The sequence below is a fragment of the Sus scrofa genome, chromosome X (genome assembly GCF_054392235.1).
Source record: "Sus scrofa isolate SSC_HxYL_T2T_F1_AM1 chromosome X, Sscrofa_HxYL_maternal_Yorkshire_Landrace_v2.0, whole genome shotgun sequence".
Taxonomy (NCBI): domain Eukaryota; kingdom Metazoa; phylum Chordata; class Mammalia; order Artiodactyla; family Suidae; genus Sus; species Sus scrofa.
Genome location: NC_139401.1, coordinates 13,296,285 through 13,584,642, shown reverse-complemented (window position 1 = coordinate 13,584,642; position 288,358 = coordinate 13,296,285). Strand labels below are relative to the sequence as shown.

At 43.6% G+C, this 288,358-nt stretch overlaps 1 protein-coding gene and 3 long non-coding RNA genes across 7 annotated transcripts; 1 reads left to right on the top strand and 3 right to left on the bottom strand.

Annotated features, from left to right (window-relative positions):
- Positions 1–53,864: 53,864 nt before the first annotated feature.
- On the bottom strand, positions 53,865–166,282 carry LOC110257721 (uncharacterized). 2 transcript variants are annotated; one of them, XR_014835696.1, is made up of 3 exons: positions 165,988–166,276; positions 152,412–152,495; positions 53,865–53,988 (listed from the first exon to the last, which is right to left on the bottom strand). It is a non-coding gene; the product is annotated as an uncharacterized LOC110257721 (long non-coding RNA). The 2 variants fall into 2 exon arrangements; XR_014835697.1 differs by lacking the exon at positions 53,865–53,988 and adding an exon at positions 132,166–133,766 and having other exon boundaries at positions 165,988–166,282.
- Positions 166,283–207,079: 40,797 nt separating this feature from the next.
- On the bottom strand, positions 207,080–269,571 carry LOC106506896 (uncharacterized). 2 transcript variants are annotated; one of them, XR_001302544.3, is made up of 3 exons: positions 269,239–269,571; positions 263,013–263,087; positions 207,080–208,395 (listed from the first exon to the last, which is right to left on the bottom strand). It is a non-coding gene; the product is annotated as an uncharacterized LOC106506896 (long non-coding RNA). The 2 variants fall into 2 exon arrangements; XR_014835695.1 differs by lacking the exon at positions 207,080–208,395 and adding an exon at positions 236,649–237,309.
- Positions 269,572–277,142: 7,571 nt separating this feature from the next.
- Positions 277,143–279,262, bottom strand: TMSB4X (thymosin beta 4 X-linked). Its single transcript, NM_001141991.2, has 3 exons — positions 279,192–279,262; positions 277,980–278,093; positions 277,143–277,572 (listed from the first exon to the last, which is right to left on the bottom strand). Exons 2-3 carry the CDS (start codon positions 278,077–278,079, stop codon positions 277,538–277,540), a joined length of 135 nt encoding a protein of 44 aa, NP_001135463.2. The 5' UTR covers positions 278,080–278,093; positions 279,192–279,262; the 3' UTR covers positions 277,143–277,537.
- Positions 279,263–279,521: 259 nt separating this feature from the next.
- On the top strand, positions 279,522–286,611 carry LOC100511794 (uncharacterized). Of its 2 annotated transcripts, XR_014835693.1 has the most exons (4): positions 279,522–279,582; positions 279,878–283,145; positions 284,819–284,934; positions 286,323–286,611. It is a non-coding gene; the product is annotated as an uncharacterized LOC100511794 (long non-coding RNA). The 2 variants fall into 2 exon arrangements; XR_014835694.1 differs by lacking the exon at positions 279,522–279,582 and having other exon boundaries at positions 279,908–283,145; positions 284,681–284,934.
- Positions 286,612–288,358: the final 1,747 nt, after the last annotated feature.

The window sequence follows — 288,358 nt, the reverse complement described above, 5'->3', positions numbered from 1 at the left end:
CCAACTAGGAACCATGAGGTTGCGGGTTCAATCCCTGGCCTCACTCAGTGGGTTAAGGATCCGGCATTGCCATGAGCTGTGGTGTAGGTTGCAGACGTGGCTTGGATCCTGTGTTGCTGTGGCTCTGGCGTAGGCCGGTGGCTACAGCTCTGATTCGACCCCTAGCCTGGGAACCTCCATATACTGTGGGTGTGGCCCTAGAAAAGGCAAAAAAAAAAACCACAAAAAACAAACAAACAAAAAAACTAAAAAACAAAACCAAAAAAAACCTTACAAATAAATCTCACCAAGGAGAGATTTATATGCTGAGAACTACACAATGTTAATAAAGGAAAATGAAGAAGATTCAAAGAAATTTAAAGGTATCCTATGCTCTTGGGTTGGAAGAACTAAAACAGTTAAAATGGTCATACCACCCAGAGCAATCTACAAATTTAATTCAATCCCTATCAATTACCCATGACGTTTTTCACAGAACTAGAACAAATAATCCTAAAATCTATATGGAACCATAAAAGACCCAGAATTGCCAAAGCAATCCTGAGGAAAAAGAACAAAGCAGGCAGAACAACCCTCCCAGACTTCAGACAATACTATGAAGCTACAGTAATCAAAAGAGCATGGTACTGGCACAAAAACAGACATATGGATCAACGGAACAGAGTAGAGAGCCCAGAAATAAATCCACACACCTACAGAGAATTAATCTTACAAAGGAGGTAAGATTATACAATAGGAAAAAGACAGTCTCTTCAGCAAGTGGTGCTGGGAAAAGTGGACACCTGCATGTAAATCAATGAAGTTAGAATATACCCTCACATCATACACAAAAATAAAACTCAAAATGGCTTAAAGACATGACACTATAAAATTCCTAAAAGAGAATATAGGCAAAACAAGTCTCCAACATACATCAAACCAATGTTTTCTTAGGTCAGTTTCCCAAGGCAAGAGAAATAAAAACAAACATAAACAAATGGGATCTAATCACACTTACAAGCTTTTGCACAGCAAAGGAAACCATGAATAAAATGGAGTGACAACCTACAGACTGGGAGAAAATATTTGTAAAAAATGTGATGAACAAGGACTTAATTCAAAAATATACAGACAGGAGTTCCTGTCGTGGCGCCGTGGTTAACGAATCCGACTAGGAACCATGAGGTTGCGGGTTCGGTCCCTGCCCTTGCTCAGTGGGTTAACGATCCAGCGTTGCCATGAGCTGTGGTGTGGGTTGGAGATGTGGCTCGGATCCCGTGTTGCTGTGGCTTTGGCATAGGCTGGTGGCTACAGCTCCGATTTGACCCCTAGCCTGGGAACCTCCATATGCCGAGGGAGCAGCCCAAGAAATAGCAAAAAAAGACACACACACAAAAAAACCAAAAAACAAAAAACAAAACACAGACAGCTCACACAATCAATAAAAAGAAAACAAAACAACCCAGTTGAAAAATGGGCAGACAACCGAAACAGACATTTCTCCAAAGGAAACAAACAGATGGCCAAGAGATACACGAAAAGATGCCCATCATTGCTAATTATTAGAAAAATGAAAATCAAAATTACAATGAAGTACCACCTCACACAGTCCAGAATGGCCATCATTTAAAACTCTATAGGAGTTCCCATTGTGGCTCAGAGGGTTAAGAACCTGACACAGTCTCTGCGAGGATGGGCATTTGATCCCTGGCTTTGCTCAGTGGGTTAAGAATCTGGTATTGCTGCAAGCTTTGATGTATGTAGGTCACAGATACAGCACAGATCTGGGGTTGCCATGGCTGTGGCAGAGGCCTGCAGCTGCAGCTCGCATGTGACCCCCTAGCCAGGGAACATCCATGTGTTGCAGGTGCAGCCATAAAAAGAAAAAAAAAGCCTATGAATAATAAATGCTGAAGAGGGTGTGGAGAAAAAGGAACCCTCTTAGACTGTTGGTGGGAATGTAAATTGATGCAGCCACTACGGAAAACAGCATGGAGCTTCCTCGAAAAACTAAAAATAGTGCTTCCACATGATCTAGCAATCACACTCCTAGGCATATACGCAGACAAAACTCTAATTTGAAAAGATATATGTGCCCCTATATTCATAGCAGCACTATTTACAATAGCCAAGATGTGGAAACAACCTAAATGTCCACCTACAGATGAATGAATAAAGAAAATGTGGCATATATACATATATAAATATATATATATAAAATAGAATACTACTCAGCCATTAAAAAGAATGAAATAATGCCAATTGCAGCAACATGGTTGGACCTAGAGATTATTATACTAAGAGAAATGAGAAAGAAAAAGACAAATATCTTGCTATCACTTATATGTGTAGACTTATATGTCTAAAATACGACACAAATGAACGTATCTATGAAACAAAAACAGACCCAAAAATAGAGAGAATAGACTTGTGGTTGCCAAAGGCGTGCTGGGGTTGGGGGAGGGTTTGGAGGAGGAAAAGACTGGGAGTTTGAGATTAGCAGAGGCAAACTATTATATATAGGATAAACAACAAAGTCCTACTTATAGCACTATGGAACTGTGTTTAATGTCCTGTGATAAACCATAATGGAAAAATAATATATATGTGTGTGTATGTGTGCGTGTACGTGTGTGTGTATAAAACTGAGTCGCTGTGCTGTTCAGCAGAAATCAACAGAACATTGGAAATCAACAGAACATTGGAAATCAAGAGAACTCTGTAAAAATGTTTTTTAAAAAATTGGCACTGCTTTTAGGCAATATTTACAATAATTATACAGACTTCTTAACTTAATTGACTTATACACTCACCATCAGGAGTTCTATCATGAACTTCTACTTTGGAAGTCTTCACTTGGATCAATCTTTCAGTCACTGATAGTACATAAAGGAGTGACTTTTTTCAGAGAGGGTGAATTCTTCAGAGCCCATATAGAAATAAGAATTATTTATGTAGCTTTCAACTCATGACTTGATATATTATTATTGAGTCACACACAACCTCCTCCTTCAAAATATTATATATGCTGTCTGTATATCCTGTTCCTGTGACACTCAGGAGAAGCTCGATTTCATGTTTTGTGGATCATTTTTTTCTTTTCCTGAAAATCTATGACACTCTTCTTCTTTAAAATTTAAAACATTAGCTCTTCACATCTAGGTATTGAACAACTTCTGTCAGTTTTGTGTTGACTGTGGTAGGGACCTCTTATCTGAAGATGAAACATGTTTCTTCTGCTCAAGAAAACGGTATTCTTTTCTCCAAATATTACTTCCCTTCCATTTGTACTGGAATTTTCTTTTAGACATTGGATCTCTAGTCTTTTTCTTATCCGTTTTCCTTAGGCTGCTACCACATTAGTCTTAAGATAAATGTGTTTATATTTTGAATTTGAATATTCCAAACACAGTTCCACTCCTGGTCAAAGTTGGAGCATCCCATCAACAACTAACAATGAGAACAGTGGCCATCTTTCCCTCCCAATACATGAGTCAAATAAAACGTGCGCAAGCCACAGACAGAAATTTTTAAGGCTCTTTCTTTTGTAAAACTGGGTGGCAGGTGGGGAGTGCCAACCAAATGTCTCTGGAAGTGTAACATTCAGTTGCTTACGACAGACATGACTACCTGCAGTTCCGGCGCACAGATGTGATCACGCAGGCGCACAAGAAGAAGGCTGTGTTGAGCATGCGTAGGAGCCGCGAACTCCAGTTGCACAATGCCCGGATGTCTCGCGTGTAGTTGAGGCACGTGCGGACACAGGAGATGCCATGAGGAAGTGACCCATAAGGCCTGTAGTCTCCGAAGCCCATGGGGTACTACCCAGGTGTAGAAGCCTGTAGAAGCCAAACTTTGATGATGTTTGTTTGTTGGTATGTATGTATGTATGTGTTTATTTATTTATTTTGTCTTTTTGCCTTTTCTTCAGCTGCTCCCACACAGCATATGGCCGTTCCCAGGCTAGGGGTCGAATCGGAGCTGTAGCCACTGGCTTACACCACAGCCACAGCAATGCGGGATCCCAGCCGTGTCTGCCACCTACACCACAGCTCACTGGCAATGCCAGATCCTTAACCCACTGAGCAAGGGCAGGGACCGAACCCGCAACCTCATAGTTCCTAGTCGGATTCCTTAACCACTGCGTGCCACTACCGGAACTCCCCCGATGATGTTTTTAAATAGCAGTTCCCCTCCCCCCAAATCTAAGGCCCTATCCAGGATCACCCATTGCATTTTATTGTCCTTTCTCTTCTATCACCTTTAATCTGGAAGAGTTCCCTTTCTTGGTCTTTTATGGCACTGGCATGGCTAAAGAATACAGAGCAGTTGTTTGTAACATAGTGAGGGTTATCTGATGTTTTTGCATAGTCAGGATCGGGTTATAAATTTCTACACAGAAGAGTTTCATAAGTCATGCAGCATCTTTCTCAGTGTATTCTAAGGGGAGACATTTTGGTGTTGACTCATCACTTGGTTAAGGTGGTGACTTCCAGGTTTCTTCAGTGTAAAGATATATTTTTCTCATTTGCAATTAATACGAACTATTAACAAGGGCGCATTTTGAGACTCTAAACTACAATGTATTGGAGTTCCCATCATGGCACAGTGGTTAACAAATCCGACTAGGAACCATGAGGTTGCGGGTTCGATCCCTGGCCTTGCTCAGTGGGTTGATGATCCAGCATTGCCATGAGCTGTGGTGTGGGTTGGAGACGTGGCTCGGATCCCACATTGCTGTGGCTGTGGCTCTGGCGTAGGCCGGTGGCTACAGCTTCGATTCGACCCCTAGCCTGGGAACCTCCATATGCCGCGGGAAGTGGCTCTAGAAAAGGCAAAAAAAAAAAAAAAAAAAAAAAAGACAAATAAAAATAAACTACAGTGTAGTTTTAGTTGCTGTGCTATGTTGATACTCCACAGGCACTTTTATCACAACGTGGTGAGAACCAACCTCTTTTGCTTCACCTCTGCTTTGCCCTTCTTTCTAAATTTCCTATCTTAGCTTATGGTATCATCATCCACCCAGATTCCCCAGCTAGAAATCTCAGGCATCTTATACTTCTCCCTTACATCCAAACAGCTAACATGTCCTACTGATTTTGTCATAGAAATATTTCTCTCCAATCAGGTGCTTTTTCTACTTTTTTTTTTTTTTTTTTTTTTTGCTTTCTAGGGCTGCACCCGCATATAGAGGTTCCCAGTTCCCAGGCTAGGGGTTGAGACAGAGCTACAGCTGTCAGTCTGCACCACAGCCACAGCAACGCAGGATCTGAGCCAAGTCTGTGACCTACACCACAGCTCACAGCAATGCTGGATCCTTAAGCCACTGAGCAAGGCCACGGATTGAACCCACAACTTCATGGTTCCTAGTCGGATTCATTTCTGCTACACCACGACAGGAACGCGTCTCTTCTGCTTCAATATTTCAACAGCCTCCTAGGTGGCCTGCTTCTAGGGTTATTATCTGTGTTCTAGGCCATCCTCCTTGCTATGCCTAGAATTATTTCCCCTAAACCTAACACGAGCAGGTCACTCACACTTTGCTTAAAACGTATTATCTATGATAATTTGTTGGCCTCCCTTTTTGTACAAAAAATAAATGTTAGAGATCTATAGAGTATCATCCTAGACCCTCTAACTTCACCCCGATATGCCTCTTCAGCCACCTATTCTAGTAATTCCCAGGATCCCCTTAAATTCTAGCCCAGATGAACTTTTTTTTTTTTTTTTTTTTTGGTCTTTTCAGGGCCACACCCGCAGCATATGGAGGTTCCCAGGCTAGGGGTCAAACTGGAGCTGTAGCTGTTGGCCTACACCACAGCCACAGCAATGAGGGATCCGAGGCACATCTGTGACCTACACCACAGCTCACGGCAACCCCAGATCCTCATCCCACTGAGTAAGGCCAGGGATCAAACCTGCGTCCTCATGGATGCTAGTCAGATTTGTTTCCGTTGAGCCAAGATGGGAACTCCCAGATAAACTTGTTATTCCCCAAGTATTTCAAGTTTATTCAGAATCTTATGCCTTGGTCCACGTTGTTCTCTCAACTTGAGTTTCCCTTCCTTGGTTCATTCCTATTACACCCTCATTCCTCTTTTGTAAGCCTCCATTAGATACAATTTTGTATTTGAAGATTTTCTCGTTTCCTTCCTCACAGGAATTAATCTCCTTCTGCCCAGACCTATAAGCTCCACAGTTATCAAGACTGTTTCAGGTGTCTCTATCATGGCTCAGTGGTAACGAACCCAACTAGTACCCACGAGGACATGGGTTTGATCCCTGGTCCTGCTCAGTGGGTTGAGGATCTGGCATTGCTGTGAGCTGTGGTGTAGGTCACAGATGCAGCTCTGATCCTGTGTTGCTGTGGCGATGGTGTAGGCCAGCAGCTGTAGCTCTGATTGGACCCCTAGCCTGGGAACTTCCATATGCCACAGGTGAGCCCTAAAAAGACACACACACAAAAAAAAAAAGACTTGCACATTTGCTGTGTGCCCCAAGCACCTGGACTATTTCATAATCAGTATTTAATAAATGTCTGAATAAACAAAGAATAGTGCAGCTGACAGTAAGCCTCAATAGCTGTCTGAAGGAATATGGCACTGAATATAAAGCTTTGCATTTAACTTGTGAAAGTTAGATATATTTGTGTCCCAGGAACAATAACTTACTATATCTAGCCTCAACTTTATGACAGTTTCCATTTCCACATGTACTGATGTGTGTTGAGAAATTTGCAGGCAGAGCCCATGTTGTATCCCAATTGTAAAACAGAAGTACTGTCACTGAATTTGACTGTATTGTGTCTTGGGGGGGGGGGTCTGAGAAAATGACAATGTCCAAAACTGCTTAATACTCTCGAGTTGATTTAGTTATTAGAATAATCTCTGTCATTCCTAAAACATTAATTAGAATAATGCATCTCAGTTGAGGAGACCTTTTTTTTTTTTTTTTAATTTTCCATGTTCAAGAAAAAGAAAGGATGTTGGGATTAACAAAGTTCCTAGAAATTTATTCCTATAAGCATTTTTCAGGTGACATTAACATGCCAGTGTGGGAGTATTTTCCAAATGGTAAACAATGAAAATGTATTGCTGTGATAACGGGGAAAACATCACTTTAGTTTTAAAAGTTCAGTGTAAATCTTTACTAAAGTAAAACTATGCTATAACATATAAACCCCAAACCTCAGTGACTTCAAAAAAATAGAAATTTCTTTCTTTTTTATGTAAGCTCCAAACAAGGTATTCCTGATAGGTAGCTGACATTCCTCCAAGTTTGAAATCTGGTACCCAAGTTTCTTCCATCGTGTGACTCTGCCATTTTCAACATATGGCCTCCAAGGTCATGAGATAATGGCAAGGAATATGGTGGATGGGGCTTGGAGAGTTTCAATAGGCCAGGCCTGGAAGTCACCCACTTTACTTTCGGTCTGCATTTCATTGGCCAGGATGCAGTCCAGTGGCCACACCTAACTGTAAGGGCAGCTGAGGAATGTGGATGGATGCTCAAGAGGAAGGAGGGAGGGGTTTTATTCAATAGCAAGGTTCTCTTATGCCAAGAAGCTTTGGTCTTGTGTGTGTCCTTTCTCAATTCCTGAAGGCCTAATTCGTGAAAAATTATGGTTATAACTATGAACCCGTGCTACAAGACTTAACTGTCAAAGCAAAAACCCTACTGAATTAATGCATGATGCTTACTAATGCATGAAACCAAGGAATGAAAACAGAATGCTTTTTAACGTTCATCCTGAATTAGATAAAAATTAAATGAAAGAACAACACACTGGTGTATTGAGACTTGTAGCTAACTCCATCGTTGCTGTCATTGTAACGTGTAGCTGTCACTTTAACTCATGCCTGAAAAGTCTGAAGGGTTGATTTGTACCTTGGATACTAAGAAATGCCATGGCATAAATAAGCGTTGCCACCTAATGCTTGACAAAAGCAGCCTACCCAAAGGAAGTCACTCAGGTGGAAGCAAAAAAGTAATTGGGACTGAATGACTCAGCTGAGAGTGGGGGCGGGGGAATCATACCCAAGGAAAGAAAGGCTTGTGTAGGAGTGGAGTTGTGTGATTAAATCTCAGAAGTGGCTGGCTAGCCCTGGAAGAGTCAATCTGAAGGCTGGGGCCGGTGGGGTGGGGGGAAGAATGTAAAAAAAAAGAAGGGTCTAGAAAAGCAGACCTTACTTATATAGCAGTGGCCAGATGGCGTGAGAACAGCTGGAATAGAACTGGAACAGAACAGTTGGATCAGAGTCCTTTGTGCCTGTGTCATGAGGAGCATAGCCATTGAATTTCTAAAGCTGCAGCCACCTCTCTGTGATGAATGGGGTCAGGAAATCTCATGGGCTGTACATTAATGAAAGGAAGCATTTGGGAAGTCATTTTATTTCCTTTTATAGTGTCATCTCCAGATGTCTTTGTGTGAGGTGGGTTAATAAGGCAGCCTTTCCGGGAAAAGGAAACCATAATGATAATAGCCGCCATCACTGAGCAGACAGCATGGACCAGAGACTCTATTAGGTAATACCCGCTTTCTCCACTGCAGATTATGCTTGTTTTTGAAGGGAACTTGCTAATTTTCTTTCTTTCTTTTTCTTTTTTAGGGTCACACCCATGGCATACGCCAGTTCCCAGGCTAGGGGTCAAATTGGAGCTGTAGCTGCCAGCCTAGACCACAGCCACAGCAATGTGGAATCTGAGCTGCATCTGCAACCTACATCACAGCCCATGGCAACACTAGATCCCCCAACCCCACTGAGTGAGGCCAGGGATCAAACCTGTATCCTCATGGATACTAGTTGGATTCGTTTCTGCTGCACCGCAGCAGGAACTCCCTATTTTTATTTCTTATCATATTTGTTCTGATTGTGCTAAACGAATAAGATATGTCAAACCACATTAAAAAAAATAGCAACTTTGGAAGGATAGTCCCCTTCCTTCTCTGGGAGTGACGGGAGGTGGTTTGGAAAAGGTGGATTTATTCAGAAATATACAAATTAAATTTGCTGGTAAAATATTAAAGTAGGTTGATTTGAATTAAGCAATTTTTGCTATTTCCTGGAGTTATTTTCTAAAGAATTCATGAGTGATTAAAAACATTTTGAAGAAAAGCTACTGCCCAGGCTATATATATTTCTTAATTTTGGACTAGGCACTAAGTTTATAAGGATAACAGCAGGGTCACTGCCTGTCTGGAATGTTCAGTTTGGGGAGGAAAAAAACAGCGGTCCTCAAACACTGGAATCACTTGGGGAGTCTTTAAAAAGCGCTGATGCCTGAGTCTCATCTCTAGAGATTCTGATGTAATGAACCCAGGATGTGCAGCCCAGCCGAAGTTGAGGTCCCTTGCAGATGGACTCCTTGCTTCTAAATTGGAGCACAGGGTGGGGGTGGGGCGAGGGGGAGTGATAGGCCGGAAAGGTTTTGAGCTAAGATTTGAAGGATGAATGGAGTTTCTCAGGCACACAAATCAGGGAAGTCATCTTGAGAAATGTGTGAAGGTCTAAAGAGAAGAGAGAACATGGAGTTCTGAGGATGTTGCTCTTAATGAATATTGTTGGTGTGTAAGGTATGATGGGCGAGGGTGAGGGGGGATGAGTCAGAAGCCCAATCACAGATGCTGTTGAGTCCAGGCTGATAAGGTTAAGCTGTACTTCACAGGCAGGGGAGAGCATTTCTTCAGAAGCACTTGAGCAGCAGCTTTTGAGCAAGATGAGATCCGAGAAAATGGAGAGACCATTTGTCAAAAGAATCAAATCTCCTGCATGCTTTTATACCATGCTTCACTCTCAAATGAAGACGAGAAAGCCCTTTCAAAAAACTATGCCTTGTACAGAAATGAAGGACAGGAGAAGGAGCTTATTTCTGTATTAAGTTCTTTTGATTTCAAATGTGCCAATTACCTGGGCGCAAGTCTCATGAGATCCCAGAGATTTGTATAATATATGGAATATAGGGTTAAATCGAACAGGAGGAGGAAGTGGTAGAAAAATTCTCATCTGTTCTTTGATCGAATTGTTAAAATGCCTACCGTGGAGTCATGAACTTCTCAAGGGAACTCTAACAGCTATTTCAATCCTTGGCCCCAGGGTGTGGGTGTATGGTGGGAGGGGGTGCATTTTAAAGGTTTTGAAGGTCATCCTGTACCCTTGCTGAGTGGCTAGGGTGGATGTTTGGATCCAAAAGTTTTAAGGACCTGACTTTGATGATTACCTCTCCCTCAAAGCCACTACAAATGATCTATGCAGTGTCTGCTTCAGACGGAGAGGCAGAAGAATGGAGGGAACAATTAAGTACGGTTGTGCCTCTAAGGAAGAGTCACTTACTGTCACTGTCATTTTCATGGAGGCAGAAGAATGGAGAACACATTTAAGGATGGCCTTGCCTCTGAAGTGGAGTCATCCATTGTCACGGTCACTCTCAATTTGAACTGTGAAGAAAATCACACCCATGGCATTTTGCTAAATAAGCGCAAAGAAAATTATCATGCAGTTCATCTGTCTTCTTTCTTGGTTGCTATGTGAGGCCCCTTTCCAATCTAGCAAAGAGATTTGTTATATATCATGCAGCACTATGATGAATTGAATCAGAATAAGACTTTTCCTGTCACTCTAACATCTTTAAAAATAATGAATATATTATTCTTCTAATAGTTTTAAAATTGAAATCAATACAAGAAAAAAAAATCTCACTGAAATGGAAGTGGTAGTGTGAGAAGATAAGAAAATGAGAGGAAATTTGCTGTTGCCTAGAGATGAGCAGTGATTGACACTCCCACGTGTCCTTCAGTGACAGCACATGGGTGTGGCTTATTCCAGCACACCAAAGGTTATTCTTCATTGACTGTTTTTTCAAGGTGATACATGTCTGCTTGGAGACCAGTCTCTCCCGCATAACTGTAAATCCCTAATTACAGTACAAGCTAGTTCTAGATCTTATGCTTGTTATTTGCCAGAGTTTTCCAACATGTGGACATACGACAAAGAGCTTAACAAAGAGCTCATCCTGGTTTTCTTTTCTTCCTCCAACCTCAAGGTAAACTCTTAATCTTGAACACAAATTTCTTTCAAAATGTTCAGATCCTGGAATAATCCAATTTGTGGTGTGCGTTTGTGTGTGTATTTGAAGGAGGTTGAGTTGGTGGAGGAAAATGAACTGTGAGTGGTATAGCTTATCTTTCCCAAGCTAGCTGACTTTCTCATATGTCAGAATTTTAACTTTAATGTAACTTTAAAGTAGACATTTCTATCAGTAGAAATCAGATATGTTGTTATCATGACACAGTTGTTACAGCTATCTCAAAATTTCATTCTCCTTGCTACTTTGAAGTTACAGTTGCATTAGACCTTAGGAAGCTCTTGTTTGTACTGCTTTAGTTAAGAAGCATGTATGTTGCTAGAGTGAAGTCTTTGATAAATGAATTTTAGTATAAGTGGTTTTCTTTAAGCCCCATGCATTTTCTTTATACATTTAAATATTATTCTGAGCAGGGTCCTGTGGGCTTCATCAGACCACTAGTATTCTCTGAAGAACAGTAAAATATCAGACTCCTGCTTCAAGGAGGTAAGAGACCAACCTCACATGGTCCAGAACTTTCTGATGATCTAACTTGATACAAGTATAGGCTTAGGAAACCTAAAAGGGAGACAAGATAGCATGTTCCTTAAATTCCACACCTCTTTTTGCTCAAAAATCCCATGATTCTGAATACTGCTAAAATTATGAAGACAAGTAATCAGTGAGTAGAATTCAGGGGGCCATATGCCATGCTTTTTAAATTGTATCCTATTTGTCGAGCGACTAAAAATTGAACATTGTACTTTGCCTGTATGAGCATGGCCTTTGCCTAGAACCGTTTCCTTCTGAATGAAGACCACCAAGGTCAAGTATCAGCTTAATTATGGGAAAATGGCCCCACAAGTGGACCAGATCCTGGCATTATCTATTGTATTGTAATAGTACAGATCATCTGCCATCTTGGGCCGCCTACTGGACCTAATCTTCCTTGGGAGGGCTAGAGGGCCCAGAGCTCCTCTTTATATGGCCTTCTTCCCACCCCACCTCCTAGGACAGCTCCGCCCCAACATCTGCTCAGCCAGACTCCTTATGCTTCACTCTCTTATCATCCAGCATTTTTCTTGCATCAAATAGTCTTTGTGGTTCTACCTCTATCCTGTTTAAGGATCCAAGAAATATTTAAATACTTAAAAAAAAAATCAAAGTATGACATACATAAGGAAAAATATACAAGTTTTAGATGTGGAAGCTCAATGAGTTTTAATAGAATGAATATACCTGGGTAAATAGCACCCAGATGGAGAAACGGAACATCATTACACCCTAGAGTATCTCCGGCAACCCCTTCCTGTCCCCATGCCTCCCAATGTACCAAGGATCACCACCAAGCTGACTTCTAATAGCACAGTTAGTTTTGCCTGGTTTTTCCAACTTTATAGACACAAAATCCTAAGTATTGCATTTGTGTCTGGCTTCTTTCACTCAAAGCTATGTTTGTGAAATTCAGGTTCCTGGAAAATTTTAAACTCAAAAATTCAGCTCTTGTTTATCCCCCCTCAGGATTAGTGTATGGTACAGGGAAAAGAACAAAAATATTTCTTTTAGAAAAGCTGGCTTTCAGGGGACCTAAGAATTCAGCCCTCATAGTTTAGATAGCACTATTTTTTTTTTTTTCAACTTGTTCTGTGTTTTCTTTTTCTTAGAAATCGAGCCTGGTTATAATTCTGTTTCCTGTCAAGAGTTGGGGTTGAATGCAACAAAGCTGTGGCCGCCTTGTAGGGAACTCGTATCTGAACTCTTGAAAGCAATTATACTTAGAAGTTAGGCTTTACCATCATTCAAAGCCACCAGAACATCGTATCTGCACATTTAAAGTAAATCAAGACGTGTTGAATATGTTACTTATATGAAAGTCTTTTTCGTTGCTATTTATTTATTTATTTATTTATTTATTTTTGGTGTCACTTGCTTTACAAAGCAGACCAGCCAAGTCAACAGGGTACAGTGGAGAAAGTGGTGAACAAGGGTTCAAAGACAAATGTTGTGTTCCAAACACAGGCCTATGCGGCGGCCTCGCCCCCATTCTTGGGCAACTCCATTGCCCAGTCTGTCCGACTTGAAGATCAGAATGAGATGATGTCTAAGAAAGACTTTGCAAATGGCACTGCCCAACACCTGCTAGCTGTCTCCACAGCACCACACACTTTCCTTCCATACTTTGCAGATTCACAGGAGATTTTTTTCCTCTAAGTGCTTCCTGCTTCTCCATGACCTTCTCTCTGCTCAACCAGCCATCTTCCTTTTCTACAAGTTCTTCATAGCCCAGCTCAGAATCCAACATTTTCATGATGTTTCTGCACTACATGTGCCCAGTCCTTTCTCTCTCTTTGGAGTCCTCTTGTCCTCATGGTTCATGTTATACTCTTTTGCTTGATGTTCCCTTTTTGGCTCCATGGGAACCATGGAAAGAAAGTGTCTTTTGTGGAGGGGAGGGGGTGGTACACCATCTTAAAAAGGACATGGTAGGCATTTCATGCATATTGTTGATTAGCTTGACAGTTTGTTTTTAAAAGAAAAGATAAAATCAATGGTATGCTGGTAAAAGTCCTGCTTTATAGATTTGCTGATTCCCATGGTGTAAATACCTCCATCATGGCCAATTCCAAGCTACCAACATGATGTCAGTTAACTCACAACATTTCAAAGTTTTAAACATTCAGTTTTTATGGGCCAGTGTAAGCTGGCTCCAGTAACCTACTAGGCAAAATACTCTAAATAAGAAGTCTCCTTTAAAGAAAGAAAGTGTATTTTATCCTTTGACCCATCTGTCCCCAGAAACCAATACAATGCTAGAAAATAACAAATACTGAATAAATGTTTGTTAGCTGAAAGAAAAAAGACTCTTTAAAATAAACGTTATAACCTTCCTGATTCAGAAGAAAATCCGGTATTTGTTTGTGTAAATGTCATTGTGTTATTCCCCAATATCCCAAAAGAAGGTTGGATATGAACATTTTTCAAGAAATAGATTTACATGGACAGATGCTCAAAGCCAGTGCCTAATTTTTCTGAACATCTTGCTCTGTCTGTCAAATATAGCAAACGCCATAAAGTGATTCATCTGTATCATGTATGACTTGATGTTGTGTTAGTTAAAAATGTTACTCTTCTACCCAGAGCTGTGTTCCAATTTTAATTTTAAAGATGAAAAATGTTCCTACATTGGCAACTTTATTTCCAACGAGGAGAAGCTTTGGGTAGAAGGCTTCCAATCAGTAAGGTGCATGAGAATGGTCTTCAAGCTGGAGGAATTAGTCAGAGCTCCAGGCTGGTGTGGGAGAGAGGTCAGTGCACCAGGGAAACTTCCTAAAGAGAAAGGTACCATGAAGTGCCAAAGAGCCTATATGTTTGTCAATGTTTTGAGAGATTATGTCCTAAAGTCTCAACAATATGCTAAAACTCTGACACTAATCATCTGGCTGGCAGAAAAACACATTCTCTTAAATAACCATATGAAGTTCATTTTAAAATAATCCATGTCTTTGCAGAGGAAGCAAGCTGGATGAGTGAGGTCAGAAGAGTCTCAAAAGCCTCAAATAAGATTCTTCTAAGACATAATAAATTGGGATTTTTTTTCTCTAGGTCACAGGGAAAGAGCGCAGTTGAAATGTACACGAGTATCTGTACAAAGGCCATTTTAAGAAATAATTGAACTATGCAAGTTCTAGCTGAGCCTTGATCCTTTGTTTTCTAACCAAGGCAGAACTAGGAACTGACCTACATACCAATCATTTATTTTCTTTATTTTCTTGAATTAAAAATGAACTCACTGTACAAATGCGGCAGGTTTCCACAGAAGAGAAATAGCAAAAGAATGATACAAATGGTTTGCTTTCAAAGGACCTCTGAAACCAGTGAAAAGCAATTCTCTGGGACTGAAGAACTCAAAATAAATAAAGTATGTGGACACTTTTGGTGGAAATATCTGGGGTTTTAAATGTTGAAGTCTTAACACACAGTACTTCAGAATGTGACCTTATTTAGAAATAGGATCACTGAAGAAGTAATTAGCTAAGATGAGGTCATACTAAAAAAAAAAACCTTCAATAAAATACCAGCAAACCCAATTCAACAGCACATTAAAAAGATTATATACCATGACTAAGTGGGATTGATTCCTGGAATGTAAGAGTGGTTCAACATATGAAAATTAATCAGCATGAGTATAACACATTAACAGAAGGAAGGACCAAAAAAAACAAAACAAAACAAAACAAAAAAAACCCCAAAACCCCCATATGAGCATTTCAAATGATGCAGAAAAAGCATTTGTCAAGATCTAATACCCTTTCATGGTAAAAACAACATACTAGGAATAGAAGGAAACTACCTCTACATAATAAAATCCATATCTGAAAACCCCACTGCTAACATCATACTCACTGGTGAAAGATTGAAAGCATTTCCTCCAAGATCATGAACAAGATAAGAATACTTGCTCTCACCACTTTTATTCGAAATACTATTGGAAGTCTCAGCCAGAGCAATTAGGTAAGAAAAAGAAATGCAAGTATTCCAAATTGGAAGGGAAGAAGTAAAATTATGTTTGTTTGCAGATGACATGATCTTACATGAAAAACTCTAAAGATTCCACCCCAAAAAACAATAGGACTAATAATGATTTAGCAAAGTTGCAGAATACAAAATCAACATACCCAAGTGTTTCTATACACTGATGATGAACAGTCTGAACAGGAAATTAAGGAAAAAAATCCAAAACAATTTTGAAAAAGAAGAGTAAAGTTTGGAAGTCTCACACTTTCTGATTTCAAAATGTATTTTAAAGCCATGGTAATCCAAACAGCGTGGTACTACCATAATGACCAGTGTAAAGACCAATGGAACGGGCTAGAGAGTCCAGAAATAAATGTACATATATATTCTCAAATGACCTTTGACATGAGTGCCAAAATGAACTGATGGAGGAAGGACAGTCTCTTTAACTAATGGTGTTGGGAAAACTGGATATCCATGTGCAATAGAATGAAGATGAACCATTATTTTATACCATATACAAGAGTTAACTCAAAATAGATTAAAGACCTAAACTTAAGACTCAAAACTATGAAATTCCCAGAAGAAAACAGAAGGCAGAGCGTCATGACTTTGGATTTGACAATGATTTCTTGGACATAATACTAAAAGTACAGCAAACAAAAGTAATAATAGACAAATGGAACTATATCCAACTGAAAAACTTCTGTACATTAAAGGACACAATCAACAGAGTGAAAAGGCAATGTATGGAGTGAAAAAATATTTGCAAATCACATATCTGATAAGGAAAAAATATCTAAAATACATAAAGAATTCCTACAACTCAACAGCAACAACAACAAACCCAAATAACATGATTTAAAAATGGCCAAAGGACTTGAATAGATATTTCTCCAAAGAACACATATAAATGGCCAACAGGCATATGAAAAGAGCCTCAACATCACTCACCATTAGAGAAATGCGGATCAAAAGCACAATGAGACACTACCTCATGCCCATTATGATGGCAAATATAAACGAACAAACCAGAAAATAGCAAGTACTGGTGAGGATGTAGAACAATTAGGACCCTTGTGCACTGTTGATGGGATTGTAAAATGGTGCCATCAATCACTGTGGAAAAGAATACGACAATTCCTCAAAAAATTCAATATAGAACTACCATATGATCCAATAACCCTACTTCTGGGTATATATCCAAGAGTTGAAAGCTTGCTTGTTCTGAGGGAAGCAAACCGCTCTATCTTGAGTAGGCTATGGGGACCTGAAGGCTCTGGCCAGCAGCCCACTAGGAACCAAGGCATGCCAATAACTACATGGGTGAGCCTGTAAACCGATCTGTCAGCCCCAGTCAAATCTTCAGATGATGGTAGCCCTGGTCAATAGCTTGATTGCAACCCCCTCAAAGTCTGTGAGCCACCACCCAGCTAAGATGCTTTTGAATCCCCAATCCACAGAAATGCTGAAATAATAAATGTTCGCTGGTTTAAACTAAGACTGTTGGTAGTTGGTCTTGTAGCAATAGAAAACGAGCAGATAATCAAAGCACTCACTTTCTGAACGGATTGAGGACCTTCAAGCAGAATGAGAGAACCACCCCTGCCTTTCAACTCTGGCTGCTGTGTGACATTTAAAGGGAAAAGAAAGAGTTCATTGTTTAAAGTGCTTTTTAAAGTTGGTTTTTAAGCATGGTTGTTTTTATACTGGTGAGAATGACAGCCATATATCAAAGCTAGAACACAGAGAGGGTTAAATGGGCACACATTAGAATGTGATCACTGATACACGAGGGATCAAAATATTGTAAAGTATTCTGAACAACTAGAAAATGTTGGCTTCCTATGCCCTAGCAGTATGTTCGTTTTATATTCGAGATATTCAGATTATATGCTGCATCCCCCACTGGCATTTCGTGCTTCTTCTCAGGGAACATTGCCTCCCTTGATCATGATTTAGGAACGTTCTATTTCACTGCAATGACAATTTTCAGGAATGACAGGTACTGAATAATTATGGGAAAATTGCTTTCGTGCTTTTCCATAAAAGCATTTTGTACATGCTGCCAAAGCTGGCACTGGTTGAGACTGTAACCTCATGCTTGAAGATGTGTAGACCCACGTTAAAGATCAAAATAAAATCTAAATGCATTTTATAATATCTCCTTTGAATACTCTGGCTATTTCACAACATCAGGCAGAGGGAAATTAGTAGTCTATGAATTCTCTATTCCATCAACTTTTTTTTTTCATTTTAAAAAACACAGAGGATACAGATCCTCCCTAAAAAGAAAGGTTAGACTAGATGATAGGTCATTTTTAAGTTCCATTTTACTTTTAAGAATGTAAGTATATCTAGGAAGTGACTCATGGGGGGCTAAAATGAGGAATCTGAGGGTTTGTTTAGAAGCTCTCTGATCAGCTAATATGGTGCCCTCTGCAGAGGGGCCAACTCTCTCCTAAGAGTCAGAATGGAAAGCAGACCGACCCTGAAGAAGACACAGATTATCCTCATGAGGATGGAATCAGTGGTAGGAACGTCCTGCTCTTTGTTGGAGTTTTACAGCAGGGGGGTTGCTTTTTCTAAGCAGAGATCAAAGGGAAGCCTTGGGCAGACCCCTTGGTATAGGGCCTGTGAACGGGAGCTTGGCACTTGCCATCTGCCTCTACACCACTCCTAGGCCTATGGGAACAAATGGAATAAATTGGCGTGATCAGAACCTAAACCCTATGTGCAATGGCTTACAGAGGAGGGACCCAGCCCTCTGGGGTAGCAGCTACCAGTTGGCTGGAGCCAATAATTTGAAAGAGATGAAGAATAACACTGGAAATTGGAACCAGTTGTTACTAGAAGCAACTGCGGTCAGGGCACGGAAGCAGGGCTGGGATGACATGGACAGGACAGCAAGCAAAGGGGAAGAAGTCCTGTCCTACCCTCTATGCTTCCACCTCCTTCTAGTACCCCCCTTCTCCGCAGAGCCAAACAGGGAGGCAGAGGGCAAGGGGGCGATGACATAGGCAGAGTTCCAGCCCCAGCATCAGAGAGCAGAGTAGAGAAGGGAGGGCTTGAGCTGAGAGACTGTGGTTTGAGAACTAATCTAACAAGACAGTACAAAAAAGAGGGAGCTGAGGCCTTGGGTGAATGTAGGAGCAGACAGCAGCAGGATAGACACCGTTAACAGAGAGTAGTAAAAAGCCATGGAATAGACCCTCATGTGAAAAACATTTCGCCACAGGTGGGACCCATGGGGGCAGCAGAAGGCTCAGAGGGCCCAGGAGAGTAGGCCCTCAGGCCTCAAGGTTGGTTTTGGAGGGGGCTCGATTTCAGCCATTGTTCAATGGAAAACTCTGTAAGGGAGCAGGGTAAGTCCTCATCTATCTACATAGGCCATTAGGACAAAGAAGTTCCTGCCTTTAGGTGCAACTCAGAAAATAACTTAGAAAAAATTTAACCTGCATACATCCAGTGGAATTGCAGTCGAGACATTAAAATGCTATGAAAGATGACCAAGAGCTTCCTAACTTGTCGCTAAGTGACATAGGACGGTTGAGGTCCATTTGTAATCTGGATTTGAGGGAATGAGGACAGGTGAGTAGGAAATAAGAGATACAAATAATACATGTGTATTTGTGTTACTACATATTTACACACATGGAGAGTTGCTGAAGCAGTTCTGTAATACTTCCTTAAAATTCCACTTTGTGAACCACCCATGGCCATGCTCAGGGCAGCCCTGGTCCTTTTCTCCTTATCTTTTTTTTTTTTTTTTTTTTTTTGTCTTTTTGCCATTTCTTGGGCCGCTCTCTCAGCATATGGAGGTTCCCAGGCTAGGGGTCCAATCGGAGCTGTAGCCACTGGCCTACACCACCGCCACAGCAACTCGGGATCTGAGCCGCATCTGCAACCTACACCACACTCACAGCAACGCTGGATCCTTAACCCGCTGAGCAAGGCCAGGGATCGAACTCGAACCCTCACGGTTCCTAGTCGGAATCATTAACCACTGAGCCACGACGGAACCTCCCCCCTTTTCTCCTTGTCTATCATCACCTGAACCACTCTGAACTTTCCTAGTTGGAGGTCATAGTGCCTCACCCCTCTCTCCTTCCAGCAAAGGCAAGTTTGTTTCCGCTGAGGGAAAGACACTCATCATTGGGTTTCTTGTAGCAAGACATCAAGCCACTCCCTAAAAGGGTCTTCCCTCCTCCCTTGATTTTATACCATGGAAGGAGAAGGACTATCAGTTAGAGACATGGGTGGTTATTTTCCAGCTTCACTGGTCCTGCTGAAGTAGATTCTAAACAGAACTACCCACAGCCACAGGTTCAGAGGAAGCAGGAGCTTTTGATGCCCAGCTGACTTAAAGCTCAGATTTTAAAGAGATGCCTTTATGACCCAAAGAGGACACGTCATAAAGACACAACCATAGTTTCAAACACAGGCTTATAAGTGGAATCAATTGGTAACAATGAAAGAATACTGCAAGAAGTCCTAAATAATGTCTTCCATTTGGATTTATTCAATGGCCCCCTCTTTCCAGCCATCATAGCTGCTTTTTAATATTTATGTTTTGACAAGGGTTCCTGTTTTTATAAAGCACAACTGGAAAAGATGTGGTCATAGCAAAGCCTCCCTGCTGGTGGTGTACCTCATTTCAACAGATGTTCCGAAGAGAAAATAGCCTTTTGAGCTTGCAGTCTCCAAGATTCAAATGATGGATAATAAAGGAAATAGCAAAAGCATGTTGAGAAAATTGTTCCCTCTTTTATTTCTGGCCCTTTCCAAAGCAGTCCCTAGTAGTAACCTTTCTATTCATAGATAAGCTCACAGCGAGTTTCATGCCACGTCTCGTCTTCAGACAAGCCCAGGAAGTAATTCTAAACTCTGTCACTTTTGAGTAATAAGGTTGGGTTGTGTTTCATCATAAAGTCAAGCACTGATCACATCCAGAGGATGTATAAACTTGTACTACAAAACAACACACACACCCGGGAAAGAGCGGTTCCCCCATCTTTGGCCTGTTGGATTGGGGCTGTCCATGGAAAGGTGGATTTCGGCACTGGTGAGCTCAGTCCAAAAGAAAAAAAAAAGGACAAAATATTCTCTCATAAGTTTCCCTTTCAAGTTTTCCAGCTAGGGTCTTTGCCTATTGTTCACATGTTAAAGCTCCTGAAAGCATTTCCATTTCAAGCTTTCTACCTTTCTGTTTGATCTTAGATTGCCCTGGAAAGAAACCTAGCCCCGACTTCCATATGCACAGCAACCAACGGACCTGCAGTGCTAAAACCAGGCAAATGCCAGACAGGAGCAGGGCAAACCAGGACAAGCTGGTCACCCTGCAGAAGGATGGCTGTCCCCAGTAGGACATGACTGAAAACACCTTCGTTAGGCTCCTTGGTTGCCCAGGTTCAATCTCTCCATCTAACAGCATGAGACAATGGCTTCCAGCAGATTTGGGGGGCTGTCATTGTTATGTAAAAGCAAGCCATTTTTTTTTATGTAAATAGACACTTTGTTTAAAGCAGGGTCAGCATATACCACCCTTCACCTATTTTTCGTATTTTATTTATTTTATTATTTTTTTGTCTTTTGTCTTTTTAGGGCCGCACCTGCAGCACATGGAGGTTCCCAGGCTAGGGGTCAAATCAGAGCTGTAGCCACCGGCGTACACCAGAGCCACAGCAACGTGGGATCCGAGCCATGTCTGTAATCTACATCACGGCTCATGGCAACATCGGATCCTTAACCCACTGAGCGAGGCCAGGGATCGAACCCGCAACCTCATGATTCCTAGCTGGATTCGTTTCCACTGTGCCATGACGGGAACTCCTATTTCTCACATTTTAAAATGATTTTTAAAAGATGATACACCAGAGATTTTCTGTAGCCTGTTCCTCAAAGCCTAAAATATTTACTATCTGCTCCTTTACAGAAAAATGTGCTGATCTTCGGCTTAAGATGTATTTAGTTATAGAACTATTTTACAGCCAAAATGCTAGGGTCATTTTGGGGGATATGAAGAAATCTATGTCTTAATTACGAACTGCCAAAAATTCCTTTATAAATTTTATTGTCTCGATTATTTTGCCAGAGGGGGCTTTATAAATGTATGGAAAATATCAAATGTTAAATTTTTCACTTTCTTTCTAAATTCATAATTATCATTCCTGATTTTTGGTTTTTTCTTCCTCTAAATTGAATGCAACACAAGAAATCACCGGAGCCTCCTCGTTGTGTAGGTGAGTAAACCAAGACTGGAGAGAATCATGGGGCTTTTCCTAGGGCTCACTCACTTCTGGTTGGGGAAAGAGCCAGAACTGAGCCCAACCCCTGGGCTCCAGCATTCCTTGCAGTAGACTACATATACTGCTGTTCTCAGTTCTCAAGAGAGAGACTGCGCTCATCCCTCAGAAAGGCCATTTAAAAATGAATCATTCCTGGAGTTCCCGTTGTGGCTCAGCAGTAATGAATGTATCCGTGAGAATGCGGGTTCAATCCCTGGCCTTGCTCAGTGTGTTATGGATCCAGTGTTGCTCTGGCTGTGGCACAGGCCAGAAACTGCAGCTCTGATTGGACCTCTAGCCTGGGAACCTCCCTATGCCACAGGTGAGACCCTAAAAAAAAGACCAAAAGAAAAAAAAAAGAGAGAGAGAATCATTGCTAAGTCATTACATACCAGTACCCTCTCCTGGACAATTCCTCCTCCCCATGCCCTAGACTAAGACAGAGAACTGTCCCTGCTATCTCTTTGGGACAGTATTTTCCCAGTTGACCTTCCAATTCACTTGCTTTAGAGGGTCTATGCTTCAGACTGGATTTCTAGCCGACTTCCTGCCATTGGCCGCGTGGTAGAATCGCCTGATGTGTGTGCGTGTTTGTGTGCCTGTGTGTGCTGTTTTCTTTCAATGCCATCTTCAGATACTCTGTTCCAGTCTGAGCGGAGCCTAAGGAAGGCGTATGCTTTCAAGGCTCAAGTGGTTCTAATATGAACCACCGCGTTAGAAGACATGACACTATGTTTTACAGAAAGTAAAGCTATTTTCACAAATGGGGAAATATCTTCACCAGACAGCATAACTCTGATTCTGTAATAGAGTAATTTGAATTAAGAACTTTTAGAGAAAAAATTCCCTATTTTGTAGAGTGGAAGAGAAGAGAAGATGGACCAAGGCAATTCAATTTGGTCTCCATTTTATGTTTCTCTTTCTAAAGTCCATTGTACTCATCTGCGATTGTTTTCCTACATGTAAAATCCACTTTACTCTGTGAAGACGGTGGTCACCTAAATTGTGGACCAATCCACAACCAGCGATCAACACTAATCTTGAGAGTTTGGGATCTGGAGTGGTTTGTTCAACGTGCAGCTAGAGAACAATGCCATCTAAGGAAAGCAGTGCATGTTTTTCTTTACATCTATCTCCATTATATATGCAAATGGACATGTATGTATAGGATTACAAATATTCTAAATGTAAATATGGAGCTGAAAACATCGTGAGCCAGGAACACGTGGTAATTCAATAACACAAACCTACTACAACATGTGATTTTAAATGCAAATTTGATTGTACATATATGTGTGTTTGAACAATGTATATTACACCCTAGTGTGTCGTTTTCTAAGAGGTTATAAATCTCTCCAAGTGAGGAGGACGAATTCTTCACATTTTATGCCACTTGGAGTATGTTTAAGATTCAGCTGAGCATGAAGTAAAAGACAGGTGGTTGTCTGTAAGAAAGTCAAATTACTGTGTGCAGGAAAATTTTTACCGCTCTGTGCTCAATATACAATTTTCTAAAACTTCACACCCACTGCTTAGATCACATCTTTCAGTGATGCATCCAAAGATGAGAAATTATAAATTGGGGCTCTGCTTCTTTGTCAAAAACTGTTCAATATTCTCAATTAATAGATCAAGCATGGGGATATTTCTTTCTCTAGGTGCCCATTTATCAGCAGCAATTTATCTTGATAAGAATTTGGAAATCATTTTCACAGAGGTTATAGAGCAGAGTTTCTTAGCCTCGGCATGAATAACTTATTTTTTGTTGGTTTTTTTGGGGGGTTTTTTGGGGTTTTTTTTTTTTGGTCTTTTTAGGGCTGCACTTGCAGCACATGGAAGTTCCCAGGCTAGGGGTCAAATTGGAGTTGCAACTGCCGGCCTCCACCACAGCCACAGCCACAGCCACAGCCACAGCCACAGCCATGCCGGATCCAAGCTGGGTCTGTGACCTACCCTGCAGTTCATGGCAATAACGGATCCTTAACCCACCGTGCGAGGCCAAGGATCAAACCCGAGTCCTCATGGATGCCAGTCAGGTTCTTAATCCACCGAGCCACAACGGGAACTCCGGGAATGACATTTTGAGCCAAATAGCTCTTTGTTGTCGGGAGGCTGCAGGATGAGTGGCAGCCTCCCTGGCCTCTACCCACGAGATGCCAGCAGCACACACACCCCTTACCTGGGACAGCCAAAGATGTCTCCGGATGCTGCCCAGTGTCCAGTGGGCACTGGAGCCCTGGTTGAGAGGCACTGCCATAGAGCCCAGAACACCAGCCTCACACTTCAGAGAAGGGAGAGCACTCAGGACAATGAGAACGTGAAGTTCCTTTCACTCTGAACGCCTTTTCTCCCTTTCAGTATAAAACACAAAGAAGGCTGCTTCCTGAGGCGAGGCCTTGGGATGATATTAGGAAGCGCCCGCCGACCCCTCCTGTTTATTATCCAATTATGTTTCCAATTAGGTTTTCAAGTCGGAAAAAAATGGCAAATCCCTTCCAGTTCTGACTGAGGTCAAAGATTCTTCACCTTTTTTTTTTTTCCTTTTTAGGGCCCCATCCTCGGCATATGGAAGTTCCCAGGCTAGGGGGCGAATCGGAGCCACAGCTGCCAGCCTACACCACAGCCACCAGATCCGAGCTGCACTGGTGACCTACACTACAGCTCACGGCAATGCCAGATCCTTAACCCACTGAGCGAGGCCAGGAATGGAACTCACATCCTCATAGGTACTAGTCAGGTTCACAACCCACTGAGCCACAATGGGAACTTCCTTCTTCGTTTTCAATTGAACTTCATTTAAAATTCAAGTTCATTGTGAAGTTAAAGCTATCTCCATTTTAGCCAGAGAGAGGTTCTAACTGGGACGAGCCTCTTCCTTGTATCCTGGTCTAAGACTTGTGCCTTTGGAGAGGGTTGGGCAGGCTTGGTTCCAGATCAAGTTCAGGAGGTGGGGGCAGATAGACCTTGGTCACTCAAGAAAATAGGGCAACATCTGTCTGTCACTGCAGGCCTGGCCTGCTTATCATTTTTTCTGCTTTTGTAAGCACCAATGAGGTAATGTCCCTGAACTGTGTCCTTTGTCGCCTGCAGCGTTTCCCACCACTGCACCACCTCTGATATGCTAATGGAGAAGCCAGGGGTTTTGTGTGTCTGAAAAGGCTTTCAGGCCCAGTCACCAAGCCCACCGAGTGTCCAGCAGCTCAGCCTGCGCTGGGGGAGGCTCTCTTTCCAGGGTCCTTTCCTCTCACCCTTTCTGGGAGGGTGCATGCGCTTAAGAAAGGCAATTAACCATCCGGCACTAGAAAAACAGACAGATCATAAAACAGAACGATCCTGCCCCCTGCAAAGTGCCAAGTGGCACACGATCGTCCAGTCCACTCTGCGAAGAGGCCATAAACCAATGGCTTCAATCTCAAAACGACCCAGTGGGGCACTGGTTTGTATGGAAACTTGGACGAAAGAACGCCATGCACATTCTCACTCCACAGTGCCTGGTTTTTCAGGGAAATCTATCCAGCCTGACTGCCAAGGTTTAAAAATACCTTATGTAGGTGTTCAGAATCATCAGGTCATAGAATTAGGAAACGTTAACTGGCAGAAGTGTTTTTTCTTTTCTCTCTTGGCATGCTTATTTGCTTCTACTAAGTCCTCAGTATTTCTTCATTGCATCAAAATCAACAGGTTTAAAAGCAATCTTGCAAGGATTCTTTTTCTAGAATTGTCTCTACTTTCTAGAATTGTTTAATGATTGCTATGTCTTCATTCAGGTCATGTAACACCAAAGTTTTTTTTTTTGCTTGTTTGTTTTTTTTTAAATCTCGATAAATTTATCCTTAAAACATTTCCCCACTTTGCATTCCAAATTCTCCAAGTTCCCACTGATACTGTTTACTAACGCAAAGACAGATGGTTGTTCTCCATTAAATCCTGGACAGCCTGCTGCCCAAGATGTATTTATTTATCAAAGACTTATTTGTGGTGCCAGATGCTCTAATGGGCCATGAGGACGCAAAGAAGACATAGTTTCTGACCTCAGGAGAAAACACAGTCACATCCAGGAGCCGGTATATAATACAACGCGGTAAGTGCATGATGAAATGGTGTGCCTGGTGCTGTGGGATCATAATGGAGGGATCAAACCAGTCCCAGGGGAGTCAAGGAAGGCTTCCCGGAGGAAGTGGTTGAGCTGAGCACCATTTCTGTGCTGCGCACTGCGTTAGGCACCGAGGGAAAGAGGAAGGGAGAGTAAGATGCAATCCTGGGTTTGGTACCCAGACAAACTAGAAAAGGCAAAAAGACAAAAAAAAGAATCAAAATTTCAAAACACAGTGTTCTTTCTCTCCTTGATTCTTACCAAAATTATGTTTTCTTCTTCACTTAAGTGTTGTTTCTCTTGGAATTCCTGTCGTGGCTCAGCAGTAACAAACCCAACTAGTATCCATGAGGCTGCAGGTTCCATCCCTGGCCCCGCTCAGTGCGTTAAGGATCCGGTGTTGCCATGAGCTGTGCTGTAGGTCGCAGACGTGGCTCAGATCTGGCGCTGCTGTGGCCGTGGTGTAGGTCGGCAGCTGTAGCCCCAATTCGACCCCTAGGCTGGGAACTTTCATAGGCTGCGGGTGTGGCTCTAAAAAAAAAAAAAAAAAAAAGTTCTTTCTCTTGAGATAGTTTTCTTTAACTGACCTAAGAGATGAAATCCACATAAGAGAACAATAAATTTCCTCTTTATTTTTTCTTATTCTTTGTGACGATCAACCCATCAGATGTAACTCATTTTATTTATTTATTGCTTTTTAGAGCCGCACCCATGACAGATATAACCTTTAAGTGAATTTATCTTCGATCCCAGTAATGATCTAGCCCCCAGATATGCTCATTCTGCTCAGTAAATAAAAGGCCGATGATGTTATTTCCCCCAAGAGATGCCAGTGATTTCATGGAGGTGTGGGGTGCTGGAATTCTGCGGCGGCGTGAAGTGTGTCTGGTCATGGCATTCCATTCATCAGCTAGTTGATGAATTGTTCCCCTTGAAATGTGAGTGTCCTCGTCGTGCTAGCCTCTGGTGACACAAAGAGGAATAAAGCCACTCCTTGACCTTGATGAGCTCTGCATTTGGCAGAGGAAACAACCACTTAGGAGAAAAGGTGACAAGTATGTGACAGAAAGGTAGTCACTGCTGTGGGCCAACAAGGATTGGTTGGAATCCAGAGGCCTGCGGTGGGTGGGTGGGTGGGGGGTTGGAGGGACATTTGAACTGAACCTGAAGATGACTTGTGAGTTTTCCAAGGGAAGAACTAAGACAAAGGGGTTTCATGGCAAAGAAAACATGAGCAAAGGCTTGGAGGTAGAGACGTGAGGTGGTCTCTCCTCCGAAGTGATGAGCTATACAAAGGAGGCGGAGGGGTCTGGAAGAGACAGCTGGGGATGGACAGCGAAGAACTTCCAGCTAACGGAGTGGTGTGCACAATTTCAAGAAACGGCCTCAAAAGAATGGAACGAACACTATTGCTTGCAATAATCTCTATCTTCGTGGGCATCAAAATAAGTGTAGCTCGGCAGCCCATCTGTGTAAGCAGGTAACCAAAACGGTCAGCAAAGAGATGCTACAGACCCATGTCGACACCTACCAGTCTGAGCACATGGTGCCCTGTGTCAGCATGGAGAAGTCACAGAAGACAGACCTTCACCCCTAACCGCATAGAAACAGAATGATGTTTAGCAGGGGGAACTGAAAGCAGCTCTTTTCCCCCTTTTCTCTTTGTCCACTTCTGTCCCCCTCTAGCCTTAAAAGAACCTAAATATAGGAATGCGATTTCACTGAACTCCCGACTTAGGCTCTCCTGAATGCACGCCACGCCTTGCCTATCCCGTTGGTCCTTTCCCTAGATTAAAAGAAGTTAAGAATGAAGAGGGAATGAGAAGCTTTCTAGCCCCGGCACCTCCCTTAGCAATCCTGCAAGCAGCTGATGTGGGCAAGACAACATCTGAACAGAGAGTCAGCCGGTGTGCACACAATGGTGACTGATGCAGAATCCGACTTCCTGCCTGGATGATTCCCTGAGATGGTTCCCTCTCATTTTTCCTTCTAGAAACGGTCATGGCTGAACAGAAGCTCTGGAGTTGGTCTCTGGACAGGAGGCCAACAACTCCCAAGACCGCCAGCTTTCCTCTCTACTGACACTTGGCTCTCAAAGTACTGGCTAATGAGCGGCAAGTGGCCAAACTTGGGTTCAGTTACAGCAGGGAACTACATTCTGCATGCAGTGCCTTTGACAGTGATTCTCCAAGGTGGTGGCTGAAATCAGCGCTTGTCACCACTAGGGTGGGGAGGGCTAATGGCATCTAGTGGGTATGGCCCGGGGACACAGCTAAACTTCCTACAACACACAGGAAAGCCCCCACAGCAAAGAGTGACTCCACCTGCAACATCGCCAGCGCTGAGGTGGAGAAATCCTACTCTCGGGCAGTGGTTCTCAACCCTCCCTGTCCAGGGGAGTCATTGGGAAATTTTCAAAAAGTCTCATTGCCCGTGGCCTTCCCCAGGCATCAGGGCTTTTTAAATGTTCTCCGGGTGATTGTGAAGGGCAGTGGGGCGTGACTAGCACAGACACTATCGTTTTCAACATTCCACCCCCCCTCCAAGAGCTCATGTGGGCAAGATACCATCTGCAGAGAGGGTCAGCCGGTGTGCACACACTGGAGAACGGTGCATAATCCAGCCTCCTGCCTCGATGACTCACCGAGATTCTTCCCCCTCATTTTTCCCTTTAAAAACTGTCATGGCTGAGCAGTTGGCCTCCAGACACGAGCCCAACAACTCCTGAGATCGCCAGCTTTCTGATGAAAGCATCTTTCCTTTCTACTGACACGTGGCCTCTCGATGTATTGGCTAATGAGCGGCGAGCGGCCAAACTTGGGTTCGGTTACAGCAGTGAACTGTGTGCTGCACGCAGTGGCCTTGACAGTGGCCAGACAAGCATTCACTTTGTGGCTCCCATGCAGTCTTCTGCCCAATCTGTGCCCCCATCTTCGCCCTGTGCCCCGGCTTTTGGCTTTGTCTATTTCCCACTGTGGGGCTCCTAAAACCTGGCGGATAAAGATAGGTTTGGGCTTTGCCTATCAAGTGACAGGGCATTGGGGGCCCCTCTGGTCAGCCAGTGTTTCCTACCCACCCGAGGGGAAACCCGAGTTAAAAATGGTTAAATGGAGAGCTAGGTGAGGGAGATAATTAGCAACTATTAGTTCTTGGGCAGCTGCATTCCTATTACAAGGGATTACTCAGTAGCAGGAAAGGCCAGCCTTCTATCAAGTCTGTTTAGCCTAATGAAGCAAAAAGAACAACAGTTGTTTTTGCATTTTAGGTGGGAACACACACACACACATATTCAACCAGAGCCCTTGTTAATTTGTTGAAATGTCCCTGGCAAAGACGTCTGAACAGAAAAAAAAACATTTCATAGTTTTTGTGAGAGATCAAAACACGTGGCCTACATCATCCTTTAATTCTCAAGAGACACCCAAGGGAACTTTCTTACCTTGGTTTCACTTCAAGCTACCAACTTGGGGGAATAAATCAGAGGCCTTTGTTGCCTGCAAACTCTGGGGCAGCCATGTGCAGCCTGATGGTGCAAGGCTTTCCTCTGCCATCCCCTGGGACCTTCGGGACGACAACCCCCCAGCGCACACGGCTCTGGTTTTTAGTTGTTTTATTCCTTGCTCGGGGTCGAACCTGCTGGAGGTGATGTAAACTCGAAGAACCCAGGCTTCCTTGGGAGCAGCGCGCAGGCTCCCAGCCGAGCTGCTCTGTGCTGTGTCTCTCCGTCCAGATGCGGGCAGCAGCTGGCAGCTGAATGAAGGCGTTCACTAATGTGGAGGGGCGGCTGTCGGCTCCAGAACTTTCCAGTTGAGCTGGAGGCAGCGTCCCTTGCGCTTTCCTCTTAAACGCTAGGATCCTTCCGGCCGGGGTTTCTCATCCTTCTCGTGATTGACATTCAGGACTGGACTTTGTTTGCCGTTGGTGGGTGCTCTCCTGTACATTGCGGGGTGTCAAGCCGCATCCCAGGTCTCTACACATTAGATGCCAGTAGCGCCCCTAGTGGTGACAACCAAGAAGGTCTCCAAACACTGCCAATTTCCAGGGGGTGAGGGCGGGCAAAATCGCCCCAGTTCAGAGCCTTTGTTGCTGAACTCCCAGCTTCCAGCCAATAATTCCAGCAGGGAACTACTGCAAGGCTTTGAGAGCGTGAACCAAGGAGGGAGGCGGTCGGTGATTCGATCTGGCTGCTGCCGGGAGGAGGTCCCCAGCTGCAGTGTGGAGAGTGGGGAGCACGGAAACAAGAAAAGATTTGACAGGAGCCAAGTCCACGGCACTGGTCCAGCCAAGAGCAAATGATGGCCTCAAAGGGAATGTTGGCAATGGAAATGGACCCGGTGAAGGACCGGAAAGGGGCTGTGTGGCAAAGATCAGCCCTGCAAATGGCTCTTGGGCTGCGGCCCTCAGTGCCACATCCCGAGATGGAGGACTTTGGAGGAGAAACTGGTGGAACAGAGGGAGAGACAGGGCACAGGGTGGATCAGGCCAGAATCCTGTTTTGAGCATGCGAGGTTTGAGGTCCAGCCCGAGATAGTCCAGCCAAGGCACCGGGGTCTCAGAGTCTCAGAACTCGGGGGAGACGAGTGGGGCTTGCTCAGAGTAGAGACAGGAGCAGAAGCTATGGGGAGGCAAGTCCAGGTAGAAAAGACTAGAGGGGAGACCCCACTGTGGCACAGTGGGTGAGGACCTGGCTTGTTTCTGTAGAGGCACTGGTTCTGTCCCCAGCCTGGTGCAGTGCGTTAAGAATCCGGCATTGTTGCAGCTGTGGCGTAGGTCACAGATGCACCTGGGATTCTGTCGCTGGCCCAGGAACTTCCATATACCATGGGTGTAGCCATTAGGAAAAAAATACAAGAACGAGGATTTTTTATTCTTCACAGCTCTGTAATTTCAAGCTCTTTCCTTTCTCTTTCTTTCTTTCTTTCTTTCTTTCCTTCCTTCCTTCCTTCCTTCTTTCTTTCTTTCTCTTTCTTTCTTTCTTTCCAGAGCCATGTCCACGCATATGTAAGTCTTCAATTGGAGCTGCAGCTGCCAGCCACAGCCACGCCAGATCCTTAACCCACTGAGCGAGGCCAAGGATCAAACCCGAGTCTTCATGGATGCTAGTCGGGTTCCTTACCACTGAGTCACAACAGGCACTCCCTCGAGTGGTTTTCAACCCCCCCCCCACAAGAGATGGGTGGAGGCAAATGAGAAGTGGGAAGAGGCCTCACAGTGGCCCGATTCAGCCAGAAGCCCAGTTACATTTGTTTTTCAAATAAACAAGGAGTCACTTCAAGCTCCGTATGTTTGAGAGACACGTATTTCAGCTGGCAGCCCGAATCAGAGGGCAGCGCCCCAGGGAAAGATGGCCATGCTTGATGGCTCTGATGTGTGCCCAGAGACGGAGCAAAAATGCTGGAGACCTTCTTAACAGAGGATGCTTCACAATCACCTGGGATGCTGACAAAGCAGAAATGCAGAATCTCAGGCCCCACTCAGACCTACTGAGTCAGAATTTGCAGGGGTAACTGGCATGCTCATTGGAGTCTGAGAAGTCAGGTACTATATGAGATAGGAAAGGGCCCCAGAAAATCCCACCATGGAGCCACATTAACGATGCAGAAGAATATGGCAGGTGGGAAAACACAGGATCGTTATCATAGTGACTTTTTTTTTTTTTCCCAGGGGGGTGGCGAGATTTGCTGGTTGGCTACACTTTTTTTTTTTTTTTCATAGTGACATCTTCCTTTGTAAACTGCTTTAGTAATTGAAGCGTTTTCACATATACCAGCTTCACTGTAACCAGGAAGGTTGTGCTCTGTCATATGACAATTATATCAGAACCCTTCATACCTGCAGGGGTCTGGGCTTCTTTACGAGGGTGTGGGGCCCCCTTCAAGGTCTGACACAGTCATGTCAGAACACGACAGGCAACAGTGGTTCACGGCACACTTGCTACTGTCCCTCTACGTTTTCTCCACTGAATGCTGCTTTAGCCACGTCCCTGCAAATCCATCAGCTACCCCACCCCCAAGCCCCGCAGGACAGCCACAAAAATAGTAGCTAGTGGTCCCTGAACCACCGCCAAGGGAAACAGGGGCTATTATCTTTTCTGGGAGGATAAAACTGAGAGGAGAGTGGTGACATCATTAATTTTCCCTTCGAAGGCACACCGAGGAGGCAACACAGAGGGGGCAAGTCACAGAGAAAAAAAGTGCAGTTCCCTCCGTGCAGAGGGGGAAGTGAGGCCAGTGCTTGGGTGGCTTACGGGGAGAATGAACTGGGTTAATCTGGTCATTTGCTCAACCCAACCAGTAAGCGGCCAAAGTGGAAATCTACCCTAGCTATGGGCCCTGCTGGAAAGGTTCTGCTAACCTTCCAGGTCAGTGAGTCCCAGCCCAGGCTGCAGGATGCGATCCTGGGGAATTTTTTTTTTTTTTTTCTTTTCAGGGCTGCACCTGCAGCATATGGAAGTTCCCAGGGTAGGGAACCAATCAGAGCTGCAGTTGCAGGCCTATGCCACAGCCATGGCCACAGCGATGCCAGATCCAAGCTGTGTCTGTGACCTACACTGCAGCTGATGGCAACGCCGGATCCTTAACCCACTCAGCGAGACCAGGGATTGAACTCGCATCCTCATGGATACTGCTCAGGTTCTTAACCTGCTGAGCCACAACGGGAACTCCCTGGGGGAGTTTTTAATCCCAGTGCGGGGCCACATCCCACACCAATTCTCAGAGTCCCTGGAAGGTGCCTCTAGGATTGAGAGGCACTGCTTTATATCCTTCAGCCAGCCTGTCCCCCAGTCTGAAGCTACACAGACGCCTTTCTTCCTCAAATCTGCACTCAACACAAATTAACCAGCCAGGCTGGAGGATGGCGGCCCTATGACCCTTTCGAGTTTACATAATAATCTTGCAATTGTACACGAAACAAAAACACCAGTTCCCACACGCACACACACACAGCCAAATCCTACCCCCATCTCCACCCCCTTTTCAAGATGCAAGACAGAAGCTTGAGTTCCTCTTTCTAGAGGAACCTCTGACCAGCACTCACTGTTCCCAGGCAGCTTTCAAAATCCCACGTGTGCGCTTCTATTTCAAATGTGTCTGTCTACAAAAATGCTAGAGGGAACAGACAATCTGGTTTCGCCTTCACTTTTAGTGAGTTTGGGCTGGAAATAAACTTCCATGTTTTTGCTGTGACACGTGGAGGCAGAACTGAGGGGAAAGGAGGCCCCAGAGCAGACCAGCCATTAACAAAGTCCATACTCAGCTTGTGTGCACCAGGCGGGGTGGTCAAGCAGTGACGTGCAGACCTTCAGGGCCCGTCTGGGGGACCCAGCTCCAGGGTCGTTCTGTCACGATTGCTCTTACCTTGCGGTGCTTGGATGGTCAATCTTCTAAATATGAGCCCTGGGTGAAGTTCATGCTTAGGAGTCAAAGGACCTGGCTTTCATCTGGCTCCCCCATTTACACACCTTGTCATGAGGTCTTAGGCCCCTCACCTGCAAAACACGAAGTTTTTTATTTTTATTTTTATTTTTTGCCTTTTTAGGGCCGCACCCACGGCAGATGGAGGTTCCCAGGCTAGGGGTCGAATCGGAGCTGTAGCTGCCGGCCTACACCACAGCCACAGCAACGCGGGATCCAAGCCGCATCTGCGACCTACACCACAGCTCACAGCAATGCCGGATCCTTAACCCACTAAGCAAGGCCAGGGGTCAAACCCGCGTCCTTGTGGATGCTAGTCGGGTCTGTTAACCACTGAGCCATGATGGGAACTCCCCAAAAACAGGAAGTTTAAAGAAACTGTCGCGTGTTCTGTATCATGATCAATAAATGGTACTCTTGTTCTTCAGGGGGTTTTGGTCCAGTTAGGAATAATGATCAGCCACATTGTTTTCAGCATAATTCAGATTATGGTGCCAGATTCCCTCCCTTAAAGACCGAAATTCTCTAACATTTGCTGATCCAGTGGTTCTTTACAAAGGAAGTGTTGTGTGCATGTTGTCTTAAAAGGCTGATTTCCTTCCCCTTGATATTTTTCTACTAAAATAGGTCACTTAATGGCTCCTCCTGGGTCTGCCTTGGTTTATAGCAGTTGTCCTCAGTGGGGGTGATTTTGTCCCCAGGGGACATCGGGTAATATTTGGAGACATTTTTGATGGTCACACCTTGGCAGGGGAGTGCTACCGGCATCTAGTGGGTCAGGGCTCGAGATGCTACTGAATGTTCTACAATGTCACAGGATGGCCTCCCACACCAGAGGGCTCACCAACCCCCAGTCCCATGGGTACCGAGGTTAAGAAAGCCTGAGTGAGGGTTGATGAAGACTTCTTTTCCTATTCAGGTGAAATTTAACATTTCTTGTTCTGTAGGGAAGTTAATTCAACCTCAGGTTAATTAACTTTGAGTTCTAATCTTGTTCTTAATTCGAATGGCTAGAATGGTTCCTGTACTCAAGTCTCTACCTTGGTATCCCAGGTATCTTGCTCCAGGGTCTTTCCCATATGCCCAAACCTTGCCAGAGATACCAACTCAGAACCTAAGCTCTGAAATGTCAGACCAGTATCCTGCCTCTGATGCACAAGCAGTATGGGCTCAAGAAATGTCCTTCTTGCTCTTTCTAGGCCACCTCCTCATCACCCCCTGCTGGTTCCTAGCCCGAGAGACAGCACTGAGAGAAATGTATATAAGAAACTGGACTAAGTAACTGTTATCTTCCATTAGCTCTCCCCTATAAGTTTTACTTTCCCAATGCTTGTCACACCTAAAAGATGAAACCTCCTTTCTTTTGGTCTTGTCACTTCTCTAAAAATTTATTCTTCTTTGTTAGGATGCTATATAAGCCCCAAGTTCTAACCACCCCTTTGAGGTACCCATCACTGAGTTTCTCCCACGTTTATGCACTCTGCTTGTGTTAATCCTTTTTTTTTTTTTTTTTTTTTTTTTTTTTTTGGTTCTCTTGTTAATCTGTCTTTTATCAGTTTAACTGCCAGGGCCCCAATTGCAGAACCTAGGAGGGTAGACACAATTGAGACGTTGACTCCGGTGTGTTTAGGAAAAAGTGCTTAAGAGCCCATTTTGAAGTTCACGATCTCAATCAAAAAGAAGCGAGGAGGGTTATCAAAAGGCAAGAAGGAAGACTAAATGCAGGGTTCTGGATGAGATCCTGGAACAGATAAAGGACATTAGTGGAAACACTGGCAAAATCCAAATTAACTCGGGGCTCTGGTTAATTATAACACGCCAAAGTCCATGTCTTCATTTTGACAAACATGCCACAGTCATGAAGATGTTAACCACGGGGCAACTGGGTGAGGGATTAAAAAAATAAACATGAAGGGGAAATCTGGGGAATTGTCACACTGTGAGAAAACCTTTCCAAGAAGTGTCAAGACATCGTTCTTGTTCTGTTGTGTTTTGAAGAGGATGTGATTCCAAGACCACTTCTTTTTCTTCCTCTGTCCAGATGCCATCACTTAGATCAAGACTGGTGAGCCAAGCATTTTCTCAACGAACCACATGACTGGTCCCCACCTTCTTCCTAGCTCAGAGTGGTTTGAAACAGATGTTTCCAGGCAACCATTTGGGGACATTATCCGTTGCCATGCTGAAAAACTCACCCCACCCTCGTGTGTATTCATTTCTTCTAAAGAGATCACTTTCTAGTGTAGTAATCATGTTCCATCACAAACCCATGAAGTCCTGGGCTTCAGTCACCCACAGAAGTGCACGCTCTTATCAGAAAGAGTTGGCCAAACCCCTAGATGAAGGGAAGAGGGGAAGGTTGCTTCATGACATTTTCAGTGTGCGTGAATCCACGTAATCAAAAACCCCCACCTTCGAACAGGATTTTTCCATTTGTTCTGGATGGCTGCTGTTGGCACGTTTCCCCTTGTTGGGACAGGTACAGATGCATTTGGCGAGCTCATAATAAAGCAACTATACCAAGCCCCTCCCCTTGTGACTGCCAGCCTGTCAAACAATGGCTTCAACATGCTCTTTTCCCGCTGTGACATTCTCCTGCAGCTAGGGAGAACGCAAGCATGAATTTTCTCAGGGAGTAAATCTTCCAGCAAGTAAATAATTACTGACGGTTTTCCCCAAGGTATTTTCCAAGGTGATGTGAGCAAGGGTTAAGGCTGTTGTGAACATCTTGTCTCTCTGTAGGATCATAAGAATATTTAAGAATCCGCTGCTGTTTTACGTAGCATGTGTTCACTCTCTTCAGGAAAGGTTGTGACAAGATTTTTAAAATGGAGGATCTGATTTTCATTCAAGATTGTGCCTATTTTTGTTTGGGGATTTTTTTATTTATTTATTTATTTATTTTGATTTGTTTTTTTGGCTGCACCCACAGCAGGTGGAAGGTCCCAAGTCAGGGACTGAACCCATGCCACAGCAGTGACCGAAGCCACTGCAGTGACAACACCGGATCCTTAACCTACTGAGCCACAAAGATAATGCCAAGATCATGCCTGTTTTCAGGTGTGTTTGACCAATCTTAGAATATCATTAAAGAAAATGAAGCCCATCCATATAGCCAGTGTCTCTCTTGCAAGATAAAATGTTAAGATAAATGAATCCGTAAACCTTGGTTCAGAATGAAGTGATTGACAATACAATTGTTAGAATAATTTGAAATGGTAAAGCAAAATGTTAAGGATAATATGATTATTTCCTTCCTTTATAAATCCCATTATTCTCAGGCTGTGAAAAGCATTCTAATTCTTGACCTGCTTGTCTCTGCCAGGCAGACCAGCATGCATATGCCTCAGTCCTCGACATGGAAGGACTAGCTTCCATTTCATAGCTCCAGGGCCTTAAAGGATATATATAGTCTTTGTGGGATCCATAAGTTACTAGGCTGAGGTCCTTGATTTCCCTAGAGAGTCCCAGAATCCTTGCCTTGGGGCTGTTTCAGCATTTGGCATCACAAGCCACAGAGATCAAGAAAACAGCAGGAGTTCCCGTCGTGGCTCAGTGGGTTAAGAACTTGACATATTGTCTGTAAGGATGCGGGTTTGATCCCTGGCCTCACTCAGTGGGCTAAGGATCTGACATTGCTGCAAGCTACAATGTAGGTGGTAGATGCGGTTCGGATCTGGTGTTGCTGTGCCTGTGGTGTAGGCTGGCAGCTGCAGCTTGGCTCTGACTCCTGGCCCAAGAACTTCCATATGCTGCAGATGCAGCTGTCAAAAGAAAAAGAAAGAAAAAAAAGAAAGAAAGAAAGGAGGAACCATCTCCAGGAGAAGGCCCACAGTAAGTACTTATTGGCATTTTCAACCATATGATATCGATGATCCTATAACCCTGAGTCTCTCCGTCTCAGCGCTATTGACACGTGGGGTCGGGGAATTCTTGGCTGTGGGAGCCATCCCGGGCGCTGGAGGATGGTTAACTGCACCCCTGGTCTCCACTCACTAGATGCCAGGAACACGCCCCAAGTCATGACAACTAAACCGTCTCCAGATAATGCCATGTGTCTTCTGGGGAAGGGGGGCGGTCACAACCACCCATTCCCACCGCTTCTTTCCACTCCCCACCTTTGAGAACCTTGGCTGTCATCAGGCAGGCACAAAGATCTGACCCAGAGAGGCAGGGAATAGACGAAATAGAGAAAAGAGCAAAGAACGGTGCCTCAGGTTTCAAAGAGCAAAAAAGCCCATGGATTACTGCCTTGCGGAGGCGGGGGGGGGGGGGGGGTTGGGGGTACCTGCAGCATGCGGAAGTTCCTGGGCCAGAGATCGAACCTGCACTACAGCAGTGACCAGAGCCACAGCAGTGACAAGGCTGGATCTTTAATCCTCTAGGCCGCCAGGGAATTCCATTTACCATCATTTCAATGCCAGCAGGATGCTGCAAATGCAGGGTTCTAGGGCAAGAACAGGGGATCTCTGCATAGAGAGGGCCACACCGTTTGCCAGGCCCCTAGGTGGCAATGGGAACCCCAGAGAAGGCTGCCAGGATTCAGCCTACAGGTGCCAACTTGCCCCACAGGGAAGCTATGCCCCTCTAACCAGCCCAGCCCAGGCAGAAGAAGGTAGTAAGAGGGCAAAGCCTGGCAGCCACTGGTTTCTTGAGAGTCATCTTTTAAGAAAAAATTGCAGAGTTCCCATTGTGGCTCAGTGGGTTAAGGACCCAACTAGTATCCATGAGGATGTGGGTTCGATCTCTGGCCCCGTTCAGTGGATTAAGAATCCCACACTGCAGTAAGCTGTGCTGTAAGTCAAAGACACAGCTCAGATCCGGCATCGCTGTGGCTGTGGTATAGGCTGGCATCTGCAGCTCCGATTGGACCCCTAGCCTGGGAACTTCCATATGCTGCAGGAGCAGCCCTAAGAAGCAAAAGAAAAAAAGGAAAGAAAGAAAGAATTTGAAAATCAAGGTAAAATTCATCTAACATAAAGGTCACCGTATTAACCACTTTAAAATATATGATTCATGGCTATTGGTACGTTTACAATGTGTGCAGCTGTCACCTCTAATTCCAGAGCATTTTCTTCACCACCAAAGAAATCTATACCCACTAGGCAGCCACTGCCTTTCCCTCTTCCCAGCCCCAGCCAACCACTCGTCTGCTTTCTGCCTGCCTGTGGACTTAACGTAGTCTGGACATTTCCTGTAAACGCCATCACTTAATACACAGCCTTTTGTATCTAGCTTTTTCATGTGATATCATCTCTCTAAGGTTCATCCGTGCTGTAGCATGTATCAGCACCTCATTCCTTTTTATTGGCAAATAATATTCCATTGTGTGGATTTGCCACATTGTGTTTATCCAGTCATCAGTGAATGGACATGTGGGTGGCTTCCACCTTTTGCATCTTTGGAACAGGGCTGCTGTGAACGTGACTGGACACATCTTTGTTCGGACACTTGTTCTCAATGAATAGTAAGCAATTTTTAATGGGGAAATCTAAGGTGGTTCATTTTTTTCTTCTCTGATTATTAAAAAAATCCATTATGGACCAGACATTAAAAACAGTATCAGTGATAGCTTTCAAAAGGCCCTGGAATTTTTTTTTTTTTTTTTTTTTTTTTGGCTGTGGCCACAACATGTGGAAGTTCCTGGCCAGGGATCGAACTCATGCCACAGCAGTGACCCGAGCTGTTATTTGCAATGACAATGCAGGATCCTTAACTTGCTGTTCCACAAGAGACCACCCTGGAATAATCCTTCTTAATGCTGGTGTCCAAATGGTTTTGGGCATGATCTGGATGAGTTTTAAGAGAATTAAAAAACCTCTGAAAATAGGGTGTCCGTTCTCTGTGTGCAAATGTACACTTTGTTAGGGAAAAGGTTAGAAGTTTTGAAAGGGGTCCAGGACCCCGCCAAACCAGGTAATCCCTGCATTAGAAATATCACTCAGCTGCTTTGAGAAAAAAATAGTATTAAAAAAATAAGAAGGATTTCCTGTGTTGGTTCAGCGGTTAATGAACCCAACTAGTATCCAGGAGGATGCAGGTTTGATCCCTGGCCTCACTCAGTGGGTTAAGGATCCAGCATTGCCGTGAGCTGTGGTGTAGGTCACAGACAAAGCTCAGATTTAGTGTTGCTGTGACTGCGGTGTAGGCCGGCAGCTGCAGCTTGGATTCAACCCCTAGCCATGTGCCACAGGTGTGGCCCTAAAAGGACAAAATGTATAAGTAAATATAAAAATTAAAATAAGGAAAAATAAAAAAGAGTGTGGCTAAATACATCATGATGTTATTTCCCAGTTATACCTCCATAAAAAAAAAAAAGTCTAGACATCTTAATTTTGATGCTTGGGGGGTGATATGATCCTTGGCAAGTATCAGTATTTCTGATACTGATCCATCTGTAAAATGGAGGCAGTGTCAATACCTATCACGCTGAGTTGTCACAAACGTGAAGTGAGATGGTATCTGAGGGCATGGCTAAGAGAGCTTGGCACACAGTGGAGCTGGGAGGCGTGCAGACTGCCCTGGGGGGTCATCAGCACAAGTTCTGACTGTTGGAAAGTTCTCTCCTTGATTGAGGCTGTCTTGACGCCTTGTCTCCCGCAGGGAAGACCAAACACCACAGCAAACCCTTTGGCTGCTAAAAACAGATATTTAACAGGAAACTGAACTTACTGTTCTTAGGGATCTCTCAATGATCTCGGGAACTATTTTTTAGGAGAACACTGACACAATGAAAGGAATAAATCCAAATCCCTCTCCTAATAATTTGATTCTGTCTTCCACCTCTGGCCCCGGTGCTGATGGTTTTTTTTTTTTTTTTTTTTTTTCTTCCTTCTATTTTCTTTCTTTGAGTTTTCTCTAATTTTTGTTCCCAGACAGCCAGAGTTCAATAAGAAATGGCTCTCTCAGGGCACCACCACCCATTCAGCTGGGCAAACAGGCAACCGCGGCAGTATTTGTGAAGCTCCTTTTTCTCCGGGCTATGCTCACTCCTCATTGACTCCCTGTCACTTCCTTCCCATGGTCGTGCCCTAACACAATCCTTCCCCTGTCTTTTTCTCTCTCCTAAACTCCAAAAGCAGCCTTCTAAATGGTCCCTGCATTCATCTCCCTAACCCCCCAGCATCATCCACTGATTCTCAATACGGCCCAACCAAGGTGATCTTTTTATACTGACAACTTCATTAAGCGACCCTTCTAGAAAGGCTTCAATGGCGCCCCTTTGTTCTCCGCATAAAAGCCAAAATGTGAGCAGAGAATACTCTATATTCTGGTCTCTACTTTCCATTCTGGCATTATCTCGCATCATTCTCACTCCCTTGCAGAGTTACTTCCCATTTCTTGAGCACATCAAACTCCCTCCTGCCTCAGGATCTTTGCACATGCTGGTCCCTCTGCCTCGAACACTCCCCACCACTGCCTACTTCACTTGCTCACACCTATCAACCCTTGAGATTTTAAGGCAAACCTTCTATTCTCAGAAACACTGAATCTTAACCTTCTACTCACAGGTTAAGTGAACTTCTCTTATTATGATTCTCATGGCATTTATCACGGTTACACATTTACAGCTGTCTGATTACTGAATCGCAGGTTGTCTCACCCAGTAGAATAGCTATTACATGCAGGCAAGAACTTTGCTCTTGTTTACCATTGTACTGCCAGCATATCCTGTATATGCACAAGTAATTCCTGAAGAAAAGAATGCTAGATTCATGGCTAATGCTGAATGTGTAAAATTCTGACACTTAATTTGCTTAAAGGAGAAAAAAATATTATTGAGAGACCTATCAGTGGATCTCAAAGAGTGGTCCCCAGATACCTAGGAGCCTCCAACTCTTTCAATGTGTCTGTGAAGTCGAAACTATTCTCATAATTTTTTTTTTTTTTTTTTTTTTTTTTTTTTTTTTTTTTTTTTGGACCATGCCTGGGGCATGTGGAAGTTCCCGAGTTCCCAGACCAGGGACTGAACCCATGCCACAGGAGTGACAATGCCAGATCTTTTCACCACTAGGCCACCAGGGAACTCCCTAATAATATTTCAGAGATGGTACTTGGCTTTTTCACTGTGTCGCTATTTGCTAGTGTTATAGAGCGATGGGGAATTCAATTGCTGGCACCTAAACATGAATCGAGGCATCAGCACCAAACTGTAGTGGTGGTGATTGGGCTCTTCTCCTCTGCGCAGGTGCAGGAAAAATAAATGCAAGTAAAAATGATCGTTTTCACTACTTTTCAGCCCTGGAGCATACATCTTCAATTCCGTGTGACAAAATGAGAAGTACATCTAAAATATTTTTGCTGCATACCAATGTTCATATGTTATCTCAAGGAAACGCACTCAGTGACTGTTTGAGGTGCCAGGTAAACTAGCCACCGTTTTCCTGTGATACCATCTTAACCTGAAAGGGCAACAGACAACCAATGATTGCGCAGAGTGGGGAATAAAGCAGAGCTTTTCTCAAAAAGGAACAAAATGAGCCTGTCACTTTAAGGAAAACAATTAGTAGTATTTGTTGCCAGGATAAAATTTTTGAGTTTTCAAGTGACAGGTAAAATTTTACACATTTGTATCTGTGCCCCCCACCCCCCCCAACACACACGCCAGGGTTGACAGCTTCACAATACTTGTAGACTTTTCTGGTGAGATCAGTGGTACGATTTGGAATGGTTTTTGTTTTGTTTCGTTTTGTTAATATTGTATTAAGGAAGATCTGCCTAACTCAAGAAATCAGCTCCCCTAATGACCAACACAAGCTGTTACAAGATCATGCATGGTTAAACCATCCATTCAAAATGTAAGATAAGGGAGTTCCCACTGTGGCTCAGAGGTAATGAACCTGACTAGTATTCATGAGGACACAAGTTCAATCCCTGGCCTTACTCAGTGGGTTAAGGATCCAGCATTGCTGTGAGCTGTGATGTAGGTCACAGATGTGGTTCATATCTGGCAATGCTGTGGCTGTGGTGTAAGCCAGCAGCTGCAGCTCCGATTCGACCCCTAGCCTGGGAACCTCCATATGCTGCGGGTGAAGCCTTAAAAAGAGAGAGAGAAAAAAAAAAAAAAAAGATAAACCAATGAACTTTAATGGAACCAAGTATGAAAAGCTCATTATTATAGTTTCAAATTTCATAATGGATCCTTAAGAAATTACCACATTTCCAGTTTGGCATGATACCAAAGAAGAATATCCACAACTATCTGAAAAAGCTGTTAGTCTATTCCTCCCCTTTCCAACTATGTATATGTATAAAACTGGGTTTTCTCCATATTTTTCAACTAAAACAATGTTTCACAATGTATTGAATACAGAAGCAAATATGAAAATTCAGCTGCTTCGATTAAGGCAGACATTCAAGAGACTGCAATGATGTACGTCAATGCCATTCTTCTTAATACATTTTTTTCTATTTTAGCAACGTTATTTTTATAAAAGTGTGGGTTTATTATTGTCGCTTCTAATGACAATGACCATGTCCAAATACCTGTCTTCCAGTATGCACGACATAAAGATGAGGAAAAAGTTAAAGGGTAATGTTAATAGAAGGACAATTCTGATTTATTTGAACTATTAATTTAACTACTAATAATTTAATAATTTAACTACTAATCACAAATTAAAACACATTTTCAAGCTTGAAAAAAAGTCATCTGACAAGACTGGACTGTGGATTTTTGTTGCATTATCTTCTATATATATTCTATGCTTGAAATATTTCATGATAAAATAAAAGCAGCAAACCACGTTAGTAAACTGAGGAAATCGAGGGATATTCAAAGTGGAACCAAAAGGGTAAAGACTCCTCAACAATACAATTTTAGTCAAATGTCTCCTTTACCCTTGCGCTTTTTGTAATTTTTCCCAAACCCATCATGGAATAGATCTTGAAGCCGGCCCTTCCTTCCTCCCTGCCAGTTTGCGACCATGTCTACATTTCCTCAGGGGAGAACAGGAGAGACCCCAAGATGCCCAGTACCCACCCCATCCCCTGCACGGGGTCCTAGAGGGCATTCATGACAGAGCTGCCCCAAGCCTTCAGCTAGCCCACCCTCCACACACACACTCACAGCTCTAGTGGTTCTTTTTACACCAGGACTGAATGCTAAAGGAAGCCTGCTCAGCTGGGGGGCAAAGATCTGGCTTCCTGGCAGGGCTGACAGAAAGCCAACTGCCCCAGACGATACGCTCCCTACTTTAGCCATTTTAGCCACTTCTGAGAATTTCCACCTGCTCCCCGCTACATACGTGATCAAAGATGTTTGCATTTTGTGATGGGTGAAGATGACGGAGCTGATGAAAATGCAGCTCTAACACGTTTAGCTCTTAACCCTGTTACGGTCCCCAGTATTTTCTTTCAGGGAGTTTGTTCTATTACACACACAGGGTTTTAGTTTAGGTAAAATTAACATCTAATCAAACAATGCAGATCTTGAAGGTAGCGTTCCATGAGTCTCGACACACGCATACGGCACCACCGAACTCAAAGCCCTGTGAGATGCGTCATTACTTTCACTCCAGAAAGTTCCCCCTTGTTCCTTCCTTCCCAGACCCACATCACTACCCCCTGTCCGCCTTAGAGGCAGTCATTGTTTGAGTTTCCCATCTGGTTGAGTTTTGAAGTGTATCTGAGCAGTGGAGAGGGAAGAAGCACATTTCTGAGTTCTTATTCATGAGATGAGTTGAGTTGTGGATTTATCCACAGGGGCTCTGCCCAGTCCTGAACTGGGGGCCACAATCTCACAAGTGGGCTTTTGATTAAGCCCTAACCAAAATCCAATGGCCCCAAAGTTGCTTCTGTTTCCATGGACATCACCCTGGCACTATATCCAGATGTCAGTGCTTAAGGGCCAGGAAGGAAAATATATAGCTAAGTAAGAAAATCAAGACTCAAAGTTAAAAATCTAGCTCTTTCCTGAAACTCATCGTTTCGCATTATATGAAGAGACTGCACATGGGGGAATCTAAATTTTAAGCCTATCCCCAAGCTGGCCCGGCTAGGACCTTGGATAAAATGACCTCCCATTCCTCAACTTCTTGCAGCTATAAAGTGAATATCACTGTATTGATTTCCACTATAATGGGTGGCATAAATCTCACAGTCACAGAATTTAAGACAATGACTTGTTTATGTGCACAGTCCAGCCTTCTCCAGCTTCAGGGAAAGAAAAAGTGATCCTGGCCCATGATGTCTAATGCAATGAAAGCCAACCCTTACCTCGCAGCGCAAGAGGTACCAAACAGCACATTCAATGACAAAATTGCCCTTAAACTTAAGGGCAACTGCATGGGGGATGACACAGTTTCTAGAACTTTCTTCATCCTCAAATAAATCTGGTTATTTTGTATTTCCTGCCAGACTATGTCTCAGATGTCATTAGTCATGCATATGCAAAAAAGCAATGCTGCCTCCCAACTCTGAAGTCCCTTCTGTACTGTTTTGTTCATTAGAATGTTCTGGAAGGATTCATGTTCATTTGGTTCGCACCATAAAAAGGCTACAAATGGTGATGATTCCCCAAGAGTACTTTGTTCCCAGAGAATTGCATGAGAGAACACTGAGAGGGGTGACTTCTGGCTGGGGGGGGGTGGGGCGGGGAGTTCAGCTGGCCCATTTGTTCTAACAGAAACCAGTTCTGCCTGGGAGGGAGCCGTTCTCCTCTTCAGCTTGGAGAAAAGAGAACCTCCTTTCTCTCCCTGTCAGAATCTGGGTACCCTGCGTGGCCTTTGCTTCCATCCTTTCTCTTTCCTACTCCTTTCCAGCCCACAAGGATTCAATGTGGAAGAAAAAAAAAAAAAAAAAAAGCAATCTGAAAGTCAAATAAGCACAAGGTATAGAAATCCTTTCTTTCTGAGGTTGCATCTGTTTCCGGGCGAACTCCAGGCCAGAAAACAAGGTCACATAAACGCCTATTTTAGGCATTTGGTGCCTCCCGGTATTGTGCAAACCTGCAGGGGTTCCGGGCCTGTGTTCCAGCCTGAGATGGGGATTCAAACCTTGAGCGTGCAGCTGGAGCTGGAGAGTGGGAACACAGATTTAGAGGTTCAAGCTACCAGTGCCTGATCTGGGGCCCGTCGCCCCTTCCCCCGAGCTGCAGTGACCCTGCTGGAACTGGGAAACTGAGGACCCATATGCATACAGAACTCCTAGACTTTAACGCATGTGATTGTTACCTGAGGGTCTCATGGAAACGCGGGTTCTGATACACGGTCCCTGTGGTTTTTACAAGCTCGCTGGAGGTGCTGAGGCCGCTACTCTGCTGAGCACTTTCGGTGGCCAGGCGTGGGGGAGGTGCTTGGCTTTTAAAATCTCTTGAAATCCTAAGTCCAGGTGAAGTTGGTGTTACTTCACTTAGCAACATCAGAGGTTAGAGAGAGCTCAGAGAGGTCAGGAGAGCGCCCAGCATCAAGCAGCTGGTGAGTATCAGAGGTGAAAGTTGAGCTCAGGGGGATCTGATTCCCCAGTAAATGAGCTGCACGAAATAAAGCCTGTGCTTCCCAGAGCGTGTTTCCCAATCCAGCAGCAGAGGCATCACCTGGGAACCTGTCGGAACTGCAAATCCTTGGGTTCTAGCTCAGACCTACTCAATCTGAAACCCTGGAATCTGTAGTCAAACAGGTCACCCCCTCCCGCTTGGGCGATTCTGCTGCACTTTGAGAACCACTGAGTTAGATCACTGCTTCTCAGACTTTCCTGTGAACCTGAGTCCCTGAAGATCCTGTTAAAATGCAGTTTTTCTACATGGAACCATAAAAGACCCAGAATTGTCAAAGCAATCCTGAAGGGAAAAAAACAAAGCAAGAAGCATAATTCTCAGACTTCAGACAATACTACAAAGCTACAGTCATCAAAACAGCATGGTATTGGCACCAAAAAAGACATACAGATCAATGGACCAGAATAGAGAGTCCAGAAATAAACCCAGACACCTACGGTCAATTAATCTTTGACAAAGAAGGCAAGAATATAAAATGGGAAAAAGTCCTTTCAGCAGGTGGTGCTGGGAAAACTGGATAGCTGCTTGTAAACCCATGGAGTTAGAACAGAGCCTCACACCATGCACAAAAATAAACTCAAAATGCCTTAAAGACTTAAACATAAGACATGACACCATTGGAGTTCCCGTCATGGCACAGTGGTGAACGAATCTGACTAGGAACCATGAGGTTACAGGTTCAATCCCTGGCCTTACTCAGTGGGTTAAGGATCTGGCATTGCCGTGAGCTGTGGTATAGGTTGCAGACGAGGCTCGGATCCTGCATTGCTGTGGCTCTGGCATAGGCCGGTGACTATAGCTCCGATTCGACCCCTAGCCTGGCAACCTCCATGTGCCGCAGGAAGCAGCCCTCAAAAAGGCAAAAAGACAAAAAAAAAAAAAAAAAAAAAAAAGGACATGACACCATAAAACTCCTAAAAGAGAACATAGGCAAAACATTCTCTGATATAAATTTTAAAATGTTTTCTTAGGATAGTCTCCCAAGTCGATAGAAGTAAAAACAAAAATAAACAAATGGGACCGAATCAAACTTACAATCTTTTGCACAGCAAAGGAAACCATTAAAAAAAGAAAATGCAAAGACAACCTATAGAATGGGCAAAAATATCTGCAAATGATGCAACTGACAAGGGCTTCATCTCCAAAATATACAAACAACTCATACAACTCAACAACAAAAAAACAAACGACCCAATTGAAAAATGGACACAAGACCTAAGTAGACATTTCTACAAAGAAGACATATGAATGGCTAGTAGGCACATGAAAAGATGTTCAGCATCACTAATTATTAGAGAAACACAAAACAAAACTACAATGAGGAACCACTTCACACCAGTCAGAATGGCTATTATTAATAAGTCTACAAATAACAAATGCTAGAGACAGGATGGAGAAAAGAGAACCCTCCTATACAGTTGGTGGGAGTGTCAACTGGTACAACCACTGGAAAACCGCATGGAGGTTCCTTAGGATACTAAAAATAGAGTTGCCATATGATCTAACAGTCCCACTCCTGGGCATGTATACAGACAAAATTTGAATTCAAAAAGATATACCTGTATACTTGAGTCACTGTTCTGTACAGATGAAATTGACACAACATTGTAAGTCAACTATATTTTAATAAAAAGTGTTTGTAATGTTATTCAAAGAGCATGTTAAAAGATTTAATTTAAAAGACCTTTCTTTTCCCCAAGAAAGGTCTTTCTCCATCCCAGGGATGAGGTGCCTTGTCTTGTCTACTTCGGCTGAGGCTCTCATCCCTCCCCAGTCGACACTGGATTTTCCTTCTGATTTGACTCTAAACACCGTTTCCTTGGCAACCCCAAGCCCCAAAGTTTACAAAACCAAACACATCAAATAATGAAAACCTGCTTTTACTATGAAACCCCCCCCCGCCCCGGGACATCCATTACTTTCTACCTTCACTTTTCTCTTTGCTCTTGTGGCTGCCAGCTGGCTTGTGTCTCCTGATGATTCTGGGAGGACACAGGGAAGGGGAGAGATCCTTTTATATCTGGGTAGATTTTCTGTATAGAAACATGGCTAATCATGGTGTCAGCTGGGGGCAGTTAGTGGGCAACATTCCCAGCAGCTGGGCAGTGAGTGCCCCGTTTCTGAAGCAGGACCAGAGACACATGCTCTGTTGATGGTTCCTATCATCTGTTCTTCTTTGTTCCAACTTCGTTAGAACATACCACGAGGCTAGGAGGTACAGCTCTTTATTTCTGTATCTGTACTTAGCACAGTATCTGCTATAGGGAAGAGCCATACATTTTTTAAAAAAGTATAGTTGATGTACAGTGTTGTGCCTATTTCTGCTGTACCCAGTCATATATATATATATATATATATATATATATATATATATACATGCATTCTTTTTGTCATACTATCTTCCATCAAGGTCTATCCCAAGAGAGGGGATAGAGCTCCCTGTGCTGTATAGCAGGGCCTCCCTGCTCATCCATTCTCAGTGTAAGAGTTTGTATCTACCAACAGCAAACTCCCCATCCATCCCACTGCCCCCTCCTCCTCCTCTCCCTTGGCAACCACATGTCGGTTCTCCATGTCTGCAAGTCTGTTTCTGTTCTGTAGATAGGTTCATTTGTGTTATACTTTAGATTCCATGTAGAAGTGATATCCGATGGTCTTTGTCTTTCTGATTTACTTCACTTTGGATGAGAATCTCTAGTTGCATCCATGTGGCTGCAAATGGCATTCTTTCTTTCTTTCTTTGTGGCTGAGTGGTATTCCACTGTTGTATTGAATACATTTTTTGAAATGTGAAAAATATCCTGTAAATTCTTACTATTACTGGACACAGCCTTCATTTCCTAATTTTCCCTTAACCACTAGAACATGTTTATGTTTCATTTCTAAGAGGCTGTAAAACTGAAAGCATTCAAAGCTTGTGTGTTATTTCAAGAAATATTTCTAAAACCGTACCATTCATCTTGCTTAATTTTATTACTTGTTCTGCAACGAAAACATCCCAGTCTGGTGGACTTCGGGGCTGGGAGGCAGATGTTCTAATATGCACAGTGCAGCAGGATCTGGCATCATGGCTGGGTGCCCTGGTACCAAGACCCCAGGCTCTGGTTTAGTAGCCCGAGTGGGAATGCAGCACCTGTTTAATCCAGAGCTTGACTGACGTTGACTCCTCAGGAAGAAAGTCTGATGCTAGCTGTCTACACATAGGGCAATGTTCTCTGACCGTGCTGCAGATCCATCCCAGAAATTCACTACGTCGGCAGCGGCCTCCACAGTGGACCAATGGGGAATGGCCATGGTCAGGTTCAGCTCTCTATGGCCTCTGTTTGGCACATTTCCTCAACAAGGCCACTGAGTCGCTGGCGTTTGCTTATGTATGGTATTTGAAATGAAGCAAAATAAATCAGATGCCATCTGCTACTCCATCCTATTTTACTTTCTGGCTCAAGGACATTTCAATTCTTTTTTTTTTTTTTAATAGCTTTATTGAGTTAGCATTCATATCATACAATTTACTTTTTTTTTTTTGCCGCAACTGTGGCATGTAGAATTTCCTGGGCCAGGAATCAAACCCGTGCCTCACCAGTGACAACATCGGATCCTTAACCACTAGGACACATTTTAATTCATTTAAGTTTTATCTTAATGTCCAAAGTTCAGAAATTTGATCCTAGAACTGTTTAGCTATTAAAAGAAAAATCTTTCATTCCTCTCAGGCTGTATTTTATTTATTTACTTATTGAAGTACAGTTGATTTACAATGTTATGTTTGTTTCAAGTGTACAGCAAAGCGACTCAGTTTTATATGTGTGTGTGTGTATACATATATATCACATTTGTGTGTGTGTGTGTCTTTTTTAGGCCGCACCCACGGCATATGGAGGTTCCCAGGCTAGGGGTCGAATCAGAGCTGCAGCTGCCAGACTATGCCACAGCCACGTGTGCGACCTACACGACAGCTCACAGCAGCGCCAGATCCTTAACCCACTGAGCGAGGCCAGGGATCAAACCTGAGTCCTCGTGGAGGCTAGTCAGATTCGTTTCCGCTGAGCCATGACAGGAACTCCAGATTCTTCTCCATCACAAGTTATTATAAGAATGCATATGGTTCCCTGTGCTATACAGCAGCTCCTTGTGGTTTATTTTATGTAGAGTAGTGAGTATCTTTTAATCCCATACTACGAATTTATCCCTCTCCCTCTGTCAAGCTGTATTCTAACAGATTATGCAGTTGATTGGAACGGTCTCTCCATGAACAAAGAAGAATAATAAAGCAAGGAAGTTGCAACCAGAGAATTCTCTCCAACATTGTAAAACCAGATTTAACACTCCAAATCGCTGAGGTCTTTACAAAGTCTTAATAACGTATTCTAGTCTTGGCAAGAAATAGTATAAGAATATTAATAGTGAAAAAAACCTATTGGGTTTGCATCTAAGAAATGTTTACCAAAATTCACACCAGGTCGGCCATGTACTCAACAAGTGGGTGTTTCTGTCTCTTACTTCCATTTGTTATGATATTTCCAGTTATATAATCTTTCCCTAGAGAAAGAGGAGTAATGATGGGAATTAAACGTGTCAGGTAAATGGATGTGGGCCTTGATAGGAACACTTTAAGCAAAATTCTTTCCAGGAGGCAAGGGTGGGGGCGGGTTCCTGAATTAGGTTACTGAAAGTTTTATTTTAAATCAGTTTTGTTGCTGTGCATTTAGCTATAAGCTACAGCCTCTTGCTGGATCTGAACGCCAGCAATTCTGATCATGAGAAACGCGCTTTATCAAAGTGCAAAACCCCAGTAGCAGCTTGGAGAGGGGAGGGGCCACTGGTCTTCCATCAAGAAGCCCCTGACATTACCGTGTGAATTAAACAGAGAGCAGCCCGTGAATTTCAGCATTTACCTCTTCCCTGCGGAACAGGAGCAAAAATGTCACCCCTCATCTGGAGTCTCCCCACGGTCTCCTGGCGTTTGCAATTTATATCAGGGAGGGGGCAATGCAATGTGAATCAGAAGATACCAACTGCAATTGCTCTCCCTTCTCCTTGGAAAGGAAGTCTGATTGTTTGCCATGAATTAACTCGCTGTGATGGTGAATTGCGATTTTGCTCACAGAAGCTGGTTCTCAGTCTCCAAGTTGGGAGAATAAGTCTTTCTGATTTTTCTTTTCAGCTCAGATCAGTGTTTCATGTGGGACTGTTCCATGAAACCATGAAAAAAATGAACTTGGAAAAATATGAAAAATGTATGCTTCATGCCCCTAGTACATTTCACCGCCAGTGTAGTGTGAGATACAGTGATGGTTGTCATAACAACAGAGCCATACAGGAACCGTAATTATGCATGTAAAGAAACTGGCAGGAGAGCAGCTCTGGTCAGAAATAACTATCTTGTTCATAGTCATCTAGTTATTTCACCTTGTACATCCATTATCTAGATTCGGGCGTTTAAAATTGATGACCACCTACGTAAACTTTAGGTTCTGAGTTTTTCTCTTGATTATTCCTAGAATATTTAAGAAGATAAACGAAGTGGCTATATGCCAGGTCTCCTGGTCTCAAGGGCTTAAGAAATCAACATAATTGATGAGATGGAGTTGAAGCAAACCATGTAATTAAGGAAAGGAGGAACCTAGGTAACTTTGAATTAAATAATGTGATGACAGACAGTTATTTATTTAAATAAGAGGACTGCTTTGGAATAAAATATCGCACACATTGTCCAGAGTGAAAAATAGCACTCTTTCAACAAAATGGCTGATGGCATTTAGGATGCTGGCACATCGGTGTGGGAACTTAGCTTATTTATTATTCTAAAGGATTAGCAATAAAAATGCATGCTCACCACCAGCTTAAAATAGGCACTGAGTCAAATCTAAACCATGGCACTGTCATTTCCCTAAGAGGTTTTCAAACCAACAGGTTTTTTTAAAAAAAATTTTTTTTAAGTGAAATATAGTTGATTTACAATGAGGTATTAGTTTGCAGAGTGCAGCAAAGTGATTCAGGTATCTGTCTATATCTATCTATTCTTTCTCAGATTCTTTTCCATTCTAGCTTATTATAAGACATTGACGATAGTTCCCTGTGCTATACAGTAGGTCCTTGTTGGTTATCTATTTATATATAGTAGTATCTGTTAATCCCAAACGCCTAATTTATCCCTCCTTCCCCCTTTCACCTTCGGTAACCATAAATTTTTCTATCTGTGATACACGCATACAATGAAATATTACTCAGCCATAAAAAAGAATGATGTAATGCCACTTGCAGCAACATGGATAGACCTAGAGATTATACTAAGCGAAGTCAGGCAGAGAAAAACAAGTATCATATAATATCACTTGTATGCGGAATCCTTTTTTTTTTTTTTTTTTTTTTGGCTGTGCCTGCAGCATGTAGAAATTCCCAGGCCAGGGATCAAACCTGCACCCCAGCAGCAACTTGGGCCACTGCAGTGACAATGCTGGATACTTAACCCACTGTGCCACAAAGCAAGTCCTTATATGTGGAATCTGAAAAAAAAAATGATACAAATGATCTTGTTTGGAAAACAAAAATAGACTCAGATTGAAACCAACAGTTTTGAGAAAAACAGAAGAGTGCTTTTTCTGATAAATTTCTGACTTTTCAAACCTATTAGTAAAAATGCTGCTTTGCATACACAATGCAATGATTACACATTTTAGGTGTTATGCAGTGGCTCTAACTTGAAGACTGAAAAATAAAAAGCTGGTGATGGAAATGCGTCTCTCTAATAATAACAGCAAGCATTCACGAAGGACAACTCTGTGCCAGCTACTTTATTTGCTGTTATTTTTTCAACCTCATAACAACCTTTAAAGTAGATATTAACCCCCGTTTCATAAACCCAAGGTAATTGATAATCAGTACCTCCGTCAATGTCAAAAAAGGTCTGTCTCCTTTTCTGTCATTACGTTGATGGAATTTGACTGCAGGCTACCTGAAGGCACGCTCTGGGTTTGATTTCCTCACATTGTGTACCTACCATGTGGTTCAGACCTTTTCTTACGGTAGGCACCTCATGGTCAAGATATACAGGCTTCCAAGATAGTTTTCCAGCAATAGTTCTGTGATAAGCTGTGCTATGTATCTATTGCTCCATGACAAATTACTCCCAAAGTTGTTGGCTCAAAGCAGTAAACATTTATCCTCTCACAGTTCCGGTGAGGAATTTGAAAGCAGCTTGACTGGATGATTCTGTCTCAGGGTCTTTGGGGAAGTTGTAGTTAGGGCATCAGGAGGGCTGGAGTCATCTGAAGGCTGGACTGGGGCTGGTGGATCTGTTTCCAAGATGGCATGCTCACGGGACTCTTGGCAGGAGCCCTCTGTGCCTTGCTATGTGGGCCTCTCCATAGGGCTCCTTGAGTGTTCCCACAGCACGGCAGCCGGCTTCCCTGAGGACAAGTGTTCAAAGACAGGAGAGAGCAAGGAGGAGACCACAAAGCCTTTTTATGACCAAGGCTTGGAAGTCACACACCATCGCTTTAGTCCCATTCTATCTGTTCGAATCGAGTCACCAGCTACTGCCCACACTCATGGGAGAGGAGTTAGACTCCACCTTTTAAAGGAAGCAACACCAAAGTATTTGTGGACAAAATTTCAAGCCACCACAGAAGTACACTTTGGAGTTGAGAAAATGATGAAGCTCTGGAAATCCAAGAGGACAGGAAAACAGAATTCAATTTAATTTACCAAAAGGAGCTAAAAATATGCCCACATTCAATCTGCCTACACTAAATGTGATGAGTAATGTTACGAAAGTTTGCATTATTCAAAGACTTTAAGTCCTGGTAATATTACAATATGTCTGAATAATACTGAGATGCCTATTCAAATAATGTTATGTCTCTCAAATATAATTATAGAAGTATAGCATTTTTCTTGAAAAGGTCAGGCTCACGAGCAGTACCATTATTCATAGGGACTCAAGAAAAATACAAATACTTAAAACAGAAAAATAATGTCAAGATAATTGATTAATATCTATAAATATCTCTCTTGTACTTACCAGATCTTCAAATTGTGTTCTTTTGCTTATGGTTGTCATCATCTTACATCCTTAAGCTTGCAGCACCCTCGGCCCCTGCTGTGTATTTTGCCCATCAGGAAAAGCACCTCATTTAACCACTGAAATAATCCAAAACCAGGTGTGAAGAGGAAAGAAACGGGATATTGGAAACAATCAAGCTAACCATACTGTTCCCAAATGAGAAGAGGAAAAACAAGCCTAGAGGTTAAAAATGACCCCCAAACACATAAGGAACTAATGGTGGGATCAGCTACACATACTCTGGGCCCAAACCATAGATTTCTTTTAAAAAATTTGTGGTTCTGTTTTTTGTCTTTTTAGGGCCACACCATGGCACGTGGAAGTTCCCAGGCCAGGGGTCAAATCAGAGCTGTAGCCACCAGCCTAACGCCACAGCCACAGCAACGCCATATCCGAGCCACATCCACAGCCTACACTGTAGCTTACAGCAATGCCAGATCCTTAACACAGTGGGCAAGGCCAGGGATTGAACCCACATCCTCATGGATACTAGTTGGGCTCTTAACCCACTGAGCTACAGCAAGAACTCCTAACGATGTTTTTTAAGCTTAATGTTATTAGAGAAAAATACTTGTTATTATAGAAAACCAGGAAATATAGAGAGATGAAAACAATCACCCCTCAGAATCAGCTGCTTTAATAATCGGTATATTTCCTTTACGTCTTTGATTCATATAGATTTTTTTTTTACATCGTTGGGATCATAGCCACATATTTTTACATATGCTGCTTTTTTCCCACTTACTAGTAAAGCCAAAATGTTTCCCCAAATTATTACAACTCTTCATAGCTATTTTTGATGGCTGCATAATGCTCCAAGGTGCGGCTATTCATAAGGCTTAATCTCCCTCTTCTTGGATGATTGGGGTATAACAACAGCAGTAATAATAACAGCTGAATTTCTTTATTAAGCTTTTGTATGTGTGTGCCAGGCACTAAGTGCTTTAATCCTTAGAGCTCTAAAAGGTAGAATTTTAATATTTTTGATGTGTTTTATCTTGTTTTACAAATGGGGAAATCAAGTCACAGACAGATTAAAAGTGGTCAGTGAGGAAGACTGGATTATTGTTAATTGCCTCTCTCCCTCTGCACTGTGACCTATCGTTGCAATAATAGAAATGGAGTCTGCATCCCCACCCCTTGATTTTGAGCTTAGCTTATAGAAATATTGCAAACTTGACCAGAGCTTTAAAGCTTTTTTTTTCCCTTGTCTTTTTAAGGCTGCACCCACGGCATACGGAGGTTCCCAGGCTAGGGGTCGAATCGGAGCTATAGCTGCCAGCCTACCCCACAGCCACAGCAACGCTGGATCCGAGCCACATCTGCAAGCTACACCACAGTTCACGGCAACGCCAGATCCTTAACCCACGGAGCGAGGCCAGGGATCAAACCCCCATCCTCATGGATATTGGCGGGTTCGTTAACCACTGAGCCATGACGGGAACTCCAAGGGCACATCGGTGGTTGGGCTTGACCTCTTAGGCCCCTGTGATTCACCATGAGAAAAATGTGCCTTGAGTAGCTGCTGGTCCAAGGAGAGCGAAGAAACACATGGAGCAGACCTAACGCCAACCAGCCAAGCCCTCTGAACCCCAGGTGACTCCAAACAAGCCATGGTGGACCCATAGACCTGTGCATGAAAAAAACAGCTGTTTACTGCTGCAGGCTCCAGAGAATTGGGGGTTGTTATGCAGCAGTAACTAATTAACACCCTCAGTAACAACACAAGACCTTCATCTGGCCTCCGCAAACAGCTACAGTAAGCAGTGGATTTTTCTTTCCTTAGGTAGTCTTCTTGAATAGTAATGTTTACCCCCAAGCTCTTTGCAAGAAGTATGCAATCATTAGAATTCAGTCATTAGTCTTTATTGGGTGTTCATAGTCTTCACTGTGGATTTCTTTATGCATCAAATTGAAAAAGTTAATTTTGCATGGTTGAGGATGATGAGAAAGCAAATCACGCATGTCTTTTATCATATGTGTACAAGAGAGGACACTTTAATTCAGCTATACAAAAATTTAAAATCCAAAGCAGATGACATGGGAAGGACAGAAGGAAGCGACTTCCCTTCAGTGTACCTTTGCCTAGAGCCTACCTAGCTTCTTACTCCTAGATTTAGGATTTCTGCTGAAGACTTGTTGAGAAGGGGTTAATCATGGGGCTGGAGGCAGCCCTAGATGATGTTGAAATTGTGGCAAAGGGATGAGGAAGGAGAAAGGAAAGACTCTAAGATCAATCATTAACACTAGGATTTTATCCTTTGGCTGTAATAGAAGTTGATTTTAATCTTGTTTCGTTATCCTAATTTCCAAAGTGTTTTCTTCATGCTTCCATCATGTTCAGAGTTGTTTTTTTTTTTTTTTTTTCAATAGTACTTCCAAATGGATCTAATGTGGAAACCACTGTCCCCCCTCGCCCCCCACCGCCCCAACTGTTTGTGCGGCCGTAACTAAAAACACTCTGACTCCAAAGAATCGAAATTATTTTTAGAATGCTGAAAACTCCCCTGGTGCAAGAGATCACGATGATCATAATATTTTGAAAAGGATGTGTTTGGTTGGGTTATGCGTAAAAGAAAAGACACATACAGACACACAGACACACGAACACACACACACACAGGAGGGACCAGAAAGAATTCATCAAGAACCAAGGAGACACAAGTTTATTTTTCCCCTGTCCAAACCTACACAGAGTCATTTTCTTCTTACGAAGCATCAACTAAGTCAGTACAGGCTTTAATAAGATTTTGTGGGCCACAGATGAAAGATCCAGAAATGATTAATAAATTGAGATTCGTTTTATAAAGCTTCTAGATGAGATTTAAAAAGAAAAGCTAATCTTATTCAAACAGCCAAGCATTGTGATTCAGAAGAATAAGAGCTTTTCAAAAACAACTTTCTGGTGGCTTCTTTTACACTTTATATGAACTCTTGTTTTCATAACAAGCGGAAACTTTTATTACTGGGGTATTGTAGAAATAACTGAATTTCCTTTAGAGTCTCCTATATTCCTGGCAAAGTATTAGCTTTATGGAAGCCGTCAGATAAAAATTCTTTGTCAACTTAAAAAGTCAAACTCTTGCTTCATTTGAGAAAAGTAACTTGTGGTTAAAAAATAATTTCTGTTTATAATAGATAGTTTTACATCTGATTCTAGCATAGCTGTTTCAGCTAGAAATGTTGGGACAATGAGTGAAAGAGACATGGCCTGGATGAGTGTGGATTAAAAAATATTCATATGCAAAACCATAGGTGGATTCAGTCACACTGACTAAAGAAAGTGCTAGTAGAGGGCTCTGTCTGGGTACCTACTCCTGCCTCCTGAGGTGGGTTGATCAGGAAGCTTAGGAAGTTTAAGGGCCCCAAGCCATACGTGGCCCCTTCTAAGGCAATGTGTTCACATGGGTGCAAGTTTTTTAAAATGTTTTTCATTGTTAAATGTTTATCGAAGTACAGTTGATTTACAAAGTTGTGATAATTTCTGCTGTACAAAGTGATTCACCTAGACATGTAGACACATCCGTTCTCTCTCATGTTCTTTTCCCACATAGATGATCTCAGAATACTGGGCAGAGCCCCCTGTGCTCTACAGCAGGTCCCCGTTGGCCAATCATGCCATATACCTCAGCGTGCATCTGCCCATCCCCAACCCCCAGTTCATCCCTCCTTCCCCCACTGGTTCCCTTTGGTAACCAGAAGTTTGTGTGCCAAGTCTATGAGTCTGTTTCTGTTCTGTAAAGAAGTTCCTTTGTATCCTTTTTCTAGAGTCCACATACAAGCGATTTCATGTGATGTTTGTCTTTCGCTTTCTGGATGGTCATATGTTTTTATAAAATTTGCCAAGTTAATATACCTCCCCCACAACTAGTTAAGACTACCGTCTCTTTCCATTATGAGCTCCCTTTCTTATACTGGGAGGCACTGGAGATGGCTGTGGCATTTTTGAAATCAAAGGTGGCGTGGAATGAGGCAAAGTTTGGTTTCAGTGGGATACATCTGTATTTCAGATTCAAGTTAGTACTAGCCATCCTGAAGTAGGAATGGCTTGCAAGAATACGTCTACCATCTACTGGAATGATTCACTTGACAATCATGACCTTGAGGCCAGGGACAAAAATAGTGATGTATGCTATCCTACCTAGAAGTACCACAAGTATGGACTAGTGGAAGAGGAAGAAGACTTGAAATACGGAAAGCTAGAAGCTAGTCTGTGGACAACCCTCCTATCATGAGACAGGTAGAATTATAAGCAGATGATGTACCTCTCTGTAACCCTAAGTCAAAATGAAAGTTCTTTCCCATAAGGAATAAACTATGATAGCCCAATGTATAAAATTATAAACTCATTATAAAATGAAATTATTTATATATGAAATATATTTCATATGCTATATATTTCATTATAAACATATAGTTCTTATATATCATTTTGCTGTATAATTAAACATGTATAAGAAAAGTATGTGATATATATGAAGGCATAGAAATATATAGTATATATGACATATATCGGAAATAAATAGAAATTATACTGATAAGGAGAAATAAATTATAATTGAAAGATTCTTTTAGATCATAACAAAATCAACACATAAAGAGGAAGAAATAAATTCTGAATAGAAGTGATAAGCAGACTCTTGGATTGCTTGCTAATCCAGTAGGTGAAAAGAAAAGAATCACATAAGCACATCTGAAGGAAATTAAATTTCTCGCCAATTTGACAAATACTAATATTGACAATGACTAACACAAATCATAATATAGCAGTAAATAAGGACATCGGCGACAAATTGTTAAGTGAGTGATCAGTTCAGAGTATGTTTCAGAGTAGTCATTGTGTGAAGAAATTTGAAATACCCTGCAATCGGAGAGCTTATACATGAAAGGGAAACCGAATAGGTTTTCCAAACTGCAACAGATTCTAAAAATGTACATGATGGTTTTGGCAGTGAATGTCATTTTAACAGGAAAATGAATTAGGAAGCAGAAAATTAATTTCTAAAATATCAATAATTTTTTTAAAAAATGTAATCAATCATGCTAGATAGAGGAAAGACTTGCAGTTCCTGTTACGGAACACAATCACAAAATCAGTCATTAGAAGAGTTGATCAAAGAAACTACAGCTAAAATATGTAAGAAAAAATTATAGAGCTGTGCCAGGGAGTTAATTAAGGTATGTTATTTTTCTAGATTTTGTGACACTTTTGGTATTTGGTACCTTTTTAATGTTTACATTTTTTTTCTCATTCTAAATACATATTTGAATTTTTATACTTAATTTTTTGTCCTTTTTACAGCCACACCTGTGGCATACGGAAGTTCCCGGGCTAGGGGTCAAATCAGAGCTGCAGCTGAGGCCTGTACCACAGCCACAGCAACGCTAGATCTGAGCTGCCTCTGCAACCTATGCCACAGCTTGCGGCAACACTGGAGCCTTAACCCCCTGAGCAAGGCCAAGGATCGAACCCATATCCTCAAGGACATGACGTCGGGTCCTTAATCCTCTGCGTTACGACAGAACTCGTTTATACCTAATTCTACACGTGCAAAATTTTTTTCTTTTAAAAGACCCTGAAAATCATGTAAGCTTCAGGCCCACAAAATCTGGATCCAGTCCTGCCTGGCGAAAAGGCACGAGTAGGTACAAGTGTACACATGTGTGTGTGTGTGCATGAACACACACATGCACGCAAGTGCACTAACATCATCAGTGACATGCCCCCCCATTCTTCGTGACAGGTTTTGCTCCCCACTGCAGGCATGAGACCTCTGCAATATCATCGAACCCCAGGGGAGTCCTGGTTCCCTGAGCCCTCAAAGCAGGGCTGGAGAAACCCTCAGAGGCTATGGCCACTGGAGAGACCACTGTGAATAAAGTTGGATTTGGCCCAAAGGACCTCGAGGGAAGACTCCCTGTTTTCAATCAGGGGAGCATCAGGAGTTCTGAGCTCTTTCTGCGGCATCTGGGGGAGTTAAGTTTGCTCCGCTCTCAAGGGCACCCTGGGGGAGGTGGACTCCCCAGCGGACGCTCCAACAAACTCCCCCTGGGGCATCTTCTGGGCCTTGGAGAACAGCCCAAGTGCTACAACTCCTCCGCATGACTGCAGGTCCCCGGCTCTGAGGCCACCTCAAGCTGCTCTGTCCCTGGGGAAAGTCGATGGTGAGGAGCCTCCCACAGGGTCTCAGGGGGACCCGCTTAGTGGCTGCTTTGCAGCAGGCTGGCACAAATCCCAGATAACCCAAAGACTGGCTCCAGAGGTTGTCTTATACATGAAATGCAACTCAAGGGAGTCAAAGAGCTCTGCGAAGGCCATCGTGCCATTGACCGTGCAGTGCCTGAGGGCCAGGAGTTACCCGAGGAAGGACAGATGGCTGCCTCGCATGGGTGGCTGAGCCATACCATGGGTGACAACCACCCATGGATGTCCATACTGTGAAGGGACATGCCAGTCAGACCTCAGCGCTCTCTTCTCGTCTACACAGCCTGGCTCGGTTTCAACTCACCCTTGACACCCGTCTTGCCTCCCTTCTTTGTTTCCCCATGAAATCCAATCTACATGGCTAAGTAAGCTTTGCTGAAGACGGGGGCGGGGGGGGGGGGGACCAGGAGTCATCCCACCTACAACACCCTGAATTCTTTTTTTTTAGGGCCGCAGGTGCAGCACATGGAGGTTCCCAGGCTAGGGCTTGAATTGGAACTGCACCTGCCAGCCTACCCCACAGCCACAGCGACACCGAATCTGAGCCATATCTGCAACCCACACGACAGCTCACGGCAATGCCAGATCCTTAACCCACTGAGCAGGGCCAGGGACAGAAGCTGCATCCTCAAGGACACTAGCGAGGTTCATTTCTGCTGAGCTACAGTGGGAACTCCGCCCTGAATTCTTTGAAAACACACTGGAGGTACACGCATTCCTTCAAATGCCTTCTTCCAACCCTGCCTTTTCCTGACTCCAGCCCCAAGCAGCCTCGGTTGGTCGGTTGGTCGCCTTGCTCGTCTCTCTTCCTTCTCTAATATGAAATCTGATCCCGGTGTAAGAGTCAGGCCTGAGGACTGCCTTCTCTTCAGGGGATTTGACAAAGTCTTTTCAACTTCTCAATTAAGACAGGTCTCTCTCGACAAAGGAATTCTGGTCCTGGCTGCTAAAATGCTGTTTCTCCACATTGCCTTCGAGATCAAAGAGGAAAGAACACTGTTGCTTTACCAAACCTGTGATCACTGATGGTGTCCTGGCGGGGCGACAGACTGCAATTCTGTATTCCAATTTTGACTGTCAAGAAGCAGCTGAAAACCAAATAGTAATCTTTTCTCTATACAGGCCCACTAAAGGAAATTTGGAAAATGCATGCAAGTTGCAAGGAAAGAAAAAGGAATCAGAGAGTTCCTGTTGTGGCTCAGTGGGTTAAGGACCAGACATAGCCTCCATGAGGATGCGGGTTCGATCCCTGGCCTTGCTCAGTGGGTTAAGGATCTGGCGTTGCCGCAAGCTGTGCGTTAGGTCACAGATGCAGCTTAGATCCACTGTGGCTGTGGCTGCGGTGGAGCCTGGCAGCTGCAGCTCTGATGCAACCCCTAGCCTGGAAACTCCCGAATGCTCCAGGTATGGCCTTAAAAAAAAACAAAGAAAGTAAGAAAGAAAAATGAATCAGCATCATTCCACCACTCATATTATTCATCGTTCACACTGTTGTAATTCTTCTCCCAGATTTTATCACTACTGAGGTTATAAAACCACCGAGGTTTTAGTTTCTGTGTTTTTCAAACATAGTTTAAACCACACTGTGTGTATATGTCTACTTACGGCTGCACGAATGTAGATCCTAAATATTTTCCATGTTATCACACAGACCTCACACACATCATTTAAATGTTTGCCTGACAGACCCTCAAGGATCAAGTCCATGTTGACTGACCTTGCTGGTTCTCTAGAGCTGCTATAACAAATCATCTCAAACTGGGCAGCTTACAACCACACAGATTTATTACCTGACATTTCCAGAGGTCAGCTGTTCAGCCTGGGTCTCACTGGGCTGAAATCCAGACGCAGGCAGGGCTACACTCCCTCCTGGAGGGCCTAGTGGAGAGCATCTTCTTGCCTTTTCTAGTTTCTAGAGGCTTCCTGCATCCCTCAGCTTGTCACTCCTTCCTCCATTTTCCGAGTCAGCAAGAGCTCATCTTTCTGTGTGACTTTTTTCCTCTCGGCCTTTTAAGGACCCCTTGCGGTGACAGCGAGCCCACTCAACAATCTCCCAGATCAGCAATGTTCATTCCATCTGCAACCCTATCCTCCCGGTGCCAGGGGGGTGACCCAGTCGTGGGGTACAGAAATTAGACCTTTTGGGACGGTCATTATATTCCCCACCATATGTATCCACTTCTCATTATTGGACTTTCAGGTTGTTTCTCATGTTTCACAATGAAAAATACTATTGTAGGAGTTCCCATCGTGGCTCAGCGGAAATGAATCCAATTAGGAACCATGAGGTTGTGGGCTCGATCCCTGGCCTCCCTCCGTGGGTTAAGGATCTGGCGTTGCCGTGAGCTGTGGTGTAGGTCGCAGACACGGCTCAGATCCAGCGTTGCTGTGGCTCTGGTGTAGACTGGCGGCTACAGCTCCGATTCCACCCCTAGCCTGGGAACCTCCATATGCCATGGGAGCAGCCCTAGAAAAGGCTAAAAGACCAAAAAAAAAAAAAAAAAAAAAAAAACTATTGTAATAAACATCATCATTCGATCTACTGTTTCCTTCTTAGGTAAACCGATCTTTTCTAGCTCCAAAAGGGAGAAACTATAGGAATACAGATGCTCAGAGCAGGAATTAGGGATGCTGCTGGCACTGATTCAGCAAAAGTAATCCTAGGATTCTAGTTCATCATCCATTGGCGATTATTAGCTGAGCAATTTTAGGCAAGTCATACTGCATCTGAAAATGTCCTCATTTGCAAAATGGGCAAAATAACACCTCTCTGGGCATTAACCCCAAGGTCAAATGAGATGATGTAAACTGTGTTGACCATGACTGTGATGATAATCAATGTAATAACTAAAAGTAAATCTGGGAGTTCTTTTTTTTTTTTATTTTCCTTTTTATGGCTGCACCTGCGGTATATGGAAATTACCAGGCCAGGGATCAAATCAGAGCTGCAGCTGCCAGACTATCCCAACAGCCATAGCAACACCCGATCTGAGTTGCATCTGTGACCTATAGCAGGGCTTGCAGCACTGCCGGATCTTTAGCCCACTGAGTGAGGCCAGGGATCGAACCTGCGTCCTCATGGATACTAGTCAGATTTTTAACCTGCTGGCACAGCAGGTTAAAGATCTAGCGTTGCTACATCAGGTTAAGGATCCAGCGTTGCCACTGCAGCAGCTTTGGTCACTGCTGTGGCAAGGGTTTGATCCCTGGCCTGGGAACTTGAATGCCATGGGCGTGGCCAAAAAAAAGTAAATCTGGTAACATAGCCTAATTATTATTATTTTTTAACATTTCTAGTAATAAGACACCTGGCCCCTCGAATCATTTATCTTGTCAAGATGAAGAAGGAAAAATCAGAAACATAATTTTGGTAAGAATCAAGGAGAGAAAGAACACTGTGTTTTGAAATTTTGATTCTTTCTTTTTTTTTTTTTTTTTTTTTTTTTGTCTTTTTGCCTTTTCTAAGGCCGCTCCCACGGCATATGGAGCTTCCCAGGCTAGGGGTCCAATCGGAACTGCAGCCACCAGCCCACGCCAGAGCCACAGCAACGCGGGATCTAAGCCGCATCTGAGACCTACACCCCAGCTCACGGCAACGCCGGATCCTTAACCCACTGAGCAAGGCCAGGGATCGAACCCGCAACCTCATGGTTCCTAGTTGGATTCATTAATGACTGTGCCACAACGGGACCTCTTTGAAATTTTAATTCTTATTCCAAACTATGCTTCGCCACCCCCCACCCTCCCACTGACTCCCTGCAGTGGGCCTGGCATCCATGCAGCTCTGCCATCGTGCCAGGGCAGGCTTTCGCTCCATGGCCTTGGCACCTGCTACTTCACCTTCCAAGAATGCTCTCCCCCCAACATCTGCTGAGATCCCTTCCTCCACTCTTTGCTCAAACATCTCTGCAAACATCACCTCCATGGATTGACCTCAATAAAATTGCGTGATCATCAGGACCCCTGTCCTTCTCTACCCTTTTCCCGTCTTTCCTTTTTTTTCCTGCATCGCTACTAGAATGTAAGTTTCACGAGGGCGGGGTTTAGGTCTATTTCATTTCCTGACTTGTACACAGTGCCTAGAATGGTGTCTAGTGTATATATCATGGTCTCAATAATTTCGTTAAGTGACTTAAGTGATTTTAATGCAGACCAAGCATTTTACCCATTGGGTTGTGAAAAAGAATTTACCCAAGGACTCTTTAGTAGTAATTTTTCCCCATTAAGGCCTACTCTTCGCACTGCAATTTGGGCAACAACTGGCCCGGGGGTAGGGGGTGCGGGGGAGGGAGATCAAGCGAACCCACAAGGGCACACACACTTGTGAAGTCTACACTGAATAAACAAATGTCTCCGATGACTGTTTCTTTTACCCTGATTTTAAAAAGCGAAGTAAAAACAGAGAGCCGTGTTGTGTAGTTTATGCTGGTTGGGTTTGGAGCAAAAGCCAAGGACGAAGGCATAAAAGAACACTTTTGCATAAAGATTAGCCCAGGTGGGAGTGTCACTCAGGCATGAAAAGTTGTCCTGTGGCCTATGATTCGGAGCTGTTGTCATCAGGTTTCATTTTTTTGCTTTAATTTTTTTTTAATGATTTTTATTTTTTCCATTAGTTGGTTTACAGACTTGGTTTCACGTTGCAAAGCAGACATGAAAAGAAATGGTATTTGGTCCCTTAAGTTGAGGGGAAATCAACTGAGATGGAGGTGGGCCGAACCTCAGCAGGCTTTCCACACACCTGCAGCAGGAAGACTGTGTGAGAGATCACACCACGTTCCCTCTAGTCCTCTTTCTAAACTTTTTATTTATTTTTTGGCTGCGCCCATGGCACGTGGAAGTTTCTGGGCCAGGGATCAAACCCCATGCCACAGCAGTGACCAGAGCCACAGCACTGACAATGCTGGGTCCTTAACCTGCTGTGCCACCAGGGAACTCTGTCTTTATGAACTTTGCATGAACTAATGTCCATTGTCCTTTACCCACAAGCAAATGGACTGGCCACCACCCTGACCCGCTGAGACGTGCTATTACTTTAGACTTGTGTATTTGTAACTCTTGTCTAATTTTATTCCCCCTGCTCTGAAAAACAGAACAGCTGCTAGTTCCAGCTTCCTGGCTGTTCTCGCAGCCTCCCCTTCCTTCCTGTCCTTCTACCGCAGGCCTATGTCATTTCTCTTAAAGCAAGTTTTCAAAACATCAGGATAGATAAAGATCTGAGGACCATAATTTTTGTATACTTCTTAAGAACTTTTTTTTTTTTGGTCTTGGCTCCTGTATCCCTAACAATGAAACTGTGCCAAGAATTTATTTCGATAGGAAAGCCAAGACATGTCCCCGTGCAACTAAGAGCAGATAAACAGCTTTCAGTTTAATCCTAAGAAGAATGAGCAAATGGACAGCGATGTTTGGTTTAGTGTTTCACTAACGTAATCCCTTTCTCATGCAGGGATACTGTCCTGGGACTTATTTGTGTGTGAGTGTGACTGTGACTCTGTGTGTGTGTGTGTGTGTGTGTGTGTGTGTGTGTGTGTGTGTATTTATTCTCCTGGAACATGCGGCTTTTGGTTCTGGTGGTATTTAAGGTCTTTTAGAAAATCCACGTGAATGACCAAATTAAAGAAATCCCACCTCAGAGTTCCCGCCGTGGTGCAGGGGTTAATGAATCCAACTAGGAACCGTGAGGTTGCGGGTTCCATCCCTGGCCTCTCTCAGTGGGTTAAGGATCCGGCGTTGCTGTGGCTGTGGTGTAGGTCACAGATGTGGCTCGGATCCTGCTGTGGTGTTGGCCGGTGGCTACAGCTCTGATTGGACCCCTAGCCTGGCAACTTCCATATGCCACATGTCTTTGGTGCCAAAAGACCAAAAAAAAAAAAAAAAAAAGATTCTAGATGTGAGACTCCTTTAACTGATCCAAAGCAAACTGAAGCTGCCCTCGGGACAATTACGGTAGCTAATTCAGTTTCGGGATGGAATTAGACTGACAACTTCAGATAGCTGCAAGATGGGTCTGATCCCCCCTCTGAATGTTGAAATGAGCCTGAAGGGAGGATGAGTGAAAGTGAATGATTCAAAGAAATACCAAGAATTCACCAGCAAAACGGACTTTGGGAACCGAGAGCCATAAATTACTGATGAATTACTGGAAAGTCTAGAAAGTTTACGGTGACAACCAAGGAAATAACATTTCTTAACTCGGGGCATACATCTCTCCCCAGGATCCTGGTATGTGGCACAGCTCTGATGGCTGAAAGGGGGTGGTTTGGGCAGTAACAGATTCACAGGGAGGAGAAACTGTCCACACAAATTCTGAAAGGAAGAACTACACTGGGCCATCAGTAAAGGCCAGAGATAGACCCAGGAATCCTGAAAACTACGAAGAATAGGATACACTGAATAAGGACCATCAAGCAGATGAAGAAGTAGCCTTCTCAAGTTAGCCGAACTCCTGTTGGCCTCTCATTAAGAAACAGCAAATCTGTAAGGATAACCTGACCCCCTTGCTGTACAGTGGGAAAAAAAAAAAAAAAAAAAAGAAACAGCAAATCTTAGTTATTAGCTTTTTTCAGAAGATGAACATTTTTTCCCATTGAACTCTTTCATGTTATCCAAAAGTCCCCAGGAAAGAAAAATGATAGACATTCATGGGCTTCATATGAAAGATCTCAGAAAGTCCAGTAAACATATTTTCAACTCTCAGAGCTTCTGGTAAATTTCAGTTTTTATCTCAGACCTACAGGGCTATAACTTTTATGGAGAGTAAAAGTTACAGGAGTTGCCCAATAACTGGCAATTTTTAAGAGCCTTCATTGACTTGGTTTCTTTTATTACCAGGAAATTTAGTTTGAATTTCCTGGGAGGCTGCGCATAGGATGGTGTTCGAACAGAAACAGGGAATTCCCTGTTGTGGCACAGCGAAAAAGATTCTCACTAGGAACCATGAGGTTGCAGGTTCAATCCCTGGCCTCGCTCAGTGGGCTGAGGATCCGGCGTTGCCGTGAGCTGTGGTGTAGGTCACAGACATGGCTTGAATTTCGCACTGCTGTGGCCGTGGTGTAGACTGGCAGCTGTAGCTCCGTTTCAACCCCTAGCCTGGGAACCTCCATATGCTGCAGGTACAGCCCTAAAAAGACAAAAAAAAAAAAAAAAAAACCCAAACAGGAGAGAAAAGCTCTAGGGATGTCCCCAGATCTGCAAAGGGACAAGCCCACCAGTGGCAGAAATCATTAACAAAAAGAGTCCTTAATGGAGTTCCCTGGTGGCTCTGCAGGTTAAGGATCCGGCGTAGTCACTGCAGTGGCCCAGGTTGCTGCTGTGGGCATAGCCAAAAATAAAAAAGAAAGAAGAATCCCGTTGATCCATATGGCTGGCACAGTACAAGGCCTTCAGACACCTTCTCGGCACAGATACCTCTGCAGCAATTAGCATGAGTGCTGCTGACTGCGTTTCCTGCCCTTTTAGCCCCTAGATCAACAGCTTCCTCCAACAGTTCAGACTCCCTTCAGTTTCATCGCTGGCTTGAGGGCCCCCTGATACAATGGAAGGTTTGGGTTCTTTCTTTTTATCATTTTTTCCTTTTACAGCCACGCCTGCAGCATATGGAAGTTCCAGGCCAGGGGTGGAATCAGAGCTGCAGCGGAGGCCTATGCCATAACCACAGCCAAAGCAACACCAGATCTGAGCCGCATCTGTGACCTACACCACAGTTCATGGCAACACCGGATCCTTAACCCACTGAGGGAGGTCAGGGATTGAACTCGCATCCTCATGGACACTATCTCCGGTTGTTAACCCAGTGAGCCACAGTGGGAACTCCTGTTTGGATTCTTTCATGTCCCCCTCCTCATTCCTATACTCTGGCTGGGCTGTCATCTGGGGAAGCTGCAAGTGGCAGAGTTGGGGTCCTGGTCTCAAAATGGTCAAACTGTGGCCCCAAAGCCACATGGGCCCTCAATAAAAATCATTTTAAAAACAAGGAGTTCCCTGGCGGCCTAGTGGCTAATGATCTGGCATTGCCACTACTGTGGCTCAGGTCACTGCTGTGGCATGGGTTTGATCCCTGGCCCAGGAACTTTCATGTGCCTTGGGGCAGCCAAAAAAAAAAAGGAAGAAAGAAAGAAAGAAAGAAAAAAACAAAACACCTAAAAAAAATCCTAGAAAATTCTTACTCATGTCCTGCAGCATCTGCCCCTCGTAAGCAAGAGCGTGTCTCCTCTGCTCCCACAGCTATCTGTCAGTCCTTCCATTTGGGATGAGGTCTTTGCCCTGTGACCTCACTGTCTTACGGATTCAAGGGAAGTTTGAAGTTGCATTTTGTGTGGCTTCTTGATATGGTGAGGGTGGGAGCCATGTTCTCTCTGAACCTGTGCATCTCCAAGAAGCATCTGGAGGTCCCTTCCAAGGAACCTAACAAAGTATCACTGTCCACAGGTGCTCTGTCTCCGGACTGCCAGGTTATGGCAGGTGCCGGAGGATCCCCAGGTCTGGCTTGGGGCCAGGCACAAAGAAGACATTTGGTGAAAATGCCTGCTACTTTCTGCTGCATTTTCTTTGTAAATCACCCTCTTTTCGTGGCCTTCAGGGATCAGCAGCTTCAGCACCACGTGGGAGCTTGTTAGATATGCAAATTTTCTGGCCCTACCCCATCTACTGAACCTGACCTTCTGGGCATGGGATCTAGCAATCTGTCTTAACAGAACCTTTCCCCAGAAAAGAAAATCATGGACTTGGAGAATAGACTGGTGGTTGCCAAGGGGGAGAGGGAGGGAGTGGGATGAATGGGGAGAAAAAAGAATGTATACATGTATGTGTCACTGGGTCACCATGCCGTACAGTAGAAAAAAAAATTGTATTGGGGAAATGACACTAAAAAAAAATTAAAACAAAAACAAGCCCTCCAGGTGATCTGCGAGAGAACCACAGCCTTGGAGAAATGGGAGTTCTGCAACTGTGCCTTTCTGCCTTTCAGCACAATTGCTCCAGCTCTTGCTGAGCAACAAAGGAACTGAGTAAGCAAAGAGCCTGCCCCAAGGGAGGTTTCTGGCGTGGCCCTGATTTCTCACTCGGGGACACACCGCAGACAATTAGTCCTCGGCTACTCTGTATTTGCCCAGTGGGTTTCCCAAATCTTGAGTCAATGACCCCCACTTTCCCTCCTCCTATTTTTAAGCAAAAAAATAAGTGCCAAGTCAACTGCCCCCCCCCCAAAATGGATGGACGGTTCAGACCTAACCCAGCAGTTTTCAACGTTGGCTGCAGATTGGAATCACCTAGAGAGCACTCAAAAAAAAATTCAGACCAATTAAATCAGAATCTCCAGGGGCTCGGCTCGCTGTTGTTGTTTTTTAAACTCCCCTGTGTAATCCCATGAGCTGAAAATCTAGTAGAGAATCGATGCTGTGGCCCTGGCTGAAGTTTTCTTTGTAAAAGAAATTTAACCCCAATGTTGATTTCTTTGGGCTGCACCCCCAGCACATGGATGTTCCCGGGCCAGGGATCGATCCCAGGCCACAGCCAGGGACATGGCCGGATCCTTAACCTGCTGCATCACAAGGAAACTCCCCCATGTTGATTTTTTTTGGAGTAAGACATTTCTCCTCTCTGAGCAGTCTACTCCAAACCACACATGCCCACCCCACATGTGACAATGAGGCCAGCCAGAAGGGGAGTGTTAGCTCTGGGCGTGCAGAAGGGGAGATGCCTGCTGTTTGGGGTCCAGTCCTGGCTGCACCAGGCAACACCCCACCCCTTAGCAGAGAGGACCCTCTAACGTTTTGTCTCTGGGTTTCAAGAGCAAAGAAAATACACGTGCTCCGGAGCTGCTCGTTACCCTGGAGTTGGTGTCTTGGAGAAGCGGAGTAAAGGTTTTGACAGGTAAGGCGTTTAACTGGAAAATGTGTTTTCACTTTGAATAAATGTCCAGCGTTTTGCTTTGGCAGGCCAGCCAGCCTTGAGGCAAGTGAACTAGGTCACTGTTTCTGCTAAACCTTTCAGTGCAAAAGCAGCTTGCCCATCAAAGAGCAGGCTTGCAAACCCCTGCAGAAGCTGTGACTCATTAGCAAGCCCCACCTCCCAACAATTCTCCGCCCCTTCCCCCCTGCCTCCCCTGGCAGTGCCCAGTGAGTGTGCAAAAAGACACCTGTGACCAGGATCAGAACAGAGGCAGCGTGGGGGCAGAGATCCTAAGCATGCCACCCCCTTTATTTTTTTTTTTTTATTTTGGCTACACCCTCAACATATGGAAGTTCCCAGGCCAGGGATCGAACCTGTGCCGTAGCAGTGACCAGAGCCACAGCCATGACAATGCCAGATCCTTAACCTGCTGAGTCACCAGGGAACTCCACTGGCAATTTCTTTCTTACTCTTAAACATATATAGACCCAGAGCTTCAAAATTCCTGACAAGCGTAGGTGGCTAATGCTTGCAAAGAATAAGTGCCTAATGCTTAGAAGTTCACAGTCACAGCAACGCCAGATCCAAGCCATGTCTGCAGTCTGCACCACAGCTCACCGATCCTTAACCCTCTGAGCGAGGAGTAAGTGCCCAATGAATACTTATTGGCTTCATTTAGATCCTTGTTAAAATTGTCTTGGCTGAAGAGTTCCCAATATGGCACAGTGGGGTAACAATCTGGCGTGTCTCTGTGGAGGCACGAGTTCGATCCCCAGCCCAGTGCAATGGGTTAAGGATCCAGCGTTGCTGCAGCTGTGGCGTAAGGCACACCGGTGGCTCAGATTCCATTCCTGGGGTCAGGAACGTCCATCTGCCATGGGTGCGGCTGGAAAAAAAAATTGTCTTGGTTGAGAGTTTGCAGTTGGATGGAGAAAAGCAGCCATCTCAACCCAGAAGACCACAAAGGAGTGTCGGGGAGCCACTCCAGGTGGAAAGAGGCCATCAAAGTCAGTGGTGTGGCTATAAGGGTGGCAGGATACTGAGTAAAGGTGGCAGGCCACCTGTGAAGTTGGAAATATCTAGTGGCCACAATTTTTTTTTTGTCTTTTGTCTTTTTAGGGCGGCACCCAGAGAATATGGAGGTTTCCAGGCTAGGGGTCAATCGGAGCTATAGACGCCGGCCTACACCACAGCCACAGCAACGCTGGATCCCAAATGCGTCTGCATCGTACACCACAGCTCACAGCAACACCAGATTTTTAACCTGCTTAGCAAGGCCAGGGATTGAACCCGCATCCGCATGGATCCTAGTTGGGGTCATTAACTGCTGAGCCACAAAGGGAACTCCCCGCATTTTTTTTTTTTTTTAAGTAAAAAGAAACTGGTGAAGTTAATGTTAATAATACATCTTATATAAACCAGTATATGAAAATACTGTCATTTCAACGTTGAATCAATGTAAAAAGTATTGAGGTAGTTGGTGTTCTTTTGTTTACGTGACGTCTTTGAAATTTGGGGTGGATTTTACACTCGGTACACACCTCATCTGGACTTGCTGCATTTCAAATGCTAAGTGGCCACCGTGTGGCCTGTGGCTGCCACAGTGGACAATGTAGTATCTCAAGCAGTGCACCGGAAGCTGCAGGTCAACAACAACAACAACAACCAAGTGAACAGGGAATTCCCATTGTGGCGCAGCAGAAACGAATCTGACTAGGAACCATGAGGTTGCAGGTTCGATCCCTGGCCTCGCTCCGTGGGTTAAGGATCTGGCGTTGCCGTGACTGTGGCATAGGCCGGCAGCTACAGCTCCGATTGGTCCCCTAGCCTGGGAACCTCCATGTGCCGTGGGTGCGACCCTAAAAAGACAAGAGGAACAAAAAAAAAAAAAAAAAAGGAGGTTGCAGGTCAGTCTTTCTTCCAGGCCTTGGGCAGAGTCTCCCCTGCAAGGCACAGAGGCCCATGAAAAGGAAGGATGAGCCAGAGGAAAAGGCGGCCACCAACCAAGAAGCTTGGTGACCCCCAGGGTGTAGCAGCCTGCCCTGGGGGAGGGGATGGGGGGTGGGGGGACAGGGCAGGGGGGGCCTCAGAACCGGAAGCAGCAGAGCATCAACTCCACAGGTTCAAGGCAAAAGAACAAAGCCAGCTCTTGTAGGGAACGCAGCTACTTGACGCTGCTCTTCTCCCCCTCACTTTCACTACCTGTGTGATGCGCTTGGCACTGACAGGTACGGCAGATAAAAGAACAGAGCAGCCAGTTAGGAGGGGCCATTAACCTTCGCCTCATGCTAGGGCTGAAGGAGAAGGCAGACAAGTTCCTCCTTGTCGACACATCCACCACTGACAGATCCAACTAGAAGCCACAAGTGCAGCTCTTCCCACGAGAGAACAAGTAATTTTGAGTGTCAGAAGCAGCACAAAACCCAGAGGAAGTAAGCCCGACCCTGAAGCTTCTGGGCCGAGCCGCAGTGTTCAGCTCTTTGAAGATGGAACTTTCTGGAAAATGCAAGGGGAAGGCCTGAGCGAATACCTCCAACAGGGAGCAGCAATCTTTCAGGGAGGTTTTTCTCAACCTATTGCGAAATAACCAGCATTAAAGCCATTTAAGAAAAACACTGTGCATTCGGTTCCTTTCTATTTCTCTCTGGCTTTCCTTCCTGACAAAGAGCACTGCTATGTGGGAGGCGGAGGGAGCCAGAGAAAGCCGGGGGCGAGCCGACAGTTTTCCAGCCTTTCACTGGCTCAGAAAGCAGTGAAGGTCTGGCAGCCACATCTCTGACCTGGTCAGGACACCTTCTTCAGCTGAAAGAGGGAAGGAGGTACTGTGGGCCCAGCAGAGCTGAAACAGGAAAACCCTGCCCGGCTTGATTCCTCAGCTCGGCTCCCTCCACTGATTTTGAGACCGAGAAATGCTGAGACAAAGGTAAAACAAAGTATGTACAGATTGACCACCGAGGTCGTGTCTCATTTTTTTTTAGAAAATTCATCCAGCGATGACAACGGCACTGTCCTAGGCCCTGGATTCATCCTTTTGCGTTTCTGCGAATAACTGCAAAACAGCTTTGCGAGTTATCAAAATATGGAATGACTCTAGGTATTTCTGGCCAAGGAGCCTTTAGAAATAAGATTTTCACTTCATGGACATTTTCCCTCAGTCACCATAATGTTTCGAGCCAAATAAGAGGAAAAAAATCCTCCATAAGCTTTGAGATCTTAATAAGTTAGATCAACACGGTCAGTCTACACCTCCTCCTCCAGCTTTTTTTTTTTTTTTTTTTTTTGATAGGTTCAACCCTTCAAGCTGGTTCAATATGAAATAGCACATAAAAGAGTGGACTACAGTGGAAATAGTAGCCTGAATGCTAGTACTACATCGAAGAGACAAACATGCCTTATAACAGCGTCAAAAAATGAAATGGCGTTTAAATTAGAAAAAGCCACTTAGGAGTTCCCGTCGTGGCACAGTGGTTAACGAATCCGACTAGGAACCATGAGGTTGCGGGTTCGGTCCCTGCCCTTGCTCAGTGGGTTAAGGATCTGGCGTTGCCGTGGCTCTGGCGTAGGCCGGGGGCTACAGCTCCAATTCGACCCCCAGCCTGGGAACCCCCATATGCCACGGGAGCGGCCCAAAGAAATAGCAAAAAGCCAAAAAAAAAAAAAAAAAAAAGCCACTTAAATCCATGCTAGGTGATAGAAAAACACATAGTTACTGACAAGGAATGTTGTTGAATATGAAGCCAGAAAACAAGCCAACCGATGGACCTAGAAGGATCAATGACTACATTTTAGAGAAAAAAAAACATGACAATATCTTTCCCCTTTTCTTCTGAGTGGGGAAGCCAGAGACTCCTTTGTATAAATATTTCACCAGCCAAGGATGCTCCACTTTGTGGAGGCGAAGGTTTCTCCTGGGTTTGAGAGGAGAACTTGCCGGGTATCTAGACTTTTCCAGAGTGTTAGGAAATAACTACGATTCCAACACCTGTCTTTGAGGCCGACACTGAGACTAGAGTTGGTCGGCTTCGTTACTCCCTTAGCAGTTTGGAAAAGCCAGTTGCCTGTTCTACTTGGCACTCTGGGAAATGGTGAGCCGCTCCCACAGACACCCCTGTACCATGAGGCTGCTTTCTTTGTAAGCAAGTGACTGCTGTATAGTCCCCAGGCCTTCCACCAGGGCTGTGGGTGGAGGCCACAAACGCTGTTTAAATTTTAAGATTCCTCTTTTTTTTCAAATTATTTTTTCTTTTTGTAGCCAGACGTGCAGCGTACGGAAGTTCCCAGGCTAGACAGACTCAACCCTTGAATGGAATCAGAGGGTTGAAGCCAAGGCCTACACCACAGCCACAGCAACACCGGATCCAAGCTGCATCTGCAACCTATGCCACAGCTTGTGGCAACACCGGATCCTCAACCCACTGAGCGAGGCCAGGGATCGAACCTGCATCCTCGTGGATACTAGTCGGGTCGGTCAACCACTGAGCCAGGAAGGTGACTCCAGACTCTTTTTTTAATGAACAGTGTGGAAAAGCTTTTCCAGGGATATGGTTCCTGGAGGGAAGTTAAGAGCATAAGCTGACAAACAAAATACAAAAACAGAGCCAAAAAACTCTGCAAGGGGGAATCTATGAAAGGACTAGAAGAGCTGTGCTAACCTGACGAACCTAGATTCTCTGTCGCCACATCTGTCACGACTGGCCCTTGATGCTGACTTTTCTGAACTCTTTTCTGAGTGTTAAGTTCCCACACAGTTAAAAACATGGCTCATAGGAGTTCCTGTTGTGGCGCAGCGGAAATAAATCGAATTAGTATCCATGAGGATGTAGGTTCGATCCCTGGCCTTGCTCAGTGGGTTAGGGATCTAGCGTTGCCGTGAGCCGTGGTGTCGGTCGCAGACACGGCTCGGATCCCGCGTTGCTGTGGCTGTGGCATAGGCCGGTGGCTACAGCTCCGATTAGACCCCAAGCTTGAGAACCTCCATATGCCACGGGTATGGCCCTAAAAAGAAAAGAGGAAAAAAAAAAAAAAAAAGGCTCATGTGAAAGATTTTAGCCCATTCATGAAGGACAGAATCAATGAGACAATAAAGGTATTTCAAGGAGAATTGAAGGAACTATGTCTTTATAAGAAGAAGTATTTATACATATAAATACATATACAGAGTATTTACAAGTATGTATCTATTAAAGGAGAAGACGGTTCGAATGAGATTCGCAAGGTTGGACAGGAAACTGCTCAGTGTCCTACAGGCCAACGGAACTCTAATCTTGGGGTTTTCATTTCCACCCATCAGGAATGGGTAGCATCTCAACCAGACACATATGCTGACACGTAACTTCACACAGTCTGAGATCTTGCGTATTTATTTGTGTGTGTGTGTATGTGTGTTTGTATCATATGAAGTTCGGGGGTTGAATCAGAGCTGCAGCTTCCAACTTACAGCACAGCCACGGCCACACTGTACCCGAGTCATGTCTGCGACCTGTGCTCCAGCTTATGGTCAACACTGGATCCCTAACCCACTGAGCGAGGCCAGGGATCGAACCCACATCCTCACAGAGACTAGGTCGGGTTCTTAACCTGATGAACCACAAAGGGGAACTCAGTGTTTTGTGTTTTTAAAACTCTTTTTTGTTACTATTTTTCATTGAAGCATAGTAATTTACCACATTGGGTTAGTTTCTGGTGTACAGCAAAGTGTTTCAGGTACACACACACACATTCTTTTTCAGATTCTTTTCCCATGTAGGTTATTATACGGAACTGAGATTTCCCTGTGCCATACAGTAGGTCCTTGTTTATCTATTTTATTTATAGGAGTGTGTATCAGTTAATTCCCAACACCAAATTCATCCCTTCCCCCACCCCCAACTTCCCTCTTCGGTAACTGGGATCTAATTTATTAAAGAGTAAACAGCAAGGCAAACAAAGGTAATTTCCCAAAGCCCTGCAGGACACCCTAGCCAGGAAGAGACTCGAGGCTAGAACAGTACTCATCTGGGTTGTGAGGATGCACAAACTGAGCTGAGATGTTCCTGGCAGGACCCTGGTCTCTTGCACTCGTGGTTTATGACTTCCAGGAATTCTCAAACTTGTCTGCACATGACTATCACAATCACAATCCATCAAATCAGAATCTTTGAGCATGGGCCCCAGGTATTGGGAATTTTTTTTTTTTTTTTTTTTTTTTGCCACACCCCATCATGTGGAAGTTCCTGGCTCGGGGATCAAACCTGCACCATAGTTGTGCCGCAGTGGTGGCAATGCCAGATTTTTAACCCGCTGCACCACAGGGGAACTTGGGGTATCCGGAATTTTTTGTAGAACTTCCCAGGTGATTTCAATGTGCAGAAAGTTTGAGAATGAGTACCCTCAGCCTTGCTACTCAAAATATGGTCTCCCAACCATGGGAACATATTAGAATTGCATATTCCTAGGCCACACCCTCCATCAACTGAGTCAGAATCTGCATTGTAACTAAGCTCCAGGTAATTAGGGTGCACAGGAAAGTTCTGGAAACACTACTATACTGTCGGCCCAGTGCGGCCTCTCTGAGATAAGAGACAGTAGGATGCTCTCTCCCTTCCCCGGTCTCTTCATCTGACTGTAAGCACTGCTAGAGGTGGAGACACAGGCCTTATTTTGGAAAAACTGAGAAATCTGTCACTAGCACCAGAGTTTTTGACATTAAAATGCATAGTGTGCTAGTGGACAGTGCAACTGCTTATCAAAATTCCCAGAAACATAAGGGGGAAAAAGGACGAAAAGCAGAAGCCTCCAAAAAACTAATTTTGTCTTTTCCCAGGAAACTCTTTTAGGTTAAAGAGTCAAAGGATAGGCTATTAGATTGCCCAAACCCTTGAAGTTTTTCAAAATAAACCAGTGTCCGCAAAAAGACCTCTGATATTTTTATGTTTTAAAAGCATGCTTATGGGAGCAAGGATGTAGAGTGAGATTAAGTAATAATGATGAAAGGTTTGTGTGTGTCTTTCTGTGTGTGGAAGGGCTAACCTCCAAATATTTTTAATTTGGATGTAAAGATGTGAGGTTAAGATTTACTGGTAAAGATCTTAAACTGAATCAGGGAAGGCGTGGTTATTTCTCTAGAAATTTACAAAAAGAAAACAGAGGCTAAGACTAGAAATTCTACTTTTAATAAAGAAGTTGAATTGTGAGGGTATGGAGTAAGGAAATAACACCAAATGCGAACTCAAATCCACAGGAAGAAAGGGAGAGACCCAAAACCGGTAAATAAGAAGGTTAATACAACAAAGTAGAAATATATTTCTGTTTTTCTTTTTTCTTTCATCTTCTGTAAAAGACGTAAGATTATATAAAGCAATAATGATCATTCCTTGTTTGGTTTCTAACATAAACATGTATAGCCAAACAACTATATGGAGCTATGTTGGAATAAAGTTTTCATATCTTACTGCAATTAAGTTAGTATATCTGATGTATTTTGTAAGCCCTGGAGCCATTAATGGCTTAATGTGAGCCACTAAGGAAAGAAAGCTAAAATAAAAATGGAAAACATAGTGAAATGAAGAGAACACATTAGAAAATAACCACATCCTACAATAAAATGCAGTCACCAAGGAACAGAAAGTACCTGAGCCATACAGAAAACAAACAAAACAAAATGGCAGGTGTAAATCTAACCATATCAATAATAACTGAAAATGTAAATGGATGCGACAATAAAATTCAAAGGCAGTGATTGTCAGACAGCGAAAGAACACAAGATCTAAGTGTATATGCTCCACAGGAGACCCATTTTAGATTCAAAATGTGAAGGTATGCTAATGTTGAAGGATCGGAGTGGGTGTTGGGGGCGTGAGTACATTTAATCTGCCCTGTGTTAGGCGTTGAAGTACAATGATTTTTTGTCTTAACTATAGCTTTTTTGTTACGAAGGACCCCAGCTCTCTAATACCAGGACAACTTCAGCTCTTCCAGTGAGCACCCCGGAAGATTCAAATACCCTCCTCTCCTAAATCAATTCAGAGGAGAGAGAAAAATGAGATGAGACACTAGCAAATTCTAATTTTCAAAAAGGTGAAACGTAGCTAACATCCCTACGGGGAATGAGCATGTTTGAAATATTTATTTAACTCACGAATGAGGGAGCCAGCAGGATGGTATAGCTACTCCCAAGAAGAATACTGCAACATGAGTATTTAGAGTCTTTGAAATAAGATCTCCAAGTTAGAGACAAAATGATTAATATCTGATGGGGCAGTAAAATCATATTTTGTACTAGACAGAAATTATTTCTGTCTCTACCTGACAAAAATCTTTTTTCAGATGATCAGTTTTCTGTCAGTTATTCAATTTTGTAAAGTGCTGCGTCTAATCAAGTAAATAATAAGTCAAGCAAAGCTGCCTGCATTGGCATCCCTATAGGTGGGCTTGTAGATACTGTTCTAGAATGGCATTGAAAGGGCACACCGTAACCTTTCTGTGTTCCACGTTTTGGAAATTTTTTACCAAAAGTAGATTCAATTGTGAAATCCTTTTTAATATAATGACAACACAAGGGAGAGGGGTGGGGGTGGGCTGGATTGGGAGTTTGGGGTTAGCAGATGAAAACTAGTATATATTGGATGGATAAACAACAAGGTCCTACTTTATAGCACAGGGAAGTATATTCAATATCTTGAGATAAACCAAAAGAAAAGAACACACAAAAAATGTGTGCGTGTGTGTGTGTATATATATATCTGAATTACTTTGCTGTAGAGAATTTAACACAACATTGTAAATCAACTATGCTTCAATTTAAAAACTAAGACAAATTTCAAAAAATTTTAAAAGTTGGAGTTCCCATCATGGCTCAGTGGTTAACGAACCCAACTAGCATCCATGAGGATGCAGGTTCAATCCCTGGTCATGCTCAGTGGGTTAAGGATCCGGGCGTTGCCCTGAGCTGTGGTGTAGGTCGAAGACATAGCTCAGATCTGGCATTGCTGTGGCTATCGTGTAGGCCAGCAGCTGCAGCTCCAACTGGACCCCTAGCCTGGGAACCTCCATGTGCCGTGGGTGTGGCCCTAAAAACAAAAGACAAAAAAAATTAAGTAAAAAAAATAAAGTGATCATAAAAGCTAAGACAACACCATCACAACAATCACATGGCTAATATTTACTTCTGGCTCCTTTCCAGGTACTCTATTGAGCACATTGCATCTTTATGTCTTTTCCTCCTCACTGCAACACTAAAGGATGGGTGGATAATGATTATTTCCATTTGGGGATGAGAAAATTAAGGCTCAGATAAAGTAAGTAGGTTTCCCCAAGGTCATGTATCCAGTGAAAAGTGTAGGCAGAATTTGAGCGGTGGCTTCCTACTCCAAAAACCTTTGCATCACATAAAGAGGGTTTCTAAACTGTCTTTGTCTGCACAGCAGTGCTTTGAATATTCTGTATGTTCAAGATGTGTTTCTGGTCAATGACTTGAAAATTCAACTGATACAAGCAAAAAAAAGGGAATAACTACTTTTGGAAGGTCCTTCCCTTTGTGCTTCTGCACAATTTCTCCCTCCCTGAAGAAGACTCTTATCTTTACTCAGACTCTTCCTCCCACAGTTCAAGGTACATAAAGTCACACAATGACTGCCTCACTCCAAGCTACTGTGCAAATTAGGACCAAGTATGGATATAAATCTTTATTCTTTATCACAAAGTACTGGAGGTGGAAATGTACTAGCCTATATCAGGGCTTAGTTTTAAAATTCCATCATCTATTTGGACAAGACCTGTAAAAGTACTTCACAGACAGCAAATCATTCCTTAGATCAACTGAGGAAGTGAATAAGCATGACCTCAACAGTTTATGTTTTACAGATGGAAGTCCAGATAGGCTATGCAAACCCAAGGTCACAGAGCAAATCCTGGGAAGAATGCAGAAAAGAGAGCCAACTTTTTCTTCCTTTTTTTTTTTTTCTTTTTCGGCCATACTCACAGCAGATGGAAGTTCCTGGGCCAGGGATTAAATCCTAGCCATTGCTACAATCTATACCGCAGCTTCAGGACACCATATTCTTAACTCGCTGTGCACAGCTGGAACTCCAAGACACCTTTTTTGGTCAAATCTTCAAGTTTTAACTACTGGACCATCCCTCTCAAAGTTGTTTTCTTGGTGTCTCCTTTCTTAAGAAAAAAAGGTTGCCAAAAAGACAGCTGATATGTTTTTGTTTTTATGGCTGAACCTGCAGCATATGGAACTTCCCAGGCCAGGGACTGAATTTGAGCTCCAGCTGTAACCTAAGCCACAGCTGTGGCAATGCTGGATCCTTAACCCACTGTGCTGGACCAGGGATCAAACCTGCACAGCCAGAGAGGCAACGCCAGATCCTTAACCCACCACACCACAGTGGGAACTCCAAAACCGCTGATTATTAACGGAGGAGAGAAAATACTGCAGAAAAAAAACAACGATCTCAGACACGTCTGGCAGTGACAACTTTCTGAAACTGAAGAATTTTTGTATTGCCCAATCAGTGACTCCATTCGGTAAGACGTAATTGCCAAACACCCTTGGCTAAAAACCACACTGAAGGAATCTAGAGCCCATCGATGACCAGGTGCTAGAGATTTGGAGTTAGTAATCAAAATGATTCGGTCTAGATGTCATTTTCCAAAAATTATTCACTTAGCGATCTCTTTCTGTTGCAGCCACTTGAGTGTATTGCAAGTGTTCTGGGAGACCTGGAGAGCCAGTGGTGTCAAGTTCAATCTTATCTTCAGTGGTACCTTTGTAATTAGCCAAACGAGCAATCTGGTCATTCCATTTCACGGAACACATCACTAGCACACCTGGATTATGCTCCAGCGGACAACGTGGACCAAGACAGAGGCAAGGCAATGGCGAGTGTGTGCTCGCGCCACTTGTCCTTTATCTAGAGAATCGGAGCTTGTCTACATTTGGAAAGAGCCTTTATACACAGGCATGAGCAAGAGGAAGGGAGGATAAAGGATGAAGAGGATAAAGAGGTGAGAGATGCAACAGGATCAGAAGCTTCTCCCTAAGTCAGAGCAGGGAGTTCCTGGGTGGTCAGGACTTGGTGCTTTCACCACTATGGCCTGGGTTCAATCCTTGGTCTGAAAACTGAAACCCCACATCTAGCCCTGCACCCAATAGACAAAAAAAAAAAAAAAAATTAGAGCAGATGGCTTTGTGGACCAGAAGACCTGTCACAGAACCCAGCTCTACTGGTACCTGGTAAAAGCAGCCAGAGGTAGTACACAGGTAAATGGGTATGGCCACGCCCTGATAAAACTGTATTTACAAAAGGAGGTGCCTGGCCTGACTGTGCCTACAGGCTATAATGAGCCCACCCATGAACTAGAGAACAGGTGCCCCCACCACATGACTTTACCCTAAACTGGGCCTTCAGAACCACCAAGGTGATGGTCTGAACTGGGAACACCTTACCTCCTCGGCACGTCACGGAAAAGGGACGCCCTCGAGATCTTTTTTTTCACAATCTGAACCCATCCGTGGAATCATGCCAAGATAACAAAATAAAAAAAAGACATCTCTAGCCACCCCCAAGAAGCTCAGCATTATGACTGTGAGGCACAGCCCTGTTGCTATGAGGAGCTGCAGCCCATGTCGTCTCGCTGCCAATGTCACCTGCAGCTCCAGCCAGATGGCCTGGGCCCCGGAGCTCTCCCGGATTAGGGTCCTGAGCCCACAGCTCTGCTGAGCATCCTTCAAAATCTAGGTGGGATCAGCCATGCCCCCTAAGGTCACGCACTTTGTGTGCTGGTGGAAACTGCCCTGAGATGCCACCAAAGTTTGCTGCCTTCACCCTCCATTGGTGGCTGGGGGGCAGAGGGAGGCCTGGCCCAGGGCAGCCAAGGAACTTGGTGCCAGAGTATGGGGAGCGAGCCTGAGGTGTGAGGCAGGGCCAGGCAGCCAGTGCCGAGGTTCTGTGAGTACTGGTAGCCCCTCTTTCAAACTGCTCTGCTCCCCCAGCCCCTGCACTCAAGTCCCTTATGGGAGCAGCAGGCCCTGGAGTCTGTGCATTGCCTCTGGCGTCTTCGTATGTTGTCTTGGAGCACAGCTCCCAGCACCTGCTGACATGATGGCACACAATGACCTCCTTATCTAGGTCACCGAGCCACACTCTTAGCGTTCTCACTCTTGGCAAGAAGGATACACTGACAAATTTCCGAATCTTTAAGTTCTGCTTCCTTTTCGCTTAACCATTCTGCCGTTCAGTCGTTTCTCTCTCCTTGTGTTTTACTACAGTCAGGAAAAGCCAGCCTGCACCTTTAGCACTTTGCTTAGAAAGCAATTCAGCTAAATATCCAGTTTCGGCCTCTGCAAGGTCTACCTTCCACAAAACACCAGAATGCGAGCCCATCAGCCAAGTTCTTGACCCTTCTGTAATGGGATCATCATTCCTCCAGATTTCAATAAGAGGATTTCCATCTCATACCTCTTCAGAATGGCCTCTGCCATCATCTTTCTCCCAGCATTTGCTTGAGGATTACTTGGGTGGCCTCTAAGAAGACTGGGACTTTGTCTAGAGCTCTTCTCTTTTCTTTCTGAGCTCTCATTGCCCTAAACAGTTGAGCCGCGGCAAGGTAGGGTTTTCTAGCACACACCTCAAAACGTCCAGCCCCTATCCACTGCCCACTCCCAAAGCTGCTTTCACATTGGTTACTATTTATTATAGCAGCACCCCCACTCCTTGGTACCCATTTCTGTCTTAGTTCAGACTGCTATAACAGAGTACCATAGACTGGGTGCCTGATGAACAACAGAAACTTTTCACAGTCCTACAGGCTGCAAAGTTCAGGATCAAGGCACAAGCAAATTTGGTGTCTGATGAGGAGAACCAGCTTCCTGGTTCTCACAGGGCTGAAAGGGTGAGGGAGCTCCCTAGGGCTTCTTTTATAAGGGTGCTAATCCCATTCATGAGGGCTCCACCTTCATGACCTAATTAACTTCCAAAGGTTCTTCCTCCAAATACTATAATGTTGGTGATGAGGTTTCAATGTGGGAATTTTGGTGTGTGGCGGGGAGAGAAACGAATAGTCTATACCACTATGATTTGGGGCCACTTTGAAATTCCTTTTTTGTGAAATGTCTCTTCAAGACTTTTGCCCGTCGTTCTGTTGTGTGGTGTGTCCTCTTCTTACTGATTTAAGGGTTTTTTTTTTCCCCCTTGAATTCTTGTTGTATTGCTGTGTAATGTGTTACTTAAAACTTAATAGCTTAGCTTAACACGGTAAACATTGACTATCGCACATTTTCTGTGGGTCAGGAATTTGGGAACAGTTGACTGGGCTGGTTCTGATTCAAGATCTCTCAGGGGATTACAGTCTGGTGTCAGCTCGAGCTCCAGTCATCCAAAGTGTTGAATGGGGCTGGAGGATCCATTTCCAAGATGGTGCGCTCACATGGCTTCTAAGTTGGTCCTCGCTATTGGAAGGAGGTCTCAGTTCCTTTCCCACATGGTTCTCTTTACAGGGCTGCTTGAGCATCCTCATGACTAGGTGGCTGACTGCTTAGGAGTGAGCACTCTAAGAGAGCAAATTAGTAGGCACAATGCCCTTTATGCACGAGTCTGGAAGGTCACATTCCCTCACCTCTATCATTTCCATTGGTTACTCAAACCAGCCCTGATTCAATGTGGGGGAGGGGTGTTCACTACACATGAGCTTGAATACCAGGAGAGGAGAATTGTTGGGGGCCATCTTGGAAGATGGCTCCCATACAGGTCCTTTGTCAAATCAAGTCATTTTTGGAGAAGAAAAAAAAAATTGAAAGAGTGAGGAAGAAGTCCTTTGGAATGTACCTTCAGTCATACCAAAATGCTTTCCCTTCTCCTCTGACTACTTAGGCATCCTTCAAGTCGAAGTCCCCAGGGCATCAATCTCTCTGTGGCTACATGTTTATATGCTTAGACCTATAACTTATACGGTTTTTAGGATCCCCAGAGGTTGCTGGTCTATTCTACAGACTAAGTCATGTCTGAAATCCTGCCCTGGTACTTTTTTTCTCTAAGATTTTAGTCCTTTCTTGAAGCAAGCATCCTTGGGTGGGTGTAATGTTATGATCTGCCTTGAGTCATTTATCCCTTAGTTATCAAAGAGTCACCCAGGAGATGGTCTTCAGGTTAAGGAGAGGTACCAGGCCCCTGAGCTGATAAGGACATGAGGAATTTCTCAACCAGATAAGGGGATCCAGAGGCTCACTGAAAACTTAAGGAAGCACTTTCTCTCAGAGTTATGCTATTACAGGGTCTGCACTTAAGAATGAGTGCCTCCTTAAATTTTGCACCCTGGGTGCACCCTTCCTTGCCTTACCTTAGTCCTGGCCAAGGCTGGCAGCTCTGTAGGCACACAGGGCTGTGTCCATTTTACTTGCGCCTGGCCCATGTACACACAATAATGGTAACAATCCCAACCACAACAACTTCAGGTTATGTGACATGGTATTGCCATCTTTTTTTCAGTCATTTAATACAGTTCAACTTAATCTCATTTACCAATTTGCCAATTATCAGGCATTTTGCTCATAGAATTATTCATCCTTACAACAAGCTCTGCAAAATAGGCATCATCCTCTTTTTACAGCTTAAGAAAATGAGGCTCACCAAAGCCACACAGCTGACCCAAGTTCATACAACTGCTCAGAGGTAGGGCCAGAGTTCCAACGCAGGTTGACCCAAGTCACACACCTAAGCTGGCGATTTTTCTCACCACTTTGGATATTTCTATGGAAGATAGAAATTGACAGCTATGGGTGAGGCCATCTGAGCAGAGGTTTACTCTCTTAGGTTAGCGATGACCTGAAAGGACCCATGTTATGCAAACATATTAGTGGCATCTCTTAAGTGAAGCATAGACCTATGAGTGTTTGCAGAAGGCAGCATGGGAAGAGGGAGTTCAAAAAAACTCCTTGTGAATGACTACCTGCTCTTGAGATGGATCTTATAGGTAGGGCAGGCTAGGTCTACCCCTACAGAGAGCTACAAAATCTTCCAGTAGAAAATTCTGTTTTAGAAACAGACTCAAAGGTTTCAAAAGCAAACTTACGGTTACCAAAGGAGAAAGGTGGTGGGAGGGATAAATTAGGAAGTTGGGATTAACATAAACACACTACTATACATAAAATAGATAAGTAACAAGGACCTACTGTATAGCACAGGGATATCTATTCAGTACTTTGTAATAACCTATAAGGGAAAAGAATCTGAAAAAGGCTATATATATGTATGCATTTGTATAACTGAATCGCTATGCAGTATACCTGAAACACAATATTTTAAGTCAACTATACTCCAATAAAATTTTTTTTAAAAAGAAAGAAAATTCTGTTTTAAGGCCAAGTGAAGTAATCATTGTTCGTTTTCTGGGAAAAGGGTGATTTTTATTTATTATTTTGTAGATGAGAAAATGATTTTTATTGCTAAACATGGCCATGGTGAAATTCTGTTTCAAGCCCCAAGGGTTGCTACAAGTTTTAGCCTGCAAGGAAAAAAAAATCCCATGTTTTTCAGTGGAATCATTATCCTTTGTTTCTTGGAGTGAACCACATGAAAGTGGAGGTCAAAAATGTCAAATGTTGGCAATGTCACATGGTACAACCTATACATAATCGAGAGCAGGTCTGGTAAACTTTTCCCAAAGGGCTAGAATACCTTAGGCTCTGTTGCCATAAGTTCTCTGCCTCTGCCCATTATTCAACTCTGCCGGTGTAGCATGAAAGCGGCCAGAGAAAATATGTAAGTGAGGGCACGTAGCTGTATTCTAATATAATTTTCATTATAAAAACAAATGGCAGGCTGGATTTGACATGCAGGACCTGGTTTGCCAGCCCCTGACCTAGAGAAAGTATTCCAGTGTAATTTAGTATCTGTCTTTGCTCTTTAGTATTTTAAATTTTTTGTTTTGTGGTTTTGTTGATTGTTGCTTTTTTTTTTTTTTTTGGTTTTTTACAATGCTTTAAATGTTAAAATGATGAAGATTTTTTTTAAAAAAGATCCTAGATATGATACAAAATTTCTTTGAAGGGCAAAGTAATGGTTTGGCTATAGCACACACATTTGAAGAGGCCAGCTGTTTTCATTCTACATGGATAGTTAGAAGAACCATCCGGTCTCATAACAAGTTCCAAGCTTCAATTTGGTATTTCAGAAATAGAACTTGTTGCTGGAACATCTCTATCTTTAAGCATTTGGAGGGGATACTAAATCAGTATCATGGGCCAAATACGTCATATGTCCAATAATGCTATTAGGTAATACATGAGAACCTTTGATTTACATATCTAAATATTGAATCATGTGTGTGCAAATAAGAACAGAGTGAATGAATGATTAAAGAATAAGTAAATGATGAATAATACAGCTTTACCTGAATGCACTGAAATCCATGCCTATATAGTGATCACAAAGCCACTGGGAATCAATAGACTCAGGCAGGTTTGGATTTCGAGTCTGGTTTCCCTACTGAATCCCAGGCAAAATTGTTTGGCCCATCTCCTTGCTCCTACCTCATACCTTAAATCAAAACGGTGGATGGGGTCAGAGGGTTGCAAATTCAAATGCCTCCAAGGGGCCAGGCTGATAACATAAGGAGGTAAGCACAATGTACAACCACAGATGTTAAGTTGATGGTATGATAATCTGTTTTCTTTTGCAGGTTTTTTTTTAAATTAAGACTACATTTTTTTAGAGCAGTTTTAGGTTCACAGAAAAGTTAAGGGGAAGGTACAAATCCGTTATATTCCCTACCCCACACATGCATAGCCTCCCCCAATGTCAACATCCCCCACCATAAGGGTACATTTATTACAACTGGTGAAGCTACATTGATTGATGCATCATTATCACCTAAACTCCATGGTTTGTATTACAACATTCTGGTTCACTCTCGGTGTTGTCCATTCTAGGGTTTGGACAAATGTATAATGACATATCCATCATTATAGTATCTTTTTTTTTTTTCCCCCACTGTACAGCAAGGGGATCAAGTTATCCTTACATGTATACATTACAATTACATTTTTTTCCCCACCTTTTGTTCTGTTGCAACATGAGTATCTAGACAAAGTTCTCAATGCTATTCAGCAGGATCTCCTGGTAAATCTATTCTAGGTTGTGTCTGATAAGCCCAAGCTCCCGATCCCTCCCACTCCCTCCCCCTCCCATCAGGCAACCACAAGTCTCTTCTCCAAGTCCATGATTTTCTTTTCTGAGGAGATGTTCATTTGTGCTGGATATTAGATTCCAGTTATAAGTGATATCATATGGTATTTGCCTTTGTCTTTCTGGCTCATTTCACAATGGAATACTACTTAGCCATAAAAAAGAATGACATAATGCCATTTGCAGCAACATGGATGGAACTAGAGAACATCATTATAGTATCTTAAAGAGTAGTTTTACTGCCCTGAAAATTCTCTATGTTCCACTTTTCCATCCTTTCCTCCCCTAAACCCCTGGCAACCACTGATCTTTCCACTGTCTCCATAGTTTTGCCTTTTTTAGAATTTTGTTTGCTTGAAACCATATAGCATACAGCCTTTTCGGATTGGCTCTTTTACTTGGTAATATGCTTTTAAGGTTCTTTCATTTTTTTTTTTTCCATGGCTTGAGAACTTATTTCTTTTCATCTTTTTATTTATTTAAAAAAATTTTTTTTGGCCACATCCATGGCATATGGAAGTTCCTAGGCCAGGGATCAAATCTGAGCTGGGGCTGTTGCCAGATCCAGTGTAGGTCACAGCTGTGGCAACTCCAGATCTTTCATCCATTGCACCATGGTGGGAACTCCAAACTTATTTCTTTTTAGAGCTGAATAACATCCCTTCGTCTGAAGGCACTACACTTTGTTTATCCATTCACCTATTGAAGGACATCTTGGGTGAGTCCCAGTTTTGACAATTACAAATACAGCTGCAATAAACATTTGTGCGCGGGTTTTTGCGCAGACGTAAGTTTTCAACTCCTTTGGGTAAATTCCAAAGAATGGGATTGCTGCATTGTATGCTAAGAGTGTGGTTAGTTGTGTCAGAAACTGTCAAACTGTGTTTTCCAAAGTGGCGGTATCACTTTGCATTCTGACCAGCAATGAAGGAGAGTTCCTGTTGTTCCATGTCCTCATCAGCATATGGTGTTGCCAAGTGTTCCAGATGTTGGCCATTCTGATAGGTATGTAAAGGTCTCTCACTGTTTGAATTTGCATTTCCCTCATGATGACATAGAGCAGCTTTTCACTTATGCTGCCTTTTAGAAAAAACTGGAAGACAAACTAAAGTACTCACCAAGTTCATCTTTGGCCCATGGGTTGATCCCCTGGACTAAAGGACGGTTACGCCGCTTCAACACTATTGAAATTTTGTGCCAGGTAATTTTTGTTTGGAGGGTTGGCCTGTGTACCACAAGATGTTTAGTAGCCTGCCTGGCTTCTACACCCTAGATGCCAGTAGCGCCCACCTCCACTCACCAAGTGGTGGCAACCAAAAATGTCTTCGGATACCTACGAGTTCCCGGTGCCAGACATGGCCAATTGCCCCCTAGGGGGACAAAAGAGCCCCTGAGTGAAAGCCACTGGGACTTGTGAGGTTACTATGGAAACCTAGGTTTGAGGTGTGAACCATTTCAGTGCTATTGAGAGTGCCCCATGGACCCACAGCATCAGCGTTACTTGGTAGTGTTAGAAATGCAAGTTCCTCGGCCCACATCCATACTGATGGATGCAGACTCGGGGGGGGAATGGGGCCTGGGAATCAGCATTTTAGGAAGCCATCAGGGTGACTGAGGTTCACTGAAGTCTTAGCAGCACTGGAGTAGATTCTTGGGGGAGCATGTCAAGCTTCTGCCCTCCTGAAGGGAGGTGACGTCAAATGGGAGTGGATCAGGATTCCGACTGATGGGGTGGAGGGCAAAACGCTGGAGGAAGAGAAACACGAGTGTACTTTGTTTTCCATCAATGAGCAGGGGAAGAAGGGAAAGGAGGCCAAGCTTTGAAGGCATACGATGAATGGTCTTCAGGGATTTCAGTAACAGAGATTTCCTGAGATGAACTTGCTTGGCTGTCTATCTGTACAGCCATACTTCGTTTTATTGTGCTTTGTGGTACTACAGTTTGAAAATCGTGCATTTTTTCACAAATTGAACGAAGCTGAAGGGTCAGATGATAGTTTGTATTTTTGAGCAATAAAGTCTTTGTAAATTAAGATACGTACTTCTTTTTTTAGACCTAATGCCATTAGTACTTGACTGCAGTATAAACATAAATTTTATATGCACTGGGAAACCAAAAAAAAAAAAAATCATATAACTTGCTTTATTGTGATATTTGCTTTATCACAGTGGTCTGGATCCAAACCTGCAAAATCTCCGAAATCTGCCTATATATGGTGCACAGCCTCTCTTAATAGGTTTGGATCGTGTGTCTATAATGAATCGACACCAACCCCAGGGGCTGCCTGCTCCCAAATAATCACCCCCAGTGATTGTGACTCCTCTGTCTCCTCTGCCTCTGTCAATAGAAACTCACCTTCTCTTTACCCCCTACCCACTCTCTTCAGTGAATATACTTCCACCTCCTTTCCCCCAACCAGGAGTGAGCACATGACCCAAGCCAGGTTCCTCCCATGAACTTTCAAACAAGATCTACCAAGTTGGCCAGAGAGAATGACTCCCACAAATAGAGACAAGCAGACAGAAACAAGGAAAGCTGATGGTGTTGCAGCTGCTTCCAGCTACCCCTCCATGCTTCCTGTGGTTTGAGTACATGGGCTCATAAATGCCTCCACTTTTTGCCTTAGGTTATTCGACTCAACTTTCTGTCACTTGCAGCTACAAAGTCCTGACTAATACACAGCTCAGCAACTGTCATCTGACAAATAGGATTGCCTAGCACCTGCTAAGGATTGTGACCCGGATTCAGGATTGTACAATACATTGTAGAAGAGTCCTAAGCCACTCACTTCTCTTTTGATTGATGGACTCTCATGAAAGTTTATCATAGGGACAAAATGCTAAGAGATTTGGCATACTATTGTTTTAATTTAATCATGAAAAAAGGTTTTCTTTCTATTCCTGTCTCCACACTGACTTAGAAAAAAATAATTTCTATATTGTTTAGATCTTTTTTGTCTGAAGAACTAGACCTCACCAAACATCCTGGAGTGAGGGGTGCTGGGATGGATTGACTGTCTGTGTGTCTGATAAATGCTCATTGAAGAAAAGTTGAGAAATCCAGGAAGGAAGATGAAGAAAATTAAACTGATCCATAATCCCACTAATCAAAGATAAGCATGGGAGTTCCTGTTGTGGCTCAGGGGAAACAAATCCGACTAGCATCCATGAGGAGGCGGGTTCACTCCCTGGCCTTGCTAAGTGGGTTAAGGATCCGGCGTTGCCACGAGCTGTGGTGTAGGTCGCAGACACAGCTTGGATCCCACGTTGCTGTGGCTGTAGTGTAGGCCGGCAGCTGCAGCTCCGATTTGACCCCTAGCCTGGGAACTTGCATATGCTGCGGGTGTGGCCCTAAAAAGCAAAAAAAAAAAAAAAAAAAAAAGATTAGCATGATTCACATTTTTTGTTTCTTCAATTTCTTTTCCTCCACAGAGAAGTTTTAAAGTCCTATGCAATGCAGCTTCAGAAATCACTAAACTCACCCAGATGCCCCTATTAGGCATGTAGAGCTATGCTCAGTGCTTTACAAAATAAACCTACTATGCCTGTTCCACGCCCTCTAGCTGCTTACAGTTTATGATGGGGTCAGCAAACTTGTTTTGGTAAAAGGCCAGGTAGTAAATATTTTAGGCTTTTGAGAACCATACCATCTTGTTGCAACTACTCAACTCTGGCTGCTTCAGTGGGGAAGCAGCCGGGGGCAATGTGTCAATAAATGGGCGTGGCTGTGTCGCAATAAAACTTTATTTACAAAAAAAGGCGTGCAGGCCGAGTTGCCAGCCCCTAATTGAAACAAAACTAACTAGCAGTCAGCATTTTAATACCAAACAAAGAAGTCTCCTACATTAATCTACCATCCATTCACTTGGTAAAGCCTGAAGGGGACTATAGCATCGTCCTATGCAGACATCCTGACAGAGAGGAAAAGAGGAACGAGTCTTCCTGGGAATAAAGTTTATGGCCTCAAATGTTCTCACTTCCACAGGAACATATGTGCTAAGAAATGATTCCAGGAAAATAAGCCACGAAGGATTGTCTGAATGCTCAGATTCACGGTTGGAGCTAGAACTCAACTTAGACATCGGCTAGCAAAGCCAGTGGAAGCTGTGCTGGGACTCACCTATGATACAACGCCTCCCTTTACGAGCATGTATTTCTCTCTGTGAAGCTAAGAAAGTAGAATATCACCGGGGCCAACGCGGCTGACACTACCCACTGCCTGAAGCCCCCTTGACCACGCCCGCAGTCCTCTTTCCCCTGGCTCTAGGGCACTGAAGGTGACCGGGAGCTGCTCTGCTCTGGATCAGTTCTGGAACTCCCTGGATGTTGGAATTTTCCCCTAAATGGGTCAGGATTAGCATGAGTGCCGGGGCCACTTCTCTGCTCACTGCTGGCATCCCAGCTAGCACTGGGGCGGGACCAGATGTCGCTGTGCGTCTTTCAAAGGGGAGAGGAGATGATTGCCACACGACCTGACTTGTTGGTGAGTCTTCCTTTCCCCCGAGAGAGTGACTCATGGGATGTAGTGTAGCCAAGACATCCTAGAGCCAGCTCAGAAAGAGGCTGTGGTAATTACTCCCCAAGGCGCCAGACACTTCCCTGAGAATCTGGTCTGAGTTGCCGAAGGGACAGTCCAGGAGTGAGAACTGGAGGAAGGCTAAAGGCTGAGGCTTCTGGGAGGGACGCCCTGGGGAAGATCTAGAATGAGAGCCAGATATGGAGAAATGACAACAGAGCTTGGAACTTATAAGTGGGAGGTGGTGGGAAACCAAGCCAGGACTGGAGCTGACAAGATTGGCATTTGCGGCTTGAGAACAAGCAGGAAAATTCCCAGTTATCTGTGAGTTTGCCCCCAGAAGCCTAACCCGGCAGAGGCCAATCAGATACCCTGAAAGTGGAGGCAGAGGCTTGGTTCTCAAAACTTCAGTTCACATAAGAACCAGCTGAAGAGATCAAAGTGCGGATGACACTGCCTCCTTTACAGGAATTTAGACTCAGTCAAGGCGAAAGTGGGGCTTGGGGATTTACGGTTTAAAAAACATTCCAGGTGGATTAGCAGTAAGATCCTGCTGTGGAGCACTGGGAACTATGTCTAGTCACTTATGATGGAGCATGATACTGTGCAAAAATAGAGTATGTACATATATGTGTAACTGGGTCACCGTGCTGTACAGCAGAACAAAAATTCTATTGGGGAAATAGCTACTAAAAAATAATAATAACAAAAAATAAAATAAAATAAAAATTTGAAAAAAAAAATTCCCGGAGTTCCCATTGTGGCTCAGCAGGTTAAGAACTTGACATAGTGTCTGTGAGGATGCGGGTTCAATCCCTGGCCTCACTCAGTGGCTTAAGGATCTGTGGTTGTAGGTCTTAGCTATAGCTCTGACTTGACCCCTAGCCTAGGATCGTCCATATGCTGCCATATTAAAAATTAGTTAATTTTTAATATTAAAATAAAATAAAATGTAATATTGCTATGAACATAAAATAAAATTAAGGTTATTTTAATTAATTAAAAATAAAAATAAAATTTGTTTAAATTCCAGATGATTCTGAAGACTAGACATAAAAAGATAAAATTACATCTTCCTTGCTATCATACCTATAACTGTCACAGTGGTGGGTAGGCTGCCAACCTGAGCCTTTTCACAGATTAAGTTAGGATTTCTCGATTCTGTAAATTGTCTTTTTTTTTTTTTTTTTTTTGCACAAGCATCTGATGAAACAGCGCACTGACCCTGTGCCCAGAGAAGTGAGTTTGGAGTTTGGCCACTTACTATTATACAGGAGGTGCTGTGAGCCCCAGTGCATGTACGATTTAGTGTAATTTTCCTCAAAAAATATTCTGAGGTAGGAATTTTTTTTTTTTTTTTTTTTTGCCATTTCTTGGGCGGCTCCCGCAGCATATGGAGGTTCCCAGGCCAGGGGTCGAATCGGAGCTGCAGCCACCAGCCTACGCCAGAGCCACGGCAACACGGGATCCGAGCTGCGTCTGCAACCTACACTGCAGCTCACGGCAACACCGGATCCTAAACCCACTGAGCGAGGCCAGGGACCGAACCCACTACCTCATGGTTCCTAGTCGGATTCGTTAACCACTAAGCCATGACGGGAACTCCTCTGAGGTAGGAATTTTTATAATCATATGACAGGCAAAGAAAGAGAGGCTCGCAGCACTTCATGTATCGTAATAAGTGGCCAACTGCCCTGCTACCCTAATCTCCTATGTCTTTGGGGCCAGAATGACATGGAACCAGACCAGACTCTTCTCCATCTTCCGTACAGAACATATGCAATGTGAGGAGCCAGGAGCACAGCCCCGGGCAGAGATGAGATCCTTAAAGGGAGGCTCAGGAAGCAGAGGGTTAAAGGGCTAAGAAGGCGCCACTGAAAAGACCAGGGCTGGCACAGCTGCTGGGCCAGCTCGAAGAGTCAGAAAAACGAGGGTTGGCAAGATTTACACCAAGAGGGAAGATCCAGGAAGAACCTGTAGCCGGTCAAAGGGAGCCAGTGAGATGTGGTTTTCTTGCCACATTCCATCACCTGGGCCGAGATCCTCCATTTCCAAGTAGGAGGCTTTAGGGGCAGAAGAGGAAGCTGGAACCACATCTCCTGGGTAGACTTAAGGTAGAACCCACCATCTCCAATGAGCCTCTGGTCTGGACTCTGAATTAAGGAAGAGTCATGTCCGTCTTCTAAAAAGCCCCTCCCTTGTGGTCACCATCCAGGGACAGGACAGAGATCCTGGCAAATATGATTTCCATAGGGACGCATCTTAGAGACAGCTCACTCCGATGCCAACAGCACCAGCAGCACCAGGGAGCATGTTAGAGACACTCAGAGTCTCAGAGTGCCCACAGTGGCTCAGCGAGTTAAAAACCTGACTAGTATCCACGAGGATGCGGGTTTGATCCCCGGCCTCCCTCAGTGAGTTAAGGATCCAGTGTTGTTGAAAGCTGCAGCATAGGCTGCAGATGTGGCTCAGATGCTGTGGTTGTGGTGTAGGCCGGCAGCTACAGCTCCTATTCGATCCCTAGCCTGGGAACTTCCATATGCTATGGATGTGGCCCTTTAAAAAAAAAGAGAGAGGGAGAAATGCAGGGTCTTAGGCCCCACCCAGCCCAACTGGGTCAGAATCTGCATTTAACCAGACTCTCCCCTGCCCCAGATTATCTGTATGTACATTAAATTTGAGACTCTAAAGCAGACATTCTAGTCTCTCATTTGTATTCAAAATAATACACTTGAGTAGAACCTGTTAGGATTAGATCAGCCTCCAACAACAAGAGCAAGAGATTAAGTTCTATGATTTTATTTTTTTACTGTTTTTCTGGTTATCCTAGGCTACCTACTTTACCAGAAAGTAAAGATGTATAAGAGGCATAGTAAAAAAGGAAAAATAATAGCAACTAAAATCTATTTAATTCTAATCGATATTCTTTTCTTTTGGTTGTGATTGCAGCGTACAAAATTCCCCAGGCCAAGGAAGGAACCCACACCACAGCAGTGACAACACCAAGTCCTTAACCCCCAGGCCACCAGGGAACTCCTGATTCTAATCAATATACTTGATTAATTTATTGTTAATTTATACCCCACTCTCTCTTCCAAAGCAATTTAAAACAGCTTAAAAAACATGACTAGCTACAGCAGATTTTATTTTTCAAAATATAGCCACAGCAATATTTCTTATCCTGTCCAGTATTTTGCCATCCCACTATTAAAAGAAGGAATCAATATACACACTACTACACATAAAGCAGGTAAACAACAAGGACCTCTCGTACAGCACAGGGACTATACTCAATATCCTGTAGAAACCTCTAACAGAAAAGAATTTGAAAAAGAATATATTTATGTATATATCTGAATCACTTTGCTGTACCCTTGAAACTAACATAACACTGCAAATCAACTATACTTCAATAAAAAAAATTGTAATAACAAATAAAAGAAGGAATGAATTTGCTTTCCTTGGAAATGACTGTGAGACTACCCTCAGGAAGGAATGTGGCAGAAGTGACTTTCAAGGTTAGGCCATAAAGGGCAATATAGGAGGTCCCCTTTGTGGCGCAGTGGTTAATGAATCTAACTAGGAACCGTGAGGTTGCTGGTTTGGTCCCTGGCCTTGCTCAGTGGGTTGAGGATCCTGCGTTGCCATGAGGTATGGTGTAGGTCACAGACGCGGCTCGGATCCCGCGTTGCTGTGGCTCTGGCGTAGCCTGGAGACTACAGCTCCGATTAGACCCATAGCCTGGGAGCGAACCTCCATATGCCACGGGAGAGGCCCTAGAAAAGGGAAAAAGACAAAAAAGGGGGGGGCAGTATAGCCTTTGCCCAGCTCATCCTTATCTTGGGAGGCTCACCCCTGGCACTCAGCCATGGTGTTGGCCATACGGGGAGATAACATGGAGGTGTTCAATCCCGAGTCCCAGCTGTTTTTGACTTCTCATCTAAGAGCCAGCATTAACTCCCAGACATATGAGTGAGAAAACCTTTGGATGATTCCAACCCACAGCCTTTGAGTAGCCCCAGATAATGCCAAATGCAACAGGGACCAGCTATCCTGTCAAGCTGTACCCAAAGCACATATCTGTGAGCGAAATGAAGGAGGATGCTGTCTTTTTTTTTTTTTTTTTTTTTGTCTTTTTGTCTTTTTGTCTTTTCTTGGGCTGCTCCCGCAGCATATGGAGATGCCCAGGCTAGGGATCGAATCGGAGCTGTAGCCACCGGCCTGCGCCACAGCCACAGCAGTGCAGGATCCTAGCTGTGTCTGCAACCTACACCACAGCTCACGGCGATGCTGGATCCTCGACCCACTGAGCAAGGGCAGGGATCGAACCCGCAACCTCATGGTTCTTAGTCGGATTCCTTAACCACTGCGCCACGAGGGGAACTCCAAGAGGATGTTGTCTTAAAGGCACTAAGTTTGGGGATGGTTTGGTATACAGCACTAGACACCTGAAACACTACTATCAACTCATGCCATAGCTGTGAGAAGTACAGGGAAGGAAAATCAGATTAGACAAATAATAAGCTCAAGAACAAGAAGAGCGAGGAGGGAATCAAAAGCTTTATATGAGGGCTTTGTTGCTGCTGTTTTTGCCTAGGCGTTCTGGCAAAAATGAATACACTTTAAGGCAGCGCTTCTCAAACTTGAATGTGCTCACAAATCAGCTGTGTAACCAAGCAGGACCCTTCGAGCCCTTCCCAGAGTGGACCCCCCACCCCCACCCCTCTCGTGTCCTCCACCTGCCTTTTCATCTACAGGAAAACTTTTGTCAAAGAACCAACTGAATCAGAGAAGTGAAAAAAATACTGAGAAAAAAGAAAACAGTAATAATAATTCAACAAAGTCAAGGACCTTCAGTTTTTCAAAGACTAGAGGTAATGCTTTGAGCCGTGTTCTTGAAGCTGTTTTGCAGGTGCTGAAGCCCCCACGGAGGGTTGGAAGTCCACTGTGTGCTGCCCACAAGCATGGAAACCCCAGACAGTTGGAACCAGAAGGCTGATGACGCTGATTCCCAATGACCTCACCACCCACCAATCAGGAAAATGTCCAGGAGCTGACCACGCCCTGTTCCTCAAACCCTGTAAGACTCCTCACTACCCGCTCCAAGGGAGGGGCCCTAGCCTTTTGGGTTCCGCTCTTTGCCAGGCCATTAAAGCTACTTTTTCTGTTTCCTCCAACTCTCTCTCTGTGTTTCTATTTGGCATCAGTGTACCGAGGCAGCCGAGATTTTGGCAACACCTGGGAGTCTTGTTAAAATACCGATCCTATATGTTGCTGTATACCTGAAATTAACACAGTGTTATAGATCAACACCTTAATTTTAAAAAAAGGAAAAAAAAAAACATATTGTGATTCAACAGGTCTCAGGGTGGGGAGCCCAAGATTCTCTGTGTCTAACAAATGCCCAGGTGATACCAAAACTCCTGTTCCTGAGACCACACTTTGAAACGAAGTAGGTCAAGCATCTTTTACAACTTCCTTGCAAAAAAAAAAAAAAAAAAAAAAAAAAAGAGAGAGAGAGAGTTTCTTAAGCTGTTTCTTAGAAGGGTCTCATTGGAGAATTCTGCATAAGGCAGAAGGAAATTTACCAAGTGACCCATGCAGGGTCCAAGCAAGGAAGGTCAAGGACAGAGCTTGCTAGGCTTCGCTTGGTCCAAGGGTAGCTTTTCAACTATCTGAGGATAGACTTCATTTCTTTAAAAGAAGCAATCCTCCAACAATACTACCATTTGTTAATAATGTGCTTTTGAGAAGGTGTGCAGAGCAGATTGTTCAATCCGTGATATGAACACAGTGCCAGACAGTTTGTGTTGCCAAGTAAGGGATAATCCATATGTTTCAACTATCAAAAAAAAAAAAAGGTAGAGTTTAGGTCATCTTAGAAAATTTCAAATGTCAACTCAAGACAGATGATTTGTCTTCCGGGGGAAGACAAATCAAGAGCATAACTCTGGAAAAGATCACTATCCCCCTCAGCAAAATGTTCTGGATTCTTCTAACCTATAGATGAATGCATGGCCAAAACCTCAAATGTGGGCCACTCAGCCCTCAGAGGAACCCCACAAACTAAGTGTTATCTGCTCTGTTAGGGGAGTATTTTATACTGAGCCTGAGCTTCAAGGTTATAAAATCAGAAGCTTTGACTGACCAGCCAGCATAGCTTGGCCCCTCACCTATTTCCATGCAGAGCCAAAGTCCTGAAAAAGGACTGAAAGAAGCCACAAAGGACTGTTTTTCTTCACACACTGCACTCAAAGTGTTAGGGTTATAACAATTGTCGATTAAAGATGGAAATTCCTAAAGCCTGCCTGTTCCTCATGAAGAATATTGAACTGAGAAACCCAGGCTTCTACTTCCTATAAGTAGGAAACAGGCAAAGAATGAAAATGGATTATCTAATCCATGAGGTTGGATCCAAAAATTGGGGGGAAGGGAGAATTTGGGTTTCTAAAAACACAATGGACTTAGAGGTCCCACTGTGTCTCAGCAGGTTAAGAACCCGACTAGTATCCATGAAGATGTGGGTTCCATCCCTGGCCTTGCTCAGTGGGTTAAGGATCCAGCATGCGAGCTGCAGTGTGGGTGGCAGATACAGCTTGGATCCCACGTTGCTGCAGCTGTGGCATAGGCCAGCAGCTATAGCTCCGATTTGACCCCTAGCCTGGAAATTTCCATATGCTCCAGGTGCAGCCTTTTTTTTAAAAAAAAAAAAAAAAAAAGGCAAAACAAACAAAAAACATAATGGGCTATGGTTCTAGGCTCAACCAGATGACCAATACCTAGAATGTAGTCTGGATACAGCACCCCCGATGGAATTTATGTGAAAGTAGTTCTAAGCCCATGCCTAACCTGTAGATAATTCAAAAACAGCTAAGGGTGGGGAATTCAGTTGGAATAAAGCAGTTGAAGTGAGAGGAAACCAACAGAAGGAAGAAGGCCCTGGCCAACGTCTTTTGTACAAAATAGAATTCGTTTCTTAGTGTTCAAAAGATTTTTATCTGTCATTACGTTAAACTCAGTGCTTCAGAAAACCTTGCAAATTCTTTAGCATAATGAAATGGTTTTATAATCAAAATGAGAGGGTCCCTGTGTTTAGGCAATTAAAGAAAAATATAGGTTATAAGTTTAATTGAAGGATCAAAGCAATCTCTAAAGGAACAGGCAACTTCACCAAAGAACGAGATACCAATTCTTGAATAATTCAAGGCTGGGTGAAAATCTGTGGGAGAGGAGATTCTTGCATTGGGTGGGAAGAGGAGCTGCATGACACGCAAGGTACAGGGAAGGTTCAAGTTTCTAGGATTCTCTGGCATCTTCACTCTGCCATTTAGCATCTGTTTATACCCAGAGAGGACAATTTTTATACCGAAACACATACATGAGAGGGAGCTCTCCAGAGTTAAGAAGCTTTGAGCAGAAAAGCCCTCAAACGTCATATTTGTCCATTCTCCTCGTTTTGCACACAAGGAGGCCAGGCCCAGTTTTATTTGTGATGCCCCAGTGATATACTGTAATGGTGACAAAGCCGAAATTAAGAGCTTAAATTTCAGTATTTCCAGTCCACATGTGTGTGAGTGGTCTTAGACAACACAAATAACTAAGTAACATTAAATTTTCCCCATCGTAGTCACCCTTTGCAAATTTAAATTTATTGGTGAGTTTTTGTTACATGTGGTTATACTGAAACTCTTACCAAGAGACACTTTAATTGGGAAAAATTTCAAAGATACACAAACGTAGAAAGAATTAAACTTTCATGTTCCCTTCACCCAGTCAACAATTACCAAATTTTGCCACATTTGCTTTTTATGTCCCTCTTAATCTGTGCTGAAGTATTTTATTTTATTTATTTATTTATTTTTGTCTTTTTGCCATTTCTTGAGCCGCTCCCGCAGCATATGGAGGTTCCATAGGGGTATAATCGGAGCTGTAGCCGCCAGCCTACGCCAGAGCCACAGCAACACAGGATCCCAGCCGCGTCTGCAACCTACACCACAGCTCACGGCAACACCGGATCCTCAACCCACCAAGCAAGGGCAGGGATCGAACCCACAACCTCATGGTTCCTAGTCGGATTCGTTAACCACTGCGCCATGACGGGAACTCCTGAAGTATTTTAAATAAACCCTAAATACTGTGTCTTACCTCTAAATATTTCCATATTCATCTCTGAAGAATAGTCATTTTCTTATATATACTCAAGTCCTAGTCTACAATCAAATTTTCCCCAATTATCTTAGAAATCTCCTTCCCTCACCAAAAAAAAAATACTTAAATAAAACCCGAACCCAAGAAGGCAATTATTACCTCTAGAAATAACCATTACGTAAAGAAAGGAAATGCAATCATATCTATGAATATTTACACAGCCATAAAAACACAAATATTAAACATTGACAGCTTAAAAATTATCATATAATTACATTAGGGAGATGAGGGAGGAACAGAGAATTTCCTTGTCAGGAAATGAACAGATAATACCAAAAACTGAATAATGAAGAAAGAGCAAAATAATCATGGTTGTGCCTTGTTATTCTTCTTTTGTTTGTGGTGTGGAATTAAATACCAGAAGAAACAGGTGAGAGATTTGAAAATGACTGCCTCTGGGAAGACAGACTATGTAGGATGACTGAGGACAGAGGAGTGATGGTTTTTGCTTTTGTTTTTTGGGTTTTTTTGTCTTTTCTGCCATTTCTTGGGCCACTCCCACGGCATATGGAGGTTCCCAGGCTAGGAGTCTAATCGGAGCTGTAGCCACCGGCCTACACCAGAGCCACAGCAACGCGGGATCTGAGCCACATCTGTGACCTACATACACCACAGCTCACGGCAACGCCAGATCCTTAACCCACTGAGCGAGGCCAGGGATCGAACCCGCAACCTCATGGTTCCTAGTCAGATTTGTTAACCACTGAACCCCGACGGGAACTCCAAAAGAGTGATGATTTTTATGAAGTAGACGTGATGTACAATGTTGTGTTAGTTTCAAGTGTACAGTTGTAAAGTGATTCCATTTTATGTATATATTTTTTCATATTATTTTCTATATTAGGTTATCAGAGGATATTGAATACAGTTCCCTGTGCTATACAGTAGGTCCTTGTCAGTTATTTATTTTTTATGTGCTTTTCTTTTTTTTAATTACTCAGTGAATTTTATTACATTTACAGTTGTACAGGTCAGTTATTTTATATATAGTAGTATGCATATGTTAATCCCAAACTCCTAATTTATCCCCCCACCACATGTTCCCTTTGTTAATGGTAAGCTTGTTTTCTGTGTCTGTGAGTCTCTATTTGTTTTGTATATAGATTCAACTGTATTATTTTTTAGATTCCACATAGAAACGCTATCATATAATATTTTTCTCCGACTTACTTCACCTAGTATGATATTCTCTAGGTCCATCCATGCTGCTGCAAATGACTTTATTTCATTCTTTTTTATGGCTAAGCAGTATTCCATTGCATATATATATGCCACATCTTCTTTACCCATTCATCTGCCGATGGACATTTAGGATGCTTCCATGTCTTTGCTATTTTAAGCAGTGCTGTCATGAACACTGGGGTGCATGTATCTTTCTGAATTAGAATGTTCATCTTTTGTGGGTATATGCCCAGGAATGGGATTGCTGGATCATATAGTAGCTCTATTTTTAGTTTTCTAAGGAACTTCCTTACTGTTTTCCAGAATGGCTACACCAATTTACATTCCCAAGTTGGAGGGTTCCTTTTTCTCCACATCCTAGGACTGATTTTTTTTTTTTTTTCCTTTTTTCAGAGCCGAACCCAAGGGATAGAGTAGTTCACAGGCTGGGGGTCGAATCAGAGCTGTAGCTGCTGGCCTACACCACAGCTCGTGGCAATGCCAGATCTTTAACCCACTGAGCAAGGCCAGGGGTCAAACCCACATCCTCATGGATCCTAGTTACTGCCAAGCCACCACGGGAACTCCTAAGAGTAGTGTTTTTAATTAACTGTTCATGTGTAGTTTTTGTGCATACGTAGTTTTGATAAAACCAAAAAGTAAAATATCTTTATCTGCCACTGATTTGTACCCTGAGATCTCTGCTAGAAGGCAACTCTTCCCTCAATATATCCAAAAACAAAATATCAGCCATCATTCCGGACTGTACATACTGTGGTTCAGTGGCACGTTAGCTATCCTAGAATGAGCCTCTACCATCATCTTGCACCTTGGGGACCACCTTTGTATCCATTCTATGTAGCGTTAGTGGTGTCTAAACCCCGGAACTTCCTCTTTCTTGGTTTATTACATCATTTGGATGAAGCTCCTCCTCTAGGAGCTTTCAACGAAAAAAGAAGAGGTTAAATTTTCAAAAACTTTCAAGTCTAAAGAGATTTTTCTTGTCCTCACATGTGTTTGCCTGATGATAGGGTAGAACAGAACCACTGATTTCCATGCCGAAGCTTAAAGCTGTGTCTCTGCGTCGTTGAGGTTGCTCTTGAGAAGACTGATGCCTTGTTTATTCTCTGTTCTATTATATGATTTGTTTCATAACTTTGTCTTTGTGGAAATGATTAGAATCTTGTCTTTAATCCTAGTGTTTTAACATTTCCTAATGATACGCATTTGTTTGGGTTGATTTTCTTTCACTACGCTGCTCACTTAGGGGAGCCTTTTCAATCTAGAGGCCCACATTCTTCAGTTCTAGAAGTTTCGTAATATTTTCTTGAAGATTTTTTCCTTTACATTTTCTTTGTTCTTTGTTTCTGCCATTTAGATGCTGATTTCCTGGACCACTAGTCTGAGTTTTCTTATCTGTTCCCTCTTCCATTCCATCCCTTTATGCTTTTTGTTCTACTTCCCAAAAGACTTCGTCAATTTTATTTTCCAGAACTTCTACTATTTTTAATTTGTTTTTATGCTTCTTTTAACTTCTAAGAATTCAGCAAATGTTTTGGGTTTTTTTTTTTTTTAATTGTGGGATGTCCTCGCTTCATGGATGCAATATCTTCTGCCTTTGAGAATACTAATCGTAGCTTTGTTATTATTTTTATTTTCTGATTCCTGCACTCTGTTTCTCCCAAGTTCCTTATTTGTTTTAGTCTCTACCTTTTCTGTTGCTAGCTTCCCTCAAACACCTGATAATGACCTTTTATGGCCTGTTCATATAAATATGAATGAGACAGACTGGAAGATCCATAAGTAAGTTTTTTTGTTCTTGGCAGACTTGACTCTAGGATTTTTTTTTTTTTTTTAATGACGGTAGCATATGGAAGTTCCTGGGCCAGAATGGAATCCAAGTTGCAGCCACAACCTATGCCACAGCTGCAGCAATGCCAGATACTTTAATCCACTGTGCCAGGCCAGGGATTGAACTCATACCTCCACAGTGACCCAAGATGCTGCAGATTCTTAACCCATTGCACCATAGCAGGAACTTCTATAGGATGTTCTGTTTGAGCCATTCAATCATGGGATTCCCAGCTATCAGTTTCTTTAGGCATTTTTCTTGGGCTGATCAGTGATTCCTGAGAAGAAATCTTTGATTTCTTACCTGGGGTATATATGACTGTCCACAGAGCTTGGGATTCAAGTAGGGAAGGAACCTGTCATGTCACTGTTAAGTGTCCAAATGTTCGTTTAACCTCCTCCCCTTAAAAAAACAAAACAAAACAAAACAAAAAAACAGGAGTTCCCATCATGGTGGAGCAGAAATGAATCCCACCAGGAACCATAAGGTTCCAGGTTCAATCCCTGGCCCCGCTCAATGGGTTAAGGATCTTGCCATGAGCTGTGGTGTAGGTCACGGATGCTGCTTGGATCTGATGTTGCTGTGGCTGTGGCATAGGCCGGCAGCCGTAGCTCCAGATGAACTCCTAGCCTGGGAAACTCCATATGCCATGGGTGCGATCCTAAAAAATTGTGTGTGTATGTGCATACTCTCTCTCTCTCTCTCTCTCTCTCTCTATATATATATATATATAGAAACAAAACAAATATATATATATAGAGAGAGAGAATATATACATATATATAGAATATGTAGAGAATATATATGCATATATATAGAATATATAGGGAATATATACATATATATAGAATATATATAGAACAATATATATAGAATATATATACATATATATAGAGAATATATATAGAATATATATACATATATAGAGAGAATATATATATAGAATATACATATACACACATATAGAATACTTTTCTTAGCTCGATTTGAAATCTCAAGTTCAAACTGCCCCTGCTTCTTACCCACAATATTTTGCCACAGTTGGGGGGCGGAGGGGGGGGGGGCTGTGGAATTCTGGAGCCTAATTTCTTCCTTATGAGGCCTCCTCACTTAAGCCCCACCATATCTTCATCTGTGGACACAGCTGGAGCTCCAATTCTAGCCTGTCCAGGGGTTGCTTACAGCAATCATGTTCTTCAGTGGCTTCTACCACCACCAGCTTAGCTTTCTGCTTTCAGCTGTTGTAGGACAGTTTCTACTCATATAACCACTGTCCACCTTCTAAAAATGTAATTTTCTGCCACCTCTCATCCCATTCTCTTTCTTACATGTTTTTACCTTTAAAAGTCTTTTAATTGTCACTGGAGTAGGATTTTGTAAGGAGTAGCGATAAATATAAGCTTTCAATTTACTGTATTTAACCAGAAGGACAGCATGTCTATTAAGTTTTCATTTTAAGGGCTATTTCTTATTTCCTAATTTGTATTGTGTGGGGGGCATGGGGGTCAGAGGCGAGTGTGAAACTGATGATGGCTGTTGTCTCCGTATCTGTTACTAGTTTTTACCCTTTGTTATTCACATTCCATTTCAGACACTTTCTACAGTTTTGATATTTTGTTTTGTATTGTTCAATAAACAGGCATTCTTTTTACATTCTGAAAAGAAATTCTTTTTATTTTGAAATCAGTTCATCCACGACATTTATTCCCCGTGTCATTCAGCAAAACAAACAGAACAGAACAAAAGAATATAGGTAGAAGGAATAAAATGCAATCTTTAAAATGTCAGTATTGGAATTCAAAGTGTCATGAAACAAAAAGATAGCACTTGCTTTTGTTAGTATTTTATCCATTTTGCTCGACTAGATTCTCTATAGGAATTCATTAACGATTCATTAACATTTGTTTAAGTGCCAGGCACTAAGCTATGTCCTATCATTACAAAGCCATTAAAGAAACCCAGTCCAGTAGAGGAGAGAGGTGTATAGATCAATGGTTGCATTAGAGATTTATGACTGCCATAATACAGGCAGGAACAAAGCTTTGCTGACACAGAGACACAAAATATCAGTTCTTATGGAGCAGGAGTGGGTGGGGGATGGGTTAAAAAGTCTTCAGAAAATGACATTTAAAGTGAGTCTTTTTACCAAGTTCCCCTTGTCTTCTGGTTCTCCCTGCTAATGTGCTGAAAATAACCAAATCGGTTCATTTGTTTTCTGGGTTTCTTTTTTTCTTACATTTTTTCATTTACAAAGATGGAAATATATACATTTTTGAAAGCATACTTCCAAACAGAATAGTGAGAGTTAGTTTAGGCAAAGATTTACTTTCCACTCTGACTTGAAAAGCAATTATTTACCCACCAGGAATTCAAATTATATCAATAAGAAAGAGGAAGGACATTGGAGATTAAATAAAATACTTCCATTTTACATTTTGGGCAACTAGACACAGGCAGCAAACAGAAAGAAAGCATGTACAATGTTTATGGCTTTGGGAAGAAAGCCAATTTAATGTGCTAGTTTAGCCATAACGATACTGAAAATTTATGTTAATTCTTCTAAGATTTACCACTGCCAGAATGTAATGATAAATTCAGGTTCTGAGGGGGAAATACATTTGCACAAAAACAAGAATGCATGAGTGTTATGCAGCAGAAAGCTCCCCGGCTTCCTGCCTGCCATCCCAGTTCCTGCCACCCCCAGGTTAAATACTGTTCTTTCGTATGCATTTGTTTCAGAATTTCCACCAAACAAATAGGAATGTTGACCCTTCTTTCCCTGTTTTTAGAGAGTTCTTTCTGATAAACACTAAATTGTGGCCCAACAATGTTCATAGCATCTGAGTTTAAACTAACAGCAGCCTTTGAGTTAAACTTTAAAGAATGAACACCCACATTTATGGCTGATCCTCCCACAAACCCATTAAAATGATAACAAAAGATAAAAACACTAAAACTTCACACAGATACAGAGAACAGGAACAGTGAAATCAGACAGCATGAAATAGTATGATAGCTTTTATTATTTGTTCACAGTTATTTGTTCCCAGCCTGTACGTGCTCTGCTTTCCTATAGGTGGAAATGCGTCTCCACCCCGTGTACTCTGGACACAGCCATCTGACGTGCTGTGGCCAATGCACTGTGAGCAAATAATACAGAAGACATGTCTGGGCAGAGCTTTGGTTCACTTCAGCAGTTCAGTTCTCTTTGTGGTGCTTCTGTCCTTCACCAGGAGAACTAAACTCCCCAGAGGGTGTCTGCTCTTAAGTCTGAGTTCCAGATTTCAAAAACACGTGGAGCCAAGCCCTGCAGAGCCTACCAGAGACACAGGCTTCATGTAACTTAGACCAAAAAAAAATCAATCAATCAATAAAAACAAAACGCAAAAACATAAGCCAATGAAATTTGGGGGATGTCTGCGGCTATAGAACAGCTCACTAACGCAGATGCCAACATTTTTTGGAAGTTGGATACCAAACTGTTAAGTGGTGACAAGAGAAAGCAAATCTCCCAGAGGACTATAGATACTTATCTATAAATACTGAATATATTGATATCTAGAGATCCACCAATATTAATCTAACTCCACAGAAAATCACTCCACACCCCATAGTAAAAGTCAACTGTCATTGAGTCCCACCTCCGCTCACAAAGCTTCTAATTTTATTTTCCATGCTATAGCCTTAAATCTGAACATACAACCAGGGAAAGCCTGCAACACGAAAGATGGAAACCAAAACACACACAAATGAAGGCAACTGTAGGAGACAATGATAAATCAGGAAGAAGCAAAAGTTTAAAGAAACTAAAATCAATTTTCTCAGAACCATAAGGGACAGTAAATGTGAAATAATATTATACATGAAACAAGATTAAGATATGCTAAAAGAAACAGAAGAATGTTCCTATGGCCCAAATGAAAAAAAAAAAAAAAATGCAGTAAAAGTTTTAGACGATAAAATCAAGCTTATCTCCCAGCCACACTGCCCTATTGAACAACCTCAGGGAAAACTGCTGACATTATCCAGTGCTTCATAAAGTTATGTAACTCAGTGGCCCAAAGGAGAATAAAACACAAACAAATGGAAAATGTGAGAGAAAGGAAAAGAAAAATCTGTCTAGCGGGTCTATTATCTAATAAATAGAGGTTCCAGAAATAGAGAACAGGGAAAGCAGAGGAGGAAAATCATAAAAATAACATATGAATATATTTGAAAGCAGTAGGGTCTCCAGGTTAAAACTCGCTGACAACAAAATAAATAAATAAATCCAGTAAAAGTAAATAAGAAACATGAGTGACATCCTGGCACTGTGAGATTTCATACCACCAGGAGTTTTGTTTTTTTCTTTTTTAAATGAAAGCTTTCTGATGAGAGGGGTGGATGGGGCACATAACATACAAAGGATCAGGAGGTAGATGGACTTTGCTCTTCTTAATAGGGACAAAGGATGCTAGAAGTCAAAGGATCTATGTCTTAAAGAAAAATTCTATACCCAGCCAAAGTGTCAATCAAGTAAGTGGTTAAAATAACATTTTCAGACTGAAAAATACTAAAAAAAAAATTTCTTACCTTCTGTATATTCTTTCTCAGAAAAACACTGATGGATATGATCCTCCAAAATAAGAAAGGAAAAAAAAAAGCAAACAAAAATGATGCAAGAAGGAAGGAAGGGAAGAAGGAAGAAAAATGAGCTATGCTGGTTATATTTTGCTGTGCAATACTACCCAAAAAATTATTATGTGGTCAGGAATTCAAAAAAGACCCAGCAAGGATGGCTCTTTTCTCTTCCATGATATCTGAGGTCTTAGCTGGGATGACTCAGGCAATGGGGAGTAACCCTGATGGCCAGAGACTGAACTTGCACTTATCAAGTACTTGAGGCTCATTACCAACTCAGTCATATCTATATTATTTTGCAGCAAACAAATAAAAACAGGCCATGCTACCCAAACTAGACAGGAATTTATATAGGGTTAAAGGACAACTAACCCTTATATTGATAAACCATTGTATCATCAACAGGAAACACCTTAGTTATTCTTAATTCATTGTTCCTCATCTTGAATTACCTATTCTGGAAGAAGGGCCTCATTTTCTGATCCAAAGAAAGCCATAAGTATAGCTACATTTCTCATGGCCTCATCCCCAGAGATCCCTGCAGAGAGACATGAAGGAGCAGACAATGATAGCTATTAACTACAAGCTACATGGTAAGGAATTTTTAGAAACTCAAGATTTCTTACATCCATTCAAGACACAAGTGAACATATTTTGACCTTCTAATGGCCTTGCTATTATATCACAGAGTAGGCTGTGCCAAAAATATTTGCCAAAAGCTGACATTTGTTCTTCTCCCAAGGGTCACAGATCCAATCCAAGCTGCAACTGTGACCTACACCATAGCTGTGGCAATGCCAGACCCTTAATCCACTTCACCAGGCTGCAGATTGAACCCATGCTGCCGCAGAGACAATGCCAGAACCTTAACCCACTGCACTGCAGTGGGAGCTCACAATGGACTTTTTATTTATTTTATTTTATTTTGTCTTTTTGCCTTTTTCTGGGGCCACTCCCATGGCATATGGAGGTTCCCAGGCTAGGGGTCTAATCAGGGCTGTAGCTGCCTGCCTACACCAGAGCCACAGCAACACGGGATCCGAGCCACGTCTGCGACCTACAACACAGCTCACGGCAACGCCGGATCCTTAACCCACTGAGCGAGGCCAGGGATCAAACCTGCAACATCATGGTTCCTAGTCGGATTCGTTAACCACTGAGCCACGATGGGAACTCCACAAATGGATTTTTTAAGTACCAGTGTTTACTCCCACCCCCATCTCATTCTACATAGCTGAGAGAATGGGATAGTTGCACAATGAAGGGAAACACTGGAAAGTCTCCAAGATCAATGGAAAGGCTGGGTAAAGAGAAGCAGGGAGTTCCCGTCGTGACTCTGGTTAATGTACCTGCCTAGCATCCATGAGGATGCAGGTTCAATCCCTGACTTCGCTCAGTGGGTGAAGGATCCGGCATTGCCATGAGCTGTGGTGTAGGTTGCAGATATGGCTCGGATCCTGTGTTGCTGTTGCTCTGGCGTAGGCTGGCAGCTACAGCTTCAATTTGACCCCTAGCCTCAGAACCTCCATATGCCTCGGGTGTGGCCCTAAACACACACACACACACACAAAAAAAAAAAAAGAGAGAGAGAGGGAGAGAGGAGAAGCATCAGAGCATTTCCCAGAGCAGACTTCCTCACAGAGCAGGAAGTCAAAGGGGTCACCGTTCTGCTGCAGAGAAACATCTAGAACAGGTTTCACTGGAACAGGTTTCACTGGAAATATTACCACCTTCATCAGAGATTGATTCTTTCTAATGAGAATCAGCTGTCCTTGTTGGATTTGAGAAAAGTTTCTGCCCCAGTAGAAGCCAGAAAGTACTGAGGTACATAAATAGGGTCAAAAACTGCCTTTTGCCTTTATACCATTAGAAAGAAAGCTGTTCCTTCTGGAGAGTTCCTTTTGGGATGGATAAAGAAGTCTGCCCATCAGAGCCTGGTTGTTGATTTCTTGACATCGAGACTTCATTGTTGCCAGTGCCCGCTGTTCTAGTTTGTCATTGTCTTAAGTTAAATGAAGCTGACTGTAATTAGAAAGGCGGTGATGTCACCGAGAAGAGGGCCTGAGCCTCCGGCTTTGCACAAAGCCCCAGGCTGCAGCTGCACCCTACACTGTCATTTTCAATTTAAATCTAAATTACATGATACCATAATACAGCAACAAAGGGGATAGGGACACAGTAGCCAGCAGGCAAGCCTTTCCGATGTCAAACTCTACCTGCCTTCAGGAGAGATATTATATTTAAATCTGGGAGATGGGGATGTTCCTGAGAAGCAATTGCTTTAAGGATCCAGGCAAAATCCTGAATGGCTTTCATGAGCCTTTTCATGTGAGTTGGTGGAAAAGGAGCTCTTTGTTTCTGAACAAAAATTTAGAGAAGTGCACTGAATTCTAACCCAGAGTTACTGAAAGTAAAGAAAAACAAAAACAAAAACAAAAACCCTAGGATGGAATGGACATGCTTTTTTAGTCTTTATTTTCACTCTACAGGCAACATGGCCTTGACTCCCAGCCCTATATGCCACCTGCCCTCTGTGCATCCTACCTCTTCCTGGGAGTCACTCCCAAAGACACACCTCCAAATCAGGTTTCTTATCTGCCACCCTGTGCCCACCATCCCCCACTGCTCTCCTCCCCTCTTATTTCCAATCTTCTCCTGGAAATGACACCACCCCTACCCAGGGGTCCACCCTAAAAACCTTAAAGTGCTGTTAGATACTTTCCTCTTCCCCTTTTCAATGGATCAACCAAATCCTGCAAGAAGTATTGCTTGAACTAGCCCCTCTTTCTCCACGCTCTCCCTTCAGGGCCTTGTCCTCTGTCCCTTGTGCTCCTGTCACACTCATGGGCTGGTCAGCGAGCCCCCACGATCCTGGAACTCCAGTCCATTTTCCACATGACTGACAGAGATAGCTTCCTCTAACCAAATGTTGACTATACGATTTATTGTTTAAATCTTATATATGTGAAAAGTCTAAGCTAAGGCTAAAAAGCTGCCTTACAAATCAGGTTTCCTATTACTTTTTACAAGAAGCGCAAGAGAGGCAATGCAGCTTAGAAATCTGAAATCTGAATTTTAGTCTGGATTCCTACCGTCAACACCCTCCAATCTGGGTGCTGGCCAGTTACTTAAGGGATGTGTGCCACACCTTCTTCATCTATAACAACAATAACAACAAAAAGACCGACTGCAAAGATTCAAGGAGACGTAAAGGAAAACATCTAGAATTTCATTTTCCAAGAAGGAAGCATTTGAGAAATGCTAGATGATAATACTGTTAATATTTTATTATTATTATAGAATGATCTCTTATAGGCACTCATATTCATTAAACCAAAGCTGAGCAAAGCCTACAGTTAGAATACCTTCTACAAGAAATTATGTGGCTTGTCAGACCTCCAGAAACCTGATGTGTAAATCTCAAGCCCTACTCCTAATAGGGTTGGGTGATACTTTCAATCTTATGGGAATCATTTCAAATTTTTGTCATGTCTTAATTGAATCATTATTTATTGCCTCTCTATACTGTGCCAAATCTTATTCAATTTTTATTTCCTTGATAGAATAGCAAAGCTCCTAGAACCTATTAGAGATAAAAACCCATTTTTAAAATTAAAGTTTCTATTGCTTCAGTCTCTGAAACCAAATAATATGAAACACAAATGTCATAAATTCTACAGAAGTTAAAAAAAAAGTTTAAAAAAATTACATGTATCTGGAATCTAAAATACGGGACAAATGAACCTTTCCACAGAAAAGAAACTCATGGACTTGGAGAACAGACTTGTGCTTGACAAGGGGGAGGGGAGGGAGTGGGGTGGACTGGGAGTTTGGGGTTACTAGATGCAGACTATTGCCTTTGGAATGGGTAAGCAATGAGATCCTGCTGTATAGCACTGGGAACTATATCTAGTCACTTATGATGGAGCAGGATAATGCGAGAAAAAAGAATATATACATGTATGTGTGACGGGTCACCTTGCTGTACAGTAGAAAATTGACAGAACACTGTAAAACAGCTATAACGGAAAAAAATAAAAATCATTATTAAAAATAAAACAAATTAAAACATTACAGTTCATGATGAGTACAGTCTCAGATTCCTACAATTCCACGCAAAAGTTTCCAGAGCCCCGAAATGAATTTTCCAGTATATGCTGGATAACATGCATTTTTTTTCCTAGTATGAGTAGCCACCTTCGATCGATCTGAGTTGAAAAATGGTCCAAATGCCATTCAAACTTCCATGCTCCTGTTTTCATATTCTTTGGAGTCAAGGATTATTATTTCCTGATGCTTTGTAGTAGCGGGGATATATATTATACAGTTTAGCCTAAAGAGTACTGTAGACTTAAAAAAAAAGAATAATGCAGTACTGTAGAGGAATTTTGTCAAGCAGTGGGCAGATAAAAGATAAAACTGCAAATGGGGAGATCTTATTAGCTAAGTGATTAACATATCAAAACAGCTATTTTCTCAGGGCTAAGAGATAAGGTTTGGATGAGGGCCAGCAGCTCTTTATGATTCAAATTAGCTTTGTCAAGTGGTTTCAGAATCTTCAGTCAGGGCCCTAAGGTAACCTGGAGGCACTGAGCGCAGCTGGTCATTTCAAAGATGTTTTCACTTGGGTAAATTGAACCAGTATTGATGAAAATCAAGTGGCAGCAGCAGGCCTTGGATTCCTGTGGCTGAAGCTAAAGGCTAATGAGACAGTGGGTGGGTTGTCTGGTTGTCCCCAGCGAGTCAAAGTTGCCCAAAGGCTCAGAGAAAGGTTTTGATCCGGGGGGTCAATCTTAGATGTGGGCTGGACTTCAGTTGAGTGGGATTTTTTTCCAGAACTGAGAAAAAAGGGCTGAGAATGGGACAGAATTGCTGGGAAAGGGATTGGACGTATGCTGGGGTTTGTGTTTGTCATTGTCAATCAACCCTTTTCACAAATTGCATGTATTATTACATCGCTGCTCTTGTTTACTGATTATAAGAAAACACAGGAAATCGTAAAATACAGAGAAGTGAAATTTAGAAAATTAAAATTGCCTGCCATCCAGAGATCTACTCCAAAGAACATTTTAGCGTTTTCTTTCTTCCTTCCTCCCTCCCTTTTCTCCTTCCTTCCTTCTCATCAATCTATCCATCCATCCTTCCTTCCTTCCATCCACCATGTACAGAGCTCTTCTTATCCAGCTATTTATCTATCCCTTTATGGTTATCTCTCTGTAGTTCATTATATAAAGTTTGCATTGTCACTGATTTTCGATATTTTGACTCTTATCCTCTAATCTGCAACCTTTCATTTTGGGGATCCCCTGGCTTTGCTAGGCAGGGTGGCCCATGGGAATTTAAGACTGTTTAGTCTCTGTTGAAAAATTCCAGGCAATCCAGAATTTGGTGTTTTTCTTAGTTCCACTAAAACAAAAACAGAAGATCACCCAAAACTAGAGGCGTTTGCACAAAGATTTTTTTTTTAAAATACTTCTGCCTGCAGAATTATGTTCTGCAGCCTTGCCTTTGCTCACTCTCTTATATGCCTCCAGGGGCCCCTTCCTTGGTCTCGAGAGATGGTTTCTTATGGCAGGATAGGAAATGTCTCTGCCAAGACCCCTGTGAAAGCTTCTTGGTTGGAGGAAAAATAGTTTATAATTAGTAACAATAAATACTCATGGTTAACATCTTGGTAGGTGTTACCATTTTTTTCTTTCTTTCTTTTTTTTTTTTTTTTTTTACAAAGTTTTTTACATTTGTGACCTTAGCAGGGCGAACGATGATTTGCCTTGTGTGTCAAGGTGCTCTAGTCAATATTTGTTTTGGTTTTTTTTTTTTGCTTTTTAGGGCCACACTCTCGACATATGGAGGTTCCCAGGCCAGGGGTCGAATCGAAGCTGCAGGTGCCAGCCTATGCCACAGCCACAGCAACGCCAGACCCGAGCCACATCTGCAACCTACACCACAGCTCACGGCAACGCCAGATCCTTAACCCACTGAGCGAGGGCCAGGGATCGAACCTGCAACTTCATGGTTCCTATTTGAATTTGCTTCTGCTGTGTCACGACAGGAACTCAACAGTTTTGTCTCAACTATGACCTTTTACTAGCACTTCAATTCTCTGGGCCTCTGCTTCCCTGTGTATGGAAGGGAAGGGGAGAAGGCCGTGCTTAGAAGACCAGATATTTGCTGAGGTCATTACCCAGTCAGCCATGACACTGTACTACGAAGATTTTGGTTTTTCTTTTTTGGCTACCCTGGGGCATATGAAGTTCGCAGGCCCAAGGATCAGATTCAAGCCGCAGTTGCGACGTACGCCACACTTGTGGCAACGTGGGATCCTTTAACCCACTGTGCCTGGCTGGGGATCGAACCTGCCTCCTGGAGCCACGGACACACTGCCCATCCCATTGCACCACAGCAGGACCTCCGCTATGAGGATCCTGATGGCCCCATATTCGATGGACACCGAGACATTATTTTCATCGACTATCAGTCAACAGTGAATTTGCCACGTGCATGCACGCAGAAGGAACCTGAATAGGAGTTCCCAATGCAGCGCAGCAGAAATGAATCCAACTAGGAACCATGAGGTTGCGGGTTCGATCCCTGGCCTCGCTCTGTGGGTTGAGGATCCGGTGTTGCCGTGAGCTGTGGGGTAGGTCACAGAAACAGCTTGGATCTGGTGCTGCTGTGGCTGTGGTGTAGGCCGGCACCTGTAGGTCTGATTCAACCCCTCGCCTGGGAACCTCCATATGCCGTGGGTACGGCCCCTAAAAAGCAAAAAAAAGAAGAAGAAGGAACCCGAATATATACTAGTCTGGGGGTGAACGAGGGAGACGCTGCGGTCTGATTTCCGCAAGTAAAGTTGTGAAGTCTGCTAATGTGGGTCCCCTCTGCCTCTCCCCGTTCCTCGGCTGAGACCGGCTAAGGGAGTGGTGGGGTGTGTGCAGACAGATACGAGGATGACGTATCACATGCAGACCTCAGGGGCATTGGCACCTGTCACTACTTCCTGAAGAGCCCCGGAAACAAACAGAACATGGAGCAATGGTTGGAGAGAGCAGACACTTGACTGAACAGGCCCTCCAGGGCCTCCTACAAGAGCCGTGCTGTTTGCTCCTGAAGGGCAGAGGCCACAGAGACAAGGTGTTGCCTGCTTTCAAGGGCACAGGTTAGTCCCCGTGGGCCTGGGCCTAGGCAGTCACCCACAGCTGTCACCCTGCCACGTACTCAGGGCTAAGAGGGGACGGCAGCTCCTGAGGACGGCTTCCTGTTCCCCACAAAACAATTTCGCCTGCAGCCCTTATGGTGATGGGCTCCTCCAAATGCCCTTGTTATTGATACAGGCAGCCTGTCGTGATTAATTAAGCACAAGTGGACCCTCGATGGCCTTGGGGTCCCTCGTTTACCAATGACTTAGAATGTATTGCCTGCTTCCAGGGCTGTTATCAAAACAGAATGTGGAAAGGACTTATCCAAGGTCACTTGGCAAGCTGGTGGGGTCACCACCTGCCTGCTTTAGCATGCACCCTGGCCAGGCTGGAGGATTCCCGCCCTCACCCCCATGCCCTAATTCTTATACAACTCCCTGTCTGCCCCTTTGCAAGGACCTGAAATCTCCAGAGTTGAGAGTCATTCCTTGGGGGTGGCCCCCAATGAAGATTCAAATCTTCGGGCAGGAATAGCACTTTGGACTCTTATCAGACATTTACCTTCGTGGAATAGTCTTCCTCATACCCATCCCTGAGAGAATGAGCGAGAAGCCAGGTCCTCCCGGAAGGAGACCCAGGAAGGAAGATTGCTTTGGTCCTGCTTTCAGCCATCTAGCTACCCACTCCATCCCATCCCACCCACCCCCGGTTGCAACTGAATTTCTTCATCTTCCTTTTGGGCGTGTGAAATACCAAGCAATTAAGGGGTTGGGAGTGGACACGTTTAATTAAACTGAGGCTTCCTCAAACTCATTTACCTGCTCCCTTCACTGATTCTTCCTCCTCCCTCTGTTTCCTAAACAGAAGCAGCCCCAGGCACTCACCGGCTCCCTTTTTCCTCTGCCCCTGGGGGTCACTCCCACTGTGTCAGCTCTAAGCATCTCCCGAAAGGAGGCTGCCCCTCCCAATTTCCTCTCTAACCCAAGAGTCCACAAACATATTCTGTGAGGAGCCAGAGAGCACATATTTTGGGCTTTTCGGGGCATCCGTCTCTATAGAAACGCTGTCTTCACAGCATGAAAGCAGCCAGAGATGACCTGTCAGTGACTGGGGATGGCTGTGTTCCAGTAAAACTTTATTTATGAGTGCTCAATTTTGAATTTCATGTAATTTGCCCTGGCCACAAAATCATCTTCTTCTTTATATATATATTTTTTTTCCACCAACTATTTAAAAATGTAAAAACTCTTCACAGGCTTTACAGAAGCAGACTGTGATCCAGATTTGGCCCAAGGGTCAGAGGTTGTTCTCCTCCCTCCCAACTCCATTCCTTCCACTGTCAGAAACATCCTCAGCCTTGACATTTACCATATGAAAATCGCCCTGTCCTTTAGCCCCCCCACGAAATAAGGGCTCCTCCTAACTTCCTTATTTCTCTTAGGCTACCAGAACTTGCCCAGGGACCCAGGCTGGAACTGAGGGTCACCATGGTTCCCATTTGCCATCCCTTATGCAGAGCCAGCATCCCAAGCCAGCTGCTGACCCACTTCCAGTGCTTCCAGCATCTGTCCGTCTTCCCAGCACAAGACGTCCTGCATGTCCGAACTAATGCTTCTAGAGCAAGCCTGGCCTCACAGAACTCCGTCCCATGTCTCTACCATTTCCTGCACACGTCCAGCCAGCCCGTGCGACTCTCCCCATGTCTACATGCCAGTTCCCCTCTGGTGGAGTGTTCTAGTCTCCCTCCGTCACTGTTACCCTACACAGATCCTCTGTGCAACCCCAAAGGACAGACCTTCAACAGGGGACATCGACATGGCCAGGGAGGGGGATTCCTACCTCTCTGACTTTGACAGGTTCCCAGGAGGATGGAGACAGATCCCCCCTCCGTCACCCGCATGGGGCTGTTCACCTTGGCGACCTGCCATGGACACCCTCTCCCGGAATGTGGATGCTCAAGTTGGGCAGCAAGAAACGATGGCCTGAGGAAAACAACTGTCTGCATAGATTTAACCACCTTCAAGGATTAACTGCCTTCTGTCGTGGAACTCAACCCCTTACCCCTCCCTTGACCTTCCCCTCCTCTCTCTTCATTGTTCCTAACACTGGTTCCCACCAGGAATTCCAACCACGGATCCTTCACCAGCCTAGCACCACCTCACAGCCAAGGCTGGCGCCATCTTGAGTTCAACCCGCCCCCCTCTGATGCCTTAATAAATCCCTTTTGCTTTACCAACTTGGCCTTGCGTGTTCCTCCCTCAGCAAACCTAATAGCCTTCAATCCTGATCTCCCCCTCTCTCCCCTCACCCCTGAGGTCCTTTCCTTAAACCCATGGGCTAACAAAAGGCTCATGGCCAACCACAGTATGCTTCCCACACACTAGGTTGGCTAGCACAGAAAGGCGGCCATTAGCTAGTGTTGGTGAGACCATGTGGAGAAACTGGAATCCTCCTACGGTGCTGGTGGGAATGGAAGATGGTGCAGCCACTTTGGAAAACAATCAGGCAGTTCCTCAAAAGGTGAAACAGACAGTTACCATATGACGCAGCAATTCCACTCCTAGGTATATCCCCAAGAGAAATGAAAACATAACGGCACATGAAAACCTGCCCATGAATGTTCATGGTGGCATTGTTCATGGTAGCTAAAAAGTAAAAACAACCCGAATGCCCGCTAACTCATGAATGGATAAACACAAAAGGTCACAAATTGTATGATTCTATTCATATGAAAATCTCAGAACAGGCAAATCTGTAGAGTTAGAAAACAGATTAGTATTTACCTAGGATCGGAGTGGGATTGAAGGAATAGAGGAAACGTGGGGTGACTGCTAATGAGTATAAGGTTTCTTTTAGGACTGGTCAAAATGTTCTCAAAATGATTGCGGAGACTGTTGTACAACCCCATGAATACGCTAAAACCACTGAACTATACGCTTTTAAATGGATGAATTGTATGTTATGTGAATTGTATTTCAATAAAGCTCCTTTTTTTTTTTTTTTAACGCTCCTGGAGTTTCCACTGTGGCACGATGGGTTAAGAATCCAACTGCCACACCTCGGGTCACTGCAGAGGTGCGAGTTCAATCTCCAGCCCAGTGCAGTGGGTTAAAAGATCTCGCATTGCTGCAACTGCAGCATAAGTCACAGCTGTGGTTCACCTTCAGTCCCTGGCCTGGGAACTTCCCAATCAGCAGGTGCAGCCATAAAATTAAAAAGATAATACAAATTAAAAAAATTTTTTTAAATTCAAAAGGTGTCTGGCCAAATTAGATCACTGTAGTTTGATTGTTAAAGAAATAGATTATTTTGTCACTACATTTTCACCTGTTCCACTCACTTGATATTATATAATACCTTTGATTTTTTTTCTAGCTATTTAACTTCCTGATGGCATTTAAATTCTCATACGTTTGCATATAAATGCCTATGTTTGTCGATTTATTTCAGAAGACAATTCTGGGTAGTTAAAATAATATAAATCAAACCAGAGCTAGAGATGACAACTTATAGAGAATAAGTGTGTCAAACACAATTTACAAGCTACCATACTGATATGAAACGATGAAGTAGAGGGAAAAAACCATCTTTGGTTTCACCTGTAAATTGCTATGTCTTGCTTTTACTATTGAGCATCCCTTAGACAGTGATAAACTGGACACAGGCTCTAGTGCAGAGCGCTTGGAAATTAGGATATTTGGTTATGCTTATGTTGCCGTTTCCCCATTCATAAAGCCACAGTATGATGGAGCTACATATATAAAATGTTATTAATTCATGACTACCATGAACCTATGCTATGTATACTGTTAGATCCAAAGATTATGTAAGCAAATTCAATAAGTAATAAATGACCACTGCTAGTCTAGCTGTTAGCTTTCTATATACTAAGCCCACGATACTCCAAATTCTGTTTTCTAATGATTTGGGTTTTTTTCTAAAACTTTATATTTGGGACATGGTTTCTGGAAATATATCAATGAGTAAAACATTTAAGTGTGTATCAAAGGGCTACATTCAATATATATTGACTAGGTCAGCAAAAAATTAAGGATATGAAAAAAAGAGAATTCGTGCTGAGCATTCTCTGGAGAGTATTCATGATTCATTCTATAAATTATATCCAAGGAAATGCTCTCAACCCAAGAGTTAAGGTACCTTGGGAATTGCCATTGTGGTGCAGCAGAAACGAATCCGACTAGAAACCATGAGGTTGCGGGTTCGATCCCTGGCCTCCATCAGTGGGTTAAGGATCCGGCATTGCCGTAAGCTGTGGTGTAGGTCAGAGACGCAGCTTGGATCCTGCATTGCTGTGGCTGTGGTGTAGTTCAGCAGCTGCAGCTCCAATTTGACCCCTAGCCTGGAAACCTTCCATATGCTGAGGTTGCAGCCCTAAAAAGTAAAAGAAAAAAAAAAAAAAAAAAAAAGAGTTAAGGTAACTTAATAGTATCCTAAGATGCCAAAAGAACTTTCTACCCTAGAATACTACTGAGAGTAAAGATGCAGCAATCTAGTAAATTATTATATGATTTAATGTTAGGGAAGTATCTTTCAGGGAAGGTCAGAAATCATTTGCCTTTCAAGTACCTTAATTTAAATGGCCTCGTTCTCGGCAAGTGAAAATGCAAAGTCAAAGCTGTAGGCAGAGCAGAACCCTTGAAAGACCAACTTCCCACAAATAGTCTTCCAGCCTCATTTTCAAGATTCCTCAAATCCTTGAGGGCCACCCAGGGCCTCAGCAAGCTTGCCAAAGCTCAAGTTCCCATCCAGAACTTGGGGCCATGGCTGTAGAAAGAACAAAACTTCATCCACTGGTGTGGAATGGCCTCTCTGAGTATCTCCCCTGGGAATCCCTAACGGTGGTGACCAAGGATTCAGGAACTGGAATCCTAGCTAATCACGCTGGATTTACCTTAAAGACTACATGAGTTTCCTTTGGCTACTGGAACAAATTACCACAAACTGAGTGGCCTAAAATAGCACACATTTGTTATCTTACACTTCTGGAAGGCAAAAGTCTGAACTGGATTTCACAGGGCTAAAAATCAAGGTGTCAGTAAGGATGGTTCCTTCTGGAGGCTCTTAAGTGAGAATCCATCTCCTTGCCTTCTCTACTTTTTAGAGGCCACTGGCATTCCTTAGTTCATGGCCCCTTATTCTTTCGTCAAAGTGTCACATCTTCCAATCATTCTCAGCCTCCCTTGTATAAAAATCCATGTGATTACCCTGGACCCGTGAGGATAATCCAGAAAATCTCCCCAACTCAAGATCCTTAATTTAACCAATCTGAAAATGCCCTGATGTCATGTGAAATGACATAATCAAGGGTTTCAGGGGCAAAGACGTGGACATCTTTGGGGGCCATCATCCTAGCCCAGAAACACAGCAAAGAGGAGGCCTCCTTGAAATAACTGCAGCATCACCACCATGACTGCCTTAAAACACCTACCACAGATGGCTCATGGGCCATTAACTTACTCTACAGCCATCATTTCCTATTGCTCTTGATACCACGGAGTTGAGCGTTGGTACATCCATTTCACATGTGATAACAAAGAAGCTCTGGGAAGCTTCATGACTTGTCAGGAGTCCCATGGTCATGAGTACTGTCACCTCTTACTGCAAAGGTTGGGGTTTTAAACACTATCAGAGAATTCTGTTTGGTCACTCATGGTCACTACAACCATTTCCTTCCGGGGTTGTGAGACATCTTGTCCTCAGCATCCCACCTTCTGTCCAGCCTCGTGGCGAAAGCCCCCAGGTCTGATTACCAACCCATTGCCCACCAAAGACCTAGATGGGTAAGGGTGACTCAGCATCTAGCCCACCTGCCTGCCTCATGATGGAGTGGGGTCTGTCTTTGACATTGGTTTAGGGCCCACTGTGCATTAGGCCTGGTACCAGGCTCTGCCAGTTTACTTTTATCACAAGCATACCTCGTTTTACTGTACTTTGCACTTTTTTAAAATTGCTTTATCACACTTCATGGACACTGTATTTTTTTTTTTTTTTTTTTTTTTAAATAGAAGGTCTGGGGCAACCCTATACCGAGTTAAGTCTGTTGGCACCATTTTTCCAACAGCATGTGCTCACTCTGTATCTGTGTTACATTTGGGGAATTTTCACAATATTTGAAAGTTCTTCGATATGATTCTCTTTGTTACGGACATCTGTGGCCAGTAATCTTGGATGTTACTAACGCAAAAAGATTTCAACTCTCTGGAAGGTCAGATTGATGGTTAGCATTTTTTGAAAATATTTTTAAATGATTTACCTTTTTTAGGCAATGCTGTGGCAATGCTTATAGACTACGGTATAGTGTAAACATAATTTTCATATGGATGGGGAAACCAAAAACATTTCTGTGACTTGCTTTCTTGTGATGTTTGCTTTATTGCAGTAATCCGGAACCAAACCCACAATATCTGAGATGAATACCTACATGTAGCTGAAGGCCCACCTATGGCACTTAGAGTTTTAGTAGGACAATTTGTCCTGACTTTACGATTTAAAATAAGACTCCTTGACTCTAATTACCAGTGTATTTACAATGCATGAGAAAATAAGATATACTTTTAAGACTTAGTCACTGTCTTTCCCCTACCAAGCCAATATTCTTTGACTTGGACTTATCCATGTCTGCAGAGGCTGGCTTGTCCCAGGACTGTGACAGACCACTTGAATTTGCCTGCCTGTTTTATTTGGACTATGCCTAGAAGTCTTCAGAATGTCTCCAGAAAATTCCTGTTCTGAGACAGGGGATGTAAGTTTCCTGGGGCCAGAGAATGATCTCGACTTTGATATTTTAAATTAAAAACAAAATTTTTTTGGTCTTTTTAGGGCCACACCCACAGCATATGGAGGTTCCCAGGCTAGGGGTCCAACCAGAGCTGCAGCTACTGGCCTACACCACAGCCACAGCAGTGCCAGATCCAAGCCACATCTGTGACCGACACCACAACTCACAGCAATGCCAGATCACCAACCCACTGAGTCGGGCCAGGGCTCGTCCTCATAAATGCTAGTCGGGTTTGCTAACCTTTAAGCCACGACAGGAACTCCTTAAATTTAAAAAATTTTAAACGTTATTTACTTATTTTCTTTAGTTGGCCACACCCACAGCATGAGGAAGTTCACTGGCCAGTGATCCAACCCTCCAGGGATCGAACCTGTGCCACAGCAGCAACAATGCCAGATCCTTAACCACTAGGCCACCAGGGAACTCCCAGACAGTGTTTTTTAAAGATGGAAAAGATTTGAGCATATCTCTATGTTTAGGGGCTAGAGGCAGGAGAGAGGAAGTAATTAAAGATAGAAAAGAAACATCAGCTACAAAGGAGAAAGAACCCATCCGGGAAAATGGATAAACCAAAAGTGAGACATCCATACATCAAAATACAACTCAGTAATCAAAAGGTGGGACCAAATGCTAAACGCATAAATGTAGATGAATCTCTAAATCATCCTGAGTGAAAAAAAGCCAGACAACAAAGACTACATGCTGCCGGTCCCCATTTACATGAAATTCTAGGAAATGCAAACTAATTCAAACTGATAGAAAGTAGTAAGTGATTTGAAGCCGGGAAACAGGAACGAACAGCAGAGAGGCACAAGGGATATTCTGTATCTTGTTTGTAGCAGTGGTTTTATGGTGTCAAAACTCAGCAAATTGTACCCTTTAAAGGGATGTCATTTATTGTGTGTAACTTATACCTCAATACACCTGATTTACAAAGAAACCAAGGAGGCTCCTTGGGGTCCCACAGATTGGAAGAGTAAGGGAAAGAGGCCAAGGCAGAGATGGTTCCAGATCCAAATTATAGATGAGGGAAGAAGAGGATGCTTAGCCACCATTTATTTGTCTGAAAGCTTCTGCAAAAGTTCCCTGCATACTTATCTACCCCCCCCAAAAAAAACCCCATCTCCTTTGAATATGTGCATCCACGTCAATCACCATGAGGTCAATTCAAACCTAAAGAGGGTAATTCCTACTGTCACATCTTAACTCACCATGGGGGGGGCTATCCAGGTGGAATATTTGCAAGTCTAACCTTTTATATGCCTAGATTCAGCCCCCTCTAAGTTTGGTATTCCTATCACATGGAGCAGCCCCCAGCCCGCTCCGCAGCAGGAATCAGCTGATGTCTTCTGAGTGGGGTTTTCTTCGAGTTCTTCCTGAGAGGCTTTAATCACTGTCAGTTCCAGAAGCCATCGAAGGTGGGTGTAAAGGCTTAGTCAGAAAGCTTCGGGCTGGGAGGGCAGCCTGAAAGGCAGGCATCTGCAAGCGCCTCCCTGGTTCTCAACTCTTTCATTGAACCACTTAGCACAGTCTATCTGACAGCATTTTGCAATAATGAAGACAGAGCCATAGCAACCAGACTGCAAAGAGAGGCACCGGCATCTGGAAAAGAGCTCCACGTCTTTGAAGCGATATGAGCATTTCACAGCTTCCATTTCTTTGTGTGTGTGTTTCCCTCCCTTAGCTGCTACAGATAGACTGTGTTTTCTTTACACACTGCCAGACTCGGCAAATTTGTGGGGTTGTTTGGTTTTTTTTGTTTTTGTTTTTTTTTTTTTTGCTTTTTTGCTAGGGACTGCTTGTTTTTTTATTTTCATTTTTTTCCTTTTTAATTTTTTAATTTTAATTTTTTTATAATTCAACATAGGCAAATTTAGATTGACCCCAGCGGAGGGCAGGGGCCTCAGACTAGAATTCCTCAGTTAGTAGAAATATCCAATTGCAATTATTTTTTTCTCAGTCATTAAAAAATTATCATCCTCAGAATGTATTTTCTTAGTTCCTACCTAATGTCTGGTGCCTTTTAATAGTAACAGTAATTTTCTTACCCCTCCGAAAGAAAGAGGAAATTGTGATTAAGCCTAGAAACCCAAAAACCCTTCCCCTCGCTTGACGCTGCGCTAGTAACTGAAAGCCCCTCACAGGCGTTGAGTTTCCCACATGATCAGAAAGCCAGGCAGGGGCCTCACCTTTGGGTCACAGGAGATGAGCTGGTCATGGCAACTTCTCCATTGTAGCCATTTGGGTTTTTGCAAAAGAAAAATGAAGCGAGACACCCCCTCCCCTCCAAAAAAGAGGGGACCAAAAGATGTGACTGCCGGGGAGGGTGAGCATGGCATGAAGGTGCCATTTGGGGCTCACCCCTCTGAAGAAACGGAGTCTATAGTCACTTACCACCCACCAAGGCACATGCCTGCTTTATATGTAAAAGTGAACCGGCTCCCAGGCGAAGGGAAAAGAGATATTCAAAAAATGTGTGTACACGAATGTTCATAGACCCCTATTCATAAGAGCTAAAAGGTGGAAATAAGCTGAACGTCCATCACGGGATGAATGGCTACACAAAACGTGGTCTAGCCACGCAAGGGCAAGTTATTCGGCCATAATAGGGAATGAAGTCCTGAAACACACACGCTACGATATGCGTGACCCTCAAGACTTAAAGCTACATGAAAGAGGCCAGACACAAAAGGCCACATATTGTGTGATTCCCTTTCTATGAAAAGTCCAGAATAGTTAGATCCACAGAGACCGAAAGTAGACTGGTGGTTGCCAGAGGCTGGAAGTAAAGAGAAATTGGGGAAAGTGGGAATGCCTGCTTGATGGGTATACGGCTTTTTGGGGTTTTTTTTGGGGGGGGGGTGATAAAAAACTTCTGGAACTAGACAGAGGTGTGAGTTGCACAACATGGGGGATGTACGAAGTGGCCTGAATTGGGTACTTTGGAGTGGTTAGTTTTATGCTATGTGAATTTTACCCCAGATTAAAAATTTTTCAGGTCAGAATAGATTGTCATGATGGCACAAAAACCCTTTTTAATACAAATAACGCACTCAACAATAAAATGTGAAAGAAAAAGCTACTATTAAAAAAAAAAAAAAAAAAAAAAAAGGCTGACTGGCAGGCAGATATATTCTTTTTTATGGCCACAACCATGGCATGTGGAAGTTCCCAGGTCAGAGATCAAACCCATGCCTCAGCAGTGACAATGCTGGATCCTTAACCACTAGGCCACCAGGGAACTCCAATTCAATTTCTATTAAGTGAGCCTTCCATTTCTCAACTAGAAGAAAGACATGGGAATAAAGCACGTCATGCTGTGAGGAGGATGGGAAGGGAAGACAGAAGTAGGAGTAGTTGGGAAAGCTGCCTTGCCCCCAGGGTGCCAGCGTAGGGGGAGACAAAAGTTGACAGCATGCCTTGCACCATGGGGCCACACCCTGCCTCAGCTGGAATCTCATCATTAGTAAGGCAAAGCAGAACTGGGTTAGGTTCTTAAAGGAGTGATAAAGAGTAGGGTAAATGTTGGAGTTCCCATCGTGGCTCAGAGGAAAAGAATTGGACTAGTATCCATGAGGACACAGGTTCAATCCCTGGCTTCGCTCAGTGGGTTAAGGATCCAGTGTTGCCATGAGCTGTGGTGTAGTTGCAGGCGCAGCTCGGATCTGACGTGGCTGTGGCTGTGGCATAAGCCAGCAGCTGCAGCTCCAATTCAACCCCTAGCCTGGGAGCCTCCATATGCTGCGGGTATGGCCCTAAAAAGCAAAAAAAAAGAGAGAGTAGGGTAAATGTTTACAGAGTTTAGAGATGGAAACGCTCTCCTAGGCCAGACTTCTCACAGGCTGAATGAGGGTACAGAGGAAGCACGACTTCTAACTGGGAATCAGGAGTCAAGGCTTCCGGTCCCTGATTGGGTCACTGCATGATCATGAACTTGGTCAAGTCATCTCACTTTCTAGTGTCTTGGTTTTCTTCGTTAAGTGCTTCCCAGACGGAGCTGACATCACAGATGTCTGGGGAACACCTACAACAAAAACTCCCTTAGGGTTGGAGAAAGGGCCCCTTAGTGATCAACCAGTGGTTCTCAGACTTGAATCCCGTGGGGCTTGCTCATACTCAGATCGCTGGTGCCCATTGCCAAAGTTTCTGATCCAGCGGGTCTGGGGTGGAGCCTTGAAAATGGGCATCTCTAACAAGTTCCTGGTGAGGCTGATCCTCCACAATTTGGGGGCCACAGAGATAAACTAAACCAGTTGCTACCCACCCCAGCTGGTCATCAGAACCACCTGGAAAATATCTTAATACAAAAGCACCAGGGCCTCACTCCATACCGAGTGAGCCAGGGACCCTCTGGAGTCTAGACCCTTTGATCCAGCTTTAGATCATGTGATGTTTCTGAGAGGTGGGCCTAGGGCTGGGCTCTTATGGTGAGTGGGATTCAGAAGGTGCAAGGGATGGAGCCAGGGACCCGCCTGAGTCGGGAATCACGGAACCATGACTCAACTCACCTTAGATAAAATTTGCTGACCAATCACCGCATTGAGTTAGTACCTACGGAAGGGAGGGAGATACAATAGGAAAAGAAAAGTGGCTTTTGCCAGAGACACTTGGGAAAGGCCTGAGGAAAGCTCACAAAACGTTCCAGACACTGTCAGTGCTGGCCTGCCAATATTTATTCCTACATTCTTTTGAATTTTTCCCAGGACTGAGTCTAAATAATAATAACAGCTTTCAAATGAAAATACATTGTGGCATAATTTCTAAGGGATGAAATCCAATTGACTGACATCGGAACATAAAGTATGTCCTGAGATGCAGTTTCGTGGAGCGCGTCGTAGAATGTACATCGCATTTTCAGTTGGCATCGCACAGCGCAGATACTGACCTTTCTCAGAGCAGCTCCTGCCAACGATTCAGATATGTGACCTGGAGTTGCCTGGGCCACCTTAAATCATCTGCTAAAACAAAAACAGCAGGCACGAAGATCCTATCACTTCAGAATAAAACAGGATGTATTCACTGGTGGGCTCCAAGAACGTAGGTATCAAGTGGTAAGCCTCTACCATGTGTCATTTCAAAATTCTCCCCAGACTTAACTTGGACCAACTGACAAGCTCCCTTTGTTGCCCCCAACCTTGTGATTGGACTCAACCACCCCAATTGTCTTCTCCACAAATGTGAGTGTTGTGATCATGCAGTTAATGGCCTGGCTATTGGGGTGGGGGGGGGTGCAGTGTTCTCCGTGGTAACCACCATGTTTCATAAAAGTTCTTTTCAAGAAAAGGGTACATGCTTTGAGCTCATGCTGCTATGTACTTTAGCTCTTGCAGCGCTTAGCACAATGCTGAACACAGTGTGGTCACAATTTACTTTTCTTTTTCATTCGAAGGCGTACACACGGAACCAACTGGATGATCCAATTGGTTTACTCACTAATGAGAAAGTGCTGCCCTGAATACGCATCTTGAATGGTTCCCCAGCAACCACAGTCTAGATCAGCATGTCATTCCTGGATTTTTCTTGGGACTCTTTCTTCTTCTTCTTTTTTTTTTTTAAGTCAAAAAAGGAAACATCAAATTTAATTTAAAGAAAAACAACAACAACAGAAATTGTCTGAAAAAACAATGGAGCAAATCAACTCCTGAAAAGGAGTGCTGCATCTTGGTGATCCCATTAGTTGAAGAAAACAAACAAACAAACAAATGCCATTTAGCTTAAGACTTTCTGAGTTATTTGCAAATCGACGTATTTCAGGAGTGGAAGAATTCTTGGTGATTTCTTAATATCAAAATGTATGCAGATTTCTCTTTTGGGTATCTTCTACATTTAAGGAGGCAATCACATGCCATCTCCCGTTTCCACACAGGATAAATTCTTTGTTCCAGGCAACTCTCGAGGGCAGGGTAACTAGCACGACACTATCTCCCCAGACAGAGAGCAGTGGAATATTCCATTTTGTTGATTTATATTGTTCTTCATACATTTCTTCATCAATTTCCACAGCTGTCACAGTTTCTTCCACATCTCCCAATATTATATTTAAGTTCTGATCATAAGCATGTCACCTACCTCGAAGCTCTCTGTCGTTTCTCATTTTCACATAGATTTGCTCATCCAGGCTGAGCCTGATGAGATTCAGGGGCTCTTCTGCAATGTTGGGAGTTTGTTGCTGGTCCACGTCGTCTGCCGTGTTTCAAACCCTGCCTGACTCTCTCTTTTTTTTTCGGTCTTTTTGCCATTTCTTGGGCCACTCCCGTGGCAGATGGAGGTTCCCAGGCTAGGGGTCTAATCGGAGCTGTAGCCACCGGCCTATGCCAGAGCCACAGCAACACGGGATCCGAGCCATGTCTGCAACCTACACCACAGCTCACGGCAACACCAGATCCTTAACCCACTGAGCAAGGGCAGGGACCGAACCCGCCACCTCATGGTTCCTAGACAGATTCGTTAACCACTGCGCCACGACGGGAACTTCTCTTCTTAATCCATGTTATTCTGCAGCCATAGATTAGAGCCATTCTGTGCCTCATAAACGGAGGCAGCTGGGAGCAGGGGAAGGAGGGCTGAGCATGAAATCAGATCTGGGTTTGAGTCTTGACTAACTCTTGGGGTAGCTGGGTGACCCCAGATCTACCAGGTAAGCTCTCCCATTCTGTGTTGCTGTAGCTGAGAAATGTACCGAACAATATCCGACTCAGCCCTGTTTCCTCTCTCCAACTTGACCGTGAGCAACACAAAAGCAAAGACAGGGTTATCTGTCCCTTTGGTCTACTCCATGTGACCTGCCGATCATCCCCAACAAGCTAAGGAAATACTTGCACAACTGGGGTTGGGAGGAAGAAAGGGACAAAGCAAGTCATGACTCTAGGGCTCAGGAGAAATGGAAAACTCAGAATTCTTTCTTTGCCATTTTCTTCCAGTCTGTGTTTACTTGGCCTAAGGACAGAGGATTGCAGCAATGTTTTTGAGTGTCAGCAGGAGGGTGATGTTTGTGCAAGCCAGTGAAACTCAAAAGATGCTCAGAGAGTTTGGAAATCCATGTGCCTGACAACCAGGGAACGAGGCTGCTCCACCAGAGCCTGACACTGCCCATCTTGGAATGCACGAAGGAACACTCGCTGGTAAATGAGGTTTGCTAGGAATTAAACCCTCCGAAGAATGATGTGCTGTGCGAACATGTTGGATATGGATTGTTGTGGTTGTCCTAGGCCCCCAGGAGGGGATTATGGGAAGACTTCGGTTAAACGCCACAGACTAAACCATTTTTCTGCCTTCCCTTGTCAATAGGTCCCATGTGAAGGTTGCTATGGGAAATACTCTCTCCTGAGACAGGAGCCTGGAAGGTTCCAGCAGCAGTGCTATTATGCTCAGGGACAGGGTCCTCTGGGATTTCATCCAAGCTGCAGAAAAATCATCCAAGCTGTAGAAAGACAGCTTCGTGGGCGGGGAGCAGGAAGAGAGTATTTCATAAACAAAACTAACAGAATTGGGTGTTTATTCCCATAAAGTGGTAGGAAAAAAAAAACAAAAAAACAAAACTCAAGAAGGCTATGACTTTGAATCAGCACAACTAACTTTTAAGCTCGCATATGCTCAGGAATGCTTGTGTTTCATCTTGAGAGAGTTCATTTTCTTTTCTTTGTTTTTTGCAAGCAACCTCTATGTTATTACTTTTTATTTTTAAGTACAGAGATTTTTCATGATCATATTCTCACATCTCTCCTTTTTTCACTTTGGAGAGAGTTCATTTTCAAGTCATTTCTTGGGACCGCTAGGCATGAAAAGTAGGCTGCCAGCAGGAAGCCGGTACCATGAGAGGCACCAAGGTCTTTGGAGAGAGCACCATTTTGGGTCAAAATGAATGTTTAACCGGGAGACTGATGACATATGTACAGAAAACTCAGAGCACCCTGGTGAATGGAAGTTGCGACTAACTCTTGGGGCTGAGAAAGGGCTCTGGAACAAACCTACAGCAGTAAGTGGAAGAAAGATCAAGGAAATGCCTTCAGTGGATTTTCTAGAAGCAGAACTTGTGACCCAGGATTTAGATGCCTGGAGTGACTGAGGTAGTGCCCTCAGGAGAAAAGGAACAAGGGAGGCAAGGGAGAGCAAGGCAAGGGTTCCACCGCAGCTTAGCCTCTGTGTGGTCCAACGGGGACCTCTGGAACATGAAGAACACCACAGAGGTCCACCTGAGGCAAGAGGGTCCACCTTTGGGGTCCCCTGCTCTGGGCTGCTGGGAGACAGTGAGGTACATCACCTCCCGGATAAGGCAACTCCCTTTGGCCAGCAAGTATCTGGAGGAAGGGGCAGCTGAGAGCGTTCCGTGGCTGGGGGATGGGCCAGCCCAATAAAGGGGGTGTGAGTGAGGCACCACCAGAACTGACTCTAGTTGCTTATGCAAAGCCACATCTTGGGAAGTGACACGGTCAAGACCAAAACCCATCTCTCAGCCTTGCTGCTGGCTCATCAAGTCCACTTTTTATAATAGCACTACCTACCATTATGCCATCCTTTATAAAGCATTTTCAGAGCTATGCTCTATCTCATACCATGACACCATAATCCTGGGAGAAAGCCAAGAGCAGACATCTGTGTGCCCTTGGCATGGAGGCTTAAAAGAGTGATCTGACCCAAGCTCACATACCTGGAGGTAACACAGGTGAGACTAAACCTTGTTCCCCAGGGCGCCACCTCTCTCACAGGTCAGAAGATACGTGGAACAGTGACGCACCATTTAGCCCTCTATGTCTGTTGACCACAAGGTCACTGTCATCAATTTGATTCTGTCCCATGTCCCTCATATGAGGACCTCCATTTGAGCAGGGGCTCCCTCAAGGAATATTTAAGTTCCTTGTCATATATCGCCAGCCCTGGTGTGAGGTTTCTGGTTTCTATTTCTAACTTTTGATTACCAACTCTTAGTAATAAGAAAAAAATAGTCTATTTTTATAAAATGACTCAGATGTCTCTGGAAGCATTTACAATGCCTGGAATGTTTTAATAATTTCCTGATCTGTATGCAGGAAGGCATTTTAATGTAATAGCTAATATAAAATTCCTCCTCATTGTGGAGTTTAAATTGTGCTTTCTACTCTCTTTGCATTTCAATTTAATCACAGTCGATCCTCTCATGAGCTGAATTTGTGATAACTTCCTCCACCATTTGCGTATTTATGGGGAGCTCTTTCTGCTTATCTTCCTCCTCTATCCCCTTAAGTCGCAGAACCTTTCTCATGATCTAACATCAGGATATCCAGAGTTGGTTCCAAATTCCCCCATGGAATGTTCTCATCTTTTTTTTTTTTTTTTTTTTTTTTTTGGCCACACCCATAGCATGTGGAAGTTCCCAGGCCAGGGATCGAATCTGCGTCACAGCAGTGACCTGAGTTGCAGCAGTCGCAATGACAGACCCTTAACCCACTGAGCCACAAGGGAACTCCTTTTTTTTTTTTTTTTTTTTTTTGCTTTTTAAGGCCACAGATACGACATGTAGAAGTTCCCAGGCTAGGGGTTGCATCTAGAGCTGCAGCTACCAGCCTACACCACAGCCACAGCAACATCAGATCCGAGCCGTGTCTGTGACCTACACCACAGCTCATGTCAGGGTCAGATCCTTAACACACTGAGCAAGGCCAGGGATCAAACCTGTGTCCTCATGGATACTAGCTGGGTTCATTTCCACTAAGCCACAGTGGGAACTCCCAGTTTCTATTTCTGATGAGGTCACCTGCAAAGGAGGCTGTGGAGTTGTGGAGACGGAAGACACTGGTTCTAGACCATGGTCCACCTTGCACTGACCTTGCGATCTTGGAGCAAAGAAGAGCATGGGTGCCTACAATTTTGCAAATCCTTTGACCTAGCAATTATACTTCTTACAGCTATTCTTGGGAAATATTTCAAGATATGCCCAAAGGTTTGGTTATCAGCATGTTTACCACTGCAATTTTTACAAGAAAGAAAAAATTGCTCAGGGACTCCTCAGCCTCCAATAAAAGAGGAATGGTAATATAAAATATATTATATCCAGATAATAAAATAAGCCTCATCTCAAACTTGAATGTCTATCAGAATCTCCCAGAAGTCTTGTTAAACAAAACACAAATTGCTGTGCATCACCCCTGGAGTGTCTGAATATATAAATCTAGGATGGGGTCTGGAATCTTCCATTTCTAGTAAGTTCTAAAGTGATGCTGACTGCTGGTCCAGAGGCTACGTTTTGGGAACCCCTACTATACAAGAACATATCATGGTACAGTCTCTCTCTCTTAGTCTGGAAAGGCAACTTAGGTGACAAAAAGTACTTTAAACCTATCTTTATAAATCAGTGCCAATATTTTAAAAGTTGAATGGTGTTTAAATCTGATTTATATTTTGTAGTATGGTTTGGGGGTAGGGGGACAGTAATTCCCTGCCTCCCTCATTTTTTGCATTGAGTCTGAACTCATAGACCTGGGTTAAAACTCCTCTCAGGCTGACATCTGCTGTGTACGATATTGAGCAAATTAGCTAACCCACAACAGCCACAACTTCCTTGACTAGAAACAGATAATGACACTTTGGGAAATATCTGGATTATTAAGAGAAATAATACAGCACTCATGTATACCTTCATTTAACAAATATCTTCAGAATTCTTACAGTGCTCCGGACACTGCACTGGGGAAAGAAGGTAAAATGATGATGAAGCCTCAAGGTCTTGAGTTCATGCAAGTTCAAGTTTATCAAAGGAAACGGACATTCAACTAGCCCCCCTCATTTTTTCCCCTGTGCAGATATACTTCAATGAAAGCACATCTTAAAATAATCCCAATTTTTCACATCCCTGAAGCAAGTCAAGCCCCCGCTGCAGCATGGCACATCTTGGACCTGTAGACGTGGCCCTGTCTCAACCTGGATGAAGGTTTCTTGCTGCTTGATAGAAGGCATGGGAAAACTAAAATGTCCAAAGCCCCGTGGCAAAGGGAGTCTGGATCCTTATAGAAATCTCCAGGCACAGCCCAAGGAGAGAGAAAAGTACCACCCACCCACCCCCCAGAAACGTGCTCAAGAACCTGGAAGTAAATGCTCCTTGTTCCATCAATGAAGGCACAGGAGGCAAACTTCCTGCTGTGACCCAACGCAAACAAGGTATTGAGATCCTGGGGCCACATTGTCTAAAACCCACAGCCTTCCAGGGTCAGGCTTTACCCCAGGGGTATTCTGCTCGTACAGAGCCTTGGAGCTGTGGTTGTGAAAGAAACTGACCAGCCCTGTGCCCTGTGTGAGAGGCCCCCAGGAAATGGTTTATGACCACAGAGCCTGGCCTTTCTGGCAGCTGCTGCCTTCTCAGCCTCCCTCTTGGCCAAATCTCTGGCTTTATCTCATGATAACTGAGTATGTTTACCCAACCTGCACTGTACCTGGAGGTGCTGCAGGCAGTGGCTGTGTTTTCCTGCCCTCACTCCAATCTCTGGGCCTCAAAAGAAAAAGAGGGGGAGGAGAGGGAGGAAGCTGGCTCAAACCTTTTGAAAAGCAAACCCTGTAAAATTCCAACAGCAAAAAGAAAGAAAACAAAGAAAAGAGAGAAGGAGAAAGCAAGAAAGAAAAATCACTCTATTTTAGAAGGACACCATTTTCCTCTAGGTATCTTAGGCTTTGTATGACCTGGCATCTCTTGAACTTCCAGAAGAAAGTTGTAAAAATGCTCACCAAACATGACCACAGAAGGAAGGAAACAAAACTCATGGTCAGTAGAAACCAAGGTAATATAAATTCTATAGCATTTCCATTTAAGGGACTGTTAATACCTAAGTGAAAATTGCAGCGTAAAAGGAACCTTCACCATGTACTTTTATGAAAGACAGAATCTACTCTGAAAGTCCTCTAGAAAACAATTAAAAAGATAACCAAAGAATTCTTTAAAAAATTTTTGAGCTATAACTCACCTCACAAAATTTACTCTTTTAAAGTCTATCACTTAGTGGTTTTTAGTATGTTTACCAAGTTAGACAACCGTCACCACTTTCTAATTCCCGGACAATGTCATCCCCCCCAAAATACACTCCATGTTTATTAGTAGTCACTTCCCACCTCCCCGTCCCCAGCCCCTGACAATGACTAATCGGTTTTCCAGTTCAATGTCCTTGCTCATTCTGGGCATTTCATGTAAGTGGAATCACATAATATGTATTCTTTCATGACTGGCTTCCTTCACTTAGTATAATGTTTTCCAAGTTCATCCACATCATAGCATGTATCAGTATTTCATTCCTTTTTATGGCTGATAATTGTCCATTTTATGGATAGACCTCATTTTATTGATCCTGGAAGAGATAAGCCACAGTTGGTTAATGATTCATCTGCCTGGGTGGTCAGTGGTATTTACAATTTAGTGTAAAAAAAAAAAAGTATTATATTAAAAGGTGTGTTTAAACAATACAGCCTGCTTTGGGCCAGGCCTCCAGGCATCCACTTAGTAAGTGTTCATTTAGTCACCTGAACTGAAAGAACGTCCCTGACAGAAGGCATGTGATCCTCTGCCCTGTATCTATGAAGCTCGGTTTTTTTCTTTTTTAAACTCAGCAAAGTGCTAAACTAGGAGGTAAACACAGCCCATTTTCAAGTGCAAAATGTCACGCAAAGTATATTCAGATGTTGAGATATTCGAGGAATTGAATGTTAAATACTCTAGTCAAACCAGAGAAGATTTACAGATGGCAAACAAGCATATGAAAAGACGGTCCACCATGTATGTTATCCAGGAAATGCAAATTAAACCCCTGAGAATCCACTACACTCCTATGAGGATGGCCAAAATTTGGAAGAATGATACCACCAAATGCTGGCGAGGACATGGAGCAACAGGAACCCTCATCCATTGCTAGTGGGAAAGCAAAATGGTGCAATCTAGCAGTTTCTCACAAAACTAAGCATACTTTTACCATACGACCCAGCAACTGTGCTCCTTGGTATTTACCCAAAAGAGTTGAATACTTATGTCTACACAAAACCCTGTGCACAGATGGTTATAGCTGCTTCCTTCATAATGACCAAAATTTGGAAGCAACCATTTGACCTTCAGTAAGTGAGTGAATAAAATTGTGATACATCTAGACAATGGATTATTATTCAGGACTAAAAAGAAATGAGCCATTAAGCCATGCCAAGTCATGGAGGAACCTTAAAGGCCTATTACTAGGTGAACGAAGCCACTCTAAGAAGGCTACAAACTTGAAGATGCCAACTACATGATACTTTGCAAAAGGCCAAGGTGTGGAGACGGTGCAAAGGTCAGTGGTGACCAGGGTTTGTGGAGGTGGCGGGGATGGTAAGTAGGAAATAATGAAGCACAGAGGATTTTTAGGGCAGTGAGACTACTCTGTATGATGCCACAATGGTGGATACATGTCACTGTGCATTTGTCCAGATCCACAGAATGGGCAACACCAGGAGAGAATCCTAATGGAACATACGAACTCTGGGTGATGATGGGTCAATGTAGGTTCATCAGTTGTAACAAACCACTCTGGGGGTGTTGACAGTGGAGGAGGCTCTATGGGGTGGGAGGTGGGGGCAGTAGGTATATAGGAAATCCCTGTACCTTCCCCTCAGTTTTGCTCTGAATGTCAAAGTGCTCAAAAAATAGCATATATTACAACAAAATTCTGGTAGAATCCTTGGCACTGAGCATGTGCTTGTAAATACTTGCTGACAACCAAGCCATTTTCTCTCCCATTCGTTGGTCTCCTCCCAGTAAGACCTTTAACCCTGAAATACTACACCCCCATGTGAGGAGTGTGAGGGTTTCTGGACCACAAGTTTTAACTCAGCACCTTGGGATCAAGTTCTCCTTGGCCATACACCTGTTTGGGACTCAATTTCCTCACCTGAGAAGTGGGGAGATAGCTTAGGTCATCTCTAAGATCTGTGAGCTGGGTAGGGTCTGAGAGAAGCCAATGTCTAACATTAACTCCGTGACCTCTGTCTGTCTCCACCCCAAAGGCTATGTCAAACCCAGTAACCATATTTTTCAAATCAACATGCAGGGTTTATTATCCAACAAAGGATTTTGTTTAACGTCTGAGGAATTGTCTGGGCTCCCTACGTCCATATATGTTCCCTAGAGGAAAAGTGAAATGTTTAGAAATACATAAATAAGTCAGATCTCTCATCTTCTCATTCGGAGTAACCACAAAGCTATTTTTCCACCTGGCCTTTTGGAAATCAATTATTTCCGGGAGTTCCCGTTGTGGCACAGCAGAAACGAATCCAAAAGGTAACCATGAGGTTGCAGGTTTGATCCCTGGCCTCCCTCAGTGGGTTAAGGATCCAGCGTGGCTGTGAGCTGTGGTGTAGGTCGCAGACGCGGCTCGGATCCCACGTTGCTGTGGCTCTGGCGTAGGCTGGCGGCTACAGCTCTGATTAGACTCCTAGCCTGGGAACCTGCATATGCCGGGGGAGTGGCCCTAGAAAAGAAAAAGAAATTAATTATTTCCGAGTCTATCTTCTTCCCTAGACTGTGATTGCCAAGTGTTTTATCTTCTCAAAGCCTGGAACTTAATAGGTACCCATTAAATTTTTGATTTAATGAATCAGTTAAGTTCGCATGGCTGTTTTAAATTCCATGCTGTTTCTATAATTTATGGGAATAACAGGGCTCAGTGAATTGAGAACAGCCACTCCATGTCAAGAACCAACTTTACTTTGGAGCCCTAATTAAAAGCTTGATTTTGAAAAGTTGGCCATTGAAGACCATGTTTATAAAAAAACTCCTTTTTGGAGGGAGGGCCAGAGAGAGGATTACAGAGGCAACTGTTGTTCCAGTTAGGAAAGCCAGGCCCCAGAATTTAGAGCCTCTGGGCTTTCATAGAGAAGGTGGCATTCAGTGAGTTATCAAACTTCAAACTTTTTCAGACACAGTTCTTTTCTCTTCTAAAAAGAAGACTAATTTTCTTTTTTAAGCAGTTTTAGGTTCGAAACCAAACTGAGAGGAAGTAGCGATTTTCCCCAATCTCCCTGCCCCCACAGGCACACGGCCTCCGCTGTGACCAATGGCACCCAGCACAGTGATGCATTTGTCACCACTGATGAACCCACACTGACACATGTTCATCACCCAAAGTCCGCAGTTGACCTTAGGACTCATCACTTGCTGTTCCATGTACATGGCATTGCTTCATGCTGGGTTTAGCCACAGGTCATTGAAAACCACATTTGAGTGGCTGAAACCTAGAGGAATTTCTCATTTAACAGGAAGTTTGGAGATCAGCAGGCATCGAGAGTCAGATCAAAGAGCGCTACCCTATCAGAGCTGGAGCCATGTCCCTGCACATCTCCTTTCTCTCACTTTCCAGGTTCTAAGCACCACTTAGGTATGCAAGGCAGGAGGACTATGGGGCGAGAAGAGGGAAAGGCCACACAGGCTAGCTCAGTCTCTTGTTATCACAGAAGCAACAGCTTTCCAGAGTTCACTCCTGTCCCCAAAAGACTTCTTGGGTCTCTCTGCCTGAATTCGGTCACAAGAGGGTCTGAAGACCAGAGCTGGGCATGCTGCTTCTGTAAACACTATTGAGGTTCTGTGAGCATGAACAAAGAGATGAATGGATGTTGCCATGCACGTCATGTATTTGTCACACACACTCCTAATGACCAACAGCTATGTGGCTCTTCCCAGGATGTGACTTAGTGGATACGAAGCATCCGTTTCAGTTGGCATCCAGGATCGGGTAGCTTTTCATGATAATAATAACCACATTGACTATAATAAACTTTTTTTTTTTTTTTTTCTTTTTGGTTGTGCCCATGGCATGCACAAGTTCCCAGGCCAGGGATCATACCCGAGCCATAGTGACACAACATCAGAGCCTTAACCACTAAGCTACCATGGGACTCCACAACAAACACTTTTAACATACAATTTTTATTCATCCTTAAACAATTCTGCAGAGTAGGTAAGTTAAGTCTTACCCACTGTGCAGATGAGGAAACTGAGATACAGCAGGTGCAGTTACGTGTACATAGCAGACACAGTACTGGAATCAAACTCTTGGGCCTCCAAAGCTTAGGTCCAGAACTGCAATTCTGGAGTTTCCATCATGGCTCAGTGATAAAGAATCCAAGTAGTATCCACAAGGATGCGGGTTCCATCCCTGGCCTAGCTCAGTGAGTTAAAGATCCGGTGTTGCCATGAGCTGTGGTATAGGTTGCAGAGGCAGCTCAGATCTGGTTGCTGTGGCTGTGTTCGTAGGCCAGCAGCTGCAGCTCTGATTTGACCCCTAGCCTGGGAACTTCCATACGTGGTGGGTGCAGCCCTGAAACGGAAAACAAAACAAAACAAAACAAAAACCCTGCAATTTTGTGTCTGCCCGCTCAGTCAGTTTTGCGTATTGGACCCTCGTTAAGGGCACGGGACTTCAGAAATTGAGCAACAAAGTGGGTCAACTCAAGTTAGGAGCCTGGGGAAGGCAATGAGTCTGTCTGTGGTTCCCTCTGCCGGAGGTGGCTGAAGGGCTTCGGTTTTGTTCACAGCAACATTCCCAAGAACCTTCTGACTGTAAGCAGGCTGAGGAACTGTGGCCAGCTGTGGGCAGTCGCGCCACTCAGAACCTCAGATGGCAAAAGAACATGGGCACACAGTCCCCTACAGATTGCTGGCCTACCATTTAGTGCGCTGCGGGGCAAAGAGGAGGCCACCTCTGACTTGGATGCATGGCCAAAGCTTGCTGTGAGAAGACAAACCCTTCAAGATCTCTTTTTTTGAGATAGCAGGGTTTTCTTTCCTTGCTAAAGCTTTTCATGACATAGGACTTTAGGGAGATTAGAAGGGGCTTTCAGAGGCGGGATCCAGATGGCGGAGGAGTAAGACGTGGCGCTCACCTTCTCCCACAAACACATCAAAACGAAATTTTGCATGAAGCACCGATTTGCACAGAACATCTACTGAACGCTGGCAGAAGACTTTAAACCTCCAAAAGGGGCAAGAAACCCTTCACATAACTGGGTAGAAGAAAAGGGGGGCGGGAGAAGAAGGGGATTTCAGAGACCAAGACCTGTAAAACCCCCTTCTGCTGAGCTTCAGACAGAACGCCCTATGTGTGACCCAGTGAGGGACAGTTATACAAAGCTTGGAAATAGGAAAAAGGATGACAAGATGTCCTTTCAAAGTCATACCGAAGTACTGTCTGCTGAGCCATGAGTATTTAATTCTCTACAGAAATGTACCTTTCTTTGGCTTACTATGTACTGTTGATTAGGACCGGACTCCACTGAGTTAGATATTAACACAGAGACTGATAACTTACAAATGATTTCTGTCCAGTAGAATTGCCAACGATTTCTCATTGGTAAAAACGATAACCTCAAAGGTGAGAGGAAATGAAGCAGCTTTCTATCTATCTTTGCAATCATATTTTCACATTCTTTTTTTCCCACCAACTCTGTACCCATCATTCTCTCCTGTACCCTGGTTTCTTCATTCATGAATTAAACATGGCTTTGATAACGTTCTCCCAATATTTGTATAAAGGTCCTATTTCTAGGCTTTTGAAGTTTGCTCTGGTGATTTTTAGAGAGAGAGAATCAACTATAGTTTAAAGAACTTAGCCATGTACAGATTTTAAACTGCAAGGAGGAAAATCCCACTGGGGGAATATGTGCTTGTTAACTTGATCCTTGGCTTCAGCTGTCCATAAACCCTGTCTAGAAGCTGTTCCTCACAGTGTGCGGGCGTTGGATTTCAGAACAAAATAAAAAATAAACAAAGCAATGCATAATGAGAAAGCCCTATGCATACAAATGAATGAACATAGAAATTACAGTTTTAGAAAGGAAATGGAATCTGGAGGTGGTGGCCACCCGGAGAGGTCCCTTCTTGCTTCTAAATGCTGTCTCTCCACAGGTACTTGCTTGCTTTCCAAGGCCAGAGCTTATTTTCAAGGCCATGTGCACTAGATGAAATTTCTCGTATGAAGAAAAACAAACTGCATCGAGCATATTTTAGCCTTATCTCCACAGCAATCATTTCCTCCTCCAGGGAGAGGACATGCATTGCAAAGATCCAGAAGCCAGTGCCTTCTCAAATAGACACCAACGTGCAACAACTTTTACTTGTCCCATTTGAGGCCTTGAATCCACCAACAGGGGACTTGTTGAGTTGCAAGTTCTAGAAACAACTGCTTGTAATCTAGTGACCAAGGATTACAAGGACATTTATGTCTTTATTTGTTTATTTATTTATTTCACTATTATTTTTGGCCATGCCTGTGGCATGCATAAGTTCCCAGGCCATGGCTATAACCCATACCACAGCAGCAACCTGAGCCACAGCAGTAACAATGCTGAGTCCTTAACATACTGAGCCACCAGGAAACTCCTTTTAAAAAGAACTGGTTGATTTATTTATGGTATTTCTTTATTTTAACCATCCACTACGAGCTGATATATAGTGGAGTATTTGAGGAAAAAAAATATTTCTTATTATTTATGGTATACCTAAATGCGTGTGTATGCGTGCATGCCTGTTTGTAAGAGGGCTCTTGTTTGATGCTACTCTTCAGTTTGGGTGCTTCTCCTGAAAGTTAAACAGAGATCAGTGTGTTTTGTTGATAAATTTGTTACAAAAATAGTAACCACCTAGACCACATCATCACATGAGTTCCTGCTTCCCTGACCACATATTTCCACTGCCAAAGGCAAATTCACAGGGGGCCCTTGGGAGTATCGGAACAATTGGTGTAACTCCAAGAGTGATATTCGTCCAAGAGTGATAGTCCTTCCGGATAAACATTGAATCCCTGAAATTTCCAGGGTAACTTCTACCAAATGGGCTACAGGAAAGAGCTCTGGGGTCATCCATGTCGGAGTTGATATTACAGCAGGCTCTAAGCAACACAAATGCCTATAAATAGTAAGCCCACATGACAATATTGTCATTTAGGTCTGCAATCTATTGACTGTCTCTGTCACAGAGATACATTCTGGATCCTTAACCATTTTCCCTCTGCTTCAAAGAGAAATACTACCAACTATATACGTAACCACAGGACATTTCTATAAATCATTGGTTTTGCTTAACATAGGGCCTTCATTTCTCAGACTAAAAATAATATTTTATGTATTACATTATATTCTTACATGTCAACTGGTAGGAAGTCACATATATGTCAGGGAATCCTTGCATTGTGTCTGTTCCAAGGCAATGGGTTCATTGCCTTCTCTCATACCACTGTCCTACCAATGCAGTAACATTATCTTTAAAAGATATTATCAATTTTTTTTAATCTTAAAAACAAAAAATTTTTAAAATAAAAATAAATAATAAATAACAAAATTTCAATTAAAAAAAAAAAGATGTTAGATGGATCTATCATCATTCCTTCCAAAGAGCCATCACTCGATACTGGTGACGACTATTTCTTCTATTAAGAGCTCCGAAAATCAAACCTTGGGGAAAACATTTTTTTTTTCTTTTTTGGCCACCCTGTGGCATATGGAGTTCCTGGGCCAGAGATCAGACCCGAGCCATAGTTTCAACCTAAGCCACAGCTGCAGCCATGCTGGGGATCAAACCTGCTGCAGAGACAATGCCCAATCTGTTGCGCCACAGTGGGAACTCCAAACCTTGGATCATTAAGCGAGGCTCTTTTCCATTGGCCACCGGTATTCAGAATCCCAATTCTGATCTTCAGTCTTTTGATGCCCATTTCATTTTCTGAATCCTCAATGGTGGGTTAGTTTTGTCAGTTTCTAAGTTATCTCTTGTTCTAATAAGCAGACTCAGAAATCTTTACAAATATCTTTACAAATACTACCACTCATAAATTTTGAAAAGACTTGGAAAATCAAACCACTTGAAGTATGTCAAATGATTCTCATCAAAACTACGCCTGAGGTAACATTAGGTAATATTACTTAAACGTAAGGTAACATTCCCATCCATCCCTGTTGAATATTTCCTTCTCTTTTCTAGAGACACCAGACCTTCCTTGTTTCAAAGGCTTTTTTATTGAAATAACCATGTTAGATCTTTTGTTTCCCCTCTGATCTAGGACATAATTATTCACTCCCAATTTTCTTCTTTTTGCACAGTATTCTCTTAAATAATTACTAGGCGGGATAAGATGGCCTTGCGATTTGTTACATATCCCCCCAAGGCACAGTCTTCTGAAAAATCAAACTCTAGTTGTGAAATGGCTTCTGACCATATTTTTCTTCAAATGGGAAGATCAATTATATAATCATCTCTGGCACAACTTCTGACTCCTTTTGCAATATCATTCTTTATATGACTCAATCAAGAAAAATAATAGTTTACTTCCTTTTTCCACAGTCACCTCCCACGCAGAATAAAGTTACTATGGGCTATGAGACCAAAATGATCCAGGTTTTTTGGAGACCCTCCCACTCACCAAAATCTCCTAGCAGCCTTTCCTATTTTTTTTTTTTTTTTTTACTTTTCCTACCACTGTAAGATGAAATGGTAGCAAACAAAACAAAACACACAATGGCATTATTGAAGGCTTCTCTAATCAAATTTGTACTTCGATGAATTCTTCAAGTTTTAAGTTTTTCAAACACGTGTGAGAGCTTAACATTTCTTTCAAAAACCTGGACCAACAGTCCTTTGTAAGTTTTTTCCCCATACAAAAGGTTTATGTATGTGACTTTCTGTCCATTTGGTTTCTCAGACTCCATGTTGTGTGAGCTACTTGTTCTCTCTTAGTAATGCTTTGGATCTATGGAAGGATTCTTTCATTGTGAAACTTGCACACAGCATAGTTTTTGTTTTTCATTTTCTGAAATCACCGGAGATGCTGGTTACATCAGGGTTGTGTGCTGGTCCCTTCTGTCTTTCTTTTTTTTTTTTTCTTTTCTTTGTGGGGAGGGTTACACCCATGGCTTGCAGAAGTTCCTGGACAAGGTATGGAACCCACACCACAGCAGCCATAACACCAGATCCTTAACTGAGTGAGCCACCAGGGAACTCCTCTCTTAGCTTCTTGAATTAGCTCATCCCAATATTCTAACCTCCATGATGGTAGAGACTGCTTCTCTCTGGCTTCCGCTGTATCTCTTAATACCTAGCCTAGGACCTAGTAGATTATAGTGCTCAATCTGCATTCATGGACATAAGGAATTAGTCCCTTCCCCTAAAGATCATGGATAGAGTATGAGCCACCCGTTTGTTTAAAGGATCTCAAAGTGCAGCTAAACTTTGCTGGGCCAGGGTGTAGAGATAGAAATCTGGAGGTTTTGGGTGTCCTAACCCCCCCTGGCTATGCCATGAAGGCCAATGACATTCTGCTCAGGGAGAGTTTAAATGCCCACATAAAAAGGGTCAGCTGACGATTCAGAGGTTGACCGATTCCCTGAGTCCCATCCATGGGCTCTAACTTAAGAGCCTCTTGTCTCAACTGTCCATGAATGATTACCTGTGATGAGACAATGCCCAGGACCAAGAGCCCACAAAGGGGGCTTCCTGAGTGGTGGCAGTGTGGGGAGCTGAAACAGAGACCTAGAGATCACTGCCAGCCAAGGAAGGCCATGGGCAGACTGTGAAGGGCTGGGGGCAGAGGGCAAGCTTAAGAAAGTCTGTGGAGGAAGAAAAAGTGGGGAGATAAGGCTTACTCAGCACAGAAGTCTTCCCTCAAACATACACTGTAAGCAAGATTCCTGGGGTGCCCTCCAGTTGAGCTCTGCTGTCTAAGAGGAAACTGACATGTGCAACTGCCCCAGGTCTGGGAACCTAATGCCCAGTGTCTCCGCCTTCCACTTCCCAAGCCAAGTGGGTCATCGGCTGCAGCCTTTCTGTGCAGAGTGGAAAGGAGAGACAATTAGCGGGAAAAATGAAAATCTAATTCAATTTGTCAACTTTTTTTTTTTTTTTAGGGCTGCAGCCCCGGCATATGGAAATTCCCAGGCTAGGGATCAAATCAGAGCTGCTGCTAGCCTACACCATAGCCACAGCAACGCGGGAGCCAAGCCACATCTGTGACCTACACCAAAACATGCGACACCGGATCCTTAACCCATTAAGCGGGGCCAGGGATCGAACCCGTGTCCTCATGGATTACTAGTCGGGTTCGTTACTGCCGAGCCACAACAAGAACTCCAACTTTTCCTTTTTATGTTGGCCACACTCGCAGCATGCAGAACTTCCTGGGCCTAAGATCAAACCCCCACCACAGAAGTGACCGTGCTGGATCCTTAACCACAAGGCCACCAGGGAACTCCAACAATTTGTCACACTTTGCTCTAGCATCTACTTTGTTTTGACCAGGCTAGGAGCTAGGGATAAAGCAGGGACACTTTCCTCTCGGAGTGCACATGGCCCCATGTCCTGTGTTTCAGAAGTCGGGAGAATGATGAGTGCATCAACAGTCCTGTGTGCCCCTCAGCACCCTCCTGTAAGAGCAGTGGTATACCATCAGGGGCAATTTTGTCCCCTAGGGGACGGTGGGCAACGTCAGAAAACAATTGTGGTTGTCATAACTGGAGGCAGGAGAGAAATGTCTAGCAGCATCTCTGGTCTCCACCCACTAGTTTCTAGAAGTCTCTCTCTCCTGCCTCCAGTTATGACAACCACTAAGACCCATCCAGCCCGAGATGTCAGCAGCGTAAGAGGCTCTGTGCATTTTCAACAGCTGATCACCTATGTTCACTGCCTCCTGGGTTGCTTGATGTGTGATGGGAATGAAGGGTTCTACCACGAGAATAACCAACAGGGAGAACACACAATTCCCCGGGCATGGTCTTCAGAGGAAGAATTCCACCTGCTCCCCCATGTCGTGGCAGCCGAAAAGTACCCAAGATGCAGCGACACAGCCCCGGGAGCTTTGTCTTTGGGGTAGGTGGCATCAGAAGGTGCACGCAGGGAATACACCAGCACGATTAAAATCCATCTGAGCCAAACATCATCAGATCAGAAGAGAGAGTAATTGTGGGACCAGCGGTGCCGTGTCCCTCATCCTGAGCGACACGGAAATGGCTTTTGCATCATGGCTGTTCCCTGCCTGCCGCCGAGCAGTGCAGCCAACTAGGAAAGGCTGGGATTCCCTTACATGTTGTTTCCACTGGGGACAGGAATTTGAAGGGCCTGGAGCTCTGGAGTCCTCTGGTCCATAAGCCCAAACTGCTTGCCTGGATTTGAAGATGACTGTGTTTCTCTCTTTTGCGTTTTTGTTGTTGTTGCTGTTTTGTTTTGTTTTTTGGGTTTTGTTGTGCTTTTCAGGGCTGCAATATATGGAAGTTCCCAGGCTAGCGGTCAAATCGGAGCTGCCAGCCTACACCACAGCCACAGCAAGGCAGGATCCAAGCTGCATTTTCAACCTGCACTGCAACTTGCAGCAACATTGGATTCTTAACCCACTGAGCGAGGCCAGGGATCGAACCAGCGATCTCATGGATACTCGTCAGGTTCTTAACCAGCTGAGCCACAACAGGAACTCCTCTCGCTTTTTTTTTTTTTTTTTTTTTGGCCGCACCGGTGGTATGCAGAAGTTCCTAGGCCAGGGATCAAATCTGAGAACCTGAGCCACAGCAACACCGGATCCTTAACCCACTGTGCACCATGAGATGGTGCTTCTCTTTCAATCAACTTTCTTCAGAGCCTACGTCACTGAGAGCCACAAGGACGTGGCAGCTACATGTACCTCTTCTGTTTCTTTTTCATTCTGTGAACTGGCAATTAAACAGACACTGAAGAGCTTGGCCTTTTTGACACTGCTGCTTTGCTCCCTTAGCCTTCTTGCCCTTTTTCTTCTTTCTTCTAGGACGCTCTGCTTTTAGAGTTCTAACACCCAGGGACATCCGTGATCCTGCAGGGTGTTGGGACAGGGCTTGAATTCTTGGGAGCACTGTCCCCAAGCAGGGGAAGCACCAATGTCAGAGATCTGAAAGCTTATGGGGAATGTTCATCCTTCCTCTCCCTCTTCTGACAGAGCCTTTATGTCCCAGTGCCCCCACCCACGGCGCAACAGGACATAAGCAAATTACCTGAAGAGGAGCTAACCACTGTTCTCATCCCTCCATCCCAGCACCTTGCCTCCTGGAAAGAGTGCAAGGCATTGGTAGTGGTTCTGAGTCAATGTGACTTTTTTTTTTTTTTGGCTGCACCTGTGGCCTGTGAAAGTTCCTAGGCCAGGGATCGAACCAGCGCCACAGCAGTGACAATGCCGGATCCTTAATCACTAAGCCACCAGGGAACTCCAGAGTTGATGCGATTTTAATGGAATACAAAACCAAGTCCAAAAGTGATTCTGAAGTTTCTTACCGACCCTCTGCCCAAATAATCTCTTTGAGTAGAAATACATTAATAATATGGGGTCCCAAAGATACATTCTGGTTAATAGACTTACTCTACCTGTCTCCAATCTGTCAGATGAACAATTAGGTGATGGTTTACAGAAGCTAGAAAAGAAGAGCCCCAGGCTACAGGGCCTATGGACTGGGCTTGAAGTTAGCGTTACAAAGGGGAGGGCTAAACAGATGAGGTGTTTGTAGACCACGGGAGAAATTCCTGCAGCGAAGGCTGTGGAGGTTAATGTGTATGATGATAGTGGAATGGAATCTGAAAGGTAATTGTGCCTGATGTGAAAAGAAATATACAGGAGTTCCCTGGTGGTCTAGTGGTTAGGATTCAGTGCTTTTACCTCTGCAGCCCAAGTTTGATCCCTGATCTGGGAACTGAGATCCCACATTGCCACTGCATGTCGTGGCCAACAAAACACACACACACACACACACAAGAAAAGTAAGCTTAGAATATCTGAAAGGAGAGTAGAATAATTGTGTACACTCAAAAAGCACACCTGCATTGTTGAAGGTGCATATTACAAAGACAAATTCTACATGAACTCCTCCATGAAAAGCCCCCCACTATGTTCTTGTAGCTATAATGTGAACAAACCAAAGGGCTAAAGAGCTGCCCCATGAGCCCTGATTATCATCATTATTCCTAGAATAAAAGTACATAGTTGAGAAGGTTTCAGCGAAATGAATGGTTCAGAATATATTCTTCTGCAGAAAATTATAGCTTACATTTCCAAAGTCTTGCTATGACTATGGTCAGCCCTCAGAGCTAAAAGAAATAAATACAAGATGAGGGCCCACTAAAGGAATTCAAACAAACAGGGAAGTTGAGCTACTTGAAGTTGACACAGGAAGTTGATGGTTTCACATTCACAAACTAAACAGCCCTAGGAAATGAGGATGTATTACATGCTGAAACATGGAAAAAAAAACATTTGCAGACCACTCCGAACCCTTCCTGGCACACAGCTTTGGTTTCCTTTAAAGCTGCCGTCAGAAACAGCCGGAAATTTGGAAGTCCATTTTACATCTAAGTCTTATCATCACAATATATGAGAATGTTGCCTTTGGCTGGCCTCATAGAACTAACAGAGAGGTCAGCAGACTAGGTATGTTTTCATTCAGCCTGAAATCTTCAAAATGTTTTTACATTTTAAATGGTGAAAAGAAAAGTCCAAAGGACAATAATATTTTTGGAAACATGAAAATTAATAGAAATCCTAACATTGGGTTCCCTGAATAAAGTCTCTTTGGAACACCGCCTCGCCTAAGTGGTTACCGTATTGTTCCCAGCTGCTTTTGAGCTACAAGGCAGAGTTGAGGCTTTTCAACAGAGACTCTCATAGTCTGCAAAGGCAACAATATTTACTACCTGGCCCTTTACAGGAAAAGGTGGCCGATCTCTCCTCTAATAGATAAAGACCAGCTAAATCTGAAAGTAAAAGTCCAAAAACAAAAACAAAAACAAAAAACAAAAAAACCCACAAACACCCAACAGTATGGAGGAAAATGCCTTATTGATGAGTGGATCTGCATAAGCTGCACTTGAACCTTTCCTGCACACCTGCCCTTGCACCCATGACATCCTAGCCACCTCTGATTGAAGAAGGCACCCTTCCTGCAAAACCTTGTCTGCCTTTCTGTTGCGTGACCTGCGTAAAGCTCAGGTGTGGTTTGAAATTTCATGCGCAAAGTGGGAAGCAGTTCTGATTTTAGCTGGTTGAGGTTACCTAGGTTACACAACAAAGCAAAAAGAGCTGAACTATCTGTGTAGATGAAAAACAAATGTATGCGGAGAGGGAGCAATCGGTTTTCAGAAGAAAGAGCAATGTTCTTTTCGATGGAGCTCCCCATTGAGAATGAGCTCCTTGGTGGTAAATGAAGGGAAAGGATTGGGGGGCGAGGGGCTGGCTATTGTGAGTCCCAGCAGGACTTCTGAACAGCTAACAGAGTAGAAACTTTTCTTATTGATTGTAGGCTGCAGCAAAGTTTATGGTTGCCTGTTTATACTGATTCCGTGAAGGTCGATGGGTATTGTGGCAATAAATTCTCACATAACATCACAGTGGTGAGAGAAGGGTAACTTTGGGGGTTATGCCCATGATATGTTTCACGATTCTTCTGGTGCACTTTTTTTTTTTTTCCCCTCAAATTCAGTTGAAAATGAGCATCAAGGCATCAGAAATGCCGGAGAATGATACATCCGGTTACAGACCTTCCCTACTGCAAGTGGGGTCGGGTGGGACCAGCAGCATCACAATCTTTTGGGAGCTTTTTGGAAATGCAGCATAATTAGAATCTGCATTTGAACAGTATTCCCAGATCAACTGAACATACAGTAATTTCCCAGAAGCACTAATCAAAGTAAGTACAAGAGACTCAGCATCTTAGAGATCCAGTTCTGGGTTCAAATGGTGCTAATTCACTGGTGGCCTTGGACAAATTCCTCACTGTCTTTGTTGTTTCCATCATCTCCTCTTTCAAGTGTGCCTAAAATCACCTTCCCCTACTTTTTGAACAATATTCTCACTGTTCCACGAGATCATGGACATGAACCTGCTTGAAAGAGTACTAAGCGTTGGTAGATATGAGATCTTGGTAATGGTAATGGCCAACATCCACAGACCTCAACCACATGTCTTACTCTGTGTTGACTTCTGAAGCTGGCGCTTCCAGTTCCATCTCACAAGAACTATCTGATGAGAGGAGTCCTGTGAATTTCACCTCATACACAGAGAAGCTGAGCCGTGTGGAAATGCAGTGCCTCACACAAGGTGACATACATCGTCCATCCCAGAAGGGAGTTTGAGCCCCTAGGCTACGTTCTTACCCCTGAGCTACACTGCCTCTGACATACACTATGGAAGAGTGGGAACATGAAATTACCACAGAGGACAGTTTAAAAACCACTGTACAGAGAGAACAAGGCATGGCACATTTTAAATTCTTTGTTTTTTTAATCGAGGAAAAGAGAAGAAAACTTTAAAAAGAGAAGTTCCCTGGAGATTAATGGTTCAACGTCCCTGAGTACCCAAACCAACTTGACCATGTTATCAAATGGGGTGGCCAGCTGGCCTCCTCTGTGACTTTGCTTCTAGCAGTTAAGTGTGAACTGGATTACCAGTACACGCAATACGCAAGGAGATGCCCGGGGTTACCGAGTGAGATTCACTGTACCACATACTTAAAAAATAAGTAGTTGGAGTCACAGGTGAAGGAAGAGCAAATCTTATGCATAGAAATTTACAGAGCTGACCCTTGTCTTACAATTTAGTTCTCAAATGTTAGCGGTAGAAAGGCATTCTGTACACTTGGCAGGATCTACTCTGATCCCTTTGGCAACAGAAACTTAAAGCATCCAGAGAGTTCTAAACCAACGTGCTGTCATTTGGAGACCTCGTAAAAATCCCCCTGCTTCTTGACTTTGAGCTAATGTTTCCATGGAAGGATGGTTCTAAGAGCTTTCTCTCTCAATTTCTAAGACATTCCCTTTCTTACCCTTAAGGAGATCAGTGGAAACGTTTGGAAAACCGGATCAGAAGCTGAATGGGATTGGGACCTTATCAATGCAGAAAAGCTCTCTGCTTGGTAGAAAGCTCAGCAGAATGTGAACACAAGCAGATGAGCTGTTAGGATGTCCAGGCCTAGATAAGGATGCCAAGTATTCTGATGGCAAAAAGTGGCAGAGATGTAAAAACTCTGATTTATCTGGGAGTACTAAAAGCTTTAAGAGAGCAAAATATAGCATCAGGGTAAGGAGCTAAAGGGTATAACAAAAAAGCTGCTCCAATCTTCCGGTCAGCTTTAGGAGAGCAAATGGATGAAAAGATGATGAAATCCTCTGATGCTAACTGGTCACCATTATGTCTGCCAAGAGTGCATTTTTTGGTTGCAGTCTTAGGTTCCACGTTTTCTCTGAATCCTCACTCTTGGCACACACAGAAGAGAGGTAATTCGCCACATGGGGCTCCCTCAAAGCAAGGTGACCATTGTAATCTTCCTTTCCAAAGACAGGACCAACCCTGTGCCGAACTGTGTATCTTTGGGCAACGTGGGAGTTGGTTCTGATTGAAGTGAATTTAGTGTTTTTGTGAAAACTTGGGTTCCCCTGGGTTTGGTTGCTCTTGTGCAGGTTGGCATGGAGGGGTTAGGCTAAGAGGCTGGGAGAGAGAGCATCATCACCCAGTCTTCACGTTGTCACCCACCACTGAGAGTTCTGGTCAAGGTCACTCATCTTCTATTTGCACAAAGTGGCGATGCAAATAGATTGCTGCTGAATCAGCTTCTCAGTGAAGCAACATTTCTCCGAGGAAAACAGCTTCCTCTTTGTGGGCGAGGAACATGTCAAAACCATGTGCTTGGAGGCTCTTTTGCTTTTTCCTGGGACTAGCTCTGGATCTCTGAGAGAAAAATGGTTGCTAAGACCTACAGGGCTGTTGCAATGAAAGTATCCTAAAAAGTTTCACTAAACCACAGAGATTAATTCAGAATGTTACATCATGTGAACTCTGATTTATAGCCAGTCTATTTTTCATTTAGGGAAAGTCTGTTTCCAAATATGAGTGAAAGGCTTTTAAATGAGACCTTCTGATTCCCAGAGATACTTTCAAATGCTTGGATTTGCTGGGAGTGAGGCCAACACGAAGACTAACCAAATAAACACACTGGGGTTCCTCTCAAGATGTGCCGACGAGCTGCTCTCTCCACTGGAAGAGAAGGTCACGGACCAGGCTTGGGGCTCCATCCCACACCCCGTAGGAAGTCTTGCACCCGTCCTAAAATTCTGGAGAATTCCGTAGGTGATGCCTCTCCTCTCAGGTCTCTGCCTCTTCTTGCTCCCAACTCTAGCCCCAGCGCCAGGCCCTGTGATCTTCCTTTATCCTAGCCCCTCGCTGCCTCTGAGCCAACATTCTAACGTGGGGACTATGAGGGAAAGAAGGGGGATGATTTAAGTTGTTATGACAGAGGCCAGCTTTTGTTTCACCCCCTCCATGTCAGACCAATTCCCCAGTGAAACAAGGATCTGGCCAGTACCTTTAGCCTCATCAAGTTCTCAGTCAAAATTTTGAAATGATAGGTCTTCTTTAAAGGTTTTATCTGTTTCCTGATCCTGATGACATCCTTAGAGAAAGGAAAAGGCCCCTCAAAGTGTCTTCCTACCTTCTTTCAGATGAACCCCCAGGGATCCGAACTCGTCACTTCAGCAAGGAAATTAAACCTTTGTGCAATAATGGGTCTCACCCGATAGGATATAAGTTTGCCAAAGATTCAATTTCAGTCTGTTTAGGTTTGTGTCCCCAGCACGTTAAACATGACTGGCCTAGAGTGGTGCTCAAAAAATACTGAGCGAGTGACTGACTAAATGAATGAATAAGTGGCCAATGAATAGATTTGAAATTCATTTGTTTGCTGTTAATGAATTAAGCTACTAGTGTATGCCAGAAACCCTGACAGACAACGGACACTGCCAAAATATAACCGGCTTGACACTTGCCCCTGATGAACTGTAACTGAATAGGGAAGATAAAACAAATAGACAATGGCTTCAGTCAAAGAGACACCTTGGAGGTTGCAGGACAGAAGGCTAGACAAGGACTAATGCCAAATCGAGGCCGAACAGGTGAGAAGGATCTCCTAGGTCAGGTCAGAACTCTATGGAGTAAACAAAGCCATCCCACTAGACAGGTACTTCCTTTAGTTACAACAAAACACGAAGAAGCCCTTTAAAGCTATATCTTGCTACGCATTAGCATTTGTACAAATGGCTCTATTCTTTGACTGATACTCAATGGATATCAATATTTTAACTATGGCTTTCCACAATGAAGCTTCAAAAACAAGCTGCACTTCAGTCCACCAAATACCTTCTCCCCAAGCAAAAGACATAGAAACAAGTTCACAAGAAAGTGATCATGTCTGGAGCAAAGCTAAGCTTCCACCTGAAGAGAAAAAGTAGCTCAGATAAAATCATAACCGCCTCTCTCTTCTCAAAGAAAGGAAATCATTGTGGTTCACCAGGTGAGAACGTGGAAGCTCCCCTTTTCGACATATTAAGCTAACCAACAAAGCACAATCTTTTGCAAAAGACGGGTGATTGACAAGTCCTGTGACTCGGTCTCCCTGAGAGGCCGCTGGGTTTCTCACACTCAGATACCATCTTGTATGTTTGGCTGCAAACTGGTTGCAACTAGCCAGTGCCCCCCATCACATGGATAGTTTTCGACATAGAACTTAATTCCTTTTTATGTGATCAGAGGAGAGGGTTTTAAATAGACATTTTAAGAAAACACAGATGCGTGCAACAGCGAAAATAAAAATTGGTTGCAAATGAAACCCCCATCATAACCTGTACCAACATTTAGTGTCTTTTCCTCCGGTTTATGCCTGAGTGTATTTTTTTCCTTTTTCCACAAATCAGACAATTTTGCGGGTACTACTCCTCATCCTTTGCTGCCCTCATTTAGTCTTGTCCTATTGCCATTTGAGGAGTCTGATAATATGTGAGGAAAGTAGATGGTGAACCAGGGAGACCAGCTGGTGTTGGTGGATGGAGTTCAGGAGTGACCATTGTTGGCATCTCAGAGTTCCCCCAAGAGAGCCCAACCACAAGGAGCACAAACCAAAAGATTTGTGTCAGAGAAATTTCAGCTACGAACACTCACCAAAGGGGTTCCAGGCTCTCCTCCACCAGCTTCCTGATCCAGGTTGCTTTGGTAGAAGTCAGCTCACTGCCAGATTGTTCTCCCCTGAATATCAAACATAATTCAGAGTTAGACCTTCCTAGCATCATAAGAGGCATGCTCAGAAGAATGGATCAAGACGCACTTGGCGGAGTTCCCATCGTGGCTCAGTGGTTAACAAATCCGACTAGGAACCATGAGGTTGCGGGTTCGGTCCCTGGCCTTGCTCAGTGGGCTAAGGATCTGGCGTTGCTGTGAGCTGTGGTGTAGGTTGCTATGGCTCTGGCGTGGGCTGGTGGCTACAGCTCTGATTCAACCCCTAGCCTAGGAACCTCCATATGCCACAGGAGTGGCCCAGGAAATGGCAAAAAGACCAAAAAAAAAAAAAAAAGACACACTTGGCCTATTTATAACTTTTCAAACTTCTTACAAGGAACACGTGCAGGCACTTTCAGAAGTGGTGGAAATGTCAGAAAGTTTATTGTTAAAAAGCCTGAACTCACTCTTGTGACTTGGTTCCCATTTCATAGGTTAGAATGAATGGAAAATAGCTGGTATGGACCAAATCTACTCAAACGTAGCCATGCATAACCAAATCCTTATGTTTCATAACTGACAATGATTCATCCAAGTGTACTACATGTTATAAATGCTTAAGTCCCTAAGAGCTTCAAATGGCTCCAAAAGTTCCTCTTTGTCAGGTGGATATTTATTAAACATCACCTTATCAAGGATAGATGTGGAGACATTTGCTTCTGTAAGGTTTTTGCCCTAATTAATGCAGCAATCACAAGTGAGGTGATGACATATATAACGATCTATTTAAGAAAATATGTTATTGAAAGATTATTTGGTTGGAGAACAGTGGGGATCTAACAAAGCCTCAAGAACATGAAAGTGGGCCATCAGTACATTTTTATGAATAAGGGAGTTAACACAATTGAGTGCCTACCATTTTCCAAGCAGCGTTCTCAGTTTTAACTCATTTAATTGCCATAACACTAAGATAACTCTTATTAGTATACCCAATTAAAAGATGGTTAAACTGAGGCACAAGATGGTTAAGGAACTTAGCCACAGTCCTAAGTAGAGAGAGACAGTATAGGACACATGACTAAGTCGTCCCGTTCCGTAATCTCTGTTCCTAACCACTCTACGATATTTACTGGGCTATGAAAGATCTTGAAAGGGTCTTGGTCTGCTTCCTTCACCCAGCAAAAACTCAGGAAACATTTATGAAGCCCTAACTTGGTGCCAAGCTTTGTACCAGACCCTTTGAACACATGGTCAATATAATGAGATACCTATCCTCAAGAAGTGCATTCCAGTCGGGGAGACAGGTAAGTAAAAGCAATTATAATATCACTTTACCTGCCCACAGAATCAAGCTCAAGCAATTCTGGGTGGATCAGAATCAATACTATGTTGAAAATTTGAGAAGATTACCTATGCTAAGATAGAGGTGGTCCTCCATGGGATGTATCTGACTACCAGCCCATCATGAATCAATGAGCCCAGAAGGCCAGCTAGGTCAGCACTCAATGGGCCTTTTCTGCTGCAACAAGGATTGTGTGAAAACAGCCCATGATTCGCTCTGTGGCGGTTAAGAGAGTAGAGGATAAATGTATTACAGAATTTCTCCACCTCCACAAAACCCAATAAAATTATGGACCACAGATATGCCTGTCCCTTTTACATCCACCTTAAACTTTTTTGTGTTTAACTCAGGCAGTGAATTTGTAAAGGGGAATCAAGGATGTAGACAGATGCTACGGGAAACATATAAGAAACTCCCTGTAAGAAACTAAAAATATATTTCTCACCATTGCCAAATATTTCCCTCCACTCATTTTTCCCTGTGAAAGTGAGTCCTTCTGCTTTTGGTATCCAATTTGGCTCCTCCTAAAACAGGTTACACCCCAAATGGCTACCTGATGCCAAACGGGCCTTGCTAAGGTCTCCATGAAACATGCCACATAATTCCATAATCACATCACAGCTAATCAGGTTTACTGGAAGGCCCCTGGGCAGGACTGCTTGGCCGGTCATTCTCCTGGAGGATCTATCTCCTAGGATATTTCCCATACCCACTTGCAGTAAATACAGAGGAGGCCAACTCTTTACCCTTTCATCTTTTGCAGATTGGTTTAACCAAGGAAAGGTTGCGGAAAAGGTACATTTGGCAAGATTTTCTTTCAACGCCTCATAACTGAGCAATTGCTAAAGGTTGTTAAAGAGCCAGCAGATGCGGTAGATAAGGAGGCCTTATCAGCTTTTTGACCAGTTGTGATTCCATCTTGAATTTAAAACCTGTTTACTCTTAGGAAAAAATCCAGGCCCTCCTCTCCCTGCTTCTACTGGTAAGGGCAGAGCAGGTTTAGGCTTATCAGTAACACATTTGTTTTTCCTTGAGCCCACGAAGCATGATCTCTTGCAGCCAAAACATGATGGAAAGGCTTAGCGGCCTATTGTCAAAGTATTCTGTTTTCTTTAAAGTTCATTTCTTGAAACTGGATTCTGGTCTCAACTTCACTGGCTGCTTCCAAACACAGGGGGCATGGCTTAGTTCTACTTGAAGGCAGAAGAAGTGAAGCCTGCCCCCTTTTTCTTGGAGAGCACAAGGAACCTGTTTGCTTTTTGTCCTTATTTGGGCTCAGTTTCCCGTGATGGCTTTTTTGAGTTCGTTTCTCAGGCCAACGATAGCAGACACAGCAAATTCATTTGTGGAAACTGTCTGGCTTTGGTCTGTTGTTTGTGTTTTTAAATATAATTGAGCTATTTTATCACCATTCTTCTTAGTAGCCACCCACATTTGGAATGCCTCCACCTTGCGTGACAGTCAGATGTTTTTTATTCCCACTTTGGAATTTAAGATTTTAGAATTTGTTGTTTAGGGTACAGGATGGGTATAAGATGGAACCTACTTATTTTTTTTTTTTCATTTTTAATGACGTTTCTTGTTTTGTAATTTCACACACAATACCTGTTTATCACGGATCACTAGAAATACATAAAAGCGTACGGTAAAAAATAACAGTCACCTACTGTCTCCATTTCCCAGAGATAACCAGCATAAGCTTTTTGATGCATTTCCTCCCAGTGTCTACACATTTTTTTTTAAGTGAAATGTAACTGACCTACAACATTATGTTCCTTCCAGGTGCATAACACGGGGTTTCAATATTTATATACATTACAAATTAATTACCACGATAAGTCTAGTTACCATCTGTCACCATGCAAAGATATTACAATGTAATTGACTATATTCCCCATGCTGTAATCTTCATCCCCGTGACTCATCTATTTTGTAACTGCCAATTTGTAGCTCTTAATCTCCCTTACTTATTTCTCTCCTTCCCCCACCCCCTTCTGTTCTGGCAACCCCCTGAGAAACTAGCAGTTCATGGTAGGGCCATCTACACAATTTACAGGGCTCGTTACAAAATGATAATTCAAGGCCCCTTGGTCAAAATTTATCGCAATTGTTGACAGAGACTGCAGAGCATTAAAGCAAGCACAGGGTCCTTCTGTGTACAGTGCCCTGCGTGACTAAACAGGTCACACGCCCATAAAGCCAGCCCCAATTCTGGATTATTCATAGGCAATTTGAAAGTTATCCAGGCTCTGTGTTTTCCCTCATCCACTTCCCTGCTTACTGGCTTGGGACAAATCTCTGGACCTTTAGAAACTGCCACATTAAGCTGTGGAATGGAGAAGAAAAATGATATAAATTGAAATTTCTTCATTTGGCTAAAGACATTTGGCAGGGGACAGGTAGAGAGAGTGAGATTCTTCTCCATTGCCTGCTCATTTCATTTGTCCTTACTATGAAAGAGTGTGATAGAATGGGAGAATAGTAAACCCACTCAGATGAAATTCTTTTTTTTTTTTTTTCCCCTTATTTGGCCACCCCATAGCATATGGAGTTCCCAGGGCAGGGGTCAGATCCAAGCTGCAGTTGTGACCTACACTGCAGCTGCAGAAATGCCAGATCCTTAATCCACTGTGCCAGGCTGGGAATCAAACTGCATCCCAGCGCTCCAGAGAAGCCACTGATCCCACTGCACCACATTCCCACTCAGATGAAATTCAGATCCTCAAAAATTAAACATAGAATTGCCATATGACCTAGTAATTCCACATCTAGGTATATACCCAGAAGAACTGAAAACAGGGATTCAAACAGATACGTTAGAGCAATGTTCACAGCAATACTGTTTAAAAAGAGTCAAGAGGTAAAGACCCAAATGTCCATCAAATGGATGAAAGGTTAAGTAGATTGTGGTATATGTGTGCAAGTGGGTATTATTCCACCCTAAAAAGAAATGAAGTACTGATACAACATGTTTGAACCTCTAAAAAAAAAAACATTCATAAAAGGTCTCATATTATATGATTCTATTTAGATGAAATGTCCAAAAGAGGCAAATCCATAGAGACAAAGTAGATTGATGATTGCCAGGTGCTGGAAATAGGGGAATTGGGAATAAACACTCACTTTTTGGGGGTGATGAAATGTTTTGGAACTGCATAGTTGTGATGGTTACACAACATTAAGGATGTGCCAAATGCCACTAAATTGCCCATTTTGTCATTTCACTTGAATTTTATCTCAACTTCTCACTCTAACATAGGAAGCCAGGCAAATAATTACTCTCAGTGCAGGAAAAAGGCTCAGAGCTTTAAAGGTATAGTCCATGCGACCCCTTCCTTATGTCTAAAATTACGACAATTAAAATCACTTCAGAAAGATACGTTATTGGGAAGTGTGTGATGCCCACTGACCACGTCATTGTTGATGACTTTTTAGACCATCTAGAAGGGCTCTTCTTGGACAGAAAAAGGAAGCAGCAAATCCTAAGACTTGAAAGTTGGGGACCTTGGCTTCCTGGTACCTCGGGAGCATCACCCACATTCTCCAGATGCTGGTGTGCTCACCTACAAAACGAGGGAGCTGGTGTGAATGTTCCCTAAGTTTCTTTAGGACTCCTGGGTTTGTTAGATTGAAGCACACAAGGGCCTCATGGAGGCCCAAGGGTGAGGGAAAGAACCAGAATTCAGGATGGATCCCAGGACTAAGGAGAGACTAGGAAGGCTTAAGAGGTTTCCACCTGGGGCCCGTAAGAAAAAAGAGGGGAACAGCAAAGACAAGACAATCAGGGGCCTGAAGGCAAACTTAGCCCATTTCATGATTTGGTCTATGTAGGAGAGACTTATTCTTCAAATTCTAGAAAACACTGTCTATTTATAGTAAGATCTAGACAGCATGAGGTAAGAAGATGAAGTAATAGATCTAATATATAAGCCATCCATTACAACCTAAGAATATTTTTATTGGTATTACGGAAATTCAAGAATAAAAAGGCAACTAGGTCAGCAGAACAAATAGGCCCTCGCCACTCAGAGGGTCCCCCATGGACCAAGCACATCAGCATCATGTGGGAGCTTGTGAGAAATACACCATCTCAGGCCCCACCTCAGACCTAATGAATCACACTCTGCATTTTTTTTTTCCCCGTGGCTGCCCTGCCAGCATGCACAAGTTCCCAGACCAGGGATAGAACTTGCGCCACAGCAGTGACCAGAGCCACAACAGTGACAACACTGTATCCTTAACTAAGCCACCAGGGAACTTCCAGACTCTGCATTTTAACAAGATCTCCAGGTAATAGAAATGTACAGTAAAGTTTGAGAAACACCATCCAGACCATATTCCTGGAGACATGAGTTCCCTACATCCTTATTTACTCTTTACACACTCAGTTCCCTGTGCATCCCCATTCAGAAGCTTTCCCAGTTGAAGAGGACCTGGTATTTTAGTGACCAAAGAGAAACTGAAATGAGACATGTGCACAGCGCAGGGGCATGGGTGTCTGCCTAGTCTGGGCCACCGGTCACCATAGTGGATCTTTATCAACGGGGATAGCTTGCTCCAAATTTGAGCCTGGGCTCTCTCTCACAGCAGGTTATGTGAGCTGCCCATGGAAAGCCTTCAGAATCTAATAATCTTCTAGAACAGGGGTCAGAAAACTTTTTCTGTAAAGGTTCGCTTGATAAATGTTTTTGGCTTTGTGGCTACACAGTCTCTGTCTTTGTCACAGCTACCCAACTCCGCCTTGGAGCTTGAAAGTAGCCACAGATGACATGTAAATGATCATGCCAACTGTGTTATAAATTGTGTGGACACTGAAATTTTAATTTGATATAATTTTGATATGTCATGAAATATTCATCTTCTAATTTTTTTTTTTCCAAATGGCTGCACCCGCAGCATAGGGAAGTACCGGGGCCAGGGCCTGAATCTGAGCCACAGCTGCAACCTGTGCCACAACAGCGGCAACACTAGATTCTTTAACCCACTTCACCAGGCTGGGGATTGAACCAACATACCTGTGCAGTGACCTAAGATTTGTTTAACCCACTGCACCACAGTGGGAACTCCAATATTCGATTTTTTTCATCATTAAAAAAGGTAAAAGCTATTCTTAGCTCACAGGCCATAAAAACAAAGACAGTAGGATGAATTTGAGCCAGAGGTTAGAGTTTACTGACCCCTGACATACAAGGAAGGCCATCAGCCTGGGGAGAAATTATAGGAGGAAGAAGTATAGCGTATCTCCTACTCAAAGTTTGGAGTGCAAGATAAGGGTAGAGAAGCATGAACATGTAGTATTTAACTCCTCGTTTAGGCTTTGGACCATGATGGGAAACACTGCAAAATCTATTTTTTTAAGGGCTATGATACAGACATAGCCAAAGAGAACTTATCACCCAACAGCACTGTGGAATGCTTTGTAAAGTTCACACAGAGCTGCTAAAGAGTTTCTATAAACAAGCGAGAAGATTATAGAAGTGAGTAATAATACCCTGAATTCTTTCTCTTCCAAGAGGCGATATAACTTGAGCTAATCTAAAGTAGACTTGATATTCCATCATCTATGAAAATTCCATGCCTGAAGTGGTTAACCACAAGTCAGTGATGCTCTGGGTGCCAACCCACTGGCTTCGAGAACTTCTATAAAGTCCTGCTGATTCAAAACAGAAGCCAGAACCACTGTGATGCTAGTTTTCCTTAATTTCTTGATTTGATCTTCACTACAACCTGGTGGTAACTTCATGAGCTTATAAATTTCCTTCCTCTTTGTTTGTTTAAAAGTGCTGCAGAGCACTCTTCATTTTCCACTCAATTAAAAAAAAAAAAAGCTTTTTATTAGGGCTCTTTGTGGTATAAGAAAGCTACAGACATAAGAAGAGATACCATCTCTGAAATCTTCCAGAAAAGGAATCCAAAATGTGACGGATGTGAATTGGCTCCTCAGATAACTTATTTCAGAAAGCAAATCAGAGGGGACCCTTTTATCCCAAAGTTATTTCAGCCTTAGGGTTAATTAAGATTTGGATAACTTTTATTAGCTAAAACAATTTTTTCTCCCAATTATGTGAATGTTTGGAGTCTAAATTGTCCGAATGTATAGGAAGTTATGTTATAAGAGAGATGGGTCCAGGGAGTAACATCCCCACAAGCCTTGTTTACTCTAGGGAGTGTACCTATGCCCAGATGGACATTAATCCCTAACCCCCTGTGACTCAGTCTATGGGAAGAAAAGGGCAAAGAAACCATGAGACTTACAGGATATTTCCACCCCCAAGACCTCTAACGGACAAGGATACCATTACCAATACAGGTAATTGGGCAAGGCCAATGGGAGAAATCCACATCTTTCTGGACCCCATGCTGGTACCCCCCATCTTTAAGGGATAAAAACCCCTGTAAGACAATAGAGAGGGGGACTCTTCTTTCCCCTCCCAGCCGTCCTGGGAGCTATTTGCTTTCCTGTAATAAAGACTTTGTTTGCTTGCTTGCTTGCTTGCTGGAAAAAAAAAAAAAAAAGAGAGAGAGAGAGAGATGAGGAGCTTGCAATATCCCAATTCTTTGATATCATTCTATTTTTTTTTTCAATCTATTCTGAAAATCTAAACTATTGGGAAAGAAAATGGAAGCCCAAAGATGTTTATCATAGCACTACCACTTATTAGTACAACCTGGAAGTGATCTAAATTTACAAGAGGAAATGATCAAAGTAAGTTAGAATATTATCATATGATGGACTATTATACAGTCATTATTAAAATGTTTAGTAATTATTTCAGTTTGTGAGATGCCCCTTGAGGTATGAAAATGCAAATGTAAATCTTCTAAATCATCAGATGGAAAACGGACATGTTCATATATTTTAAAATTAGGAAAAACAACTTAAAAGAATCATGACCAAATGCATAGGTAAATGTATAAAAGCAGAGGTAACTGAAACAATTTTTTTAAAAACAGCTCCCAGAGACAATAATTTAAAAAAACCAACTTCGAACTCTCTGTGATATTTACTGGAGATGCATTTAAAACGAAGCGACTCTGAAAGCAAAAGATAAATACACTGAGCAAAAGAAGGAAGATGGGAAAAATGTTGTACAACCATAATCACTGTCCATTTCCAGAACTTGTTCATCATCCTAAATAGAAACTCTGTACCCATTAAACAATAATTCCCCAACCCTCCCTTCTCTTCAGCCCCAGGCAACCATTATTCTACCTTCTGTCTTTATGGATTCGCCTATTCCAGATACTCCAGATAACTGGAATCATACAGTATTTGTCCTTTGTGTCTGGCTTATTTCACTTGGCACAGTGTTATCAGGGTTCATTCATGTTGTAGCATATGTTAGAATCTCATCCATTTTTATCACTGAATACAATTCCATTGTATGGACAGACCACATTTTGTCCATCCTTTCATCTGTTCATGGGCACTTGACTTGTCTCCACCTTTGGGCTCTTGTGAATACTGCTGCTATGAATACTGGTGTGCAAATATTTGTTTGATTCCTGATGTCAATTCTTTAGGATATACATCTAAGAGTGGAATCCCCAGATTGTATAATTCTATAAAGTAAATGTAGTTTTAATCTTAGTGGAAAGTAGGGCCTTCTAGCCAAAACATAAAATCCAGAAGCCATAAAGGAAATTATTTATAAATTCAACTAAAACAAAACAAAACAAACAAACAAAAACTTCTTGGAGTTCCTGTTGTGGCTCAGCTGGTTAAGAACCCAACTAGTATCCATGAGGATATGTATTCGATCCCTGGCCTTGCTCAGTGAGTTAAGTATCCAGTGTTGCCACAAGCTGTGGCAGAGGTCACAGGTGCAGCTCTGGTCTCGAATTGCCATGGCTGTGCAGCTCAGATTCGACCCCTAGCCCTGAACGTCCATATGCCACAGGTGTGGCTATAAAAAGTGAATAAATAAATTCAGCATTATATGTACACACACACACACACTTCATAGTTTCATAAAACTTCACTTCTAAAGCCAAAAGCCTGAGGAAAACATTCCAACATGTATGACAATGAGCTCACACAATCAGTAAGAACAAGAGAGATAATCCAATACAAAACAGGTAAAGAGGAAGTTTCTGGAGGGGAGGGGGAAGAAAACGAATGTCCAGTGAACTTCTGAAAAGATGCTCACTCTTACTTATAACTTAGTAATTACAAATCACAACAACGAGGTACCATTTTTAAACTATAGGTTGCCTGAAAAGTTAAAATGTTACAACGCTGAGTAGTAAGGATGTTGGGATATAAGTGTATATACTTTTTGATAGACATGTAAATGTGTCAACATTTTCGGTGAACAATTTGGTGACATCTGTCACAGTTTATATATAGCACATAATTTTGGTCCCAGCAGAGATGGAGATAAAAGAGTTTACTGTAGCATTGTTTGTAATGCTAAAAAGGTGAAAAAGTTTATCATTATGAGACTAAATGAATTGTGATAGAACCAAACAATGGAATGCACTCAAAGATAACGGTAATTAAGCTATGAAGAATCCAAGCTCTGTGTCTTCTCTGCCACTCCCCACCCCCAGATTCTCTTCACCAGGTTTCTGTGTATCTGAAGCTCCATAGAATGGCACTTGCAGGTATGTGTGTACCTGACTCTTCTATTTTAATTGTGTTCAACTATTGCCCCCCCTATTTTGTTTCTGGTTTACTGTCAAGGACCTTAAAGGGAAGTTTCTGCCCAGTGATGTTGCCACCTGCGAAAAAGAACCTGGCTTTTCTAGAACTTTCGCAGGTCTTGCATGCTCAAGGAACTGGGAATGGGGGCACAAAAACCTGGGCATCTTTGGGATCCTGGCAGGTGCCACCCCCAAGTTTGTCCTTTCCCCAGTGCCTAGGCCCTGAGTTGATGTCCCATAGCTGTGTTTCCTGTTGCCTGAGATCTCTTGCCCTCCCTGAGGCCAGGAAAGCCCATCTCATCTCATACGGGAGTATTAATCTCAGAAATCTCTGAAATCCAATCATTAGTCCCAATAATTTCTTCACAGTTTCAATCAAGAGGCCAAAAAGGACTCTGTGTTCAACAGGCAGCTAAGCTTTGGCCCACTCCATCAAGACCTTTGCAAGATAGGTTCCAACGTGCTCCTTCTCTTAAATGTAATTAAACCAAATCTATGTTGGACATCCGTACGCTCCTGAACAGTGAAAAAAAAAGGTTTAATTCTTCACTTGTATCCTATAGCTGTTAATTCCTAGAAGCAACAGAATATGTTCTGGTTAAAAAGTCAAAAACTTACATTATTATTTACAGGATAATGCACTCCCTTTTGTGCTATTCCAAAGTATTTTGATGTCCTCATTTTCCTAGCATGCATAATAAATCCAAAGGGGGGGAAAAATTTAACTCTACATTTTTAAGTTGATGGTTTCTATCTGGTTTTATTAGCTATAACATTTATCTATTTCTGCCCTAACAATTCGAAAAGCGAGTGCTCTTTAAAATACGAGGTAGATTATGTAACTGCTGGGTTTTGTAGCCTTTAAAGATTTCCCATTGTCCTTTGAACATAATCCTAAAGTGCCTGTAATTGCCAATTTCAACTGCTTTTGGCCTCTTAGTGCACTGAGGTCACCCAGGGCTTCTCTCCGGTCCCTGGACCATACATGGCCTTTGATGGCCTGGGGGCTGTGTTTCTGTTTCCTCCACTCACTTCACCATTCTCCTTTTCCCAGCTTTATCAAGATATCACTGAAATATAACATTGTGTTAGTGTAAGGTGTTCAATGCACTGATTTGACACACCTAAATATTGTGAGATAACTACAATATGGTTAGCTAACACCTCCATCACCGCCTTTCCTCCCCCCACCACCCGGTGGTGAGAAACTCAAGATCTATTCTCTTAGCAAATTTCAAGCATACACTACAGTATTGATAACTATAATCACCACGTTACACAAGAGATCCCTAGACTTAACTGTCTTATAACTGGAAGTTTATACCCAATGATCAACATCTCCCCATTTTTCCCCACCTCCCAGCGCCTGGTAACCAGCACTCCACTCTGTTTCTTTGAGTTCAGCTTTTTTAGATTCCACATCTAAGATCATACCATATTTGTTTTCTGACTTATTTCACTTAGTATAGTGCCTTCAATTCAGATATAATTCACAAATCATACCATCTACCCTTTTAAAGAGTACAGTTCAGTGTTTGTTAGTATATTCACAGGCATGTACAACCATCTCAGCCATCAATTTTAGAACATCTTGATTGTCCCCAAAGGAAACTCCATACCAATTAATAGTCACTCCTCACACCTCCACACACCCAGCCCCTGGCAACCCTAATCTACTCCCATCTTTATGGGTTTACCTATTCGGAACGTTTCATATAAATGGAATCATAATTCAAGGCCTTGATAATGGCCTTCTTTCTCTTATCTTCACTTCCAAGGTTCATCCATGCCCGGCCATGATGCCACATGCATCAAGATTTTATTCCTTTTCACGGCTGAATAGTCTTCCACTGTATGAATAGACCACATTTTGTTTATCTATTTACCCACTGATAGATGTCTGGACTATTTCCACTTCTTAGCTATTATCAATAATGCTGCAATGAACATTTTGTTTACAAGGATTTGTGTGTCATGCTTTCCTCTGTCTAGGGTGTGTACCTAGGAGATGACTTGGTGGTCATATGCTAACTCTATGTTTAACCATTTGAGGAGCAGTCAAACTGCTTTCCAAAGTAACCCCCCCCACACCAGCAATGGATGAGGGTTCCAATTGCCCCCCATCCTCAGCAACATTTATCATCTTTTTGACTCTAGTAATATCTCATTGTGGCTTTGATTTGCATTTCCCTAATACCTAATTATGTTGAGCATCTTTTCCGGTGGCTATTCAACATCTGAATAGCTTCTTTGACAAAAGGTGTGTTCAGATTCTCATCACTCTAATAAATGTTGTTTAGTAGCAACCCTTCTCCACCTCTCTGGGTCAGTTGTGTAACTTAATATGCAGACATAAGAAAGCCCTATATCCATGGTAAGCCAGTAATGGCTGGGACCCCAGCAGGGAATCGCATGCCTAGCTCCCTCAGATTTCTTCCTTCCTTCCGGCCCTGTCCCCCACATCTGCTGATCTGCTGTGAGCACTCCTTTGCTCCCCATCCACACACACGCAGTCCCAAATGAATTCTCTTCCTCATCTTAAAGCTGATACTCTTATTGCTAAAGACTCCTCTCTCTCTCCCTCCCTCCCTCTCTCTCTCTTTCCAGTAGATTAGAGTTCAGCCTGCAGAACATTAATTCTTTTAACCACAGGATTACTCTTCCCTACTAGGCAGTTGCTATTTTCTCCTAAGTAGATCCATGGATCTAGGTGGAGTCCATCTTGCCCACAGCACTGCATAGGGCTGAAAACCCCCCCTCCACTGAATTTTGTTGGCTTCCCTCATTTTTACAATGTCAACACCTTCTAATCTGCTCTGACCCAAAAGAATGTCCCCTTAGAACTGTCTTCCTGACAAGTCATCCACTATCAATGCTCCCCATTCTGCCTTCACCCTTCATCAACTGTCTTGTGAGGAACTAGAGGTTTAAATTGATCTGTGCTGTTTAAAAGAATGAAATAGTGTAAATAACTGAAATAAGCAAAGGGAATGAGTGAGAAGCAGTATGGCCGGGGGTTATGATCTTGGACTCAAAAGCCAGACCACCTGGGGTTAAACCCCAGCTACCAAGTTCCTGAACCTCTCCTTAACTCCGTTTCTTGGTCTGTAAAACAGGAGTAATCATAGTACCCAACTCCCAGGGTTGGCGTTATATTTCTTAGAACAGAGCTGGGTACATAGGAAGCACTCAATGAGTTAGGTGTTAATATTTACAAACCTACAGCGGAATACAGTTCAGCCATGGAAATGGATGATGAAGACGGTATTTATTGGTGTGTGAAAAGCTTTACAATGTAGCAGTAACTCAAAGCAGCAGCTGTCCAGACAGAAGTCATTTGGAATATATGTATATCATTAACATGTGGCTCCATGAAAGACTTTACACTGAGGCTAACCATGTTTTTTACTGAATAGTAGAATTGTAATGGCCTTTACTTATTGACTGGCCTTTTCCTTATCTTCTCATCTTTCAACATCAACTATACACGATTCAAATCATGTTTTAGAATAAGGAAGATAATTCTCTGCTTACCTCATCGAATCCTAGGGCTTCCTGGTTTCAGGTCCCCTTTGTATGGGCGGCACATAAACTATTCTATTGTTAGGACTGTGTTGTTTGCTTGCTTTGGCGGGTGGGGGGGTGGGGGGGTGGATTATATTTAGAGAGCGTGGTTAACCGCTTTGGTTTTAGTCTTCTTACAAATCTATGTTTCCGTAAGTATCTCCTCTCATGAAAGCTTAAGGAGTCAGAGTTCAGCTCAAGCAAGCAAGAGAATCAACATTTGCCTCCCGGTTCCAGGCCTTTTCCTATTCCACCATCTTTAATTAATGATCATTGATCCCTTATGGTTTCTAGAGCCTGAGGTGCCCTAATTACTCTAGAAGATCCTTTAACTACTTGTAATTTAAAGAAACAGACCACCATAGTATCAAAACAACAGACCTTGAAAATGATTTCAGCTGAGAGGTACCAACAAGTTGGAGCAATAACATTTAATTAATTAACACAGAAAATCAGGTCCGTCCCAACAGGGTTCTGTCTGTAGCTAAAACTTAAATCATGATGGTTGTGATTATGTAACGTCAGAATCATTTGTCCAAATCAGGAAAAACCTCAGACCAAGTGATTGTTTGGTATTACACCATCCAAACATCTGGATTCTCTGAAGTTGGGTGTTTTGTTGCTACTGACTGTGTTTTCTTTTCTGTTAAAAAAAAAAAAAAAAAAAAAAAAAAAAAGGCAATGATTCATACCCCAACATCCTTCATGGATTTGTTTGAAAATGCACAGAATAAGTTTTGCCTTTGTCTTAAAAAAATGTTTATTGTAAAACCAAAGACATTCCACACATCCCTGGTGAAAAGTTCAGGATGACTTCCGGTAAGCTCAGTGGATCTGAAAAAAAAAGAAAATGGACTGGAATATGCCACAGCACCACCACTGGCAGACTAGGACTTGACCTAAAGAGAAAATGGGACGATCAAGGTGAAGACTTTATTGACATATATGAATGTGCAATAATTTGTCAACTGCCTTCTCCCTCCAGTATCTATTTAAATAAAGTATCACACTTGAAAGGCACTTTTACAAGATATCTGGGAGTTCCCGTCGTGGCGCAGTGGTTAACGAATCCGACTGGGAACCATGAGGTTGAGAGTTCTACCCCTGCCCTTGCTCAGTGGGTTAAGGATCCGGCGTTGCCGTGAGCTGTGGTGTAGGTCGCAGACGCTGCTCGGATCCCGAGTTGCTGTGGCTCTGGCATAGGCGGGCGGCTACAGCTCCGATTGGACCCCAGCCTGGGAACCTCCATATGCCGCGGGAGCAGCCCAAGAAGTGGCAGAAAAACAATAAATAAATAAATAAATAAATAAATAAAAATAAAATAAAAGATATCTGCCCAAATGAAGACATGCTTATAATAGCAGAGGGAAATGGATGAAGCAATGGGCGAATGTTCAGTAAAAATGTCCTCATATTCCTGCCTTCTTGGTGTTTCTTCTTCTTCTTGTCAGGTTGTACAATAACCTCTCCCTCCTCTGACTTATGCCATAACATTCTGTTTAGACCTGGATGTAGACATTGCATCCTGACCACAGCAGACATCACAGGTTGTCAATGACCTTGGAGTTTCAAGGCTTCTCAAAATGTTGTCCCAAAGCCACCTCTATCAGGTTAAATGTGGCTGCTTGTTGAATACTGCAACACCTCACCTCACAATTATTAAAGAAACATTTCTAGGAGCGGAGTTTAGAAATCTACATGTTAATCCAAACTTCCAGATTATTCTATGCACACCATAGTTAGAGAGTAAAATGTCCACTGTTTAGGCCAATAGTCTTCTTTCAGAAAACTGATGTTAACCCATAGCCATAGTATTACGAATTGGAAAAAAGCCAGTGGCACCTCCTAGCTCCTTACCCTGTTGTCCAAGATGGTGGAGGGGTCAGGAGTGGGGCAAGAAACAACCCCAACTCTCGGAAAATGATAGCATACAGTAGGGCTCTGGTAAGAGAATGCAGTCAAGACAAGATTGGGAGAAAATATTTACAAATCAAATTGATCTGATAAAGGATTGTTATCACATGCAGAAATATCTCAAGAACTCTCACATTCCAGTAATAAAAACAAAACAACTCAGTTTAAACATGACCATGAGATTTGATTACACACTTCGCTAAAGAAGAGGTGCAGATAGCAAATGAGCACAGGAATAGATGTTTAACATCATTATTCATCAGAGAAATATGAACTAAACCCACAATGAGATGCCCCTACAAACCCATAAGAATGTCTACAATTCTTTCTTAAAATTGACAGTACTGCCAAGGATGCAAAGCAGCTGGAAATCTTATACATTACCAGTGGGAATGTAAAATGGTACTGCCACTTTAGAAAACTGGAAATTTCTTATAAGTTGAATACATAGTTAGCATACAGCTCAGCATTCCCACTTCTAGGGTTTACTCACACAATGGACCGAAAGTTGGTGCCCCCTCAAAATTCACATGTTGAAATCTTAATGCCCAGTAGGGTGGTATCTGGAAAGGGGGCTTTGGGAGGTGATTAGGTCATGAGGATGGAGCCCTCGTGAAAAGGATTTGTGCCCTTATAAAAGGGCTCTTTTGCCACCCCTTTTTAAAAATATGAACTTCAGTTCAGGTGACTTATTTTTGTCCAGAAAACAACTACATACACAGCAGGAGAGCAATGGAAAAATAAACGTCCACCAACAACAACAAAAGAAGAAGAAAAATAAGAAAAAGCTCTTGAATCGTTGCCATTGTTTTCATCTTTGGGAGTCAAATACACAACCTGGGTGACTGACATTTCTTATTTCTGATTCACTCTGACCAGTGCCACAAAGACATGGCCAATTTTTTCCCCATAAATGGGAGGAAAGGGGCAAAGGACAGTATGAGGATTTAAGAGAAACCAAGTATTGGACAATTCTATTCTTTCCTTTGGCATCCCCGTCTTCATTCTATAGTGTTGTGACAACACTACAGGGTCTTAAAATAGTTTCCTCTTCTCTAGCCACGTTTGCAAAGCTGTTGAAGATCTCAAGAATTCAGTGGCCCTCAAGTGGGGAGCAGCTGGTGCGTAGGAATTCACTTGTGAGGGGAGCTGGCAGCCGTGCCAGCAAGACAGCTCCCTCTTCTCAGGCATCAGGGAGCCGTGGATCTGGCACGGGAGTAAGACTTCTTCAAATACTCAGGACAGACACCACACAAGGGTTTGAGTCTCCTTGCTCTGTAGATTCCACATACTTTTTGCTGCCTGCCACTGCCATTCCAATCAGGGCTCTAGTACAGAGCAAATTTTCCTTTTAAAACATTTTCTTTTATAGGGAGCCTGTCCGTGAGCACAATGTTCAATCCCAAAGCCAGAAAAGACCAGCTGTCAAGACACCGGTTGGTGTGAGTAGAAAATGACACGAGGATGTTTTATATGGATGGGTGTTTGTTCTATTCTCATGCTTCGTGATTCTTCGAATTTCTCTACTGGTGAGTCAATGAGCACAAGGCACCCTATTTCTTTAAGAAATTACTCTAGGAGTTCCTGTCATGGCTCAGCAGGTTAAGAACCTGACCAGTATCCATGAGGATGTGGGTTCAATCCCTGGCCTTGCTCAGTGGGTTAAGAGATCTGGCACTGACACAAGCTGTGGCACAGGTCGCAGATGTGGCTAGGATCTGGTGTTGCTGTGGCTGTGGTGTAGGCCGGCAGCTGCAGCTCCAAGTCAACCCCTAGCCTGGGAACCTCCATAGGCCCATGAATATGGCTTTAAAAAAAAAAAAAAAGAAAGAAAGAAAGGAAAGAAATTACTGTAATGAATGGAATTGGAGAAATAAGTGATACTTATTATTGATACTTCATTTTTTCTCTAAAAATGTCTTCTTCCATCTAAACCAAGACTAGTGATACTAATTTCTATAATGTTAAGCAGACACCTTCCCTATGGTCCAGAACTTTTATCCCTGGGTATATAACCAAGAGAGATGAAAGCACAGGGCCATAAAATACCATGCTCATAGCAGCTTTATTCACAGCAGGTCCAAACTAGAAATGATCCAAACACTCATCAACATAAGAATACATAAACAAATTGTAGTATCTCTCCTTCCAATGGAATAATACACAGTTTTTGGAATAAAAGAAAATAACACTGATACATGCAACCACATGGATAAATCTCAGAAACATTATGTGCAGAGAAAGAAGCCAGATACCAGAGTATGTTCTTTTTTTGTTTAGTTGGTTGGTTGTTTTGTTGTTGTTTGGCCATGCCAGCAGCATGTGGAATTTCTGGGGCCAGGGATCAAACCCATGCCACAGCAGCGACCCAGGCCGCTGCAGTGACACTGCCAGATCCTTAAACCCCCTGCACAAGGGACCTCCCACAGTATGTTCTGTACGAGTCCATTTATATGAAGTTCATGAACAAGCAGACCAAGTTCATGAACAAGCAGACCAAGTTCATGGGGTTCACTGGAGTGTGAGGAGCATGAGGGTTAACTGCCTGGGAAAGGGGAACACGGGAACTTTCTTGGGTAATTGGAAAGGGTCTACATCTTGATCCAGACAGTGATTACAAGGAGTTATGTGTGAACAGGCATTTATCAAGCTGTACACTTAAGATTCATGCATTTTACTGTATGTAAATCACACCCCAGTTGAAAACCAAAGCTGATAGTGTCCACCGGCATTTGCTGCGGGCCTGATGGAATGTATGAGGATTCCTATTTATAAGCATTAGACTTGGCTTTGAGCCACTTGGCCACCAGGCAATACAGAAAACCAAGTACCATTTCTCATAGTCAGGAGGGAGGAAACACACATTAACCAAGGGTAGAGCACCTACTATGTGCTTGATCCTGTGCTGGGGGGCTCAGAGGCTTCATGATCGATCAAACAGGGTTCCTGCTCACATTCTAGTATAGGGCAACCCTCATGTACAATGATAGGAAATCAAGGTAAAGATAGGTGACTCCGGAGTTCCCATCGTGGCACAGTGGAAACGAATCCGACTAGGAACCATGAGGTTGTGGGTTCGATCCCTGGCCTCGCTCAGAGGGTTAAGGATCTGGCATTGCCGTGAGCTGTGGTGTAGGTCGCAGACGCAGCTCAGATCTGGTGTTGCTGTGGCTGTGGTGTAGGCCAGCAGCTACAGCTCTGATTCGACCCCTAGCCTGGGAACCTCCATATGCTGTGGGTGCGGGCCTAAAATGACAAACGACAAAAAAATAAAAATGAAACAAACAAACAAAAAAGATAGGTGACTCCAGAGAGATTGGAACAAAGCACTGAGATTATCAGGTCATTAGTTCAGCATTCACTGGAAACTGTTAGCTGAGAGACTCAGAGGAAGGGTAGATGCCATGTTTTCATGGAAGAGGGTGCTTCAAAGAGAGAGGGGTGCAAAGAAAGTGGCCATTCTCCCATCAAATCCTACCCCAGAAGGGCTCTGACATTGTCTGTGCTAGAAGAGTTTGTCTGTCAGCCCCAACTGATCAACACAGAGGCACAAGGAGTATCAGGGTATTTTAGTTTGCTGGGACTGCTGTCACAAATTACCATAAACTTGCTGGCTGTAAAAATCAGAAGTTTGCAGTCAGTATCACTTGGGCCAAAACCAAGGTATGGCAGCGTCACACTCCCCTTGGAGGCTCTAAGGGAGAATCTGTTCCTTGCCTCTTCCAGCTTCTGGTGACTGCCTGCATTCCTTGGCTCGTGGCCCCGCTGCTCCACCTTCTCCCTCTCTTATCGCATTACCTTCTTCTCTGCGCATGTACCATCCTCCCTCAGCGTCCTTCTTCTAAGGATACTTGTAATTGTGGGGCCCACAAAGATAATGCACGATCATGTCCCCATTTCAAGATCCTTGACTTAATCACATCTGCAAAGACTATCCTTTTTTTTTTTTTTTTTTTTTTTTTTTTTCTGTATAAGGTAACTTTCACAGTCTCCAGGGATAAAGACCTAATGTCTTTGGGGCCCACTATTCAATCTCCTACATAGGGTCAGCCCCTACCTTGGCCCTGATGCCTGTAAAGAGGAGAACACTGACCTCTGTCTGTCGGGAAGACAGACGCAGTGAATTAAAACCTGAAGGCATGGTTCCGCCTTCTCTGCCACCTTCAACCTAGTTGTATGGGCCGCTGGCTTCCTGGTTTCAGAATGTGTCTCTGAGGAGGGCCCAGACAGAGCTTCCTCAGAGCTGTGGGTGGAACACACTGAACCAAGACTCTCAGGCCGGGTTTCTCACCATGACACTACTGACACTTGACGCTGCGTCATTCTTTGGGGGCGGGGGCAGCCCTGTGCACTGGAGGGTGTTGAACAGCCTCCTGGGCCTCCACTCACTAGATGCCACTAGCACCCTCTCTCGGCTGTGACAACCAAGAATGTCTCCAAACACTGCCAAATGTCCCCTGGGGGTGCAAGGTGCCCCACCTGAACACTGCTGTTCTGCAGGGGGGAGGTGGGGCCTCTCAGGGGTCCCAGGGGAGGCTGGGCTGCCTGGCCCCACCTCCCCCTCTCTTTCTCTGGGTCGCCTCAGGTTTTGTGTTTTTTTGTGTGTTTTTTTGGGGGGTTTTGGTTTGGTTTTGCTTTTTAGGGCTGCACCTGTGGCACATGGAGGTTCCCAGGCTAGGGGTCATATCAGAGCTACAGCCACTTGCCTACACCACAGCCACAGCAACACAGGATCCAAGCCACATCTGAGACCTACACCACAGCTCAGGCAACGCCGGATCCTTAACCCAATGAGCGAGCCCAGAGCTCGAACCTGCAACCTCATGGAGACTAGTCGGATTCATTTTTGCTGTGGCACAGTGGGAACTCCCTCACTTCAGTTTTGAAGACACAGAGGACCGTGTTGCTGGGTCTCTGAAACAGCCCGTGCGCCTTCAGTCTCACAGAGGGGGGCCTTCTAGAACTGGCTTTCCTGAGACTGGGGCCCTAAGTGAGGGGCTCAGCTGCTGGAGTGTGGGCTCCTCTCCAACCAGACAGTTCTGGGCGTGACCTTCTGGGGGTCGCTGGGGACTTTCGCAACCTCAGGCCTGAGACAAGCCCAACGACTTCGCCACTTTCTTCTCATAGGGTCCTGAGGGTCAGAGAAGGTCAATGTCTTAGAGATGAGCGTTCCCAGGGCCATTCTGTACCACGTAAGGCCTCTGTTCTGGCCTGTACACCTAAGAAAACATCTCAGGGGAGTAGAGTGACATATCGTTAAGACCAAGGGGCTTAGACATCTGATGGCTGGGGTGGATTCTTAGCTCCACGCCTTATAAGCTTGGCCCCTTGGGAAAGTTATGTAACCTCTGTGCCTTGGTTACTCCTGCAAACTGTGCCTAAAAGTAGGCTCTCCTTTGTGGGATGGTGGTAAGAATGAGAAGGACGATGCATCGGAAGCAGGTGATGAATATTCACTTGCAAAAGGGAGAATGAAGTTTCTCGCTTTTGTGTCCTATCTCTCCACAAGATTTGATCATTCTTCTCAAGCAGCCCTTAAGGAGAAACTTTAAAGGATGCATTATTTTCCAGAGTCTCTGAGCAAAGGATTTCCTCCACATCAGAGATAAAATGCAGTAAAGCACATGACATTCCTTCAGAATCTCCATAATCACCTAAGCGACCTCTGGTTATTTAAACAAGACGAGTGTCTTTCTGTGGATTTTCAGGTAAATGATATAAAGCCAGAAGCTGCAGAGGAAGCTTTTTACTTCTTTTAAATAAAAGTACAAAATAAATGTTCGACACTGGCTCCTTTCTTTGCTTTGAAGCTGTCCCAGACACACACAGGCAGGCCCAAAGCATCAAGAAAAGTTGTCTTTTGCAACAGGGAGGGACACACACACATACTTCCCAAAGCCTTGCTTTTCAAGTGCATATATTATAAATCTAGTTGAATGAAGCAAGATTACAGCCAAATATGGGCAGAACATGCTGAGAAACCTCAATTGTGATTGGCTCTTCATGTTGCCCCAACAAGAGAACATTGTGGTTTCAACGTCGGCCCCAGGAAGCCTTGAAATCAACTGAATGGTTTTTCAAACTTGCTCTTCATCATTTCAACCAGGGTCCCAGGCTCACTGCTATTGGCCGCCAGAGGAGCCCAGCCCTGAATCTGGGCTGACATTTTCCACCCTTGTTTGACAGAACATAATTAACGAAGAAGCCACACCCCAGTGTCTGCTACATTTGCGTCTCAAGAGGTTTCAATCCCAGCAGTGGGTTGAATTTCAGTTTTCCTTCTTGCCACACTGCCAATCTATACTGAGCAAGCCAACCGGCTTAAACCCTCTGCAAAGCAAGCTAGGGTTCAGCTGGTTTTCCAAGCCCCATTGAAAGGCCAGTGCTGGTAAAAACATGCGGACAGCATAGCGTCAGCTGGACCCAACAGCGATGACCTGAGATGATAAAATGCTTTGCAGCTCAAATTTCCACCAAGTGTTTTAAAATATTTGGCGTTTGTTGCAGGCCTGCAGGCCTTGTGTAATTCTTTGTTATCTGCGGCACAGGCACTCTTTTTTTTTTTTGCTCTTGTGATCAGATCATGAGTCTCTTGCACAATCACCCTAGGAACTCTGGAGGGATGGAGACTGTTAACCCCAGCCTCGTTTTGTGAGCACCCCAAGGCCTCTTTAGATAGCTCTGCCTTGGCTGGGTCTTCCCATCAATCATTTGCACACACGGTCAGGTCCTGTCTTCCAAAGCTTTGACAAGCAGCAATTCAATCACAAGTACTTCATTGGACATTGATGGATATTTTATTACCCCAGGGGACACAGACAGTGATGCAGTCACATCCGGCCAGAAGCAGAAAAGGACCAGGATTGGTTCACCTCCAGCTGCCCCTGCCCATGGCAGAGTGTGCACCAGCCGAATGACCTCAAAGGTCAGCTTGTACATCCGCTTTCCTTTGAGCAACAGCTAATCGCGTTCGCAGGCACCCTCCCCTTCCTGAAACCACAAACCCTGAGTGGCTACCCCGTCACGAACCCAGAGCTGAATTAGGAAGAGTGGGTTTGGGGGACCTGAGGGAAATTTTGGATGAGGTGTACGTCATTTTTCACGTTTAAGGTGAAGGCATTTTGTGCTGGTCTCTTTGGTAAAGGTCAGTGGTTCTGCCAACATGGACCTGGAGGGGTCATGTCCTTCTAGAACAACCTTGGAAAGTACCCGTGGCTGCACATCTGATCCATTTGCCTCTTGGATCTTAAAATTCCAGACATGGAGCTGCTCTGTGCGTTCCACCTTCACTTAAGACACTGCATGGGCACTATCAGTCCCTAGTACCACGTCTAACAAAGACAAAGGAAACTTACATGACTGAATTGGTAGAGCCACTTTGGAGGGCAGTCTGACAACGTGCATCAACAGCCTTAAAAGTATACCTAAAAAAAAAGTGCTTACACTTTTTGATCTTGAAATTTTTATTTCTAGGGTCCTACTTTTGGCCACTATTCAGAGACAGAGTCTAAAAATCTATGAACTGGAATTCCCCTTGTGGCTCAGTGGTAACGAATCCAACCTGTAATCATGAAGATGCGGATTTGATCCCTGGCCTCGCTCAGTGGGTTAAGGATCCGGCATTGCTGTGAGCTATGGTGTAGGTCCCAGATGCAACTCGGATGCTGCATTGCTGTGGCTGTAGTGTAGGCCAGCAGCTGTAGCTCCAATTTGACTCTAGCCTGGGAACTTCCATATGCTGCAGGTGCCCTAAAAAGCAAAGAAAAAAAAAATCTATGAACAGAGATGTGCATTACAGTGTTATTCTGGAGAAAAATGACATTTTCAGTGTCCCTCAATAGTAATTTTTGAATATATACGGCATGTTCTTACCATGAACAGAGCCATTAATAACCCATGTTGTAGGAGAAGGGGGGTAAGGTGGCTAAATTACCACATAACACAAAACAAAATTGAGTATCCAGAACGATATAGGTTTGTAAAAAAAAGAGAGAGAGAGAGAGACGGGTGTTTCTGAAACTATGTCAGGAGAGAGAAACAAACACTAAAAGGAAATACATCAAAATGTTAAGTGCAGCTTTGGCTGGCTGAGGATGAAGTTCACAAGGGCTTTTTGGTTTTGTTTTCATCACTGTGCCCTTCTGGATGGTTCGAAGTTCCCACAGGTCTTAAGGGTTGGTTTTATCATGAAAAATTCATTTAGAGAAAGAATACCCTTAATTAATTCATTAATAACATGAACATGGGAGAAAAGCAAGGCACTAATAGTCCAGTGGACACGCGCTGGAGGCTAGCATGGGCCCGAAGCCATCTGTCTCTACTCTGCTGCTTTTGGTACAGGGTCATGGGGAATCCATAGAATGTGCTCGCTGGGGCAGGGGGAGGGGAGGGGGAGGCGCTCCTTTCACACTCAGATGTGGAGCTGGGAAGCTGGCCCAGGCCTTGGCGAAGGAGGTGGCCCCTCTTGCATGCGAATTGAGGGCCGTGGGCTGCGACCATCCTCCCAGCTGTCTGAGCAAATGCAGGAATTCAGAGCTGACCAGCAAAGGAGGGCAAGAGACGAGGCCAGGGCAGCTGGTGTCCGGCGGAGACGGTCTTCTGTTTCCTGGAGTTCACACAGGGGAAGAGGAAGCCTTGCTCAACCGCAGAGCACGTTGAAGCAAACTGTGCTGAGCATGAGGAGGGGCCCCAGACCCCAGAGAGCCCCGGTCTGGGGCGCTGTGGCTGTGGCTGCTGTGCTGTTTTATCTTCAGGAAACTGCTCACCGCTCGCTCAGAATTCTGACACCACTGTTCACTGGGGGCCGGATGCCTGCCCTGAACTCACTGAACGTGTGTCCACTGTTGTTGCCCAGAAGAGCAGCCGCCACCATCCCCCGGAGAACACGCTGAGCTGAACACGCTGCGGGGCGGGGGATGGAGGAAGGTTATGTGAGCATTACACGAGGCCACATTCTCTGGGACTTGTCTCTCATGGGGACCGGCCTCAACAGGACAGGCTGCGAGCCTTCTGGCCTCCCAGACTGACTTGCCTCGGCCAGTCCCATCGGCTCCATCTCCAAGAAGAATCTTGCCAGCAGTCAGGAGGCTCCCTTCCTCGGCCCCAGCCTCCCTTGGAGGTCCCTCTGCCAAACTGGACTGCTTTGAGCCCTGGAGCTGTCCCAACCCCTCCCTAAGGCCTCGATGGAATGGCTAAGCTGAATGTGCAGTCTTCTCTGTATTGTCTTGTGGCATCTGTGGGCTGATGGATAGTCTTCCTAAATACCTAAAAATTCAAAGTACACGTTCTTCTGCCTCCTTGCTCAGCAACGGCACACAGGCAAAGCAACTGGTACCGCAGTGTGCAATCCTTCTCAGCAGGAAGCTTCTGGGGGGTCCCTGCAAGCATGTGCTAGATAGCCGTGGTTTCAGGGTAACAGCCAGGTAGGTCTGGCCACCGGAAATGTTCGCACTAGACACCCTCGCCGGCTTCTGTCTAACCCTAGTGTTAGGGAGAGGCCATCATTTTTCCACTTTGACAAAACCCGTTTGATTTCTCACACGGTATTTATTTTTTTCTGATTGCAAACCACGAAAAGGACCACAAACTGGATCCAGCTGAGGAGAAGCCGGGGCCTAGGGCCATTTCTCAGCTGCTCTTAAAGAATTCCTCAGACGGAGTCATTTTCCCTTGAGCCACAATCCCCCAAACTTCTAAAGAGACCACGTCTAGAGGAAGCATCTTGCTCTATGAAGGCAGCTGAGTGAGCCCTTCTGGGAAATGAAGCTAAATGACAATACCTTTTAGCTGCCTCCTCTTAGGAATCTGGTCTCAGTGCCAATCCATGTTATTTCTCACTATTGAAGAAGCATTAATGGCGAGTCCAAGGGCCCAAGGTTATTCGGACTCTTAGGAACCACACTTTCAGATCCCAGCGGCATCGGGTCAAGTTTTCCCCTTCCAAGGCAGACAAAGCCACCATTTGCGAGGCATACTCACAGCGCAAGCACGTTACACTTCCATTAGGAATTGAAAAACCAACCAAACAACAAACCCATCTGGCACCGCTGATTTCAAATATAACCACACTGCAAGACTGCAAGATGATGTCTCTTGCACAAGGGTACCGTAGACAGAGGGGGAGCCTTTGTAAATATTTATTTATTATTATTATTATTATTATTATTATTTTGTCTTTTTGCCATTTCTTGGGCCACTCCCGCGGCATATGGAGGTTCCCAGGCTAGGGGTTGAATCGGAGCTGTAGCCACCGGCCTACGCCAGAGCCACAGCAACTCAGGATCCGAGCCGCGTCTGCGACCTACACCACAGCTCACAGCAACGCCGGACCCTTAACCCACTGAGCAAGGGCAGGGACCAAACCCACAACCTCATGGTTCCTAGTCGGATTCGTTACCAATTCACCACGAGGGGAACTCCTTATTGTTATTTTTTGACGGCCACAATCTCACCATATGGAAGTTCCCAGGTCGGGGATTGAATCCAAGCCGCAGCTGCCACCTACACTGCAGCTGCAGCAATGCCGATCCTTAACCCACTGTGCTGGGCTGGGAATCAAACCCGCATCCTCACAGAGACAACAATGCCAGATCATTAACCCACAGCTCCCCAGAAGGAACTCCTGTAAATATTTGTATATTTCCCAATTGAGGCTTTTGGGGGTTTTATTAACTTTAAAACAGCTGGTTCACAAGATTTCAAATGGACGATGGTTGCTCTCCCTCTCGTTCTGATTTCTCCATTCCTCACCCTCAGTCACACACCTTGATAAACAACCCAAGAGACATTTCTAAATAGGTAATGCTCAGTGCTTAAGAACTGCCCTAAACAGCCAGTGCTCCGTTGTCTAGAGTCACCATGGTGGCCTGCCTCCTTAAAACTCACTAATGGTTTTCAAAACCCACACTTTGGTCCTCCTATCAACCTTCCTTCTTGCTCAACTATTGTTGAGAGGAAAATAAACAAATGAAGGAATACATCAAACGGGATTTGGGTTTGGGATTCAGTACCCTTTGCCCTCATCTCTCGTCTAAATTCAAGCCCCAAAAAGAAGAAGGCAAGACAAAGTCATGAGTAAAGCAGAGACAATAAAACTGGTCCCGAAATAAATGAAAGCAGCTGCAGAAGGAGTAACCCAGAAAGCCAAGTGCTCTGGGTAGGAGGGTGCGGGCCAGGGAGTGAAGCTGACTGGGAAACAAACCAACCCTGCCTTCCCCAGCATCCTGTGGGGCCTGGGGTGGGTTGCATGGCTCCCTGCAGGCTGGCTTCCGGGAAGCGACTTCCTGCGGAGGAAAAAACACGTAATGACTTGTGTTACCCTGTGTATGCTTCTCCTGTTTTCAGCTTTCAAGAGCCTGTCATAGAGAGGGCACTATGATGCTGAAACATCACTCTATTTTGCACATAGGTTTGCTTGGAAAAGTCTAAATGCATTAACATTCAGGTTGATATTAAGACAGAGATACTATTGTCTGAGGGGGGGTCTGTAAGGCCAAATTGGACAAAGAAGTAGCCTACAGGTTCATAATTGGCCAATCCCAAACATTTCGGATTAATGAATAGTTTTGGATGCTGGAGGAATCATCAGTTCCTCTATCACAGATGTCCCGGTTTCATCTATTCGGTGAAGGAAAGAAGGTGTTAATTATTTAAAATCCTTCTGCAGCAGATATTGATTTTTTTTTTTTTTTTCTGTATTGGATTCGCAAGCAAAGCCGTGAGTTGATGACCTATCCCCCAACTCCTAACTTTGTAAAAATGACTAAATGGAGACATTTAGAGGTAGGGTGAAAATCTCAAGGTCAGCCTTACTACACAACTTTGTGCTACTGTTTCTTTAGTTTAATGTGAACTTGGAGGTCATAACCTCTGTTTCAAGGAGGAGAAAACAGAAGGCTAAGGTCACACAGATAAATGATAGTACCAACTGTCTTAAAAGCCCCAATCTCCCAATTATTGCTCTTAGCAAAAAACTCTGCAAGCCAACCAAAAAGGACCTACTGTAGAGCACAGGGAACTATACTCAATATTTTATAACAACCTATAAGGAAAAAGAATCTGAAAAAGAATAGAAATATATATATGTGTGTGTGTGTGTGTACATATCTATGAATCACTGTGCTGTATACCTGCAACTAACACAATATTGTAAACCAACTATACTTCAATTTTTAAAAAGTCTTCGGCTTCATATTTCAATAACAGTCATCAAGTTTTCTAACCAGGAAGAACAACCCAAGCTCAGTTCCCTCTTCTGATTAGCAAATTAGAAAAGCCAAGAGCTCAGGCTGACTGAGGCAGGCATTGCTTCATTAGGCTTGAATTTGTATCTATGTCACTTACTGCCCTGCATCTAAAGATAGTTTTAGCATCAATTTCAGTTTTCTTAAACTGGAGCAACGATCACACAAGCTAGATTTCTCTTTAAAAAGTCTTTTTGTGTTTTACCCTCATTTGCTTTTTCAACAAGTTTAGCCAAGAGATGCTAATGCAGTTATAAATGTTTATTATTACAGGGGTTTCAATAATTTTATTGGGAACATAATAGCCTCTAGAGAATGGCAGAAATTGCGGTGAGACATATTTAAGTAGACTGCTTACAGAGCTGTTTTTTCAAAAAGGTCATGCTCGCATTTGTTAAATGATTTTCTGTGGAGTGGGAAAGAGGAAGGAGGAAATATTACCAACTAGTTTGCTTGGTTGTTGTTTTATCAGACTGTTGTTCTGGTTGATTCCACCAAATGGGGGACTTATCAAATGGGCTTATATTTAGGACATGTGTTGGGATAGGGGTTTCCCAGTCTTGGCACTAGTAACACCTTGGGTCAGATCATTCTTTGTTGTGAGGGGCTGCTCTGTGTCTGTCGAACTGTTTAGCAGCAGCCCTGGCTTCTGTCTACTTGATGAGAGTTGTAATGCCCACTTTCATATATCACCAAATGTGCCCCCTGCCAATGGGCCTCTGGTTGAGAGCCACTGGGTTGGGCAATTTGGTAAATCTTCTAGGCCGTTTCCACTGTCCATTATAAGAACTCTAAGAGCAACTGGATTCTGTGGATATTTTTTGCTTGGGTTATGCTCCAAGGACATGTGAAAAATTCTGATGACCCCTGCCTCACACCATCTTGGATCCTCCATCCAACTCTCCCTGTGAAAATACAAAGGCATGCTTCTATTTGAGGAGGCTTAAGCTAATCAAGGAAAGCATTCCCACCAACTTGCTCTACATCAAATTCAAAGAAGTAATTCTTCTTTCACCATCAAGCAAAATTCTGCTTTTGGTTACAAGGTGTGGATACATGTGGTTTTTTAGCTCCTGTGTCTTTGCTGGTCCCTGGCCTAGCCACTTTTGTGACAGAAATGCAGTGTTTCCTATGCTGCTATGATCAGAGCCCTTTGCAGCACAGGAGCTGCTAATATTTTTGCATTCTCTGAAATTACAACATTCACAAAAAATCCCACCTCCCCTCTGCTTCTTGAGCTCCCCCCCCCCCCCGCCAATCCCCCACCTCAAATGGAATCCATATGGGTGGTTTGTCCAAGTCTCTGCCAGGACAATGGAATGTGGATTTGGGAAGCATTTCCCTAAGCCAAAGCAGAGCACAGCAAGTGATGAGGAGAAAATCCTTCTGTGTCCAAAGCTACGACTTTGTACTCAAGAGCTCTCCTAGCAGAATTCTGCACTAAGTCTTACCTCCCTGACAAATTCTAGGACTACAATTCTCAATTTCCTTATGCTTGAGATAAACAGATGCACACACAAAAATGTTCCAGCTTCAATGCCAATGCTAAGAGAAGGGAGAGGGGTAGAAGTTTTTGTTTGCTTTTGCATCAGACAGCAGCATCGCAAGCCCCCATGCAGACCCAAATTAACAGAGATGACATCCCAGCTGCAAAATGTAAGGGCTCTAAGCTCACGGTACTATTTTCTAATCATAGCTCTCCTTGTGCAAGGTCTATGTGCAAAAGTCTGCGGCCTGGCTTTCCGAAAGCAACTTCCTGCTCGTATACAAAAATATTTCAGGCAAAGACCTATTTCTAAACTCTTGTCCTTTCTTTTCTCTCTGTTCCTTTTTTTTTTCTTTCTTTCTCAGACTTTCACTCCCCTTGTGACAAATCCAGCTGTCTTACTTTAAATACTAATATGCATGTTCTTTGGCCTCCCAAGATCACCGAGGCCTTGCAAACATGTGATAAATAAATGCAGATGCAGAAAGAGGTTTTCTATTCTCCCCCGTTGTCCTCTCCCCACAAGTTAACCCAAATTGGTCCTGATAAAAGAGGACAAGCTATTAGTAAAAAGAAATAAAGCCACGTCTCCCAGAAGAAAATGCCTTAACACTTCCACCACCTTCTCTAACTGATAATGTTCAGCCCAAAGCATCTCCTTCGGGTTCAGAACTCAAAAGGTTTGTGATAAAAGAAAGAAGAAAAGCGGAGGAAAGAGAAGTTTCTGCACAGAAAGTTTTAACTTTGACCCAAAGGCTTTTATGCCTCCACAAAGGATAAATATTGGCAGGAAAGAAAAAGCCACAATGGCACTTTACTCTTAGATTTGACACTTCATTTTCTCTGGATGTTTCCTTCAAATGCTGCCTAATTGAATCCGTTTGAACATGTAATTCTCTGTTATTGGATTCGGTGAACTTTTTTTTGAAAAATCAACACAACTTGAGCCCAGAATACAAGAAGCACATGGAAATGCTTTTCTCAGCAGAGCTACAAACTAATGATGCGGGAGGAAGGGGAGGAAGAGAACAAGCCATACAGAGAATAAGTCCCTAAAAGTCCAGAGTTTGTTTGAAGGTAATAAGTAGAGGAGAATCATGGGAAGGGCACGTGGAGCTGCTATAATTGGAAATAGGGTGCTCAGGACAGGCCTTTGGAGAGGTGCCACCTGAGCAAAGACATGAAGGAGGGGCGGGAGGGAGTGTCATGGGTGCGGGGGAGAGGGGTCTTCCAGGCAGAGGGGACAGCCAGTGCAAAGGCAAGTGGAGGGTGGGAGCACACTGGCACAGAGACACAGCATGCCTGGAGGCCAGTGTGCCCAGTAAGGGAGAAGGGGGAGCAGGAGGGGACGAGGCCAAGAGGTGGCAGGTCCTACAGGACTTGGAGGGCCACTGGAAAGACTTGGCTTCCACTCTCAAGGAAATACGGAGCCAGTGTAGTTTTTAATTAAACAATTTCCCCCCCTTACTGAGGAGAAATTCACATAAGAGAAAACCATTTTAAAGTGACCAATTCAGTGGCATTTAGCACATACAAAATTTTGCATAACCCCAGCTCTATCTAGTTTCAGAGCACTTTCATCACCTCCGAGGGAAACCCCCATCCCCATTAGCAGTCACTCCCCAATTCATCCTGCCCAGCAGCCCCTGGCAGCCACCCATCTGCATTATGTCTGGGTGGATTTGCCTCTTCTGGGTGCCTTACATAAATAGAATCGTACAATACATGGTCTTTAGCAACTGGCTTCTTTCACCTGGCATGATGTTTTGGAGGTTCATCCGTATTCTAGTAAATCTCACTCTTTCATCCTTTTTATGGCTGAGTAATATTCCATTGTGTGGAGAGACCACAATTTGCTTATCCACTCATCAGACAGTAGATATCTGGGCCATTTCCACCTTTTGGCTATTGTTAAGTATGCTGCTATAAACACTGTAGGTTGTTAAGTAACAAAGGGACATGATCTCACTTCCATTTTATACAAATACACATAAGGCTATTTTATGAATCATCTGTGAGCCCAGATTTGTAAATCCACTTCTAAATGGCAAAAGTAATTAAGTGAGTAAGTGTTTCTCCCTCCAAATTCATTGGACACACAGCTCTGCCATGTGCTACCACCTTCTTGGCTTGTTAAAACCTCTTCTCATCCCACTAGAACGATTTTTTTTTTCCAATTTTATAATTTTTCCCCACTATTGGCAATTCAAGGCCAGTTGACTGTTAAATCTAAGAATCCCCTCATCATCCAAAGAATGAATGTTTTCCAAAACTGACAAAGGGATTTTTCAGGAGGACAAGCAGTGATGATGAAGAATGAAAATTCTCCAACTAAAAGGGGAAATCATTCTTGCTTAAAAAAAAAAAAAAAAATGAGCTAAAGGCATCATGATGTCTGGAACTGGATCCTGAAACAGGAAAGGGACAGCGTCGGTGTCCCTGGGTTTCTGAGGGCACAGCAGTGCCTGACTCAGAGAAAGTTTTCGTTACTCAAGCTCACTTGCCCTCCTCCACCAAATAGTTTAGTGTCTAGACCCGCCAGACATTGCTGTGCAGCAGGGAGCACATAACAACAACACGTTTCCCGCCCCCCCCCCCACACACACACCGCCCCACTGTCACAAAGCAGCTGTGAAAACACAATGGGCAAGCACTTGGGGCCCCAGGGAAGCCAACCCCGGGCATCAAGTCTCTTCCGGGGCTTGAAAGGAGCTTCTAGCATCCTGGCTCTCCATCCGCCAATGTGTTTTGAGTCATAGAAATCATTCTGATACGGAAGATCACAGGTGTTCCGGTGACACCATCTCCCTACTGTGCCTGTGCCTGGTCTGGTTGGAAAGGCAGCCGGGGGTGGGGGAGGGGGGTGGTGTCCAGCTGATGACTGAAATAAAAGCCCAAACTGGAAGCTCTTCCCTTTTCCAGCAGGGAGCCTCCCCCAGACTGCTTCCTGTGAGTGCTCTTGGATAAGTCAAGGCTGGAATAAAATCTGTGGAGTGCCTCTGCATAGGCCCCAGGGCAACAGCATGGCACTGTGATCCCTGGAACAGGGTGGGCCAGGGCTCAGAGGGATAGTGGGGGGGCAGAGAGAGATCACTCCCCCATCTTTAGCCAAGCACAGTTGAGTTAAAAGCAGCCAGACCTGAGCAGGAAATGAAACCCCTAAACACAGTCTCCAGCCTCTGCATTCTCTTGGCTGCTGGGTAGAGGTGGGGCCGGGGGTGTGGGTGTGGTGGGAAGTGAAATACAGGCCAGTGTGGAGTTGAGAGCATCCAGGCTTCTGACTTTGTCCCCATTACCTCTGATGGCAAAAGGGACTCTCAGAGTTCCCGTCGTGGTGCAGCGGAAACGAATCCGACTAGTAACCATAAGGTTGAGGGTTTGATCCCTGACCTCGTTCAGTGGGTTAAAGACCCGGCGTTGCCCTGAGCTGTGGTGTAGGTCACAGATGCACTCGGATCCCGTGTTGCTGTACCTGTGGTATAGGCTAACAGTTGTAGGTCCGATTGGACCCCCAGCCTGGGAACCTCCATATGCTGAGGGTGCAGCCCTGAAAAAACAAAAGAAAAAAAAAGAAAGAAAGTAAAAAGGACTGTCAGAGGAATTGGAAATCAGCCAGAGCTTGCTCTACGGGTCCCTTCCCTAATTTCAGGGTGGGTTGACAGTTTGCAAAATACAGCTGTCTGCGCCATCCTATAAACTGAGGACCCTGTCCCACCCCAGGTACTTGTTAGGGGAAACGTGGCAGTGGGAAGTCCAAATGCATTGATCGGAGCTGAGCTGACAAAGATTCTGGCTTTCTCATGCCGCTCAGCCTTGGCCCCTGCTGCGTCCTGTGCCTGGAAGAATGTTACCTACCCACACTCCATCCTGGTTCCCACCAGCCAGGCCAGTGATGGCTGGCAAGTCTCAGCTTTTATACCAATTCCTCAGGGAAACTGCCCCTGTTCTGCCCCTCCCACAAACAAACGAAAACAGCTAATTAGATTAGGTGGCCATTCTGAGGCCCCTGCACTTGTCTTTCTCAGAAACTTGGATCACACCATATTCTACTGTGATCTAGTGTGTGTGTGTGTGTGTGTGTGTGTGTGTGTGTGTATTATATCTCCATCATGGACAAAGTACCCAGCAAGAAGTGGGCAGGTATTCAATAAATGCTTTTTGAATGAATGGATGAATGGATGAATGAAGTCATAAACAATAAATATCTTTTTTAAAGATAGATACTGTAGAATTTTTAACATTTATTTATTTATTTGTCTTTTTTTTTTTTTTTTTTTTAGGGCTGCACCTGCAGCATATGGAGGTCGCCAGGCTAGAGGTCAAATCAGAACTGTAGCTGCCCACCTACGCCACAGCCACAGCAACACCAGATCAGAGCTGCGTCTGTAATCTACAGCACAGCTCATGCCAACACCGGATCCTTAACCCACTGATCAAGGCCAGGGATCAAACCTGCAACCTCATGGACACTAGTCGGGTTTGTTAACCACTGAGCCATGACAGGAACTCCTGTTTTTTTATTTTTATTGAAGTATGGTAGATTTATAATGTATTAGTTTCTGTTGTATAGCAAAGTGATTCCATGATAACATATATATATATTTTATATTCTTTTCCATTTCAGTTTATCATAGGATAGAATATAGTTCCCTGTGCTATACAGTAGAACCTTCTTGTTTATGCATCCTATATAGAACAGTTTGCATCTGGGAATCCCAAACTCCCAATGCAACCCTCCCTCACCCTCCTCCGCCCTGGTAACCACAAGTCTGTTCTCTATGTCTGTAAGTCTGTTTCTGTTTTGTAGATAAATCAATTTGTGTTACATTTTAATTTCCGCATATAAGCGATATCATATATTTGTCTTTCTCTTTCTCTGACTTATTTCACTTAGCATGACAATTTCTAGGTCTATCCATATTGCTACAAGTGGCATTATTTTATTCTTTTTTATGGCTGAATAACACTCCAGTGTGTATAAGTACCACACCTTCTTTAGCCATTCATCTGGCAATGAACATTTAGGTTGTTTCCATGTGTTGGCTATTAAACAATAAATATCTTAGTGGGCACAACACACATCCTCTTAAAAAACATAGAGCTAGATAGACGATAGATAAATCTGGTTGGATTCGCGATCCCCATTAGAATAAGCATTTAAAGTTTTCATTTTACCAGCAGCCTCGTACCTATAAATGACTGGCCCAAGTCACAAGTGATAAAAGTCAACTTCTAGTTCATAGAGGTATTATTCTGTATATCACAATACGTATATTTATAATTTTCGGGTTCATTTTACTTGAAAAAATATTGTGGTACTAGCCTTGGAATTAGTAACACCAATCCTATGGAGAATGTATATTGGATATAAAAATACAGAATTGGGAGCTCCCATTGTGGCACAGCGGAAATGAATCCGTGTTGCCGTGAGCTGTGGTGTAGGTCACAGACTTGGCTCGGATCCCATCTTTCTATGGCTGTGGCGTAGGCCGGCAGCCACACCTCTGATTCAGCCCGTAGCCTGGGAACCTCCATATGCCATGGGTGTGGCCTTAAAAAGCAAAAAAAAAAAAATTAAAATTTTAAAAATACAGTATTTTAAAATCAGAAGTTTGTGCACTAATCTAGGCCAACACTGTTCTTTTACAAATGAGGAAACTGAAGGCCCAAGAGTTTAAGTGACTTGTCCGAAGGCACACAGCTGCTAGGGGAGAGTTGGAAATAGAATTGAAATTTTTTCAAATGTTAACTTCACTACCTTTTCTACCATATAACAAAGATGATTGGTTATGTGAACAAATTCTTTGAACAGAGCATACTGATACTTGGGGCCTGCGTGTGTTTATTAAACCACACATGCCCAGACCTCCCAGGATGCTGCCAATTGCAGACATCCCTATGCCAGGTTTGGAGCACAGGGTCCAATGTGTTGCCTCTGAGCTCAGATTACCTGCGTTCACATTCTAACCTGTGGCAAATCACTTAGCCTCTGTGTATTTATAAAATGAGTATCACCTATAAAATGAGTATCATAGTTCTCATCTCAGATGGTTGCTATAAAGATTAAACTTGTTACTACATGTAAAGTGATTAGGAGAGTGCCTGTCATACTAAGTGCTAGTAAATGTCAGCTTAAAGCATCTTGGTTTAGAGAAGAGCTCAATGCATGTACATAATGTCACTGATAATTCCTGAGTTGAGGAGAGTAGTGACTGGAAACGGTCATGAGAAGGCCTTCTGGGTGCTGACACTATTATCTTTCCTGACTTGGTAACTGGTTCCATGGTTATGTACCAGTTTGAAAAACTGATCAAGTAGATCCCATGTAATTACCAAGAACTGTGAATGGTCTGATTTGACTCTACTTGCAAGTTGGCCAGTTGGCTTGACATAGCTTTGTGGATGCTGCCAGAAGACACAAGACTCTTGGGTCAGAGACAAAGGACCTGATTGCTCACAGCACAACCGATAGCATGAATCTCCCTTACTCGCTGGTCCCCTGGGGGCAATGGAGAGGGGCCCAGTTGGATGCTATGCATGCAGTGGGTTTCTGTCATAGTTGAAGAACCCATACTGGAGGGAACCCTAATCTTTAAAAACAGGCGGTAAGCCTGTCTGATCTTTGCCCTGGAAACACTGTCTTTATTATATTGGACTGGCTTTAGTTTATTGGGCTGATCTTTGCTCTGGAGGGAGACCCTATCTCTACCTTTCAAGGCTGTTTGCTTTACAAACATCTTTGAGAATAGAGTTCAGAATGAATGCAGTGCCTTTGGTTCCAAGACTTGCAGAAAGGTGAGAGAACCATGGACAATGGTCCCCAACAATAATGTGGATACTCTTCTGATGTCACACTTCAACAAAAAAGTTTTTTCTAAGGTGCTACCTGGGGGAAAAAGGATGTTATTCTAAGGCCAAATACATTTGGGAAAATCCAGAGTAAGTGATTTTCTTCACTATGGGACTTAACAGAATCCTTCCTATGCTAATATGTATCATTCATCTTCAAAACCGGGGACACAATTTGCAGGATTCTCAATGTTCAGTGCTTCTCCAACTCTTTCTACACAGACATACAAATCAGCCGGAGGTCTAGTTGAATGAAGATTCTGATTCTGCATTTAGATCTGGGATGGGGCCTGAGCCTCTGTATCTCTAGCAGGCTCCTAAGGGATGTGGGTGCTCTAGCTCAGAGAAGACCACACCTTGAGTCATAATGGGCTGGGAAAGTCTATTTTTAAGGAACTTCTCACAAGAATGGATTCTACCAAACATGCTATGAGAGTAGTCTTAACCCTAGTTCTTCTGCTGTGTCTAATCTGAGTGAGGGGAAACCAACATCAAATTCTTCAACATCAAATCTCAATGATTCATAATTCCGGTCACTCGAAGCTGGATAAAGGTAAAATGTAAAAGTACTAGAAGGCTTAGGAGCATCCTAAAATGATAGAATCATTTCCTACAGTGTAGGTAAAAACCATGAATGAGGGCTGAATGGCAATGAAATGGTAATTTTGCCAAAAATGATAAGCTTACACACTAAAACCAATTGAATGTGATTTTGCAAAACAGGTGAGACCTAAGCTAATGAAAGCCTGATTTGATAGGCTAAGTTGCTGTTGGAAGATTTTCAGAGCTTCCAATGAAATGGGGAACTTGAGCCATCCTAATGCTAACTGGCCATTCCCCAGAGATGAGCGCCATGGAGAGAAAGCTGCTCCCATGTGGCAACTACACAGTCCTGGGCAACAGAGCAGCAGTAGTGAAGCAGAAATGACTCAGCTGCAACTCCTCCCATGCTTTATCTTCCTGAAACCTTCAGTTTCAACCCTGGCTACACTTGGAATCATTGGAGGAGCTTTGGAAAGCGTCCCAAATGCCCAGGCTCTTCCAGATCAGTAGACCAGGAATCACTTGGGGCAGGGCCCATGCATCACTAGTTGTTAAAAATCCCCCCAGTGATTCTGATGGGAACTGTTACCCTTAAGCCTCTGACAGACTTCAGTGAAGGAAGTGAAAGCCATAGCAGAGTGTGAATGGAGCATTAATTACCCAAGTACACACGCTTTCCTCTCTTTCGTACCTTCGATTCTGCTAAGAACCACCAGGTTTTGAGAAGAGAGATCAAAAAGAACAAGGTTCATTTCCTTCTAGAAATCACCACATGTCTCATCTCTTGAGCTCATGTTGGGGACCAATGTTTGGTTTCATTTTTAGGGAATCTGAGTGCAGAAAATTCCCTATATAGGACTTTGTAGGATACTTGACTGGGGTGAAATTAATGATAGCTCATACTTAAGATAACTTGAGGATTACATTATTATGAATAAAAGAGGAATTCTGCAATATCTTACTGTTCAGTGAAGATGTCTGGGTTTGGGTCAGAGCTCTCTGTATTTAGTAGTTCTGTGACAAAGCTGGGCAAATCACTTTACCCCACTAAGCCTAGTTTGTTCAGACATAAATGGGGGACTTCATAAAGTTCACAGAGTCATGAGGAACATGAATAGTAATTTATGAAAAGGACTGTTCACAGTGTCCAGGGCATAGTAAGCCCTCTGTGAATACCTGATATTTTTATAAGTTCATTTGGCCTCATTCAAATGCATTATTCATAGGTTGGTGTTGGTCTATGGACTATTTATTATTCCCCTCAATTAGTTATGTAAATTGAGAGTAAATGTTGAGAAACTTTTATACTGATTTGGCAGAGAAATTAGATGTCTATTAAATCGAGAACTTAGGTTTGCATATGTCTTTTTATTAAATCTTTCTAACTTATTTTAATTTCATTTTATGAAATTATTGCTCTATGAGCTGGTATTTTGTCTTTTGAATGTCCTTTAAATTTTTCTAGTCATTCATTTTTATTTCACTTTATAAAAGTATTTTTCCATAGATAAATTGGAGATTAAAACGTTGATTCTTCACAGAGTTTGAGAATAATTGATTTAAAGATAAATTTATGAAGACTGTTATAGAAATGAATGGAAAGCCCACTGTACTTGCTTTCTATAGGATATAGCAAACTATCACAATGTTAGTGGGCTCAAAAATAACACCCATTTAATAGCACACGTTTTCCTTGGGTCAGGAGCCTTGGCTCAGCATGACTGGACTCAGCTCAGGGTTTCACAAGGCTGCAATCAAGGTGACAGCTGGGCTTCAGTCAGAGTTCAGTTCCTTGAAACTATAGGGCTGGGGTCCCTGTTTTCTTCCGAGTTGTTAGCCAGGAGCTACTATTAGCTTCTAGAGTCTTCCTGGAAGTTCTTCGCCACATGGCCTCCTCGCAGACACTCTTCCACCATGGCAACTGGCTTCTTCAAGATGAGCAAGAGAGAGTTTCTCATGTCGGTCCCCTAACACAGGATCTTATGTAATATAATCAAGAGGATGCCATCCCCAGAGTTCCCTTCGTGGCGCAGTGGAAATGAATCCAACTAAGAACCATGAGGTAGGGAGTTCGATCCCTGGCCTCAATTGATAGGTTAGGGATCCAGTGTTGCTGTGAGCTGTGGTGTAGGTCACTGGTGCAGCTGGAATCCAGTATTGCTGTGGCTGTGGCATAGGCTGGCAGCCATAGCTCTGATTGGACCCCTAGCCTGGGAACCTCCATATGCCGCAGGTGTGGCCCTAAAAAGCAAAAAAAAAAAAAAAAAAGAGAGAGAGAGAGCATGCCATCCCCATATATCCAGAAAAGATGAAAACTCTAATTCAAAAATATACGTGCACCTCAATGTTCATGGCAGCACTATTTACAAAAGCCAAGACATGGCAGCTATCTAAATGTCCATCAACAGATAAATAGATAAAGAAGATGTGGTACAAGACTTCCTATCATGGCTCAGCAGATTAAGAATGCACTTAGTATCCATGAGAATGTGGATTTGATCCATAGCCTCACTTAGTGGGTTAAAGATCTGGCATTCCTGCAAGCTGCAGCATAGTTTGCAGATGCGACTCAGATCCCACATTACTGTGGCTGTGGTGTAGACTGGCAGCTGTGGCTCTGATTTGACCTGTAGCCTGAGAATTTCCATAGGCCACACAAAAAAAAAGAAAAAGAAAAAGAAAGAGATGTGGTACATATACACAATGGAATACTACTCAGCCATAAAAAAGAATGAAATAATGCCATTTTCAACAAGATGGATGGATCTAAAGATTACCATACTAAATGAAGTCAGAAAGAGAAAGACAAATACCATATGATATCACTAATATGCACAATCTAAAATAAGATACAAATGCACCATGAGAAACAGACTCACAGTGATAGAGAACAGACTTATGGTTACCAAAGGGGATGGGGTGGGATGAGGGATAAATGAGAAGTATGGGATTAAAAGGTACTTACTACTATATATAAAACAGATAAACAACAAGGATTTACTATATAGCACGTAGCACAAGGAACTATATTCAATATCTTATAATAACCTATAATGGAGAAGAATTAAAAATAAAGAATATAGATACACACACATATATAACCAATCACTTTGCTGTCTGTAGACCTGAAACTAACACAATATTGTAAATCAACTATAGTTCAATTTTTTAAAAAAGAGAGAGTACCATCCCACCACTTTTGCCATATTCTCTTGGCTGGAAGTAGGTCACACGCTTCCCTGGCACTCAAAGGGAGAGGATTATATAAGAATGTAACTCACTGGGGGTCATCTTAGGGTCTGTCCACTGCACCCCTCTGCAGATCATCCAATGTTAATGGGCTGAGTCTTCCGATAGTAAGCCACCAATCACCATAAAAACTAAATTTGGCAAGAAGCATGAATCCATTTACAAGGAACAGACTGAAAGAATTGGAGAGAAGTTGGATAATTTGATGCTCACATAACATCAGATATAAATAAGCCAATCTAAGAATTAGTCCTGCCAACTGCCATGGTACAATTTTCAAATACTGCATAAAAAAGAAACATTACTTTGGAGTTCCACCTTTTATAATGCTGATGCCTGTGAAAAATTGATGTATGTGGCCTATTTTTCGGCAATTATTTCCTATGAATATGGAGTCCAACATAATTGCCCTTGAAGTGGAATATTTAAGGATATGAGAGCTAATGACCATGTTAATGGTGATTCCCAAAAAAGATGTAGTTATTCCCATCAACTCCCTGAAATATAATTCTGGGGCTGTGCAAATTGCTTAATAAACCTCTTTCAGGCTGGGCTAATTTTTATAAACTGTGGGCTAACTGAGGGGGACTTTTTTTAAAAGCTCAGTTCTCTACCTGAATCTATTTGAAAAATTCCCAAAGGGCCTGGCCTGCTACATTGTACACGTTTGCAGCAGGAATGGTGTGCTGATGGACATGTCTTCCCTCAGGAGAAGCCTCAGTTTGACAGAACAATAGGGTGAGAGCCCATCTGTACGCATATGAAAGGTAACCTGCAACTTCAAGAACTTTGGGGATGTGCTATGCAATGGGTGGATGAGAAATAAGTCCCTCCAAAGGAGAGTGAGCCATCAAGAAAGGAACACAGCTAGGAGTTCCCACTGTGGTGCAGTGGGTGAAGAATCTGACTGTCACAGCTTGGGTTGCTGTGGAGGCAAGGGTTCCATCCCCAGCCTGGTGCAGTGGGTTAAAGAATCTGGCATTGCTTCAGCTGTGGTGTAGGTCACAGTTGTGGCTAGGATACCATCCCTGGCCTGGGATCTTCCATATGCCATGAGTGCAGCCATAAAAATCAATCAATCAAGCAAGTAATTAAGGGAGCACAGCTAAAAAACATCAGTTGGAGGATTGTACAACAGAAGGGACTGGGTCAATAATGGCACCTTCTGAATTTTAAAGATTTTTTAATGGAGGAAGAGGACATGGGATCAAGGGCAAAAGGGTTTATATGGAAACAGGAAGAGATTATTTGGGGGAAAATCAGTTTAAGACCACATGATACTCACTGAAAGACTGCTAAATATGCCTTCAGCAGAGAGAAGGTAACATACTTACAAAATAGCTGTGTGTCAACAAATTACCCCAAAATACCTCCCTCCCAACTGTTGGAAATGCATCTTCTCATTGGGACACTTGGCTGGAAGTTATCCCATTGGAGAGCTTCATGATCTCACCTCTACAGGGTAACAGTCTGTATTTTACACTCTTGTGGACAGCTTTTGAAAGCCCCCATCCTGTATAAATGTGTGAGCTCCCTAGGGTGAGGGGTTGTTAGTTTGGGGGAAATAAAAAGAAAAAGAATAACAAACAAAGGCAGAGCTCAGGGAGTACATGCTGGGTAGGTTCTCTTGCTGAGATGTTTAAGCACATCAGTAGTGTCCAGGAGTTGAGAGAGGCACCAAGAAAGGAGGCATCAAAGGCCAATGCACGCCAATTCTTCCATTCTTGCTTTGGTCCTTAGAGCCCCTGAGGAGAATCATTCTAGGGCTTTAGTTAAGTTACCCATTGGTTAAACTCACAAAAGCCTGAATTCTACTCTACAGAGTAGTGTCCTCCATTGAAAATATAATGTGAGCCACAAAAGCAAACCATATATGAAATTAAAAATTTTCCAGGACCTGGAGTTCCTGCTGTGGCACAGTGGGTTAAAAATCTGACTGCAGTGGCTCAGATCACTGCAGTGGCTCGGGTTCAATCCCTGGCCCAGGAACATCCATATGTCATGATGCGGTCACTGAAAAAAAAATTTTTTTCTAGGACCCACTTTTTTTTTGGGTGAGGAGGCATGGCATGCAGCAGCTTTGATTTGGGATCTCAGTTCCGAGACAAGGGATTGAACCCAGGCCATGGCGGTAAAAGTGCTGAGTCCTAACCATTAGATCACCAGGGAACTTCCTCTAGGACCCACATTTTTAAAACTATAAAGAAACAGGTGAAATTAATATAACCCATTTCCTTTAACTCCATATATCTAAAATATTATTTCAATGTGAAATCAACATAAAATGATTATTTTATATTCTTTTTTGTACTAAATCTTCAAAGTTAGGTATGTATATTGCACTTGTGGAACATCTGAACTTGGATTTGACACATTTCAGTATCTCAGTAGCCACATGTTTATGCTTTAGAGAAAAGCGCAGCTATAGAGAATTGCCCTAACAGATTGCTCGCTCAATGCAGAACATTCAAGACCACATGCTGGCAAGGTTTCTGTACACTTAAAACACTGTAGAGTAAATCTAGAACATTCTTCATGATCTTTCATGGAAAAATATAATCATCAAGTAGTTTGTTCAAGATTGTCTACAAAAAATTAAATAGCTTCAAATATAAAGGGACATTTGTGCATGCTTATATAAAAGTTTCTGGGCTCTTAGCCTAGAAATACCATGTTAATTATGGATATGTATGTAGACACGCACAATATTCGGATATCCTGACTTTCACAAACCATACCTGATTTTGAAAAACTGAAGTATAATCTTTGTCATAGCTTCAGTGTACTAAGGTGACAGTTGTTAAATGTCACCATTTTACAAGTGGATAAGTTAGTACTGTTCTCTCAGGCACACATTATGGGTTTTGGTCTCTGCTATGGACTGAATTGTGTAACCTCAGCAAATTCATATGTTGCGGTTCTAACACCCAATATGACTATATTTGGGAAGACAGTTTTTAGAAGGAAATTAAGGTTAAATGAGATCCTAAGGGTGGGGCCCTAATCAATAGCACTGGTGCCCTTATAAGGAGAAGAAAAGAGATCTCTCCCATCCCCCACAAATTTGACGATGGGGGAAGGTGGCTTTTTGCAAGTCAAGAAGCGGGATCTCAACAGGAACCAAACTGACTGGCACCTTGATCTTGGACTTCCCAGCCTCCAGAACCATGAGAAAATACATTTCTGTGGTTTAAGCCAAAAAATGGTATTTGTTATGGCAGCTCAAAGAGACTAAGATAGCTTCAACTCCTTTGTGAGTCAGAATTCAGCCTCAGAAGTGGACCTCAATGGTGGACGTCTATAGGTAAGGTGTAAATCTATCACTGCAATTACTCTGCACAAGCTATTATCGATGACGCACTTCCAAGTTATGGAGCTGATTCATCATCAGGAACTAAAGTCTGCAAAGGCAACTTCATTCTCCAGAAAAGAAGGTCTCCCTGCCTCTCCCAGATGACATTCCTTTTTGCTCTTCTTTTGAAACCATTGGCCTTATTCAAGAATCATTTGGTTGTAGGGAACCAAAGTCTCTCAAAGTGTTTTAAGAGTAAATGAAGAAGTTATTAAAAACAAATGTTCAAGTACTTCATGGAACACAGAGGGGTGTACACAAGGGTTAGAACTAGAGTACCAACAGACTCCAGGGAGACACCTGTGAGCTGTGTTGTTTCCTTTCTCTCTCCTTTCTCTGTGCCCCATTCTTCCTTCTTTGTCCCCATAACTGCTTTTCTCTTTCTGCTTGTACAGTGCCCAAATGTGGATACCCCAGTCACAAAAATTGATCAGATCACTTTGTCCCAATTCTACCTTCCTAGAAGGTGGGATCTGATTGGCCCAAATGATAACACCTCCCTCCAATTGAATAGTGTGCAGTTATTAGACATAGTCATAGGATTTTTGATAAAATGAGAAAATTCATGCTCTATAATGTGATGTGAAAAGTGCTAAAAACCAACTGCTTTTATTGTATGAGTGTAGCAGCTAAAAATGCTTTGAAAAATGACACTAAGAGAATATGCTAAGATACAATGGGGTGCTTCAGTGATTGCTTGCTGCCTAATAACAAACCATAAAATTTAGTGTCATAAACAATATTTATTATTTCTCATGATTCTGTTGGTAGACTGGCCCTAGCTGTGTGGTTTTCTGCTCCAGGTGACATCAGCTGAGGTCACAAATTCAACTGCACTGAACTGGTGGCTGGGCTAGGTTGGAAAGTCTGAGAAGGGTTTCCTCATATGTCAGATACCTTGGCTCTCCTCTATGTGGCCTCTCAATACCACTAGCTTGGGCTTCCTCACGGCATGGAGTCTCTATACAGCCAGACTTTTTACATGGCAGCTGGTTTCCAGAGGGAAAGTAAAAGATGCTAGGCACAACAGCACCTCTGTAGACTTCTGGTGGTCAAAGCACTTCAGGATGTCAGCCCAGACTCAAGCAGAGCTAGACCCCACCTCTTGACCTCTTGATAGGCAGAAGAGCACGTGCATACCTGGGGAGAAAGAACTGATGGCACACATCTTGGGAGACTACCACAGAGGGACCAGAATCTTGGCGCTTGGAATTATAAGTGAAGGGGTATTTTATTCTGCTTCTTTTTGTTTTTCTGTGCTTCCAATTTTTTCAATGAGCATCATTTTAATAATAATAGCAGTTTTTCAGTGGTGCTAAGTTTGTAATAAGAATTTATTATGTGGTGTCACACTGAATGTCTGGAATAAAAAGATCAAAGGGAAGATGCTTCCATGCATTTGAAAACATGACACTTGATGGGAAATAATGTCTGCAAGAAATTCTTGGCTTTGCCTCTCTCCAGAGTAATAAAAACTAGCCACAATGCAGCTGAAGCACAAGGGGAAAAATAAATCTCTTGCTGTCAACTAAAAATAAATCTCTGTCTTAAGTACTCTGATTCCTAGTCATGTAGCTTCTCTTGTGTTTGTAGGAGGACTATGGCCTTTCTCTTTGAGAATAAATGGACTTGCCCACCCAGTGGCTGTGAGCATTCTTCTACATAAGACCTGGCTCCAACACAACCAGTCTGACAGCCAGTCCAGGGCCAGGAGGCTCCTGTATGTCATGTCTGTTGGCTGCTACTCAGGAAAAGCACTTTATCTCCTCTAAAAAGGCCTAAGTATTCATTCCCTGCCCTGAGCCTGCATCAGTGTTACCAACCATCTGATTGTTCTGGAGTTCACACGGGGCGAGATCAGATGAGCCTCATTCAACCAGGTAACTTCCGTTGGTGACACTGTGCAGGTGACATTGTACCGGTGACACTGTGTCCTCTCTCAACTTCCCAGCTTTGCCGTCCACCAGCCCCCTTCTCCAGGAACTCTCCGAGCACACAGATACTTCTCTGCCTCCAGGAGACGTCCCCACCCAGGCTCCAACTCTTCCAAATGACGAGATTGCCCTCCCCCCCCAACTTCCCACCCCCTGGCTGCATCCAGACCCCGTCCAATCTCCTTTCTTTAGGAGCCTTCCCTTGATCTTCAGGTCAGTTTTTCTCCTCCAGCTCCATGTTCCCCAGCACTTTGCTCTGAAATTCTTCCCCCAGTGCTGGAAATGGGAAGAGGACAAAATTCTAAACCCTGCTCTTGGAGAGCCCTCAGCCAGGAATAGAGAGATGCAGTGTAATGTGGTGATGGCCACCATGGAGCTCTATGTGGGGAACTATAAGCCCAGAGGAGGTGGGGCAATCCATCCAGCCTGCCCCCTCCCCACCCAGAAATCTGCCTGGGGAAAACAAGAGCACAGGCACAGAGGCAGGAAAGCATGTGGATCAGTCTTATGAGACCAGGGGCCCCTACCACAGGCTGCAGCAATTTAGGGGAGGATATATGTCATTGGTCACCTCTGCAGCATGGAGGTCCCTTGGACGGCAGAGGCTCATCTTTTGACTCCCAACCCATCCCAGGGCTCACACAGAAAGGGAATGACATACAGTCTCAGCTAAACTTAGGGGGAGCCCTGGGGATCGCCGAAACCCAAGGTACTATGTGCCTTCATCTCTCATTCTCTTTCAAGCATATAGTGGAGTTTCCCAGAGGCTCCAGGACATAATATCCACAGACTGAATGCAGATCAGATGGTGAGGGAATCTGGGTGTCTGCTATGAAGTCAGGCATTAAAGGATTTGCAACAATGTAAAAGATGGCCACTCTTCTCATTAGGTTTTTTGTGTGTTTAGGAAAATACTTTTTTTTTTTTTTGTCTTTTTAGGACCACACCTGTGGCATATGGAAGTTCCCAAGCTATGGGTTGAAATGAAGCTACAGCTGCTGGACTACACCATAGCCACAGCAACGTGGGATCCGAGCTGCATCTGAGATCTAGTTTTGTTTTGTTTTGTTTTGTTTAAATAAAAACCTATCATGTTAACACACAATGAGCTTATTGCTATATTTAAATACATTAATAAATATTTCTAAATTGCTCAGATTTCATTTTTACTATGGTAAATTTGGAGAGAGTTGACTCACTTAAAGTCAGGCTCTTTGAGGTGATAAATTTGAGGTGACAAGAGTACATACAAACAGGGGATGTGACCGAAACATGGGGAGTTGCTGGTATGGTCAGCCCTGGAGCCAGATTCCTTTGGTTCCCGTCTCAGCTCCTCTAATAACTAGCTGTGTGACCTTGGATTAAATTCCAAACTTCTCTGTGCCTGTTTCTCCATCTGTAAAGCTGAAAAAATAGTAATAATGCTGCCATGAGGATTAAAGGAGTTCATTAAGGAAAGTGCTTTGGAAAGGTGTCTGGTGCCTGGTTAGTGTTCAGAAAGGGTTAGATAACATTAACCTACGCTTGTGGAAGCACAAGTGGGCCGTGGGCACCATGCGAGCCTCCAGTGATGGAGAGAGAACTAATTCAAAGGCAGTGTCCTCAAGGGACCCACAGCAGGGGAGAAAGAGACCAAAGAAACAGATCATGTGTATGTGGACGTGGCCAAGACCATCATAAAAGGAACTTAAACATCTTGCTCCAGTGAGATGCTGCTGAGACAAATCCCCCATTGAGTCCAGAATGTTCTGAACTGACATGTTTGTCAAGAACGTTTATAGAGCTGAGATTTAATGAAAGAAGAGCGGACTGGGAGGCTGGTTACCAAGGACACTCCTTTTCGGACTTGCTTTAGCAACTTACTTGATAAACAGCAAACATCTGCTGTGCTCTTGGCACACTGCTAGGACAGAGGGGCGGCAAGTCGATTGAGCTACACCTCCTGCTTGAAGGAACTTCCAGAACTGAGAGGAACACAACCTGACAGTTAGGATGCCCCACAGAAAGTACATGAAAAGAGGCAGTAAAGACACTTCACCTCTCTGACCCTTCACCTATCAGATGAGTACAGTGCTGCATAACTGAAGTTTCTTCTGGATCTAAGTCTCCAGTCCTCCATTCAATCCTCTTAGAAACCACCTTTGGAGTTTGAGGGTCATTTGCCATCATCATTAACCTTGGGGGAGCTCTGCTTTGTAAGCAATAATATTCGGAGTTCATCAATGGAGGGACTGGGACCTGGGCGGGTTCAGAATGTTGCCCTGGGGAGTCCACAGGTTTTCTCCTTTGTGCGTTTCCCCTCTTGTATATTTCCCCTCTTTGTATATTTCCCCCTTGAATATTTCTGCACTTGTATATTTTATGTAACAAAAATCACAGGGAGGCACTACTCCATCTAATGCAATGTTCTTGCCTTATTTAATTTCCTTATATAACCACAAACACTAAGTTTTTTCTTTTAACATAACTTCAAATATGAGGATTATACAACTAGGCACGATAGTATTCAATTTTATTTTAGAATTTGGACTTTTGCATCCTGTCCTGTAATGATATTATTGGAATTGTCTGAAATTAGTTACTATCTACAAAAGGATACCAGAAATTGATTTTCTTTCTTTCCTACATGCAGAGAAATGTCCAAGCTATCACTTGTACTTGTAGAGATGAGACAGGCTGGGACCTGGGATCCTTTGCTGCAGTACTTGAACCTAGATGAACATCTCCTGGTGCAACAAAATACAAAGAAACTGTATGGAACTAAAAATAACTGTGTGCAGGTGCACTTGGGGCAAATTATGGACAAGATGATACAAAATGACTAAAAACCCAACTGCTGCTTCTAAAGAGCCCAGAGCAAAAGCAGGGTACTATACATGCTCCCTGCACACACCACAACCAAAGGGCTGGGCAGACCACCTAAGCCACCCCTCTGGCCGCATCCCTGGACCTGCCTCTACCCTGGGCACATACGAGGAATCAGCTTGCACGCCCTCCTAGGGGAGCAAGCAAGTAAGGGAGGCTGTTGTTCGTTTTCGCTCTGCCCTGCTATAGCAGAGGCCCCAATAAAGCCTTGCCTGAATTTCTTGTCTGGCCTCTTATCAATTTCTATTGATTCAGGAAGGCCAAGAACTCAGTTGGTAACAGAAAGAACTCTGATGCCAATCACTTGAATATTGTATTTTAGCTTAAATATCCATACGCTCGCAGGAAGCATTTTGCTAATGTAATGCTTTGGTAATCAGCCAAGGCTGAAAGAATTTTAGGACAATCAAATGAAAGAGAGGTTCAACGCAGGTTTTTAGGCTTTTTTTTCTTTTTCTTTTTTTCAGTAATGAAACAAAATCCATAAATTTGGAGATCTGTTTGGGACCTAATCCTAGCCCCTGGATCATTACTGACTCAATTTCATTAACACTGTAAAGCCTTTTACCTTTCATTATTCCTGTTTCTCCATCCCTAGGCAGTCAACATTGTATTTAATCACCAATGGCCTACTTTTTTAAGTACTAGAAGATTCTTAAGGTAAGATCTTTAAGACGGAAGAACTCAATTTTTCGAGTACCATTATAAATCCACCTAACATGTAATCACGGAATGATGACCTCCACATAACCAAACTTTCCAGAATTTGAAGGTCTGTCAATTTTGCCTCTTGCCAAAGTGCCTGTGTCTGCTTATTCCTCTTGTTCTTGCAAATTGATTTTAATCAGCAGCTTGCCATTTCCAATGGCCTGAGTAATCAGATAATCCATCTTCTTGGAATCATGCATAAAACAAGAGCAATGAGGTCTGAGGCCCAGTCAGCTTGAAGGATACACAAGTTATTTTACTATAATGAGTAGACTCTTGGGGTCAGACAGTATGCACAGGTAGATTAATCAAAGTAACCAGTCCCACCACATCCTTATCAATAGATGATCAGGTTCATTCTATAAATCTTTATTGAACCAAGAGCTTAGTTTCAGTTGGTCAGAGTCACATGGCTATATCTATCGACTCAGACTAGCTGACCTTTTCAACTTTTCCTTGGGTGACTCATCCTGTTTATATTTTCTGTCTGAGGCTCAAGATATAAACTCTGAACCTTAGATAAAAACTGCTTTCTCCCCCAAACCCTCACCAGAAAGCTCATATTAAGAGTCTACCTTCCTAGGAAAGCAAACTTGATGACACCATGCAAGATGCATATCAGGGAAGGGAGCTTGCTGGGTGGATAAGACAGAAGATAAGGATACTGAGGAATTTGCTCTGGGGGAGGAGGGTAGACCTTGAGTTTAAGGTATAAGGTCACAGTTCCTAAACATCAGTAGGCATCAGAATCCCTTGAGATGTTTGGTAAAAATCGTTTCCAAGGCCACACAAAGAAATTCAGATTCTGAAGATCTGGGCTTCAGCCAGGAAATGGTGCCTTTAATTCATACTCTGGGGGATTCTGATGGGAGAGGTCCGAGGACAACTCTGGAAATGGAGTTTAGAGTGGTAATACTGTTTAGAGAGCACACAGAGCAAGCAAACAAAATCAGACAATGCTTGGGTCACCTCTGGAAGGGGGTGAGAAGCCCTTGTTCTGAGTTGGAGCAGTATTTGCACAAAAGCCAAAATAATTTGCTGAAAAAAAAAACACATCAAAGGCAGAATAAAGAGCATGTAAATATGGAGTATTCAAATTTCTTGTAAACTCATTTAACAGGAAAATTCTGGCAATAAAGATAGCTACTAAGATTCTCTTCCAGATTTGAAATGACACCAAAAAGGGTCTACATGCCATCTGGGAGATGGCGTTTAAACACACACACACACACACACATGCATGCATGCATGCACACAAACATACGCATGCATATGCAAGTACCTCAAAGGGACAGAGTTTTTGTGAGCCTTTAACACATTAATAGCACAAAAGATAAACTTGGATGGATAGATAGCTTGATCCCTTTTATATGGGGAACATTCAGATTAGCACAGTTACTTTAAGTCTGGAGGTTCTTAGCTCACAAATAATTCTAAAGCAGCATATCTCCCTTTGGGGACCCCTCACCCATCTCCCAACATCCTTGGCCTCCATTTTCTACAGCTCAGTCACTCCAGGACCACCTGGCTGCCATCTTGTGAACAGAGCCCCCATAACCCAGACTTCCCCTTACTCCTTCCCTCTTCACCTCAGCCAAATTCCCATCTCCTGAGAACTGCTCTATCAGAGAGCTGTCAGGGAAATAGAATTTCATAACATCCCTCCATGCTATGCACTAACCCTCCCTAAAGTGGGAAAAGCAAGAAATTCCTTAATCCAAACGAATGGCCTTTAATGATCACTACATTTTATAGAAAGGGTCTTCACTCCCAGACTCTCTAACTTTCTGGCCATAAAAGGCTAGTTGTTGCTAAAAGTTACCACCACCTATTTCTACTCTGCATCAGGCACTATTCTAAACCCTTTAGAGTACTAACTCATATAATCCTCACAACAATTCTGAGAGATGAGCACAATTACTGTCCTGAATTTACAGATAAGGAAACTGAGGTGTAGCAAGGTTCAGTAACTTGCCTTACTAAGGACAGCATGCCTTCAAAGGAGTGGAATTGGAATCTAATTCCAGGGAGTCTGTCTGGACTTGCATCTCCTCGCCACACCTTCTACTGTCTTCAAGACTGGAAGTAGCCCTGGACCCTACTAAATCAGTTATAGCTGCATTTTTTTCTATGCAGGTGAGAATTATGACTTGCCAGTTTCTCTACACAGTACTGATTATCCCCCTTAAGTATGAAAAAGAATCACTTTGATATTCTATTGCGAATCTACCCAGACTCATCTCACTTCATTGCCCCCAAAGCAGTCCTTGATTGCTCATACTTTGTTCTCCATCACCCCAGTTCCCAGCCTCAAAATAAAGGTTCTAAAAATTGCTCTGCCCAGTCTCAAGTGAAGTTCCAGTTATGCTTCTCAGGCTAAAGGAAAAAAAAGTTGTCTTATTATAAAATGAATTATGCATTATTAATTGGACCCTGCTGGTATTCCTCTATTTCCAACCAGGCTCAGCCTTCCCCTGTCTCTTTCTCACTGGGCATGTCCATGCCCATGAGGCTCTAATAAGGGAAATCTGTCCCTAAGAATCAGCTCCAAAGGCGGCAGGGCTAAGACAGAGCTTCACTGACACAGATGGCCTACATGAGGACCATACTGGCCACCAGGAGGACAGAAGGCTTCCACAAGTCCAGCCTTCAATTTGGCTAAATCTGGTCCAGATGACCAGGGAACAAACAAATCATGGTGGCCCAACACTGGCAAGGCTCGTTAAGGAGCTTAGTGTAACCATTCAAAACATAGTATGTCGCAGAGCAGTCAATACCAGTTAGCCAAGAGTGCGAGCGATATTCTACTTCCTCTATCTTCAGTCCTTAGCATTCTCTCCAAAGCAAGATATTCTGCAGGCTCAAGGTTGGGAATGGATTTTAAATTGATGCCACTGATGTCTTTCTTTAAAAATGTTACTGAAGTATAGTTGATTTACAATGTCATGTTAGTTTCAGATGTATAGCAAAGCGATTCAGGTATACATACTGAATATACTCTTTTTTAGATTCTTTTCCATTATAGGTTATTACAAAGTATTGAATATAGTTCCCTGTGCTATACAGGAGGTCCTTGTTTATCTATCTTACATATAGTGGTATCTGTTAATATCAAATTCCTAATTTTCCCTCCCCTCCAATTCCCCCCGTGGTAACCATAAGTTTGTTTTCTACGTGAGTCTCCATTTTTTAAACAAGTTCATTTGTATCTTTTTTTCAGATTCTACATATAAGCAATACCATATATTTGTCTTCCTCTGCCACTTTTGTGTGCTTTTCTTTTAGAAAATTTCTAACACACACAAAAGTAGTTGTCAAAGTAATACAACAGATCTCCAAAACCCATCACTCAGCCCCAAAAACCATCAGTCCTTGGCCAATCCTGTCACACCCACGTTCTCCACCACTCCCTATGAGACATCATAGTAATAGGTTCAAAAATATTTCTGTATGTATTTCTAAAACAGTAGCTCTTAGCTGAGGGTGAAGTTGTCCTTTCCCCCCACCCCTACCTCAGGGACACTGAGCAATGTCTCGAGACAAGTTTGGTTGTCACAACTGAGATAGGGGTACCACTGGCATCAAGTGGGTGGAGGCCAGGGATGCTGCTAAATATCCTACAATGCACAGGACAGCTTCCCCCTCCCCCAACAAAGAATAATCTCAAAATGTCAGTAGTGCTCAGATTGAGAAATCCTGTTCTAACAAAGTTGAAAATGTTTTAAAAACCTAAACACAATGCCATTATAACACCTGAAAATAATTATTACTACTACTTTTTAGTAAAGCATGAGGTGCTTAGAACAAGAATTAGGCTTCCCATGCTTATGGTTTTTATTGCAGGAGATCTCCAGGAGATGTATATTAAGGTCTTAAAGTAGCTGACAACAATTAACTCACAGGGCATCAAAGAACTCATATACACTCAAGCTACTACAAAAATAGCAATTATGATTCTCATTTTCAGATAAAGTGAGTGAAAGAAGGATTTCTACTCTGTAATGTTGCTTCCAGTTTCCTTCTCCGTCAGCCCCTTCTGTTCACAGAATTTTTAAACTTCATGAAAGAGTACAGCTGAAGAAAAAAATCAGAAATCCCTGGAGTAATTAGCCTTTCAGATGAAACCTGGAAAGCTTCTTTACTTTTCCAAAAAACATGCAGCAGGATTAATATAAGTTTTTACAGAATTTACTGAAGTATTTTTATTCCATATCAGTTTTTTTTTTTAACAAAACAAAAGTTCATAGGAGAAATGCACAAAATATAAAAGTAGAGGAAATAATTTGCTACTTGTACATTTGGGGAATACTAAAAAATAAAAATAATACAAATATGGGTATTACTTTCACTGAAAATCCAGAACCTTATTTCCATTTAGGGCAATGAGTAAAGACCCTGGATTGGGCAGGAGAGACTCTTCTGACTGGATGAATGATTTGAGTTGGTGAGCAGTGGTTTGATGGGCCAGAAAAGTAAGATCAAGGAGCGTCCTGAGATCTAAGAAAAAAAGCCCAAACTTCATTCCAATGACTAAAATGGGGCTCTTGAATGTTGCTGAGGAAATGGCAGGTTAGTTTTGGGACAGAGTGAGGGCTAAAAAAAAAGTATGTCTAAAAAAGTAAATATGATGGGGAAGGATTATTTCTACTACATAGAAGAGGCTAATTAGTTAAATGCCACTCTACATGGAACAGCATTCAGAAAACTACAACCACTAAGTGACAATGAAGCATTACTGCTATTGCTGAGAACCATTGAGAGTAGTAACAACATACACCAAAGGATGGAAGTTAGATGAAATTACAAGGAGCTAACCTGCTGCTTTTAAGGAGGCATTAATAAAGAGAATCATAAATTCTTTAAATGCCATTGCAGAAACAGAAGTGGAGAACTCACCGTGGCAATCAATTCTCATTTCTTGTTTTTTTGTTTTGTTTTGTTCTTGGCTATGAGGCATTGAACTCTCTGTTAGGAACAGTTCCCCATTGGGTGGGTCTTGGTAGATTTCCTAAGGGGAAAGCCAAAGGGTGTCAGATAATCCCCACTCCCAGAGTCCCCTGTGACTGGCACTTGAGCACATGACCTAGGCTCAGCCAATTGGAAAGTCCCACCTCAGACTTTGTTTCTTAAGGGAGGCAGTCATGACATTCTTGGTGGCAGTGGAGGAGTCAAGAGTCTAAAAGGGGTTGGGGAGGTCCAGGAAGAGTTGTGCCAGCAGTGAGGCCCTGATGAGAGCACAGTGCAACCTTGGCCTTGGCCATCAGGCCCACAGTTGGTTGTTGTTTATTTCTGAACCTAATCTCCTATTTTCTTATAATTATAATGAACTACCGTTGTCCTTCTAATCAATTCCCTTTTTGCTTGAATTATCCAGAGCTGTATTCAATATTTTATAAACACTTCTGATGGCCTGTGCCACTGAAGAAAGACCACCCAATGGACATTTAGAATGACCTGAGTCCTGAGGAGTAATCAGTAATATAGGGTAAAAGTTTGCCTGAATATTTGTGATACTAGTAACAAGACTTATTATTCTCCATCTACATGCCAAATAAGCAAATTCACAGTGGTTTTCAAAATAGCAATCTTCAGCATTTAGCTTATCTTAACTATGTTTCTGAAATCATCAAGCCCCATCTTCACAATCAAAGTTAAGTGTGTCTGTGAAGAGCGTCCCATAATCAAGGATGGGGATAAAATCCAGTAGAAACATTGCATGCAGGTTGTCGCTGAGTGCTATAAACACAAAATGTCTGTGAATCAGCTCACACACTGTAAAAGAGCAAAGGCTCTATTCTGAACTGTCCCCATGACACCTCTGCTGGCACAGGTACCTTCCCTTCCTAAATATTAGCTTTGGCTTTCACGCCAACATGAAGCATGCAAGAGATCACCAGATTTTAAAAGACACTCCAGTTGATCCAGTTTTTTTTTTTTTTTTAATCTCTAGGAATTTGCACAAGTGAACAGTGATGCAAAAATACCATGTTTCTATGAGAAAAGGGAAAAACAGCTAGAATCAACATAATAGCCATCAGAGGGGAAGTGGTTAAAGAAAATGCTACCCCGTGAAATGGAATACTATGCAACCATGAAATAAAGCAAATATACATGTTATTATACATGAGCATACCCACAGTTCATCATTAGGTTAAATAAAAGGTAAGTGCAGATATGTAATATGATCCTATTTATTTGAAACAAGTAACAGTTGGTATGCTTCCATTCACAAAGTTACTGATTTCAATCAATCACACTGATTACATATAAGTAGAGTTAAAAAAAAATAATCTGAAGGTGTATACAAGGTGGTGTTAATATCCCTCTGAGGAATGGGACTAAGAAAGAGTGAACTGTCATTTTTTATCCTAAGTCCATTTCATTTTTAGAATTAAAATAAAAAGATCCAAAATGCCATGGTTGTACTAAATAGAAAATTATGATTTCAGGCTGTGGACTCTTCAGGAAACTCTTCCAAATTAGTAATTATCACTCATAATTTATGTGATGAATGGATTATGCTGATTAGAGGAATACTGATTACAAATTATAATCCTGATTTTATGGGACTAAGTTATAAACTCTTGGTTTTTATGATGCTTTAAGATTATCCCAGCAATTGCTATGGTGAATACTAATGGCCAAAGATTATCTCTGTTTCTCAGTTCCTTTTGCATTGATCAACTCATATAGGTTCAAAGTTCAAGTGTGTTCATGAATTCTGATTCACCTGAAATTTGAACGGAAAACACTGGTGTTTCAGGGACAGTTCAATACTAAACACCGATTAAGTTGAAATGACTAATAATTATTTTAAATTATGCAGAGGATGGCAAACATCTATGAATAAAACACCTTTAAGAAAAAAACATTTCTGGAATGGCCTTAGGTAAATATGGAAAAGTTTTCTTAACTAAAAGGTCACTGGGGACTATAAATGATTACTCATATGCTGGTTGATGGATATTTAGCAAGGAACAAGGGGTGTGATCACCATAACTATGGCAGTCATTCCATTTCAGCTCAAGGACTTTTGAAAGAGACGTTCACCTCATTGCAATACGGAAGTGCACGCCTTTACCTTAAATCAAGATCACTAGAGTGCTCTGTCTTCCCCTTGAGGCCACCTGTATGACATTACAGGTTCTGAATCTTGTCTTTGAGGTCCATGGATCTTGATAGTCAGCCTACACAGGGATGACCAGGTCCAAGAAAACACTTCTCTCACAGGACATTCTAGAATGACAAATTATAAAAACCCCATGTAGCCTGAAAAAAGTCATCTTGATTTGGAAGCAATAGCATTTCAAGTACTCTATGGATATTTGTTCATGTCTCCCGCATCTAAATTCAGACAATGTGGTCACCATATTAAAAATGGTTCCTAAGGGAAAGCTTGAAGACACTGGATCCAGACCTAAAGCTCCTACTTCCCAAAGAGACTCCAGAAACTCTCACCTTCTTCAAGAGTCTGCTTTATTTGAGTTGTGGTGGCCAGAGGTCAAATCATTCAAATTTATGATGGTCCCATGGATCTGAAACCAAAGCCCAGGATATTGGGACAAATTCATAGTTTCTTCTTCAGTTTGAATTCACATAAAGTAATCATGGGAGGCTCTCTAGTTAGAAAGTCTTACAATCTTCCATGGGTGCCCTGTATAGGTTCTGTATCAAAAGACGTAATCAACACCTACCATGCCCCTCTGAGTTAGCATAGCAGGCCCACCCCAGAAAAAAACTGTCCCTCTTGGACATGACTTGGAAGACTTTTCAATAATGTCAAAGTTGAAGCCATGAGTCAAAGTGACAATGACATGCAAGGTAGTCTGGGAGCATGGCTTTGGCACCTATATTATAGGGCCTGCATGGATCCAGTGCCATAATTTTCAAATAGGATGGGGATTGTGTGGGGTTGAGCAGACAAGAAGATTGTCCATTACAGCACCAGAAAGAGGCAACTTTTCATGTTCAAATGGGGTGAATGGGAGGAATTTTCATGCCAATATATGTAAATATTAATTGAAAAATCAGTGCAAGCATCTTTACTTTTTCAGAACTATTGTTTCACCATCTTTGTGTATAGCCAATTGCAAGCTCAAAAAATACTCTAGTGTTGCAAATCATTTCTAATTTCTCTATAATTGGATGCTTGGAGCAACAAAGAGGAAATTGGGAAGTTTAATTTAATTTTCAGCAGGAATCTTAATAGCATGACAGAAAAATAGCAGGGGTGGGGAGCAGAGAGAGGAACACAATGACGAGGGTGCACTGACCCCTCGGCATCAAACAATAATGCAAACAAAAGCCTTTGGAGCTGGTCTGGTTCTGGCAAACTGCCATTTTTGTCTTTGAAACTCTCAGTGACATTGTTGAAATCATCTTCAAAAACAGGAAACTGTGTGATTTTGATTTTCTGGCAGCCTCGCCCTTTCTTGTGAACCACCAAACTGACTGTGAGCTATTAACTCTGATTCACACTAAAGGACAGAGGCAGATACAAAAGTATTTCCTTTCCACTTAAATTTCCACGTTTTCAGAAAGCAGCTAAGAAGCTGTCATTTCTGCTCATCAATGTGCCCAAGACACATTCCTGAAATTAGGCCCATACAGAGGCAAGACATGCCTTTGGCTTTAGTTTCCCTTTGTAGCTAGAATGGGGAGGAATAGCCACCTTGAGGAGAGTGGAAATTCAGTAGGTGATGAGGGCAGTACTAGATAATCAATCATTCCAGGAAGCATTTCTGCTTTGTCAGCACAAGAGAGCAAATGGGCATGGAAATATAATGGAATGTCTGTTTCTTCATCTTTACATCAAGGAAGTTGACCTAGAACAGGGGTAACAAGCTTTCTGTAAAGAGCCTGATAGTAAGCATTTTCAGTTTTGCTGGCCAGAAGGCCTCTGTCATAAGCACTCCACTTTGCCCTTGTATCACAAAAGGAGCTACAGACAATACATAAACAAATGGGCATGGCCGTGTTCCAATAAAACTTTATTTACAAATATAAGTGGCAGTAGGCTGGATTTGGCCTATGAGCCATAGCTTGCTGACCCCTGATCTAGAGAGGTCTACTTCATTCTCTCTGACTGTTAAAGCATACTTTTGAGAGACAAAAGTTAAAAAGCCAGCATGCTCTCTTTCTTCCTGGCACGGACTTCTTTTCTAAACCGTCTTGGCCCTGGAGGGAGGAATTCTCTTTCCCTCTCTGCCTCCCTATCTTCTGTCCACTGCAGACTGACTACTCCCTACATAGCCCTTCAGAAACTACCAAGCAAAGAACTCTGGATGGTCAAAGCTGCGGGTGGCCATGCAAGCCTCAACTTCCTTGAGCTCTCTAAGGTCTCTGAGTTGATTGACCTCTCCATAAATCTTAGAACTCCATCCTCTCTGGAACTCTGGACCCAGCTCCCTGGCTTGTCCTTCCACCTCTGGCTGCTGCATCATGGTCTGTAGTGCTGCTTCCTTTTCCTCCATCTCTGCCAGGGTCAGCCTTAGCCATTTCCAGACTCGTTCTCCCTGACATCCATCAACCATCTCCCTCTCTCCTGGTATTGCCTTGAGAGCTCTTGGATAACTGCGCCTTCATCTACCCTATCACTGAACTGAGAATCATGGAGTCATCCTTGACCCCTCACCTTTGACCTGCAAGCTGGTATACTCCCACTTCAGATATTTTCTCTCCCTTATGCCACTCCCTGAGTCAGTCCCTTGTCATCTCATGGATGTAAATGTCCTCACTGGCCAATAACCCTCCACTGAAGGACCCAGTCAGCCATTCAGATAATCAGATGAAACTGTTTGAAAGACTGAAATCAGAAGCTAGTGAGAAAAACTCTTTATTTGAAAATAATACCTTGGAATGTAGCGAGGTGAGGACCCTCCTCACCAAAAAAAAATATATATATATTAAAAATTATATTTTATAATTATGTTGGTAGAAGGCAAGGACAATCCAGGCTGGGTTTTATTAATTTTTTTCCTTCTGATTTTTAGAAGAAACTGAAATAATTTTGTGGGCCCTCAGCTCTGTGCCTAATGGGAAAGTCACTCCTGGGCGTGTTTGTCAGATGCTGATAAAAACACAAAAGTTTTGTGTTTTTTTTAAAAAACTAATCATGTTAGATATTTCCTATTTGAAATTACTTATCCTTCTTTTAAAGAAAAATGTAATGAATGTCAGGAAAAGAAATGTTGATGTGCCTATTGGGATTACATTCATTCATATAACATATCTGCTGACATTCAGATACTGATATGAGAATGAGAAAATCATTTTTTGTATTTTAAAATAACTGATTAATGATAGAAGTCAATCAGCATTCTGATATGCTGTAAGTTACTTCTCTTTTTTCCAGCCTTATAACTGATAAATAAAAATGGTATATATTAAGGTAGACAACATGTTTTGATATACATATACATTGTGAAATGATTTCCACATCAAGCTAATGAAGATTTCCATCACCTCACATAGTTACCACTGTGTGTGTGTTTGTCTTTGTGGCACTGAAAACACTTAAGCTCTACTCAGTAAATTTTAAGTATACAATACAGTATGATTAACTATGGCCACCATGCTGTACATTAGGTCCTCTGAACTTATCGTCCTATATAACTGAAACTTTGTACCCTTTGACCCTCTGTACCCTCATCGTTTGTCCTAACACCCAGCCCCTGGCAACTACCACTCTAGTTTCTGCTTCTATAAGTCCAACTTTTTTAGATTCCATATATAAGTGAAATCATGCAGTATTTATCTTTTTGTGTCTGGATTAGCTCACTTAATATTATGTTCTCTAGTTTCATCCTTGCAAATGGCAGGATTTCCTTCTTTTCAAAGGATGAACAATATTCATCTCTCTATATATATATTCATATATATCTCACATCTACTTTATCCACTCATCTACCAATGGACATTTAGGTTGTTTCCATTTCTTAGCTACTGTGAATAGGGCTGCAATGAACATGGGGGTGCAGATATCTCTTCTAGAGCCTAATTTTACTTCCTTTGGCTCTCCAGCCTGAAGTGCGGTTGCTGGACCATATATTAGCTCTATGTTTAATTTATGGAGGAATCTCTATACTGCTTCCATAATGGCTGTACCAGCTTACATTCCTTCCAACAGTGCTAAGGGTTCCCCGAGAAAATAAATGCTGATATGCTTTATTCATACTTTAATAATAAAATAAAGCCAGCTATCACCTCTTTCAACAACCACTAGAGAAGGCGTCAATTTCAAACAAGAACTCTACATTTCCCATTCTATACATCACCTGAATTTGTTGCATCTTATTCTGATTCATTCAATTGCTTCATTGTTTCATCCAGCCAACCTTATTAAGCATAAACCTTATGCCAGGAATTATGTTAGGTCCGGCAATACAGCGATAAGGATGGTACCTTCTATTTTAAATGTGACATTTAACACTGTATTAATAGACCTCTCATTAGATTATTCAGAAGCTGCCATTAGCACAGTCACCTCCATTGCCCAAATTAATCAACACAAGAGGTGGCTCTGATAATGCAAAACTGATTTTATACTCTGTCTTAAAGGGCTTTTTTTTTTTTTTTTTTTGATTCCTGGTGGGATGGAGGAGGGTAGGATTACAAGGAAGGGGTACCAGTGTTCCTTGCTAATAATTATGTTTATATGGCACCTCAATTCCATTCCATGAGAACCAAGAAGATGAAGAATATTTTAGTCCTGACTTTCTCAAACAAAGGGGTTTTTGAAACACAGGAGATTATTCATTTTATAATAAGACAACACAGACCTATTTGGGATCTGAGGCAACTTGTTGTCTTTAAAACTTGGAGCTCACGCCCTTTGTTAAACACATGAGGTGTGGAAGGAGTTGGGTTTTTGCAATTAGAATCTCTGTCTCCCAGGAAAGCAGATGGCCCTGTGAGGAAGGGCTTGGCACAAAGGCAACACTCACTGCATGTCAGCTCCCTCATTCGTTGGAGACAATACAACCTGTAAAATCAACAGTTGACTCAGACGTACTTTGGAACAAACAGCCACACAGTTGTGTCTTATCTGGGACAGGGGCATGCACAGCAAGCGCGGAGGAATAAAAGCAAAGAAATTAGTTTGACTAAGATGCTCCCACTGAATGCATGGTTACCATAGATTAGGGTGTGTCCATCTCAGCCCTAGTGATATCTGAGCCAGGTCATTCTTTGAGGGAAACTGTCCTGTCCACTGTAGGATATTTAGCAGCATCCCGGGTCCCCACTCACTAGATGCCCCCTCTCCCCCAGATGTGACAACCAAAAAAAGTCTCCAGATGCGGCAAACTGTGCCCTGGAGGACAAAATCATCCCCAATCAAGAAACACTGACTTAGATGATCGACTTCTGCTCTGATGACCTGATGGTTCAGCCTGAGAATCAGACAAAAGAGAGTAAGTGAAAGTGAAAGTATCTGGTAGCCCTGAAAGCCCCAACCCAGGGGTTCTTGGTGTTGCATATTTCTGTTCCTGGGAAGATTTTAATGTCTGGAGGCCCAGGCAACATGCCAGCACAGTTAATCAGAAACTCGGGAGGTAGGACAGAGGAAGTAGTGTCCTTTGGAGTTCCCCCACCGATTCCAGGGGACACCAGTGTGGGAAATCTCTGCTCCAGACTGGGCAGGTTAACTCTGCTGTTTGATGAGAAGGACTGAGCCTGTGTTCCTACGTGTATACACAGCAGTCATCCACCTAGAGACAAAGGCATCCTTTGCTGATGGCCCCAAATGGGCCAGCCGTGTGGTGAGTGTGGGAGAAGCAAAGCTGACCAAGACTATTTTGCCCTCCAGGGAATTACAGTCTTCCAACTGGAGAGACTCCTGAAAACCCCATTGAGAAGGGCCCTGAAGGAGTTTGCCCAGAGAAGCACACAAAAGAAGGGCACCAAAGGGGGAGGGTAGCCAGAGAGAAGAGGCTTTCTGAAGGAGATGAAGGCGTGCATTTATCCTTAAACAGCCAGAGCCTAAACTGTGTTGCTGCATTAGAGTAAAAACTTTTGCCAAGGGGTGGTGGAGGGGTAAATTAGGAGTTTGGGATTAACAGATATAGAGAGAGAGATACACATATATACTGATTCAGTTATATATATGTGTGTATATATATATGTATAACTGAATCATTTGGCTGTACACCTGAAACACAACACTGTAAATAAACTGTACTTCAATAAAAAGTTGTTTTGTGAGACAACTATAATTCTAAAAGATACATGCACCCCAATGTTCATAGCAGCACTATTTATAATAGCCAAGACATGATGCACTAAATGTCTATCAGCAGAGGAATGAATAAAGAAGATGTGGTACATATATACAATGGAATACTACTCAGTCATAAAAAAGAATGAAATAATGCCATTTGCAGCAACATGGACAGACCTAGAGATTATCATACTAAGTGAAGTTAAGGCAGACAGACAGAGACAAATACCGTATGATATCACTTATATGTGGAATCTAATTCCTAAAATGACTCAAATGAACTTATTTACAAAACAGAAACAGACACACAGATTTCAAAATCAAACTTATGGTTACCAAAGGGGAAACATGGTGGGGAGGAATAAATAAGGAGTTTGGGATTGACATATACACACTATCATAAATAAAAATAGATAACCAATAAGGACCTACTGTATAGCACAGGGAACTCTTTAATATTCTGTCATAACCTATTTAGGAAAAGAATCTGAAAAAGAATGGATAAATGTGTATATATATATGTATATATATATATATATGTATATATATATATATATATATATATATAAATGATTCACTTTGCTGTATACCTGAAACTAACACAACATTATAAATCAACTATACTCCAATAAAATGTTTAAAAAGCAGTACCCATTGTGGTTCAGCAGATTAAGGACCCAACATTGTCTCTGTTAGGATGTGGGTTCAATCCCAGGCCTCACTCAATGGGTTAAGGATCTGGTATTGCTACAAGCTGCAGCATAGGTCATATTAGACATCTAGATGTTCTCGAAAAGAGCAGTGGATTTTTTTTTTCGAATATTATTAAAAATTTCAAACATGATAGCAAGTGGAAAGACTTTTATAGGGAACACTCATTTTCCCACCACCTGGATTCCACCTGCTTATCCATCCATCTGTCTGCCCCCTCTGTCCATCTACTAATCCAAGCTGTACATTTCTTTGAGTTGATTCTCAGCATGATAAAAGAGTGAACATTTTAGAAAGCCCTTCCTACATATATTAGCCAGTATTAGTATTGCTTTTTGGCCAATTCACGTAACTGTGTGAAGAACAGTGTTGGAGGTGGGAGGAGTCAGGCCTTTAATTGTTAGGAACCAAGTCACTAAATTACTGTATGTATGCTAATAACTCTTGAGAAATAGCCTTTAAATTAGCTTAAACATTTCCTGTGGTCTTTGCAGATAACCTCTAGTAGAAAAAAAAAAAAAATTGAAGTGACCATGTTCATTCTAAAGGCTTTGGTTAGTTCACAAAACCTATGTGAGAAATGCATTTTCAAGTCCTTCAGCTTCCTCAAGCCAGAGTTGCCTCAAATAGACTTCCTCCCTTTACAAAGCCTTAAAGATTTGCATATTGAGTTGTTTCTTTCTGAGAAACATCTCACAAATACTCGAGCTGAGAAAAGAGATAAATTGCCCCATCTGAGAGGTGAGGAGAATTTCTTGAGGGTCTTGCAACTTGGACACTTGGAGTTCTTAAAAGAATGCTCTGCGCCTGTCAAACACTGCAGAATCCTTTTTGGTTTGTTTCTCAGTGGTTGTGCAAAATAAGTAGCTCTGTAATCCTCATTTGTCTCCACCTGACATCTCATCCTGCTTTGTGACAGAGAATTGTTCCTTGATTTGACATTCTTTTAAAGAAAAATGAGCTGGCATTGAATTCTTAGCTGAATACCGCTAGTTGGTGTGTGTGTTTCCAATTACATAACAGGCCTGGAATACCACTTTCAGCTGAACTCCTTGATGAGGCATTTGTAAACTGTATTTACCCAGATGGGCTATAAAATAGTAAGAATGGTTGCACAAAGCTTTCAGCAAGATTTGTCTTCTTTCTTAACTGTTACACATCTTTAGCTCGAAACAGAGGGAAACCTGAGGCAAGGATGGCTTAAAATTGCCCAAGGTGTCTCATTGGCTAATTGGGGTGTCAAGTGGATGGTGGGGAAATGGGGCTAGCTGGTTTTCTTTAGTGTCAGTAAGCCGGGATTCCCTTTGGGTTATTGAGAACTCCCAGATACAAAGGTGGGCTGACTTGAAGTGGGAAGATGGCTTCCAACCCAACAATGGAAATGATGCTGTCAACAAGAATCTTAACATCAAGGTGTGGAGGTTGAGTTTCAGGCTGGGGCAGAGCCTTCCAAGGTGTCAGCTCTGCCTGTGCCTTGGTTGGGAACCCATGTGAGCAAGGGAGTCAGAGTGGTAAGGGCCTGGAGTGGACAGTGAGGAATCAGGCACAGGGGTGGTCTTGAGAATCCACATGGAAATGGAGGAAAAGTGGTAGACATGATCGTTCCTGATTTCTGAGGCAAGGGACCCTCATGTTTCCATCTTAGGCAGAACAGACACTTTGCCCAGTGGAGCATGGAAAGGCCTAGACAGATTCTGATCCAACTTTACAGTTGCTCGTCTAGAAGGTGGAAAAGGATTTTGAGAGTTTCCTGGCAAAGGAAATAGGCTTGTGTCTGCAGCTAAAGGGGGCTCAGGTTGGTTGCTTCTTCTGGAATGATATCAGTCAGGGAGAACTGTGGCTGCACTCTGTGGGCTCCAATGAAGCTGTGAGCAAGAGGTCAGCACAGGCAGGGGGAGAGCCTCACCGGTGGAAGAGCAGGTGAAGGAGATGTGCCCGGGAGATAGGCAGTGAGAAATGTGTGCTTCAGGTGCCCCTGATGTGGTTTCCTTTTCTTTGCTTCCTCTTGAAGCAATGCAGTTCATATGATGGTGAACTCATCACAAAGTTGAAATGAACCTGAGTTGCGGAAAGACATACATCACGTCTCCTAGGACATTCTGCCTGCTCCAAACCTCTGCAAGCCATTGGTTGGACAAGTTTTCAACTTTGTAGATTCACTAGAGAATCATGTCATGCTGAGCGTGAGTGAATGAAATAGGGTAGGACCAAATGAAATGCCCTGAGTCTACAGCAGGTCCTCCACCCTGGTACTCAAGCCTTGTCAAGACTTGTGAATCAATGATTTTTATTAATTTTTTCTTTTTTGGCTGCCCTATGGTATATGGAGTTCCCAGGCCTGGGATCAGATCTGAGCCACAGCTGTGACCTATGGCAATGCTGGATCCTTTATCCCACTGTGCCAGGCCAGGGATCGAACCTGAATTCTGGTGCTGCAGAGGTGCCACTGATCCCGTTGCACCACAGCAAGAATGCCTGTGAATCATTTCTGAAAGTAGAGAATTTCATATAAAATAGCTAATCAATAAGGACCTACTGTATATCACAGGAAACTATACTCAATATTGATAATAATCTGTAAGGGGAAAGAATCTGAAAAAGAATAAATGTGTGTATATAAATGAATCACTGTTCCATGCGTCTGAAACTAACACAGCACTGTAAATCAATTGTATTTCAATTTAAAAAAATAAATAAAAGTAGAGAATTTCTAAAAGCAGAGAATTAGTATATCCTTAAAGGTATCTTAAAGCAACCAATCCCCAAACCGGGTGATTTATTTTCACTCATCCCATTGTCACACTGAACACCTTTGGCCTTCATAATTTCTTGACCCCTATTTTCATGAACATGAACATCCAGAAATTGTTGCCTAAGACAGCCCGGAAACACATCTCAATCGTGTGTGGGGAGGGGACATCTAACATGCAAAAATACCTACTGAGCAAGTAGAAATGAGAAAGGGTAAAGAACCAGGAAAGAGAGAAAACAAATGAACAACTCTTGAAAGTACCTGGAAAATCATTGAATAGGCATCATAAAATACAAAGCAATTTCAAGAAGGAACTTCAGAAGTTGCCGAACCCATTCATTCAGCAATTGCGGTACAGGCTGGGAGCAGAGCTTGACTCAGAGTGCTGAGGAATAAAAAGATTCAGTCCCCAGAAAGCCAAGACTGATGTGTGATAAAAACCAAAACTGTAGGGAGGATCAAAACTAATTGAGCCTGCCCAGCAACCTTATGTTCTCAAAGGAAAAATTCGAAATCATAAATTTAATATCATTATAACCACAAGAACAAAATTCATTGAGAATACTCATAAGGGACAAAACAAAATATTATGTTGGTCTTCTGAAGGAATATTATCAAAGAATGTTTCATACACATGAAAACATGCTCAATATCACCAATTATTAGAGAAATGCAAGTCAAAACTACCATGAGTTATCACCTCACACCAGTCAGAATGGCCATCATCGAAAAGTCCAAAAACAATAGATGCTGATGCTGGAGAAGGTATGGAGAAAAGGGAACCCTCTTACACTGGTGGTAGGAATGTACACTGGTACAACCACTATGGAAAACAGAATAGGAGTTCCCATCGTGGCGCAGTGGTTAACGAATCTGACTAGGAACCATGAGGTTGTAGGTTCGGTCCCTGCCCTTGCTCAGTAGGTTAATGATCCAGCGTTGCCGTGAGCTGTGGTGTAGGTTGCAGACATGGCTCGGATCCCGCGTTGCTGTGGCTCTGGCGTAGGCTGGCGGCTACAGCTCCGATTCGACCCCTAGCCTGGGAACCTCCATATGCTGCGGGAGCGGTCCAAAGAAATAGCAAAAAGACAAAAAAACAAAAAAAAGAAAACAGCATAGAGGTTCCTCGGAAAACTAAAAATAGAACTACCATATGATCCAGCAATCCCATTCTTGGGCATCTGTCTGGAGAAAATTATAATTTGAAAAAATACATGTACCACAATGTTCATTGCACTACTTACAACTGGAAAGACATGGAAACAACCAAAATGTCCATTAACAGAGGAATGGATAAAGATGATGTGCTACATCCATACAATGGAATATTATTCAGCCATTTAAAAAAGAATGAAATAATGCCATTTGCAGCAACATGTATGGACCTAGAGATTATCATACTGAGTGAAGTTAGACAGAGAAAGAAAAAAAAAAATCATAAGCTATCACTTCCACGTGAAATCTAATAAAAATGATACAAAAGAACTGATTTAAAAAAACAAACATACACACAGATTTCCAAACCAATCTTATGGTTACTAAAGGGGAAACCTTTGGGGGGGGGGGGGGGAAATTGGGAGGGTGACAATAACATACACATACGACTGCATAAAACAGATGATTAACAAGAACCTCCTGTAGAGCACAGGAAAATCTATTCGGTAGTTTGTAATAACCTATATGGGGAAAAAGAATGGATATATGTATATGTATGACTGATTCACTTTGCTGTACACCTGAAACTAACACAACATTGTAAGCCAACTATACTCCAATTTAAAAAACAAATGTTTTCTGTTACCAAAGTTAAAAATCTTTGTGGTCTCTGTTCTCTACTTGTTTCCTAACTCTTCTTAACACACATTATTTGGACTGTATGTTTATGCTTTTACGATGGATGTTAGAAAAGAGGTACCTTATCCCATGAGGTACTGTTTGAGAAGCGGTTTGCAATAACAAATCCTTAAGGTTTGAAGAGCAGCTAGGGTTGGTTTAAGGGCTCTCAGTCCCACCTAGTCTGTGCAGATTTTCCGAGTTACTGGGGTGTCTACTTCCTTTGTAAATTAGGATGCTTTTCTCTCCTGTGATTATCAAGGCTGATTGGTTTTGCTCTGCACTTCCCTGGAGGTCCTTGTCTTTTCTTTGGCTCACCTTCTGTTGCCCTTCCTTATTTGTAGATCATCGAAGGAGGCAAGTTTCCTTTGAATGTCATTAACACTTTGTAATTAGCCAGGAAGTTAACAAGAATACCAAATGTCCCTTTCCCATCACAGGGCCAGCCGCTGTTTTGTTTTTCTATCCTGAACTCCAAGCAGAAACTGGCCGGGATATAACTGCCCCTCTAGGCGAAGAGTGATTAATTTCATGGGGAAGTGAAATTCACCCAGCTCTTGACCTGTCCCACTCAGGACTCAGCAAGCTTTTCTTTCCAAGTGCCATGGTTAATGCCTTCATCCTGGAAAGCTCGTCAGCCCTCAGCTTCCTCCTCAAACACAAACCACGAAAGGACTACGCATTCACAGTGCCGACAGCAATGCTACTGAGAGGCAAAACGCAGGAATACCTGGGCTCTGGAATCTAGCAGACTCAAGTTCAAGGGGAGGCCTGGGTAACACCCACTTTTTTAAGTTAGGGGGTGAGGTATAACTTACATATAGTAAAATTCACCAAGGCCTGGTATTTGAACTTGCACTTTTCTGTAATCCACAGAGGAAACTCCACCACATTCAGAGTCAGGAAGTATAGACCCTGGGTACCCATCCCCTTGCCAATGTCACTTAACAGCTCTCACTTCTGTCTGGCTTCTTTTGTAAAACAGAAGAGGGGAACTAGGTGATGGTAAGCCCCCCCCCCCCCCCCGCGCGGGTTTTAAGAAGTTCGTAGTGTTCTGTTTTAAAAGACCCTGAAACAAAACTAAACCAAAAATCTTGTCTTCCCAAAAGATCCTTATCTCATGAGTGAAGTTCAGTGTTGAAAGAACTAAAGCTTCTAGAGCTCAAAGTTTTATTTTTACAGTTGCTGCTGGGAGTTTTGCTAAGCGTGTGGGAGCAGAGAGTTCCCACCCCCTGCTTTTAAGCTAACCCGCAGCCCCATTCCACTCCTCCGCCTTGGTCACCCCAGCCCTCCAGTCCAGAGGCAGTGTGAACAGGAAATCAAGTTTCTCAGAAAGTTCAGGCTACCTTGGACGGGTGCCAGATGGCGCTGGAGTAAAAGTGCCGGAGGCGGACAAAGAAGGTTCTCGTCCTCTGGTTACACAGCTCTCTCCTTACATCTCTCCCTTAAACTTCCTCAGCTTAAATGCCAAAACGTTTCTGCAGCTGGGGAAACAGTGCCGCATTCTTTGGTTGTGGCCTGGGGTATCCGTTCCACCCGTTTTTGAGCCAGACACTTTGGCGTGGCCGATCTTTCAGTTTACCTTGGCTCCCTTCTCCCAAAACCAGAGAAACGAAGCACATGCATTCCTGGGTGGACGTTTACATTTGGAACGGAAATGGGGACATTCACTCCCATAATGTAACCAATTTGGAGCTTCGGGAGGGTGTTCTCCCCAATTAAAACTCTCTGACCTGATTCCCATCATGCACCTCTTCCCCCCCTCCCGGCTTCTCCAACAGGTGGACACAAAAGCTTAATATCTGTGGGCAGTTCCAAGGGAAAGATCACCTCATTTTGTGACTCCTGGCCATTCATGGTAGCCTTGGGGGGTTGTGTGGGGTTTTTTTGTTGTTGTTTTTAAGCCCTATTGGAGAGTCGATTTTCACGGGATCTTGTTGAGTCTGACTGAGAGAAACCACACCAAAGTCTTTATCCTCCTCAGTTTATGGAAGCCGGTCCCAGTATGGGCTGCACTGTTAGGATGGCATCTGATGACCTTTTACTTTGTTCTATTATTTCTAAAGGGCACATGGTAACATACTATAATTTTTCTTTTCTTTTTTTTTTTGGGGGGGGGTGAGGACCACACCTGCAGCATGTGCAAGTTCCCAGGGCCAGGGATCAAATCTGTGCCACAGCAGTCACAATGCCAGATCCTTAAACTGCTGAGCCATCAGGGTTCTCCTAAAATATTTCACTGTGTTTATTGTTTAAAAAAGGAATGAGCACAGGGAACTATATCTAATCACTTGTGATGGAACATGATGGAGGATAATGTGAGAAAAAGAATATATATATATATGTGACTGGGTCACTTTGCTGTACAGCAGAAATTGACAGAACACTGTAAACCAACTATAATGGAAAAAAATAAAAATCATTAAAAAAAAGAAAAGGAGCATGAGAATCAAAGTGATCAGGAGAATTGACTGCTCCTCAGTAAAGCTAAAAAATGCAAAATGTCCATCTCCTTTCATTGGAATATAAAGTCAGGAGAGCTGGGATTCAGGTCTGTTTCCCCTATTTCTCTATCACCAGCACCTAGAATAATACTTGGGACTTAGAGTTGAACTGATGAAACAAAGAGACCCTTGGGCAGAGGAGGCTCTAATGACCTGGTGGCCTACATAAGCAAACCAAAATCTAGGCCTGTAAATACCTCGAGATTACCAAACTGAAACGTAAGGACAACCAATCCCAAACAGCCAACTAGGCTTGAAGTCACAGCCAATAAATCATTTCCTTATTTTGCTTCTGCCCTTTCTCTATAAAAGTCTTTCCCTGAGCTCCAGTCAATGGCCAGCTCTTAACCACTTCCCGTTTGGTGCTGCCCCATTCAAATAGATTTTTGCCTAAACTCAGTTTATCTTAAGTTTATCTTTTAGCACTAGGAAAGAGTTAATCAATCTTTGCTGAATGATTGAATAAATGTATGAATTAATGACCTCTCATAGAATCCTCTCGAAGAGAGTCTTTTCAACCAAATCCTTAAGTAAATCAATATAAGTATATATTGAGTCAATAATGTGAGACAAACAAACAAAAAAATAGGATAACGAGAGTAAGAATGCATCAACTGACTTATCTATCCAGGAAAGTAATAACTAAGCTTCAAAAAATAAACTATATGAAATACCACTGGGGAATAAAGAAAGAAATGAAATATTGACACTCGAAAGATCATGGCCTCTCAAAATAATGCTGAGTGAAAGAGGCTAGACTAAAAAGAGTATCTGCTATTTGATTTAATTTATATAAAACTAGTCTATAAAATACAATCAATAATGACAGAAAACAGGTTAGTGGTTACCTGGGTACCCAGACTGGAGGGAGACAGAGTACAAATGGGCATGAGGCAATGTTTAGCGATGATGGCAAGGTTCAGCGTCTTGACTGTGGAGATGGTTTTACAGGTTTGTGTATAAATCAAAGCTCATTATATTGAGCATTTTAAATGCATACAGTTTTTTGTATGTCAGTTTCTCCTCAATAATGCAAAGAGAGTACATTTTATTGCACCAGTCAAGAACTACCCTCTGAATAATCGATTATTTTCAACAGCCTAATCCAATAAACTGCTGCTACAAAGTACATTTCTGCTTCTCACAATATATCTTAGGTTTCTACTTCAGAAGCAAAGGTACCACAACTAGGGTCCATAGACTTTTTCACTTTATAACCTGCTTCTTCATCTTCATCTTCCCCAGAAGAACTGCCTTGCATTTTTAGCACTCATTCAACAAATATTCATTGTACTGTTTTGTGAATTCTTTTTCAATTTCCCCTCCTCTCTTTTGAACTCTGATCCTGTCTTCCAAGCTGCTAGGTACCAACCTTCCAACTTCCATCCTGCTTTCTAGAAGTTTATCTTAAAATCTAGGGTTTTTTCCTCCAATCTACAAGTCACTGATAAAACGATGAAGAACATCAGTGAGAGATGATGAGGAAGAATGTCCAAGGCTGTTTACTAAGAAAGCAAACTTTCACTGAAATCCTGGAGCTTTGCCTCAAGATGGAGTCTCACTGGAAGAGGCTTGATTTAAAAAGAACGTCCGTTCCCAACCGACTCTCTTGTTTTGTACTCAACCAATAAACTTATGTTAGCTCACAAAGAAGGGACATGGCAGAAGTAGGAAAAACTGCTTAAGTGAAAAGAAACATGAGATACTGATCTTTGCTTGACACAAACCCATATAGCACATTTCTGCTCAGCATTCTTTCTCCTCAAGTTTCCCCACTTTTCCAGATGGTACAATCAATTGTGTCTTTGCCACTCCCATGTGCATTGTAGTTTACTAGTGCACGTTCATGCCCTGGTCATCTCATGACCTGGCATACCAGTGAGCTGGTTTCCTTTTCAGATACTCTTGGACCATGTTTACACACCACCTGCACCATCCTCACTTTTTAAAAATTCTGTGTGAAAAGATCTTTCCCCAGTGAGGCTAGTGAGGGCATAACTGCTAAGGAGACAACAAACGCTCTAGATTCTAGAGTCCTGGGTTTGAGTCCTGGCCTTAGAAACTTCTAGACTTCAGGATGGCTGATGACTCTCAGAGCTTCAGTTTCATTATCTGTAAAAGGAGGCTATACTAACCTGTATTTTATTAAAACACAAGGATCTGATTGCTATCCACCCCATGTTCTATTAAAACAGCCAAGAATGATTTGTGCCCAATGCTAAATAAAGGCTGACAGATGAATTCCTTTCCATCTCTCTGGTGGTGTGAGTTCAGCTGTTGGCCTTCAGGAAAATCCTAGGTTCTTAACTGCATCACTAGTTTGTTGGTTGGTTTTTATTTGTTTCTTTGGGGTTTTTTCTTCCTCTCTTTCCACTTGGATGGTTAATAAGCCTAAGGAGTCTTGGTTGGAGAGAGAGATAAATCTCAGATGCTAATGACTTTCACTGCTATTAATCTAACTACACAAAGACCTCTGGGGCCTGCCAGGCATTTCATTAATTGTGTTATATCTAAGACAGTGGGGAAGTTGGGTGGTTTCCTTGGAAATACCCAAGATCAGAGATTTAGGTCATGGGTTTTCTACAACTTTCTTATAAGGAATCAAACATGTGTCCAAGGGAATGAAATTTTTGCATTCAAGCCCACTTTTGCCTCTCTCCAAACACTTAGTATTAGCCTAATTAGTGCTTAATGGCTATGGTCCAGATTAAATTGCTTTGTGGAGAAAATGGTTTTCTATATGTATTCTAACATCAAAATCAATCAAGCTCTCTGTCTCTCTTTCTCACTTGTTTTTACCTAACAGCCCACATTCATGACCTACAGAAGATGGCAAGAGTGACTCTTACAATCTACTGTACTATTATCTGTGCCCCTTTCCACTGTTAAAAAAAAGAAGATTTTTTTTTTTTTAAAAAGATTCGTGAAAGGGCCAAAGTGAGAGGCTGGAACCAATTCCCTTTTCTGCCAACCCAGGCACTCTCCTAACTGTAGCCAGTCAAGATCCTTTTTCCTGGCTACCAGTCCCACTCCCAACACCTGTGGTTTCACGCCAGTTGTTTTCTTTTTACACACACAGATTTCTAAATTTTTTTTTTGCAATCTAATCAAAACTTCATAAACGACCGTCCACTTACAATTTCTGAAAGTCATCTGTGGAGGTGGAACTATACTTAACCACTTTATATTTGCAAACACCCACCAGTGGACGTGACAGCAGAGCTTGGTGAGATCGGAAGGGATGGAAAACTCATCAGCTGCCTATTGAATTCAAAATAAAACAAGCATTTCCCCCAGATGCACAGGCCTAGGAGTATGATTCCCTTTCCTGTGTCAGCACCAAATGCTCCGGCTCATTGTAAGACTGGAAACAGACGTGGGGTATCCTCCTATTCTCCTCTGGAGGGGAGGAAAAGAGCACAGGTGGGAGGAAATGTGGGAGAAGAAAAAGGAAGGACCCCTACGGCGCACTGGGAGGAACTTGCTATATCCCTTGAAGATAAGGTATCACACTGAAAATGTTGAGTGTGAAGCCAGGGATCTGCTGGCTTGGTCAATGGCTGACTCATTCCCCTGAATTGAGTAGATCTGATATTTGCTTTTGTCTAGAAGCACAGAACTGTTCACTGAATCCTAGAGACCCAAGGGCATTGTAAACCACTTCCAGTCATGCTACAATCTTCACACTCTCTCTCTGTGTGGGACCCACAGGCCCATCCTTTTTCAGTGATGGTGTGAGGAAGCTGTCCCCTTTTCCTGATTTTATGCAATTCCAACATTTCAAATGGGTTGTGGCATGGAGCCAGGGAACCGGCATGGATGAGCCCACAGATCAACTGGGAAGGAGGAGAGAGAGGGGTTGCTGGCGAAAGAGGAAAATGCTGCCTGGGCAGGCTGAGTTCAATCTACACAACAAAGCAACTGGACAACAAAGGAAAGATGGGTTCAATCAAAAGCCTGTTACTCCCAAAGTTCACTGCAGCACTATTTACAATAGCCAAGATATAGAAGCAACCTAAATGTCCATCAACAGAGGAATGGATAAAGAAGATGTGGTATATATACCATGGCATATTACTCAGCCATAAAAAAAAAAGAACAAAATAATGTCATTTGCAGCAACATGGATGGACCTAGAAATTATCATATTGAGTGAAGTAAGTCAGGCAGAGAGAGACAAATAGCATATGGTATAGCTTAAATGTGGACTCTGAGGGGGAAAAAAGATACAAATGAGCTTATTTACAAAATAGAAATAATGTAGTTCCATGGTGGTCTAGTGGCTAGGATTCAGCGCTTTCACCGCCAGAGCCCGGGTTCGAGTCCCAGTCAGGGAAACTTAGGAACCTCGCTCCTTCTGCTGGGAATGCCCATTGTAGCTCAGTGGGTCAAGAACCCGACTGGTATCCATGAGGATGAGGGTTCGATCCCTGCTCTCGCTCTGTGGGTTAAGGATCTGGCATTTCCATGAGCTGTGGTATAGGTCACAGATACGGCTCGGATCCCACATGGCTGTGGCTGTGGTGTAGGTTGGCAGCTACAGCTCCAATTCAACCCCTAGCCTGGGAACCTCCATATACTGCAGGAGCAGCCCTAAGATGCAAAAAAAAAAACAAAAAACAAAAAACAAAAAACAAAAAAACCCAGAAATAGACCCTCAGACATAGAAAACAAACTGATGGTTACCAAAAAGGAAGGCGGGGCAGGGATAAATTAGGAGTCTGGGATTAACACACACACTACTACATATAAAATAGATAAACAACAAGGACTTATTCCATATAGCACAGGGAACTCTACTCAATATCTTATAAAAACCTATAATGGAAAAGAATCTGAAAAGGATATGTGTGTATGTGTCTATACATATATGTGTGTGTGTATCCACATCACTGTGCTGTACACCTGAAACAAACATGACATTGCAAATCAACTATACTTCAATTTTTAAGAAAAGGCTGTTACCATGTTTACTTGACACCAAACTCCTGCTTTGACTAGCTTCCCTTCTCTTCTATGGAGCATTTTTTGATGGAATTGATCCATTGTGGTTATGCTGCAGAAACAGCTTCATGGAAGAATTTGTGTAAGGATTCCAGTCTTGGAAATTTGATGCCCAAACCATTATGGAATCACAAAGTAAGAAGAATGAGAGTGGCAACAGTTTATAGAAGATCTAAATCAAAATGGGAAAGAAGCGATACTGAAAATAGGAGCCTTAACTGGTACCCAAGTCTCAGTTTAGTTTATCCTGATCTTATTCAGGTTAAAATGGCAGGTTGACCTCACAACTTTAGAATCCCTGGGAACCAGTCCTGTTCCAAGAAATTTTCCATTTCAGGTAAACAAGCTCTTGTTCAGGGAGGGGTAGGGAGTGTTGTTTCCTTTCAAGTTACTCTTATCTTTTATCAAGGCCAAGGGCAGAACAGTGGTGACCCTAAAGCAAAGCAAACACAAGAGCATGATGTCAGAATATGTTCCTACCCTGCAGCCCAGGACTACAGTGAGTATCTATGGTCCTCAAGCCCCACCCTCCCTTGCTAGTTCATCGCCTCCACCTGCTCCCAGATTGAGTCTCTCAATCTAGATGTGTCACACAAGACCTCTTTCTCAAACTTATTACAAGAATGATATCGCAACATTCTTCCCTTAGATCATTCCACCAACCTTCCACCGGTTATCCACTGTATGAGAATCAGATGGCACCAGTACAAGTTCCATGGGCTGCTTCCCCACTGTTCACACCTTGTCACGACCCAGCCATCTATATAGGTCTTCTCTCCTTCCTTGCAGTACAAGAAGCAGTCTCTCAACCCTCTCCCACTTCCAAGGCCTTTGCCCTTGCTGCCCCTCAGCCTAGAACACTTTGGCCCCTCATTTTTCTCATGGCTGGTTCACTCTGATCATCCTATCCCAGCACAAGCTCTCCTTCTCAGAGCAAGGCTTTCCCAGACTAAAAGAGACAAATCCACCACTGCCCCAATTCCTTCCTCCTTCATCTATTTATCACATTATTATTACTTATCACATTATTATTACCGTCCTCATTCCTTGGTTGACCTGCTGATTGCCTACCTTAGAATCTATTCTCCTAAGAACAGAGATCTTGCCTGGCTCTTTCAAGCTATACTTATTGATTGAATAAATATCAACACACACAGGTCTCCCACTGCCTCGCTTTCCAGGATTCAACTTAGAGGTCTTCCATTTCTAACAACTTCCATCCCTCTACCACCACTCCCATTTTCCCCTACACACACCTCTCATATACCACCTCACCCTACCCACCACCCTCCCACTATCTAGGAATCCTGACTATATCTAGATTCACACTTAACACATGGAAATGCAGTATCTCTCCCAAATGCCTTGAGCTTTCTTCGCATGTCTTATGCATATGTGAATCTCTGGCATATGCTTGGCCCACATGCTGAATAAACACTTGTCAGATGTATAAATAAACTGATGAGTTCATCAAAGGGGCCTATTAACCCAGCCGATAGCCTATTTGTATATAGGGTTTTACTGGGAATCAGCACATTTTTCTGGGAAGGACTGGATAGTGAATATCTGAGGGTTCACAGACCACACAATCTCTGCTGCAGCTACTACTCTCTGCCCTTGCAGCAGGAAAGCAGCCATAAGTATTGTGTACACAAAGGAGCAGGGTCGTGTGCCAGAAAAACTTCATTTACAAAAAGAGGCAGTGAGTTGGGTTTTTGGCACCTACCTGGCTAAGACCCTTAAATGTATAACCTTATTTAGCCCTAAAACACCATCAGGTAGATATGAGAATTATTTCCTTCTTGGAGAGGAAGAAACTGAGACTCAGAGGGGTTGAGTAACTTGTTCCAAGTGGTAGAGCCCATTCATCCACTCCAGAGCCTATGCAAAAAAGACCCAAAGAACAATCTACAAAGAAGGAGGTGTTTGTCAACTGGAAAAGATTGAGGAATCAAAGATGATCTACAAAAAGCTTTCTTAAGAACGCTTAGGATCAGCAGGAAAGAAAGTTTAAAATGAAAGATCAAGTGCTTCCCCCACCCCCTGCCCCATTTGGAGATGTGGAACATTCACGTGATTGGAAAGAAAAGAAACTTTCCAACACAATGTAGTTTTGGAGAGTCTTGGACTTTTGCCTGGCACGAAAATGCTAAAATGTCCTGAGCTGCCTGTGCCCAGAAGCCTGGAAGGGGTGAGACTCAGGGAAAGGCAGCGGCCAGCATGCACTGAGAGTCTGCCCTGCAGGCTCGGGATCACCTGCTTCTTACCATCCACTCACATCATGATAGCTCTCCATGAACAAGAAAAGGGCAACTGTGCAGACCTCTGTGTGGGTCATAGCAACCTGTCTGTGTGAGCATACGAATTTGGATCTGCCAAATAACACGACTTAAAGAGACTTCCTTAAAGAGAAATCCTTAAAGAGATCTCCCTCAGGATTCTTTCCAGCCTTTCAGTAACCTGTAAAAATGATAAAACAAAAAATAAAAAATAGGAGTTCCCATTGTAACTCAGCAGTAACAAACCCAGCTAGTTTCCATGAGGATATGGGTTCAATCCCTGGCCTTGCTCAGTGGGTTAAGGATCCCATGTTTCTGTAGCTGTGGCATAGGCTGGCAGCTGCAGCTCTGATTCGACCCCTAGCCTGGGAATTTCCATATGCCGCAGGTGTGGCCCTAAAAAAGTAATAAAAAACAAAAAAATCTCTTAATCTAAAAGCATAAAGAAGCTAATCATCAAGTTTGGATTTATATATTCAGTGGAGAGTACAACTTGAAAATTGTCTCTCTTGGAACACGGAAATAAACGGTGTCTATCTAGCTGGGCATGCAACGTTAACAATTCCATAGGGTCTACTTTGACATTTGTTTCTATCTGTTGAGCAGAGGGAAAGAGATAGATCTTGGCTCTGCTACCCACGGCTCTGTGGCCTCAGGCAAGGCACTTGGTGTTTCTGTGACTTAGTTTGCTCTTTGTAAAATGGATACAATGTGATACTTAGACTTCAAAAGGCTTTGATGAGGTCTAATCAGAATCTTTAATACAGGATGTCATTCTTCTGAGAGAGGAAGAAGTTTCCCTGGTAATTACATTTAGTTGATAAAAGACGTGTAAAATCATAAAGGTGTCAGAGCTAGAATGGACCTCAGGTTCCAATCCCTCGTTTTAAAAATAAGGAAACTGGAGCCAGAATACATTAGTGACGCATAGCATTTAGACACAAAGCTGCATTGTCGTTACATAGATCAAAGCCTTCAGGATGTCTCAAGAAATGTTTTCAGCTATATATTTTTATACCACACGCCCTTACTACTGATTAATTCAATAACACAAAAACATGCTTTACAAAACTCATGGACTTGGAGAATAGATTTGTGGTTGCAGAGGGGGAGTGAGTGGGATGACTGGGAGTCTGGGGTTAATAGATGCAAGCCATTGCATTTGGAGTGGATAAGCAATGAGATCCTGCTGTAGAGCACAGGAAACTGTCTAGTCACTTGTGCTGGAACATGATGGAAGATAGTGTGAGATAAAAGAATGTATATATATGCACATATGTATGTGTGTGTGAGAGAGAGAGACTGGGTCACTTTGCTGTATAGTAGAAAATTGAGAGAACACTGTAAGCCAACTATAATGGAAAAATAAAAATTATAAAAAATATGCTTTACATGTATAACTTTATATATATATAGCTTCTCTACACATCTTTCCAGTAAAGTGATACATATTTGAGTGAAAAGGCCAGGTGATGTCTTAGAGTTTGTTGTAGACAATTTCGACTACAATTCAAGATGTATGAATTAAAAAACGATCCCTTGGGAAAATCTCATCCAACGGATTATTGTTTTGTTTGTTTGGTTTTTTTTGTCTTTTTGCCATTTCTAGGGCCGCTCCTGCAGCACATGGAGGTTCCCAGGTTAGGGGTTGAATCAGAGCTGTAGCCACCTGCCTACACCAGAGCCACAGCAACGCAGGATCCGAGCCGAGTCTGCAACCTACACCACAGCTCACAGCAATGCCGGATCCTTAACCCACTGAGCAAGGCCAGGGATCGAACCCGCAACCTCATGGTTCCTAGTCGGATTCGTTAACCACTGAGCCACGATGGGAACTCCGGATTATTGTTTTGTAATTATAAGTTTGTACAGTCTTTTTGAAGTTTTTTCCCTCCTCAATATCTATTAAATAAAAAATGATTAAGCTTATTGAACAAGCGATTTCAGTCCTGGAACTAGATCCTAGAGAATTTCTTACATAAGTGCACATAATCCAGTACAAGGCTGTTTACTGCAGTGCTATCAACTTTCATAACATTAAAATACCCTGTAGACACTGCATTTTATTATTTTTAAAAATCTCTTTTATTTAATTTTTTTGGCCACACCCATGGCATGTGGAAGTTCCCTGGCCAGGGATCGAACCTGTGCCACAGCAGTGCTGCAGTGAAAACACTGGATCCTTAAGCCACTGCACCACAGGAAACTCCGACACTGTGTTTTAAAATGATGGTGGTAGGAGTTCCCATCCTGGCTCAGTGGTTAATGAACCCAACTAGTATCCATGAGGATGTGGGTTCGATCCCTGGCCTTTCTCAGTGGGTTAAGGATCTGGTGTTGCTGTGAGCTATAGTGTAGGCTACAGACATAGCTAGGATCCCACATTGGTGTGGCTGTGGTGTAGGCCAGCAGCTACAGTTCCAATTCGACCCCTAGCCTGGGAAGCTTCACATGGCATGGGTGCAAACCAAAAAAAAAAAAGATGCTGGGAGTTCCCTGGTGCTCAGGTAGTTAGGATTCAGCACTTTCACCGCTGTGACGTGGGTTCAATCCCTGGTCTGGGAACTGAGATCCTACATCAAGCCGCTGTACACCGTGGCCAAAAAAATATAAACGAGGGGGAAAAAAACCCACCAAAATGTCCTACTTATGGGTAATTTTTAATTAAAAAAATAAAATGCTGCTTAATATCTCATTTTGTTACACTGTAATTTCTCTCACTAATGTCCTTTACTTGGGTAATGAAGTTATTTCAAATTTTCCCTTTTCTGCAGTTGGAAACTATGAACATTCTTGCAGGGAAGCTTCAGGCACAACAGCCTCGCTGAAGAGAGAAAAACAATGAGGAGTATCTTATGCTCCAACACACACAACATCATACAGAGAATTAAGGAGATGGCACAGTTAGTGAGTTCATGAAAACCCACTGCACACTGCACGGGGCCCTCTGATGACAGAGAGGGGAGCCCCAGGGCATTGAAATCGTCCCATCACAAAGAAAGGAATCATTCCAGGACTGGCTAGGAGTCACTCTAGCTGCTCATATGCCAGAGGCTAGTTCTGTGGTGCTTTATGGAGAGAAAAAATGTGCCCCCAGCTCTGATTTTTCAACTACCCAGGGATAAGCACATAAGGAGAATTTACTGTGCAGTAAATCTCCTGTGTTCTTTCTTCATGGTAAAAAATAAGGAAACAGAGTGGGGCGGGGGATGGAGGGGCAGGGAGAGCCCCTCGAGGAAACTGTCACACAGCATTCCAACTTAAAGATTCTTCTTCTTTTTTCCTTTTTACGGCTATACCTGCGGCATATGGAAGTTGCCGGCCAGGGGTCATATCAGAGCTGCAGCTGCCAGCCTACGTCACAGGCACGGCAATGCCAGATCTGAGCCTTGTCTGCAACCTACACCACAGCTCACAGCTACGCCAGATTCTTAGCCCACTGAGCGAGGCCAGGGTTCAAACCCACATCCTCAGAGACTCTATGTCAGGTTCTTAACCCACTGACCCACAATGGGAACTCCCAGATTCTTTTTTAATTATTATTTTTTGCTGTGTCTGATGCATACAGAAGTGCCCAGGCCAAGGATCAGATCCACACACCACAGCAGTGACCTGAGCCACAGCAGTGTCAACACCAGATCCTTAATCCCCTGAGCCGCCAGGGAACTCCCCAACTTCAAGATTCAAAGAGGTAAGTGGAGGTGAGGATGACAAATAAAATGAAGCCTCTCCTTCCACCTCAAATTTGTGAACAAGCTCAGTGTTCCTCAGAACTGAATCCACGGGTTGACCTTGGCAATGGTGTCCCTGGGACCTCAAGCACGTGTAGCAAAATAAATGCAAAATTCATTTTAGAGCAGAGCCATGCATTGGAATCAGTGATGTTAGAGTGTAAGTTATTTTTAGAGGGAACCCAGAAACAGATCAGATCACTGTGACCTGCACAGTATCAACCACTCCTTCACTGTGCCATTGAGGAGACATGCCAGCCCCAACAGCCTCACCTGGGGAAATCGTTATTGGAAAACTGAAGTGTGTAGAAAGACTCAAAATGATTACTGACAGTATAGGAGTTCCCATCATGGCTCAGCGGAAACAAATCTGATTAGGAGCCATGAGGTTGTGCGTTCGATCCCTGGCCTCGCTCAGTGGGTTAACAATCCGGTGTTGCCATGAACTGTGGTGTAGGTTGCACACTCGGCTCAGATCCGGCGTTGCTGTGGCTGCGGTGTAGGCACACTCCGATTGGACCCCTAGCCTGGAAACCTCCTTATGCTGCAGGTGCAGCCCTAAAAACCAAAAAAAAAAAAAAAAAAAAAAAAAAAAAAAAAATAGATTACTGACAGTATAGACTATGTAGTTAAGTCAAACTTAGGAAGTTAATTCATCAATTCACTCATTGGTGAGAGAGTTTATACCAGTATCTCTGTACCAGTTTAAAGGTAAAATAGAGGAGTAGAAAGAACTTTTAAACTCAAGGTCATTCTTTTTTTTTTTTTTTTTTTTTTTTTTTTGTCTTTTTGCTATTTCTTTGGGCTGCTCCTGCGGCATATGGAGGTTCCCAGGCTAGGGGTCGAATCGGAGCCATAGCCACCGGCCTACGCCAGAGCCACAGCAACGCGGGATCCGAGCCGCGTCTGCAACCTACACCACAGCTCATGGCAACGCTGGATCGTCAACCTACTAAGCAAGGGCAGGGACCAAACCCGCAACCTCATGGTTCCTAGTCGGATTCGTTAACCACTGCGCCACAACGGGAACTCCTCAAGGTCATTCTTTATGTCAGTCATAAAAATAAAAATTTTAGGAGTTCCCACTGTGGCACAGTGGGTTAAGAATTCAACTGCAGCAGCTCAGGTCACTGTGGAGGTGTGGGGTCGATCCCCAGCCTGGCTTAGTGGGCTAAAGGAGCCAACATTCCCGCAGCTATGGCGTAGGTCACAACTATAGTTCAGATTCAATCCCAGGCCTGGGAACTTTCAGATGCCATGGGTAAAGCAATTAAAAAAAAAAAATCCAGCGGAAATTATATTGCACCATGGTTTTTGGGGGAAAGGAATTAGAGTAGCTTTAGGATAGCGAATTTTGCCTTTTTGTTTGGTTGGTTGATTGGTTGCCGTGGGAGTCTGTTTGCAGGGCCATTCTGAGTGTATTTGCTACCAGGAGCCGGCTCTGACTTCTCAGCCTAATGTTCCTCCAGGAACATTGCAGCAGGAGCAAAGTGGGGGGGCTTTATTGAATGTGAGTTAAGCAAAAGCACATTTCTTAAAATGAGACTCAAATACATTTATTGGAGATGGACGCCAAGCACTGGGGCAGGCATCAGGTGCATATGTTCATTCTGTTCAAATGAGCCTTCGAATTTGAAAGCCTAGCTCAAGCCTTACCACTTTGGAAAGCACGCAGCAGGTCTAGAGGGAGGTGACAATATGCTTGAAAATTGTCGCCAGTGGTTGGACATGGCTCAGAGAGGAGTGAGTTGATCAGAAAACGAACCACACTTTCTGAGCAAGAAACCCCGCCCCCACGAATTGTAAATCCAGGCAGCGCAGCACAAGAGCGCTTGACTCTGAGAAAGCTCTTTCTTTCTGCTCCCGCTCTGTGCCTCTTCTGGGCTCAGCTCCAGGCAGCTCCCAAATGGCTTTGCTCCTGTCTGGGTAGCCCTGAAAGCTCTCCTCTGCCTTGTCAATCACCAACTCGGGAGCCGCTCAGTGTGTGGACGTGAACAGTTTCAGCCTTGAGGTGGCTTGTCAGCTGACTCTGAGAATAGGTCAGGACGGTGGAAACTGTGCTCACGATTATTTGGTGTAGGACAGGGGTTGGTTAAATAAAAAAAGGACCGATTCAGAATGCTACATGCTTTCTAACACCCGACCATGAATACAGCCCTTTGTCAAATTCTGCGGACTAGACGCCAAAGTGAAATATGGTGGAAACCAGTCCAGAGCCAAAAAGCGTATGCCACAGCAATGGCATTTGATTTGGGCCCCAAAATAAAAGGAGGAAGATGAGGGGATCGATGGCAGAGAATGGTGTTCACTCTTAGTGTTTTAACATATCGTTATGAGGATTCACTTGACCCATACTTTTTCTTTTTAATCCCATGAAAGATACTAATGTTATTACTACAATAATAACAACAACAATAATAATAAACTAAATGCATGCAGGGCTCTCTGTGTGCCAGGCATCGTACTACATTCTTGGCACGCCTGACCTCATTACCGCTCTCTCAACCATACCTTGAGCCTGCCCTGGCCATTCCTGTTCTAGAAGTGAAGACACTGAGCCTCAGCAAAGTGACCTCACACAATTCCACACAGCCAGGAAGCAGGCTTGCTGCCCCTGGAGCCCAAATCTGACGCCAAATCCAACTTTCTGTGCCTGGTACCCCCCCATGCCAGAGAAAGGAGGTGCGGAGGATGTGGGAACGGATATGTGTCTGCAACTACCATCTCATTGTGCTTTCTTCCTTTTGGCTTTAGTTGTGGAAGATCTTTTTCAGTAGGTTGCAATCTTTTTTTTAATCAGTGGTTGCTCAGTAGTTAGTTGTGATTTTGGTGAACTCATGAGAGGACGGGAGCTCAAAGTCCTCCTGCTCCGCCATCTGGCTCCGGGATCAGGAAATAATATTGCGGAACTGGGGGAGTTCCCGTCGTGGCGCAGTGGTTAACGAATCCGACTAGGAACCATGAGGTTGCGGGTTCGATCCCTGCCCTTGCTCAGTGGGTTAACGATCCGGCATTGCCGTGAGCTGTGGTGTAGGTTGCAGATGTGGCTCGGATCCCGCGTTGCTGTGGCTCTGGCGTAGGCCGGTGGCTATGGCTCCGATTTGACCCCTAGCCTGGGAACCTCCATATGCCGCAGGGGCGGCCCAAGAAATAGCAAAAAGACAAAAAAAAAAAAATATATTGCGGAACTGGGATGGAAAGGAGGACTGACTGAATTGGTGAAAGGCTAAGAATGGCGAAGGAGAAGCCTTCCAAGAAGGCCTTGGTTGTGATTTCCGCCCCCCCCCGCCCCTCCCCGCCCTCCGCCATCACCCCCTTGACATTGCTGAGAACTATAGAACAAGACTTCCAAGGTATCTGGCACCTGTCAAAAACCAGTTCGTATGGATGATCCAATAAGAGCGATGGATATTTCATTCCACCCTGAGCTTCCATCAGAGAGAAGGCCCCAAAGGTTTCAATTCCAGGCTGTGAAAGGCAGGTACAATTAATTGAGGCAAAAGGGGGAACTTCCGCTCCACACATGGACCGCCTGTGTCTCCAGCATGAATCTCCTCCAGCAGCAGTGCAGACGTGGGGAGGTGCTGTGCCAGTTGCCCCTACACGTCCCTGCTGGCCCCCGCCTGGGCCCTGGACCCCATCACGCCCTGTGAGGATCCTGCCTTCCGTACCTCTCCCAGGCAAGAGGCTCAGAGGTGAACATTTGAACCTGTCCTACATTCCCCTGAAAAAGGAACTTGGCCGCCATGTCCCCCGGAGACGACAAAGAAGGTAAAACGGCATCATTTGCTGGCCTCCAAAGCCTGCCCCCAATTCCGCAACCCTCCAAACCTGAGGTTAAAGGCAACAAAGCGGGTCTGTTCTCTTTTTGCCGTATTTTACTTCTTTCTACACTGTGTCCCAGCGTGAAAAACGAGCCCATGGTTTCCCTTCCAGTGTGGTCAGGAGGCAGGACGCTAAGAACAGGCTTTGGGAGGAAGTCAGAGTCTCAGGGAAGAGTCCAAAATGCCATCCACAGTGAGGAAAACAGCCGGAGTCCACAGAAATCAGGGACCACTCTTGAGGGTGGTGCACCTTGCAAGGGCAGCAAAGAGCCTGCCTCTTAGAGACGTTTGCACTGGAAAAGAATAAGCCACCTAAGCATGAAATCAATGCAAATGTCAAGAAATGCATCTAGTGAAGATTCTCAGTAGGTTTAAGGATCTGAGATTTGCGAATTACCCTGGGGAATACAAAGCTTACATCTGATGTCTGCCCTGAAGCACTTAGAATCAATGGAGAGAAGAAGCCAAATGCTGGAGTTTACTGGGGCAAGAAGATAGCAGGGCAGACTTTCAAGCTAGGAGAGTGCTTTCCCCAACATTTTGTATAGCTCAGTGGTTAGGAGTAGAAAACCTGGGATTTAGTCCATGATTTCTTTCTTTTTCTTTCTTCCTTTCTCTCTCTTTCTCTCTTTTCATGGCTGCACCTGTGGCACATGGAAGTTCCCAGGCTAGGGGTGGAATCGGAGCTACAGCTACCAGCCTACACCACAGCCACAGCCACACCAATCTGAGCCCCATCTTCGACCTACACCGCAGCTTGCAGCAACGCCAGATCCTTAACCCACTGAGCGAGGCCAGGGATGGAACCTGCATCCTCATGGATATTAGTTGGGTTCTTAACCCGCTGAGCCACAGTGGGAACTCCCCATAGTTTATATTTTTCAAGCACAGAGTTAAAAACTGTCAAGCCATGCAAATTTTCTGGTCCCGATGTTTTAAAAATTATAGCAGAAACAAGACCTCAGAAGTCCCTTCAAATACTTTTTTTTTTTTTTTTTTTTTTGAAAAAAAGCCTCATGTCTCTTAGTTGTGTCCGTTCAGAGGAGGGAGATTTCAGAGGGAAAGAGAAGAACTCTCAGTAGAATTCATGGGTGGAAATAGAGACGTGAGGCGGGAAGAAGGTCGGCATCCAGGGAAAGAAATGGTTAAGTCCTGGAGACCAGCGTGGCTAGTGGAGAAGCTTCCTCAAGAGTGACTGTGGGGAAACAGGCTGGGAAGGAGGCTGGGTGAAGGTGATGCATCTCCTGAACACGGGATAAAAATGGCACCACAGGTCACCTTGGTTCAGAGTTTTCTAGGCTTTCACACTTTTGTCCCCTGGCACGACTCACCTGTTTCTGTACCTTTTATTCCTCCCTCGTGAACATAAATCCATTCTAATCCAAAGAGCTGCCAGGGATCACGCATTTTATAGCATCAGGCACCGTTCTGTGGGCGTCAATCATTGCCTTCCTGACTTCTCACCAGGACCACATAGCACACTGTGTACTACTGCTCCCATGAAGAAACTGAGGCACAGAGATGTTAATGAACGTAGTCAAGCTCACGCAGCCAGTAAGTGGTCGGACCCGAATTTGAACCCACACAGTCTGATGATAGAGCCCCACCTCTGTCCTTGAAGCTGGAAGGTCCTTTTGCCCCGCCCCCCCCCCAAAATCCATATTTTTCATTTTTCATCCAATGAGATATCCAGGAAGTCTCTGTGGTTTTGCACTGCATTTTTCATGTGCAAACCTAACCACAGCATCCCTCATCCTAAGCATACAATACAGGCAGGTGAAAATCAAGCTTGAAATGAGGTTTCCCAAGCCCTTGGCTATCCTTCCAGGCACATCTGCTGCAGAAACCGTTTCCATGGTGTTTGTGACAAAACTTTACGATAAGAAAGACACAAGTCTAATTCCTTCTTTCATGGACCCTGCCGGCCTTTGTAGCTCCTGGCTGTGCAGGAACAACTAATGCACGCCACAGGGCCCCTCTGGGGGGTGCTTATCCCTCTCAGCCATTCTAATCTGCAGAGAAGCACAGCATATGCACAAGAACAACGGAGATGCTGTGTATTCACTCATATCAGATATGAAGAGATACTCCTGCACCTGAAAATTAAAAACACAAAGCTCTATCACGCCATCAAGTCTGCGAGAGCCAGTGCAAGTGTCCCATTCTTCTTCCCACATCTGTTTCACTGCGCCTTGGAGGTCACCCACTTGTGTAACCGCGGAGGAACCAAGAGAACCGCTTCCTCATTGTCGCACAAGCTACCGCCGCCCCCAGCTGTTATGAAACAGGGCTGAGCTTCACAACAGGAAGTACAATCCATGGCCAGTAAATAAAGCCCTTCCTTCCCTTTTAGCCAGCCTCAGAACTTCCTTATCCTCGGTTCCAAATCCTTTTACAGATGTCTACTTAGGAGTTTGGATTTCCCTCTCCCTTTCTGAGCGCCTCTCTCGGGGTCAAACCTTCCCATTCCGGCTTCTGTCATTTACCGCTCGTTTTAGGTTGGAAGTAAGCAAAGGGACAGGCGGTATTATCTGCATGGTTCCCAGGGAAACCTTGACATCCCCGAGAGAAAGGCCCCCTTGACCATACCTTTTTCTATGGTAAATATGTTCAGCTTGACTTCATCAACATCACTTTGCCCTTGACTTGGCATTTCCCTTTTAATTTACCCCTGGCACACCCTGGGCAAACTTCAATCACGGAGCCTGGGTCAGGCAAGAGTATTTTGTACATAAACCTTTGCGAGCATAATAGAAAGTGTAAAAAGAGCTCAGTAAATAGCTCTTCAAGCTCAGCGACTGCAATTTATGCCAGACAAACGGGGGAAAAAAATACTAATGTGATTCTGATCATACACAAGAAGGAAGGCGGTTCCTGGAAAAAGCGTGTGGCTAATAAATATTTCATTCCTATATGCAAGAATATGCCATTGCTCCGGAATTTCTATTGCCAGGTGCATTGGTGTTCTATTGCCGCCTTAACAAATGAACACAAACTTAGTGGCTTAAAACACAAATTTCCTCTCTCACAGTTCTATAGATCAGAAATCTGGCATGGGTCTCACTGGGCTCAGATCAAAGTTTTGGCCGTGTTGTGTTACTTTCTGGAGGTGCTCTGCCCCCCCCCCTTTCCTCCGTCCTCAAAGCTGACAGTGGCAGGCCAAGTCCCTTCCATGCTGCCACCTCTCTCATTCTCTCTTTTGTAGTCACCTCTGCCTTTTTCACTTTTAAAGACCCTTGTGATTACACTGGGCTCACCCAAGCACCCCGGGGTAATCACTCCGTTTTAAGTTCATCTGATTAACAACCTTCATTCCCTCTGCAGCCTAAATTCTCCTCTAAATTCTCCTAAATTTAGGAGAATCCTAAATTCTCCTGGGACGGCCACAGGTCCCAGGCTCTAGGACATACACATCTTTGCAGAGCCATCATTTTCTCCACCACAACAGGTAATAAATATTTTTCTTATATTCTTTTTCATAGTAGCGTAACATTTGTTCTTTTGACTGGGACAAGACCCTCATATTTCTAGGAACTCAAATGCAGGAAAGTGGCTCTTTTGAAATACATGAAGTAATGGAAACAGCAGCCATGTATTGCTCCTTCTATCAGATGATATACCTACTCTATCTTCCTTTGCTTTCTGAATTCTTACTAGAGCCCTGCGAAATAGACAGTGCAGAAAATAATATTCTCATTGACAGTTGAAACAAGTCTGAGGTTCGGAAAGATTCAGGTTCACACAGCTGTTGAAGTCACACTGGCTTCCATTCAGCCATAAAGATACCCTTTTTCCCGCCTTTCTACCCTCCAGGGCCTCACCCAGGGAGGCCTGCCCCACCCCGCACCCCAGAGCCCCACCCTCTTCCCTTTTCTTTCTTTTTTTTTTATTGAAGCATAGTTGATTTACAATGTTGTGTTAATTTCTGCTGTAGAGCAAAGTGATTCGGTTATGTGTTCATATATAGACATACCATACACAGTTTTTTTAAATCTACTTTTCCATTATGGTTTATCATAGGGCACTGAGTAGAGTTCACTGTGCTACACAGTAGGACTTTGTGCTCTTTAAGCCCCTCTGCCTGGTGAATTCTGGAGTTAACACCTGGAATCATGCCAGCGCTCCCAGTCCTGGCTGGCCCTTGGCCCCACCTCCTCCACTCTCAAAGTCTGGAGTTGCAGGTGGCCTGTGCACATTGAGAATTTTATGGAAGCCCTGATGCTACATCTTGGCCTTCTTTGCATCAGGGAAGCAAATTCTCACGAGAGGACAGAAGTTATGCTTTGAATATGGAGAGGCCAAGTTGGGAACACCTTGCTCGAACCCGACCTGAAATCCCTTAACTTTTCAACATGGCAATTTCTTCTGACAGCAGTGGACATCCGGATTTGAAGAGCGCTGCTTTCAACTCTGGGGCTGGCTCTCTCTCCCCGGGACACTCCACGAGCATCTCTGGGGATGGAGCTGAGGCTGTGTGTCAGGCAGACAGCCCCCTTTCCCCGCAGCCATTTGTTTTCAGTGGCAGAAATGGGTCCTCGCTTCACTAGCCAAGCCTCTGCTGGGATGAGGGTGAGCACTGCTAGCGTAAGCAAAGAGCAGAGGGGAGCTCCACCAACAAAACCAGTGAAAAGGAATGATTTTCTAGCTGACGCTGCCATAGGACAGGTTTGGGGGTATTTTCTTGCACTTTTAGCCTGGTAATAAAGGCATTCCTTTTTTCCCCTTTCTTTCTTTTTTCTTTTTAGCTTTTTAAGGTCACACATGTGGCGTATGGAAGTTCCCAGGCTAGGGGTTGATTCAGAGCTTCAGCTGCCGGCCTCTGCCACAGCAATGCCAGATCCGAGCCACGTCTGCAACCTACACCATGGCTCATGGCAACACTGGATCCTTGACCCACTGAGTGAGGCCAGGGATCAAACCTGCATCCTCATGGATACTGGTTGGGTTCTTAACCCAATGAGCCACAATGGGAACTCCTAAAGGCATTCTTTTTATGAGTTCTTTGCAGGAAAATCAAATAGCTCAATCGGCAATCAAGCAGACAAAGAAAGACTGGTGGAGTTTCTTGCTAACGAACGCTGCTGGAACATCATACACACACACACACACACACACACACACACACACACACACAAGCCCAGTATCAGGGTACCTCCCTTCATTGTTTTTGGAGACCAGGACGTCACCCAGTTCTAAGCATCTACATCTCCAGTGACTGCCTTGGCACCGTGAAATATTTTCCCTTTCCTCCTATTAAAGTCAAATGGGGCAGAGCCCTATTCATCACCTCCCGAGAACTCCCTCACAGACCACTTGCTACCTCGAACCAACTTCTGAATTTCCTGGGCTCATAGTAAGTGAGGAGCATTCAATCCCTGGCCCGTACGCTGTGGGTGCATGCATAAAATAAAAAACAAAAAAAAAAGTACAAAAGACTTAGCCATTCAAAGTGACAATGAGGAGTTCCCTGGTAGCCGAGTGGTTAAGGACCCAACATTGTTACCGATGTGGTGTGGGTTCAATCCCTGGCCCAGGAGCTCCTGCATGTCATGGGCACGGACAAAAAAAAAAAAAAGTGTTTTTAATTTAAAAAAATTAATAAAATGACAGTGAGAAGGGCCATTTGAATTAAAAGGGTTTTGTCCTTTGATTTCCCGGAATCTCCCTCTGGAAACAGTTGGGGTTTGCCAAGGTCACGGTCTCATGCGGAAATGCCAGATCTTCGATAGCTGGATTGCTCTGCAGCCTCAGCCTTGAGACACTGTGACGGATTGAGACGTGGTGACAGAGAAGAGGGTGTTTGCCTTCACTATTCTCTATCCCAAGGCTGGGAGGTGGTTATAGGCTGGACCTGATATTGACCAGGAAACTAGCCTTTGTTCCCTGGGTGGCTTATCTGAGTCAGAGAAAGGCCTTCTAAGAACAGATAAGAGAAGTTCACCCCTACTTGTCACCCCTCAAACAAAAAAAAAGATTAGTGAAAATTCCCAGAGGGAAGCCCAACCTTCTGGGCCATTGCTTGCTGGCTTAGAGCGTTCCAGTTGTTCCTACTGAGCGTGTTCTGGAGATTCCAGCTGTTCCGGGGCGAACAATCATCATCTCTGGTGGTGACAAGCCTACACTAGAGAAGGTATGAGGTGGCCTTAAAGATTTTGGCAAATGCCTAGAAATCCAAAGTCGGACACCGACCGCCCACTCGCCCCATGCTCACACCCCTCACCAGGTCTTCCTGAACACAGACCAAATGGTCCAAAGTCTCAGACTGAAATGAAGCCCCATGAGGCCCTAGGACTGGGTTTGCCTCCAAAGGAATAACAGCAACTGTTTAGCCTTTGTCCGCTCAGAGATGTGACTTCAATGGTGTCTTATTATCACTGTTACCATGGTCCTCTGCAAAGAAACTGAGCTTGCAAAGACTTGGGGAGCTGAGGTCTCCCCAGCTCAGCCAGATCACAGTGAGGGCGGCTGGCTTTTCCTTCCTAAGCTGCCCTCTGGGGGCACTAGGACTTGCATTCACACAGGCAGGGTCAGTAGCTGGGCGTGGAGTGGGGCGGGGCAGCAAGACTGGAGGTGAGGAGCCAGCATGAGCAAACGTAAAGAGCCACAGCAGGTGGGTGTTACAAGAACCCTGCTCTCTGCAGACTGGCTCTGCCCTCTGTCCCAAACTAGGTCCCCGTTGAAGCTTGCCTCTTCCTTCAGGATGGCTCAAGTAAAGAGGCCAGCAGTAGTCCCTCGTGCAGGAGAAGTCCCAGCATGGGACACGCTCTTTGCTCTTTCTATTTCCCAGCCAAGGATGCACGCTTTCATTTGCAGAAGCAGCCTGAGTCACCCTTGCAGCCCAGATTAGCACACACAGGAGTCTCAGCTTGCAATGTGGCGGGGGCGACGCTTCCAACATTATTTCTGCAACGGTAGCGCTTGCTCACTTCTCTCCCCGAGTTTCAGGCACACGTACCCCTTATTCTCTTGGCATAAATTGTGTGGCCTCAATCAGCTCTTCAATGGAGCAACTTTACCATGTGGCCCCGGCAGGCTGAGCTAAGCCAGGGTCTGAGACATCTGGTTTTTGCCCAGATAATTACATGCCTAACATTGTAATTCAGGCTTGGCATTGGTGTTTCATAACTTTTTTTTTTTTTTTTTTGAAGCTGGATTGTTGCAAAGGAGGGGAGTAGGGCAATGGGGAAATGAAGAAAGGAAAATGCCAGCTTTGACTGTGAGGCTTCTCTTGCAGTGGTGCTGAACAAACTAGAGCAAGAGGCGCCCGGACCCTCGCTCCTCAAAGTGTGGTCCGTGGACCAGCAACATCAGCATCACCGGGCTGCTTGCTGGACAGGCAGACTCTCAGCCCCCACCTAGACATCTTGAATCGGAATCTGCATTTTCACAAGATTCCCAGCTGACTCTCATGCACATTAATGTAGGCAGTGTCCTGAATGCTTAAAGACCGCACAGTGGGGTCAGCTGGTCAGTTCAACTCTAGACCACCCCAAAGTCACCAAGTGCTAAAATAACTCTTTCTGCACCATAGGTACCACTACTGCTGGCCGAAGTAAGTGTGGGAAGAGTCTTGGACAATGTGCTTTGTACTCATAAGAAAGTCAAGACAAATGGATCGCAAAGGGATGAAATGACAGACCTCCAAAATCTTATGGCAGCAACTCACTTCCAACTGCTGGCAGGCCAAGAGTGTAGGCGAAAGGGAGCAGCGATGGGCCTGGGTTGTGAGAGCTGGGTTTTATTCCCAGAGGCCACTGGTCAGCTCAGGAACCTTGGGCCATGTCTCAGTGCACCTGTTCCTTCATCTGTGCGGGGGGAGGGGGGAATGGCAACTAGACTTAATGATGTTTCTGATCATAATCTGTATAAAATAGCACAGATCCCCTCGCTCCCATGCTCACCCCATCTCCTTTACCCGAGTTTACTTTTCTCCAAAGCTTTTCACAATACGCCCAGTCTGTTTTTTTTTTCCTGTGTCTCCTTACTAGAATGCAAGCTCCGTTAGGGCAGGAACTTTGTATTTTAGTCACTGCTATGGTTTTTTTTCTTTTTTTTTTTTTTGACATTTTAAAATAATCATGAATGGATTATTATTAGATTATTAAACTAAGCACTTAATTTTAAGATAAAACCTGGAGACATCAAGGTATGGCATACCTTGATCATTCCACACTTCATCACCAGATCACAGACATATACGTGTCACTGTTTCGTCACTGTTAATCTCCAAAACTTGGAAGAGCCCCAAGCATGCTGCGAGCTGTCATGCAAGCCATCAACCAGTCCCACCTCTAATGCTCCAAGAAGGAGTTATGAGGATTCGTTATTAAACAGTTCCCTAAATTTTCAAAGCCCAAGAGAAAAACCACCATGACTTTCAATTCTTATTTATTTCATGATTCTCTAGCTACAGCTCTTCATCCATTTCTACGCATGGTCACATTATGCTACTTTGTCCATGAGGTTTGACCGCCCTTGAGCCCTTCCTCACAGAGCTATACATCACGTTTTCTTAAAGGCACCTTTGCAAAACTGATGTTTTAACAATTTGCTGCATGCAGCATACCCCCTCTCCTTATGTATCCCTCACTGTGAAACAGATCTTTCCCCCGGGGTCCAGTATTTCGAGGGGAAAATGAATTTTCCCTTCCCACCAAAAATCCAAGATAGATAACACCTTTCCAAAAAAGCCACTTACAAACGCTCCAGGCCTATAAGATGTTGTTGTTTTATCCTCATTTTTATAAGATGTAAAAACATCAGAGGAATAGCTTGAGATAAGTGATTGCAACTATGGAAACTCAGGAATGGCCAAAAAAGGAAAAATTCCCCCAGTAGTAGTGACTTATGTTTTCTTCATTCGTTCTCCCTAGTTAAACTCTTAGCAGTTCTCTCCATCGTGGCTTCACACTCCCAAGCAAATTTCAGACCTCCCTGACTCCCCGATCGGTTTGTGTATTTCACTTAAGGGCTGGTATGGCAAAATCCTATGGAAAATCCGGCCGACAATCATTTGCCTGGAACACACGCTTCAATCAGGATTCGAAAGAATTTAAACGTTCCAAACATGACTTGCAGCATTTTGCTCAGATGCCTTACCAACAGGGACCTCTGCCTTGGTAGGAGGCTGGAGGAAGCCATGGTGATGCACTCTCGTCCATCATTCTTGGTCCCAGTATTGGTACAGAGCCCAGCTCACGTGCGACTCATCCCACAGAGCTATCTGGGAGATGATATTCCTGGTGGCATCAGTCCTGACGGTTCTCCCTCTTAAAAGCTGTTTTTTGTTTTTGTTTTTTTCCTTTTGGTTTCAAAATCTTGAGACCCAGAACTCATCCTGATATATGCAGGTATGGCAGCATTACAAGTAAGTAGGTTGCAAATGTCCCTCAACAAATGAATATAAAGAATATGTGGTGTGTGTGTGTGTGTGTGTGTGTGTGTGTGTACACACATACATATACACACCATGGCATGTTACTCAGCCATAAAAAAGAATGAAATAGTGCCATTTGCAGCAACATGGATGGACCTAGAGATGATCATACAGAGTGAAATAAGACAGAGAAAGATGAGCATCATATGATATCACTTGCATGCGGAATCTAAAAATAAATGATACACATGACCTTATCTATATGATAGAAACAAACTCACAGACACAGAAAACAAATTAATGGTTACCAAAGGGGAAAGGTGTTAGGGAGGGATAAATTAGGAGGCTGGGATTATATACACACTAGTATGTATAAAATAGATAACCAACAAGGACCTATTGTAGAGCACAGGGAACTATACTCAATATTTTATAATAATCGATAAGGGAAAAGAATTTGAAAAAGAATGTATATGTATATCTGAATTGCTTTGCTGTACACCTGAAACTAACATAACATTGTAAATCCACTGTGCTTCAATGTCCTTTAAAGGTACAAAAAAGAAAGGGAATATGATAAAGAAAAAGAAAGAAGTAGGCAGTTTGGCCAATGGCCTACGTGGATACAGATGCCACCACGTTCCATTTCTCTGTGTTCAACAATGCCTCTGCTTATTCTCATTTTTTTCTTTTCTGGCTTTGAGCAGGTATGTGTTTTGTTCCCAAAGAGAATCGCCCTAGGAAGGAGTTGTTCATTGCTCATCCAACCTCGGGGCTCTCTTTTTGTAGAATTCTTCTGCCCACTCACTATTTCCTATGCAAAAACATTTCAGTTCAAAACTAAGTCAGAACTGAAACTCCGTGGGTTTCAGGTCCCCTTCTCCAAAAACCAGGGAGCCCTATATAGAGACATGCCTGTGTGCCAGAGATGGGGAGCTCTGGGATGCTGTGTTGCATCTGTGACGATGTGGCTCACCTATCCGTCATGGACCTTTAGAGATGGAAAGGGCCAGAAAGAGCCCTGGAAAGAACCCGATCCAATTTCATCAGTTTACAAATGAGAAAATCAAAGCCAGAAAGGGTGACCCACCCAAAGCCACAAGGCTAATGAGAAACCAAGAGCAGATCCATACACCTTGGCCGCTATTGGGTGCACTTACGTTGTGCGCCTGATTTTGGATGTAATTGGGAAGCTCTTCCCCAACCACATCAGAGAGCCGTGCCATTTTAAAAACCTGGAGCCAACAGCAAGTTCCTACACATTATTTAACAGGGAAGAGCATCGCCACTGATTTTTTTGGAGAAGGCAATAGAAGCCAGGATCTAGACCCAATGAAGAGTTCCTAGTTCCTAGCAGCCCTTATATGGAGAGATGTCTGTGATTCCCCACCAATTCCATGCAACCATAGTTAAACTGACTCAGGTTCAGCATCCAGCAACCTAGAGAAATGAATACGGATGAGGCTTGGGGGCCAAGTTAACTTGGGACACTTAACTTTCCAAAAAAGGTGGAGGTTAAGGTTCCGGGGTCATTGCCAATTAGTTGAAGAAGCCCCTTCAAACCAGCCCATGAGAAAGGCATTGGTGACTTTCCTGGGTGCAGATATGTTCCAGTGTCAGGATTTTCCAAACAAGTTCATACCAGCCCCAAGTTAAGAGCAAAGCAGGAGTTCCCATTGTGGCTCAGTGGGTTAAGAACAGGACTAGTATCCACAAGGATGCAGGTTCAATCGCTGGCCTCGCTCAGTGGGTTAATGATCCGGTATTGCCACGAGCTGCAGTAGAGGTTGCAGATGCAGCTCAGATGCAGTGTTGCTGGGGCTGGGGCATCGACTGGCAGCTTTGATTCGACCCTTAGCATGGAAACGTCCATATGGCCCAGGTGTGGCTGTGACGAGAGGAAAATAAATAAATAATAAATAAATGCAAAGAAACAGTCACAAAGGATTCTACAGGGGAGCTTTTGAGTCGAGAACAAATGGAGGATTTTCAACAATTTTTAGGATAACTTGTTGACAAGATGATTGTAAAAACTATGATGAAAAGACATAACAAGCAATTTTCAAACAAGACTAAAATACAGGTTGAAAAGGGTAGCTAATGGAGCCATTTTTTTTTTCTCTTGACTATTTCAGCAGCTGATTGATCCTTTTTCGATCCAGCCAAATGGCCCCAGTGTTCCTTATGGGAGGGAATGGGTCTCTGCAACCTCTATGCTCAGCAGAGAATGGAAAGATTCTGCAGCAGTAAGAAAAGAAAGCAGATTCAGTCTGCGAAGACAGAATCTGTTCATTCGCAAACATTGGGTCAGATTCTTGCTAGATGGAAGCCAGAGGTCCTTCACTTCGTACTAAAATGTAAAATGAGGAGTTACTATATTGCAGCTCAGTGGAAATGGATCCAACCGGTATCCATGAGGAAGAGGGTTCGGTCCCCGGCCTCACTCAGTGGGTTAAGAATCCGGCACGGCCGTGAGCTGTGGTGTAGGTCACAGACATGGCTCAGATCTGGCATTGCTGTGGCTGTGGTGTAGACCAGCAGCTGCAGCTCCAATTCGAACCCTAGCCTGAGAGCTTCCATAGGCCATGGGTGCGGCCCATGTAAATGAATAAATACATAAATAAAATGTAAAACGAGCTGCAGCAACCAGACATTTGTTTGAAAGGTCACTGCAGTGTCCCTTCCAGAATCGAAACAATGGACGGAGCAATACAGGAACAGCTGGTCTCTGAAGCCAGCCTGTGAGAGGAAGACGGCTTAATCCCCCATCCGCTAAGAGGAGCCGCTGAGGAGCAATTAGAAAACAAGGCCGGAAGCACCCGAATGGCTGAGTGAAAACAAGCAGAGACTCCCTGCCCTGGGTCTCAGATTCCTGGGGGCTTCCAGTCCCCACAGGAACCGAGAGATTCAATATCAAATGTGTATTTTCCCACTCAAATGAATGCAATGCCCTCGCAAGAGGATTCTTCTTATTCTAATAAATTTCAAAATTCTCAGAAATAGGAGTTCCAGTCATGGCTCAGTGGAAACAAATCTGACTAGTTAGTGTCCATGAGGATGCAGGTTCAATCCCTGGCCTCGCTGAGTGGGTGAAGGATCCAGCGTTGCCATGAGCTGTGGTACAGGTCACAGATGCGGCTCGGATCCGGCATTGCTGTGGCTGTGGTATAGGCTGGCAGCTGCAGCTCCGATGCGACTCCTAGTCTGGGAACTTCCATATGCTGCAGGTGCAGTGCTAGAGAGACAAAAAAACTAAAAGTAAAATAAAATAAAATAAAAAATATATAACAAAATTCTCAAAAATAATCACAGTATCTTATGGGAGGCCACACACACACACACACACACCTGAGAGGGCCCCAAAGGGGTCTCTTTTCTAACAAGTTCAGAACCACAGAGGGAGCAATGTAAATGGATAATAGAAATGAAGTCTATCAATATAAATGAAAACTAGAAATGGACAAGGAGAGCTCAAGGGATTTTCAGAAAGGAGAAAGATGATAAAAGTCCTGGATAAGGAAAATTTTAATTCCCTAGCAAATTTCTTTGTGGCCTCTCTTGATCACAAAAGTAGAAGGTTGTACCTGTTTTGTAAGGGAGGTTTGCTTAGCAGAATGTGTGAATAAGGCTAAGGTATGGAGGAAGAATCATCCAAATCTCTGAAAAGGGTTTTTGTTCTCAACCCAAAGAGAAAAAAATTTTTTGAATTTTTTTTTTTACTGTATTGAATGATTTATTCATATACTGTGTATATACACAGAATGACAAAGAAACATCGTTGCATCTTTGGAGCCCTAATTTTCTGCTGCTGAAATGGGCAAAATATTGTCATATTCATTCCAGAGAGCGAGAAGTAGTTTAATGAAATGAACTGTCACATTTTGCAAGTTTCTTTGAATTGTTTAGCTATAATAAGCCATAGAAATGCAAATGATTGACAAGAAATAGTAAGAGAGGACTAGGGTTGCCAAACCACTGAGACAGCTGAAGGCAGACTTTCTCAATCTCCAGACACACGGAAAAAAGGAAAAGGAAGCCTTTAGAGATGTACGGTCTCAGAGTTCCTGCTGTGGCACTGTGGGTTAAGAACCTGACTGCAGCGGCTTGGGTCCCTGTGGAGGCATGGCTTTGATCCCTGGCCAGTTGCAGCGGGTTAAAGGATCTGGCCTTGCTGCAGAGGTGGTATAGGTTGCAGCTAAGATGCAACACCTAACCTGGGAACTTCCATACGCCCCAAGTGCGGCCCTAAAAAGACAAAAAAAAAAAAAGAAAAAAAAAAAAAGAGAGAAAGAAAGAAAAGAAAAAAGGAGTTCCCGTCGTGGCGCAGCAGAAACGAATCCGATTAGGAACCATGAGGTTGCGGGTTCGATCCCTGGCCTCGCTCAGTGGCTTAAGGATCCAGATGTGGCTTGGATCTGGTGTTGCTGTGGCTGGGGTGTAGGCCGGCGGCTGTAGCTCCGATTCGACCCTTCGCCTGCAAACCTCCATATGCCATGGGTGTGGCCCTAAAAAGCCAAAAAAAAAAAAAGAAAAAAAAAAAGAAAGAAAGAAGAAAAGAAAGAAATGTACAGTCTTGTAAACTTCTCAATGTAGTCTCAATAGTGCAAACAGCACTACTGACCCAGGAGCTCCTGATTCAAATCTAACACTGTCCCAAACAGAAGGATGTGATGGACAGATGAGACAGAAGACACGACGGACCAGGGGGCAGAAGCGTTTTGCCTTCAACCACCACCGACGCGACCATTTTTTGGCTGTCAGGGACCCATTAGTAAGTAAAATACATCCTCCTTCTCCCTCAGAGCTCAGGCCCAGCTTAAATCTTAAAATCTTTCAGATGTATTAATAACGGAAAAGGGAAAAAGAAAACCTTCAAAATCGGGGAAAGAAAATCCAAAAACCCTGTTGTATTTTCTCGTGCTATGCTAGGGTTTTTTCCCCCCTAGCTTTCTTAAGACATAAAAGCAAAACTTTTTCTAAATCGCTCTATTTAATGTTTTTTTTTTTTTAAATCCCATGCCAGTATTAGTACAGAGAGAATTCTAAAAATGTAAGTTTGTGTATTTAACCTCATATTCTATTAAAGAGCTAGAACAAATGGATTTAAGTCAGTGATATTTGAGCTGAAGCCTTGAAGTTCATTATCAGTATGTCTGGAAGTAATTTGCCTATTCTCTAGGGTTCTTGATTTTTATTTGCATGTGTTTCTGCCCAGCTTGTGGCTGTTAAGGTCGGCAAGAGGAAACACCGCTGCAAGGCCCCCGTCCCTCTCCCATTCTTGAGAAATGGCTGAGTTGGCTCGAGGGACAGGCTCGTGCTTCTAGATTACTGTGGGCTTGTCGAGCCAGTCGTCCCAGCAACAATAGCACTACAGTTTCAAATGCCAGATTCAATGTCATTTTTTTGTTTTTATTCCACAGCCAGAGAACAGACAGCAAACGCATGCACTTTTGGCCTGCTCTTTTCAAGTGTTTCTTAGCAAGTCCTTGGAAGAATGTATGGGCAGGCATTTCTGCTCTCAGAAAAAAAAAAAAAAAAAAAAGAAAAAAAAGAAAGAAAGAAAAACAGCAGCAGTGCCAAAGAGTATGAAAGGTTTCACTTCCTTCTTAACCTTTACTGAGCAGAAAAGAGCAATTTGACAGTGGTGTCTCTGGGGAAGAAAGAGCCACTTCCTGGCTGCCTTTGTCAAGAGAGTTCCTGCCACGTGACCCATCTTCAGCCAGCATAGAGAAGCACACTTATTTATACCTTTCACAGAAATACACAATTAAGTACCGTGCAGTGTTGACCTAGCATCCTTGGCCCAACATTCCAAGGACTCTCAGAGCCATAAAGATGGTACAGCCTTGGGTAAGAGGTACCTCTCTGTAAGATGTTCCAATATGCCCTAAGGAGCCCACCCCCAAGGCAAGCTGCCTGAATGGCTCCCACCATCCAGAAATGTAAGGCTGAAACTGCATCAGCACCAAGTGGATTACTCCTCTTAGCAATAATGCTGCAGGTGGTACCAATCGTTGATATATTAGGTTGGTCACTACATTGAGAAAAATGCCACAAATGTCTAGAAGGAAAGGGAGGCACCCATAAAATAGCAGTCATCTGAGAAGCCAATAACACAAGATACTCGCCCTCAGATTCTTGCAGTGTGCGTCACAAGACCCAATGGCAATGTGAACCACTAGTCCCATCTGCTGCTCCTCTCCTTCTGACAAATGCAATGGCTTCTCAGTTTTTCAAAAGATGAATCTTAGGTGTCATGCCGAGGCTCAGATAACTAGAAAGGTTTTTCATCCTGTTTTGCCACTGATGGCTGAAAACAAAGTGAGAGGAGTTGAATGGGGAAAAATACAGCTGGGGAATCGTTGAATGAGAATTGCAAACTGGAGGAAATGAGTGGGGGAAACTGAACACTTGGTTCAGAGGTGAAAACTCTATCTGACTGGCTGTTGGCAATTTTGCCTTCTGGAGAGCAGCTGGACTGGTGGTTTTTCCCTCCAAGAGACACAGAAAAAAGATACCGCCCGAAAGCTGCCTTACACCTACTAGAAGCTTTTGGTTTGGCTGTTGGTAAACTGGAAGTGGAGTTAACCACATCTGATCAATTATCAGTCAACTCAACCTCACTCTTGTTCTCTTCTGGAATGAGGCAACCCATTGATGGGTTCTGAGCAGCTTTTCCAGAAGATAAGTGAGGCGAATGGATGTCAACACAGCTTTGAACAAGGCTTGTTCTAAGAGTTATAGTCCCGGGATAGGACTGCAAATCTCTTGCAGCCAAAGTCCCTCTCTTGCATTTGTGTGTCTTTTAGTGTCTTACACACAGCAGAGTGTGTGTTGAATGAAGTGTGCCCATGGCCCACCCAGCCCAACCCCTCCAAATACATACATATAAATAAGCAAATAAATCAAAAGGATCAATAATAAGTCCATGTCAAGCCCACTTAATCCGTCTATATAGGCCTCCCCAATGTCAAACATTCGGATGCTTGGAAACTTCTGGATGGCTGCCTCCATTATTCTCTGTTATTATTTAATGATGTATTAAGTTTAATGATAAACTTAGTCTCAATTTTATTATATACAGTTGTCTTGATTTTAGCATTTTTAATTATTTAGTGATAAAAATAGATTCTATACAGAGACAGATTCTGTAGTAAGGCGAGAAATAGTCTACCAACCCCGTGGTCCTTTTGCGCCTACTGCGGTCTTTACAAATTCCTATTTTGTGAGAAATTTACCAAGATCTGGATCTGCCACTTAGGATGGTTGGTCCCTACGTGACAATGAGACTCGGAATGCTGCTTCACCAAACGTCAATGCCATCCCCCCCCTCACCCCCTCTCTCCCTCCTCTCTCCTGTAAAATTTGAGAATAGTCAGCTCTTTGGGTCACTCCAATACAACCTCTGAGGCGACCCAAGCACCAACCATGTCAGGAATTCCAGGGGGAGCTGGGAACTGGACCTACAGCACAGCCCCGGCCCCCAGGAATTTCCCCAGACACCGCCCACAGCCACAGCCGCCACTCTGGAGACGGGCCCTCTGCAATCAGGCCCTCTCCCTGTTACCAGCCCAGAAGCCATTCTGGGAACTAAGAAGCCAATACAGGAAGAAGACAAAAGCCCAGCCCACGCTGTGTGATTTCTGGCTGCCCATTGTCATATGCACGAGCTAACTTGGGGTGGTGGAGTTTCCGCAGACCAGCAAGTCTATCGTCGGGCGGTCTGTTTCTCTTGACTTCCAAGGACACAAACCAATTTACCGTGGTGGGTTTTTTGGTAGGGGGCTGGGGGGCTTCTTGTTTGGGGACTTTTGTTTTAGTTTTTTCCTCTCCTTCCCTGCAGAGAAGAAGGACTACATACAGGCTTGTGGCTTGAGACTAGGAGGTGGGTAAGGACATTGTTCAGTGCGGGAAGTACAGGTCCTGGGCAGGATATTTGTCCTCCACTCGCTACACAAGACTTTAGCAAGAGCTTTGGCAAACATTTTCCACTCGGACATTCTCTATGGGTTTCATATTCACAGACCTTACTTTAGATCAGGGACGAAGGGAGGGGCCACGTGGGCTGATGAAATGCTTGTCCTGCTCCAAGAGCTCTGCAGCTAACAATAAAGGGGAAACAAAATCATTTGGTTCAGCAAGAGATCTGAGGCGTTCCCGTCATGGCACAGCGGAAACGAATCCGACTAGGAACCATGAGGTTGCGGCTTCAATCTCTGGCCTCGCTCAGTGGGTCAAGGATCCAGTGTTACCGTGACCTGTGGTGTAGGTCGCAGGCGTGGCTCAGATCCTGTGCTGCTGTGGGGTAGGCCGGCAGCTGCAGCTCCGATTAGACCCCTAGCCTGGGAACCTCCATATGCCGAGAGGGCAGCCCGAAAAAGCCAAAAAAAAAAAAAGCGATTGATTTGACTTTAGAAAGAAGATACATCAATTAGTCCACAGAAAATTATTTAGCATGTACTTCTGTCCAGCTTTAAATTCAACTAATATTTATCTGGTGCAGATGCTTTCACAGACTCTATCTCACTTTACCTTAAAGCACCATTAACTGAACCAACTTGTTCTCCATAAGCCCTTCCTATTAGAAAACAAGGATTAATTTGGGTTCTTAATTCCTTCCTCTTGTCTTGCTTCCTGAAGATCCTGTGATGCACAATCTGGCGAAGTCCAATATTCTCTTTCTCTTGGATGAATAAAATGTCAGTGCGTATGAACGTGAGCATCTAATGAAAATAACTGACACCCATTCGCACTTGCTATTGGCCAGTTGATGTGCTAGACCCTTTACAAGTATAATCTTGTTTAATTCAGGCACCAGCCCCAAGTGGTAGGTGCTAGAAGGTTAAAATGAAGCTAGAATGATCTCCAATTGACACTTGAGACAACTGGAACATGGGGAAGTGAAATCACTTGCACGTTCACACAGCTATTAAGTGGCAGAGCTAAGACTCAAGACGGCTCCCTTTGACTCACAGAGCTGTGCTTTCCTTGCCCAGTGTCAGCCAAAATTCTCGGGTGGCTGTCTCTGACTTTGGCCTCCTGGTGATGAGTCACAATTAGGTTACTGTTGTATGACAAAGGTGATGGCTGTCACTCCTTTGCTGTGGGACTTTGTCTGGAAAAGGGAGAAGGGATTTTGCAAATGTAACTGGAGGTCCCAAATCAGTTAACTCTGTGCCATCAAAAGGAGATTATCCTGGGTGGGCCTGACTTCATCAGCTGAGCATCCTTTAAAAAAGGGCTTCAGCCTCCTCTGAGTCGGAGACACTTTCCTGATGACTTCGAAGAAACAAGCCACTGTGTGTAACAGTTCCAAGGACAAGACTTCTGCCCCCAAACTGCATGAACCTGGAAGGGGACCCAAGCTTCTGGATGAGAACACAGCCCTGGCAGACACGTTGATTGTATCTTTGTGAGATCCTGAGCCAAGGACCTTGCTGAACCATTCCCGGACTCCTCATGGATTAAAAACTATGAGATGCTAAGTGTGCTGCTTTAAGCCACTCCGTGTGTGGTAATTTGCTATGCAACAGTAGAAAATTTAGCCAACAAGTACGCACACTATTTGATAACACAAATAAAACTCTCAGTAAAAAGTGTGAGCACACCTAATATGTAAAAGATGTATTAGGTGTTTATAAACTATATACATGAGATTATCCCCAAATAAAACATTAAATACACACACACACACCCACCCTGGAAATGACAAAGCACAACCATTGTCCCTTGCCCCCCCCCCCAAGGTTATAACAACTATTGAAACTCTCATCTTTGTTATCCCCTCACGAATGGACTAAAAAGGGTCCAAAATAAAAGTAAGAGGCAGACTTTTCAAGAACCTGACTGTAGAACTTTGAGAAACAATTCACAGTAGGACACAGACTTAGCCTTTTCAGAGGCTCTCCCCTCCTCCAAATTAGATGCGCTTTGAGAGCCTAAACATTCCAATGTCATCCTGATCACCGCCTACTCTGACCCAAGTCCGAGCTGTGTAACCCTTGCCCAGCAGTCAGTCAGCAAGGGTGTGTGACGGCCTGGTGATGCACAGCTCAGCTTTCAGGAAGGGAAGCATGCTAGTCCTGAAAAGGCACATTTTGGCGAGAGAGCAAAATATGCCTTCAGTCACGATGCTCTATTCTTCAACCTTTCCCACTATGCAAACTTTAAGTTTCTGATTTCTTACTTTAATCTCCAGATTTGCATTTTTCCTGCTTATGCAAGATGCTTCACTGGAAATTACACCACGGGAGAAGTTTGGTTTACATCCCAGGCCAGTTGATTGGAGTCATTTTTATTTTTTGTCGTTTTTGTCTTTTTGGGCTGCACAGGGAGGTTCACCGGCTAGGCGTCCCATTGGAGCCGTAGCCGCCAGCCTATGCCACAGCAACGAGGAATCCTTAACCCACTGAGCGAGGCCAGGGATCGAATCCACATCCTCATGCATACTAGTCAGATTCGTTAACCACTGAGCCACGACAGGAATGCCCACTGGAGTCATTTTTATATGTCTACCCACTTCATGCCAGACCTCAGTTCTCCTTCTAAAAATAGCTTTGTCTGGACAAAGAGGCTGCAAACTTTTTCTGAAATGAGCCACAGAGTAAATGTCTTCCCTCTTGCAGGCCACATATTCTGTGTGTTACTCAACTTTGCCATGAAAGCCGCAAATGAATGAGAGGGCCAATCAAACATTATTTATGGATGCTCAAATATCAATTTCATGTAATCTTTACATGCCAAAAAATAGTATTCTAGTATTCTTTGGAGTTCTCTGATGACCTAGCGGTTTAGGACTCTGTTGTCACTGCTCTGGCATGGGTTCGATCCCTGGCCCGGAACTTCCACATGCCATGGGCACAGCCAAAAAAAAAAAATAGTTTTTTGTTTTTTGTTTTTTTTTTCAGATGCACCCATGGCATATGGAAGTTCATGGGCCAGGGATCGAATCCAAGATGCAGCTGTGACCAGGTCCTTAACCTGCTGCACCACAGTAGAAACTCCAGTATTTTTCTTTTGATTTGTTTCTCTGGTGCCTTTCAAATTTAAATACCAGCCTTAGCTCTCAGGCTGCAGAAACATCTGTAAGTGGTCATATCGGGCCCTCACACCAGAGTTTGCTGACTCTGGTGTGTAGAGAGATATTATCAGTTAATGAATTAATCATAATTTTTTTTCTTTTTGGAATGAAATTTCACGGATGAAAAAGTACAAGTATATAGATATGTATTAAACTAGCAAAGATGTCCTTACAGTGGTCAGGCTTACAAATCCTGAGGTTGATTTCACTTTTGCTGCTGGAACTGGTTGTGAATTTCATTTTACACAAGAAACCCAGTTCAACCAGGATACACCTTGTGGTTCTTACAGCTAAAGACTCCGGTAGTAGCTTAAAATTACCATGGAGTCCTTTGTACTATGTGACATATGCAGCTCAGCATGTATGAAAAATTAGCCATGTGATGGCAGAATCCTTTTTTTTTTTTTTTTTTTTTTTTTTTTTTTGCTTTTTAGGGCCACACTCAGGCATGTGGAGGTTCCTAGGCTAAGGGTCCAATCAGAGCTACAGCTGCCGGCCTACACCACAGCCACAGCAACGGCAGATCTGATTCGCATCTGTGACCTACACCACAGCTCATGGCAACTCCAGATCCTTAACCCACTGAGCAAGGCCAAAGATCAAACCTGCAGCCTCATGGATCCTAGTCGGGTTGGTTAACCACTGAGCCACGACGGGAATTCCAAGAATCCTTAAATGTGATTGGTGGCAATCAGCCAAAATAATCAATCCGGAAGTGACTGAGCCATGTTCAGATCTCTGCCAACTTCAGATAATCACGAAATGTCTAGTTTTTCTTTGTTCTCAGGCATCACATTGAACAGAAAATATACAATTTCAGTCTCAGATATAGCTTATTATAGCATCATGCTGGCATTGCGTTATAAAACAAACAAGTTTAAAAGATGTAAGTGACTGAATCAGTTCACATATTCTTAGAAAAAGCACCTCCTTAGCCAATGGGAACATGGCAAGTGGCAATCCCATGTTCCAGAGTTCAAATTCGTAGGCACCGAATGATTATGTATATAATTTTGTCTTTTACTAACCCCGGAAGAAAAGAAGGAAGGAAGGAAGGCAGGTAAGAAGGAAGAAAGAAGGACGGAAAAGTATAAATTATTTTTCTAGAACTGCGTAGAAAACTAGTCTCATGATTGTGTGTTGTCCTGTCAGGCTATCAGAGTTTTGCTGGTCTATGCCAATTTTATGCCATTGTACACTCTACAGCATAATATGTTGATGGATAATGAAAAATCAGGAGTACCCACTTGGGCGGTCTGGCAAAACTCCATTTAAAGTAAATATATAAGCTCCTGGAGATATCTACATGAGGAATGTTCTTTTTAAAGCTCATTGTTTGCTTAAATCCAATGGAAAAAAAGATAAAAACCAAGGAATAAGAGCTATAAAGAGAAGGCACAAATATTAAGACTGGCAAATGGAAAAAAGCAGTAAGGGGATACACGGAAAGCCAAGTTCAACTGTGCAGCTGTTTATATGACTTTCTCTATGTGTGTATGTATATATATAAATATATACTTACAATTTTAAAAATACAGAAGAGTACAAAGAAGAATATAAAAACAGCTAATCGCCAAATCCACCATCTATAACTAAAGCCCTCTGTTTCTAAGGAGTGCTATTATTTAAGGGGGAGGGGTATTACTTTCACTATTGCAATAAAAATGGCAAACGTTTTGAACTACAAGAGTCAAATAAGAGGAATAACTCGGCATCTAAGTATAGAACTATGGAAACTCCCATCTGGAAAGGACATGACATAACAGAGACCACCCAGATTCTCTGGTGTCCCGTCGGGTAATAAGAAATCCGTGCTCTCTGGCTGACAGTCTAGTTCTTCAAAGGCAACATATTTGAGGCAATAAAGCTAGGCAGGAACCAAAATTTGTCCGCAGCACCCGAAGAGCTGTGATTTACAAAATGCCAGCTTCTTTGTAAAATGAGGCCTCGATGCTAAAGAGAAGGCATGTTGCTTAAGTTCTGCAGCTTTCTAATTACAGAGAGGAGTTTTAGACTGATCCCCCCAGAGGTTTTAATATCACTATCTTAATTTATAGCTCTTCTTTAATTGTAATAGGCAAATGAAAGTTTTAATTATAATCAAGCAGATCTTCATATGGAAAGAGAGCCCTGCTGACTCATCTTCAAGAGAACATGTGTTTTCAGGGATTTTCTTGGTTGGGGGGAAGGGGGAGCCACAAGAAATATTCATCCACGCTGATTCAAACAGTGCACATTTGCCTAAGGTCGCTCCAGATGAAGCCAGGGCTGAAAGGACAGCAATAGACTCACGCAGAATGAAGAAGCCTTGTCATATCTAGACTTTTGATTTTAGCTGCTTTATACACTGAGCAGCCTGCCATAAACCATTACAAGGAGAAGACGGGCCTTCACTACGTTAACAGTTGGTCTGTGCATTAACGACACATGAGGGGGATGAATTAGTAAAAACATATCTAGGTTGGATACTTTTTCTTTTTAGGGCCGCACCTGTGGCATATGGAGGTTCCCAGGTTTAGGGGTCAAATCCGAGCTGCAGCTGCCAGCCTACACCACCGCCACAGCAACGCCAGATCCAACCCACATCTGTAACCTACACCACCGCTTGCAGCAACGCCGGATCCTTAACCCACTGCGCGAGGCCAGGGATCGAACTGGCATCCTCACAGGTGCTAGCTGAGTTCTTAACGTCCTGAATCACAATGGGAACAGCTAGGTGGAATACTTGGTCTCAGCTAAGAAAAGATGCTATCTTCGGTTGTTTTTGTGTACTTTCTTTCAATAAACTTAATACTGTTTATCACAACGAAGAAACTAACAATGCTGTGTTCCTATTAACTCAACAGGAGCCTTTATTCCAATTTCACCAGGTTTTACATTCCATCGCCTCTTATTGTTCCAGAATTCAACCCAGGCTTCCACACTGCGTTTAGTCACCAGGTCTCCTCTGTCTCCTCTGGGCTGTGACAGTTTTGTCATCTCTTCTTGTTTTTTTCATGACCTTGGCAGTTTTCGGTAGCATCAGCTAGGAATTTTATAGAATTGTCCCTCCGTTTGTGGTTTGTGTATTTTTCTCCTATACGGTTTTGGAAAGCGGCCAAGTTGCCTTCTCTTCACCACACACGGCCAGGTACCTAATATCCACATGACATCACTGGCATTATTTGGCTAAGGTGCTGTCTGCCGGGACTCTCCTAACATTGCTGTGCTTCCCTTTGCTGTCCATACGCTCTTCTTTGGCGGCAGTCACCAAATCTAGCCCGGGGGGGATGGGGAGGAATTAATCTCACCCTCTTGATGGGAGAATATCTACATTCATCATTTGGAATTAGTCTCTAAGGAAGATGTGTCTTTTCTTCCCTAGGATGAAAAGCCCAAAGCATGGCAACCAGGTAAATTCGGAGCAAATGCCTTTTGTAACTCAACCGTTCCTTAGAGAGCCATTTGAACCAAGGTCAATTATTGCCGAACACTGAACGCTATGTTCTTCTAGAAAGAATTCACCTCGCCATCTAAGTGAAATCAGACATTGCACTGCCTAAAATGAGAGATGCCACTGTAGGGCAATGAGGTCGGTGGCATCTCTGGAGCGCTGGGGTGCATGCTTGATCCCCGCCTGGCACAGTGGGTTAAGGATCCGGCTGGCTTAAGTCGTAACTGTGGCTAGGATCTTGTCAGGTTCCTTTCCACTGAGCCACAAAGGGAACTCCCGTGCCCGAGGCATATGGAAGCTCCTGGACAAGGGATGGATTGAACCTGAACCACAGCAACAACTTGAGCCACTGCAGTGACAACACTGAATCCTTAACCCGCTGCACCACAAGGGAATTCCTAGAGTCTCTTTTAAACCAGTATGTGCAGAGTTTACATCATGGCTCAGTGGAAACGAATCCGACTAGCATCCATGAGGACGCAGGTTCGATCCCTGGCCTTGCTCCGTGGGTTAAGGATCCGGCATTGCCGTGAGCTGTGGTGTAGGTTGCAGACGCGGCTCGGATCTGGTGTTGCTGTGGCTGTGGTGTAGGCTGGCAGCTCCAGCTCCAATTCGACCCCTAGCCTGGGAACCTCCACATGCCGCGGGTGTGGCCCTAAAAAAGACAAATAAATAAATAAATAAATACACCAGTACGTGCCACGGTCGGAGGAAATCCTGTCATCTGCTGAGGGAAAGACTAGTGTCTTAGCTGAATCACACCTGGTGAACCATCTGGCTGGAAAGAAAACAGATCAGTCTCTGGAAGGATGCCTGGCTTCCTCCCTTTAAAGCATCCCTACGTGGCCCAAGTTACAGGATCATAGGAGCCACCACACTGAACCTCTATGGTCAGCAGTGTGATAAGTATAAAGGCGGATTTTGTTAGGTTGGAAGACGCCTTTATCCTCTAAACATGGCAAATGGCAAAGCAGTTGACTGATTATTCCATCAGGACAAAGTAAGTAGTTAGAGAAACAAGTAAGGAGACAGACCAAGGCAGAGGATGCAGCGATAAGGTGCTGCCAATGGAGGATATTCACCCCTGAACACAATGGTTCGGTTAATGAAGATGAGAGCTGGACCTAGATGCCGAAGTCTAAGGAGCGCGGACCACGTGATGAGGTGTACCATTCCACATAGGTGAGCAAAATGCAGACTGTGAGAAACTTTACACATCAGATACTTCAGGGACTTCCACAGAAAAATTGGAAGGAAAAGGAAGCGCTGGAGAGGAACACTGGAGATGACAAGACACAGGCTGAGAAAAATGACTCCGAGTAAATTCGTGTTCAGTAAGAGTATGGCACCTAGGGGTGTACCCCCAGATGCTAAAACCAAAGAAAATGAAAGCAAAGTATTGGGACAAAGGTAACGTATGGGTTAATCTGGGGGTGTTGAGGTTGGAATGGAGCCCACTGCCCACCAAGGGCTTCTGGGGTAGGTACCAAAGTTCTATTTCTTTTATTTATTTATTTATTTATTTTTTTTTTGGTTTGTTTGTTTGGCCACACCTGCAGCATATGGAAGTTCCTGGGCCAGGGATCAAATCCGAGCCACAGATGCAACCTACACCACAGCTGCAGCAAGGCTAGATCCTTCACCCGCTGCACCGCAACAGAAACTCCTACAAAGTTCTATGTCTCGACCTGAGTTTCCATCACTCGAGTTGGACGTTTGCCTTATAGTAACGCATTCAACTATACGTTTGTATTTCCTTGTGGTTGACTTTTTTCAATTTTACAATAGAAAGTTACAATGTCTCTAGTCACCCCTAGTTCAAACTTGGGAAACTGCACATACAAAATTCCCCCATTTCTGGCTTCTCTTGAAAAATCGGAAGATTTGGCAACACCGGATCCATGTTTCCTAGGATAATTGGCTGGAGCTGAGAAGAGGCTGCCTCCTCTCTCGAAAGAATTTGGTCTCTGCAGTTATTCATGGGACCTGCTGGGCACCCGAAGACACGAATTTGTGATGCCAGAGGTGGGATACACTAGCTCTTTCCTATACCTTTCAAGATATCTATACATTGTGCATAAATTCAATAGAAAACAAGGCAACTTACATTTCGGAAGCTCAGAATACACCAAGCGCCATGCTAAGCTCTCTTCAGTTTCTCCGCAGCCCAGGAGCCTCCAATCTGGTGAGGGAAACCAAAATTTAAGTCATTCCCCTACTCCAGTGCGCTGTGGACGCTAAGTCTTCAGAGAAAGTACCAGAAGAATGCAGTGGGGATTGCGGGAGGGTGCAATCAATCTGAGCAAGGATCTAGGGAGACTGCTTGGAGGACGTGAAGGGACCCCGGCCTTGGAAGACGGCTGGGATAAAGATGGGGCATGTAGTGCAGAAAGAACTTGACAGAGGAAAATTCGGAACCCAGGGACAGAGCTGGAGGTTTGTAGAGCGGTGTTTAAATTAGCTTCCCAGTGCTGGTGAGTGAGGGATGAAGTGAGTCACAAGATACAGGTGACTTGAACAATCAGGACGCCATTGACCAAGTTGGGAGGAAAGCTTTTGCAGACAGGATGATTTTAAATAAAGATCACGTGAAAATGTCTAGCCAGATGGAGCCTGAAAGAGTCAGGAGGAGTCAGAGTCACCAGGTTAGACAATCCTCCTAGCGAAGGCCTTAGAGAAAGGAAGAGCGTAGATGAGGAATTCAGAGAGCTCCTTGCACAAACCAATATGTAAAGGATGGTAGACGCAGAGCCAGAGAAAAAGACGAATGAAGAGAAGCAAGAGAATTTAGGACACTGGGGAAATTCTGGAATAACCACCCCAAAAGTGTTACATGAATGAGAAATGAGATTTTCCAGGACGAGGGAGGAGAGATCTTGCCTACTTGGATATTTGGATTAAAAAAGGGGAAAGGCCAGGGAGTTCCCTGGTGGCTCAGTGGGTTAAGTACCTGGTTAATGCTGTGGCATGGGTTCGATCCGCCATGGGCACGGCCAATAAATAAATAAGCATTCTTTAAAAAATTAAAAGGGAAAGGACATTTGGACATCCATGAGAGTTAGCCGTTTTTGTCCCCTAAGTAAGCAATGCCATTTGTTGTAATGCCAATTTTCTTTAAATTTAAAAATAGTAATGTTCACAGGTTTGCTGCATCTTTACATGCCCTAATTTTCTATTTTTGATTTATTTCAGTGGATTACCTTTTACTTTCTACATCAATAGAGTATTTCCACCGTACAGATGGTACCTGTAACATAACATCAAGAGCACAGATTGTAGTGAAATATAGCAAAATAATTAGGCAGTGATGAGTTATGGGTATTTATTACCTTTTTTTTTTTTTTTTGTCTTTTTGCTATTTCTTTGGGCCGCTCCCGCGGCATATGGAGGTTCCCAGGCTAGGGGGTCGAATCGGAGCTGTAGCCAATGGCCTACGCCAGAGCCACAGCAACGCAGGATCCGAGCCGCGTCTGCAACCTACACCACAGCTCACGGCAACGCCGGATCGTTAACCCACTGAGCGAGGCCAGGGACCGAACCCGCAACCTCATGGTTCCTAGTCGGATTTGTTAACCACTGCGCCACGATGGGAACTCCTTTTTTTTTTGGCTGAGCCCACAGCACACAGAAGTTCCCAGGCCAGGGATCAAACCTGAGCAACAGCAGTAGTGGCGACAATCCTGGATCCTTAACCACTAGGCCTCCAGGGAACTCTTGCTTTTTAATATAACTTTTAACATAATTTATTTTCTTCTAAGTTCATATCATTTAATTTTTCATAGTGATTGTGTTTAAAAACCAGATCTCAAGTTTCTGGATAGTGTAACAAGCGACTCTTGCCACTATTATCACTGTGAGAAAACATCTGGAATGGCTCACAAGAAACAACAGCTACCTCTGGAAGATGAGTCGGAGGTTAAAGTTTAAAAATACCATATTAGGAGTTCCCGTCGTGGCGCAGTGGTTAACGAATCCGACTAGGAACCATGAGATTGCGGGTTCGGTCCCTGCCCTTGCTCAGTGGGTTAAGGATCCGGCGTGGCCGTGAGCTGTGGTGTAGGTTGCAGACGCGGCTCGGATCCCGCGTTGCTGTGGCTCTGGCGTAGGCCGGTGGCTCCAGCTCCGATTCAACCCCTAGCCTGGGAACCTCCATATGCCGCGGGAGCGGCCCAAGAAATAGCAACAACAACAACAAAAAGACAAAAGAAAATAATAATAAAAATAAATAAATAAAAATACCATATTAAAGGGAACACTCCTGCACCGTTGGTGGGAATGTAAATGAGTACGACCACTATGGAGAAGACTATGGAAGCCCCTTAAAAAACTAAAAATAGAACCATCATATGATCCAGCCATCCAAACTCCTGGGCATCTATCTGGAGAAAACCATAATTCAAAAAAATACAGGAGTTCCCATCGTGGCTCAGCAGAAACAAATCTCACTAGTATCCAGGAGGACGCAGGTTCGATCCCTGGCCTCGCTCAGTGGGTTAAGGATCCGGCATTGCCATGAGCTGTGGTGTAGGTCACAGATGCAGCTCAGATCCCGCATGGCTGTGGCTGTGGTGTAGGCCGGTAGCTGTAGCTCTGATTCCACCCGTAGCCTGAGAATCTCCATATGCCACAGGTGTGGCCCTGGGAAAAAAAAAAAAAAAAAAAAGATACGTGCACCCCAGTGTTCATTGCAGCACTGTTTACAGTAGCCAAGACATGGAAGCAACCTAAATGTCCACTGACAGATGAATGGATAAAGAAGATGTGGTCCATATAAACAATGCACATAAGTCAACGACAAATATACGGTATCACTTATATGTGGAATATAATTTTTTAAATGACACAAATGAATGTATTTACAAACAGAACCAAACCCACAGACTTCAAAACCAAACTTATGGTTACCAAAGGGGAAACGGGGGGAGGGATAAATTAGGAATTTGGGATTAACAGATACACACTACTCTGTATCACAGGGAACTCTATTCCATACTCTGTAGTAACCTATATGGGAAAAGAATCTGCAAAATAATGGATATACATATATTGAAATGTATAATTGAATCACTTTGCTGTATACCCAAAATGAACACACTGTAAACCAGCTATACTCCCATCTAAAATAAAATAAAAATTAAATTTAAAAAATGTAACAAAAAACCCATTAAATGCCAGTTGTGAAAGGAGAAGGGAGATAAAATATTTATTTCCTTTCACATATATATATTAGAGGCTAAACAAGAAACTAGTAAAGACTGCAAGGGAAATCCATTCAAGGGAAAGATATTTCTCATATTGTTTTAACAGCTGAACCCATAGAAATGTATTCCACGTTCAAAAAAATTAATCGTTAAAAATACTTTGAGGAGTTCCCTGGTGGCCTAGCAGTTAAGGGTCTGGCATTTTCGCTGCCGCGGCTTGGGTTTGATCCCTGGACAGGGAACTTTTGCATTACATGGGCACGGCCAAAAAAAACCAAACTTTTAAAAGGTTAACTGCTATCGTCCATTCCCACTTCCACAAAAGGAGAAATTGTGTATTGTTTATGATTCTATATTGAGGACTCTGCCTCTCTTGAGGCTGTGCTCCCACTGAAATGAGAGAACTTTTCCTGGTTTCCATGACAAATGTGTGGCCCAGGTGTGTGGAAAATGAATCCGGGAATGAGTCAGTGTCCAGGTATGCAGCTCCATCAGCACTGGCCTCAACCCTCAGATTGGCAGGCTGCCGTGGTTATAAGCAAACAGCAGTGAGTGAAGACATTATTTCCAGGTGGAAAGTGGAAGAGGGCCAGACATCCTTACAGCTCTACCTATTATTCCTCTCGCCTGGTGCTGCAAAGGTGTGTTTGCCCAGTCAACAGGTGGTGTTTGTTCAAGCCTTGCTGAAAGGCAGGTGCCTGAGTTTCAAAGCTGAATCCCTGAAACCCCTTCTTGGTTTTCAAAGAGCAGAAGCCTTCTGCCCATGGTGCAGGGGCAGAAGTGATGGTGCCCAAAGCGCCTCGCTCTGATTCCAGCTGTGCTCCGTTGTCCTTCAGATGTATTTCCTGACATCATGGAAATAATTGATTCAGGCAAGAATCAACAATAAATTCCCATGGTCCATCGGGAACCTGAACGGCATCTGCATTTCCCGTCCCTCAACAAATTTCTGCTGATGACCAGCAATTTCTCTGCGGATCACGGGAATGCAGTGAGATTTGGCGGCTGCTCAAAATGAAAGATCTGGAGTTCCTCTCATGGCTCAGCGGAAACAAGAATCTGACGAATATCCATGAGGACGTAGGTTCGATCCCTGGCCTCGCCCGTGGGTTAAGGATCCCGAGTTGCTGTGAGCTGTGGTGTAGGTTGCAGACACGGCTGGGACCTGGCATTGCTGTGGCTGTGGTGTAGGCCGGCAGCTGTACCTCCAATTCGACCCCTAGCCTGGGAACCTCCACATGCCTCTGGTGTGGCCCTAAAGGGACCAAAAAAAATAAGATCTAGTTTGAATAGAACGGGAGTGTGATTTACACCTTTGCATCTGTACGCTTGTGAAAAAGCATGGCCACGACATGCAAGAATGTTGATTGCAAACACACCTCCAGTGGACTCTGAAAGATGAGCTTGAGGTGGCACAGGCCTCCGTATCTTTACCAGGCCTTTGAAAAGATTCCCCGTGACATCGAACTTCTACAATGCTCAGTTTGGTCAAGCAGAACAATTCCCCCAGGCCTACATCTTTTATTTTTATTTATTTATTTTTTATTATTTTAAAATTTTTTCTCTTTTTATTTTTATTTATTTTTACTTATTTTTATTTATTTTATTTTTTGCTTTTATTTTTGGTATTATGGGCATATAATTTTGCAAGTTTACACATCTAAGGCGGAACACTTAAAAATCAGTCACATGAGAGAAGTCCACGTTCTGGCTTGACATCATGGAAATAATTGATTCAGGCAAGAATCAACAATAAATGCCAAAACCATGTGGTGAAAGTTTGATGAACAACAGGAGACTTGAGTCGCAAGAGTATTTCCCCACAGGTTATTAATTACAAAGGAAAATGCTAGTTTCACGGGACAGAACGCTAGTGGCAAGCCCAGAAACAAGCATCCAAAGTCACCATCAGCGGGGGGACAACTCGACACCACGGGCCTCCTCTAGGAGGCACCCGGAGGGACATGGCATGCCTTACAGGTCGCTCCTACCAAAAAGGATCCGATTCCAGGAGTTCCCTGGCAGTCTAGGGGTTAGGACTCTGTGCTTTCACCCTGCGGCCCGGGTTCAATCCCTGCTCTGGGAACTGAGTTCCCACATCCAGCCGCTGCACACCGCAGCCAAAAAAAAGTAAAATAAAAGCCTCTGATTCGAAGCAGGAAAACACATCAGGCAAATCCAATAGAGAGCTTGTCTACAAACCAGCTGGCCTGTGTTCTTCCAAAAGATGGGTGTCGTCAAAGATCCTGCACAGCTGAAAGACTGCTTCAGATTAAAGAGACACCAACTACTTGCACCTCGTGATCCTGAACTGGATCCCGCTGAGGAGCAAGAAGACGGCTGTCGAAGACATTAATGGAGCCGCTGGCAAAATCTAAATATGGACTTTGGCTTGAGTGATACCGGCAATGCGCTGAAGTTCAATTTCCTGAATTCGATCTTGCTCCCGGGGTTCTGCAGGAGAGCGTCCTTACTGCAAAAGCAACCAGCTCGGGAGCGTCTCTAACATACGAGGCGCAGCTATTTCTTTCAAGCCTCTGAGCAAGCCCACAGGTGGCAACCATCCTCTCCCCCACTTTGCAGAGGAGAAAAGCGAAGCTCAGAGAAGTTGCGAAGAAGATGTAAGGACGCACAGCTAACAGGGAGCCACCGGGAACAAGGGACAACCAGGAACTAGTGACAAGTTCAGTGGTGACAGCACGCAAAAGTCTATCATTTGTCTGTTAGCACGAGAGAGCCTGGACAAAGCAATGGAAAACAGAGGCTCTTGGAGTGGATTCAGGGCTGGGATGGACAGAGGGACTTCGGCAGGACCTGGGGAGGCAGGGCTTCTAGACCAATGGGATATGGAAGCTATTATGTCTCGTGATAAACCATAATGCAAAAGAATATTTTGTGAAAAAAAAAAGTGTAAATCAATGTGAAGTGACTGATTAGGAGTGAAAGCTAGATTGAGAAAAGGCAGGAAAAGAGATCACGAGGACATTTGAGGTTGGGGAGTGGATATCTTGATAAATGTGACTCTGACTCACTGGGAAAACATCTTACATCACAGGCCAGTAAACACACACACACACACACACACACACACACACACACACAAGTGAACCAGAAGTTTGATTAAACACCTACCTTTACCACGCAAAAGGCGGAGTCTGGTCATGCCTGTTCTGTTTCTCTTTAGTGATTTGTTTTGGCTTGTTCGTCTCCTTTTTTTTTTTTTTTTTTTTTCTTTTTCCTCTTCGGTTTGCTCCATTTTTCACACTGGCAAGAATCAACTAAACTGATTTTGGGAAACAGTAAGGGGACAAGGCCGCCTGCGGTTTGAAAACCAGGCTCTAGGGTGTGGCCCAAGCAAGGGAGGCCCTGCGGTGGGGGATGAAAAGGCCGGCAGCTCTCAGGTCTGGAGACCTGCCCTCGGGCCAGCTTTCTTCAACTAAGCCCGGGCTTCTCACAGCTTCCTTCACTCAGCCCTGTGACCCAAAGCCTTAAATGGCCTCTGCTCCTAATGAGGCCCTAGTTGGCAACACCTGTGGTACAAAGCATGGCCGCAGGGCACCCCCCCCCCCAGTTCACAACTGGTCTCGGTCAAGCCAAATGCCCATGAACTTCTAAACAGACATAGCTATCAACATATATAGGCATCAAGGAATTCCCGGTGTGGCTCAGCAGGTTAAGAACCCAGCATAACGTCCATGAGGTTGTGGGTTCCATCCCTGGCCTTGCTCAGTGGGTCAAGGATCTGGCTTTGGCGCAAGCTGCGGTGTAGTTTGCAGATGCGGCTCAGATCCCCTGTGGCTGTGGCTGTGGCGAAGGCCGGTAGCTACAGCTCCTATTCAACCCCTGCCCGGGGAACTTCTACATGCTGCAGGTGCAGCCCTAAAAAGAAAAAAAGAAAAAATTAATTAAAAAAAAAAAACATGCGTAGGCATCAGCTTCCAGGAGAGGCGAGAGAAAACCCCTCAGAGCCGTTGCAAATGAATTCGGTCAAAAGCGTGCTGTTGCCTCCCTTGGGGCAAGTGGGTTTTAACCTCTGGGTTAGAGTCAATTGACCTCATCTCTTTCTAACCTGGGTGCAGCCCTAAAAAGAAAAAAAAAAAAAAAAAAAAAAAAAGCAGCCCTGATTGGATCAATGTTCAAAATATTAGTTGCCAACGTTCTTGGCATGTGTTGTTTTTCATGCATCTCTGTTATAACACGGGGCTTTTTTTTTTTTTTTTCTTTTCCTTTTTTGGGGGCCGCACCCAAGGCACATGGAGGTTCCCAGGCTAGGGGTCCAATCGGAGCTGTAGCCGCCAGCCCAAGCCAGAGCCCCATCTGTGACCTACACCACAGCTCATGGCAGTGCCAGATCCTTAACCCACTGAGCGAGGCCAGGGATCGAACCCAAGTCCTCGTGGTTCCTAGTCGGGTTCGTTAACCACTGAGCTATGATGGGAACTCCAACATGGGGCTTTTAAAGAAAAAGTCAGTAGAATCTTAGAGGGATACTTCGGGCATATCAGTACGGCTTCAAAAATTTATGTTGGGATATAAGAACTCATGGCACTCTTCTCTTCCCAGCTCAAGTGAAACAATCGTTTTTGAAATGGCAAGTTCAAGGTTATAGCGTGCAATCCTTTCTTCAGATAACCCAGTTTACATTCTCTTTATTTTGCTGCTTTCTTTTTAATTTTCAGGACTAGCTTCTCCCACTACTTCTATTAGTATATATGCTTGTTTTATATAAGTATATATATTTGTAAAATATATTTGTATTTTATAAACCTGGGTGATGGTATTTTTCAGTCGCCTTGGGGGCATTTCCAATTACTGTACCAGCACGATTGTTTTCTTCCTGTCATCACAGTAAATATACCACCAATCTGAAACCTCTGGTGTTCTGTCCTCCATTCCACTTTGTTCCCACTCACTCACAGTTCCAAAGGTTTTCCCATAAGAACCCTTCTATCATGGAGTAACTTTCAGATGAATATCAAAAAAAAAAAAAAATCCAAAATGCTGCAATTATCCTTTGTCCCCCTACAAACCCGCTTGTTCCGTAAAATGTCTCTGCCCACAGACCTGATCACCAATATATACCGCTTCAGCCATCGTGGTGTAACTAGAAGATCTACTGGGCACCATTCCTAGTCGGTTGGATGGTGGCTCCCTCCAGGGCTCTAGCCACATCGAATCCCCCGAACGTGTGCATGTTGACTGATTTGGAAATGGAGGTTTTGCAGATCTAAGGATCTTGAGATGAGACCACCCTGAATTACCTGGGTGGGCCCTAAATCCAATGACAAACGTCCTTAGAAGAGAAAGAAGACACAGAGAAATGAATGCATTGTGGTTAAACCAGCTTTTAACAGGCAAACCCTAGTATAATGGCACGGCAAACCTCAGGGAGCCCACTGAAAAAATGTCATTTTAACCATTTGAAATACATTAACCCTCTGTCCACACCAGTTTAAACACTGGTTGCAAATGAACATGAAAAGTATTTCCAGTATGAAGGATGTCAGCCTTGTTAGCATGTAGACTAAGAAATACCAAACAATCTGATTTTTACCTTCTTGCACTCAGTTAATGGAACACGTAATCTGCCGATGACAAGTATGAACAGCCTCTTCTTTGCTGTACCCTCCATAGAGTTTTGTTCTAAATAGGAAGCATCGTCACACTGTCTCATGTGAGATCAGTGATTTTACTTCTGATAGCTCCTGGTCGCCGAAGGGCAGTTTGCAAACTCCTTAGCCAGGCGGAAGGGCCCTTCACAATCTGTGTGTGGTGGATTTCCCGGCCCGAAATATCACCTGGAGAACATGGAGCTCGGTGAATGTTTGTTGGGTAAACGAACAGAGCTATGGCTCATGCTGTATATGCTGTTTGCTCACGTGGGCCTGGCTCTTCCGTCAGGCCCAGCTCTGAGTCAGCTTCCTAGCCTAGGAAAGCTAGGAAAGAGCTGGGTATACAGGAGGTGCTCAATAAATGTTTGTTGAATAAAGAATGATTTTTTGGTCCACACTCCGTGGAAGCCATGACTTTAGGTTGCAATCACTAGATGACACTCAATATACATATACATCAATAAATTACATGCACAATAATACTATGTATATATAGTATATATATTTAGGCATATGAAATACCTTTGTTTCTAGATTGGGAAAACACTATCACAAAAGTCTCTGTGTAGCCAGAGGGTATCAGCCACTTACAGAGCTCAGTGTGGTCACGGGGAAAGGCAGAACTTCCTGCGGTTTGATAATAATGGCTCAGAAATAGCTGCAACTGCTCTGAATAGATCATGAACATAACTTGTCCCTGTCTGTTGAGCCTCAAGGCTGTTGCATCCTACTCAACAGACAAGACCCAGCCGTCTGTTGGCCAGGAGGTAGACTTACAGATATCCTCAGGTGGTCGCCATTTTGCTATGTTCTCTGAGGGATTTCAAGATTTGAATGACTGGTTTTGCCCCCATCAATCTTAGTCGAATTGGAGAAAGAAGGCTGACAAAAGAAGGGTAAGGATTTAGCAATAAGAAGTGATCCTCTGGACAGACATAGAAAACCAACTTATGGTCACCAAAGGGGAAGCATGGGGGGAGGGATAAATTGGGAGTTTGGGATTAGCATACACACACTATCCTATATAGAACAGATAAACAAGGACCTACTGTCTAGCACAGGGATGCATACTCACTATTTTGTGATAAGCTAGAAGGGAAAAGAATCTGGAAAAGAACATGTATAGATAAAGATATAAATATAGACACATATAAACGAATCACTTCACTGTACACCTGACATTGACACAACATTGTAAATCAGGTATACTTCAATAAAAAATAAAAGGGAAAAAAAAAAAAAGGACAGGCTTCTCTGGAAATTCGGCATCGAAATCAAAAAATCCTAGAATGAGATAGACTTTCAAATAATAGCCTTTCAGTCCATTCCTGAATCTGGAGCATGCCTCAAAAAGGATTTTCGGAAGATAACAGGCAAGAGTTATTATTTATTATGTCCAATCTTCCCATGCTGAGGACATATTTGATTGTGATACAAAGAAGCAGGTCCTTTCCATCAAATGTCACTCACCATTGAGCTTGAGCTTTCGAAGGGATTTGAGCGCAATCATGAAAGAGACATTTGGAAAAAAGTCTCCACCAAAGCAAAGAATATAAAGTCCTTAGGTTCAGCATTCAGCCTAAAAAATGGAAAAAGAATAACTCCTTAGCACGTTCCACCCAGATTTAGATGAAAAGAGCATCTTTATTCAAAGGGAAACACACAAGGGCAGGGACGACATTTTAGATAAATAGTCATAAGACTCTCTCTGTGGCAAGTATAATACCTGGCACGTACCAGGCAGTCAATAAACATCCGCGGCGAGAACAAATGACCCAGAGCTCTAGTTTAATATGTAGGTGGCTACAAGCATTGATTCAAGATCAGCACAACCAAGGAGAGTGGGAAAATAGCGTTCAAGGCTCTATTTAATTTGTAAAAGAATTCTTTAAATTATTTGCAATATATTTGGAAAAGAATATATTTAAATGTATTTGTAAAAGAATTCTTAAATTTCACAAACAGAGATTGCACATTACCGGTGAATTTCCTTTCATTATATTTTCTTGGGTATTTAGCAATAAGGGTGGAGGGAAAATGTTCCTGTATAATCCCCTTGATCAAAAAAATAGACACATATGTGGGAGTTCCCGTCATGGCTCAGCAGAAAAGAATCTGACTAGCATCCATGAGGACACAGGTTCAATCCCTGGCCTTGCCCAGGGGGCTAAGGATCCGGTGCTGCCGTGGACTGTGGTGTAGGTCGCAGATGCGGCTCGGATCCCGAGTTGCTGCGGCTCTGGAGTAGGCCGGCAGCTGCTGCTCTGATGAGCCCCCCTAGCCTGGGAACCTCCATATGCTGAGGGAGCGGCCCCAGAAAAGGCAAAAAGACAAAAAAAAAAGAGGGGAAGTGTCTATTGAAACCCTAATATATGCCTACTGCTATCAGACATTGAACAAAAAATACACAAATACGAACATAGACCGCACGGACCCTGCCCACAAAAGCCTCAGATACCAAGAGCTGGGCTGGTACTAGCACAAGGATGTGACTAAAGAGAGAAAAACTACAAGTTCCCAAGAAAAAAAGAAGCCAGGTCAATGGAGGTCTTTAGAAACACATTTTCTTCTTAGTTCATTGCACAGCCATGTCCTAACTCTGTAATCTAGTTTTCTCATTATGTGCAAATAGAATATAGTTGAACTTCAAATGGGTGTATTTCAGTCTCTTAGACTGGCGTGTAAGCCACTCTTAAAAAAGGAGCCATTGAGGTGGGGGGAGTGTAATTTTCTTATTCTCTTGCTGGGCCAGCGCTGATGCAGTGAAGCGTTTTCCGTGTTAGGAAACACGGTTTGCAATTTACACTAGCTCACTCAGAAAGGCTCCAGATTTTTTTCCTTTTTATTTTTTGGCCATAAGGTTGTTTACAAAATGCACTGTTCTTTCTAGAAAGCACCAAATTGGTCCCCTCGGATTAGAAGCATTCTTTTATTTTGGTGTCTGGAGGAGTTTGAGGCTTCTTTGGGGACATAAACAGATCTTCCTGGGACACGGAAAAGAGGCTACGCTAACTAAGTCACGGGGGGTGTGGGAGGCTGCAGAGATCACCAGGGGTGGAAGAGGCCCCGCATAGGCACAGGCCTTCCCCCAGCTCCCCCACATACACAAGCCTTGAAGATAACAGCCCCAAAGCTGTGCTGTTCTCCTGAAGCAATCAAGGAGCTTGCACATTCCCTCCGTGGGAAGACTATAAAGTGTGGCTGTGATGATGGAGGAATTGGTGACATGGAGAAACGACTAAGACTCTGTCCCCAATGTCCTTCGGTGAGCCTCTTTTACTTCCTCTGTTTTTGCTGTATCGATCCTGATCAATTCAGACTGAGCTGGAGTCCCAGCAAAGCCCAGGCCGTGTGACCTTGGGCTTTTAGGCAAATTCCCTGGGCCTGTTTCCTCCTGGGGAGAGAGGGGGGTGGAAGATGCAGTGGCTAGGGTCTCCTACAGTGGGAAGGATCCCTCACTTTACCCGTGACCTTCAGGTCCCCTTGGTGTCGATGAAAAATACTGTCTGCTCGGAAGTAGCAGGGATATAAGTTCCCATACTGATTCAGAAATGCCCCGGTCCTCCCTCTGAGAAGATCCCCTCTCGGGAAGAAAAAAGAATTCTCTTCCTCCATTAAAAAAAAGGAAAGAAAAGAAAAAGCACTCTCCCCATTTCCCATGTGCAGCAGCTGAGTGTACAGTGTGATACATACAGAAGCTTCTGGAACCCCCTCCCACCACCAAGCAGCCAAAATTCAATCCTTACCAGGTTTTTCAGTTTACTTTTTTTTTTTTTTTGGCTACATTAGAGCTTTGTCCTCCCAGGAGAGAAGGGTCTTCTCTCCCATCACTTCACGACTCATCCATTCCCCCTTCATGCTCATTTTCGTTTTAAAACTGAGAAATCCAGAGTTGGGTCCGCTTCTCACAATCGGATTTCATCTTTGCACTGCTCGAAAAATGCACACAGCAAAAACCTACGTGTGCTTGGTTTATCTTTGTGCCTTGGGCATTTTCATTTTGCCCACACCCTTCCTTGCAGGCAGGAAGAGAAAACGCAGGGCTGGAGGGCCGGGCTCCATCTCGAGAAGGCTCTAGACCTTTGTGCTCACTGCTCTTTTCTCGATCCATCCAGTAGGCTGAGGCCCTTCGGGTTTTGTACCCATCCCTTCCCTTGCAAGGCAGATACAGGCTTCTAGCCGATGGTCTGCTTGATTGTCTAAACCACAGGTAAATGGTTTCCTGTGCATTTCTCAAAGTAAGTGTTGAGCAAAGGAAATGAAATCAACCTGTTTAATAATCACCAATTTGCCCTCCACTCCACTCCTTCAAAAAGGGTTTTAAAGGCAGGGGCAGTTTAACATCTTGGACATTTGCATTGTCAATCTTAGCTTCAGTGAGTACCAGCCTTAAAAGCCATCTCCACTTTAATAAAATGTGTAACTCTTTCTTTTGAAAAAATACCTGCACTCTTCCTTATGTAAGAATGGAGGAATCCACTCAAGACCTTAAGATAGCTTGTTTTCCTTTCTGCCTATTAACGGCCCCTCAATCTAAGGCTTGGCTTTTACCCACCAGTTTAAATAGGTGTATTCAAATGATTGAGAAGTTATCAAGGACTCAAAGCTAAGCCCTGGAGGTGAGCCAATTAAATCCTACTGGATTTTAAACAGCACCCATTTCATCCTTGTCCCCCTGGTGTCCTTCAAATCCAACAGTTTTTCATTATCTAAATTGAGAATTCATCTTAAGTCCTAATCATGCATCCCAAGTACACCGATTTCATAAAAGCGATTTTAACGACTTAATTCCAATTGGAACCAGCCATTAGACAGAGGAAGCACAGCTCTTGAATCCTTTTATAAAGCAGTTATTAAAAATGTTAAATTTTCCCTTATCTCACAAGATGCATTCGCAATTGGCTCAATACCCCTGGCTGTTTGACACCTGAAACAAAGAGTGTGCCTGTGAATCACCACCACCTTCGGGTTCTTGATCAGGTGTGCAAGAGATTCAGTGCTGGCTTAACCCTTTTTTAAAAAGAACTGCAAATTTATGTTTATCAAAATTTTCATTCAACTCTGGATAGTAAGAATTCCATCAGCCTAAAAAAAAATACAAAAAAACCAAAAAAAAAAAAAAAAAAAAAAACCCCATCTCCCGGTTACCTAGCATAGACGCGAGGTATTTCAAACCTGGATGAAACCCATTTGTGTCTAGCATAGACGAGAGGTATTTTAAACCTGGATGAAACCCATTTGTGTCTAGCATAGACGCGAGGTATTTCAAACCTGGATGAAACCCATTTGTGTCTCCGGAGAATTTACCCAAATTACCAGATGTCTGTCACCTCCTGCTTCCCAGCGCACCCACTCTTTTGGCCCTTTTGCCAAGGTTTCCTCTGAGGAAGCCGCTCCTTTCAGAGACCAGACCATCACACCAGCCACGTTTTAAACTTTTTATTTGCATATTAAAAAAATTGTGCATTCCAATAATTAAAATCATTTGAACAAAAAAAAATGGCACTCTGATTAAACTGCATTTTACAGCCCGCAGGACACCTTGGACCAGCTCGCTTTTTACTCTAAATTCCACCCAGCTTCCTCCTTCACCAACATGCAAGTTCTTTTCCTTCCCTGCCAGCCACCCAGGCAGATGGGAGAGGCAGGCGCGGCCTTCGTGTCAGTAGTTCGCCATTCTTTGATGTGAAAAGGGGCAGCACAGTCATTTAAACTTGATCCAACCTCTTTGCATCTTACAAAGTTAAACAGCTAAAAGAAGTAAAATAAGAAGGCAATGCTTGTGGAATGTACAGTGCATACTGGCGGCGCGCGCCTCATTACGACTCGCCTGCTTGCTTCTCCTGTTCAATCGCTGTGACCGGAAAGAAAAAGACAAAAAGAAAAAGAAGATGGAGGAGGCTGACGAGGCGAATTCAGTATAGCCTAGGATAGGGGTCCCGTACTTTCGTTTTACAACATCTTTATCACAAAAATTCTCCAAGGACAACTGAGGCAGCCCATCATGCGATATGTGCATGAACCTGAACATGTGTAAATATGGTCTGTTACACATTCCATTAGGAAATTATTAAACCCCTGTGTTTGTTGGCTGCAAAACGCTTTTAAATTAACCTTTCCAAGCCATATTCATCAAAAACCTGTGGGCTCCTCCCCCGCACACCCCGCCCCCCACCCCAATTCTTCTCCCAGCCCCTCCCAAGCTCTCCTACCCGCCCCGCCCTGGCTTTTTCTTAAAGGGGGTGGGGGGGGCTTGCTTACTTTCTTTTGAAGGCAGTGGATTTTTCTCTTGCGTTTCTGTCTTCTTCAATTTCGACTTATCGAATTTCTCAATCTCAGCCATATCGGGTTTGTCAGACATGGTTGCAGAGGACGCTGCAAAGGTACAAAGCCAAGAGGGAGGTTGACGGCGAGCCACCCACCCTCGGCTCTCCGGGCCCAGAAATGCGCTTCTGCCCTTGCCTCTCCCGCCTGAAACCCCAACTCAGCCTCCTTCCGCTTTCACTCTGGGCTAAAAAAGATCTTCCTCTTTCTACAGAGAAAAAAAAAAAAAAAAGAAGCCTCCCCCCCCCCCCGCCCCACCTCCTTTGAGTATTTCAAAAGGCCGGGGACCGAGCCGAGGCTCTTCTAAGGTGAGATAAACTCTCACATTTGGAGGCTGTCTCTTTCGGAACAATGAAATTAAGCCTTGTGGCTCGTTAACTGCAGCGTTTCAACTTCAGAGAAGAGCGTAGCCGTTTGGCGTTTAAGGGCAAGAAAATCGAGTAAAACTTCTTAAAATGAAGCCACGGTGGCACAAAGCGTTTCCATTTTCTATCCACGGCCTCTCTCCCAAAGATGCGGGCTGCCCTGCTTTCTTCTCTAGTCACAAAGGCGGCAGCTGCTGCCGGGCGCCGCCGACCACCGCCCTACCCGCTTCCTCCCTCTCTCGCTCAACAATGCAGCCAGCCGCGCACAAAGCTGCCCCCGCACCCTCTGGATCAACCCTGATCTGCATTTCAGAGCCATTCGGCTGCACCGCACACATTGCCCTGCGAGAAGGACCTTTGCAACATTTCACAGCACAGCCTCCAGCCGCCTTAAACCCCAACAGATGCAGCCCACGGGGCTGGAGGCAAAACGGGATTGCGAAGCCCCGCGCTTGGGTGGGTGTGAGCTGGAACAAAGGATCTTTCTGTTCCTATTAATCACCCGCCTAAGAGGCAAGGCAGAACGCCTTTGGGGGAAGGGAAAAAATGTTCCCTTCGAAGCTGCATAGCAAAACGCCAGTTTTCACTTAAAAAAAAGAAAAAAAATCACCGAGTTCCCGACCCGGCTACCCAGCATCTGGAAGGGTTTGGCATCCCCAAGCTCCCCAAAGCAGCCTTTTCCCGGGAGGACGACTCAGGCTCGGCTGTGGGGATGCTGGCGGGGAGAGCGGGCGCGGGGCAGGAAGGGGAGCGGAGGGCAGGAGGCAGGGGCCCCGGGGCTCACCGGAGCGAGGCGCGAGCGAGAGGAATCCGGTCTACGCAGTGGCCGCCGCCGAGTGCCGGGCGGGGCGCAGTGGCTGTCGCTATATGCGCGCTCCTATGTAAATGAGGTGATGTCACCCGCCGGCCCGCTTAACCCCTTCGCGCCGGGTCCCCGGAACGGCGGAACGGCGTCCGGGCCCTGCCTGGCGTTGAGGGGGAGGGGGGCTGGGCCCGGGGGAGGGGGGCGCCACCCGGCGTCCACCCGTGCACCTAACCGCAGTGAGGGTGAAAAATAAAATGCGTGTAGCCCACCCTGCAACGCTTCCTTTATAATGCATTTTCCCCCTTCTCTGTTCTGTCATAATGGATTTTTGCAACAGCCGCGCAAACCTGCTCTTGGGCACCGGAACCTGGTAACTAAGGGCCTAGGTGGTACCTAGGGGGACAGGCATTCCTTTACTGCGTAGCTGCAGTAAAGGAGCATCCCCAAGGCGGGGTGCGGTGTCCCCTGCCCCAGGGCCTCGCCCTCTGCAGGGGTGCGATTCCTGTGACTCAGCTTTGAGGCCAGGGGAGGCCCTACGCCCCACCCTGGCCCTCTTTGTCTCCTTACTTGCATTCTCCTAGACTTGGGTGGGAGCCAAAGCACCCTTAAGTGATTGGGGAAGAAAAAAAAAAAAAGTGTTACATGCATTTTTTTTTCATCGCTAGCACCCAAATCAAATAACTGGAATATCTGCTGGTTGGCAGTTCATTTCTCAGGAGTATAGAGAGCCCGTCGCCTCTCCCTGAGAAAAAAAAATAAGTCAAGTTCAAGCTCTGCTGTTGCCTTGCTGCCTGGACAAGGAGGAAGTTCTTTTACTTCTGCTGTTCCTTATTTTCCTGAATTATAAAAGTGATTGCGAAGGAGGCCCCGGGTGGAAGGCCCAAGACTGCAATCGCACCATCTCTAACACCCGAAGATGGAATTTAAAAGTCGAACTCCGTATTGCGAAGGGAGGCTCTTGAGCACGATTCCATTTTGAAGCGCGCTTCTGAGTCACGTCCGGAGACGCGGGAGCTCCAGGGGCCGAGGAGCAGTTTTCAAAATGGCCCCTGACTCTGTCCCACGAGGGGCCCTTCCCCCGGCAACTTAGCTGCCAGTACCCGGCGGGGGGGGAAGGGGAAGGGGGGGTGGCGGCTGCCCGGGGCCTGGGGAAGAAAGAAGAATCAGGTGGTGACTGTTTTTTGGAGGAACAGCACAATACGCTCCCTCCCTGCGTCCTCAGAAAATGTTTCCAGGAGCCCCTCGCTGATCGTGTTTCTGGCAGAGGCTTCGGCCGCCCTGGGGATTAGAAGCCGTTGTGCGAGAGACCCTGACGAGCCCCAGCAGGAGCATCTTCGACTTCCCCATTTCTTCCACGTGGACTTCCTTCTTCTGGGGAGGGAGGGGGAGGGGGCTGCGGGCAGGGGCAGGTGACAGTCTGGGTTCCTGGGTTCCTGCTCCACTGGGCGGCTGCCATTCTGCTCTCCGAATGGGGAGGGGGGGGGCCCACCGGGCCTTTGGGGGCAGGCACAGGATGTCACCTCTGCGGTGACACATATCCCCCTGAACCTCGGGCCCGAGAGTCCACTTCATGGTGGAAACTCAGCAAAGAGCCCACAGGGTGGACTTGTGGCCCCCGTGCAGCTGCCGGCTGCTGCGTGCTGACACCAGCTCTGCCAGGTCTGGGGAGTCCATTTCCCCTCACCCAGCTGCTGTCAGAAATCTCGTCTTTTCAAAGGACTGTCACTAAGTTCCCCAGCGTCTCCCCGAGGCCTTTTCCTCCGCGAGGGCTGGAGGGCTGGAGGGCTGGGCCTTGCCGAGCAAGTCTCCAAAGGCCATGCAGGCCTGGCGATTCGTAAATGCCTGGAGCATTTTTCTAGTTGGCTAACCAGCAGCCCTCCTGCTGCTGCGTTTCGATTTGGATCTAGAGAAAGGGTCAGAGAGGGAGGCAGCTGCTGAAAGGGAGAGAGGCTGCCATGTTGGGCTTTGCCTGGCTGACTTGCCAGAGGTTGGAGAGAGGATGGAAAAAGCGGGATTCAGCTGGAAGCAAATGCAAACGCGGGGACGAGGCCTAAGAGTTGTGGGCCCCGGGCCTGTGAATGAATCTTTCCAAGAGGAGTTTGCTCCTCTGTGAAATGGGATCATTGAGTGCTTCAGCCGCCCACCCTGGGCGGTTGCTTCTGACAGCGTGTGACCGTATGGTTCTTGGTTTGCTTTGTATTGCTGCTGTTAGTATTATTCAGGATGGAGGGGTGAGAGACAAAGAATGTTTCTTGTTTGGAATTGATCGCGAATGTTAGATGTTTTTATACTAGTTCTTGCTCTTATGAAGTTTCAGGATACTGAGATGTTCCTGAGATCTTTGGCGAGGTTTCCAGCACATAAGAAATAATTCCGGTCAGGCATTGCAATAGGGGCTTTATGTTTGTTTTCGCCTTTCATGCCCACGGCCTTTCCATAAGGAGAGGTTTAAAGATGGAGAGACGGGGGGCTTAGAGATGCCAGTAGCCGCTCTGTACTATTGATGGTAAGGGGTACAGGAAAATCTTCACCCCTGGGCCCGGAGTCTGCGCCCAAGACTCACCAGGAATAGCATGCGGCAGGCTGTGCTTGCTTTCCCACAATGCCTGGTGCCTAAGAGTTGCTCCGTCAACAGCAAAAGACAGCTTGGAAAGGCCTGGCTGCCCTGAGGATGGTCCTTGCACCCGGCTGGGCCCTACTCAGCACTGGTGGTTCCAGCCCCCGTGCTTTCTTCTCATTAGTCCTTTGAGTATTGAGGTTTCAGGGGTCCCTCCTGCCTCCAGGAAGCTGGCGTCTCTAAGTGCGTTAGCATGTGCTAGGCGACCACTGGAGGTGGGAGGTCTCAAGCCCAAGAAAAGACAGGCTTGGAGGGACAGAAGGTGGGCAGGGTGGGCTCGGGGCTCTCTGGTGAAAGGTGAGTAGACAGCCCACCTGGCCCAGGCCCTCCCTTCCTCATCGCGGGGGCCAGAGACCCTGTGAAAACTGTGCCAAGAGAGTCTGCAGTGCAAGGCGGCCCCCTGCACGCCCGTGCCCAGGGAACCAGGAAGCGGTGTCAGGGCACACTGTGTTTTGTGTTGCTTTCTGCGGTGGCCCGGGGACAGATCTGTAGCTATTTCCAAAAGGCTGGGGAAATAGCCCTTGGAATCAGAGCTCCGGAAAATTCTTTTTGTTATTTTTAACCTATTATATTTTGTGCGGAGCCCTGACCGGAGAAGAGGAAGAAGAAGAAGAGGGACAAGACCAGGCTCCCGACTCTGCTCTCGGGGGCCCAGGTCCCTGTGCCTGAGTTTCGGGGCCTCCCACCACCTGCCCCTACCTGCCTCAACCCACCGGCCCCCCCTGTGAGCCTGCAGGCTCCATCTGTTCATCCAAATCCCCGGAGAGACACAACCCCCCGGATGACAGGGTGACGATATTTAGTGAACTGGCCACAGGGCAGACCCTTTGTTAAAGCCTCTCATGCACAGCCTCTGAGTCTAATCTCACCCTGTGCCGTGGCTACTCATGTCCCCATTTTACTGCTGAAGAAACTGAGGCTCAGAGAATTTAAGCAACTTGCTCAAGATCTAGCTCCCCAGGCCGCGTCCTCCCCTGGAGGCCCATCTTGGTAGCTCCTCGCTGTACTCAATGCACCGGAACAGAAGGTGCCCCCAGCTAAGGGGCTAAAAAGGAGGGGATGGTACCAGGAGCCTGGAGGAGAGTCAAAGAACATTCTCGAGCTCTTCAGACCCTGCGGTGCTAACTTTCCAGTCCACTTTGCGGCTTTGGTGGCATCTTAGCGCCAAAGGGAACTTGACAGGGGGCTCTCATTCAACCCAGTTCCCTATTGCGGCTTAAATTCGCCACTGCAACATCCCCTCCAAGTGGCTGCTCAGCCTCCTCACAGCAAGGGCAACGATAAGAAGGCAGAGAATCTTCAAGAAGATGCAGAGGGTGAGGAGTAGCTTGTTTGTCTGGGGCGTGTGACAGAATGAGAGAAACTGACAGGAAATACTGTGGGGAGTAATGTGGGGACCAGACTGTGTAATAACAATCAGAACAATAAGAACAACCACAACAAAACCAACAGAAGGAGCAATTATAACCATAATAATAGCAAACCTTTTTTGAGAGCTTACTATATATATATATGGGGGCGCTTTCCATGGGTAATCTCCCCAAACCCTTGCACACATCTCTGATAGAGGCATTTTAAGGTTCCCCATGTTGCAGATGAGGGAGTCCTGGAGAGAGAGAGAATGTACCCCAACCCACACAGTAAAAGCCTGAGGCAGGTTTAAACTCACACTGGGTGGCTCAGAAGCTGCCTCGTTTAAACACGACACTTTTCTAGAATCCTGCACGAAGGCCTTTCTTTAGACTTTTATTCTGTAGGCCACATCAGGGTAAAATTAGATTCCATCTCAAGAAAACATCCAAGGTTTCCATCATTAAAACTTTTAAGAATGTGTATCACAGATCATTAAAATCAGATATTTGCCTGCTCCAATGTTCAAATGATTTTATCAGAGAAACCTAATCTGCTCTCTGCCTCCTCTCACATAGCCCGATGCCCGCACAACAAAGGGGATTCTTTATCTTGAACACTGGTAGTTTCGCAGAGCTTTTCATTACTCTAATATTTTCCCCAGCAGTCATTCATATTACAATGGTTAAAGAAATTAGTGGTCAAATAACATATTGAAAGGGGAGACCTTCTGTGTTAAAAATGACCGTCTTTATTCCGTTGTGAAGCAAAATTATCATTAGCAAGTAGTAAGTGTTGATATATTTTAATATGCGACTTCTGTGGACGTCAAGGCTGTTTTATAGACAACAATTCTCAGGTCTTCAGCTGAAGGTAGCTAATGGCTTTATGGGAGGAACAATGAAGCACAGGTGGGCAACAGGCACCTGGCCCAAATTGGAGGTGACACCTCACATGGTCCCTACTCAGCCTTCTTGGCTGACCCTGATGATTCCCCCTCCCTGAGGCTGGTTTCTTGGGCCTATGACCTGTGCCATCATACAAAGACCCTCACTTACAGAGGCCCTATGCTTGGCTTAATGCTCTGCCACCACCATCTTGAAATTCTCAATAATTTTGAACAAAGGGCCCCATGTTTTCATTTTGCACTGTGTCCCCAAGTTATGAAGCCATTCCTGCCCCTTTCATCCTCATTCCCTCTGTGCCCCGAGTGCCCCTGGCTTTTCCTAGGACTCAGGAATGGACTAGGACTCAGTTCCTAGGACTTGACTCATCTGTCTCTTCCTCTGTCTAGAATGCCCCCTCTGATCATTCCCACCCAGGCTGCTCAAGTGTGAAAATTTCTGAGTGTGGGCACAGGACAGTTCAGCCTCTCCACGCTCTGCTAAGCTTCAAGCTGAGCCTAGTTGCCCTGAAAGCGGGTGACCTGTGGCAGTCACCACCTTTTCCTAGGACCTGTGCCAAGTGCACACACCAGTTCCTTTCCCTTCCCTTCTGCCAGGTTATTTATTTCCTCTCCGAGGGATCAGCTTACTTGCACATCAGAATTGACTGGCACGTACCAAGGCCAATGAAGGAGCAAGTCTTTACCAGCATCTCCACCCACTCCCCCAATTCTCTCTGATGCCTATATTCACAGGAGCCTTCTCAGGGAAAGAATCCCATTGACATAATTTCCATCAAAGCAAGAAGAAGAGGATGTCACCTTTTCACACAAAGCCCAAATATGGGGCAAATGAAAGCACCAGGAAAAAGGTAGTTGAGTTCTACGTTTATATTGTGCAATTTATACCAGGAATGAATTGTCTCAGTAAAGATTATCTGATATGGACAAATGGGATTCATAGACACTATGGTGAATAAATCTCACTTTAGATAATAGCTTCAACTAAAGATTTAAAAGTTAATCAAGTGTTCCCGTCGTGGCGCAGTGGTTAACGAATCCGACTAGGAACCATGAGGTTGCGGGTTCGGTCCCTGCCCTTGCTCAGTGCGTTAATGATCCGGCGTTGCCGTGAGCTGTGGTGTAGATTGCAGACGCGGCTTGGATCCCACGTTGCTGTGGCTCTGGTGTAGGCTAGTGGCTACAGCTCCGATTCGACCCCTAGCCTGGGAACCTCCATATGCCGTGGGAGCGGCCCCAAAGAAATAGCCAAAAGACAAATAAATAAATAAATAAATAAAAGTTAATCATATTCTTCAAAAAGTTAAACAGTGAATTACTACATGACCCAGCAATTCCGCTCCTAAGTATATACCCAAAAGAATCAAAAGCACATTCTCAAATACTTGCACTTTTGTTCATAGAAGCACTATTCCATTAGCCAAAAAGTAGGAACGATCCAAATGTCTACTGATGGACAGACGGATAAATGAAAAGTGATCTAGCCATACAACGGAATATTATTTAGCCATAAAGAGTAATGAAGCACTGATGCATGCTGTCACATGGAAGAACCTTGAAAACATGCTAAGTTAAAAAGCCACATATGAAAGACAACGTATTGTGCGATTCATGAATCATGAATCATGAAACATCCAGAATAGGCAAATCTATATAGAGAGAAAGGAGACAACATGTTGTCAAGGAATTGGGGAAGAGGAAAAGGGAGTGATGACTTAATAGCTACAAGGTTTCATTGTAGGGTAATGAAAATGTTTGAGAACTAGTTAGAGGTGGTGAATGTACAATGCTGTGAATGAACTGAATGCCACTGAATTGTTCACTTTAAAAGGGTTACTTTTACTTTATATGCTTTTTAACTGAGCTTTTTAAATGAAAGCGAAAAAAAAAAAGTGAATCATAGTCCCATTTCCTCACAGCCCAGTGTCTGCTTATGAGAAAATTGGAGGGGAGTCACAGGGGAGTGAGCTTCTGGGTTCCTAACTTTTTTTGTGTGCCAGGGCGATTAGATTTGAGGAAGCATATAGACCCTTTCTCAGAATTATGTATGCAGAAAATATAAAACCTGGGATCACAAATGAAAGCAATTACATTTCCCATCCAGTTAAAAGTTGTGAACATTGTGATGTGGGAATACACATGCTTTTTTATGCGTTAAATAACACAATCTGGTAGTAGGTCTCATATCCAGCCTAAATTGAAGACTGCTGAGTGATTTCTGTTGTTGATACAATCACAGGAACTGCGGAGGACAGAGGTGCCTTGCCGTTATGGACTGAACGTTTGTATGAATGTGGTTGTCTATAAGCCACGAAGCGGGCCCTCACAGGAACCCAATCTGCCTGCGCCTGGATCTTGGACTCCCCAGCCTCCAAAATGGTGTGAAATAAAGGTCTTCTTAAGCCACCCACCCTATAGTACTTTGTTATAGCAACTCGTGCTAAGAGATTTGCCTACCTGCCTACTTGAAGGTAATGCTAAGACCCAGTTAGAAGTTAACAAAAATAAAGATGCATTTTTCCCCTAAATTTATGGATTCTCTCCAGAGATCTCTTGAATGTCTGTGGACCCCAATTTATCAAAAAGAGAGCTCTCTTGAATTAGAGAAGTTACCAACAGGGTTTCTGAGACAGAATGGAAGAGATGGCTTGGCTACCAATAAACCATTTAAACCAGTGAATACCTCCGCTTTGGACATTTAATTGACCATTTCTCCCTGCGTGCTAAATTCTGCATGGCCTAAATTCCCCAGTCTAGAGCAGCAGATTACCTAAAAAGGTTTAGGTACCAGCTCAAAGGAACCAGCACATTGGACAAAAGTTGGGGAAAGGAAAAAAGAACAGACCAGCTTACAGCTTAAAGGTGTCACCTTACATTCTGGGCTTTAGTAATTCTTACGTAATACAACTGGCATTTATCTGGTATTACTGAACTTTATTGGTGCATTTTCTCATTTTGGGTGTCATTTTATCCTTAAAGCACCCATATGCAGATAAAGCGGATAGGTACTGGTATCAATCTCTCACTCAGCACAGAGAAGTTTAGTGACCTGCCCAACGGTACTCAGCTGGTGAGCAGAGCCAAAAGCAGAAACCCAGACTCCTTGCTTACAACTGTGCGCCTCTAGTCCTTTAGGCACGGTTTTAGGTCCTGGAGCTCAGATAATGGATACCTCAGGGGAAAAAAAAGAAAACAAATATATATATATTCAGTCATTTATGAAACTCAGTCTCAGGGCAGTATTATAACTATCTGTAGGATGACTGCTTGGTGCTAAGAGTTGTTCCCATCACTAAGCAAACAAGAGCACACTGGGTTTTGTGGTGGTATTGGCAGTGGTGGTGATGCCAATGTGTTTTGTTAGTTCGTTTTTGTCCAAGAACCCATTTCTCCCAGTTGAACCTGCATGCTTGGCTTCCAAAGACTTACATTTTCCTCATTCATGAAAATGGCTTTGCCAGATATATTTTACACACACATCTTCCCCCCGCTCCTCATTTTACTACTTATGTTAACTGGCACCAAGAGTGAGCATGCATTTGGACTTAAGTCTTTCTATTTTTCTATCTACATACAGACAGGGACATAATTTTAGTTTGGGCCTGCAGGAGATATTTTAATGTCTGAATTTTGTATTTTGTACTCTATGGCTATGTTTGCAGAAATGCCTCACTTTTTTAGCTTAAATCCTAGCTCTCTGGTTTTGCATCAGAAAGAATGTAGCTGGTTTTGGTCCCTGGTTCCGGTTCCAGAGAGGGAGCTTCTAAGTTTTTGGCATTTCCCAAGTTTTTTGGAGTGTCTTTGTTATTCCTGATGGGCCCCTTGGACCGCATCTGATTGATGATGATCATGAGGTGACGTGGACAAAAGTTGCAAAAATACAATGACGAATTCCTGTTTACTCATCACTCAGACTTATCGGTTGGTAATATTTTGCCACATCTGCTTTATCATTCTCTTACTCTCTAAATCCCCATCTATCTATCTATCTATCTATCTATCTATCTATCTTCTAAACCCTTCGAAAGTTAGTTGCAAATCTGACATCTTTTACTCCCCATACTTGATGTGCGCTTACTAAGAACAAGGACCCTGCCCGGCATAGCCACTGTACAGGTACCAGTTCTAGGAAACGTCACCTTCTCCAACCCTCTCATCTTATCTACAGACCTGCTTCACATTTTGCCTATTAGCCTGATAATGCCCTCCAAACAGTTTGTTTTCTGATCCAAGTGCCAATCCATGAGCCTGTTCCATGTTTAATTGTCAGGTCCC

Bases quoted from the DNA above. Each gene is read 5' to 3' on its own strand.
- TMSB4X (NM_001141991.2), bottom strand. From the start codon at position 278,079: ATGTCTGACAAACCCGATATGGCTGAGATTGAGAAATTCGATAAGTCG. The intron at 277,573-277,979 runs GTAAGCAAGCCC...TTCCGGTCACAG, and splicing joins TCCACTGCCTTCAAAAGAAA to CGATTGAACAGGAGAAGCAA.